Below are 288,358 nucleotides of genomic sequence, written 5' to 3' on the forward strand. Positions count from 1 at the left end.
CATCTACTACATGCCAGTAAATACATATCTGTTACATACCTTTCCTTTGTATGCATTTGTATTTGTCAGTTCCGTGTGTTTTGTATTTTTTTCTTTTTGTTATTTATATCTTAATTTTTTTTTAATATATTTTTTAATATCTTTTTTTTTTGCTGTTGTTGGTGTCTGTTTGTCTGTCTGTGTCTCTCTCTCTCTCTCTCTGTGGCTGCAATGAAATGATTGCATGTGTTGACAGCAAGTACAGCCTGCTTTTATAGGTCTCTGCACCAGTTGGTGGCCACCATTTGGTAATTGCATGCAGCCTGCTGTGTGGTAATTGCAGTACTCACTGTCATAGCAACCCAATGCTATAAATTTCTAGGTCAGGTAGGCGTAGCCCTTTCAGCTTTCCAAAGTGGGGCCCATGCTTGTTTGCTGTGGACACTGTTGTGTAAGTCAGAAGGTTGGTATACTTGTTATATCTCAAGCTAGGGGTGTAGCCAGTGATTTGAATGTTGTACTCAGACCTGAATGTTGCCACTTCCAGTACACAGTTGCTAGTGTAGAATTGTACTCACCCCTACAAATGCTAACAAAAGATACATGGGAGTATGTAGTTTCTTTTCTACTTAATACATTTAGCTGCTATACATACGTAGTTATTGAGATGTATTCATTTGGCACATGAACTGTTTGTGAACTGCTATACTGTGAATATTAAATATACTGACTTCTGCACAGTTGGTGCTTTTTTATTGTTGACATTAGCACAGGATGCTCATGAAAACTGGACAATTCCAGTACTGAGTATGCCTACCTACATCCTTGCTGGACCCTGAACACACAGGTATTCTGTATGTTTGGGTGGGGATTGTCCCGCATGATACTGTGCGGGGGTTGTAAAGTGCTGCTGTAACATTTACTGCTAGAATGTCTGGTTCTGTTATCACAGTCATGTAATGCAATTCCACAACAACTGATGGCAAAGTTCCACAGAACAGGTTTTATGTTATGGCATTCCTATCTTTCATTTACATTCACTCATTCTGATGCACGATATATATATTTCAGCAACAACCTGCTGTATATCTACTGTGGCTTAGTGGTACTTCATGCAGTCTAGTGTGTCCAAGGTCCAGGGTTCGGGGTTTGAGACTGACAGTGGTGTTTTATTTTGCTGCTGAGCAGAACAAGGGCCCTCACATGCAGGGTGACTAAGGCACTTTTAAGCAGTTGTAAGCAGGTTTGCCCGAAGCCTAGCAATACTTAGCTAAGCACACACAATCGCACAAACCTGCTAACTACTGCTTAAAAGTGCTTACTGCCGCTAACCCTCGCGCTCATTTCTTTGAAAGAAAAGAAAATGGGGAGATAGGAAAGTGGTGAAAAAGGAGCACAAAGAGGGAAAGACAGTAGGGGAAAACAGCTTGAGATGTGCAGGACAGGTGTAGGGAAGGTCCATAGCTGCCCATTTCTTTAACAGCAACAGCTGTGCATATGCTAGAAATTTGGTGGGAAATTTGAAACCTTCCACCCCTGAGAGAGGGGTGAGGACAAAGTATGTTGTACTGCCAATTAAATATCAATTTATGTGTCCAGCGGACATGTGTGCAAAATGGGCAGCTATGTATGGGGCGTAATTTTTTTGTGGGAGCAGATTGCCCTTTTTTTTTTTCAGGTGAGAGTGGAATGTGGGGTAGGGGAAGTAGGTATATATGGGGAGGTAGGTTGAGGGTAAACAGACAAGATAAACAAGATGCATACAGGGGTGGAATATGACACGTGGTGGGTGAACACCATTGACGGGGAAGGATGTCTGGAAATAACAAGCCCATGAGCCCACAGATGGCAACAGTGAAACTGAGATCCCCACCCATGGGCAGTCACCACTGCACCTTCACAGCCCAGAGGGTGGCTGTGCTGGGGGCTGCATAGGAGGGGCAGGCTCACCCGTGAGTCATGCCACACGTGCCTCAAGCTGGCTCAGAGGATCAGCGACTGAATGCTCAATCTCCCTACGCACCACAGCCTGGACCATTCGGAGGGTGATAGCTGGCCCTCCTCTGGCAAGGCTTGCAGGGGGGACAAACCCCATCCCCTGCAGTGCATCCATCTGAAGGTGGCACAGGGCCAACGGAGGAGGGGGTCCCGGGCTGGGCACCAGACCTGCTGGTGCCAGGTGCCATCGCCAGCTGAGGTGGGACAGGTGGGTCCGCTGGGACCGGCCTTCCCATAGGTTCTATGTTTAGGAGGATTTAATGACAATATGGGTTGGTAACAGCCAACAGCATTCCAAATTAATTGTAACAGCATGCAGTATTATTCCCATTAACTCAACACACCAGAGTTCCAACAGTTGAACAGCAAGCATAACACATGCATATACAGAACAACAGTGGAAAGTCCAACAGCATGCAGGATTGATTGGTGGCAACAGGCCATCAAGACTGTGATGTTTGAACAGGGCACATGCATCAAAGTAAATGCAGATATTTATAAACCAATAAGACATATATCCCAACAAATGTTTTGAGATTAGACATACCCATTGAGGCGTGGAATTGCATTGTTTATGCGCATGCATTAGGGTGTAAAAAGATACCTCCATTAACAACTTATATGTACTTATAGTTTACACTACTTTCCTAGTGACTGCAGGTATATATCCCCTACATGTATTATTACACTAGGCAATGTACATTAAGTTGTGAAATGGGTTTTGCTAGTTCCTTATATACCTGACCTGTATCTGACATACAAACTGTCCAGGATGCAGATGTTACTGCTACGTATTTATATATTTTATTTATATATCTACATATCTGGATGTGTTCAGGTGACATTATCAGTTATATTTTAACAGCCCCCTACATTTCTAGCAGCATATTGACATTTCTGGGGAACACAATAACAAGCTACTCATGTGCCAGATTTACCTATACATGCCAGCCATGAAACAACAGTTGAGGACTGTATATATGCTTAACAGCTACTGGCACTCCCTTCATCCACTTTGTATGGGCCTACCCAAGTGTGGGTTGACAGCGCTTAATACAACACTACTATTTCTATACTGCAAGAGTACAATAACATTTCGAAGAAAGTGACACGGACACACTCCAGGAGCTATACCTTTATTAATTACATTACACACTTTTCTAGAGGCTCTCTCATTTATTTGATATTACAGTGCATGCAGATGACTTATTCAAGACATATTATGCCTTTATTATTGGGCTACAGCACTTTTTTTCAGGCTTTCTCTCTTATTTTATATAACAATACATGCAGAATAATTACTAACCTGCCTGGTGGCGCAGCCTATCTGAATAGGCTTGCCGATTCGCAGCACGGACACCTGCAGCTGTGAAGTAAATGAAGTGATATTGAGACATATACCTATCCATAATATCGACTACAATAGCAATTCTTACATACTTCATTCCATGGCTATCTACTCAGTAGTGGGGCATTTTGCATCCCACGGGCCTCCTGTATCCACGGGTTCAGTTGGTCCTGCTTGCGTCTCTTCAGGTCTGCGTGGTGGTGTCTGACCTGCTCACCAGTCCGAGAGATGCCTGTGGCACTGGTGAGATCATGTGCGAGACAGTTCCAGGCTTCCGCTTTGTATTCAGTGCCCTGGAACTGGCCCTGCAGGAGTCTGGCATCATGATTATGGACGATGAGCCAAACCATCACTTTTGACTCCTTAATGCCCCACCATTGCACTCGAAAGCGAGAGCCCTCTCCAACACCAGCCATGCTGCCTGCAGATGGGAGCTACAACCAGTTATGGCAAGTATTCCCACCTATGGAGCTTAAATATGCCTCATTTCCCACACTTATTTGTGATTAGCCAGATTTGCTTTTTATTTTACTACTGGCCTGACCGGCTAGGAGGTGTGGCTGTGTTTAGCCAATTTTGCCAAACGTTGCTCTATGTTGCCAGACGTTGTGCTAGTTAGCGCGGTGCGCAGCTTCATGCAAACTTGTTTTGTTTGCGTTAGTTGGCGCGATGCACAGCTCCGCACAAAGCCACTGCGCTAGTTAAAGCAGTGCTAAGCTGTGAGCAATTATACTTAAATGTGCTTAATACTGGTAAACTTTGCTTAGCAGTGCTTCACATTAAGATACGTTACTTATGCATTGATCAGTATGCATAACCAATTCACCTTCTTATATATGTGTTAAATATCGTTCACTACTACATAGGCCATTTCAATGCTTTTTACTAAATTTTAAAAGATAAATGTCAGGAATTATTTTTCTATACAGATTTCATACAGAAAATAGAAAGGGGAGTGGAGGAACTCGAACCGCGAATGCCTCTTCTTTGTGTGAATGCTCTACCACTACGCTATTTGGCTTAATTTGCATGTAAGTGTCTTATCCTCTTTGATGCCTAAACTGCTAACTGTAGCTAAGCAATGGGCAAACGCATGCAAACACGGGCAGCTATTTTGGGAATAATAAAAAAAAAAAGAGTTTTACATTTTATAATTGTACAGGGGGTTAGAATGTGGGGGGAGTGTAGTGTTGTGTATGTACACATTTGAGCGGACTCGCTCATGTCATTTACATTTGACGATTGTGGGACTTGCAGGGGCGTGGATTTTTGGACTGCTCGGCAGTCTGACACACCCCCTGCACTCGTGCATGCTCTGTGTTAGCTTTAGAGTTGAGTCAGCGCGCCCTTATGAATATGCATGGTGCGTTGACGTCATCCTCTTTGGCTGCAGTTTCCGTGTAAGACTTTAGCCTTACACGGAGGATTAGTGAATCCCAGGGTATGAAATTTCAGAATTAAAACCCAGACAAAAATAGAAGATCGTATATCTTTTAGCAATGAGACAGCTTTTTTCATCAACATATTCTCTCATTTCTGAAAGTTTTATTTTCAGTTTCTTGTGCAAGCTTTTACTATTTGCATTGCTACTTTCAAGTATAATGTTTTGACTCATTTTAAGTAAAGAATGTAATTATTCATCTTTAAATGTTTGTGGATGATGGTTTATTTACTGGCAAGGATCTACACATTTTATTGTTTTTCCAACTGTGTAGCCTCTTTTTACACACTGACTGCTCAAAGCTACTTCCCACCATCTGAATATTTAAAGGGTTGACTACAGTCCTATAACATGACGATTTAGTAGAACTAGTATTTCTAATGCCAACACAAATAGTCTTTCTAGGCAGGGAAGTGGGCAATGTGACATAAAATGTGTCTCATTGAGCTTTTCACCAAAACCCTTCTTGAGTCTTGCAAGAAGGAATGTGTGTGAACAAAAATATGATGAGACATGAAAATGTTAACTTTACAGGGAAATGTAGAAACATGAACTGACTATATTAAAGCAGTGTTAAATGTTTAAAATGTATTATTAACACTTTAATAGACAAAATTAATCAGGTTGCACTGCATCTGCCTTTTCACTAAATGTGTAATGTTCACAAAAAATGAGAGGAATATAACTGAATTTGTTGCTGGCAAAATGTACTTCACAAACATTTGGACTGTTGTAGCAGGACACAACTCAAATTGTGGAAAGTACATTTGTGTCTACTTACCATAAATGTAGATGTCTGAGTGTCTTCACTGTTGCAGTACTAACAATGTAAGCTATTCTTGTTGTGGCAGCCCTTGGCTGGCTCAAATACTACAGACATTAAGCCCTCCTCCTAGGCTGTTGGAAGCCCTGTACCTAATGTCAGGACATCTGGGTATAAGGACTGTCAGCCAGCATCATCTTTCATTTTTTCTTGCCACCAAAGGAGCACCAGGCCAGGAGCACAAGGCACCCAAAAGGTCCCTTGTGTACTGAATATTAAATAGTAGTTTAAATACCCAAAGAGAAAGGAGGAGTGGGAAATGGAAGTGAGAAGGGATAGGAAATGATAGCCACCCCAACCACAAGGGATCACAGATGGGAAGGAGGGAGGAACGATCTACTGCTACAGTGAAGATGTTCAAGCATCTACATTTATACTAAGTGGACACAACTGTTCTATGTTCACAGTGTTTCACTGTTGCAGTACTAACAATTTTATTTTACATTTGTTGACTGGGCTAGTCCAGCTGGATATATGTACATTTTCAGTGGAGGCCCGGGGAGAAAAGCTCCACAAATTACAACAAAATAAAAGGTCAAGACAAAGACATTAACAGTAGAATTTGGTACATAAGAGGTTTTAAAAAAATAATACAAGCCTAAGATATGTATTTTATATTTCAGTAGGGAAAGAAACTTTATCTAAGAATAGATGAACACAAGACTAAGACATTTACATTAGAAATGATGTATTAAGACATTTACATTAGAAATGGTGTATTACAAATCTTTAAAACATATTACAAGCCTAGGATTTTATATTATGTATTCTATTAGGGAAAGAAAACAAAATCTAAGACTAAACTAGATACAGCTAGTAGTTTATATTAATAGGTACTAAGGTCACACATAAACCCAAGAAAGGAAACACTAGTGATCAATAGAGTATAGAAGATCAGCATACAAGGATGGATTTATAGTGTTCATCATTGCCTAGGTTGTGATACTATATGAAGGTGTTTGATCATTCCACAGTATATACATATTTACATAAGAAAAAATCCTAAGGAAGGTTAAGCTCACTAATAATTAGTGAGTAAACACAAGATCATGATCATGAGAGATTGGGAATTGTGGGAGTCTAATTAATAGTCAGGTGCTTAGTCTGGGTTAACACAGGGGCATAGCCAGTGTGATTTAAGGTAGGGTTTAAGCTTGCTTTTAAATAAGCTGACAGAGGATATTGAGGTTAGCTGGCTTGGGAGGATGTTCCAGGCTTTACCTACTATATTGGAGAACAAGGTGTCACCAGCTGAGTTGTTGGATTTTGATATTTGTACAAGTAGTTTATTAGATGAGCATAAGGTCTTGAGATTGTTATAGGGGATGACTAGGGATGTAAGTATGGGTGTATTTTGAGGTAAATACAGGATCTTATGGGCTACTATTAGTTGATTAAAAAGTATTAGATTTGGCAGCTCTAACCATCCTAGCTGATTCAGATTGATAAAGTGATGAGTTCTATAGGAGGACCCAGCTGCAAATCTGGCAATATTGTTGTAGGAGGATGAATGTTTACTCAGATTACTTCTACATATTTTGGTATAGATAGGGGAGGCATAGAGCAGGGTAGAGATGAGGTGGGTGCGAGCAACAGTAACCCTGGCTGGAGGTGTTAGAAAGGATTTGACTCTATAGAGGGAACCTAGTTTCTTATTTACTGTTTTTATGGTGTTATTAATGTGAGGTTCAAAAGACAAGTTATTATCTATTAGTACTCCGAGTAGTTTGGTGGTTGGTTCAGGAGATATTATAGTTCCGTTATTTGAAGTAATAGTAAAGTTAAGTGGGGAAGTTCTGCGGGTGGGGGTAAATAGTAGCATTTTAGTTTTTTTGGGGTTAAGGATAAGACGTCTTTGTAGGAACCAGTTTTCAACTGTACTAAATGTCTTTTGGGTTAGTGACTGAAGTTTTGATTGAGAAGTAGCAGAGCATATGAGTGTGGAGTCGTCAGCGTATTGTATACAGTCAGCTTGTGGAATTACAGAATGAAGGTCATTTGTAAAGATGGAGAAGAGTAATGGGCCTAATATAGATCCTTGCGGGACCCCTAGAGCAACTGGGAGGTGGGAAGATAAAGTATTTTCCCATAGTACAGCCTGTTGCCTATTGTGTAGGTATGATTGGAACCACTGTATAGTATGGGTGTCCTATGACAGGTTTTTGAGTGTGTCTATAAGCAGGTGGTGGTTAACCATGTCAAATGCTTTAGACAGGTCAATAAAAAGGGCTGAAGATAGAGTATCATTATTACGATTACTGTTAATATGGTTAGTGAAGGATAAGAGAGCAGAGGTGGTGCTATGAAATGGTCTAAAGCCATGTTGACAGGGTGCTAATAAATTGTGATCAAGTAGGTAGGTTAACAGTTGTAGGTGCATACATTTTTCCATTATTTTTGCCAAAGGAGATAGAATACCTATGGGCCTGTAATTGGACAACTCCTTGGAGATACCACCCTTATGTAGGGGAATAATGTGGGAGACTTTCCAGATTAGGGGAATAGTTCCTTCAGAAATAGTTCTGTTAATGAGGATAGATATGGGGTATGCTATGACTTTAGCATCTTTTTACAGGAATTCTGCGGGTAATTGATCAGCAGAGAGTGTAGTGGGTTTAAGTTTCTGTATGAGGTTACAGATGAGTGAAGTGGGCACTGGCTGAAATTGAGGAGGATTATTGGTAGAGGTTGCGGCAGAGCATGGGGTGCTAGGGGATAGCTGGTTGGCTAGGGATTGTATAGTTTCAGTAAAAAAAGTATTAAATGAGTCAGCTATTTGGATGGGATTTTTGTGATTAGAGTCAGAAGGAGAGGGAGTACTTGAGCGTCCAGGGTGTAGGAAGTTATTGATACCTCGCCAGAATTTTTGGGGATTATTTTGGTTGGTTTGTTGTAGCTGGTAGTAGTAGTTTCTTTTATCAGCTAATATGGCTTTTTTTGTTTCATTTCTTAGCTGTCTGAATTGCAGGTGGTCTGAGGGGCTTTTTTGGCCCATAGTTTATTTCTTTGGAGGATTTTTTGTTTGGTAGTTTTGGTGAGCCATGGTGCTGGTTTGGTTCTAATTCTAACTTTGCGTAATGGGGCATGGCTGTCTAAAATGGATAGAAATTTAGAGTTAAAGTATTTCACAGCATTATCTATTTGGAGGTATTTCAGGGGTGACCAGTCACAGGTGCCTAGTTCAGCTTGAAAGTGAGCAGGGTTAAAATTGCGAATAGTTCTACAGATGGTTGAGTTTGGGATGTCAGTTTTTGTTCTGATTAAATAGATAAGCAAGTGGTCACTTATGTCCTCAGGGAGGGTGCCTGTTTTATAGTTTAGTTGGGGAGTATTAGTGAGTATCCAGTCAAGGGTACTAGTTTTGTTGTTAGTATTATTGGTACGGGTAGGGGATGTTATAGTTTGGGTAAAACTATATAAGTTGATATGAGTAGAAGGCTGCTCAGATATACAGGAGTTCCAGTTAATGTTAAAATCTCCAAGTATAATGGTTTCTTGGGGGTAGTTGCTTGAGAGCCAGCTGAGGATAGCCTCTAATGTGTTGGTTATTGCCTGGGGGAAGATAGACACATGATAGTTATATGGCTTTGCTTTTGTTAAGCTGAATCTTAGAAGAATTTCTGCATTGTTGCAAAGTGGAAGTTTGGGGTCTAACAAGGTAACTTGTAATACATTCTTATAAAGTATGGCTACGCCTCCTCCTTTTTTAGTGTTACGGTCACGTCTTATGATATTATAGCCAGGGGGTAGAACTGCACTGTCTTGTATTGATAGATTAAGCCATGTTTCAGACAGACAGAGGATGTCAACGGAATAAACATCAATAAGGGCATGCAGATGAGCTATTTTATTATTGATGCTACGAATGTTAAGATAAGCTATCAGGAGAGTTTGGAGGCTTGGTAAGTGTTTGTGAGATTGAAAATGTTGGTGTATCAGGCTGTGTAGGTGTGATAGTGGTAGGACCTGGGTTTGGATGTATATCACCATCTAACAGGGAGTGGTCCTGAACTTTCAGATTGAGTTGTAAAAGTTTAAAAATTAGGTTCTTGTTTTTTCTAGCTAGTGGGTTACACTGAGATATGTGATGGAGTCTATGAAATATGGCTGCTGAGTACATGGCTGAGTTGGGGAAGTTGCTAAGACTCTGAGTGGAGCTGGGAGTAAGGATAGAGGTGTGTGTGTGTTGTGGGTATGCAGTCCTAGGAATGTATGGTCTTCATAGAGAGTAAGTAGATAGGGAATGATAAGTATACTTAGGAGTAGTAATAAAGGTAAGGGTTTATAGGGTCCTTGGGCCATTTGTTTAGGTTTAGGTGGTTGAATGTTGGGATGTTTGTGGATAGAGCGGTAGGTTAATGGATAAAGGTAGGTAAGTGATGGTTCTTTAAGGGGGATGAGATAGTGGTTAGAATGAGAATATAATAGAGGTGATAGCACTTTAAGGGGAGGAGATAGAGGTTGGTCTTAAAGTACAGGGGTGTGGTAGTTAGTGTGTAAGTTTAGGACCACTTGGGGCGGGTGAGATTTGGGGGCAGGGTAGGGGAGCAGAGTGAGCCCGCAGGGCGAATGGAGTGGGATGAGCCACAAAGGAGTTCACCCTAGGAGAACAATCAGAGGAGCAGTAAGCAAAGGTAGGTATAGTTGCATATGGTGAGATGACACAATGCCTTGATAATAGAATATGCAGAGAGGGTTGGCAGTGAAGAATATTAGAAGAAAGAGAGAATAGAGTGGGAGTGTTAGCTCTTCCAGAATATTGGAATCCGAGAGCCTGTAAGTTACTTAAAATTAGAGTCAAAATGGAGGTCTAAAGGAACCTGTTGCCCTCTAGTGGATAAAAGCTGTATAGCAGAGGTAATATATACTGAGAAAAAAAGTGTAGGGCAGTAAGTATGCTATAAAGGTTGAATAGGATAACAGTAAAATACTCGTAGTCTAAGAGGGGGGAAGAGGTGACAGGTATGGGAGCAGTTAGTAAAGGCTGCCGGCTGTCCTGGCTGGTGAGAGTAAACTTACAACTTAGGATATCTCACACTAATTGTCTATAGACTTTGATATAAAAGTACGTACTTTCACTTACAATTAAATTCTCTTGGGGACTGTTGCAGAGGGAAGGATAGATTCAGTTCCTTAGTAAGGGGTAACCGCAGTATGTTGAGGAGAAAAGTTGTTTTTCAGCACGAAGGGCAAGTCCTCCTTAATACTGGAAAACCAGGTTGGGCAGTTTCACTTATAATTAAATTCCCTTGACTGTTGCAGAGGGAAGGATGAGTTCAGTTCCTTAGTAAGGGGCAACCGCAGTATGTTGAGGAGAAAAGTTGTTTTTCAGCACACAGGGCAAGTCCTCCTTAATACTGGGAAACCAGCTTGGGCAGCTAAAAACCCTATTTACTCCACCACCAGGACCATACAGCACCCTAAGGCTAATTAGGAGAATAAAGATCGTGAATAATCCCAAAGCTGAAAAGAGGGAGGTTGAAAAGCAATACAGGCAAAGGCTAAAATGCTCTGCAAAACTTCAGAGGCATAACCAGCTCTGGTTCTGAAAAGACAGGTAAGTTACATTGTGTAGTAAAAGTATGGACAAAGGACCAAGTAGCAGCCTCCAGAGTTTTTCCGGTGAGAACTCCTCACAGAAATGCATTAGCAGTACCTGTATATCTGGGACCAAGTAGCAGCCTCCATAATTTTTCCAGTGAGAACTCCTCACAGAAATGCATTAGTAGTACCTATATTTCTGGTACTGTACATTCTAATATTTTCAGGAGACTGCTTTGCATGGTGTTGGTAACTGCAGGTGATGCAGCCAAAAATCCAATTTGAAATGGACTGTTTGCTGACAGGACTTCCCAAATTGTTGTTTGCAAAAGCTACAAAAAGTTGATTGAACTTCCTAAAGGCCTTAATCCTCTCCAGATAGAACCTGTGTTGTGAATATCCAGTGAATGGAGGATATCTTCTGCTCTGTTCTGTAGGGAAGAAAAGAAGGCAGGAAGATGTACAGACTGTTTAAGGATGCTTCAGATACTACCTTAAGCATGAAAGAGGGATTAGTCCTGAGAATAACTGTCTTGATGAAAAATGTGAAAGTGCTCAATGCACATTAGGACTTGCAGTTCTGGGTCCCTCCTAGCACAAGTAATAGCAACCAGAAAGCTGTTTTCCAAGGCAGAAATGTTGTGATACTTTACCCGCTTTTGAGCCCGTGGCAAAAACTAAGTTTTTCTAAAACATATTTGAGCTCCCAGAAAGATAAGGGAGCTCTTTTGAATGGCCTAAGGTGAATAATACCTTTAATGAACAATTTTATAAGACATTGTGAAAAGAGAGAAGGCTGCATCGGTAGACAGGAAGAAATGGCTAAAGTCCATTTTCGTAATGAAAGAAAAGGACAATCCAACCTTACATCAGAAAGTAAGGTAGGTAATAATGTGGGGAAGCTCTGCAGACCTTGGAATGACACTCTTCTTGGCATCAAACAGAAAAACTTTCCATTTTGTTATATAGGATTTTCTAGCTTTCTTTAAGATAGCTAGCACATCCTTGTCCAAAGAAATCCATTGAGGTACAGTGAGTATATTAACTATGCCATCAGTCTCAAGGTGTAGACATTGGGATATATAATGGTTCCCCTGTTCTGAGGCAAAAGGTTCACCTTTTGAGGCAGCAACCAAAATTTCTCTCTGCTCATGCTGTTGAATAGAGGAAAACAGTTTTACCTCAGTCAATAAGGTGCTATGAAGATTACCTTTGGTCTTTCCTTCCAAAATTTCAATAAAAACCTGGGAATAAAAAGAATGGGAGGGAATGCGTATAGAAATAGATCCATGGGAAACAGAAGGCATCCATCTGCCAGACTTTGGGATATGTGGCCATTGAGCAATTTTTTTTCAGTTGTTTCATTTGATTTGAAGGAAAAAGGTCAATTTCTGCCACATCCCAAGATTGTCTAATAAGTCTGAATACATCCTCATTTAGAGTCCGATCATAAAAATTTACCTCTTACCTGCTGAGGTGGTCTGCTATGAGACTGTTTTCCCTGGGAGATTGTCAGGTTCTGTACCAGAAGGTGTAGGACCACAGTCTGAGCTATGAACCACCATGACACTGTTAGGTGACACAGTGGATAGGAGGGATCTATATTACCTTATTGAAAAAGTCTTCATCAAATGCCTCTTTGTCGACCAATACACATTAAACTCCCAAATCTCTGAACAGCCAATTCAGCTAATTTTTTCCCCAGGAGAAAAATTTGCTTGGCCAACCAAAACACAAACTTTCAAACCCTACAAAGTGGGAGCTTTGCTTCCCACCTCCCCAACTAAATATACCAACTCTGAAACTGCACTACAGTGGGGAAAAGGGCAAATTCATGATGGGCAAGCATTTTTTCCTCTGGAAAAAAAATTTACTGAAGTAGCCATTCGAAGTTTTGGGAGTTCACTGTTTATTGGTTGACAAAGAGGCGTTTACTGAAGACGTTTTTCGATAAGGTAATATAGACCTGCATAGGAGTGAGTTCCCCTGCTTATTTATGTACCACGTCACTTTGGTGTTGCCTGTTTGTATTAGAAAGGTCCCTGGTTTCCACAGGTCTTTGAATGCTAGAATGCTCTTCAGTACAGCCATAATTTCTTTGAGATTTATGTGGTTACTTATGAAAAGTGCTTACCATGTTCCACGTACATGAAGCCCATCCATATGAGCTTCTCATGCTAGGTCTGTGCAGTTTTAATAGTTTTAATGGTTCATAAAATATTTACATTTATCTATCTTATACTTTAAGTTTATTTTTCAGAAAATGCTCAGAAATGCAAGCTGTGTGAAGGCTGCTACAGGTGTGATATTCCACACCACACAGGTGTTAATGAGTTAACAGATGTACTGTTCCCAGTGTCTTCACAATCTTACTACATATAAAATGTTAAAAAAAATTATACTGGCTGCCAACAGCATATAAATCTTAAGCCACATACAGTAAAAAGTGACTGATGCTCTGTCCCAATGACACGATCATAAAAAAATGTGCCGACAGAATTTTTAAACTAAACATCTGCCACATTTCTCAGTCACAATCTGCAATGCTCACTCCATCACAAACAAACTGTAGTTTTTGTTGTTTTGTTTTTGCTAACAAAGGGGCCCTGAATGGGGGAACATTTTCAAATAATTACAAACCCAAGTAAGCACTCAGACTTTTGAAATAGTGAAAGACTGGGATGCAGTATTGATGAAATTATGTCAGATATGTTCCTGTACTGTGCAGCATCACTAAGAAATCCATCAAATTTAACAGTTTGAAGCTGAACAGTAGAAGATGACTCAGACACAAACCAGGACACTTTGGGAGGAAACTAATTATGTGGTTGCTCAATGTGCCCTGTAGATGTAGGTTTAACAATGAATGAGGCAGAAGGGTAGTTTTAAAAAAACACTGAAGCTTGCGATAAAAGGAGATACTGCCTGCACAGCTATCTGGAATTTTGTAAATAACTGTATGTCATTTGAGAATATTAACAATTTATAAAAGATGCTTGTGGTACAACTGTATTAGAATGGCATATGTATTTATAAAGTGCTTGAAATGCATCCTGAGTGTGCCCTACTGGAAGAGAACAGAAATATACATGCGCTATTGTAACTGTCTAAATGTATATATTTTAATAGTGAAAACTGGAATACAGGAGGTTAACTTTAGTCCAGCAAATTTTAGGAAAATAAATTATATTACTTTATATGCTACACAATAAAAGGTGGTGGGCAGGATTCACAAAGCCTCCATGTAAGAGTTATAACTCTTACACGGAGGCTGCAGTTAAATGGAGTGATGTCAGCATGCTCTGCATATTCATGAGAGCATGCTGAATCACACCTAAGGCTAACACGGTCCGTGGAAGACAGTAGGGGGCGTGTCCGTTGGCCGAGACCTGCAAGCGGACACGCCACCAGAAGAGTAAAAGTGCCCAAAGTAAACACCCACGACAGAGGCCATGAAAATGTGAATAAACACAACACAACACATGCCCCCACAGACTATGAACATAAAATATATAAATGATCATGTTATATATTTTTTAAATCGTAAAGATGTTTGCCCGTGAGTGCGCTCGTTTGTGCGGGCGTGCCCGTAGCTTAGCCACAGTTAGCAGTCAGTGGAAAAGGATATAAGAACTAAATATGCAAAGTAAACCAAGAAGCAATAGCGTAGCGGTAGAGAAGTCGGCTGAAGAGCAGGCATTCATGGTTCGAGCCCCCACAACATCAATTTTTATTTTTAGTAAAATAAGCACGAAACAAGTCCCTGACAAATATGTACACATATAAAATTATATTTTATGTTAAATGCAATGAAATAGTCCATTTATTTTGAAGAAATGTGAGATAAAATAAAAAATGCGAGATGTGCCTATAGCTGAGCTACAGTTTAACAAGGTGAGTGCATCTGCCCGTAGGTGAGTAGTGGTTTAACAGGTGCAAAATGAGTGCCCGTAGGTGAGCAGTGGTTTAACAGGTGCAAAATGAGTGCCCGTAGGTGAGCAGTGGTTTAACACGCTGAAACTGTGTGCCCCTAGCTGAGCTGAGCGTAATATGCATGCTGACAGCCAAATGAGGTGTAAACCAGCGTACCCCGTTTGTGCGGAGCTGCGCACCGCGCCAACAAGCTAACCGACGGGCAACGTTGAGCAAGCTGTAACAAAACTGCCTTTACACAGACACACCCCCTAGCCTGTCTAGACAGTCATAAAATATAAAAAGCAGTGGCCACGTTCGAACCCAGGATACCATGCACCATAGTCAAGGTACTGAACCACTAAGCCATGACAACTGTACTTAGAAATGCAGTAATAGCAAATATATAGGAATGAATAGAAAGTGGAGCATGACAAAGCAGGTTTTGTGAAGTTGATACAATTCCAAAATGGCCAATCACAGATAAGTGTGGGAAAAACGGCATATATAAGCCCCATAGGCAGGAATACACAGCATAAACGATTGTAGAACTGACTTGCAGCCAGAATGTCAGGAGTAGGTGAGGGTAGTTGCTTTCGAGCACAGAGGTGGGGCGTTGATGAGTCCAGATACATGGTCTGGCTCCTAGTCCACAATCATGAGGCCCAACTCATGCAGGGCCAGGTCCTGTGGGGAGCATATAGGGCTGAGGCGTGGGACCGGTTGGCTCATGATCTCACCAGTGCCACAGGGATTCCAAGGACTGGTGAGCAGGTCCATCACCACCATGCGGACCTGAAGAGACGCAAGCAAGACCAATTGAACCTTTGGATCCAGGAGGCCCGGCAAATGCCCAACGCCCCACTACTGAGTAAGTTACATTTAATTATGTATGTAAGAAATTAAATTAGCTGATATTATGGAGATGTGTATTCCAATATTACTTCATTTATATTACAGCTGCAGGTGTCCGTTCTGCGAACTGCAGAGCCTATTGCGATAGGCTGGTGTGGTTGCTCCACCAGGCAGGTCAGTAATCCACTCCCAGTAACTGTAAAGAAATATAAAAGTATGACAGTTAGCAAAAGAGTGCAGTGTAGTCACCAAGTAATAAAATGTGCAAGTAACAGTGTAAAAGTGTTTGCAAGTATTGCTTGATTATAAAAGTGTGTTGCAGTCTGTAATCCAAACAGAAAAATGAAAATGTCTGAAATAAAGTCTGAAATAAAGATGCCCGACCTGTAATATAATAGTACACAACCTGCAGAAGACTGAAAAGTACAGCTGCAGAAAATGAGCAAATCACATGTGTGAAATATATCCCTGTTGAAATACTGAAACATGACAGAAGTGAGACTGCTGGAAAGGATTGTAATAACTACAGGTAAAACATGTCAATAAAGCCTAGAAGTAAGTACCATCCTGAATAGTGAAATGAAAACAAGTGAGAGAGTGTGAGAAAGAGTTATGAATCCACCAATAAAGTAGTAAGAACCCCTGAATAAAGTATACTGCAGTCAGTACAGAATGAAATGAATGTGACAAGTAGAACCAAACTGCGAAATGTGTTCAAAGTGTTGCTGCAGCTGGAATGTGTATCTCAAAATCTGGATATGTTGCTCTCAGTCTGCAATATGCAGATAGTATGATTGTCTGAAATACCAAACATCCACAGTTGTCTATAGCTATATAAAGCAAATGTAGCAGGATGATGTAGCTGAACAAAGCCAGATATGAACATGTATGAAGAACAATAAAATGTATATTGATGTAGCAGTAACAGTCCTATCACCAAATTGAAGTAGTTATCATATAGGAAACTGTAGTTAGAACAGTAGTGTGTATATATCTGCAACTATTAGAAATGTACAGCATATGTATTGGTATTCAAAGGTGTTAATATTATTTTCTTCACCCCACCCTATAATCGCATATAATCCATTCCACGTGAAATTGGTATGTGCAATCACAATTAACACCCCTGGACATTTGTCCTGTTGGGTCATAAATATTTGCATGTACGTTGATGCATCTGCCCTGTTCATACATCCAAACCTGATGGCCTGTTGCCATCAATCAATCCTGCATGTTGTTGGACTGTGTATTGTTGTTCAAATTATGCATGTGTTATGCTCGCTGTTCAATGGTGTGAATATCTGGGTGTTTGGTTAATGGGAATACTAATGCATACTGTTACAACTAATTGCGAATGGTATTGTATGTTACTAACCCAAACTGTCATGACATAATGCAAAACATAGGACGACAGGGAAGGCAAGTTCCAGCGGAACCACCTCAGCTGGCGTGTGCACCTGGCACTAGTACCCAGTCTGGACCCTCCTCCGGTGGCCCTGTGCCACCTGCGGGTGGAAGCACTGCATGGGATGGGGCCCGTCCCCCCTCTGCAAGCGTGGCCAGAGGAGAACCACCACTCACCCTCCGTAGCGTCCGGACTGTGGTGTGTAGGGAGATCCGGGACTCTGTTCTTGGACCCCTATGCCAGCTTGAGGCACAGGTGGCACAACTTATGGGCATGCCTGTTGCCCGGCCTACACAGCCCCCAGCACAGCCCCGTCCTGGGCAGTGAAGGAACAGTGGCAACTGCCCATGGGTGGGGATATCAGTTCCACTGTTGCCATCTGTGGGCTCATGGGCTCTGGATATCCAAACCTCCATCCCCGTCAATTGTGTAACCCCCCCACACGTGTCATACACCGCCCCTGTATGCGTCTTGTTTGTCTTGTCTGTTGACCTACCCAACCTACCTCCCCAGCTATACCGACTTCCTTCACCTAACATACCATTCTCACCTGAAGAAAAAAAAAAAAAAGGGCACTCTGTACCCACAAAAAAATTATGCCCCATACATAGCTGCCCATTCTGCACATATGTCTGCTGGACATGGAAACTATCAATTACAATTGGCTGTACAACAAGTATTATTATTGTCCTGACACCTCTCTCAGGGGTGGAAGGTTTCAAATGTCACACCAAATTACATACATATGCACAGCTGTTGCTGATGGAGAAATGGGCAGCTATGGGCCTTACCTACATACCTCCTGCAAAACCCAAGCTTGTTTCCCTACTGTCTTATCCTCTTTGTGACCCCTTTTTCACCACTTTCCTGTCTCCCCATTTTCATTTCTTTCAAAGAAAATAGCGCGGGTGTGCGCAAGAGTAAGCACGTTTAAGCGGTTGTAAGCGGGTGTGCGCATGTGTGCGCAGAGCTGAACGCCAGTGCGCATGCGTGAGCTCCGCGCAAACCAGCGGTAACCCAGTTACAACTGCTTAAAAGTGCCTTAGTCACTCGACAGGTCCTGTAGTCAGTTCAAAAGCAAAATAAAATCCCACTGTCAGTCCCAAACCCAGGACCTTGGAAACACTATTCTGCATGACTTACCACTAAGCCATGACTGTTATACAAGAACATTGTACTAAAATAAATATATCATGTAATAGTAGGAATTAATGTAAAGGGAATATAGGATGTGTAGTACACAAAGCATGTCATGTATATTTAATGTCAAATCTAGTGGATATCTATGATAGTAGTGTGTGAACAGAAACAGCCATGCCAGTTGGTAGCTAGTAGGTAATAATGTCACTGTAGCACCTTGCAAGCCACACACATACTCACAGCAGGATAATCACTGCCCATACCCCACAACCTGTTACAGGAACACATCCGGACCAAGTAATAAAATATGTGGAGCAAAGGGCCAAAACCAGGGACACATTACAAATAATGTTACAACAAACTTAGTTCAGAGAGTAACAGGTTCTGCATTTTGTGGGATGTTTGGAAGGGTATGAAGTCTGAAACTTAAATGTTTGTCACTATATTCTGACTTGAGCCCAGAGTGATTTGCCAGAAAAAGCTGTGCATGAGATATTGACAAAAATATGAGGCAGAAATGTGGACAACCTGCAAATATTTGTAAACATGAGAGGTTTGACACCACCATATTTGAATAGTTAAGAGCCTAGACATAACAACACTAACTGAGTTACAGGAATGCCCCACAGACTCCATGTGAAATGTACAAACAGTAGGCAGAAAGGTGTTACAACACATGCAATGGTAACTATGAAGTCCAGAAAGTATGCACCACTTGCATGGCATAAAAAGTGTAGTAATACATATGCTCATGCTATCCCACAGTCACAACTGCAGCATACCAGACAATTTAATGGGTGTACCCCACTGATATGTACCATTCCATGAGGCAGATAACAGATGCACCTGACAGTGTCTGGGGCCTGCTCAGCAGCATACTCAAATACCCTAATAGATGTCAAGGCCCACACCATGGCCAGACCACACTGCATGCTGTAACACCCTAGCAGATATAGCAAGCATTCCAAGGTGTGAATGTACATGGAAAATAGGAAAGCCACAGCAGCACACTACAGTCAGGACACCTAGCAAGCATACAAGTAGTGACTGTAAAGGGCAAATATTGAAGCCATAGCAACAAAGTGCAAGAGCCACTGCTATACACCAGTTACACCACATGTCCCACAGGAAAGCACACACACACACACACATTAACAGTAGTAGTAGTCGTAGGTGTCAGTGTACACACACAGTTAGTACAGGAAACTGGATAAATGAATGGAGAAATGTTAATCTACAACACAGCTGGAAATATGAGAGAGATACCAACCTTTACACTCACAGAACATTGTCCACAGCATGCCAGTATGGTCCCTGCCCTTAAAATCTGAAAGGGCCACGCCTATCTCACATACCTTTTTATAGCACTGTTCTGAAATCACAGTGAGAACTGCAATCAGTACCCAACTGGCTGCATGAAATTAGCAAATGCTGGCTAACAATTGGTGCAGAGGCCATCACATGGACATATGCAGATACCTACAAAAGCATGCTGTACTCCCAGTCCACACATGCAATACTTTCATTGCACCCTGAGGAGGAAGTGAGAGACAGAGAGAGAGAGAGAGACAGAGACAGAGAAAAACAAAATTAAACATACACAAACAAAACTGGTCAGCAACAGCCACCTGAAAGCTGACAACTGGCAAGTGGAGCAGCAGGACACAAAACCAGACAGCAACATAAGCAGCTGTGACAAACACAGGTAATGTAAAGTAATACTATAAAGGTATACATACTGTGAACCCTCCATATGTGTCATTGGTCTGTATCCATATGTATATGAAGATGTGCAAAGGGCAGGGGACATACAGCAACTATCAGTGAAGGCTGTACATACATTTGTATGTGAGGGCATCTATGTACACATATCAATGTAGATTGAATGTAGGTTGTAGTGCAATGTACAAAGGAGGTTTCACAGTTATGTATGTTTAGCAGTATGTTAGTGTATGTATACAGTATGGTAAACAAACATGTTGATATGTATCTATCATATGGATACGTATGTATGTCAAAATATGTATGTATGTATATATATATATATATATATATATATATATATATATATACATAATATGCATATATGTATACATACATAGAGAGAGATGTAGGAATACATAGACAGGTGTAGATAGATAGAATATGTACAAACATATATATGTAATACACACATACAGATATAGATATATGTAGATACATATACATAGACAGATCTGACTATCTACAGGTATGACTGTATATGACGACCTCAACACCCCCTGTCCCACCCCCTCTGTCACTCTCACCCCCTCTCTGTCACACACACACACACACCCCTCTCCATATCTATAGCAATATATGTACATCAATATATAGACAGACAGATCTGACTATCTACAGGTATGACTGTATATGACGACCTCAACACCCCCTGTCCCACCCCCTCTGTCACTCTCACCCCCTCTGTCACACCCCCCTCCATATCTATAGCAATATATGTACATCAATATATATATATGTGTATATGTATACAGACATATATATATATATATATATATATATATATATATATATATACATACATACATATAGATATATCTATATACATATATATATATATATATATATATATATATAGAGAGAGAGAGAGATGTATATATATTCTGAGTGAGGCACATGTGTACAGATGTATTGCAACAGGTGCCTGGTGACAAAGGCATGGAGTGAACACCAGTGTCAAAACTGGAGTACCATACCCCATTTCAAATCACCTACACCAGTAACCACCAGATATGTGATTGGCTGCCCACCACTGCATGTGTCAGGGGTGAACAGGGTCATAAATGTGTACAATAGTCCCCCCAATGATATTCACAGTGGCACACTATTCCTGGAATACCTGCACATGGTATGTGTCAGCAGACATGGTGTGTCAGCTATGGACATGTAGGTCAGTGTACCCCTCCACACCACATAATGGCTGCCATGGTATGTACCTCACGACAGCTACAGATATGGAGAAGGACACAGTGACATGTACACCACTGTGACAATGCACTCAAACACATTACCAATGTACAGTGACTGACAACACCACAGAGTACACACATACTACCCACATAGAGGTTACCACTCTTGGATTTACATACTTAAGTCACACCGATGACAGATGTCCAACAACCACAGTAACACCTCACACCATCCACAACCTAAATGACTGCTGTGTGTCGTCCGTGCCACTGCAATAGAGAGCACATGTGGAGGTAAAGGTTCCTACCCACAGATAAGACATACCCTGCAATAAACCACACAGTGTTAAGAAGCAAGACTCCCCATGAGTACATGTCACACATACCCCTGCTGAATGTTAGTCAGATAGGTAATATGCCATATGAGTCACCCTGTGCAACTGTTTGACAGCAGCAGGTACCATCACACCACATGTGTCACAATGGTCAGGATAGCAGAACAGTATGCTGCTGTAGTCCCAGGGGCAATAGCATATTGTATAGTATTGTATTGTAATGTATTGTATTGTGTTGGATTGTATTGGTATGTTGAGGAGCCTCCTTCATGGAGTGTAACCACTGCTGCTGTGCACCAGTGTAGAGGTACATATCCTGTAGTCAGGCTAGTGTTACATAGAACTTCTATATGTGTGTTTAGCTCCTGTCGGAGTTCATGTAGCATGCAACCGGGGATACCATCAGGTCCCATTCATGTTGTGTATTCTGCTTTCCTGAGGGCGGCTCTCACCTGGACATCTGTGATGACAGGGAGGTTACAGTCAGCTGGGATAACTATGTCTTATTTTGGGGGAGAGGGAGGGGTGAAACCTGCACTGAACCTGTCTGCCACAATGTTGTCAATATCTGTGGTTTCAGTGAATTATTTGTTGTTGTGTACTAACTATGAGCATAGTGGAGGGATTCTGACCAGGTTGCTAACATAAATGAAGAAGACCTTGTGGTTATCTGTAATGTCCCTCTTGATTTCCCTCTCAAAGTTGCCCATGGATGTTTGTATGAGGGAAAATAGATCCTTACTAGTGCTGCTCAGACATGCCTTCCCTTTATGGAATTATGCTCTGTCTTGCAGTAGCTTCCATCTTTTGTAATACAATCTGTCTATAGCTGGGGTCCACCAGACAGGATGCTGTCCCTTTGTGGAGAGTGTCTTGGCCATGTATGGGACTGCATGATCCATGCATTGTTGGAGATGTCCGTAGAAAGCATTTGTGAAGGGGTCAGCATTGTGGGTTGTGTCTTCCACTGGCCCAGTGGGCTGAAAGCATACCATGTCACTGTTACAAAGTGTAAAGTTTGCATGTGCAATGTTATTCACTATAGTCGTTTGTGCTGGTGGTGGAGGTGGGATATGTATATCCAGGGCAATTAGTTTGTGGTCAGCTCACAGTAGTTGATGATGTAGCCCATACAGTACCTAGATACAAACCCCCAGAGTGAGGAGGTGCTCTGGACCTGAATCAGTGTTCTGACTGCTGGGGTTTGGTAGTATGTCGTATGGAGTGTGCCAGGTACTGTTGCACAGTTGCTGGCTGAGCACTGATACCTGGCCATTTACATGTGTATCCACCAATAGACAGACAGATGCTATATATGTGAGATATGTCGTATCATAACAGTCGAGTAGCATGTGTAGTATGTGTGCCAAATTCTGCTTTTACAAAGTGTAAAGTTTGCATGTGCAATGTTATTCACTATAGTCGTTTGTGCTGGTGGTGGAGGTGGGATATGTATATCCAGGGCAATTAGTTTGTGGTCAGCTCACAGTAGTTGATGATGTAGCCCATACAGTACCTAGATACAAACCCCCAGAGTGAGGAGGTGCTCTGGACCTGAATCAGTGTTATGACTGCTGGGGTTTGGTAGTATGTCGTATGGAGTGTGCCAGGTACTGTTGCACAGTTGCTGGCTGAGCACTGATACCTGGCCATTTACATGTGTATCCACCAATAGACAGACAGATGCTATATATGTGAGATATGTCGTATCATAAAGTACAGTTTTGTACCTACCATAAATGTAGATGTTCGAGGATCCACATTGCTGCAGTCCTAACTATTGGGTAGTCCGCTGTCCAGTCGGCCCGAATACCAAAGTATATGGCTGACGTCGGTCAGGGCGCATTAGACTGACGTCAGTACGTCAGGGTACTAATGCGCATGACCGACGTCATATCCTCAGTCTTTTCTTGCCCCAGATGTCAGAAGACCCTGAAAAGATAAGGCCAAAACCAAAAACTCCAAACATACCTGCACCAAAAATATGTACAATATATACAAAATTACTATAATATAACCTCACCTACACAACCACCCCTAAACACAGAGGGGAAGGAGGGAGGGTAAATTGGACTGCAGCAATGTGGATCCTCGAACATCTACATTTATGGTAGGTACAAAACTGTACTATGTTCTTCATTCCACATTGCTGCAGTCCTAACTATTGGGTAGAATCCCAAAGCAGAGGTAAGGGAGGCTGGCAAATCATAAGGAAGCAGGAACTGACAACATGCCTTGCAAAATAGCTGTGGCAAAACCAGCCCTAGATTTAGAGTAGAGAGGAAGGTGATAATGCTTAGAGAAAGTATGCACTGAACTCCAAGTAGCTGCCTCCAAAATATCCTTAGTTGCCACCCCTTAGAAATGCTGTTGAAGTGGCAGTAGCCCTAGTGGAATGAGGCCTAATCCCAACTGGAATCTCCTTGCCATGATGGGAATAACAAAATGCAATGCAAAACCCAATCCACCTAGAAATAGTTTGTTTTGACACAGGCTTGCCCTGAACCCAAAGCAAAAGAAACAAACAACTGCTGAGACTGCCTAAAATCCTTAGTCCTGCTCAAATAATAACGCAACTGCCTGTGTACATCTAAAGTGTGCAAAATCTTTTCCCTTTATTTTGAGGATCTGCATAAAAAGTAGGCAAATGAATAGTTTGGTTTAAAGCCACACTAGAAACCACCTTAGGCATAAAGGAAGGATTAGTACGTAATGATACCCTATCCTTATGGAAAATCAAAAAAGGCTCAACCGCCATAAGGGCCTGCAATTCAGAAACCCTTCTTGCAGAAGTAATGGCCAACAAAAAAGCAGTCTTCCATGATAAGTATTTCAATTCAGCAGTAGCCGAGGCTCAAAAGGTTGTAGAGTAAGTTTCTCCAACACAAAATTGAGATCCCAAGCAGGAGTAGGAGCTCTACGTGGGGGCCTTATATTCTTTGCCCCTCTAAGAAATTGCTTGAACAAAGGATGCGAAAACAATGGTGGGTCACAATCATAGTGAGCTGAAATTGCTGCAGCATGAATCTTAATGGAAGAGAAAGACAAACCTTTGTCCAATAACTCAGTAAGATATTGAACAGCCACACTCAAATTAGGCTCAGAAATCTCCAAATTGTTTGCTGCACTCCAAAATAAAAATCTCTTCCATTTTTCTGCATACACTTTCCTTGTACTAGGTCTCCTGGCTTCCATAATCACATTTAAAACTTGTTGAGGAAGTTGAGACCTGCTGTCTTTCAAAACAGAATATGCCAGGCTGTTAGATGAAGAGAGTGAAGCTTGACATTGAGCAGGTGACCGTCCCTCTGAGACAACAGGTGTGGAATCAAGGGTAAAGGCCATGGAGGCTCCCTTACCAGACTCCTCAGTAATGGGTACCAGTGCTGTCGAGGCCAATTTGGAGCTATTAAAATCATCCTTGGCTTGTCTTGTCTGACCTTTAGAAGCACCTTTGGGAGAAGAGGCAGAGGGGGAAAAGCATACACATGAAGATTTTTCCAACTGAAAGAAAGAGCATCCACTTTCCAAGCTGTGTGATGAAACCTCTTTGTGCAAAACTTTGGCAGCTGGTGGTTTAGTGGAGAAGCGAACAGATCTATGTCTGGAGTTCCCCATGACACTGTCAATTTTTGAAATACATGAAGATCCAGTTTCCACTCGTGGGGATCCATGATTTGTCTGCTTAACACATCTGCTAAGGAGTTCTGTGCTCCGCAGAAACCTTGCCTGAAGAGTTAGTTGCAAGCTGAGCGCAGTCTCCCATAAAATCATTGCTTGCCTGCACAATGGGTAAGAATGTGTTCCCCTTGTTTGTTGATGTACCACATGACAGTTGTGTTGTCTGTTAGAATCAACACCTGCCCTGGAAGAAGTAACTCCTTGAAAGCCATTAATGCAAACTGGACTGCTAACATCTCTTTCATGTTGATATGTAGATGCTGTAGTCTGGCAGGCCACTTGTCTTGTATCCACTTTCCATTTAGATGAGCTCCCCAAGCAATGTCTGAGGCATCTGTCGTTAGAATCTGACTCGCCTCTGGCCGGGTCACAGAGAGTCCCTTGTTTAGGTGACATTCCTGAGCCCACCACAAAAATTCCTTTTGAATGCAAGGTATTATTTGAATGACAGTGTCCAAATCCTGGCAGTGCTGTGTCCATACATTTTTGAGATACCATTGCAGCTTCCTCATATGCAGTTTGGCATTGGGAAGCACCAGAATACAAGATGCCATGAACCCTAAGGCTTGAAGGACTGTCCTTGCAGTCAGCCCGGACTGAAGAGATAGTTGATGGAAGTAACTGGAAAGATCCTTTTGTTTGTCCGGGGCTAAAAAGGCCATCTGGGCTGCTGTATTCAGTCTCACACCCAGAAAGCACATGTCTTGAGAGGGTACTAGACTGGACTTTATTTCGTTCACAGAATACCCTAGGCATCTTAGCACTGCTATGACATAATCCAAATGCTGTAGAAGGACTTCCTTTTCTTGAGCTAGAATCAGGCAGTCGTCCAAGTAAGGATAGATTTGAATTCCTTTTAGCCTGAAGTAAGCTATCACTGGAGCCAGAACCTTTGTGAATACTCTGGGCAGTGGATAAGCCAAAGGGCAATGCAGAGAACTGATAATGAGAATTTCCAGCTCGAAAACGCAGATACTTCCTGCAACTTAGTCTTATAGGCACATGAAGGTAAGCTTCCTTGAGATCTAAAGTTACCATCCAGTGATCTTTGCCCAGCAGAGGTAAAAGCTGTTGTAACGTCAACATTTTGAACTTGGGAATGTCCAGATAAGTGTTGAGGATAGATAAATCCAAAATTGGTCTCCACGTGTTCCCCTTTTGGTACTAGGAACAGGCGAGAATAAAATCCTAGGCCCCTTTCTGGCACAGGAACTGGCTGAATGGCCCCTATTTGGAGCAACAGAGAAATTTGCTTGTGAGCCTCTTTTCTTTGTAGAGGAGGAATGTCTGGCATGCCTTTGAAAGGAGGCAAGGTATGGAAATAAAACCTGTAACCGTGGTGAATGATATCCAGAACCCATCTGTCTTGGGTAATTAAATCCCAATTTTCTTTGAAAAGAGACAGCCTTCCTCCCAAAGGTGCTGCCAGGCGAGAATGTACTGGCAGCTGAAAAGGCAGGTCATTGGGTCTGCTTACGAAAGGACTGACCCCTGCCCTCACCAGAAGTCTGAGCAGGGGAACTCCCTGTCCTAGGCCTAAAAGAACCTTGAGCTCTGCCCCTACCATGTCTAGACCTACCCCTAGACTGGGAATCATAAGCAGGATAAGTCCATCCCTTAGTAGGCCAATTTCTACTAAACTGGAGGCTGCACCTGCAAAAAATCCTTAACAGTTTGCATAGACTTAGCCTTGTCCTCCATTTTCTTTAAAACTGCTTCCACAGGCGAACCAAACAACACATCTGACTGCAAAGGAGCATCCAAAATCCTTGTTTTAACATGCTCAGCTAAATTCTGATCTCTCAACCAGGCATGCCTACGAAGAACAGAACCAGTGGCAGCCACCCTCGAGGAGGCCTGCACAGCATCAAAACCACACTGCAAGGAATGTTTACCCACCTGTTCAGACACATGAACTAAATCCTGCAACTCTTTACACTCAATACCTTCAGCCAGAGCATCCACCTTAGATTTCAATTGTGAAAGGAGGTAATTCTGATATTTTAACATGTGAAACTGACAATTCAATGCCCTCATGGCTAAAGTGGAAGAAGTATACACTTTCTTTCCCCATCTATCCAAAGCCCTTGCCTCTTTATCAGGAGGAACAGGATTTTTAACAACAGAGGCCTTCACCCCTTTAGGCCCCTGAGAGACAGTTTCGGGTCTGCCCTAGGACTCTTAAAAGATACTTATGAGCCTCAGGCACCCTATAGTACCTATCCGGTTTTACTGGGGCAGGAGGCAAAGAATCAGGATTCAGGGAAGCCTCTGCAAAAACATCTTCCACCACATTCAGAACAGGAGGTATAGCTAAAGGCCTATGCTGGGGTAAAACAAGAATTCCCTAAGCCTCTTCCTGGAATCAGAGAAATCTTGACCTTCCCATTTAAAATGCTCCCTCATGGAATGCAGAGTCTCTGAAAATGAAAAATCCTCAGGAGGAGAAGCTGAAGGAGTAGAATCATCCACATCAGAATCAGAATAAGGAGGATACTCCTGCAAGTCTTCAGCAAGACTCAGAAGCCTCCGAACAGTGCTCAAAACTCTCAAACTCAGGTTCCACCCTAGGCCTCTTATCAGGAGGGCATAGAACCTCTAATCATAGTAATCAAATCCTCTGCCATTTTAAGCATATGTTTCTTAGGCAAAGACCCTGAAGCACTAGGAGAAACCCCACTGAAGCTACACTAGGCCTGCCTCTCAAAGAAGCCTTGGAAACAGAGGGGAGGCCCTAACCACCTTAGGAAGAGAGGGAAGAACAGCCACCTGAGAAGCCCCTCAGCCTGGCCTACTTCCTGAGAGGATACATCCTGTAACAATAAAGTCTCTCCTGAGACTCCAAAGAAACACCTGGCAGAACCTCCGGCTCCACTGAGCCTTCTAAAGAACCGGCGTCAGGGACTGTCGGTTCTTCCACTCTAGGCTTTGCTGCTTTATCCTTGCGCTTTTGCCCGGGCGTTGGAGCATCCGACGGCATTTTATAATTACAACGCTTCCCAAAAACTAACCTGGCACAGTCTAACCTTCTCTTAATAGTGCTTGTTAAATCTAGCACAAGAGCGGCATCCAACAACGCCGTGCTCAGGCCCTAAACAAGGTATACACAAAGTATGGTAATCCCTATGAGGTATCTGTTTCCCACAAGAAATACAGTTATTCACTTTTCTGACATCCGGTTAAATACTGAGGCAAGAAAAACAAAATATTCCCCAACGGGGTACTTAGCCAACTTTGATTCGGTCTGAAACTCTGACTTCAGAAACTTTCAGAACGCCAACCTGCACTCGCAAAATTGCTTCTGCATCAGACCATGCGGCAAAAAAGACTGAGGATATGACGTCGGTCATGCGCATTAGTACCCTGACGTACTGACGTCAGTCTAATGCGCCCTGACCGACGTCAGCCATATACTTTGGTATTCGGGCCGACTGGACAGCGGACTACCCAATAGTTAGGACTGCAGCAATGTGGAATGAAGAACATCAGTCGAGTAGCATGTGTAGTATGTGTGCCAAATTCTGCTGACATATATTGCTGATATCAGGTTATTTCCTTTTTCAGGAACATGGCTCACCTGCGAAATCCAGCTTACTCCACAGCTGAGGATGAGGAGATACACCAGAGCCTGGTGCGGGATTATGCAATACTCTTTTCCCGCACCAGCCAGAATCAGCAGGAGAGGGCTGCACTGTGGCAAGACCTGGTCCGTCGGGTAAATGACATAGGTGCATATAATATGACATATGAGCAGGTACGACATCACTGCAGTGATTTAATCAGAAATGTCGTCAGCGTGTGTCGGATATCCACAGGCAACAGGTCGCCACAGGTGGTGGGGTGGCTACACATCCCCCACTCACCAGACTGGAGGGACTACTCATGAGTGTAGTGGCTCCAGTATGCCAACAACAACAACAGCAGCAGACATGCATTATGATGGAGGCTGGAGCCACGCAGCAGCAAGACTATGAGCGTGCAGGTAATATGCCATATGTATAGTTGACTGTTGTGTACACTGGTAGTTAATGCACGTGTGAGGTGTGTCCTTGGTTTGTAGCTGTCATCATAGTATTTAATGTGCAAGTGTGATATCATCAATATCAGCAGCTGACCTGTGAAAGGTGTCTGTTGTACTACTGACCTGTATCATACTCAGTAACAATGGCACAGTTGTGCCCACTGACATTAGTTTCCTCACTTCTGCAGGTCCCTCCGGTGTAACAGCAATGCAGCCTATCCATGCTGGTGAGTGTGTATTAACAATACCTTTAATAGTCTTGATAGTAATAGTAATATTAGGCTCACTTAGTAGTGCTCTGTGTATGCATGCAGGTGTGTCTGTGTGTTGATATCTATTATACTGAGTAGTGTGCAACTGTGTGCATGTGTACGTGTGCACGTGTGCATGTGCGCACGTGTGCACCTGTGCATGTGTGCACATGTGCATGTGTGGATGTGTGCATCACTGGTAATATTGTGTAGACAATGTAAACTGTGTTTCCTGTTTCCCTCCCACAGGTGCTGGTGCTGCTCTGGTGTCATGCAGCAGGGAATCTGAAGCAGGTGCCATGGGTACTGATAATGATAACATCTGTGTAATGGCACAGGAAGGTATGCCAGGGTCAATCATTGGTCAGCCGATTGACAGTACACAGCTGTCAACCCCATCAATGCGCACAGTTATCCTGCCAATACACCCTTTGTCACCACTGTCCCTAGGTGATGGACAGCATACAGTGGGCATTGACCAGGGTAATGTGGTATCTGTGGCACATGCCTCCCCACAAAGCAGCCATGGGTATGGCCCTGAGATGGTACCACACAGGCAGATGTCCAGGGGTTCTTGTGGGAGCATCCGTGGGCATACTGCCCCTGTCAGACATGCCCACAGAGGTCTTACAACCTCAGCTATGTTTCAGGCTATCATGCAGGCACAGTCACGTATGGAACGGTACACCAGACAGGGTCTGAGGGAGCTGACAGCATGTCGCACAGCCATGACTGACAGTATGCGTGACATTGCGGCTGCCATCCGTAATTTCACCAATGTCATAGACAGACGTTGTGGGGACATATTAGACCGGTTCCACAACTACATGTCCATGAGCCAGGGCGATGGTGGACAGTTGAGGCGTCGACGTGGGCGTATGCCAGCAACAGCAGCAGCTGGCAGTCATCGCGGACGACAACAGGGCCGTGGCCGCCCCCATAGTGCCAGCAGCAGCCCCAGCAATGCTGGGTCTGTGCTGTCATCAGACCGCCCCAGGAGACCACGTGCATGTGGCTCTGGCCAGGCCCGACAGGGATCTGTGTCCAGTCAACGAACACCTGCTTCTGATGACAGTACCCAGTCTGGGTTGGTACCGGATACGGTCCGTAGCACCCCTGCAAGGCACAGGTACCGTGTCCGTGGCCAGAGACACTGATCTGTATGACCTGGCAGGTACAGTCTGTGGCTGTCCACAAACACCAGTATATAGCAGCCATGAGGTAGAACTGTGTGCATCCATACACACATGCAAATTGACAACACCTAGGGCTACCGCATACACTGCATCAACATTGCCCCACCTTGTACTGCTGTCCCTCACCAACACACATACATGTCAATTGGTGGTATTGGTGGCTGACTCAGGCATACCAAGTTCACACCCTGTACATATGATGAAACTGTGCCACCTCCTGCAATCTGTAACATCAGTGCAGGTACAGGTTAACATGTTGCTGATGCACAGGGTGACTACATAGACGTGTAGTAATAGTATCATGTTGTTAACAGTACTGTGTGCTGAAATAATTGTGGGTATATCACAGCATGCCTGATGCAGTAAGGGTATGATTGTCATGTACTGTTGTCTACACCCATGGTAAGTACTATAGTGTATCATCTGCACATGTTGACTTACTGGTGGTAAGGATGTCAACAGAAGGCTACATACATAGGTAGCACAGGGGATAAGGTAATGGAAAGTATTAATACGCAATGATGGACATGTAAACTGCAAGTGGCATGTTGCCCACACTGGACTCTGCAATGCGGATGTTTGAGGATGTTGATATCTGTGCAGTACTACACGACTGGTACAGGACACACAGGAGCACCCTAGCACTGCAAGCTCACATCTCATACCATGCTAGACAGCCCCAACACACAAAACTAACTGTCACAGGAGGGAGAGTCCCCATACATGTCAGGGATACTGTGGTGGCAGGCCAGGTAGCATACATCCTACTAAGTATGGAACCACTGAGTGAAGGCTCAGTGTCTGTTATATGACATGTGTATTACTGCAGGTATGAGCACATGGGTTTCCATCCAGTTATTGTACATCCTGACGGTACATGGTCTGTACACTTGTGTGCGCTGAGACTGGACCCGAGCCATCTGACCTGTGTATTTCCATGTGCATAGTGCCTGCATATTTGCAGTGTTACCTACTGGAAGTGGTATAGCTTGTTTGTTGTACAATGGACTACATGCAGCCCTGCTTACTGTAGCTTTGTTTGCATGCTTGTTTGCTTGCAATTACCCTGGAATACTGATCCCACCTGCAATGCATAGTTACAGAGCTTCTGTGGACTCCTAGTGACATCTGCATAGCTTACTATATGTATGCCCATGTCTCACTTGGCAGAACGTCACTGTTTGTCCTGTTCACATAGATGTTGCCTGTGACACATTGCATATGACTTACCTGGCATTTGTCCACGTGAGCAGTCATATATGCCCCTGCTAACTAATCACAGGCACTACACCCTCACATACTCATCTTCTGTTGAACCACCTGCTTCGCTAGGGACGGCTTGCACCTGTCACCCCTGGGCTTTTGGATATTGGCAAAGGCTCTTGCTACCCCCATATTGCCTTTGTTAGGCAAGGCTCAAATGACAAACCCACCTTCATAGGTATCACAACGGATAAGAAACTAAGAGTAATGCTACTCAACGCCAGAAGTCTAAACCTCAAGATGCATGCACTCGAAACTCTCCTTAGCATGGAGAACATCGATATCTGTGCAGTAACAGATACCTGGTTCAGGGCTACTGAGAGCACCCCAGCACTAACAGGTTATACCTCATACCATACTTCTCAACCCCAAAACTTGGACCGAACCACAAAAGGAGGGGGAGTATTGATATTCATCAAAGATACCCACACCTCCAGGTTGGTGGCAAAGCACCAAGCATCAGAGACTATCCATGTGCAACTTACAATGGGTAAAACTGCCTTCCAGGTTATAGCCTGCAACAGACCACCCTCCCAAACCCAAGAACCACACTCGGCCTTCCTGAGAACAGTGGAAAATATGAAGGTCTCTCCAAACACCAGTATATTGGGCGACTTCAATTACCCAAACATAGACTGGGAGCATGACTCTAGTTCCAACACCCTAGCCCAAAGATTCCTAGAATATATGAACTCAAATGTTAGGGAACAACTTGTTACCACTCCCACAAGAAGGGAAAACATACTGGACCTGATCATCACCAACATGGGGACTCTATGTTCCAGACCAGAAGTGTATCCCTCACTGGTAAGATCAGACCATAAACTAATCTCACTGGATATTCACATCCCGACCCCACCCCCTGCCCAGAAAACCACAGTGAACAACTTCTCTAAAGCAAATTCACACTCCTCAAAACTGAGGTGGAAACCTTCAAAGCCCCTGGGCCTGTGGAAAATACGGACCAGACCGCAGATTCCTCTATAAACACATTCTATGGACACCTTCAGGAATGCATGGATCATGCGATCCTGAATAAAACCAAGACCCAATCCTCCAAAGGCAGATGTCCTGTCTGGTGGACCCCAGCCATAAACAAACTATAGAATAGAAGGAGGAAGCTACTAAATGATACAGCAAAATCCCAAAAAGGGAAGGCATCACTGATCAGTATTAGCAAAAAACTACGGGCACTCATAAGATTGTCTAAGGCCAGCTTCGAGAGAAAATTGCACAGGACACTAAGCATCATCACAAGGCTTTCTTTAATTATGTTAGGAACCTGGGTGGTAATTCCCAGATATGCTCAGAGGTATTCCAAAATGTCAATAGAAACACCAAACCACAGACATTGCCAACATCCTAGCTGACAGGTTCAGCGCAAACTCCCCCCCCTCCACACCGAAAGAGCAAATATTTATCCCAGCAGAGTGCTGCCCCCTTGACATCTCAGATGCTCAGGTAAGAGCCGCTCTCTCCAAAGCAATAAACACTGCATCAATGGGACCAGACAGTGTCCCAGGCTGTGTCCTACATAAACTCCAAGAAGAGCTACACCCAAACATAAAACTACTGTTCAATCCCAGCCTTACTACAGGATATGTGGCCAAAGAGTGGCGTACAGCAGCAGAGGTCCCTCTACAGAAAGGTGGTGCCTCAAGGGATCCTGGACACTATTGCCCCATAAGCCTGACTAGCTTGGTCTGCAAAGCTATGGAAAGGATCATCATGGACCTCATAAATAATTGGGGACCTACAGACACTGGATCATACCCAGTTTGGCTTTGTTAAGAGCAGATCCTGCCTCTCACACCTGGTTGATTTCTTTGAAACAGTCACCAAGGCCATTGACGAGGGGAAGGTGGTCCACACAGCCTACCTGGACCTCGCAAAAGACTTCGATACAATACCCCACTCGGGCATTCGGCAGAAGCTCACCAGCTTAAATATAAACCCCTATGTCACTAGATGGATTGCACATTGGCTCAAGGACAGAACCCACATGGTTAGAATTGCTGCAAACTGGCCGCCATAATCGTCTCTCCAGCCAACACAAGCATCCTCCAAAAGGGCCTCATAGAAACAGACAACTTGTGCCAGAGCCATGGCCTCACGCTGAATGCCAAAAAGTGTATAGTCATCCCCTTTGGCAAAAACAAAGTGCCCACAAAGTACCACATAGGTGGTAATCCATTAAGTACAGAAGAAGTAATTAGGGACCTGGGGACCCAAGTTGATAGCAATCTCTCATTTGACAACCACGTGGCCAAAGTGGTTAAAAGGGATTCTCATCTAGATCAAGGGAGGTCATAGTCTCCCTATACTCATCACTCATCAGACCAATGATTGAGTACAATGCCCCATTCGGAATGTATCTGACCCGACACTTGCAGCAGCTGGAGAGGCCACAAAAGTTCCTCACCAAAAGGATAAAGGGTCTCAAACATCTGCCCTATGCTGCCCGACTGAAAGAACTCCAGATCTATTCAGTCGCTTACCGCTTTCTCAGAGGTGACCTTTGCCTAACATACAAGGCCATGTCAAACCCAGATTTGATGAATATGCTTCACCTCGAAAAATCTAGATCCATCAGAGCCACAAGGGCGGGAGACTTAAACCTCGACACGGCTATTAATAGGACGTGCTGGAGGGATAGATTCATCACCCAAAGACTCCCTATGCTGTGGAATAAAATCCCGGTATATGTGAGGCAGAGCACCTCGCTGGCCTTGTTCAAGAGAAATCTTGACCAATGGATGGGAGATCGCAGATATACCCCAGGGATTACCTCAGTGTCACTGCTCAACAGAGGCACAGCAAAATAATGGGTATAGTTCCCCATACTAAAGGGGTGGCGTAAGCCAAAAAACTATGGGCTAGGCTTGTAAATGCCCTCGGGCAGATAGCCTAGTATGAACCTATGAACCTATGAACCTATAAAAAAACATTTTATATAGCCCACCTCATCATGAAGGGATTCACATCTAGATCAGGGGAGGACATCGTGCCTCTTTACTCATCCCTCGTCAGGCCCATAATTGAGTACAATGCCCCTGTTGGGATGTACCTTACCAGACACCTGCAGCAACTGGAAAGACTCCAAAAGTACCTCACCAAGAGGATCAAAGTGCTCAAACAGATGCCATATGCTGACCAGTTAAAGAAACTCCAGCTCTACTCAGTGGCATACCGCCTGTTCAGAGGCGATCTGTGCCTGATGTATAAAGCCATGTCAAACCCGGAATTAATGGGCATGCTGCACCTCAGAATATCCAAATCCCATTGAGCTACACGCTCGAGAGACTTGAACCTCAGCACTGAAATAAATAGGACATGCTGGAGGGACAGATTCATAACCTAGAGGCTCCCTTCACTCTGGAATAAAATCCCAGTCCAGGTTAGGCAGAGTCCCTCATTGACTCTCTTCAAGAGGAATCTTGATGAGTGGATGGGGCATCGTAGGTTTACCCCGGGTATCATTTCTGTGTCACTGTTAGACAGAGGCACAGTATACTAACCTCGAAAAAGGGCATAGCAAGATAAATTTACAATGGATGGCGACAGCCAAACACATTCTGGCTAGGTTTATAAATGCCCTAGGGCAGATAGCCTAGTATGAACCTATGTACCTTGTTCCCCATTGGCCCTATGTGCAGTTAATCACCATGGCAATCACAATACTATGGTAGCATGTGCAAAGGTCAGTTGTCAGTCACCTCTATGGTACAGTTGTGGAATATGTGGGTCATGTGGCAATGTCACAGCTGCCACATGTACACAGTCAACCCTCTCCCCTACACATGGACGTACAACACATGTATGAGATGGAACCACATAGCCAAACTGGGGACTAAGCACTCTGAACCCAGTACTGGCATAACCTGTCAGGTGGCATGAAATACTACAGTGACTACAATACCAGTCTGATGTAGACCTACACTGACAGCAATACAAGCACGTGAACACACTGGGCCATTCGTGGAGCCTAAGAATAGCATCCTGCCCGAGCGGCAGACACCTCTGCAGCTGACATACAGGCATACGTTATGCCAGAACACATCATGCATAACACATAGCACACAAATCCTGTGTGACAAACAGTCACAGCCTGTACAGCTAGACAACACACCTGCTACAGTTGTGTTAGGTAGGTATCTTTATTGTCCAGTACAGAGAGGTCATGCTCACCAGGCTGGACAAGGTGAAGGTCACAGTGATATGCCCGTGGGGCACTATGGTCCACCACATAACACAAGCATACAGGTCAGTCAGAGGCATGGACACATATGACTTAGTCATTGTCTATGCCACTATGGCTGACCTGTGATGTACCTCCCTGGACTACATGATAGGGAACATGGAAGGGCTCTCTGAGCATGTGGCACAGGCTGGTATGACCCTGACCTTGGTTGGCATCATACCCTCACCAGGAATGCTGACGTATTACTAAATGCTGATGAATTACTGTAGCTACAACACCCTAGCTGAAAGGTTCCTAACATGTAGTCACTGCATTGCTATGGAACAACTTGTTACCACTCCCACAACAGGTGAAAACATGCAGCACCTGTTCATCAACATGTAGACTATATGCCCCAGACCAGATGTGTATCCCTCGCTGCTAGGTTGATACCATCTACATATCACACTGTATATACACATACCACATGCAGCACCCGCACAGAAGACCACAGTCATAATGTTATCCAGTGCAAATACCATGTATTCACATGTGGCAGGCGTCAGACATGGTAAATATTGAAGGTCACAGGTACATATGTGTATTTGGCACACACATACATCATCTGTGTCCATTGCCATTACTGGTTTAATCGATGTCATGCATTATTGTGAACAACAACCCACACACATGGGCATTCTGTGTGACAAAAACACACGTGGCATGTCTGGAATCCAATGCCATAACTAATTGTGCTATGACAGTAGTGAGAGATGCAGTAGCAGAACATGCTATTTGCATTACTGGGAGATTTGCCCTCTTCCGCTGTACTTGTAGGGTGCTGACATCATCTCTGTGTAGAGATTGGAATATGCAGCAGCTGGTGTGTTGTACTGGTTGGCAAAAGGGGCAGTTCTCTCACACATGTGATTTCACACACACACTCCTTTCACCCTCTCCCACACACACTTGCTATTTGCAGGATTCAAACCCCTACCTAACTACGTTATGACACTCAAGACAGACGCATTAGCGGAGCGCGCTATTTGCATTACTGGGATGTTTCCCTTCTCCTGCTGTACTTATAGGGTGCTGACATCATCAGTGTTTGGAAAGGGGAATGTGCATCCTGTAGTGTGTTCGCCTAGTTGCCAAAAGGAATATTTCTTTCATACAGACTTGCCCACACACTAACCCCCTCCACACACACTGAGCATTGGCAGGATTCAACCCCCTACCTAACTATGTTATGACACTCGAGACGGACGCATTAGCAGAGCACGCTATTCGCTTTACTGGGAGGTTTCCCTTCTCCTGCTGTACTTATAGGGTGCTGACATCATCAGTGTTTAGAAAGGGGAATGTGCATCCTGTAGTGTGTTCTCCTAGTTGCCAAAAGGGATATTTCTTTCATACAGACTTGCACACACACTAACCCCCTCCACACACACTGAGCATTTGCAGGATTCAAAACCCTACCTATGTTATGACACTCAAAATGGACACATTAGCGGAGCGCACTATTCGCATTACTGGGAGGTTTCCCTTCTCCTGCTGTACTTATAGGGTGCTGACATCATCAGTGTTTAGAAAGGGGAATGTGCATCCTGAAGTGTGTTCTCCTAGTTGCCAAAAGGGACATTTCCCTCACACAGACTTTCACACACACCAACCCCACTCACCCACACAGCATTTGCAGGATTCAAACCCCTACCTAACTATATTATGACACTTGAGGGAGACGCATTAGCAGAGCACACTATCCAAATTACTGGGCATATGTTCTACACCTGCAGTATTTATAGGGTGCTGACATCGAGGTATGTACATCTAGTACCACCCGTCAGGTGGGGGATAGCATATATATGCATTTGTAGCCACCTACGTCAGGGCCAGATATGCACATCGCACTGGCAGGTTATGTTTTATACCATGCTTCGTGACCACAGGACCTGTAACACACAACACAACCAGTCCTGACCACCCCTCCCACATCCAGGACACACACTTTGCTTCCCTGGGAACAGTGCCAAGATATGCAGGTGTTCACATACACCATTCCAGTTGTTAACGTCAGGTACAGGCATATTGTGTGTGGGAACTACTCAGGCCTCTACAACATTACCCTACAGCCACTACAATTTGTGAGCCCATGTGCTATGGCAGAACCACTCACCACAGCCACAAGAGGGAATACATATTGCACCTGACCATCTACAACATGGGTACTCACTGTTCCACACCAGAGGTAAACCACATTGTTGATATCTGACTATACCCACCTTTCCCTGGCCATCCATATCCCATCCCCACCCCCAGGCAAGGTTGTCAATGCAAACAAACTGTATTTATCAAAAGCACACTTTACACTTGTGAAGACTGGGGTTGAAGACTTCAAAGGACCCATGCTGGGGGAGTATACAGGCCACACTGCATAATCCTTGACAATTGCATTCTATGAGCATGTGGAAGGTTTGCATTGATCATGCTATCCCAAATATACCCATGACTGCTCCACAACAGGACACCTGTCAGATGTACACCAGCCATATATGAGCTGTCCAACAGACAGAGTGAGCTAATACATTGCAGAGCAGTAGCCCACAGAGGGAGGACATCTCTGAACAGTACCGGCAAGACACTTCAATCCCTCATAATCATCATGACACAGTGTTGACAGTGAAATTGTCCAGACAATGCAGATTAGGCTCCCCTCAGTCTGTTATTGACACCCACTTACTGTTAGAGGTCCTCAGCAACCCTCTTCCAGCACACACCAACAACATGGCTGTGGCTTAGCAAATTCAAACCCTGGGATCTCCACTGTGTCCCTGCTTGACAGAGACACAGCACACTAGCCTCACATGGTGCCTTATGTGACCTACTTTACAGTGGCACAGTAGCCTACTGTACTGGGGAGGCAGATGCCAAGCACACTCTGGCTAAGCTGTCATTCCTTAGGGCAAACAGCCTAGTGTTGACCTCTACACCCATATGTTTAATTGTCAGATGCACATTATTTGTTGCTGATAGACTGTTTGCAGGTCTTTATTGCCATAGCATTCCCTGTTTGTATGAACAACTTGTGTATCTGTGGAAGATGTTTGCATATGGGAGGGATCCACTATATCACGTATGTCTCTGTAGTCATTTAACTGTGTGCACTGGGCAGATTGCTGTAATGTGGTTGGTTCATGGAATAACACGTACAAATACCAGATATGTGTGGCCAACTGCTAAACTGAGATTTGGCCTAAGTGTGTGAGCATGCCCAGTTCAGCTATCCCATGGCATGTTGTCTGACATATGTCTCATTTATCAAAGTGTGCGAGCATGCCCAGTTTGAGCTTTCCATATGTTGAACTCTGCAGCCCACCACATTTGTGGATGAGTGTGAACTTCAACAATATCTCCCATTTATGGTTGTGTGTCATGTTGTGTAGTTACTGTCCAACTGTTTTGTGTGTGAACACAACAGGGATTATACTGTGCCTGCAGGGTTTGCATGGGATACTTTGCATACAGTTGTCAACATCCTTTCATACTGACCTAACACTGTAGTACCGTATAGTGTACTGGTTCAGTACTTTCACTGTTTTGGACAGTATCCTGGGCTTTAGTCCTATCACTGCTTTACAGTTCCATAGTGAGCACAACAGCCTGGTTAGGGGCCAGTTGTGCACATCTGACCATGTTGCATTATGTTCAGATATGAACTACTTAAACCAGGCTTGTCCAACATTGGTAGTGTATTCCACAACATAGGTGTACATTTGCAAACACTAGCAATGTGCCTTAGGCCATTTCTAATGCTAGTCGGAGAGTGGGTTTGTCCTTCGACACAAATTGTAAGTGGAGTTTGCCATGACATATGTCATGGTTAGTATACTGTGCCTCCGTCTACCTGTGACATAACAGTGATACCCAGGGTAAACCTACCATCTCCCATCCACTCATCAAGATTCCTCTTGAGGAGAATCGATAAGCGACTCTATGGATAACCTGTACTGGGAGTTTACTCATGAGTGGGAGTGGCTTCTGTGTTATGGATCATGCAGTACAGCTTGTCCTATGTATGTCAGTGCTGGGGTTCAGGTCTCTCATGTGCATAGCTCACTGCCATTCAGATTGTACAAGGTGCAGCATGTTTATTGATTCCAGCTTGGACATGGCTTTATACATCAGGCACAGCTTGCCTCTGGGTGGGCAGTATGGCAGTGTGTGTAGCTGCAGTTTGTTTAATCAGGCAACACATGGCATCTGTTCAAGCTCTTTGATACTCCTGGTGAGGTACTGTTGGGGACTTTACAGTTGACGGAGGTGTCTGCTGAGGTACATCCCACAGGGGCTATTGTAGTCAATTGTAATGCTGATGAAGGATGACTGCAGAGCCACAATGACCTCCCCTTATCTAGATCTGACCACCTTCATGATTAGGTGGGTATATGGTATGTTTCTGTAAACAGTACAGCCACATGTTTGTCCAATGCAGGATATCTATCACCTTGTGTCTCCAGGTCTCTCATTACATGTTAAGTATGTAATGGGTTAACACCTATGTGGTAATTGGTGGGCACTTACTGTATATCCTATGTAAACGGCGGCGCAGTGGTGCAGCAGTTAATGCTGTCGCCTCACAGCAAGAGGTTCTCTGGTTCGATTCTCAGCTGGGGTGCCTTCTGTGTGGAGTTTGCATGTTCTCCCTGCGTTCAAGTGGGTTTCCTCCGGGTACTCCGGTTTCCTCCCACATTCTAAAGACATGCTTCTGGAACATTTCTCCCCGGGCCTCTGCTGAAAACAGGATCTGTGGAACCTAGTCGGACTTTCCCGGTCAACAAATGTTAAATAAATAAATAAATAAAAAATATCCACAGGGGTTGACTAAACACTTTTCTGCAATTAGCTTGCTGACATGGCTATGGCACCAGTTGTCTGTTTCTATGTGGCCCTTTTGTGGGATGCTTGTGTCAGCTGAAGGGTCAGATATGGTGGGCAGTTTGTAGTCCTCTGCAAACATGTTCAGACACAGTCCTTCCATGTTGGCCTGTACCTATGGGACATATCTACCAAACGAGGGAGGTCCCAGGACCAAGCCTTGTGGGATGCCAGGTATATCTGGTATGTAGTCTGACATGGCTGCAGCATGTCTGACCATGTCAGTTCTGTCCTTGGTCTGGTTTGCAACCCCTCTACTGACATAGAGGTTTATATTTAAGCTGGTGAGCATATCTATAATGAACACATAGGGTATTGTATGGAAGCCTTTGCAAGGTCCAGCTACGCTGTGTGGACCACATTGCCCTCATCAATGACCTTAATGACTGTTTCAAATGAGTCAAACATGTTTAGGGGCAGGATCTGCACTTAAGAAAGCCACACTGGGTAGGGTCCGGTGTCAGTAGGTCCCCAATATCTTTATGTCTGCGGTACATGCTGATCCTTTCCATAGGTGTGCAGACCAAGCTTCTCAGGATTCTGGGGTGGTAGTTTTCAGTATCCATTCAGGCAACACCCTTGTTGAGAACGACCACTGTTGTTGTACACTGCTCTTTGGGTACATATCCTGTGGTAAGGCTGACATTGAGCAGTAGTGTGATTTGGCATTCCATTCTTCTTGGAGTCCATGTTGGACTCAGCCCAGGACACCATCTCATACCATTGCTGCTGTGTGTTTTGCTTTGTAGATGCTGGCTGTTACCTCAGCATCTGCAATTTCAGGGGGCCAGCAGTCTGCTGGATAGATATTTTGCATTCTGGGGGGGGGGGGTTGCACTGCACCTGTCAGGATGTATGTTGGCAATATGTGTGTGTGTTTGGTATGTTGTTTGTAATATTTGTGTGATTCAGAGCATATCTGTGAATTCCCAACACGGTTCCTACCATCAGCTGAGGAAGCCTTGGGATTATCCTTAGAGTCCTGTACAATTTGTATCTTCATAGGTTCATACTAGGCTATCCACCCTAGGGCATTTGTAAGCCTAGCCAGAGTGTGTGTGGCTTTCGCCACCCCTTGCTATGTGAATATTATGGCCATTTATGATTTGCTTTGCTGTCCCGCTGTCTGGACATGACACAGTGAAGACCCCCAGTGTAAATCTACGATCATCCATCCACTTGGCAAGATTCCTGTTGAGTGTCAGTGAGGGGCTCTGCCTAACATGAAGTGGGATTCTGTTCCAGGGTGTGGGGAGCCTCTGGGTTATGTATCTGTCCCTCCAGCACATCCTATTTCATTATGTGTTGAGGTTGACATCTCTCACAGCTCCGATGGCTTTGAGTTTTCTGGGGGTGCAGCATGTCCATTACTCCTGTGTTGGACATGGCCTTGTACAACAGACATACAATGCCTCTGTGTAAGCAGTATGTGACTGCATTCAGCTGGGGTGTCTACAGCCAGGCAGCATATGACATATATTTGAGACCCTTTATCCTCTTGGTGAGGTACTTTTGAGGTCTTTCTAACTGTTGCAGGTGTCAGGTAAGGTACATCCCAAATGAGGCATTGTACTAGATTATGGGTCTGATAAGAGAACAGTATAGGGGCACAATGACCTCTGTTGACGTAGATGTGAATCCTTTCATGATACGGTGTCCAATATAGACAGTCTTCCTAGCCACATTGGCAATGTGAGTGTCACATAACAGGTTACTGTCCACTTGTGTCCCTAGGTCCCCGATTACTCCTTCCATACATAATGGTTTACTACCTATGTGGTAATTTGTGAGTACCTTGTTTGGTATTTGGTGGGACATTCATACTGTCCAGTGTCTTCAGGACGGCTGGGTGGGGTTCCTGTGTGTGAGAGTGTGGTCTGTAGCATGCTACAGACTGTACAGCAGTCTTGCCTACGGTTAGTTGCACATGGGTGGACTCCAATGCCTTGTGCATTATCAGTTACCTGTACGTATGAGTGTCTGTGCTGAATATGGATACTCCCCCTCCTTTTATGTTTTGTTCCAGGTTTTGGGGCCATAACACATGATATGTGGTATAACCTGGTAGTGCTTGTGTGCTGTCAGGAGGCTTGCAGCTGGTTTCTGTCACTGCACAGACATCGATGTTCTCCATACTGGGGAGGGCCTCGGGAGCATGCATATTGAGGTTTACACATCTGGCATTGGTCAGCATTACCCTTATGTTTCTTTCCACTTATGTTTTCTAGGGTGGTGGGTTAGTCTTTTCAGCCTTGCCTACGAAAGGCTCTATGGAGGTGGCAAAAGCCTTATCCAATATCCAGACGGCCAGGGGTAACAGGTGCAAGCCATCCCTGGAACAGCTGCATGGCTTGTCAAGCATGACATCCCAAGCAGACAGACATTGGATCCCCTTGGAATGACACCAGTAACTGTGCCACTTGTTATAACTGATCATTCTGTGTTTGTACTGTGGCATCATTCTTGGTGAGGGTAGGATGCTGCAAACGGTCAGTGTCATACCGGCCTGGACTACATAATCGGAGAGCTCATCTATGTCTCTTTTCATGTAGTCTAGGGAGGTACATCTCAGGTCATTCACACCAGCATGGACTATGACTGCATCATATTTCTACTTGCTTTGGGGGGACCTGCATACTTGTGTTATGTGGCATATTGTAGCAGCCTACAGGCAGCTTACTGTACCCTTTCTCTTGTTCAGTCTGGTGTGCAGGACAGCAGCGTGTCTCACTATGGAGTCACCTATTACAACTGTATCAGGCATGTTGTTTCTCCTTCTGGCCTGTGACTGTTTGGCACACCAGCTTTGGGTACTATGTGTTGCATGTGCTATGTTTGGAGGTTGTTTGATTGAGTGTCTGCTTTGGAGGCCTCTGTTGGTGTGGTGTGTTTGTAATTCGGGCCTCCAGGAATGTTTTTCTGTGTTTATGTCTTTGGTTTGCAGTTGTCATAGGTCTATGTGGGACTGGGTTTGTGGTGTGTGTGGTTACCTTCTCCTCCTGACTAGTTTTGGGAGTACTGAGTTGAGGGAGCTCAGCCTCCAGTTTAGATAAATGGTTGCATCTCTCACATATATTTGTATTTCTTGGGGGGAGTTGAGGGTTGTCTGTGTACTTGGGGCAGGTGTAAGATTGCCTCAAGATTCACAGATTCAACTTGTTGTAGCTGGTCTTAGTGGATTGTATGTGTGGACATATTTTATTGCCATACTACTGATCAGTGATTACTTCTTTTTTTATGTTTGCTCTATCATGCAGTAGCTTCCTCATTCTCTTGCATGGTTTGGTAATGGCTGGAATCCACCATGCCAGATGCCTGCGTGTATGGCATTGTGTCTTATTTTAATTTAGGATTGCATAATCTAAGCATTCCTGGCAGTGTTCATGGAATGCCTGTATAACAGGTTCTGAGGTGTGGCCCATATTTTGCACCTGCACAGGGCCTTTAATGGATTCTACATCAGTTTGGAGGAATGCAACTTTTGCTTTACATATGTTTTTCACTGTGGTTTTCTGGCCAGGGACTGTGGTCAGGATGTGTATATCTAGTGTGATTACTCTATGGTCTGGTCTTACCAGTGAGTAATACACTTCTCATCTTGCCATCCAGTACCCATGTTGCTGATTATCACATCCAGTATGCTTACCCCTCTTGTGGGAGTGGTACATTGTTCCTGGGCATTTTGGTTTATGGATTCTATGAACTTTTGTCCTACAGTGTTGGAGCTAGTATAATGCTCCCAGTCTATGTCTGGGTATTTTCGTATTCCAACATAGGTCAGGTGCAGTTCCTGGTGTTGTGACGGTAGTCTGTAGCAGGCTATAAACTGGGAGGCAGTTTTAGCCACTGTTACTTGACCATAGCTAGTCCATGCTGCTTCTTCTTGTGGTACCAACATGGGGGTGTGGTTATCCTTGACAATTATTGCTAGTCACCCTCCTTTTGTAGCTTGTTCCATGTTTTGAGGCTGTACAGCACAGTATGAGGTGTAACCTGGTAGTGGTAGGGTGCTGTTGTGAGCCTTGACCCAGTTTTCTGTTACAGCACAGATATCAACATTCTCCAAACTGGGTGAGTTTAGACTGCATGCATCTTGCTGTTTAGACTTCTGGCATTGGGTAGCATTACATCTAGGTTCTTATCCCTTCTGATACCTATGGAGGTAGGTTTGTGTTTTGAGCCTTACCTATTCAGGGCACACTGTGGGTAACAACAGCCTTTGCCAGTATCCATACAGCCTGCACTGATAGGTGCATGCCAGTCCTAGCAGGTGGAGCATCATGTCATGCTCAGCATGTCATCCCAGGCTGGCACACATTGGATCCCCTTTGACCAACTGCAATACTTCAGCCAATTATTGCAATTGATCACCTCATTGTCATATTGTGGCATGATGCTTGGTGAGGGTAGGATGTTAGTCACGGTCCTCAGGTGTGCATATAGTACATGGTGTTACATTACTTAACACATGGCATTCATGCCTCAGGTGGTGCTGCAGGGCTGCCTCTGTCGGATGCACATATTACACTCCCTGTACATGTTTGTGAGCAGGTCATGTCATTTTAGGCATCCCTGTTATTATATGAGTGAATCAGAGGGGGTATCATTCCCAGGGTTCCTACTGAGCCAGTGTATGTGCTATGCGTTGCCTCTTTGCCAAGGCCAGGGCATACTGGGCACGCCTCCTTCTGCCTACTGGGGCAGGCTCAGGTTGTTCCTCCTCCGAGTCACGCTCTGCCTGTGATGGCCTTGGCAATGGTGGGGGGGCTGTTTGGCCCAGCCCTATGCTGGTCCTGCTGCAGCTGTTTTCACAAGATCATATTATGTAGCATAGCACATACCATGACAATTTGGGTACATGTAGTTGGTGTGTACTGCAAGGCTCCACCAGATGTGTCCAGACACCGGAACCGTGACTTGAGCAGCCCAAACGCACGCTCTATTACATTACGTGTTTGTGCGTGTGCCTCATTATGGCGTTCCTGTTCAGGTGTGTGTGCGTTTCTGATGGGTGTCATCAGCCACGGCTCCAGTGCATAACCTGCATGCCCCACTAGGTGTCCTTGTGGGATGTCCCCATTGGCAAATGTCTGGTACAGCTGCGTCAAATGCCAGATGTGGGAATCATGGTAGCTCCCAGGGCAGCCAGCACACACATTCATTATTATGCCCTGGGCATCACACACGACCTGGCAGTTGATGGAGGGGAAGCCCTTGCGGTTAATGTAGGCCCTACCCCACTCACCGGCTGGTGCTTTGATGCATATGTGCGTGCAGTCTATTGCACCCACTACCTCAGGGTATTCTGCTATTTGCTGGAAGAGACGCATATTGCTGGCCAATACCTCATGGGCATTGGGGAAATATACATGATCACCGACATGTGCTGACATGGCATCCAGGAACTGGTGCAGTACCCTGGAGGCTGATGCCTGTGATATCCCCATCATATCACCAGTTGGTCTTTGGAAGGTACCTGTTGCTAGTATTCTTAGGCCAACACATACCTTGGTTTCCACTGGGATGGGTTCCCCTCTGTTGGTTCTGTGTGTGAGGCGTGGCCTGCACAGCTCAACTATTTGCTGCGAGAGCTCTCTGTCCACTCTATAGCACTCTACTATCTCCAGCTCTTGTAACCCATGGTAGGTGACCCTGGGCCTGTGCACTCTTCTCCGTCTCCTCACTGTGGGTTGTCTGGCACCATCTACATTGTCACCACCCTCAGCAAGCCGCCTATGTCTCATTATGACAGCCCCTAACATTTCTGCTCTGAGTTCAGCTTTTTCAGTTTTCACTTCTAATAGCTTACTCCTGTCTTGCAGTGTCTCTTGAGAGAAACATCCTGCACTGCTGTTTGCAGAGTTTAAGTGCTGGGCTGGGCTACTATTCTGCCTGTGTAATTGCCTGCTTCTAATTGTTTTCACTTGCTAGCTCCAGCAGTATTCCCTGCTAGCTTCCTACGAATTCTGTTGCTTCCTTTTTCCTTTCTGTTTCCTCAGGGGGGAGCAGCGTGCATACCAGCAAAAACATGCTCACAGTGGCTTACACGCGCGCACACATGCTTACACGGTTCAGAATCTGCTTATTCGGGTTAAAACGCGTGCACACCAGCGCAGTGTTAAACGTCTACCAACACGCTCCCACATGCTCAGTCTGCCTTACACGCGCGCATACTGCCCTACTCGTGCTTCATGGCGTGCACACGTGCGCATGCACGCCCAGCAAGAAACTTTGGTGTAGGCAACAGTGTACACTTTCCATTTCTTGACTTTCCCATGCTTATGCTGTGGCACTCCTCTTTCCATGATATGTGTCTGACATCTGTCTGTAACACTGACCTCCAATGAACTGCATTTCTTTCTGCCATTCCCCCCTGTGATGTCACCTATCTCCTACTCTGTTCCTTCCCCTTATGTAACTCTTACACTACTCAGAATGTGCTCATTTGCTATGTGACAGTGGAATTCAGTATCCTAACACTCCTTTGCATCAGATTGCCTACTAATACTTAGTTACATGTATTAGACTCAGCTTCCCCCCTTAGCAACCACTAAATGGTGGCCATGTTGTTTTTGGTCTGCTGGTCCCTACATTGTAAACCCATATTGCATAAAACCCACATTTGTGGGTTTATAACCTTTATTTTTATGTTTTATACAGCGCATCGGGGTACCTTGCCAATGGCCACATATTTGGCCACTGGCATGCTGCCTGACACATACGCACCCTTTATTTGGAGCTGACATGGCTCCATTGTGGTTTTTGCAGAAACGTACTCAGTTGTCAACTGAGTACATTTCTGCAGCTAAAACGGCTCTTACACGGGCTGCTTTGGGCTTCCTGGATCGCTAATCTACCTCATTTGCATGCTATTTGGCTGCAAGTGAGGTGATTAGCATATCCACGCCCACTCCGTTTAAGAGACGTTTTAGCTGGTCTCTTACACGGACTTTAGGGCTGTTCCTCGATCGCGCTGCATGGAGTCTTACACTACTCAGACTCCGTGCAAGCCTTAGTGAATCCTGCCCGGTATCTTTCAGTTTTCAAAGCAGCTAGAGAGTCTGTGCTGAGAAGCTTTCTGTATAGTCTTTAGGGTGAACTAATTATTTGTCTCGAAAACATGAAGGAATGCAATTGTTTTATTAGTTTCAGGATCTGAGCTATATGTATTGTCACAGGTAGATGCTAAATACTGCCAACTTCCAGCAGTGGGGTGTTTGCCTGGAAACTAGAGTCAGATGACAAGTGATGTCATTCTGCATGCTATCCCATCAGTAATATTTGAGATATTATTTTGAGAAGTCTCTGAGTGAGACAGAGCATTCTGCATCGTCTTCGACCTGACAACAACTAGAAGATCCATTCACCACATCTGCCTTGCTCTATTAGTAAGTACTTAGGTCACAGTATACTTATCTTAGATTCAGTCAGGAATAGAGTAAAGCCTAGTTTAGATATTTTTTCTTTATCTAAGACTGTCCTGCAATGCTGCTTTATAAATATTTTCTGTGATTCTGAACTCTGATGTCACTGTGAATATATATTTAGTATTGGCCTGTTCTTTTATTATTTATTATTAAATACATTAAACCTTTCATTGTGGCTGATCTGTGTAGAGATATTTAAGTTTTGAGAGTACTTCATATTTATTTGGTGACATGGTGTGGGCCACTCCTAACAGCCTTGCTGTTGGTCAAACTACCATTTGTGTTAATATTACACAGTATGATTGGACACCCTTTGTTTAGGGCCTTAAAGTAGCTGATAAGGAGTTGACTGGTGGCAGTGGTAACTACCTTATAGTCTGGGCAGAAAGGGACAAAACTAGTAAACCTGTACCAGCCTTTCCCAGGTGTGTGTGTGTGTGTTTGTGTAAACCAAACCTCAAACAGTATAGGTGTCAGCTACTTGGGCAGGGACATGAAGCCCTGGTTGGACAGAGAGGGTGCTGGAAGTCTTAGCTTGGTCACTCAGCTGAGATCTCAACTCAATAGCTGTGCCAGTGGGGAGTTTTACTGGGGATCTGGAGACAGAGGGAGAAACCAGTCCCGGACTGACTGTGGTCTCCATGTGCTCTAAAGGGAAATTGCACTTGATGCAAAGAGCTGCATCTGGAAATACTGTGCGTGTACCTGCCATCCGCTCAGTGAACATCCCCCACTGTTGCCAGTGGTGAGGACTGAGGCTCTTTGATTACTGGTCCAGGAGGGTATTCACATTTGGTTGGCAGTGGTGGGATCACCACATCACATCTGGTAGTCAGTGGTGTGGATATTGAACTCCTATAACCTGTAAATAGTGGTCACTAAAGAAGATGTTTGTACTCTCAAGCAGCCACATGGTAGACATTCAGAGTTTCATATCACAATAGTTTTATTTATTTTTTGTTAGCTTAGTCAGGCAGAGCAGGCAAGGGTGTCAGTAGAGGATTATGGCAAGCTGACAAGGAGCCAGTTGGCTGAGATGTGCCAAGCCAAAGGACTGGTGCATGCAAACCTGACTAAAGCAGAAATGTTTGCAGCCTTAGTCACAGCTGCATCACAGACTAGCAACCAGGAAGACAGCCAGACTGGCCTTAGGGATGTACAGGTCACAGAAAATGAGACAGTTCAACTTTGCCTCTGAGGACTTAAACATCCGTCTGGAGTTAAAGAGACTTGAACTGGAGGCCAAGCATTTGGAAATAGAATCAGCACAGAGACTGCAGCATTTGGATGCCAAAGAAAATGAGAGCCAGCATGAAAGAAATGCTGACTCTTAGCCAGGGTCATGGAGGTAATGGGGAAGGGAGTAACCGATCCCCAGTAGCAATAAAGGTCAGCAAATTTCTTCCACAATTTATAGAGGGTGATAATTTTGACAGTTTTAGTCATATGTTTGAAAGTGTATATAAACAGTATAATGTTAACCAAGGGCTCTGGGTACGGTTCCTGACCCCCTTACTCTATGGTAAAGCTGTAACCGCTGTTTCTAAATTGTCTGATACGGACTACTTAAATTATAACACAGTTAAAAATTGTTTAGAGTGTTTAAGTTAAAACCTGAAGCTTAAAGAAAGTTTCATGAGCATAGACACAAGGCAGATGAAAGTGTGCATGAATACATTACTGAGTTAAGCACTTATTTTCATAGGTGGGTGAGTGGGTATCAGGCCACCACTTTTAAAGGGCTGGCAGTCCTTTTGGTGAGGGAATAAGGCCTTAGCACTTTGCCTGAGGACATGAGAATCTGGTTGTCAGAAAATGAATGCAATACAACAGATGAGCTAGGGGAAAAAGAAGACCTATACCTAGCAAGCAGGGCATCACTGTACAGGAAAGGGATATTCAGTGCTGCCCATGGGTCTAAGCTTCACCTGCTTTCTTCAAAGGGCCATTATAATGATCCAGCAGATTCCACCTAAATGTCCTGTGCAGGAAGTAAAGCAAAATCCTAATGCTGGAGCCCTGCATTCCTCAGATGTTGAAGCAGCCACGGCCACTCAGTCATTTTTACTTGAAGAGCAAAACTGTAGCTCTGTGAACATGAACATATTTGTGAATCCCATTTCACATAATGCAGAGCTGCACAGTAATAATAGGTGTGTACACACACTATAAACATGAGTATCCAGTTCCCATACTTTGTTTATTGTGACATACATGGCTTATATGGACATGTATAGGTTACTCACTGTTGGTAAATTGGAGACAATGGTGCCAACTGGCTAAATTGCAATAATTATCTATGCTAACTGCCCCTTGATAGAATATAACATGCTGGCACCATTTAATACTACTCCACTTACACTTGGTACAACTCTGAACTGGAGCAATCTGTCCAAAGTCGCTGTAGATGTGCAGCATCATGGAGGTAAGGAGTTACCTGGCGGAGTAATTTAACAGTAATAACTAACCTTGTGCTGAATGAGAGGATGAATAAGGCAAATAGAATGGTGACTATGTAGCTAGGAACCTATGCTTATGGCCTGGCACAGTGCTGTCTGCCTATGGATGTGGGTCAGTCTTTGAACACAGGAAACAGTGGGTAGGGCAGGCCACAAGGGTGTGGGATTCCAGGACCACATAGTGAGGCACAGCTACAGTACTTAAAGGTTAGAGGGAAGTGAAGTTATGCACAGAACTAACTGCAGCTAATATTGGTGCATGATTGGATGCTGTGACCATTCTTGTGTGCATCCCCCAAGCATAGCAACCATAACTACTGCCAGATATGTTTTGCACAGAAGTGTACAGGTACTGGCATGGCCACGACAGAAAGAATGGCTTGAAAAGTTCACTAGCCAGGAGAATGAAGTGCTACTGCAGGTCCTCTGCACGTGTGGCATACACAGGCAAGGTAAATATGCTGCAGATAAACATTATTGGGCCCAGAACTGGTATGGAATGCTGCAAAATGTAAATGTTGCGAGTCACAGTAATAGGTCTATACAACAGGTGCAACGAAGGGTAACTGATATGATACTCTATGCAAAGGAAAAGGCGCAGGACATCGACACATTTCGGTCTAACACACAGGATGAAACACCAGCACAGAAGAGGCTTGCTGAGGTTAAGATTTTGGTGTCACTTTCCAGCTGGGGAGTGGCTCCTTATACCTAGTAGTAGCTTGGATGCGGGAGGTGGACTGGCACTAATCACCCATGTGTCTGTAGATGAAACGCCAGTTTATTAATGCCCTCAATACTGCACACTCCACTTCATGTCTGAAGGAAAGGCTTGATTCAGGCCAATCCACATATTTGTCTTTCCAGGCACCTCTGGTCTACAACTGTAACAGCCTGCATGATAACATATGTTTGTCAACATATGCCACAGTGCTATATTCATGCATATCACCATATACAACTGTGTCATGTTTGTTCATGCCTTCACAGGTTCTACCAGCAAGTGGTCCAGCAAAGGACTAGTGTTATCAGAGTGACTGTGATGACTATTTGAAAGTGGCACACTCAAATGGCATTGTGGCACAGTCTGCTGTATTTCAGGAGGAGGACGTCACCAATATCCACTACTATAGATACCACAATAGAGGTATAAGCAGAGCACATAGCCTCATCTGTTCATGACATACTTCCTGTACCTGGCAGTCCCTCATGAGCTCCATCTGTGTCCCCAACCCACACATCATCATACATATGCACCACATATGAGTGCATACTCACCCATAGGAAAAATATATTAGGAGGATGGAGTTGCCATGAGTCCAGTACTGCCCTTGAAATGGCAGTGACACTTGGAATTAATCAGCAGATATGCAGATCAGTGATCCCGGCACATAAGGCTGCAACACAAAGTATTAAGAAGACAGTGTGTGTGCTCCATGGCTTATGGGAAGATGTGCACCAACAGCAGAGTGGCAAGGTATATAGGGATGGGAAGCGCACAGTGTTACTGAGGTCACTGGTAGCAAATCTTGCCTTTGGAGGTGCTTCCATGAGATAGTGCCATCACCATTCGGGCTGTCTCCACATGCCATGCAGTATGTAGACAAGGAAGGTTCCAGATGCAAGGCGGTTGCACACAGGCCATCCCACATTAAACTACTAGTAAGACTTCATCAGTGTTACTTGTGAGTACCAGCCTGTAATCCCCAGTTACAGCCATCATCCAGATCATGAGGTTCAAAATCTCAGGCATCTCATCAGGGTGCAAGTGCACAATCCTATAGATATACCGGGTCTATATTATATATTCAAAGCTTCAAAATTTCAAACCTCATATGTTCAACAAAATATGAGCGAAACTTGAAACCTTAAATATATAATAAAAAAGTAAACATCCTAACGCTCTGAGCAGGGGGGCAAGCACCCCTGCACCCCCCTACTTAAATATACCAACTCTGAGACATACGGAGCCATTGCCTTTCACCTTCAAACTTTTCAAAATTCGATCATATGGTGTTGACCACATGACATTCGAACTTTGAAATGTTCGGCAATTTAATAGTGACCCATTCTACCCCTTCCCTGTTGTCCTTGGGCACACAGTCAGTGATCAACAGTCATGGACACTGCCCAGGTCATGGGCATTGCTGGTCATCATGCTGAACACAGGGATGCCCACAAGGGTGCTCACAAATGATCATGTAGTTCTACATGGACCACAATGTACACTGACACTGCATGCCAACACAGTGGACACAACTAACATCACACTGAAGCAACAGGACAGAGGATGTGATTCCTGCCTTTTTACAACCTTCCAGAGTAAGAGGTTAATCTGTTTACCTCACATGACCCCAACTAATGCAATTATCCATCACTAGTGTTGATTTAATTCAGAAGTCTTCAAAACATGGGCTCCAACACAATTTTTAGACCACTCATAAATGTGCATGTCCCTTTGGATTCACCATCTTTGTTTTTTTAAAGATATATTTACCTTATTTACCTATCAGATTGCTTTAACTTATATTTATTCCTTAGTAAAATGCTTGTTTTAAATTTGAACATTTTTCTAACAAGTGAAATAAAATGTACTGAACAATAATAAATAATTATGCATTTCAGAGCATTTCAACCATAAAAGAGTACTCCATCTGGTCATTATAATCCACTAATGTCTGTAGTCATCAATTACAACCTCTTTCCTGTGATTAAAAATGGCCACAATAAAGAATTACAACTTGGCTTACATAAATGCACACTAGTCCTAGAGAACTGGACTAATGACCATTTAATCTGATTATGACAGCAGGGTACAGATGGCCACATACCCAACAATTATGACCCCACTGCTACTTGATTGTGTTAAAAACAAATAGATAGACACAGTAATTTATTTCAAACTTTTTTCATAAAAACACACCGTAGCCACTCATTATTTGATGGCTGCAATTGTCAAGGATTTGCCCGAAAACCATACATTTTACAAAGAACAGAGCAAAAATGTAAAATCCGAGGCTTTCTGTGAAATTAGGTGCATTTTCAACTTTGTTTCATGTACACAGAAGACAGAAAGTAAAGTATTGCAACTTATTTCACCCAAATGCACACCAGTCCTGTAAAATATTATGTCGGACTATTTAAACTGTGCAGACGACAAAAAGCCCCCGCCCCTCTCAACAGTTAAAGTCACTTTGCTGACAGTTTACACCTCAGATATCATTCTGATTGTGATTAAACGAATGACCACATAATGAATTCAACTTTGCATCACACCAATTAGCCTCCACAATAAAGTATTCCCTTCTAACTTGCTTTTCACAAATCATATTAGCCCAGAGTAGCTAAAAAATGACAGCAGTCAGTCATGTTTCTTCCAAAGACAATCCCTGGACCCAGGCTAGCAATTATGCCTAATACGTTGTCTATGTACACATCTCAGGTGAACAACCCATTCCTGAGCCCTTTTACTGAGATAAAGTGGAAAGGCATTGATTCAGCAATAAAACACATTTGACCGCTACTTATGCATGCTTGCAACAAAGATCTGGTCCCATTATCCACTGTCTTATACCACATACCCATTTCTGTCCCAATAATTTACCTTGTTTTAACTACTCAGAAATGCATATATTACATGACAGTATCTCCGTTTTCCTATTGTGCCACAACTAGCTTGGGTAATGTCATTACAGAGACAGTGAGAAAACAGAGCACTAGAGCAATGTACACCCTACTCAGATGTGAAGTTTTTGAGGATTTTGCCTCATTTTTGCTCTGTTCTTCATACAATCTGTCATTTTCTGGCAACAGAAAAATGGGCTTGGAAATGAGTGGTAAATAATCTCTTTCTCCATGTTCTGTGTTGAGCATGTGCTCCCCTTTCTGCTGGCATATAATTCATACCAGACGTTAGACCACTTTGGCAAGGCTGACGTTAAATAAAAAGACTTGTTGGGGAAACGAGTATTCTAGGTGTCACTATCATGTTGTACAGTGCAGTATAAGGCTCACCAGATATGCTAGAATTGAGTGTGGATATTGTTAATATTTTTTCTATTACTACTGTTCAACTACAGTAGAAAAAAATTATAAAATAAGACTGAGGTCTTTCACACACACACAAAGTGACTGGCCAGCCATAGCAAAGTACTCCCACTACCCTTTTAACCATCCACTGACCATCCTTATCCAGTTGCCTGCCAGGATTAAACAAAAAAAAAAAAACCCTCATATTACTGTGGTTTACTGATGCTCTGAACAGCATCACTGGCCAATGCTGTGCTTGTGCAAATGGTAAACACTGTGAGGATGCAAATGAAAATACTTGCTGTGTCATTTAACACTTTTTTTAATTAAAACAAACTGAATATTTTTTGTTAGTGATTGTTATGTTCAACACTTAAGCTAACTAAAATGACTTAGTAGTGCTGAACAGAATGATTTTGTTACAATTGCTGGATTACTGACCATGAGAGCCCCTGGTGCCATGGGTCCCGGGTGGCTACCTGCATGATCCCTCTATAATCTGCTGCTTTATTCCACCCCCCCCACACACACACACACACTGCTGCAGTTGATGTGCATTCTCTAATCTGTGTAGGTGTCGTGATGCCTAATGCACAGCTCTGTCTGTACATAAGTGACCTGCTGCATAGTCTGAGTGTGATACATCATAAATCACTTAATATTTTGCTGTCTATGTCATGGACCATAGCTGTAAACCAGATGCTGTCTCTTTTCAAGGGCTTCAATGCGCTGCACTTGCCTCTGCTTTAATACTGCTGTTAAATTTTCCTCCTTTGATGTTCCACCCTGCTCATCTGCTGATGCTACCACAGCTGATATGGTAAGCTCTGCTATGATGTTCATCTCTTGCTCCATGCAATTGTGTAATACTATATTGTGGAACACGGCATCATGCACAACAAATAACTTTTTGCAGATATCTGGATTGCACTGCAGTGCCCCCTCCTGAGGTGTCTAGAAATCAGAACATCAGAATTATCTCTTCAGTAGTTTGAATACATTCTTCACCATGTTTCTGATTTCTGTATGGGCTAGGTTGAAGACCATTTATTGTATGGTCTGAGGTTTGTATAGACCATGTCATCAAAGAGGGTTTTAGGGCAGTAACCTTTTGAAATGTCAGGACCCGCTTTAGCAATTTCTGTAACGTTGGGACTAAATGGCCAAAAAAACAGACTTACATATACCAAGTCTTAGATGACCACTTCTAAGAATATTCCCTTTTCTCTTAAGTATGGAAACTTCAAAGTTAGTATATAAAATTTCAGGAGGTGTAGGGGGGGCGCGGGGGGGGGGGCATTTTCAGTGCTTTTCTCAGTATGCTGGCACTCTGCAATACAAATGCAGACATTTCAATAGGCAGCCCTCTAGGGCATATCTGGCATCACCTGTAAGACAAACATATGATATGTGGCCTACACTCTGCTTGCATGATACCTGTGTGGACAGGCCTGCCTACCAAGTATTTGCATGTACCTATGAAACAGTGGATCCAGTGTGAAGTCCCCTCTCAGAAACAAGTATAACTCAAATGTATGCCAAATGTTTAAATCATATAACTGCCCGGGTGGTGCACAGACATATTATAAACAATTCCCTGGACATTACAGACCAACTAGTAGCTCAGGGAGTAAAAGTTCTTCCTTTTTAAGTATGGCAGGTTCTCTGAACTAGACGAGTCCTTGACAGCAACATGTGTTGAGTCAATACTGCCCAAAACCTCAGGGAGATGGGTTATATCACAGAAGATGCCCTTAGTGTTGGTTCTCTCCTCTTCTATCCAGGGAAACCAGATATGCTCTATCACATGTTCTGATGCAACAGCAAAGAAGTGGTTTATAACTTTTGAGGCTGATGCCTGCAATAGCCCAAACTTATTTCCTACAAGTCACTGGAAGGTCCATGTATCTAAGATGACCAAGGCTACTTATACTTTTATATTTACATGAATTGGCACAGAACTCATCCCCTTGATTTTACCTGTAAACCATACAGTTTGCTTAAGTACCTTATAGTGCAACTGTCCTGTTGGAAATGGTCTATAATTTGTTGCTCCTGGCGCTTCTGGAATGTCAGGCACTTGTTGCACTTCCTCCACTGGAGCAGATGACCGCAACACAACACTGTGGACACTGACTGTTACCGTGGCTCCCAAACATTCTGCTGTGCTACTGCAACTAAATATTCCTAGCATTGTTACCATCCTGTACGCCATAGCTCTCTGTGTTAAAAATGGAGCTGTGCCAGCTTTTTATATGCTTGTAACTTGCTCAGCCAATTTTGTTTCCATCATTTGCATAATCCATGTGGCTTATTTGCACAGAACTCCTCATTTTTATGTCATAATGCATTTGTTAGCATACGCTGCATACTGTGTTGTTTTGACCATTGTACAACCATGATACCTGCATTTTAAAATCAAACACATTCTGCACACTGCCACTAACCATGATAACTTGCAAACAGCAATGCAATCTCCACGAATCACAGGCACTGTGAAACTACTCAGGCTCAATCCTTGCACCACAACCGTGCATGACGACTGCTTATCTACTACATCTGCAGCTGATGTGCTGTAATGATGAAGCAGTAGATTCTACAGTATCGCATGTTTCCTGTTAATTACTGCACACATCTTTGAGGCTTATCATTTTCTATTTTCTGACCAAGTTGTTTTTATTGTGCATTGTCAAAAAAAGTAGCACAGACAGAAAACAATCTCTATTTTCTTATCATTTAGTTAGTTTTACATTTGCTTGAGTTAGGAATGAACATTTATATAAAGATATGAAAGATTTATTAGCTTGCTTAACATACAAAAAAATAAAAGTCTTATTTTGAATTTTTCAGTGTCTACTCTTGAACAGTATTATTCTTTATACATGTACAACATTGCTACTAATGTGAAATGACCTGAAGCAATTTGTCACTATTTTGGTTTTCCACTATTTACTTATTTATTTAGCATTTGTTTACCGGAAAGTCCAAATGGGACAGAACCCATTTTCAGTGGTGGCCTGGGGAAAATTTTTCCAGATGCAGGACTTTGGAATGTAGGAGGAAACCAGAACACCCAGAGGAAACCCATGCTAACGCAGGAAGGAAAATGTACACTCCTCAAAGAAGGTACCCCAGCTGAGAATCGAATCAGAGAACCACTTGCTGCGAGGTGATAACAATAACCGCTGCACCACTGCACTGCCCACAATATATATTTTAGCACCTCAGAATTTATATATGACCTTTGCTAGGATGATTTTATCACAATACAATAATGAATAAGTTGTTGTGTCTTTCGGCTTTTCCCGGTTAGGGGTCGCCACAGCGGAACTCCGGTCCTCTAATGATTGGCAGTAGATTTTTACGTACCGAGTTGCCGGCCCTGATGCACAACCTTCAACGAAGGTACGCCCATTCACGCACGTCTCCACACAGAAGACGCTCTAGCTGAGAATCGAACGGGACGTCTTACTGTGAGGCGACAACGCTACCGCAGCACCACCACCGCAGTATACAATAATGAATTAGTAATTTACTTTAAAAAAGTACAGTTGTGCATTTTATAACTGCTATAAACACTTAATGCTATGCAATGCACATATATATTAGTGCTCCACTGCCAGAAATGCATAAGGCATTCATTCTTCAGACTCCTGCCTCACAACTTTCCTAGGAATGCAGTTATATTTGTATAACATTTCCCTTTCGTGCCTTACTACCTGGATCTCTAAACTATATGTGAATAATATATGTAAACACACACTCCTACACACACCACACATGTGTATTTTTGCCTCACACAGCAGTGTACAAGCACAGCAACATACTCACTGTAAGACACTTTGACTTGGGTTTGCCAATGGAAATATTTTAATTTCAGCACCTTACAGCAAAGGGCAATTGTTCCACATTGGATTTTTACATAACATAAAAAATATTCTTTCTTAGTCATATAGCATTTTGATGCATTAAAATCATATACTGAGTTTTGGCAAAACTGATTTTTTTAACAAATATTTACCAGCACCCCACTTGCAAGCTTGCTCTTTTACAACTTACTTGCTACAGGCTGCTTCATTCTTTTTTCTATAACAGAGATGATTTGTTTCATTGTTAAAGATGAAAGCTATTTTTTCTAATAAAATTCTCACAGCCAAATAAAAAAAAAGTGTCAACAGAAACCATAACACACACACCTGTCTTTCCAAATAATAAGAAAATATATACATATTTTCTGCAACTGCAATCTTCTTAAAATGCAAAGTATTCTGAAGAGAAAGAAGGTACACAATTAGGGGATATAGTCTTATTAACAATTCCATGCATATTTTTAAGTCCATCAGATTTTACACTTCAATCTGTTACCATCAGCTCAACTCTCACCTTGTCTATTGTGCCCTCTCATTCATCTACTGTCTCGTGGGATATGGTTCTTGGGGTGACATTTTGTCCAGTTTACAACTCTTTCTGGAAGAAGATGGAAGTTCATGCTGAAACAGTGACATGCCTGTATTTCCACAAAGATAGATTTTATAGCCTAGTATTCTCCTGGCGAATATTTATTTCACCTATTTATCCTTTGTTGACTGGGTTAGTCCTGCTAAGCTATTAGCTTATTTTCAGGGGAGACCTGAGGTGGTATTTATACTACCAGGAGAAATTTGTCCAGGGCATCAGGGAACCTCCCCTACTCTTTGCGTACAGGGCCTCAATTTGCTGTTACACTTCCTGTCTTCTGTTCAGGGCGTGGAGTCGGATCGGAGGAAAAGGAAGTCTAAAATCATAAATGGAGGAAAAAGGTGTTTTCTGTGGTTTTGGATGAAAGAGAATCTCTTAGGTGAACAGCTGAAAAGTCTAAGAGAATCTCTTAGGCGAACAGCTGAAAAGCCTAATGTGGCAGAGAATGAATACTAAGTTATGCAGAGTGAGGAGAATGGAGAAGGAAGAAAATGGAGGAGAGTCGAGTAAAAGGCAAAAAGAGGGAGTTGAAGTAGACATGGTAGATTCAGAGAAGTTATTTTAGCAAAATTTGTTTACAACAGATTCTTCAACACCTGAGTGTATTGTTACAACCCTCCAGTAAGAAAGGGGGATTGTGGGATGTTTAACTGAAAGAATTAATTGAACAGAGTGAACCAGAGAACGAGTAGGCAGTGTTGTGGGGAGAAATAATGGACAGAATTCAAAAAGAAGTTCAGGAAATAAGTAAGGAAGAAAATAAATCATATGCACAAACAGTGAGAGAGGGCATAAGAAGAGAAAAGAAGAATGCAGAAGAAAGCACCAGGTGGGGATAAGTAACAAAATGGAAAAGGAATTGGACAGGTACGAAGTGTGGGACAGCATCATTTCACCACTGGGTATTGAACCCAGAGAGGCAAGAGCTTTTATTTGTATTAACAAAGATACCTTTTGTAACATTTTTTGAGGAGGCACAGTATATGGAGAAATTTTTAGAACAGTATAAAAACAGAAAGAATGAAAACCCTTGGAACTTGTACGTTGTGCAGGCATTTAACAGAGAAGCTAAAAAAAAGAATATTGGTACAATTTTAAACTGAAACTGAAAGTAACGATTGTAAAGACTATTTAAAAACTATGTGTAGAGATGAAATGGACATTACAAAGATCTTTGACAACAGAGGTTTATGGACTGGGGGATAGGAATGTGGTGTTATACTGAAAATGTAAAATGACAAAATAATGCATTTGCCGAGTATAATTAATGTGAAAGGAAATAAGGGATCGGTTAGATACTGAGGGCAAACAAATAAAAGTTTTTTATGTGGTAAAGACGATCATTTAATTAATAATTGTGACAAAAGGAAATGTTTTATTAGTGGAAAAGTTGGTCATGAAGCAAAAAAATGTGAGCAAAAATGAATAAAGTGTGAAAAATAGGACATTCTTGGATGGACTGTAATGCTACAGAAAATTATACACAGGAAACAAAGTCAGACCAAGACAGGGAGAATGTTTTAGCAGATAATACAGAAGAAACACTAAAAGAAAAAAAATGAATTATAAAGATATAGAAATGGAAGTAAATGTACATATAAGGGAAACAAAAGGAAAAGAGGGAGAGATAGAGGAAGAAATAATTAATTCAGGTGATGAAAGGGATAATAAATGAATAAGGTTAAAAGTAAAAGAAGTTCTTTGGGGAAAGACAGAATATGCAAATTTAAAAATATAGGTATAGGAGGAAATTAAAAAAGGAAAAGGATAAAAGCAACAGAAACTTTTCCACAAGGTGAGAACCCTAGCCATTAACATGAATAGTAGAAAGAAAGTTGAAGGCTAGGAGTATTGGAATGGTGTAGAATTATTTTACCAGAATGTTAGATGTGGACATTATTAATATGTATCTAAGAATAACAGAAGAAGAAAGAATACAAGTTAATGGATTATGAGAAGGCAAGGTTATATGGAACTTAAGAGATGAAAAATGCTCAGGCATAGCAATTTATTTATTTATTTAATATTTGTTGACCAGGAAAGTCCAACTAGGCCTATTTTCAGGAGAGGCCGGGGGAAGAAACACTCCGGGCACATGTCTTTGGACTGTGGGTGGCAACCGGAGCACCTAGAGGAAACCCACGTGAACGCAGGGAGGGCATGCAGACTCTGCACAGAAGGCATCCCAGCTGAGAATCAAACTGGAGAACCTCTTGCTATAAGGCAGCAATGTTAACCGCTGCACCGCCCATTTTATGTAAGGAATGTATAGAAATTCTGGATTATACGTTACTAATATCAGGAAGAATTGTAATATTAGATATAAGATGGAAGAACCAAATATATAGGATGATTACACTCTATGCATACACTTAAAAACAAATATTATGTTTAGGAAAACACCTGATTATGAGAGTATAGTGGGAGACTTCAATTGCGATTTAAGACATACGTGTAAAGAAGGGGTGGATGTAAAGTTATTTCAGATGTGATCAAAAGGGGTAAAATATACTTATGGGAAAACAAACACTGGATATATAAATGGAGTAATCTGAAAACTGAAACTGGTTACTTTTTGGTATCAGAGAGTTTAAGTATAAGTATATTACATCAAGGAGTAAAAATTACATTTTCAGACCATGTAGTAATCTGGATAGAGATTCAAAAAGAATAGGTTATATAAAAATAGTTGGGAGGAATAAAAAGAATTAATGAATGAGACCTAAATGAGTACATAAAGGAAATAATACATCAACTATGGCTGGATCATATAAATTGGGAGGATTTTATAAAGACTGGACAAGTTGGTGGATTAGTTTAAAAAATATAAATATAGAAAATAAGTAATGGAATGGCAAAGGACAAAAAGAATACTAGACAGTTGCAAATATAAGGAAATAAGTAACCAAGTTTTTAAAACCATAACAAAGAAAAGTTTCTAGAAAAACAGAGAATGTTATATGAAATTAACCAAGAGAAAATTTAAAACTGTTATTCAAACAATAATATTTTTACAAGGAAGAAAAGAAGCAGCACCATATCTAAGTAAAATTGGTTAAAGAAAAAAATAAAAATAATGAGAGTTAAGGAACGAGGAAGGATATATACTGAATACACAAACAGAAATTATGCAGACAGTAAAAAAGATATATTTTGGAAATGTTTTTCCACATGTGGCACTACAAGAAAAAATAGATGGAACTTAAAAAATTAACTGAAAAAGAGAAGATAATGAAGAAAAGATTACAATATTTAAAAATGTGTTGAAAACAGTAAATGTAGAAGCAGCTATAGGTTTAGATGAAATGAATATCTAATGTACAAAGACATGCAAGAATAGCAAACAGAATATTTTTTAGAGGTGTTGAGTGAATGGGTTGGAAATGTTTAAATGATAAAAAATATGTATGGGTGCAATGAAATTTATATGGAAAAAGGGAGAAAGAACAGACATAAAAAATAGAGACTATGAATGCGCCAGTTACCAAGATAAATCTGGCATTGAAGGAAGCTAAATGTTGTACACCAGAGGGAATTCAAGATTCCATTGGTGTTCTCTTATGTGGACAACCTAATATTAGTTGTTAAAAATAAAGAATGGATGAGTACAGCTATTAAGACACTTGACAAAGAACTAAAGGTGTTAGGTTTAAGTATTAATGAGGAAAACCATAAAGGGCTGGGGTTCTCTGGAAAAATAAGAGGTATCCAGTTTAGTAAAGAAGAAATAGAAATTATTGGAATAAGGCTTGGTATTAAGCAACTGAGAGTGTCACAATGTAAGGATATGATACTTAAAATAAGGAGTACTTGTATATTTTAGAGAACATTCAAATTTAAATACAGGAAAAAAGAGCATGTTTAATATAGTAATATTAGGTAAAATGGCATATCTATCAAGTGTATTTATGATACCACCAGAATGTCAAAAAGAGTTACTGAATGTGTTACTTACATTTATATGGGGATCTAGATTGAATGCTATTAAAATAGGAATTCTTTATGTTGCCAAAAAGGAAGGAGGTTTTGGTTTAGTAAACCCAATTGAATATATAGCCTCATTAAATTTACATAAAATACTGATAGGAATACAGGAAAAAGGAAAACTGTTAATAAGGATTAGAGAAAAAATATATATCAATATGTGAAAAGCTCAAATGTTTAAAAAGTAAAGGAATCACTTGTATTAAAATGAAACTATATCGAGAAAACATTACTATGGAAGATTGATTTAAGAAACATAGAACAGAATAGGAAAACATGGCATGAAAATATAATGGGAGAATTTTATTATATTTACCCTTGGAAACATTTAGGGGATAAAAAACTGAAAGCTATAAAAACAAGAATGAAAAGATGCAAAAAATATGTAGAATATACACATTTTATGTGTAAGTTAATAAATAGGCTTCCAGTAAAGGTAAAGATGCCATATACAACAATAAAAGATATAATCTGTACATACTGTGGGGAACTAGAGACCACTGAACACGTTTTTCAGAAATGTAAAAGAGTAAATCAATTATGGGAAGAAATGTGTGACAAAGAATGTTTAAAAAGATTGAAAAATGTAAAATGTATAAATATGGATACTGTGAAAACATGAAACAACATGATAGAGATAGACTAGATGAAAAATTTTGTTTTGTTTAATGTGGATTATCTGGAATGAAAGAATGAATGAGACAAAATATAATGTGAAATGGGTATTGTCAGAAATTTTGAAGAAAATAAGATTTTAGTTGTGGAAAAAAGAGTGGGGGGGATTGAAAGTCAAAAAAACTGAATGTGATTTACTTGTACATAATTGTAAACAAGCTATGACATTTGTATATAGGATGTATATATTGCATTTTGTAAATTTTAATAAAAGGATCCCTACTCTTTTCAATAGGTGCCACGGGATGTTTTACATCCATCTGAGCTACAACTAGCTCAAGCAGATGGGGCCTCAGTTTAACATTTCAGGAGTTTACTTATGCTGTACAACAATCTAAGTAATCAATCTATCTGGTGTGTGAATAGAACCCACAGTCTTCTGTGCCAAAGGCAAGTATGCTACCTACTGACTAACAGTGCAGCTATGAAAATGGACTTGTCACTTTTACAGAATAAAGTTCTTTATCAGAAAGTACTGCAGCAGTGATGTTTAGCACCATCCTTTCTGCAGGCTGTACTGGTATTCAATAAACAGCCATCTCACCAGCCAGCAACTTGTATCCTTGACGTATTTACCTATCCCACTGGACAGTTTTTTTTCAACTATCACTTCGTAATAGACTTCCCCCTCCATCTACCCCCACCCCCTTCAAAAAATAATAAGGTATGACCAATATAAGTGCAACAATTCTCCCAGCAGACAAGAAACTAGCAGCAAAATTTCAGGATAGCTTAAACAGGCTTATGAAAAATTCAGTGTTTTTCACTTATATGACCTTTCTCTGAGAGTGAGTTTAATAGCCTATCCCCCAAAACATTCCAGCCAAATGCAAAGCACTGCAAACATTTTCTATTACAAACAGTCAAAATTATATTGCTAATTACACCAGATTTCATGCTCAGAAAAGCAACATTATTAAAGGAAATTAAACCATGTTGTATAAAAATTATACAAATGCGATACGAAATTACAAAAACCTATAAAAAGCCAAATCGCTAAAACTGTTTTTACTCCAAGGCAAAATATGGGGCAAATGTTTTAATACTTCAGTGTTAAGACAGCAAATGACAATGTTTAGGGTCTTCTCTCCGTCCACTTACATCCACAGAAGTTCCCATTAATGTCCTAACTCCACAAAGTTACTGACTTTGGTATGAACCGATAGAAATCTGATTCCACCCATATTTTCTTAGATAAACTCTAAAGTAAAAAACAAACAAAAACACAGCAGAAGCACTTCCTTGCAATAGCTACTGCAACTACTGTAAACTAAGGCAGTGATGGTATAGAATGACTGCATTTATTAGTAATTTATCCAATATTCCCACATACTTTAAGTCCTCCACAGCTCGCTGACACTATGAAAGGCCACATCCTGTAGGATATACAGTTGTAAACCCCACCCAAGTCTGACCTCAAAGAATACATAAACTCAAAACACTACTGAAAACTAAACTATAAGTGTAACTTAAAATATACACATGGAACCTGAATTTCTAAAACAGTACACAGCTTGTGTAGTTATTAAAGTATTTATTATTTTCCTAATGTATTGCTGCTACTACAGCAGGTAAAGGAATCTGCCACCCTTCCAACACACTCTACTGCTAGCTGTAAAAACAGTGAAACTCAGGTACACTTGCAGGGGTAGAGTGAAGGCAACCGCCCCATGACTAACAGTGGCAGGACATTAGCAACAGTGTTTTTTTTTTAGATTTTTGTTGAGCATACTGAACTGCTGCTGCAGCTGCTGTTACAGTATGTAAGGGGGGGGGGGTCCAGCCCCTCCTTAACCTGCCCCCAGCTAGTTACAACAATTGTGAAACTGAGTGGTTACATAGGTAGGAGTCTGTTTGGCAGCAGCCCCTTTCATATGCCATTAACAGTATTAGTGCACCTACTACCAATCATTGTTGCAGTTTAATTTACTGCTGCTGTTTGGCACAGCTTACAAATAAGTTTACTGTCCAATCACTACCCCGGTGGCAAATGAATTAATTACCTTAAAAGAGAATTACACTGACAGAGTGTGGAAGGGGGAAGTCCCATCACATGTAGCTAACTATGGTAGTTCATTTGCCTCACTTTTTGTCTTTTATTTTGTTTTCTTTTGCATAATTTTGCTTCATTTTTTGTGTATTAATGTAGTTTAGTCTTGCTGGATTCTTTTACTCAGCAATACAACTGTAAAGAAGTACAGTGCATTGGTAATCAACGCTGTCAATCATATATGCTAGTACTGTCATTAAAGGAGTCTTCCCCAACCTACAAAGAAAAAAATAAGCACTATGCTGTAATGGAATATGTCAGCATCTGCTACTAGTATACACAACTATATTTGCATCAGGTCCCGTTCATTTCTATTACTCTCTGCTTTTCATTCAGATCCTTTGAACTCTTATTCTTCCTTGGCTAGGACTGGATTATGACCTTCCAAATTTGGAATCACAGCCTTAGAATAGAACTTTTCTAGTTTTGGAAGGGTTTGATCCCAGTATCTATCATCAAAATGAACAGGGACAACAGTTGTCTCTTTGTTGGTATGCACAACAAAATCTGCCTTATGAACACCTGTTGTTGCCATTTGGCACTGCAGCTGGGTGTAATATGGGTGATTCTTTTTCAAGGTATAAGAATCTCCTTCGTTTTCAAGGCAGAAACTTTTATCCCTGCATGCCTCTTCGATTGTGTGTTCTCTGTGTTTGTAAGGACACTTCACCTCCACCAGTTCTTTTCTTTCCCCACTGCTTTTATCAACCACAATCCCATCAGGACTAGCAGCTAGCCAGTGTTTCTTAGGATGAATGAAGAGACCACAGTCTTGGACTTCAATGTCTTGTCCACTGGCTCTGGCCTTGATTGCTGTATATTTTTCAACTGCTTTTTTCTCATTCTGAATTCCCCAAGTCATAGCTGGTGTAATCACATTAGAACTTGAGCCAATAATCTCCTTCAGGTATGACTGGGGAATTTCATCTGTTTTGTCATTGGCAAACTTAGACTTGGCGATCTTATGTGCCACTGATGCAGTGATGCGGTTTTGTCGCATGTCGTACCACAGTGGGTTTGTACGCTGACCCCGTGTTTCCTTTTCTATAACAGCCACTTCCTCTTTTGTTATGTTATGATAAGCTGGGTGCTTAGCATTTACTCTAGAAGTATTTGAGGGTGCTTTGGAAGCAGACGAGGTTTCACCATTTTGTTGGCTTGACCCTCTTGCAGTTCTCCCTTCCAGTGATTTTGCTGTTGAATCACATTTGATTGCTGCTGAATCTTTGGACTGTACACTGTTTGATCTGGTTGTCTTAAATGTTCTAGTTACTGAGGAAGGAGGGTTACTAGCACCACTGACCCCAGTGCACGTTGATGATGCTTTTGCTTGCGATTTGCCAGCCCCTCCATTTTCAGCAGACCGTGTAGTTCTGGTGGACGAACCAACCACTCCCTCTGGCTTGGAAGGAGCCTTAAATGCAGCTGTAGCTGAACCTCTAGGACTTGCTGGTTTAGCAGTTGAAGCAGTTGCACCTGTCACAGGGCAAGACTGTTTCGCAGATGCTCCACCATTTTTCCTGGGCATGACTGATGTGTACGTGATGATTCTACAAAGTAATTATTCCTGCAAAACTAAAAAAAAATATGTTGTTAATGCACAGTCCTCCATTATCTAATCTCAACTCAAACACCATGACTACATCAATAACCTTTAATGCAACTTCTTGCATTGCCTGTTAGATTGTATAGATATCAATCACAATCTATAGAGTGCGTTACATTACCAACATGCAAGGCAGTCTCTCTTTCGGTTGTCTATATATTCATTTCAAGTTGTTTTTATGTAACATCTTGGTAACAATGAAGTTTGCACATCTTAATTTTCTTGACTATGACTTCAAATCTTATTTTGGCTTTCTGAGTACCTATGGTTTGTTTTGTGTGGATATAATATATAATATAATATATACTTGCAATATAATATATCATATAAATATAAATATTATGGTGATGTTTTCTCATTGGGCCTCTACTGAAAATGGGTTATGTCCAGTCAGACAATCCAGTAACCAAAACACAAACAAAATAAAATACATCGATAAGACTTTCATGCTGGCTTCAAAAGTATGCTTGAAACTTGCCTACAACAAAAGTAAGAGCTGCATCATAATCAGCTACAGAGGAAAAGGATGTGTTCAGTGGTAGATTCCAAACCTCTCCAACAAATAAATGGTTCAGCTTCTCACAGCATCCAGTCTCTAGTAAAACATGCAGAATACTGAACACTGCACTGACTCCAGCAATATATGTCTCAGCATTCAAAACAAGCCCAAAGTTTCTTTTACCTATTACCATTACGTACACACCCTTAAATACATTTGCACCAATAGAGAACATTTCAAATACCAATACTTAGTTTGGACTCCTGCTACATGAAAATTAAATTACTTCATACATGAGTTAAAGAAGTACTGTACTTTAAGGTTGAGTTTAATTCATTAACAAATTCAGTTTCTTACCTACCCAGAGGAGGACTGTCCTGGGAGCAGTTTTTGTTTAGGGAAATTAGTCATAAAAACAGCTGATGGAGTTCTGAAGGCTCAGACTGGTCAAATTTACACTTGATTGTAAATCGTAACACTGATATGTAGGTACTGCAGTATCACTGTTTGTATGACACTGCTGTGCACTGTACTAAGCAGTTTGTTCTTTACTACTATCTTGCAGCCATGGAGCTGGCATACATAAGTAAGGGAAATGCAGGGCAAAATCCATGCAAAGCAAACTCATAGGTGAGCTGTGTTCTCAATCAGCTGTGATTGAGCAAATGTTTTTTCAAATGATCGTGTCACTATCCTGTTTTGTGAAACTATGGCATGGCAATTAAGCCCACTACTCTACAAATTCCAACTGGCTGGCACCAGCTACAGTATTTCAGCTCAAGCAGATATTGCTGAAAATGCAAAACTATTTCATTATTATTAGTCATGTGCTCAAGCCCTCACACACACACACACACACACACACACACACACACACACACACACACACACGCACGGTTTCACGCTACTTTCCTCTACTGTAGGGGAGAAATTTTAACTTTCATAGAAGCGCAGAAAGACAAGAATACATTTGTTTTGGGTTTTTTTGCACCTTCTTTCCCACCTTCTAGGAGTAGGCAGGGGTGTGGTTCTATAATGTCTGGTCAAAGCCCAAATGACTATATCCTCCCAACCATACCCAAAGCAAACATGTTGTACACTCCTGGCACATAACGTCTCCACTCTATAATGCCAAGGCTTACCCCTTCCAGGGATGGTTGCTCTCTCCCATCGTAGCCGTCTCCTCCAATGTCAAAGTAGTTTACTCAAATTCAAGCCCAGATGAGCAGCAGTAAGGGCAAATACATCTGCACTATGCAGACGACTATAATTGTCTCAATAAATTCCTCCGCATTGTGCAAAGGTATGAAGTTCCATAAGCACAGCCATCTTCAAAGGTAAAGACAGGAAGAATAAAAAGGAGTCCTCTTCAAAAGTCTCTCTCAAAAACCTATGGATATGCTGAGTAATTGCATGTTACAGTAATCTTACATTAATAGGGATTATAAACTGGCCCAACAAGTGGTGTAGATTCCTAAGCAGTTCAAAGTGAGTGCAAGTGAAACAGGAAGAGTTTAATAAGGATGACAAACATCAAAGCTATGCAAAAGCACACTCTTCCTTACAGACAGCACATCAGTGCTACCGTATTTTGTGAGGACATGCATTACTAAGTGGCAGCAACAAAACTGTCACAGGGGAGAGATTTCTGAAAAAGATACTTCAGAAATCAGCTCCTTTAGCTGTAGAAGTTGAATTCTCTCTTAGAAATCGTGTTTGAAACACACACCTATCTATCTTTATGGACAGATATACATATATATAAATGTACATACATTCATAGGTAGATACAAACACACACGTGTCTCAACAAACATTGAGTACTCACAACAGTGAACAACAAATTAACAAACATTTTAGATTGAACTTAAAATTATCAGAAACAAACATTAAATCTCATTTTTTTTTGCAGGGGACAAGCCCCCCATGCAACCTCCACACCCCTTGCTAATTATATATACCAACTCCATGACTGCACAACAGTGGGGTAAGGGCAAATTCCTTTCCCACTCAGCACCAGAGTCTCATACAAAAGGCTACCAGCAAAAACTCCACTGAAAATAACTTTCAATGATTTAAGCATTCACAGTTATTCACAGCATGAAAAAGCATTCCCCCATATGGGCATTTGCTGTTTCAGACTGGAACCTTGAGTTAATTGTACATTAGAAACCTTGATGTAAATATATGTAATACATATTGATGTCAGCAATTTCAAAGAATACAAAAAAGTTCCTAAAATCAAATGACTGAAAAAGGAAACAAACACTTTTGTTTTCCAACCACTAAACCCAAATATCCCCTAATATCACTGACCACATCTATCTAAATAGAGATACTGTTAGAGAAGGGGCTTTTCATAAAAGTTAATGTGTAGAATTAGGGTGGGGCAAGGACTTCACCCCCCTGCTTCACCTTACACGTGCACATGTATGCAACCAGCGTATTGTACGTTTTTTTATTTTTTTATATTTTTCCCCTAAGAGATTTGTTTGTTTTTCATTTGAATTGTACAGGTTATAGGTCACATTAATTTGGGAAAAGTTTTGAAATGATTTATTGTGGTCTCATTTTTTTATATCACAAAATGCTTTTCAATAACCACTATGCTATCTTCTCAAATTAGTTATTCAAACGTTACCTAATCCACCTCTATACATATGTGATAGAGTCATTCCAGCAAGTCTGGAAACAGTCCTAGTTTCTCAATTACAGGAAGTAGACTGGACATCCCTTTATACAAAATTTCCCTGAAACTGCACAACACATTATGGAGCAACTCTTAATAGTCCAAATCAAACGCTTTTCTGAAATATGTAGGCAACCTTAAAGGACAAAAATATCCATGGCAAAACCCCGAAAAACACTACTATGGCAAAGAGATGTGGTCTGGAAAAACTGGAAGAGACAGTCCCAAAATTAGTTGCATCTGATCTAGCTAAAGCTCAGAAAATGCCATGGAACTGCAAACAAAGCAGCAAAGCCCTTTTTTTTTTTTTTTTTTATTTGAAGAAAATGTAATTTCTTTAGATCCAAGTCCTAATCATGTCTGGAAAATAGTAAAAGGACACCACATATAGAATAGTTTGTAAAATCTTATCATAACCATAGATGTCTTTCTCTTCTATCTTGCAGTATTCTTTACACAAGGATTGTCTTCTGCTAAATGACATTACGTCTGGCCTGTATACAAAAGCGTATAGCCTACGTCCGGCCTGTATACAAAAGCAAACAGCCACTGTCAGTACATGGGACATCGCACATACACTCTAACAACGTCACCTATAAAAGGACGTCCACACGTACCATCCTCAGAACAAGGAAGTCACATGAGGAACACTAGTCCTAAGGCAAACAAGGAGTCATCCTAGGAAGGGACAAGTTGCAGGGGGGAGGGGGGGAGTGGGAGGGACAGAATACTGCAACAGAGAAAAGAAGGACATCTACGGTTATGATAAGAGTATACACAACTATTCTATTTCCTTCTATTCAATATTGCAGTATTCTTTACACATGGGACAGTGCCAAAGCTTAGTGTGAACCTAGGGAGGAGTAAGGAGTAGAGGAAGAATGTAAGGAAAAAATTTCCACAAATCCATGGAGAATAGCTCTAGCAAATCCCATTCTAGATCTAGAAATAGTGACCAACTTGTAATGTTTGGTAAAAGTGTGCAACCTCCAAAATGGAATTAATACCCAAGCCCTTAAAGAAATCCCCTGAAGAAGCAATAGACATAGTGGAATGGGCTGTGACAGAAGAAAGCAGTGACTTCCCATGAAAATCGCAACAAAACAAAATAGCTTTATAAATTCAAGATCAAACAGTTTGTTTAGAAACAGGTAAACTCGGAGCCCTGGGATGAAAAGACACAAAAAGCCGATCTGACTTCCTGATAGCTTTAGCCTTGTTCAGATAAAATCTGAGTTGCCTATATACATCCATCTAAGGTATGCAAAATCCTCTCATTAGAAGACTAAGGAGAAGGGAAAAGGGTGGGCAATTGGATAGATTGATTAAGAGACAAGTCATTCACCACATCAGGCATGAAAGAAGGATTAGTTCTAAAAACACTCTGTCCTTGTAGAAAACCAAGAAAGGAGGGGATGCCATCAAAGCCTGAATCTCAGAAATCCTCCTAGCAAATATCAAGGCTACCAGAAGCACAGTTTTCCAAGTGCAAACCTTTAGAGGGGCAGAGCCTGTGAGCTCAAAAGGAGCCAGAGTTAGCTTCTCTATGACACAGTTAAGATCCCAAGGAGCTGGAAATGGTTTCCTGGGAGACTTGATGTGGAGGACGCTTTTAAGAAAAGGTTTAACCTCCAATCTGTAATCTAAAGGAGGTGTCAATAGCAGATGAGCAGAAAGTGCAGAACGGTGGACTTTCACTGAGGAATATAACAAGCCACTGTTAAAGCAGCTGACACAAGAAAGAAACTACTACTGGAATGGACTTCTATTAAGGCACCAGATATAAAATCTTTTCCATTTGGAAGTGCAAGATTTCCTAGTACTGGGTTTCCTGGCCTCCTGCAAAACCCTAAGCACGTCCTTTGAGAAAAGGTGCCTAAAAGGAAATCCACTATGCTATCTTCTCAAATTAGTTATTCAAACGTTACCTAATCCACCTCTATACATATGTGATAGAGTCATTCCAGCAAGTCTGGAAACAGTCCTAGTTTTTCAATTACAGGAAGTAGACTGGACATCCCTTTATACAAAATTTCCCTGAAACTGCACAACACATTATGGAGCAACTCTTAATAGTCCAAATCAAACGCTTTTCTGAAATATGTAGGCAACCTTAAAGGACAAAAATATCCATGGCAAAACCCCGAAAAACACTACTATGGCAAAGAGATGTGGTCTGGAAAAACTGGAAGAGACAGTCACAAAATTAGTTGCATCTGATCTAGCTAAAGCTCAGAAAATGCCATGGAACTGCAAACAAAGCAGCAAAGCCCTTTTTTTTTTTTTTTGAAGAAAATGTAATTTCTTTAGATCCAAGTCCTAATCATGTCTGGAAAATAGTAAAAGGACACCACATATATAATAGTTTGTAAAATCTTATCATAACCATAGATGTCTTTCTCTTCTATCTTGCAGTATTCTTTACACAAGGATTGTCTTCTGCTAAATGACATTACGTCTGGCCTGTATACAAAAGCGTATAGCCTACGTCCGGCCTGTATACAAAAGCAAACAGCCACTGTCAGTACATGGGACATCGCACATACACTCTAACAACGTCACCTATAAAAGGACGTCCACACGTACCATCCTCAGAACAAGGAAGTCACATGAGGAACACTAGTCCTAAGGCAAACAAGGAGTCATCCTAGGAAGGGACAAGTTGCAGGGGGGAGGGGGGGAGTGGGAGGGACAGAATACTGCAACATAGAAAAGAAGGACATCTACGGTTATGATAAGAGTATACACAACTATTCTATTTCCTTCTATTCAATATTGCAGTATTCTTTACACATGGGACAGTGCTAAAGCTTAGTGTGAACCTAGGGAGGAGTAAGGAGTAGAGGAAGAATGTAAGGAAAAAATTTCCACAAATCCATGGAGAATAGCTCTAGCAAATCCCATTCTAGATCTAGAAATAGTGACCAACTTGTAATGTTTGGTAAAAGTGTGCAACCTCCAAAATGGAATTAATACCCATGCCCTTAAAGAAAGCCCCTGAAGAAGCAATAGACATAGTGGAATGGGCTGTGACAGAAGAAAGCAGTGACTTCCCATGAAAATCGCAACAAAACAAAATAGCTTTATAAATTCAAGATCAAACAGTTTGTTTAGAAACAGGTAAACTCGGAGCCCTGGGATGAAAAGACACAAAAAGCCGATCTGACTTCCTGATAGCTTTAGCCTTGTCCAGATAAAATCTGAGTTGCCTATATACATCTAAGGTATGCAAAATCCTCTCATTAGAAGACTAAGGAGAAGGGAAAAGGGTGGGCAATTGGATAGATTGATTAAGAGACAAGTCATTCACCACATCAGGCATGAAAGAAGGATTAGTTCTAAAAACACTCTGTCCTTGTAGAAAACCAAGAAAGGAGGGGATGCCATCAAAGCCTGAATCTCAGAAATCCTCCTAGCAAATATCAAGGCTACCAGAAGCACAGTTTTCCAAGTGCAAACCTTTAGAGGGGCAGAGCCTGTGAGCTCAAAAGGAGCCAGAGTTAGCTTCTCTATGACACAGTTAAGATCCCAAGGAGCTGGAAATGGTTTCCTGGGAGACTTGATGTGGAGGACGCTTTTAAGAAAAGGTTTAACCTCCAATCTGTAATCTAAAGGAGGTGTCAATAGCAGATGAGCAGAAAGTGCAGAACGGTGGACTTTCACTGAGGAATATAACAAGCCACTGTTAAAGCAGCTGACACAAGAAAGAAACTACTACTGGAATGGACTTCTATTAAGGCACCAGATATAAAATCTTTTCCATTTGGAAGTGCAAGATTTCCTAGTACTGGGTTTCCTGGCCTCCTGCAAAACCCTAAGCACGTCCTTTGAGAAAAGGTGCCTAAAAGGAAATCAGAAGTTGATCACCCACAAGGTCATTTGCAGTGCTGACAGATGTGGGTGAAGCAAGGATCCCTTGTTCTGTGTGAGTAGATCCAACCAGTGAGGCAACTTGTGGTTATGGCCCTTGGCAAGTTGCAGAAGAGGGAACCAGTGCTGTTCCTGGCCAAAAGGGAGTCACCAACAATATTTTTGGCCTGTTCTGCTGGATTCTCAGCAACACCTTTTGAATAAGAGGGAAGGGGGTGGATGCATAAAGAAACACTCCCTTCCAAGAAAAAGATAAGATGTCCACCTTTCAAACCAGAGGATGTGGGACACTGGCACAAAAGAAAGAGAAGAAGCAGTCTGTTTTGAGGGGACACAAACCGGTCCAGATGTGGAGTACTCCACCAGTGAACTAGATCCAGGAACACATCCTTGTGAAGCATCCATTCATGGGAATGCACCATGGACCTGCTTAATGCATCCACCACAGAGTTTTGAGCAGAGGGTAGGTAAACAGCATGAAGGGTTACCTTGTACTGGATTGCCTATTCCCATGCCTTGAGAGCTAACCTGCAAAGAGGGCAAGATTTGGTCCCTCTGCTTGTTTGTGTACAAGAGGATAGTGGTGTTGTCTGTAAAAATCTTCAGAGGACCTGGTAGGAATAGGGGATCAGATAGTGATGTGCTCCCTCTTCTGAGATGGAGACCAGAGACCCTGAAACTTCCTCGAAGCAAAGGTTGCCCCCCCCCCAGCCTATGTCCGAGGCATCTGTGAAAAGCTGTTGAGGAGGCTGGGGACAAAGAAGGGGGAGGCCTGGATTCAAAGAAAGCTGCTGAATCCACCACAGCAGCTCTGTTTTCAGGCAGGGAAGGAGAGGAATCAAAACCTCTAAAGGGTGGGCATGTTGAGACCAGGTTGTCTTTAGAAATCACTGACATTGCCTCATGTGAAGCTTTGCAAATGGCAGCATGGGAATCATGGAAGCCATGAATCTGAGAAGTTTTAGGAATTCCCTGGCTGAGATGGAAGGAAGAGACAGAAGGTTTTCCTTGAAAGCAGTAAGAGAGAAAATGTCTCCTGGCAGGAAAACCATCAGCAGGTCTGCTCTGAACCTGCACCCTAAGGAGATGTGATCCTGAGATGCAGTCAGACTGGATTTCTTGAAATGTATTGTAAACCCTAGGCACTGAAGGGAGATGAATGGCCTGCACAAGATTTTGAGACAAGTAATCTGTACTGTTGGCTAGAAAAAGAAGACTGTCTAGATAGGGATAAACCTGAAACCTGTGGACCTTCAGGAAAGCAATGACAGGGGCCAAGCACTTTGGGAAAACCCTTGGGACAGTGGAAAGGCCAAAGGGCAAGGCAGAAAACTGAAAAGCAAAGAACCCACAGAAAAACAAACATTTCTTGTTTTGAGGGTGAATGGGGATATGCAGGTAAGCATCTTTGAGATATAGAGAAGCCATGAAAGACTGGGAAGAAATCAGAGGAAAAGGTGTCTGAAGGGACAGCATCTAGAATGAAGGCACTTCCAGGAAAGTGTTTAAGTGGGAGAGGTCTAAATTTGATCTCCAAGGACCATCCTTTCTTGGAACTAGAAACATCCTTGAGTAAAACCCCATGCCTTTCTGATCCACAGGTACAGTTTGAATACTGCCTTGAGAAAGCAGCTGGGATAGGAGTTGTGGGACCTGAGCAATCCATGTGAAAGGAGGGAAAGTCTGCCAAGTCATAAAATGTCCTTTTTGGATGATGAAAAAAACCCAAGTCTCCTGAGTGATACTTGCCCAGGCTGGAAAGGAAAGAGAGAGGTGAAGAGAAGGAGGTGCATGACTTTGAAGAGAGCTCTGGTTGTCACAGAGAGCTGGGCCTGGCGTCAAAGTGCTGCTAAGTTGGAGGAGCTAAAGCAGAAGGATTTGATTGAGGGGAATCTTCTAATAGACTTCTTAGACCTAGAAGAAGGTAAAGAAGCAGAGAAAAACAAGCAGGCCTCCTAACAAATGATGTTTTGGCAGGAAAGTTCCTATGGAATTTGGGAACCAGTGAGACAAACAAGTGTTTCAAGCCTTAAAGCACCTTCCCTTTTTCTTACAGAGTTTTAAATAGCGCTGCAGCAGCCAAACTGAAAAGGACAGACTTATCCAGAGGAGCATCAAGTAACTCTGCCTTAATATAATTAGGTAATGATTGAAGCCTCAACCATGAATGTCTACTAAGCACAGAAGCAGCAGCCTTGGAGGATGCCTCTGCAGCATAATAGCTGCACAGGATGGAATGTCTACTACCTGAGAAGATGCAGGCAAAAGAGAAATAACCTGTGATTTAACTTCAGAATCTGGTAACTGAGCCAAAGCCTGTGAAGCCTAAGAAAGCAAGGCCTAAGAATACCTAGACATATGCGTCTGGTAATTAAAAGCTCTAATAGCTAGCGTGGAAGAAGTATATACCTTCTTACTCAGTCTCTCAAGAATTTTGCCTTCCTTATCAGATGGAAGAAGCTTGGCAGTAGGAGACAAGCGAGAAAACCTATCAGAAGCAATGGAGACCACTGCTGGATCAACACAGGGACACTTACAGAGAAACTTGCACTCATCTGGTACTTTATAAAATTTGTCAGGCCTCTTGGGAGCAGGGGCCTGGGAGTCAGGTGATGTAGAGGAGGAAGCAAAAGCATCCAGGAAAGCTGGAAGAACTAGAGGAACTGCAGAGGGAGAGGAAACCTTCATTTTCTGGTCATAGTACTGCTTTTGTTCATCAAAAATCTGGGAACAATCCACTCTGAAGAACTCCCTCATCTTATTAATGGTTTCTCCAAAAGATATTTCTTCCATTGGGGAATCCCCCCATTAGATTCCTCCTCAGGAGATGCATATTCCAGAGGAGAAGTAATTTGGGTGGAATATGCAAGGAAGTCTTCATCAGAGGAGGAATCCTCAGAGTCAGAGGAAAGAACTTGAGACCCAGTAGCCTGTATGGGAGAAAATGTGAAAGCAGGAAGAGGGGAAGTGGAAGAAGGCTTCAAAGGCCATCAAGGCCTTAACAAGACCCTGGGAAAAGGCATCCCAATCAGACTGAGGAGTAGAAGGGACACTGGGATGTTTAGTGTTTTGTTTTTTCTTGACATGCTTTTCTGTATGTGGAGGCATAGTAGAGGAACCCGATGTACGCCTAACATCCAGCGTAGACAAAGAAGGATCCCTCGTCAGCATGGCAGGAACATTACCGGAGTCCTCCAGTACAACAAGCCGTGGTTCCCCCATGTTGCCCAAAATGGACATCTGTATAGCCTTGGACGTGCTAGGATCCGAACCCTTGGCAGCTTCCACAGAGGTACCTGCCAAAGATGCGGATTCAACCTCTGACCATACCACCAGGTTTTCACTGACCTCAAGGGATACATTAGCAGTAGAAGGCACAGTTGAACAGGTTTCAGGTTTTTGCTTGCTTACCTTCCTCTTCAAATTTGGCTCGGCCGAAGGACCTGCGGATCCCTCCATAATGTCTTTAGCCAGACATTTAAGCCACTGACTCTCAAGGTAGAAATTTAAAGCCAAAAGATAGCTATGCAAAGTCTTAGGCACAAAGGCCTGACAAATGGAACAGGAACAGTAATCATAACTAGGCCATAAGCAGAAAAGACAGAGGCCGTGACTATTTTTATGTGGAATCTGCCTTCCACACCTGCACTTGCCCTTCCTGGATGACATGAGCAAAACAAACAGCAGTAGCAAGAAAACCAATCCCCAATGGGGTACTTATCTGAAGCTGGCAGCAACACACGGAATCCAACTGCAGACTGTATGTAGGAGTCAACCTTCCGAATGGTGGCGGAAAAGTTCTGAGGATGGTACATGCAGACGTCCTTTTATGGCTGATGTTATCCGAACATAAGTGCACCGTCCCACGTACTGGTAGTGGCGATAAGCTTTTGTATACGAGCAGGATGTCGGGTCACTAGGTGGAAGACAACCCATATGTAAAGAATACTGCAACACTGAATAGAAGGACATTGATAATTCCCCACAGGAAAAAAATAGACTTTGCCAATAATTACAGAAACTTTATTGTCTGAAATCTCTTGGCATAGCCCTCCAAGGCAATTTTCAAAGCAGAGTATGCCAGCAACATTCAAAGAGATAAAAAGCTTGGCTCCACATTTTGCAAACTACATCATTCCTTCCTTAAAATGGCAATCCTTTCTTGCTTAAATCATCACTGCCCTCTTTAAGGAGGAACTGTAGTCCCCAGACTCCATTAATGCAATTTGTCATGTTGTTTCATTCATTTATTCTCTAATTATACCAATGTACTCAGAGTTGTGTAGTATTACGCTAAAAAACGATAAAACTAGTAATCAGAGATTGAATGAATGACCCTTCACCCTAACAAAGCAACATTACATGGCTAGCAAATTAATGTTTTGTTTCTTTAAGTTACAGACTCCAAATCTGTTGCTCTCAGCAACCATCTCAGTGGTTAAAATGCAGACAGGATCACAAGCTCTGAGTTACAGACTCCAAATCTGTTGCTCTCAGCAACCATCTCAGTGGTTAAAATGCAGACAGGATCACAAGCTCTAATCTTCAAGGACAATTTTTTTTTGCATGTATTTTTATTTTTATAAATACTGGCAGGATACCAACTTTTGTGAGCAGTAGTAACAGTAACATGGTTCGATCCTGACCTCTGGCCAGTGTGTGTTTGGAGTTTGCATGCCCTCCCTGTGTCTCTGTGGGTTTCTTCCACCTCCAAAATCTCAAACTCACCAGTGAATGGAGCTGTGGGCAGCAGCACAGATGTATATTGTGTTCTTTAGGGGGAACAGTTGTATAGACCAGCCTCTTTAGGTACCTACTGTAGTGCGTAGTATCCTCAAGATAAGAGAACATTGATCACAGACTGAGTACCGTGGTAGGGCTAGCTATGACTGTGTAAAATATGTTTTCTGGCGTTTTTAATTTCTCCAAGTCTTTTGGGTTTCTAATACCATGACGGGAATGGACCCCATTCCTTAGTCAAAGTATGATTAAAGATCATGAAATTAATATTGTTTTACTCTTTGATGTTAGCCAAAAGTGCGCTTCGCAGCACCCCCAATGTGCCCAGTAATGACTCCTTCTGCAGTTCGTATGGTGTTACATGAAGTGGTAACATATCTAAATACGCTTGTAAATTCTTTTTTATAAGACCAGTTGCTCCTTCTACTACTGGGAACTGTCTGGGTATCTTTCTTCCACATGGCTCTCGATTCTGCCTGCAGATCAAGGTATTTTATGACTTTGTGTGTCTCTGTACGCAAGACACTGTAGTCACTGGGTGTGGCAATTTCAATGATCAATGCTACTTTTGTCTTCTTTTCTTGGACCACTATATCCTGTTTTCTAGCATCTATCTGTTGAACTGTTGCTATTAGATGATCCTATGTGATATAAACTTTATAATTTTCTATGATTCTTTGTGGCTCATTTTTCCAGTGTTTTTCATCCACTTCGATACCATAATATTTGCACAATCTCCAGTGTAACAGTCTCGCCACATTATTATGCCTGTCAGTATGCAGTCCCTCTGCCATTAGTGCGTTACAGCCAGCAACAAGGTATGTGACTGTTTCCAATTTGGTTTTACAAAACCTACATATGTCTGTTTCTCTCACATGTTCAATGGTCTTTGTAAACCAGCGTGTACGTGGCCCACTATCTTTGGCTGCCAATATTAACCTTTCATTTCTTGATGTGAATTCACCTCTCCTTAACCATTCCTGCGTTTGTTCTTGATCATGTTTTCTATACATGCAACTATATTTATGTTTTTTTCCACGTTTCTTGCCTTCTCGTCTGGTCCTTCACCTTATATTCTTTCTTTTGTTTTTTTAGCACATTCAGCTGCTGCCTGGTTTTTATCCACTTCTGGTTTGATTTCCATTCCTGCTTGACGTCGATATGCTTCTGCTAAATTAAGCAGAGATGTCATCTTAGATTTATTCTCCTCACATTTCAAAACTTTGCACTACATTTGGATCTTGTGAGGTCACTAGATATGTGTGAAGTCCCACGATTGCAGATCTATACATTTAATCAATTTCAAGGAGGTCCAAATATATTATCTTGGTATACACTGATTTTTATAAATCATTTGGTAAGCATGAAGCATCCTTCTTGTTTTAATATCCAGTCTATCCAACAGTTTTGGGGCCAGTCAATCACTCCAAAACTATAAGTTAGGACAGGAAGAGCAAATTGATTTATAGCTTGGATCTTGTTCCTAGATGTCAATGCTGTTTGTAGGATTAATTTAAGTCTTCTAAAGTACTCCCTACTGAGTTATATTCACATTTGTTCATGTTTTATTGCTGATCCTTCATCAATTCTCAAGTATTTATATACTCCCTCTTGCTCAAGTTCTTTTATATCACATTCTTTTCCCAAACTGATGTTTTCCTGGTGCTGCAGTTTTCCTTTTTTAAACGTTACTTTTGCACATTTATCAAGACCAAATGGCATTCCAATATCATCTGAAAAAGTTTTGACAACCTGCAGCTGTATTTTCAGTTCCTCATCTGATGAGCTATACGGTTTTAAATCATCGACAAAGAGAAGATGAGAAGTCATTAAACTTTGTTGTTTTCTAGGAGTCAAACTGTAGCCATGGCCTAAGCTGTTAAGTAAACAGCTTAATGGATTAATGGCACGGCAGAATAGCATCAGTGAAAACGAATCACCCTGGACTATCCCCCTTTGAATTTTTATCCCTGGGATAATAATCTGTCCTTTATCATGGCTTAATTGCAAAGTGGTCTGCCACCGTTTCATGGTTACTGCAATGTAGCCAATCAGTGTAGGGTGTATCTTACACATTTTTAAGCACTCTTTTATCCATGAATGTGTGATACTGTCAAATGCTTTTTGTAGTCAATCCGTGCCATACTTAAATTCTTCCCTTTCTTACAGTTCTCCACTATAACTTTAACAACAAATGATCCTTTGTTCCTTATGACTTCCTTTTATTGCCCTTTTGTTCTACTGCCATAATTGAGTTTCTCCACTATAACTAACAACAAATGATCCTTTGTTCCATATGACTTCCTTTTATTGCCCTTCTGTTCTACTGCCAGAGTTTTCTTCTAAATGAATATAAACTCTGTCAGCGTCAATTCCCGTGTACAGTTTATATGTTGTTGGAAGACAAGTTATTGGTCTATAATTTTTTAGGATAGTTTGCAGGTTCACTCTTAAGTGCATTGTTTTTCCTGTTAACCAGTGCGGTGTGTCTTCGGGGTGCGCATATAAATAGTTCTTACACATGGCTAAATCCTCGCGTAAAGAAGTTAATACTTTAAGCCAAAAGTTAGGTACTGCATCTGGGAACTGGGGTTTTCCAGTTAGAAGCTTTTCTCAACTTTGTTTCAAACTCTCTGGCTGTTACTTCATCCCATTTCATATCCTGTACATTTAAACTTATTATTCTTTCTTTTACTTCTTCTATCCATTTAGCATCTTTGTTATGGTCCTCATAGATACTTCTCCAAAATCTATCTACTTCCTCTATTTTTCGCAATCTTTCAATTCCTTTTACCTTATTTCCCAATTCTCTATACAACTTTTTTTGGGTCATCAATAAATTGCTTATTTAGTGCTTTTCCCTTATATTTATCTTCGTATCTTCTAAGTCTTTCCGTCTGTTTTGAAATTTTTAGTTTATCCCCAATAGTGCATAATAGATCCTGGTCTGTTCTAATACTGCACATTGTTTTGATCGCATCTATCTTTCGTAGTATTTTTGTTGATCTATTCTCTCTTCTATAATCTTCTAACAATGACACTTCTTGTCTTAGCTGCTTTATAGTTTTCTCTATTCGATATTTCCATGATCGTATTTGCTTTTGCCCCCTCTTTTCCCTCGCTACCCTGTGTTCCGTAGAACTTTTATCAGTTATTAATTCAGCAGCACAGTAATATATTCTGTTTACTTCTGTTCTATCACATGGATTTCTATAAACAGTATATCCAAGCGTTTATTCCACTTGCTTCTCTCTCTCTAGCGCCTCGGCTTCAAAAAGCCAAGGCTTTTTGAAGCCGAGGCGCTAGAGAGAGAGAAGCAAGTGGAATAAACGCTTGGATATACTGGCAGTTGTCTTTTTTCCTGTTGGATTTATATTCTTTTTTCTTGGTGCTTGTGTTGTTTTTTATTTCTATAAACAGTCCTAATTACTGTGTTCATTTGTTTTATCAAGCTTTTTACTTTCGGGGTTTTATTAACCATCTGCAGTCTATTTCTCTCATTGATCTTGATATATCTTTGTCTATTACATCAAACAACTCTTCTCTTAACTCATTTTCTTCCATACTGAGGGCACATCCCTTGTTTTCCATTTCCTGCGGGCATTCTATAGAAAGTTCTATAGCATCTTCCTGTGGCACATTCTCTTCAATTTCATCCTGTGTCATCTGTTGTTCTGTCATATGGGAACTCACTGGCCTATCACTCCTCAACAGTGACTGCATCAGAGTTTCCAGTTTCCTGTTCCTTTCCTTGCTGTCTAGCTTCAAATGAGCGTTTATACTTGTTTCCTGTGAAAGGCTCCAAAACATCTTGATATGACACCTGACCAATTGCTTCCTGTTCCACTGGTTTCCCTTAATTAGGATATCCATTGCCCTATCCTGTTGTGGTGCTTTCTGTATTCGATTTACTACACTGAATCCTTCTCTTTGCAGCTGTTCCATAACCTCAATTTCTATTTCTTTAACTTCTCCATTACTAATCTCTTTTTCTACTTTTCCTCTTAGTCTTCTAATTTTTTTTATTGCAAAGATTTCCATATCCGGATTCCTTTCCCTATATTTTTCTTCAAATATCTTTGGTGCTGCTGCTCTTTTTGCATTGGTTAGTTTTGCTTTCTCCTTTGCATAAACATTACACCATATTAAATCTCTTTTCCTTTCCCCTGTGCATATTTCTTCTTCACGTCCCCTGATCTTCTTGTTTTCCCTTATTTTGGGGACTCACTCCATCATGCTGTAATGTAGTCTGTTTTAGACCTTCTACATTAAATCCTTCACTTCGCAGGCACTCCATAACTTCAGCCTCTATTTCTTTAACTTCTGCTTTACATCTTTGTGCTATTAATCTTTTTATTGTGAAATTTTCCATATCTGGATGCTTTTGCCTGTATTTCTCTTCGAATATCTTTGAGACTGCCTTCTCTATATTGGTTAACTTGGCTTTCTCCTTTACATAAATATTGCACCATATCAAATCTCTCTTTCTTTCCCATGTCTATAGTTCTTTTTTATATTTTTCAAATATCTCTAGGATTTGTTGTTGATATTTTCTCACTTCCTCAGATGCTTCTTTTTCCAAGGAAATCAAAATTTCTTGATCTATACACTGATTTTCAAAAATCTGTTGTATTAATGAACGCAAATTTTTATTTGATGTTTGACAGTTTTTCCTGTGGAAGTATTTTTCTTTCCTCTAATTTCTCTCAATTGTTTTGTATATCTTGTGTCTGGAAATTCTGGGCTTCTTAGATAATAGTAACAATACCCAATTTCTTTCTTATCCTCACTAGTCCACTCTATTGTCTTTATGGCTCTTCTTTGGCCAATCATTTTTTGTTGTTTTTGTGGACTGCTACTACCTTCTACAATAGGGGGGCCATCCTCCTCCTGAGCCTGACCTGGCCCCACTGTAGGAATGTTTCCGTATTTTGAGGATTGTATACTGTCGTTTTTCCAGTCCTGGCATCAGTGCGGGTACCAGGATTGGGCACTTTTTTATCCTGGTTCTTGTGCACTCAGCTATCTTTTTTTTTATTTTTGATTTACTCTACTTGGCTCTAGGTGATTCGTCATCTTGACTAATGTCAGCAAAATGGGCATGAGTAGTTACCAGTGATAAGTGGGTTGAGGACTCTGACTACTCCAACCTAAGCTAGAGACCCATGCTAACAGTGGGAGGGGCATATGTATGTGCCTCTGTTGGACAGTGTTTGCCCGCAATAAAGCCAGGCAGCCCTGAGTCAATAAGCTACTGGCCCGGCCAGTGTCCAGCTGACTAGCCTGGATTACTTGGGATAGCGCTGTTGAGCAAAAGCTGTATGTAAAACCAATCTACCTGCCAAACATGAACTAAGAATTGCTATTCTCAATGTAGGTTCACTGATGGGATGCAGCTTGGAAGAGAATGACATGATGGTACGAAGAAGGCTGGACATCCTATGTATCCAATAGACAAGATGGAAGGGCAATGCAGCAAAGACACTTGGCTTGGGATCCAGAGTCTACTACTCAGGAAGAGGACAGGCTAGAAATGGAGTGGGAATTGTGGTGAGAGATGCTTCAGAAGGCAGTGAGGGATATCATCAGAATTAATGACACATTCACGGCAATCAGACTCCAGTGTAAAGGTATGGCAGTATTCATAATCTCAGCCTATGTCCCACAGCAGGGCTGCGATATGCAGGACCTGCTAGATAAAGCAGGGCAGCAAGAATTAGTGTTGATAATGGTTGACTTGAATACACATATTGGGACAGACAGAACAGGATAGGAGGACTGCCTGGGTCCACACAGCAACAGTAGTAAAGAAGGAGAAGCCATTCTAGACTTCTCTCTGGAAAATGACTTGACAGTAACAAACACATAGTTCAGAAAAAGAGGCAGTCACAAGATCACATATAAGAGTTGCCAACATACAATTCAAGTAGACTTCCTCCTAGTAAAGGAAGGGCACTAGGGTAAAATCAGTGACTGCAAATTCATTCCCAGTGAAACAGTCATCCCCAGCATAAACCACTGGTTGCCACAATCAGCTGCAAGCAGTTGTCAGAGAAGGCTCCAAGGTCAACAGAGACCAGGCTGAAGACCTGGACATTGACTGGAGAGAAAGTATAACAGTTCAAGGAATTATTCAAGGCTCTAGCACATCAAGAAGAGGAGGAAATAGGTTGTGTTGAAGAAAAATGGCAGCACCTCAAAAGAACATTTGTGAAGACTACAGAACAGTTAAGTGGCCGAGCCAGGTATGGAAATAAGGTACATAACAAAAGCTGGTGGTGGAACGCAGAAGTCCAGACAGTCATCAAAAAAAGAAGGAGCACAAGAAAAAGTCGGGGATAGAAAAGACTGACCAGACTAAGGAGGAGTACTGGTTGGCTAAGAAAGAAGCTACAAAAGGAGTTGCAATAGCAAAGAATAGGGCATCGGAAGCACTCTATCAGCTTCCGGAAAGTGACTCAGTAGGTGGCATAAAGAAACTATATCAGATTGAAAAGCAAAGATGGAAAGATAAAGAAGATAGTCAAACACCCTTCATAAGGAATGCCAGCAGCAACATGCTCACCAGTACAGAGGACATCAGAGACAGATGGAAGAAGTACTTCCAGTAGCTTCTAAATGAAGAAAACCTCACAGAAGCTGTATTGCCCCAGACACAGCCTGTGATAACAGAAGAGGAGCCCACCCTAGAAGAAGTAAGAATAGCACCAAGGAAAATGAAGTCAGGGAAAACAGCAGGCTCGGATGAGGTCACAGTAAACATGACAAAGATGCTGGGTGAAATAACAGAAAAATGACTCCCGAGGGCACTCACAGCAGTATGTAGAGAAAGGCTCATCTCAAATGACTGGAGAATAAGCATACTCGTGCCAATGTAAAAGAGCAAAGGGGACATCCACAATTGAACACAATACAGAGACGAACAAAACGGATACACAGAGCTTTGTTTGCAGTGAGACAGACAGTTGAAAAAAGAACTACAGATAAGGAAAGTCCAACTGGGAATTCCTAGACTTGGAGAAACTATATGACAAGGTCCAGGAAAGCTGATTTGGGCAATACAGTGGTGGTTTGAAGTCCCAGAAACATTGTTAGAATTAGGTAAGAACAGTGTTCATTCTTACAGAGGGATTCCCAGTGGAAGTGGGTGTACATCAGGGTTCAGCTCTGAGCCCAATGCTGTTCATACTGGTGATGGAATACACTACCAAACAGGTCAGATGAGACAAATCAACAAAGTTGCTGTATGCAGACAATGTGGGATTACAGCCAGACTCTCAGCAAGAACATCAGCAAAGGATAAGGGAATGGAATGCAAAACTGAAGGGACATAGGATGAAACTAAGTACAGATAAGACAGTGGCAAAAGCAGCAGATTGGGGAAATCGGAAGAAGCTGAGAATTCAGTTACAAGGGAAGATAGTGGAACAGGTGAATAGCTTCAAGTATCTGGGAGGGGTGGTTGAGGAGAAGAGAAGTCTGAATGAGGAAATCAAAGCTAGAATCAGAGGGGCTGCAGCCAACTGGCATAGAGTGTACGGTGTAGTATATGGCAGACAAATGCCAAAGAAGCTGAAAAGTAAGGTGTACAAGACAGTGTCGTGACTAGTACTACTGTATGGTACAGAAACCTGGGCAATAAAGGCAGAACAGAACAGATGAGGAAGCTAGAGTTGATGGAAATTAAGTGCCCAAGACAGATGGTAGGATGCACACTGTGGGACAGAATAAGAAATGAGGGCATAACAGCAGAAGTCAAAGTAGCGCCAATTGCAGAAAAGATCAAACAGAAATCAAATTACGGTGGTTCGGGCACATGTGCAGAAAAGCAGAAGACAATCTGGTAAAGAAGATTTGGGACAGACAGGAAGAAGGCAAGAAGAAATGAGGGCATCCAGCAAAGAGGTGGATGGATTGTGTGAGAGATCTGCAACAGTCAGCCATGAGTGTTGAAGAAGGCAGGAGTGTAACACTGCATCAAGAGAGATACTGGCAGTTTACATATTACCCCAACCCCATCTATAAATATATAGGTTCATAATAGGCTATCTGCCATAGGGCATTTATAAGCCTAGCCAGAGTGTGTTTGGCTTTCGCCACCTACTTTAAATTAATTTTGCTATGCCCTTTTTCGAGGTTAGTATACTGTGCCTCTGTCTAACAGTGACACAGAAGTGATACCCGGGGTAAACCTACGATCTTCCATCCACTCATCAAGATTCCTCTTGAAGAGAGTCAATGAGGGACTCTGCCTAACCTGGACTGGGATTTTATTCCAGAGTGAAGGGAGCCCCTGGGTTATGAATCTGTCCCTCCAGCATGTCCTATTTATTTCAGTGCTGAGGGTCAAGTTTCTCGAGCGCGCAGCTCGATGGGATTTGGATTTTCTGAGGTGCAGCATGTCCATTAATTCCGGGTTGGACATGGCTTTATACATCAGGCACAGATCGCCTCTGAGCAGGCGGCATGCCACTGAGTAGAGCTGGAGTTTCTTTAACCGGGCAGCATATGGCATCTGTTTGAGCCCTTTGATCCTCTTGGTGAGGTACTTTTGGGGTCTTTCCAGTTGCTGCAGGTGTCTGGTAAGGTACATCCCAAAAGGGGCATTGTACTCAATTATGGGCCTGATGAGGGATGAGTAAAGAGGCACGATGACCTCCCCTGATCTAGATGTGAATCCCTTCATGATTAGGTGGGTTATATAAAATGTTTTTCTAACCACTTTGGCCACGTGGTTGTCAAATGAGAGACTGCTATCAACTTGGGTCCCCAGGTCCCTAATTACTTCTTCTGTACTTAATGGATTACCACCTATGTGGTAATTTGTGGGCACTTTGTTTTTGCCAAAGGGGATGACTATACACTTTTTGGCGTTTAGCTGGAGGCCATGGCTCTGGCACCAGTTGTCTGTTTCTATGAGGCCCTTTTGGAGGATGCTTGTGTCGGCTGGAGAGTCGATTATGGCCAGTTTGCAGTCATCTGCGAACTTGGTCAGCCACAGTCCTTCTGTGTTGGCCTGTACCTCCGAGAAATATATACCGAACAAGAGAGGTCCCAGGACTGAGCCTTGTGGGACGCCACTTGTAACTGGTTTGGAGTCTGACATGGCTCCAGCAATTCTAACCATGTGGGTTCTGTCCTTGAGCCAGTTTGCAACCCATCTAGTGACATAGGGGTTTATATTTAAGCTGGTGAGCTTATCTATAATGCCCGAGTGGGGTATTGTCTCTAAGGCTTTTGCGAGGTCTAGGTAGGCTGTGTGGACCACCTTCCCCCTCGTCAATGGCCTTGGTGACTGTTTCAAAGAAATCAACCAGGTTTAAGAGGCAGGATCTGCCCTTAAAGCCGAAATGGGTAGGATCCAGTGTCTGTAGGTGCTTAATATCTTTATTTATGAGGTCCATGATGATCCTTTCCATAGCTTTGCAGACCAAGCTAGTCAGGCTTATGGGGCGATAGTTTCCAGGATCCGTTGAGGCACCACCTTTGTGGAGATGGACCACTGTTGCTGTATGCCACTCTTTGGGTACATATCCTGTAGTAAAGCTGAGATTGAACAGTAGTTTTATGTTTGGGTTTAGCTCTTCTTGGAGTTCATGTAGGACGCAGCCCGGGACACTGTCTAGTCCCATTGATGCTGTGTTTTTTGCTTTGGAGAGGGCGGCTCTTACCTGAGCATCTGAGATGTCAGGGGGGCAGCACTCTGCTGGGATAGATATTTGCCCTTTTGGTGGGGAGAGGGGGGAGAAGTTTGCGTTGAACCTGTCAGCTAGGATGTTGGCAATGTCTGTGGGTTTGGTGTATTTTTTGTCATTTTGGACTAATTCTGAGCATATCTGGGAATTCCCACCCAGGTTCCTAGCATAACTAAAGAAAGCCTTGTTATTATCCTTAGTGTCCTGTGCAATTTTTCTCTCTAAGCTGGCTTTAGATGATTTTATGAGTGCCCGTAGTTTTTTGCTAATATTGATCTGAGACGCCTTCCCTTTTTGGGATTTTGCTCTATCATGTAGTAGCTTCCTCCTTCTACTGTATAGTTTGTTTATGGCTGGGGTCCACCAGACAGGACATCTGCCTTTGGAGGATTGGGTCTTGGTTTTATTTGGGATTGCATGATCCATGCATTCCTGAAGGTGTTCATAGAATGCATTTATAAAGGATTCTGCGGTCTGGGCCGTATTTTCCACAGGCCTGGGGGCTTTGAAGGATTCCACCTCGGTTTTGAGGAGTGTGAAATTTGCTTTAGAGAAGTTTTTCACTGTAGTTTTCTGGGCAGGGGGTGGGGTCGGGATGTGAATATCCAGTGAGATTAGTTTATGGTCTGATCTTACCAGTGAGGGATACACTTCTGGTCTGGAGCTGAGTGTCCCCATGTTGGTGATGATCAGGTCCAGTATGTTTTCCCCTCTTGTGGGAGTGGTAACAAGTTGTTCCATAGCATTTGAGTTTATAAATTCTAGGAACCTTTGGGCTAGGGTGTTGGAGCTAGAGAAATGCTCCCAGTCTATGTTTGGGTAGTTGAAGTCGCCCAATATAATGGTGTTTGGAGAGACCTTCATATTTTCCAGTGTTCTCAGGAAGGCCAAGTGGGGTTCCTGGGTTTGGGAGGGTGGTCTGTAGCAGGCTATAAACTGGAAGGCAGTTTTACCCACTGTTAGTTGCACATGGATAGTCTCTGATGCTTCGTGCTGTGCCACCAACCTTGAGGTGTGGGTATCTTTGACGAATATTGATACTCCCCCTCCTTTTGTGATTTGATCCAAGTTTTGGGGCTGAAAAGCATGGTATGTGGTATAACCTGGTAGTGCTGGGGTGCTCACGGGAGCCTTGAACGAGGTTTCTGTTACTGCATAGATATCGATGTTCTCCATGCTAAGGAGAGTTTAGAGTGCGTGCATCTTGAGGTTTAGAATTCTGGCGTTGAGTAGCATTACTCTTAGTTTCTTATCCCTTGTGATACCTATGGAGGTGGGTTTGTCTTTTGAGCCTTGCCTAAAAAAGGCACTTAAGGGGTAGAAAGAGCCTTTGCCATTATCCGAAAGCCCAGGGGTGACAGGTGCAAGCCGTCCCTAGCGAAGCATCGTGGCTTGTCGAGCATGTCATCCCAGGCTGGCAGGCATTGGATCTCCTTTGAATGACACCAATACTTAAGCCAATTGTTGAAATTGATGATCTTGTCTTCATATTGTGGCATCATTCTTGGTGAGGGTAAGATGCTACTCAAGGTCAGGGTCATACCGGCCTGGGCTACATGCTCAGAGAGCTCCTCTACGTCTCTCTTTATGTAGTCCAGGTAGGCAAGTCTCAGGTCATTCACACCAGCATGGACAATGACCGAGTCATATTTGTACTTGCCTTTGAGTGACCTGAGTGCTTGTGTTATGTGTAGGCTCCTAGCGCCCGACAGGCAGCTCACTGTGACCTTCTATTTGTTCAGCCTGGTGAGCGGAACGTCAGTGTGCCTGACGATAGAGTCACCTATTACAAGTCTATCAGGTGTGGGTTGTTTAGCCTTAAGGGCTGTGACTGTTCGGCATGCTGGCTTTGTGAGCTATGTGTTGCACATGTTTTGTTTTGGGACAGAGGTTGCTTGGTCTGCTTTGGAGGTCTCTGCTGCTTAGGCAGATTCTTATTTAGAGCCTCTAAGTATGTTTTTGTGTGTTTATGTGTTTGGTTTGCTGTCGTGGTAGGTCTGTGTGAGACTGGAATTGTAGTGAGTGTGGTTTCCTTCTCCTCCTGACTGGTTACGCCAGTACTGAGTTGAGAGAGCTTAGCCTCCAGTTTGGCTATATGGTTGCATCTCTCACATGTGTTGGAATTTGTTGGGAGGAGGAGAGGGTTGTCTGTGTAAATGAGGCAGTTGTAACATTGCCTCAAGATTCCCAGATTCACCAGCTGGACCGGAGAGGAGATTGACAACTGATCTTTGGACATGCTAGAATAGTATTGGGAATTCCTTTATCATTGAAAAAAAGGGCCAATGGGGAACAAGGTACTCAAGGGGAGTATGTGAGGGTGTATTGCTTTTAATTTTTTAGTGCTGACTTATATAATTGCTTTAGTGAGCAAGTGCCAGGTAACTTAAATGCAATGTGTTACAGGTAACTTAAATGCAAAAACGACGAACAGTAACTTTCTTTCAAGTGAAACAAGGAAATAAGTACAGTAAGCAATGCAGATATCACTAGGGATCCACAGAAGAGCTGAAAAGCCGCGTTTTAAGTGGAATTAGGGAAATAACAAGCAAACAAACAACAAGCATACAAACAAAGCTAGATTCAGCAGGCCTGGATCTAGTCTATGCTACAGCAAACAAGGTGTACCAATTTCAGTAAGAAACAGTATATATATATATATATATATATATATATATATATGTGGTATTGTCGCCTCACAGTAAGACGTCCTGTTCAGTTCTCAACAAGAGCATCTTCTGTGTAGAGACATGCGTGAATGGGCGTACCTTCGTTGAAGGTTGTGCGTCAGGGCTGGCAACTCGGCACATAAAAATCTACTGCCAATCATTAGCAGACCGAAGTTCCACTGTGGCGAGCCCTAACCGGGAAAAGCCGAAAAACACACACACACACACACACACACACACTTATACTCATACATATATATGTAAATCAAAATTTCGAACTTCAAACGGACGAGACCAGGAGACTGACGTTTTGAAAATTCAAAAGTTTTGAATGGAGAACGCTGTACAGTGTGGAACGGTATATTTACCATTTTCCTCACTGTTGTCTGATCTCGGTGTTGGTACATTTATTTAGCAGGGAGTGTGGGGGGGGTGCAGGGGGCTTGCCCCCCTGCAAAAACATTTAAAGAATTTGTTTGTATTTATTTTTTTAAAATAGTTTTCAAAGTTTCAAAACTTTGATCACCAAATCTCACCAGCACTCAAATAGTGAATGGTACCACAACAGGCCCAGGGTTTCACCAAGAAGGATTTCTCAAAATTGTGGGGAACCCACTTGAAACATTTAAATACAGTCATCCCTTCTTTCATGAAATCAAGCATATCCTTATTTGGATAAAAGGAAGCGTCTTTGTTCACCAGTGGGAGTGGGGAGCACTGAGCAGCCTATTTGTCCCTAGAGGAGTGGTTCCAGCCAGAAACTTGTAGTCTATTGGCCATTTTGGGTCAATTCCTAGCTCTTTTCAGCCCCCTGTAATAAAGCCCGCTTTAGTGCGCTTTTTCGCTTGTATTCAACTCAGCACCGCTCCTCATGGTGTCCTGCAGAGTTCTACAAGCAGCAGAGAGCAAAAGAGTGACTTTTTCCTGATTTAAGTATTTTTTTTTTCTGGGTTTTTGATTATTTACTGCTTAGCGACTGCATTTTCGCCTGTTTATACAGCTCCGCATTCTATTTAAACTGTTTTTGTGTTGATTAACTGTTTTGCACTTTTAAAAAAGTTATTTGTTGCTTAATTTTACCTGTAGGCTAACCCACTCAAGTGCGCTAGCCGTTCAAAAGCATTTATAGCATTTACTGTCTGTTTTTCCTCTGTTTTCTGCAAAAAAATATCTTGTTTTCCCGCCTTACTGAACTAGAATAGTCCACTCTTCAGAGTTTGCTGATCTCTGGGCTTTGGCTTGGTTCCTGTGCTATTCCGTATCCTTATTTGGATAAAGGGAAGCTTCTTTGTTCACCAGTGGGAGTGGGGAGCACTGAGCAGCCTATTTGTCCCTAGAGCAGTGGTTCCAGCCAGAAACTTGTAGTCTATTGACCATTTTGGGTCAATTCCTAGCTCTTTTCAACCACCTGCTATAAAGCCCGCTTTAGCGTGATTTAGCGCGGAGTTGCCCATAGAGCACCATCGGGCAGCGCGGGTTAAACAAGGTTAAACTATTTCTGGCTCCGTAAAGTCTGCTCTTCAATTTTTCCCTTAGAACTTCTCTACTTGCAATCTAAACAGTCTATTCTCTATCTCAAAAGCTCAGCACTTGCTCCTAAAGCATTTTTATATAGGTAATGTACTTATATACTAAACAAAGTACTACATTAGCCTAGAATCCCCTTGAGTACCCATTTCCCTATAGGTCCCTTCTGACTCAGTTGCACAGCAAACTTTTTCACTTTTTCTAGCATGTTGAAGTGTCAGTTGCTAGCGTCCTCTCCTGTTCAGCTGGTGAATCTGGGCATCTTGAGGCAATGTTACAATTGCCTCATGTACACAGACAACCCACTCCTTCTCCCACAAAACACAAATACATGTGAGAGATGCAACTATATAGCCAAACTGGAGGCTGAGCTCTCTCAACTCAGGACTGGCAAGACCAGACAGGAGGAGAAGGAAACCACGCACACCACAAACCCAGTTTCACATAGAACTATCACAACTGCAAAACAAACACATAAACACACAAAGACATACTCGGAGGCACTGATCAAAAATCTACCAAAACTACAGAGGCCTCCAAAGCAGACACCCAAGCAACTGCCACCTCAAGACATAAGACATGCAACACTTAGTTCTCAAAGTCAGTGTGCTAAACAGTCACAGCCCTTAAGGCCAAACACAATGCCAGACACACTTGTTATAGGTGACTCCATAGTCAGACACACTGACGTCCCACTCACCAGACTGAACAAGGAAAAGATCACAGTAAGCTGCCTGTCAGGCGCTAGAATCCGCCACATAACACAAGCACTCAGGTCACTCCACAGCAAGTACAAGTATGACTCAGTCATTGTCCATGCCGGTGTGAACGACCCGAGACGTACCTCCCTGGACTACATGAAAAGAGACAGAGGAGCTCTCAGATTAAGTAGCCCAGGCTGGTATGACCCTGACCCTGAGCAGTATCCTACCCTCACCAAGAATGATGCCACAATACAGAGACAAAATGATCAGCTTTAATAATTGGCTTAATTACTGGTGTCATTCTAAGGGGATCCAATGTCTGTCTGCCTGGGATGACATGCTTGACAAGCCACGCTGCTTCAAGGGACGGCTTGCACCTGTCACCCTGGGCTTCTGGATATTGGCAAAGGCTCTTGCCACCCCATAGTGCCTTTTTAGGCAAGGCTCAAATGATAAACCTACCGCCCTAGAAAACAAAAATGGAAAAAAACTAAGGGTAATACTGCTCAATGCCAGAAGTCTAAACCTCAAAATGCACGCCCTCGAAGCCCTACTCAGTATAGAGAACACTGATGTCTGTGCTGTGACTGAAACCTGGTTCAAGGCTCCTGAGAGCACCCCAGCACTATCAGGTTATACCTCATATCATGCGTTCCGGCCCCAAAATCCGGACCGAACCACAAAAGGAGGGGGAGTATCCATATTCATAAAGGATACCCACACCTCCAGGTTAGTGGCAACGCATGAAGCATCAGAGACCATCTAGGTGCAATTAACCATAAGTAAAACTGCCCTACAGTTTGTAGCATGCTACAGACCACCCTCTCAAACTCAGGAAACCCACACAGCCTTCCTGAAGACACTGGAGAGTATGAATGTCTCTCCAAACACCATCATATTGGGTGACTTCAACTACCCAAACATAGACTGGGAACATTACTCAAGCCCCAACACCCTAGCCCAAAGGTTCCTGGAGTTCATAAATTCAAATGCTATGGAACAACTAGTCACCATTCCCACAAGAGGAGAAAATATACCAGACCTGATCATCACAAACATGGGGACAAAATGCTCCACACCGGAAGTATATCCCTCATTGGTGAGATCAGACCATAAATTAATCTCACTGGAGATCCACATCCCGCCCCCAACCCCAGCAAAAAAGACCACAGTGAAGAACTTCTCAAAAGCAAACTTCACACTTCTTAAGACTGGAGTGGTATCCTTCAAGGCTCCCGAGCCAGTGGAAACCACAACCCACGCTGCTGAAACCCTTACAAATGCCTTCTACGAGCATCTCCAGGAATGTATGGATCAAGCAATCCCTAATAAAATCAAGACCCTTTCCACCAAAGTTAGGCACCCGGTCTGGTGGACCCCAGCCATAAACAAACTCTACAACAAGAGGAGAAAGCTACTACATGACAGAGCAAAATCCCTAAAAGGGAAGGCATCTCTGATCAATACTAGCAAAAAACTATGATCACTCATAAAATCATCCAAGGCCAACTTTGAGAGAAAAATCGCTAAAGACACAAAAGACAATCATAAGGCCTTCTTTAGCTATGTTAGAAACCTGGGTGGGAACTCCCAGATATGCTCAGAATTAGTCCAAAATGATACAAAAATCACTGAACCCACAGACATTGCCAACATACTGGCAGACAGGTTCAGTGCAAATTTCTCCCCTCCCTCCCCCCAAAAGGAGAAATATCTATCCCACCAGAGTCTAGCCTCCAAAACATCTCAGATGCCCAGGTGAGAGCTGCTCTCTCTAAAGCAAAAAACACAGCATCAATGGGACCGGACGGTGTCCCCGGCTGTGTGCTACATGAACTCAATGAGGAACTAAACCCACACATAAGGCTGCTGTTTAATCTTAGCCTTACTACAGGATAATGCCCAAAGAATGGCGTGACGGCAACTGTGGTCCCACTCCACAAAGGTGGTGCTTCTACGGACCCTGGAAATTACCGCCCCATAAGCTTGACGAGCCTTGTCTGCAAAGCTATGGAGAGGATCATAATGGAACTCATAAATAAAGACATTGGGGACCTACAGACACTGGATCCTACCCAATTTGGCTTTGTCAAGGGCAGATCCTGCCTCTTGAACTTGGTCGACTTTTTCAAAACAGTCACTAAGGCCATTGATGAGGGTAAGGCAGTTCACACAGCCTACCCTGACCTAGCAAAAGCATTCAACACAATACCCCACTCTGGCATCATAGAAAAGCTCACCAGCTTAGATGTAAACCCATATGTCACAAGATGGGTTGCAAACTGGCTCAAGGACAGAACCCACTGGGTTAGAGTTGCTGGTGCCATGTCAGACTCTAAGCCGGTCGCAAGCGGTGTCCCACAGGGCTCAGTCCTGGGCCCCCTCTTGTTCGGCATTTATTTTTCTGAAGTGCAGGCAAACATAGGGGGATTGTGGCTTACAAAATTTGCAGATGACTGCAAACTGGGCACCATAATTGACACTCCATCAGACACAGACATCCTCCAGAGAGGTCTCATAGAAATGGATAACTGGTGCCAGAGCCATGGCCTTAAGCTAAATGCCAAAAAATGTATAGTCATACCCTTTGGGAAAAACAAGGTAACCCCTAATTACCACATAGGTGGTAATCCATTAAACACGGAAGAAGTTATCAGGGACCTGGGGACCCAAGTTGACAGTAACCTCTCTTTTGACACTCACATTGCCAAAGTGGTTAGGAAGACCTTCTACATTGCCCACCTGATCATGAAGGGATTCACATCCAGATCAGGAGAGGTCATTGTACCCCTGTACTCTTCACTTATCAGACCAATGATTGAGTACAACGCCCCATTCGGAATGTACCTTACCCGACACCTGCAGCAGTTGGAAAGACCCCAAAATTCCTCACCAAAAGGATAAAGGGGCTCAAACATATGTCATACGCTGCCCGACTGAAGAAACTCCAGCTCTATTCAGTCGCATACCGTCTGCTCAGAGGTGATCTGTGCCTGACATACAAGGCCATGTCCAACCCGGAAGGAGCGGCCTTAGGTGAACTGGTGCCCTAGGCAAAAGGGCTCCATGGCGCCCCCTACCACACCATCTGGTGCCCTCATCCTGGTCTACCTATACCAAATAAATACTAGAAAAGTACCCCTGCTACAGCGGCGCCCTAGGCGGCCTATGCCTAAGGCCGGCTATGGGACATGCTCCACCTCAAAAAATCCAAATCCACCAGAGCCACGAGAGCAAGAGACTTAAACCTCAACACGGACATAAATAGGACGTGCTGGAGGGACAGATTCATCACCCAGAGACTCCCTACACTATGGAACAGAATCCCAGTCCATGTGAGGCAGAGCCCCTCACTGACTGTTCAAGAGAAATCTTGACGAGTGGATGGGAGATCGTAGGTTTACCCCGGGAATCATCTCTGTGTCACTGCTGGACAGAGGCACAGCAAACTAATGGGTATAGTATTCTCATCCTAAGGGATGGTGAAAGCCACACACACTCTGGCTAGGCTTATAAATGCCCTAGGGCAGATAGCCTAGTATGAATCTATGAACCTATGAACCTATAAATAGCTGAAGCATATAACCTGTCTAAAACTACTTGCTCACCATCTAGTGGCTACGTATAATTACTACACTTGGTATTTTTTTCATGCAATCATAACTGAACATACGTATAAACATATTTGCTTATACATTAATAGAAACATATTAAATATATACCAATAAATATCACAATTCTTCATCTAAACTCATTTTTAATAAAAAGTAAATTAGCAATAAATTTTCTTTCCAAATGGTTCAAAACGGCATGCTTAGAAGACTTCATAATGTCAACCATCACTAAATCTTTACCAGCAAAACAGAATTTAGCAGCAGGGTGTCCTAGATTATGTTTATACAAAGGACTTTTATATCATTTAAATGTATAGCTAAACAAAATTTACATGGCATAGAAATTTGGCCAAATAAAAAATGCCACAATGGCACATAGCCATATATACAATCCAAAACATAGTACAAGTAATCAAACCCCTTACCTCAAACGTTTGAGTAGTATTGACAGAGGCGAAATATTTGGTCTTAACCACAGAATGTACAGTTGTGTACACTTACCATAAATGCAGATGTTCAAGTGTATTCACTATTGCAGTCATTACATTTGGGTTATCTGCTTGCAGGTAGCCCTCAGTCAGCCTGATTAACAAAGTCTTGGGTCCTGCATCGGTTGCTGTCCCTTCTTCCATGACGTCAGGTCGTCAGGGGTATAAAACATGCAGTCAATGCCATTACATCAGTTTTTCTTGCCCCAGATGTCAGGTGCCCCCCTAATGGGAAGCAATTAAATATAAAAGTACAAAGATATACCTCCAACAAAAAAGCAAATACACCAAAAAGGCTTTTAAGCATAGTAAAGGAAAGTAGTCAAAAGAAGTTAGGGGGCTGGAGGGAGGGTAACCAGGACTGCAACAGTGAATACACTTGAACATCTACATTTATGGTAAGTGTACACAACTGTACTATGTTCTTCGTGTTTCACTGTTGCAGTCATTACATTTGGGTAGATTCCCAAAGCTATGGTTGGGAGGAGGAATTTAGATAGCATTAGGGCCAGCTATAAGGCCCTGCGAGACTGCAGTGGCAAAGCCAGCTCTGGATTTAGAGAAAATTGGCAAATAACGCTTGGTGAAAGTATGTACAGAACTCCAGGTAGCAGCTTCTAGAATGTCCCTGGTAGGGACGCCTCTGAAAAAGGCTGCAGAGGTAGATGCAGCCCTGGTAGAGTGAGGTCTGATCCCCTGGGGGATAGGTTTTCTATGGTGCTTACAGCAGAAATGAATGCAATGGCTTATCCATTTAGAAATGGTTTGCTATGAGATAGCCTTCCCCTCTGGCCCTGCAGCAAATGCCACCAGCAGTTGTTTAGATTTCCTTTGAGGTTTAGTCCTGTCCAAGTAGAATCTAAGTTGTCTGTGCACATCTAAGGAATGCAGTATCCGTTCCCCTTTATTCTGTGGATTGGGAAAGAAGGTTGGCAAATGAATGGACTGATTAAGAGCCACAGTGGATACCACCTTGGGCATGAAGGATGGATTGGTTCTGAGGGACACCCTGTTTGCATGAAAGATGATGAAAGGCTCCACTGCCATAAGGGCCTGTAATTCAGATACCCTTCTAGCTGAAGTGATTGCTAAAAGGAAAGCTGTTTTCCAAGAAAGAAATTTTAAGCCTGCAGTAGCAGCTGGCTCGAAAGGAGGTAGAGTGAGTTTCTCCAAGACAAAGTTAAGGTCCCAGGCTGGGTTGGAGCTCTCCTGGGTGGTCTCAAATTTTTGGCCCCTCTGAGGAACTGATTGAGCAGTGGATGAGAGAAGAGGGGAGGTTCTGTGTTATAATGAGCTGAAATGGCTGAGGCGTGGATTTTAATGGAGGAAAAAGACAGGCCCTTGTGAAGCATCTCAGTTAAGTATTGTAAAATCGGAGGTAAACTGGGCGCTGCTGTGCTCATCCCTTGAGATTGCTTCCAGGCACAGAATCTTTTCCATTTTTCAGCATATGTTTTTCTAGTACTAGGCCTCCTTGAATCTAAAAGGATATCCATCACTGGTTTGCTGAGGGATGGCAAAGGAGAGATTAAGTAATTAGCCAGGCTGCAAGGTTCAGTGTTAGAAGCTGAGGGTGCAGAATCTGGTTCTCCTGCTGAGACAGCACGGAAGAAGTCTAAGGCAGGTGCCATAGAGATAACAGTGACACACTGCACAGAAGGGGGTACCAGTGTTGGCGTGGCCAGTCTGGAGCAATCAAAATCATCCTTGGTTTGTCCTGTTTGATTTTTAGTAGTACTTTGGAGAGCAGAGGGGGGAAGGCATAGACTGATAGTTTTTCCATGGGCTCCCCCATTTGCTTGTCAACATGTTGAAAATCCTTGGTTCCAGTTTCCACTCGTGTGGGTCCATGAGGTTTCTGCTTATTCCATCTGCCAGTGTATTTAATTTTCCTGGCAGGAATTGAGCTTGTAGGTGCACTTGGTAGCTCAAGGCTGTGTTCCACAATGCCATGTCTAGTCTGCAGAGGGGGTAAGAATGTGTACCCCCCTGCTTGTTTATGTACCACACAACAGTTGTGTTGTCCGTCTTTACCATTAGTTGTCCTGGAAGAATGTGGTCCTTGAAGGCTGTCAGAGCATTCTGCACAGCTAACATTTATTTTTGATTGATATGCAGATGCATTTGACTTGGGTTCCATTTTCCCTGAATGCACTTCCCTGCCAGGTGAGCCCCCCATGCATAGTCTGACACGTCTGTTAGCCTTTGGGCAGCAGGGGGGTGGTGTGAAAGGTAGTCCCTTGTTTTGGTGGCAGGCCTCTGCCCACCAAAGGAACTCTAGGCGTAGGCAAGGTATGACGGGAATCATTGTTTCTAGGTCTTGAGAATGTTGACACCATATGCTTTTTAGATACCACTGTAGTTTCCTCATATTTTATTTTATTTATTTATTTTATTTTACATTTGTTGACTGGGCTAGTCCAACTGGATATATATCCGTTTACAGTAGAGGCCCGGGGAGAAAAGCTCCAGTACAGGCAAAACAAACAATGATATATCAGAAAAAAAAATTATTTTGAATAAAAATATAAAAGGTAAAAAAGAGAAATTGCAAAATAAAATCTAAATACTTATAAGATGAGTTCAACAAATTAAAAATAAAAACATAATACTGAAGTTAGACTACTAGGAGGCATACTTTTAAGATGTAACTCTCAACAATAGAAAGTGTAAGTTAGGAGCTCAGAAGGGGGATGGGTAGAAAAATTAGATGTGAGGAGACATACTTTCAGTCGGGATTAGTACAAGGACATAGACATTGATCTTTAAGATGTTCTTTGATATGTTTTTTGAACAGAGAGGTAGAGTCTTGATTAGTTATTTCTTGAGGAAGCTGATTCCAGTTTTTACCTATGGAATTTGAAAATAAGGCATCCCCAGCTTTATTGTATGATTTAGTTGAGGATACTAGGAGTTTATTGGCAGAGCGAAGTGTGGCTAGGTTTTTATAAGGAGAAATCAGTTTTGCCAGGCTAGGAGTATTATCAGGGAAGTGAAGGGTCTTATGAATGACAAGTAGTTGTTGGTAGAGTAGGTGGTTGTTTAGCTCTAGCCAATTTAGTTGTTTGAGGTTGAGACAGTGGTGAGTTCTGAGGGGAGTAGCAGTAATGAATCTGGCTATACTATTATAACAGGTAGAGAGTTTGGTAATGTTATTTTTAGATAAGGTAGTATATATAGCTGAGGCATAAAAAAGGGTGGAGATCAGGTGGGTCTGTGCAATGTTTTTTTCGGGCTGCTGGGGTAAGGAAGGGTTTAATTCTGTAAAGTGTCCCAATTTTTTATTAACAGCTTTAATAGTAGTGTTAATATGGTCATCAAAGTTGAGATGGTTGTCAATGGTTACACCTAATAGTCGAGTGGTTTTATCAGGGTTAATACAGGTAGAATTATTTGAGGAGATAGTGAAGAATGGTGTAGGAGATTTATTAGTAGGAGTAAAGAGAAGAAGCTTAGTTTTTTTGGGGTTAAGGAGGAGGCAGTGTTGCATAAACCATTTTTCAACATTTTGGAAAGCTGTTTGGGTGATGGACTGGAGGGAGGAAACATTTTAGCAGTGCAGATCAAAGTCGAGTCATCTGCATATTGGATGCAGGTAGCTTGTGGCACATTTAAATAAAGGTCATTGATAAATAATGAGAAAAGAAGGGGTCCTAAGATTGATCCTTGTGGAACACCAACATTTACTGGGAGTAAGCACGATAGGTTGTTCCCCCAAAGCACTGTTTGTTGCCTGTTTACGAGATAGCTTCTAAACCACTGTAGAGAATGTGAGCTGAAAGAGAAGAGGTTGAGTTTTTCAAGAAGTATATTATGGTTAACCATATCAAAAGCTTTTGATAGGTCTATGAATAGTGCTGAGGAGAAACAATTATTATTTATGGAGTCAGAGAAGGAAAGGAGGGCAGTGGTAGTGCTGTGGAAAGGTCTGAATCCATGTTGACAGTCAGCTAGAAGTTTGTTTTGAAGAAGGTAGTTAAGAAATTGTTTGTGTACGCATCTTTCCATTATCTTAGCTAATGGGGACAGTAAGGCAATAGGGCGAAAGTTGGAGAGCTCAGTAGAAGAGCCCCCTTTATGTAGAGGAATTATATGAGATATTTTCCAAATGGTAGGGATGTTTCCTTCAGAGATAGTCCTATTAATCAAAATAGATACAGGGTGATAAATAGCTTTTGCAGCTATTTGTAAGTATTCAGACGGGAGTTGGTCAGCAGATGGGGTACAAGGTTTGAGTTTGATGAGAAGCTTATAAATAATGGATGAAGAGACAGGTTGAATTTGAAAGGCTTTTGGTGAGACTGGAGAGGTATTTTGTAGGGATGCAGTAGGTGTGGGTAATGAATTAGCTAGGGTTAGAATGGCTTCTGTAAAGTACTTATTAAAGGCATCTGGGATCTGTGAAGCACTGTTGAGGTTAAAGCCAGAAGGGATGGGAGTAGGTGAATGTCCTGGTTTAAGAAGTTTATTAACACCTGACCAGAATTTTTGAGGGGTATTTTGACTAGTTTTTTGTAGATGATGATAAAATTCCTTTTTGTCTCTAAGAGTATCTTTCTTGGTGGCATTTCTTAATTGTTTGAAAAGGAGGTGATCAGATGGACATTTAGTAGCTCTCCATTTAGCCCAGATTTTATTTCTAAGGATCATTTTTTCTTTTGTTTGCTTTGTTAGCCATGGGGCAGTCTTGGCTCTTATCCTAGTAGAGCGTAATGGAGCATGATAATCAAGAATTTGTAGAAAGTTTGTGTTAAAATAGGTCACTGCTTCATTAAGTTCAAGGTGTGTCAAAGGCGACCAGTCACATGCCTGCAATTCAGCAAGGAAGTTATCAGGGTTGAAAAATCTTTTTGAACGGCATGTTCTTAGTTTATGAGTATTAGGATTATTTAATTTTTGTCTGAAGACATATGTAAGTATATTATCACTAATACTGTCAGGAAGGGTTCCTGGAGTATAGCTGTTGGGGGGGTGATTAATAAGGATCCAGTCCAAAATTGTCTCTTTATTATTTGGTTTATGGATTCTAGTTGGAGTTGTTATTAATTGTGAGAAACCATAGAGATTAATATGGTTAGTAGGCTGCTGGGATGAACAGGTTTTCCAGTCAATGTTGAAATCACCAAGTATTATGGTTTCTTGGGGTAGTTGGTTTGAAAGGGAACTAAGTAAGTCTTCTAGAGTTTGAATATTATTACCAGGGGGAAGGTACATGCAAATTAGATAGATAGCTTTATTGTTGTTAAGCTGAAGTTTGGTTGATAAAAATTCAGCTTTGTTACCTGTTAATGGAAGTTCATTATAAAGGGTAACTTGTAGATTAGATTTATAGATGATGGCTATACCACCACCTTTCTTCTTCATGCGGTCATATCTAAGTATGTTATAGCCAGGAGGGGTAATTTCCTGGTCTTGAGTAGAGGTTTTTAACCAAGTTTCTGTTAGACATAATATATCAAATGAGTGCAAGTGAAGGAGTGCATGGAGGTGGTGAATTTTGTTGTTGACGCTTCTAATATTAAGGTGAGTTATTAGAAGGGAATTGGCTGCTTTGGTACATGAAAAATGAAGAGGTGAAGGATTAATATTTGAATTATATTCATTCATGATAGAGGGACCGGGATTAGGATGAACATCACCATGTAGGAGGAGGTGGTGATGGGAAAAAGATAGTAATTTGAGAATTTTAAGTGAGATAGTAAGAATCTTTTTATTAAAGCAGAAGGTCATGTGAGATATCCTATGGTATTTTGGCAGTAGATAGTAACATTACCTGTTCTTCAAACTATGATTAAGGGTGCTGAAGAAGGAGGAAGGTAGAGTTTGTTGCAGATGAAGGTTTTGTTCATACAAACTGTTAATTGCAAAAGAGGTGGTGTAGTAAGATAAAGAGAGAGAGGCTGTAACAGCAGTAAAGAGAAGGATATGTAAGAAAAAAGCTTTAAGTGATGGTGACATGGTAGTGAATAGTTGAAAAGATAGTGTAACTTGTAAAAGATGTTCAGATTAAGAACAAGTAGATCAGTATTAGTTTGTGTAATAGGGTTTAAGGGAGATAAGTAATTGAAAGTTAAGGTAAGAGATAGTTAGATCTAGTCCAATAAGACGTAAATGCTAGATAGGTAGTAAGTGAAATTTAAAGTAGGGCAAGGTATGAAAGAATAGTAGAAGAGGAGGATGCAAGAGACAATGTTAAATAGAAGTTGAAAGGAGATATGAATAAAATAGTTTTAGAGTTGGAGGTCAGAGATGGGTGGATAAGATGGAGGGGTGGGAAGAAAGAGAGGTATGAGTTAAGGGGAGAGGTCTAGTATGATGGATGGAGATAGGTTAGGAGGATTAGGGGGAGTGTATAGTGAGGTATAAGTTAAGGACCCCTGGGGGTGGGTGGGAATTGGGGGTAGGGAGAGGAGCGGAGCAGGGCAGACACAATTTGGGCGAGAGCAGTGGAAGAGAAAACAATCAGAAAGTAATTAGCCAAGGTAAGTAGGCTGGATACAAGAGTTAGCTAGGGTAACCAGAGGATAGGGGAAAAAGGAATAAGTGAAGTTAAGGAGAAACAGTTTGGGTATAGGTACAAGGGAGGCTTAGAAGTAGTGAAAATGGTATAGGTAAACTCAGGGACAGATTGATATAACAGTAGGAGGTAGATATAGGCAGGACTCAAAAAGGAAGAACTACAAAGAAGAAGAAATAGTCAAGGAGAGACACATTAAACATTTAACGTAGGAAGTAGGAAGAGAAACTAGAATAGTTTCAGGGGAGAGAGAGAGCACTGTAGGTGAGGAGAAGAGGAATAGAAGTACTGGAATCACGAGTAGTTTAAGGGGTAATACTGTATAGGTAGTTATCTACAGAACCGAGGAGACAGACTAAGGGGTAAGGCAGTTAAGATAGACGGGGAGGGGTGGTTGGCTGCTGGCAGAGACAGGCAGAAGTCTAGTACATATACCAAGAGAGGAAAACAAGTAATAACAAAAAATGACACTCTTGATAAAAATTATTAACACAGAAACATACAGTATTAAATTAGAGTGGTTCTATCCAGGGTGTTAAGTTAACCCAGGGGCGGAAAACCCAGGCAGGTTTGGTGGGTGGAAATTGCAGTCTTAGGAGTCCAAACTGAGCACTTCCAGGAGTTGAGAGTGGAAAAAGTACCTTATACCAGAGTATTAAATTAGAGTGGTTCTATCCAGGGTGTTAAGTTAACCCAGGGGTGGAAAACCCAGGCAAGTTTGGTGGGTGGAAATTGCAGTCTTAGGAGTCTAAACTGAGCACTTCCAGGAGTTGAGAGTGGAAAAAGTACCTTATACCAGAGTATTAAATTAGAGTGGTTCTATCCAGGGTGTTAAGTTAACCCAGGGGCGGAAAACCCAGGCAGGTTTGGTGGGTGGAAATTGCAGTCTTAGGAGTCCAAACTGAGCACTTCCAGGAGTTGAGAGTGGAAAAAGTACCTTATACCTGCTCTTATCCAGCTTTCCATTGTGACTGTTGAGTTCCACAACTGAGCTGAATTCTGTAGAAAGTCTTGCATATAGAATTAGAAGAATGTAGGAGGTCATAAACCCAAAGGCTTGCAGTATTTGTCTTGCAGATAGCAGGGTTTTTGTGGCCACTTGTTTGAAGTAGGTTGTCAAATGAATTTGTTTCTCTGGCGTGAGGTAAGCCATCTGGGAAGTTGTATTCAAGCTTGCTCCCAGGAATATAATTTGTTGACAGGTTACCAGGTGTGATTTATTTTTGTTTATGGTGTACTTCAGACAAGTTAGAACCCTTTGTACAAAGGCCAGAAGATTCAAATGTATGTCCTGGCTTTCTGCCTGAATTAGACAATCTTCCAGGTATGGGTATATTTGAATATTTCTTTGCCTGCAAAATGCAATAACTGGAGCTAGGCACTTTGTGAATACTCTGGGCGCAGTAGATAAGCCAAAGGGCAGTGCAGAAAACTGATAGTGTGTGTGGCCTGCTTTGAAGCGTAGGTATCTTCTGCAAGATTCCCTGACTGGAATGTGCAGGTATGCTTCTTTTAAATCTAGGGTTCCCAACCAGGCATCTTTGCCTAGCATAGGAAGTAATTGGTGAAGAGTCAGCATCTTGAATTTTGGAATCTCCAAAAAGGTGTTTATAGAGTAAACAAGTCCAGGATAGGATGCCATGAATTGTCTTTTCTGGGTACCAGGAAAAGTCTAGAGTACCTTGCCCCTTTTCCTCTTCTGGTACCAGTTGAATAGCCCCCATGCTTAAGAGAGAAAGTACTTGTTTTGGGGCCTCTGCCCACTGATTTGGGGGTAGGTCCGGGGTGTTGGCAACGTGTGGAAGTGAAATCTGTATCCCTGGGACACTATATTTAAAACCCATTTGTCCTGGGTAATTGAGTTCCCAATTATTTGCATGAAGAGCAATCATACCCCCCAAAGGGGCAGTCAGTTGACAAGTGCTTGGAAATTTTAAAAGGAAGTCATTGAGACAGTTTACCATAAGGGGAGAGACTTTTTATGCCCAGATTTGGAAGTGGAGGCCCCCCACTGCTTAGTTCTGTGTGTCCCCTGGGACTGAAACCTGGGGTTTTTGCTGTGTCTGGGTTTGGCTTGAGAAGACCTGGGAGGGGCTGGAAAGGACCAATTCTTAGAGGGCCAGTACCTACTAAATCTAGGAGGCTGAACTTGCAAAAAAATCTTTAACAGTTTGCATAGATTTAACTTTATCTTCCATCTTTTTAAGAACTTCCTCAGCCTTGTTGCCAAACAGGCAGTCCTGATTTAAAGGAGCATCCAACAATTTAGCTTTAACATGATCAGGCAAAGATTGCTCCTCAAGCCAAACATGCCTTCTGAGCACAGACCCAGTAACAGCAGCCCTGCAAGAGGCCTCTAATGAATCAAAATCACATTGCAAAGTATGTTTTCCAACTTGTTCAGCAGAATGCATTAAATCCTGTAATTCTTTATTTTCCACACAGTCAGGAATCAACATCATTTTCTGTTTAAGCAGTCCAATAACATGTTGCTGATACTTTAACATATGAAACTGGCAGTTTAAAGCCCTAATGGCCAAGGTTGCAGAAGTGTAAACCCTCTTACCCCATCTATCCAGCACCCTGGAGTCTCTATCAGAAGGAGTAGGATTTTTAGCAGTAGAAGCCTTAATGCCCTTGGCCCCCTGTGAAATAGTCTCTGGATCTCCAATAGGATTTTTAAAAAGGAACTTGTGGGACTCAGGGACCCTGTAGTATCTGTAAGGTTTTCTGGGAGCAGGAGGCAGGAAATCAGGGGCCAAACTAGATTCCGAAAAAAATAACAATGTCTAGTACAGACGGAATAGATAAAGGCCTATGCTGAGGTAGGAGAAGGAAATCCCTAAGCCTCTTTTTTTGAATCAGAAAAATCCTGGCTTTCCCAGTGGAAATGCTCCCTTACAGTATTGTAAGGTTTCCCCAAAAGAAAAATCCTCAGGAGGGGAAGCAGAGGGAATGAAGTCCTCTGCATCAGAATCTTCATAAGTAGATAAGGGCAAATCCAGATCATCAGAAGAATCAGAAACAGAATCCTGATCAGAAGATTCATAATCAACTTCAGTCCTAGGCCTCTTAGAAAGGGGGGGGGTGGCTACCCCTGATTAGAGTTATTAGATATTCAGCCAGTCCTGTTTTTTAGGCATACAAGCCTGAGCATGTGGCCTGGGCGTCGGTTTTTTAGGCATGGATCGAGATTTAGGCCTAAGTAAAGAAGGAGGCGTCGGTTTAATATGCAAGTCCATAGGCCTGAATACACCCTCAGAAGCCGGTGCCTGCACAGCAGTTCCGGACCCATCTAAGGTAGAGACATCTGCAGGTTCCATAGTTGAAGCATCTCGCGGCATACCGGACTCCGAATGGGTCTCAGTAGAGACCTGCGAATCAGAAGCAGCTGGTATCAGGGGCTGCAAAAGTGCCTCACTAGGTACTGGCGAACTGGCTTAGGAGAAGCATTGTCGGCAGTTTTGGACCTCGGCGGCCTGTCTCTGTCTTTCTCTTTGCATTTTTTCAGAATCCCGGTAGTCGGATGGCTATGGACATTTCTAGATAATTAAACAGAGAACTGAAATATTTAGAGGTGAAAATATACAGATGACGGACAGTGCGCTGATTAAATAAAGCACAAATCTGACAGCAAGGTACTTTGTGATCAGGGCCTAGGCCCGGTAGTCGGATGGCTATGGACATTTCTGGATAATTAAACAGAGAACTGAAATATTTAGAGGTGAAAATATACCGATGATGGACAGTGCGCTGATTAAATAAAGCACAAATCCGACAGCAAGGTACTTCGTGATCAGGGCCTAGGCAAGGAATACAGTACGAATGAAAATCTTTATGAGGTATTTGCTTTCCACAAGTAATGCAATTATTAACTTTTACTGACATCAGTAAGGTACAAGAAAAAAAAGTTTCCCCAACGGGGTACTTAGCTTTAGTTGAAGACTTCAGTTCTAAAACTCGAAAACGAAAATTTCAGGAGTCGACTGACCGGCACTTGCGAACTGCTTCTGCTTTGGGCACCACACGGCAAGAAAGACTGATATAATGGCGTCGGCTGCATGTTTTATACCCCTGACGACCTGGAAGAAGGAAGGAACAGCAACCAACGCAGGACCCAAGACTTTGTTAATCAGGCCAACTGAGGGCTATCTGCAAGCAGATAACCCAAATGTAATGACTGCAACAGTGAAACACAAAGAACATCAATTCCCAAAGTTATCACATGGTACACAACCCAGAAGCCCCATTCAACCTGGCATGGTATGTTCACATGTTTAAAGCTAGAAAATTGTCCCAAGAAGCTCCCATTCTTATAAGCAAAAAATACACATTTTCTACTTTTCCTTCAAAAAAAAAAAATCAATATTCAAAATGCCCAAATATTTCTGTATGATTTCCTTGATTCTGTATGTGTTGGAACCATAAGTTAATACAAACCTAGACTTAGTGTCATTCTGCTTATCCACCCATCTTTATATTTGTTTCTTCTCTAGACAATTTGCCAACATCCATCTCAACTTGTTAAAACTTTATTTTGATGATATTCCCTTTGGGTAAAAAACTAATGAAGTCCCCACAAAAAACTAATGAAGTCCCCACTTTCCTTACTGTAAGTCACTACAAATTCTTCTTAGCCTTACAAACTGTGACTTGGGAATGTTTTTCATTATATGTTTCGGATGATAACTATCCCCTCATAATAATGAAGTTCTATAATATGGTTTTCTATAAACTGTAGTCATAAGAAAACCATCTTCCAATTTTCTTATCTGAACATCCAAAAATTGTGATAATTATTTACCATACTGAACATCAAGCTCAATGCCAAACTTGTTGGAATTTAAAAAGAGAACAAAACTGCTTAACAAGTATATATCCCCCTCCCATACTAACCAGCAGTCATCCAAGTAACAAAACCAGGAGTCCATGAAACGAAGAAGCTTATTACTGTTTTGATTCCACAGAATTTCTTCCTCTTAGAAACCCATAAAAATGTCTGCATATAACAGGGCAAAATTAGCTCCCACTGCAGTACCACTCAGTTGTAAATAACAGGATTCCTGGGAAAAAAATTAATTTTTTGTTAAAGTATGGTACAACAAGTCCACAATAAATTCACTGAATTCTGATTTATACTGACTACACGTCTCCAAGAAATGTCGACATATAGTGGGTTTGCCAGATGGATGCAATAACAGACACTTGGTTGGCCTTAGACAAAAGGGTAAGGTTGCAGCAAGCGGAAATGCAGCTGCCATGGTCAAAACTGAGCTATCAGAATGACCATGGACTTGTGTTTCTTAGTTTCTCCAGAAATCTGAAACTGAGGGGAAAGTTAGGAAAGCCTGGCAGCTACTTCTGAATGAGTGCATCTTTCAGACATCTTCCTGGGGAAGAAATAAGGTAAAACAAGTTGCTGCATTTGGTACTGGTTGGGGATTCATGAAGGTTACAGCCAAGGCATTCCCAGATGCCTGGCTACAGAATGACTGGCAGACCACTCATAGGGCACTGGCAGGGAAAGTACAGTTGTGTACACTTACCATAAATGTAGATGTTAGAGTATATTCACTGTTGCAGTCCTCACATATGGGTTATCCGGTTCCCGGTAGCCCGGAGTTGGCCCGCATACCAGAGTCCTTGGTATAGGACGTCAGCTGCCGCCGGTTGCAAAACTGATGTCAGTACGTCAGGTATAAAGGGAGGCAGCCGACACCATTTCCTCAGTTTTTCTTGCCTTAATTGTCAAGAGCCCCCCAAAGAAGGCTAACCCAGGAATGGTAGCATCCTGGACACATGTCATACAAAAAGTAAAAAATCTATAGTCTGTGCCTTAGGAAAAAAGGGGGAATGGAGGGTGGGAAACCAAGACTGCAACAGTGAATACACTTGAACATCTACATTTATGGTAAGTGTACACAGCTATACTATGTTCGTGTTTCACTGTTGCAGTCCTCACATATGGGTTGATTCCCAAAGCCCAGTAAGAAGACAAAGGGGGTAGGAAGAATTACAGATTAAGGGTTGGTAAGGGGCCCTGCAAAACTGCAGAGGCAAAAACAGCCCTGGATTTAGAAAACAAAGTTAATTTATAATGCTTTGTTAAAGTATGGACAGAAGACCAAGTAGCTGCTTCTAGAATGTCCTTAGTAGGCACACCTCTCAGAAAGGCTGCAGATGTACAGGCTGCTGTAGTAGAATGGGTCCTAATACCCTGAGGGGGATCCTTCCCATACTGCAGGTAACAAAAGTGAATACAATGAGCAATCCACTTGGAGATGGTTTGTTTTGAAATAGCTTTACCCTGTGCCTCAGGAGCAAAACTAACCAATAACTGTTCAGATTTTCGAAAGGATTTAGTCCTAAGTAAAATCTCAGCTGTCTATGCACATCAAGAGTGCGCAGAATCCTTTCCTCTTTATTTTGGGGGTTGTTGAAAAATGTAGGCAGGTGAATAGACTGGTTAAGGGTTAAACTAGAAACTACCTTAGGCATGAAGGAGGGATTAGTTCTCAGAGAAACCAGATCTGAGTGAAAAATAATGCAAGGTTGTACTGCCATTAAGGCATGCAGCTCAGATACCCTTCTAGCTGAAGTAATAGCTAAAAGGAAAGCAGTCTTTCAGGACAGAAACTTCAAATCTGCAGAGGCAGCTGGTTCAAAGGGAGGCAGAGTAAGTTTTTCCAGCACAAAATTAAGATCCCAAGCAGGAGTAGGAGCTCTTCTGGGAGGTCTAAGATTACTAGCTCCCCTCAGGAACTGCTTCATCAAGGGGTGAGAAAAAATGGGTTGCTCAAAAGAACAATGAGCCGAAATTGCTGAAGCGTGAATTTTAATTGAAGAAAAAAGAAAGTCCACCATTAAGCAATCCTGATAGGTAGTCAAGAATGAGTGAAAGAGAAGGATGAGAAGGGTCTTCTGCTTTAGCTAGCATCCAAGAGCAAAATCTCCTCCATTTATCTGCATAGGATTTTCTTGTGCTAGGCCTGCTGGCCTCATGAAGAACTTCAACCACCTATTGGGAAAGATTTAAAGTATTAGCCAGGCAGTTAAATGCAGAGTTTGAAGAGGAGGATGAAGGAACTTTCCCCCACCCTGAACCAACAGATCTGGTACCAGGGGAAGATGCAAAGGCTGAGCCTAGGAAAGGCTGCGAAGGAGGGGATACCAATGCTGTCTGGGCCAATCTGGAGCTATCAAAATAGCCTTTGTTTTTTCGTCCCTTATCTTTAGCAGCACTCTGGGAAGTAAAAGCAGAGGAGGGAATGCATAAACTGAGATGTGTCCATGGGAAGGGCAACGCGTCCACCCTCCAAGCTTTGCTGTGAAACTCCCTTGTGCAGAAGGTTGGAAGGACATGATTGGTGTGAGAGGAGAAAAGATCCACTTGTGAGGTGCCCCAATGATGAGTGATGCGATGGAAAATGTCCCTGCTCAGTTGCCACTCATGAGGATCCAGAACATGTCTGCTCAAATGATTTGCCAAGGAGTTTAGCCTCCCTGGAAGATACTGGGCTATTAGATGTAAGCCCATGGATGTAGCCCATGGATGCTGCTATGGACCATAGTCTCATGCTTTGTCGGCACAAGGGATAAAAGAGCGAGTCCCCACTTGCTTGTTGATGTACCACATGACTGTGGTATTGTCTGTCCTGATCAGCAGACTCCCAGGATAGAGCAGGTCCTTGAAAACCAGCAAGGCCTGCTGCACTGCCATCAATTCTTTTAAGTTTATGTGGAGATGAATCTGCTGTGTGCTCCAAGTCCCCTGTATGCCCCTGTTCCCCAAATGAGCCCCCCATGCAACATCTGAGGCGTCTGTGGTGATAGCCTGGCTGGCAGGCGGTGGGCGGAAAGGCAGACCCTTGTTCTGAGAACAGGCTGTTGCCCACCAGAGGAACTCCATTTGTAGACAGGGAATCAGGGGAAGAAAGTCTGTGTGTGTTGACACCAAAGATTCTTGAGATACCATTGAAGTTCTCATATGCAGCCTTGCATATGGGATCATCAAAATACATGAAGCCATGAACCCCAGTGCTTGTAGGAATTGCCTTGCAGAGAGCTGGGTCATGCTTGCCAAGGTCATGAAGTAAGCGAAGAGATATTCTTGCTTCTGTTGAGGGAGGAATACCATTTTGGTGGCTGTATTCAGACTCACTCGCAGGAAAACAATCTCCCTTGAAGGAACCAACTTTGACTTCTTTTCACTGAGAGTGCAACCCAAAGAGGTGAGAATGTTCTTCACGAAATCCAAATCCTTTTCTAATTGTTCTGGGGAGTTTGCTTGAAAGACAGTCATACAGGTAAAGATAAATATGAATGTTTCTCTGCCTGCAAAAAGCAATGGCTGGAGCCAGGCACTTCGTTAAAAGTCTGGGAGCAGTAGATAAGCCAAAGGGAAATGCAGAGAATTGAAAGTGTTGCTCCCCAGCCCTGAAGCAAAGGAACTGCCTGCGACTTTCCCTTATTGGGATGTGCAGATAAGCCTCCTTGAGATCCAGAGTTACCAGCCACGAATCCTTGCCCAGCATTGGTAGCAACTGAAGGGTGAGCAGACCCTTGTTCTGAGAACAGGCTGTCACCCACCTCTATTAGCTACATCCCCCTTTCCCCTCACCACTATCCCCTGTAACATAACTATTGTAGTAGTTTCCCCACTCACCTGGAATTCCTAGAGCTCCTCTACTATCTCTTGCTGTTAGTCTCTGTGATAGTTTCCCCACTCACCTGGAATTCCTAGAGCTCCCCGCTCACCTGGAATTCCTAGAGCTCCTCTACTATCTCTTGCTGTTAGTCTCCGTGATTCTCATCCTTTACTTGCTCTAACCCGCTCCGTTCGTCCTGAAATTCTCATCCTTTACTTGCTCTAACCCGCTCAGTTCGTCATGCAGCCTCACTCAGCTCCCCTACCCCCAATTCCCACCCACCCCTGGTGGTTCTAAACTTATACCTCTCTAATCACTCCCCCATTTTAGCTCACCAACCATACACTACCCCCTCCCCTCTTGCTCAACCACTACCCATCCACCTACATCTTTAAAAAACACACACAAATTATTTCTAGTCTTCCTATCTGCTTTTACACTTCTACTTCCCATTTTTTCTTCCATATACAATCCTATCACTATGCCTCCACCTCTAACCTCAATTTAAAACATATCCTCCTTTTTTTACTTTTTCTTTACCTTATGCTACTCTACCTTCTAACCTCATATGAACAACTTAGACTAAAAGAACCATACATATTCTGACTCAGCATACTAACTCACCTTCCCAAAACACATTCCATCCATTCTCAAACATTATTTCTTCTCCCAACTACCTTCTTGCAAAATTTCATAGAAAATTCCACATTTCTTACACCAATCACATATACAGAAAATCTTTACACATCTTCACCAACCCCTTTAACCTAAAAATAAGATTACTTCTCTCCCTTCTAGCAGGTGACATTCATCCCAACTCTGGCCCAAATAATACTGCTACTATAAACCCCTCTGTCCTCCACCCTCATACTCAAACTTATCCACCAACCCCCCAACCTCCCTCTCTATAGCTCACCTTAACATCCGTAGCATTAATAATAAAACTGCCCTCCTCCATGCACTGCTGCACATACACTCATTTGACATCCTTTGCCTGTCCGATACCAGTCTCAAACCCACAACGCAAAACTCTTAGTTATGTACTTACCATAACGATAGATGTATGTGATCCATCTCGCCTACATTCATTACTGATGGGCTCGGAGCTGAGAATCTGCTCAGACTCGGCCGCTATAACAAGCACGAAGTCTTTCATTGGCTGGGACAACCCTGTATCCCAGGATGCACCACACCCAAACCTCCAGATCTTGTTTGCCCAAACACATTCTTCCACCAACAGAACCCAGAAAGAGAAATCTGTAAGAGGAGAGAAAAAATAATATCCTTATGGGAATCTAGGAATATTTATTTCCTCCAAGTCCAACAGGATGGGGGAAGGAGGGTGGGTACGTAAGAATGTAGGCGAGATGGATCACATACATCTATCGTTATGGTAAGTACATAACTAAGAGATGTAATGTGATCCTATCTCGCCTACATTCATTACTTGATGAGACAGCGTCCCTAGCACCTGAATCCTGGGGGTCTCACTGGAAAACACTCCTGAGCAACTGTGGAACCAAAGGAAGCCCGACCTCTAGATGCCACATCCAATTTGTAATGAGAAATAAAAGGTATGTGGAGAAGTCCAAGTAGCCGCTGCACATATTTCATCCACAGACAGCCTAGCGTGAAAAGCCACTGAAGTTGCCATAACCCTAGTAGAATGCGCCTTCACTGGAAAGAGAAGATCCCTACTTGTCAATGCATAAATGAAGGAGATGCAATCCCTAATCCACTTAGCGATGGTGGACTTACAGATCTGCCAATTCTATTGTCCGAAAAAGACACAAACAACTGATCCGATTTCCTCTCCTGTTGTGTCCTATCCAAATAAAACCTCAATTGTCTATGTACATCCAACTGGTGATATATGTATTCTGCTTTGTTGAAGAATTGTGGGAAAAAGACCGGCAGCTCAATAGACTGTTGAAGGCAAAAGACGGAAGAGACCTTAGGGAGAAAGGAAGGGTTTAGTCTGAGATACTCTGTCCTTATGAAAAATCAAATAAGGAGGTTTGACAGAAAGGGCTTGAAGCTCCGAAACCCTTCTGGCTGAAGTAATGGCTACCAAAAAGGCAGTCTTCCATGATAAGAATTTTAATTTGCAAGTGGCTGCCGGCTCAAAGGGAGGAGACTTTAAAGCTCTGAGCACCAAATTTAAGTCCCATGGTAGAACGGGTTGCGAAACCGGGGGGCGAATCAACCAGGCTCCTTTCTGAAAGGCTTTTCACAGCCTATGACCCATGAGGGAAGGTTCATGAGCAACGTGATAATTAGAGATCGCTGCCAGTTGAACCTTTAAAGTGGAGACAGCGGAACCCTGTCTAAAAAGTGTTGCCAAAAAATCTAAGACCACTGATATAGGGGCTGTAAGGGGATTAAGCTCACGCTGCTCGGCCCAAGTTGCAAATTTCTTCCATTTATTAGAGTATATCTTCCTAGTAGAAGACTTGTGAGAAGAGGACAGAATCTGTACCACTTCCGGGATAAGAGTATGTTGTCTGACTAAGGCAGGAAGTGGAGCAGCCAAGCAGCGAGTTTGAGAGTTCGGAGGGATGGATGGGGCTGCCCTGACTGATGAGTCAATAGGTCTGGAGCTGGGTCCAGAATCCAAGGACCTTCCACCGCATATTTCCGACGGAAGGGGAACCAAACTTGATGGGGCCAGTGTGGTGCAATCAGAATCATGCTGCTTCCCAAACAAATTGCCTTCTGAATCACTCTTGGCAGAATAGGGATTGGAGGGAAGGCATAGAGCAGACCGGAGGGCCAACTGTGGACTAGAACATCCCTGGGTGACTCCCCCTGAGGAGGGATCAGAGTGAAAAAATTGCTGCATTTTGCATTTAGGGGACTGGCAAAGAGGTCGCAGCAGGGAAGACCCCACTTGCAGAAAATCTGAGCAGCCACTCGATCATTCAGGGACCACTCGTGAGGCATCAGAATAGTTCTGCTCAGCTTGTCTGCTATCACGTTGGACTTCCCCGGAATGTGCGTTGCCACAAGAACACGCTGGGAAGCGATCGCCCAGTTCCACACTCTCATGGCTTCCTTGCAAAGGGGATAGGACTTTGTCCCCCCCCCTGTTTGTTCAGATACCAGACAACTGACATAAACTGACATATTGGTCGGAAAGAATCGCAATAGTTCCCTGGGGAAGAAAGTTGTGTAGTGCCTGCAACGCTAGAAGCACCGCTCTCATCTCTAGAACATTGATATGCAAGTGAGTTTCGTGATCCTGCCAGGTACCTTGGACCGTTCTGCCCAGATAATGCCCCCCCCATCTGGGAGGCGTCCGTGGTTACCGTGGCAGCGGGGGACGGGGGGGTGGATGAACGATCTCCCTTGATTCAGATTGGAGGGAAGAAGCCACCAACGAAGATCATGTCGGCATCTCTCCGTGATGAAGATGGGATGGGACAAGGGCAGTTCCTGATATGACCACTGGACCGAAAGGAGCCATTGAAGTATTTGCATGTGTAACCTGGCAAGAGGGACTAGAAGAATGGTAGCCGCCATTGTTCCCAACAATTGAAGAACCGTTCTGGCTTGGGCTTTTTTCGGGGCAGTAAGGCCAGAACTTGGGCCTGCAACACCTTTAAATCTCTCCCTGGGTAGAAATGCTCGCATCTTTAAAGAGTCTAGCTCTGCGCTGATAAAGGCAACACGCTGTGATGGCAGCAATACAGATTTTGCCCAATTGAAAGTAATTCATAGTAGAGGTCTCAATTTGATGGTAGTTATCATGGCTTGAATAAGTAGATGTCTGGTGGGGGCGGTGAGGAGCCAGTTGTCTAGATAAGGAAACACCTGGAATCCTAGACGTCTCGGGTGAGCAGTCACCACTGCCAAACACTTGGTGAACACCCTGGGGGCTGTGGTGAGACCAAACTGCAGGGCCCGGAATTGAAAATGACTGGCCCCCAGCCGGAAGCGTAAATGATGCCTGGAGGCCTTGTGTATCTTGATGTGATAACAGGCGTCCTTGAGATCTATGGAACACATCCATACTCCTTTCTCCAGCAGGGGGAGAATGGATTGCAAAGAGACCATCTGGAACTTGGACTTCTTTACAAAGTGGTTCAAATGGCTGAGATCCAGAATGGGTCTCCAGAGTTCCCTGTTCTTTTCGGCACCAAAAATAATCTTGAGTAAGTTCCTGTTCCGATCTGGTCTGCAGGGACTGGTTGGATGGCTCCTTTTCTTAGCAGCTTTGAGATTTCTAGTGCTGCTTGATCCCGTTGACTGGGTGGAACGTCCGGGATTTTTGATGGTGGAGGAGAAAGTACAGTTTTGTACCCACCATAAATGTAGATGTTAGAGTGCTAATACAGCTGCAGTAATCACATATGGGTTCTCTGCCGTCAGGCGGGTCCTCGGTCGGCCGAATTCCAAAGTCTTGGTCCGGCGTCGGTTGTTGTCCCTTCTTCCCCGACGTCAGTGCGACAGGGGTATATAAGTTACAGCCGACGCCATATTCTCCAGTCTTTCTTGCCCCAGATGTCAGGTGCCCCCAAAGGAAGGCAATAGATAAATTATATATATATATATATATATATATATATATATATATATATATATATATAAATAAATATATTCAAGCAATGCAATGATATCAAAAAAGAGTAGTTGCAAGCAAATACACCATAGGAGGATAACCCAAAATAGGTTGTATGCGGGGGTGTTATCCACTAGTCCTATACCAAGAGGGGAAGGAGGGAGGGAAACCTGTACTGCAGCTATATTAGCACTCTAACATCTACATTTATGGTAGGTACAAAACTGTACTATGTTCATTGTGCATACAGCTGCAGTAATCACATATGGGTAGAATCCCAAAGCTACGCACAGGGTGGTAGGCACTAGGTAGAACTGGGATGAGCCAGAATGCCCTGCAATACAGCAGTAGCAAAGCCTGCTCTAGTTTTGGAATATAAAGGCAGGTGGTAGTGTCTAGTGAAGGTATGTACAGAACTCCAAGTGGCTGCCTCCAAGATATCTTTGGTAGGAACTCCCCTGAGGAAGGCTGTGGGGGTAGCTGTGGCCCTGGTGGAGTGTGGTCTGATGCCTACAGGGACAGATTTCCCATGAAAGGAGTAACAAAAATGTATGCAGTGGCCTATCCATTTAGAGATTGTCTGTTTGGTAACAGGCTTCCCTTGAGTTCCTACAGCATAAGACACAAAAAGTTGTTCTGATTTCCTGAAAGGCTTTGTTCTGTCCAAATAGTAATGTAGCTGTCTATGGATGTCTAAGGAATGTAGCAGCCTTTCCCCTTTGTTTTGAGGATTGGGGTAAAAGGTAGGTAAGTGTATGGCTTGATTTAAAGCTACCTTGGATACCACTTTAGGCATAAATGATGGGTTGGTTCGAAGGGAAACCCTGACCTGATGGAAGATAAGAAAGGGCTGCACAGCCATGAGGGCTTGAAGCAACGAAACCCTACGAGCTGAGGTAATGGCCAGAAGGAAAGCTGTTTTCCAAGACTAGTATTGCAAATCTGTTGACGCAGCTGGTTCAAAGGGAGGCAATGTTAATTTTTCTAGGATGTAATTAAGATCCCAGGCTGGCACTGGTTGTTTCCTTGGTGGTCTTATATTCTTAGCCCCTCTGAGGAATTGCCTTAAAAGTGGGTGAGAGAATAACGGTGGATCCGTGTTGAATTCTGCAGAAATGGCTGAGGCATGGATTTTTATGGAAGAAAATGAAAGTCCACTGTTCAGCAGCTCAGCTAAATACTGTAATACCTGAGGCAGATTCAGTTTTCTAGGGTCCTGGCCTCTTTTCTCATTCCAAGAGCAAAACTGTTTCCATTTTGCGGAGTAAGTCTTCCTAGCAGATGGCCTTCTGGCCTCCAGAATGACATCCTGCACCTCTTTGGAGAGTAGGGTCTGCTGTGGTGTTAAGGAATTTTCCATGCAGCAAGATTGAGTGTTTGTAGTTGACTGTGAAGGGTTTTGTAGCTGTGCTGAGTCAGTAGAAAAGGCATTAGAGGTAGAGGCCAGGGAGGAGTATGTGTTAGGCTCCTTAGGAGTGGGTACCAGTGCTGCCTTGGCCAGTCTGGAGCAATCAGTATCATCTTCGGTCTGTCTGCTCTTGCTTTCAAGAGTAGAGTACCTTGGATAGAAGAGGCAGAGGTGGGAAAGCGTACACTGTCCATGCTGTCCAACTGAATGAAAGGGCGTCCACCCTCCATGCCTTTGGATGAAAAGTCCTTGAACAAAACTTTTCCAATTGATGGTTCCTGTGGGAGGCAAAGAGATCTATGTCTGGCCTTCCCCATGCTTGGATTATCTTTATAAACACCTGTGGATGCAGCTTCCATTCGTGTGGGTCTGTCATATTTCTGCTTAGATTGTCTGCCAGCGTGTTTTCCAAACCTGGCAAGTACTGTGCTTGAAGTTCGATTTGCCATTCCAGAGCCAAGTTCCAAAGTGTCATGGCTAGCCTGCACAGGGGATATGAATGTGTTCCTCCTTGTTTGTTTATGTACCACATTACTGTGGTGTTGTCTGTTCTTATCAATAATTGTCCTGGATGCAGGAGGTCCTTGAATGCTGTAATTGCATTTATCACTGCTAGCATTTCTTTTTGACTGATGTGAAGGTGCTTTTCCTTTTGGGACCATTTGCCCTGAATGCACCTGCCTGTCATGTGTGCCCCCCAGGCGTAATCTGAGGCGTCTGTTGTGATGACTTGATTTGCTTGAGGCTTGCAGAATGGGAGATCTGTGTTTGCTCGACATGCTTGGGCCCACCATAGAAATTCCTTTTGTAAACATGGAATTATTGGTATTATTGTTTCCCAATTTTGGCTGTGTTGAGACCATAGGTTTTTTAGGTACCATTGAAGTTTTCTCATATGCAACTTTGCACATGGGATTAAAAGAATGCAAGATGCCATGAAGCCCAGAGCCTGCAGGATTTTCCTTGCAGTAAGCCTGGTACAATTTGCTAGTCTTTTGAAGTACTGAGTTAGTTGCCCTTGTTTTACTGGCATAAGATAGGCCATCTGGGTGTTTGTGTCCAAGTTGGCACCCAGGAAAGTTATTTTCTGAGATGGTGTCAGCCTGGATTTCTCTTTGTTGATTGTGTATCCCAGAGCATTCAGCAACCGTGTTGCATAAGCCAGATGTTCCAGAAGACTGTGCTTGCTGTCCGCTTGGATCAGGCAGTCGTCCAAATAAGGGTAAATTTGTATCCCTTGAAGTCTGCAGTAGGCAATTACTGATGCCAGGCATTTCGTGAATACTCTGAGCACAGTAGATAAGCCAAAGGGCGATGCAGAGAATTGATAGTGGATTGAACCTGCAAGAAATCTGAGGTATCTTCTGCAGCTTTGTCTGATTGGGACATGCAGGTATGCCTCCTTGAGGTCCAATGTTACCAGCCAAAACTCCTTGCCCAGCATGGGAAGAAGCTGCTGTAATGTGAGCATCTTGAATTTTGATGCAGTAGAAATGTATTTAGGATGGATAAGTCCAAAATGGGTCTCCAGTCGGTTCCTTTTCTTGGTACCAGGAAAAGTCTGGAATAAAAACCTTGACCTTGTTCGTGAGTAGGAACCTCTTGAATGGCTTTCATGTCCATGAGTTTTGTAATTTGTATTTGCCTCTGCCCTTTGATTGTGTGGCAGGTTTGGCATGCCTCTCATTTTGGAAGAGTGTGAAAATGAAATCTGTAGCCTCTGTTTATTATGTCCAGGATCCATTTGTCTGTTGTGATAATCTGCCAATTTCTTGAAAATAGTGCCAGCTTTCCTCCCAAGGGGCTGCCAGATGAGATTTGCTTGGCATGAAAAGGAGGAAGTCATTGGGTTTGCTTTCTGTATTGTTGTGCACTGTCTTCGCCACCTCTTGGTGCTTGAGATTGCCATTGTCTGCCTCTATATGATCCTTGAGATTGTCCTCTGCCCCTTGAGCGCCTGTATCTACCTCTTTGGGGCTTGTCCATGGCTGGAAAGGACCAGTTTTTTGAAGGCCAATTTCTGCTAAAACGAGGTGGCTGTACCTGTAGAAAAGCCTTGACAGTTCGCATAGATTTAGCTTTTTCTTCCATTTTCCGTAGTATCTCCTCAGCATTAGTACCAAATAGCATATCCTTTTGTAAAGGAGCATCTAGTAGCTTAGCTTTAACATGATCAGGCAAGCTTTGTTCCTTAAGCCAGGCATGTCTACGAATGACTGCTCCTGTAGCAGCAGCCCTACTTGAGGCCTCTAAGACATCATAACCACATTGTAAGGTGTGTTTACCCACTTGTTCTGCACTATGCATCATATCCTGCAATTCCTTCAAATCTGGTTGTTCAGGTTGAGACATTTTGTTTCTTAATTGTGATAACAGAAACTGCTGATATTTAAGCATATGGAACTGACAATTTAAGGCCCTCATGGCTAGGGTGGCCGAGGTGTATACCTTTTCCCCCACCTTTCTAAGGATCTAGATTCTCTTTCAGAAGGTAGAGGGTTCTTGGCAGTAGAGGCCTTCATTCCCTTGGGGCCTTGAGAAATGGTTTCAGGGTCAGCATTATGGCTTTTGAAAAGAAATTGGTGAGAGTTAGGGACTCTGTAGTACCTGTCAGGTTTGACTGGTGCAGGAGGCAGGGAATCCGGATTAAGACAAGCCTCCGAGTAAACATCATCAAGTATGTCCAGGACAGGAGGTATAGCCAGAGGTCTGTGTTGAGGTAACAAAAGAAATTCCCTAAGCCTTTTCTTGGAATCAGAAAAGTCTTGGCCTTCCCAATGGAAGTGCTCCCTCAAGGTGTGCAAGGTTTCCCCAAAAGAGAAATCCTCTGGGGGAGATACAGAAGGAATGGACTGTTCTGCATCAGAATCTTCATAAGGGGAGTACGAGTGTTCCTCCACATCAGAATGTTCTGAGAAAATGGAGCCCTGTTCAGAAGTGGGAGAGTCTTCCTCCACTCTGGGTCTCTTGTCCGGAGGGGGTTGGGAACCCCTGATATAGGAAATTAAATCCTCAGCCATTTTAAGCATCTGCCTTTTAGGCATGTGGCCTGGGGATGGGCCCTGTGCAACAGGCCTCTTGGGATGCATGGCTGATTTGGACTTTGATTTGGACTTAGTGAAGGCCTTAATAAAAAAGGAAGAAGAGGGCCTAAATACACCCTGGGTGGAAGTGGACCTGTCCACATTAGGAGGCTCAACACCCACTGCGGTTTCGGTGGTTGTAGTCTGAGTAAGGGCCGAGGTACCAGCGGTCTCGGGTACAGAAGACACCGCCAAGGAAGTGTCGTCGGTAGTCAGGGACTGCATAGGCGTCTCACTGAGAACCGGACCACGTGTAGCCGGCTTTGGCGTGGTGTCGGTGGAGACTGCGGACCTCGCGTGTCGATCTTTGTCCTTGCGTTTTTTGGATAAAACGGTAGTCGGAGTATCCAACGACATTTTATAATCAAAGGCTTTATCAAAATAATGTTAGGCGAACTCCGCCCGACACTTAATAGTGCGTTTATTGAAAGTCGCACAGAAGCGACAGCCCAAGACGTCGTGATCTGGGCCTAAACAAGGTATGCAAAGGGAATGGAAATCCTTATGCGGTATTTGCTTCCACAAGAAATACAATTGTTAACTTTGTCTGACATCGGTCTGAGGCAAGAAAAGTTTCCCCAACGGGGTACTTAGCTTTAAAGACGACTTCGGTTTCCAATTTTTCGTAAATTCAGGAGCTGGCCGACCGGCACTTGCGAACTGCTTCTGCTTCGGGCACCGCGCGGCAGAAAACTCTGGAGAATATGGCGTCGGCTGTAACTTATATACCCCTGTTGCACTGACGTCAGGGAAGAAGGGACAACAACCGATGCCGGACCAAGACTTTGGAATTCGGCCGACCGAGGACCCGCCTGACGGCAGAGAACCCATATGTGATTACTGCAGCTGTATGCACGATGAACATCGGATAAAGGGAATGGTATAACCTCTGGTGATGATTCGAAGCACCCATCGGTCCTGAGTGATAGACTCCCAGGCCTGAAGATGCTCTGAAAAACGACCCCCGACTGGCTCCAGAGATGCACAGTCGGGTAATCCCTCAGGGACGTTGGAAGGAGGAACCACAAAAGGATTCGCGGTCTCCTGTATTGCGGGGACCTCCGCCGCCTCTAGGGCGACATCTTCCAGAGTAATTCCCCCTCCTCTGCCTCTGGAGGGGGCGGGTCACTGATGGGCAGGGGAAGACTTTTGAGACTTTCTGAACCACATTTTTCCTCCCCTCTGAGCCTTGGGATAAGGTCTAGTGGGAAGAGAAAAACGAGCCCCAACGGCAGACAAAGTCTTGCCCTCCTGCTCACATCTAGTGAGGGTGTCTTTCACCTTGGGTCCAAAAAGGGAGGACCCGTCGAATGGGGCGTCCGTGAAAGAAGACTTGAAAGCCTCCGCAAAATGACACAAGCGCATCCAGGCTTGCCTCCTGAGGGCTACGCCTGAACTCGCTGCTCCACCCGCCCCCTTAGCTGCATAAGATATGAGCCTCATGGACGAGTTGACGATGGAAGAAAGGGTAGTCAGCTGGGCGTTCACAAACTGGGTCAACGCCTCAGGCAAGTTACCCGACAGGGCATCTCCCAACTCCTTTATGAGATCCCTTTGGAGCTGCGTAAAATGACACAAGTAATTCCGTGACCGCAAGGTAAAGGTCGCTGAAGACAGGGTACGTGTCCCATACCTATCCATATTCCTATACTCCTTATTAGATGGATGGAAGTAGAAGCCTCTGCCACGTCCTGCTGAGTGGCGGACGCCACCACCATGGCATCCACAGGTACTCCCTTGGTCAAAAACTCTTTTCCAGGAGGCGCAGATAAGAATTTATTGGGGCGGCTAGGAGGTGCAGATAAGTATTAATTGGGGCGGCTAGGAACTGACTCCACAGAGTCAGGGTGTTCCCACACCCTTCGACAAATAAGATCCAACAATTCATCGAAGGGTGGAGACACCCAGGAGGAGAAAGACCGACTCCTCCTCAGAAGGGTTTTTGGATGGCCAGTCACCCTGCTGTCTCAAGATCTCCAGGATATCGGAGAACGAGACATCGGAGGACGACTTCGGGGACCCTTCTGCATCATTGAGGTCGGTATCCGAGGTGACAGACTCATCTGGGGAGTCAAGGTGCTTCCTCTTACACAGCTTCTTTCTGGGAGGCTCTTCAGGCAGGCTCTTCAGGCACAGACTCTGAAGGGACCTCAGAAAGCAGGGGACCACACAAGGAGGTGTCCTCAGGCCCTGGAGCCCCGCTGTCCAGAGATAGGGGGGCACCAGAAACTCTAGTCGCAGTGTCCAGGGAGGGAGATGCCGATTCGGGTGAAGTCACCAAGGACTTGGCCAGCGCGCTCCTCATAGCCTCGAAGGCAGGTCCCCCAGAATCGGAGGAGAGGCCCGTCTCCGAAACCATGACCAGAGTCGGGGTTCCCCTAGCCGAAGCACCAAGGGGGAGACTCTGAGCCGAAGCCAGCGGCCCAGATATATCACCTTCGGGCCCGAATGAGGACACCCGAGTGCCGAAACCTGTAGAAGGAATAGAGAAGGTTGGAGCAGAGGTCGGGACCAAAAGACTGGCAGGGGGTCTCGGGGCCGACCCAAGGACTTCACTCGACTCAGCATGCTCCGACTCAGGTTGTCGGAGGAGGAGGAAGAAATGGAACCGATACTATGGTAGGCTCTGGAGCCAATTGGGCTGGAGCCGAAAATAATTTGGATAACACTGGCGAATGGAGTAGCCTCTGGACTACCCTATCTACATCTGAATCTGAAAGTCTGGAGGACCGGGAGGAGACGGTGGGGGGGTCGAGAAACCTTTCCCATCGGATCCAAAACACGGCTAGGAGAACGTCTCCGAATTGGTTCCAAAAGGATCGGAGCCGAAGCAGGCTCAAGAACCACCGAAACCTCCTTTGGTGCCGAAGGTTGTGGAACCGAGGAAGCCGACTCTGAAATAGATAAATTTTCCTGCGGCTCCGAGATCAATGGAACCGAGGAAGGAGACCCAGCTGTCGACCCTGAATCCTGCGGCCCGGATATCAATGGAGCCGTGGAAGGAGACACAGCTTTTGACCCTTTATCCAATGGCTCCGAGACCAGTGGAGCCGAGGAAGGGGACATAGATCTTGATCTTTTCTCCGGCAGCTCCGAAGAAGTGGACGGAGCCGGGGACTTGACTTAACCCTGGATTTTTCAGAGGGAGAAACTAAAGCTTCCTCAAAGGAGGGTTTAATTAAACCCTTCAGGATAAGTTTATTTTTTCAATCCTGCAAAACCCATGAAGAGAAAGCATGACAGACACTGCAAGATTCTTGCAAGTGTTTGGCACCAAAACAATAAACGCATATTGCGTGACAGTCTGTCAAAGACATTTTATAATTACATTTTGCACATTTTTTAAAGCCCGATGGCTTATGTTCTTTGTGTTCTTTAGTAGACATCACAATACAACACAAACTCAAGGAGAAAAGGGAGGAACGGCTCTAATTTAAACGCCGAGACACCAGATAGGGCAAAGGCCCTTTAACAAACGGGTCTTGCCTGCCAAACAGAAGGACCACCACACAACAAGAAAAAACAACAGACCCACTCAGACACAAAGTCAATACAACAACGTAGCTATTAAATAGCTTTTGGATATAAATCTCCTACAAAAAACAGCCAAGAACGATCAAAAAGAGGGTACTTAGCCACAGCCAAGTTGAGACCACGTCGATACTCCAGGAGCGGCAAACGAGATCTGGGGGTTTGGGTGTGGTGCATCCTGGGATACAGGGTTGGCCCAGCCAATGAGAGACTTCGTGCTTGTTATAGCGGCCGAGTCGGAGCCGATTCTCGGCTCCGAGCCCATCAGTAATGAATGTAGGCGAGATAGGATCACATTACATCAGGGAGATTACTCCCCCTGGCTATAACATCTTCAGACTAGATCACAAAGCCGAAAAGGGTGTTGGGATAGCAATTCTTTTTAAAACCGGATTTCAAATTACTGTCATCCATGAAAAACCTCCCTCTAAGTAATGCCGAAATCCTTATCTCCAAACTCCAGCTTAATTCCCAAAAATCCATCTATATAATCTGCACCTACCTCCCCCCTAAAAATAACATTAGTACCCTAGAAGAGAATCTTAGCTGGCTTGCTATTCAATTCCCACAAGAAGCCATAGTCCTGGGCAATGTCAATATAGACTGGAAAACCTGCACCTCTCAACACCCCCACTCCCTCCTAAATCTTCATGTTTTTTCTCAAACCATTCATGACCAAACTAGAACTAGCAAGTCTAACAACAAAGAAAGCATATTGGATTGGATTCTGATAGTCACCAACATACTTATACAGTAGGGACACTGCCAGATGATTTAAGTGACCATGCTCTTACCTACCTAATCAGACATAAAATTGCTGCCCCTAACCTAACTAAATACAAAATGGTCAGAACAAATAAAAAAATTTTAACCCTGAAAGCTTCCTAGCAGAACTCAATGCTTGCAACTGGTCCCCTCTTAAACTACTGCATCTGGATGATGCTGTAGCTTACTTCAACTTCAAGTTCCTTTCTATTCTAGACTATCATGCTCCCTTAACATCTATTAGAATTAGCTCAAAACCTGCCCTCTCAAAAGATACACGGGATAAAATTATTCTGAAAAATAAACTCTGGACCAAGTACCGTAGCACTAAAGATCCCACGACCAACTTAAGACAAATCAGAAACTCCACCAAAAACTACTACTGCCATCTACAACAAACTAACCAACAAAATCCACAAAAGTTCTGGGCAGAAAAATAGTCTCTTAAAACCTGGCCACTCTGACACCCCTTGCCCCATAGGCACTTCCCAAAACAACCCTAAACAAACCGCTGATGCCTTCAATACATTCTTTACTGAAACTGTCCAGTCTCTAGCTAATAAATTATCCCCCGATATCACCTTTCAGTCCACCTCCCCTAACACTTCTATTCCCACATTTCAACTGCAACCAGTACCTACATCACTTATCTATTCTCTTCTCAACAAACTTAAAGCCTCCTCTTCATCTGCTGACCTTCTGTCTGCTCAGTATCTAAAAACTGTAGCCAAACCACTAGCCTATCCCATTTCCATTCTAATTAACAGAACCATTGCCGAAGTCTATATTCCTTCTGACTGGAAAATTTCACATATCATTCCCCTGCATACAGGTGGAAATTCAACAGAACTCTCAAACTACCGACCCATAGCCCTACTCTCCCCCCTGGCTAAAATCATGGAAAAATGCATACAAAAACACCTGTTGAATAACAACCTACTTGCTGACTGTCAACATGGCTTCAAACCTTTCCACAGCACCACTTCTGCCCTCCTTTCCTTTATTGACTGTATCAACAAAAAATAAAAAAAATAATATCCTTACCTCTGCTCTCTTTATTGACCTATCCAAAGCCTTCGATATGGTCAATCAGCAGATACTGTTAAATTTACTTAAAACATTCTCACTAGACTCAAGAGCTATAATGTGGTTCTACTCCTATCTTCATAACAGATAACAGGCAGTGCTCTGGCACAATAATTATCCAACCACCTGCCATTACCCTCAGAGTACCACAAGGTTCTATACTTGGCCCCCTTCTGTTTTCTATTTTTATTAATGATTTTCATACCAGTATTTCCTCTGCAACCTGTATACAATATGCTGAGGATTCTACTTTGATTTGTTCTGCTTCATCCCCTTCCAAACTGCACTCGTCACCCAACAGACTTTCCAAACTGTTGAAACTTGGTTCCTAAAATGATGCTTAATCCTAAACCCCAAGCTAGGCTTATAAATGCCCTCAGGCAGATAGCCTAGTACCTACCTACCTACAAAACCAAACTGTTACTGTTCTCCCCCACCCAAAAATCCTCGCCTCTCAACTTCTCTGTCTTGTCGAGTAATGGCACCAACATATCACCTGACCTCAATACCAGTCTCATCGGAGTACAGATATCTATCAAATCAACAACACTATAAAATTAGTTAACAGAAAACTAGGCTCCCTGTATAGAATTAAACCATTCCTTACTCCACTTACCAGAACTTCCACTGCCCATTCCCATCTGATTTCTTCCCTCCTTTATGCCTCCCCTATTAACACATATCTGTCCAGATCTAACCTCTGCAAACTGGCTGTTGCCTATAACAGTATTGCCAGATTTGCCTCTGGCTCTACTTTTAGAACCCACCACTGCATAAACAAAGAAATTAGGATGGCTTGAGCTGCAAAATCTGATCATATCACCAGCTCTCCTTAGCCCATAAAATCCTCTACAAACCCACGAACACCCCTATACTCACCTCCCTTATCACTCCTTACTGCAACCCAAAAGCCTACGTTCTCCTAACAAACTTCTTATATCAACTTGCAAATCCAATAACTTGGCAGGCAAATCCTGCTATCTCTTCTCTTTCCTGTTTCAAATCCCAGTTCAGAACTCACCTCAAAACTCACTGGCTCTGCCCCTGCACTAACCCTGACTAGCTTTCAATGTGCTACTAGTACTTTCTATTCTCCTTCACACAAATCTTACACTAAATCTTTTCTACTGTCATGCGTAATTTGTATACCCTTAGTCTGTAATTAATTTCCAATTGTTACTTCTGTAAGAACATGCTAATGCTAATACTACTATATTTTTTTCTCAAATAACTAAATTTGTAAATTCTGATATTAATGTCTATATCTGGAGCTTTTCTCCCCTGGCCTCTGCTGAAAATGGACATATATTCAGCTGGACCAGCCCAGTAAACAAATGTAAAATAAAATAAAATAAAAATCTTGAATTTGGGAATCACCAGAAAAGTGTTTAGAATGGACAGATCCAGAATAGGGCACCAGGTGCCCTTTTTCTTGGGTACCAGAAAAAGCCTTGAATAAAAACCTAGGCCTGCCTGATTTGCAGGAACTGGCTCTATAGCCCCCATAGTCAGTAGAGAAGAAACTTGAGTTTCTATCTCTGCCCTGAGAGTTCTGGGTATGTCTGGGTATCCTTGTAAAACAGGGAAGGTTTGAAAGTAAAACTTGTAAACTTGGTGTACTATACTGAGAACCCATTTGTCGTCTGTGATGGTAGACTATACCTCTGCGAACCTGGCTAACCTTCCCCCCAAAGGAAACTCAGGGTCCGCAGAGGTAAGCACAAGAAAGCCGGAGTCATTGAGAATGTTTGCTTTGGGAAGCTGGCTTAGAACTCCACGATTTAGCAGAAGAAGAATGCCATTGTTTAGCCCTTTTGGGGGGCAGAAGACTGCCCTCTGGAAGATCTGAAATCCCTAGGCCTAGAGTGACCCCATTTGCCAGGATCAGGGAATGACCAATTCTTGGAAGGATAATGCCAACTAAACCAAGGAGGCTGAACTTGAAGGAAATCTTTTATAGCTTGCACAGAGTTTGCCTTATCCTACAACTTCTTTAGTACCTCCTCAGCCTTATTACCAAAATGATAATCCTTGTGCAAAGGAACATCAAGCCATCTAGATTAACTAGTTCAGAAAGAGGCTGCTCCCTGAGCCAAGCATGCCTTCTAATTATGGAATCAGTGGCTGCTGCTCTGCAGGAAGCCTCCAAAGTGTCAAAACCACAATGAAGTGAATGCTTATGAACTAAAGTGGCAGAATTCAGTAAGTCTTGTAAATCTTTGTTCTCTGTCATGGAAATATCTCCAAGTTTAGCCTTAATAGCCTCCTAAGTATGCTGCTATTTAAGCATGTGAAAAAGACAATTCATGGATCTAATGGCAAGAGTTGCAAAGGTATAGACTTTTTTACCCCACCTGTCCAAGGCCCTAGATTCCTTATCAGAAGGCACACGGTTTTTAGCAGTAGTAGCCTTAACACCCTTGGGGTCTTGAGAAATAATTTCAGGATCAGCAGTAGGGCTTTTAAAAAGGAAATGATGAGATTCAGGAACCCTGTAATACCTATTCTCCATGAAAACATCATCCACAAGTTCCAAAACTGGAGGTATAGCCAAAGGCTTATGCTGTGGCAAATCTAAAAATTCCCAGATTCTTTTCTTAGACTGTGGAAAATCTTGACATTCCCATTTAAAATGCTTCCTAAGAGTATTCAAAGTATCCCCAAAGGAAAAATCTTCTGGAGGGGAGGCAGAAGGGATAGAGTCCTCAGCATCAGAATCTTCAAAGCCAGAAAAAAGTTGAGAATTTCCTTCTTCACCAGCAGAAATACTGGATATTTCAGAATCTGAAACAGACAAAACATCAGGAGATAATTCCCTAGCCCTCTTTGAAGGGGGGGGGGGCCCTATTCAGGGAAAGATCACCAGCCATCTTTACCAACTGGGAATGAGGTACAGGAGGACTGTCCGAAGTCTGCTTGTGTGTAGGTTTGCGGCTGGCAGGTTTACTAGCAATCCGGAGGGACTCGAGAGGCCTAGCAACTGTAGAAGTCTGAATTAAGGTAGTCGGTCTGGTTCTGGTCTCATGACGAAATGAAGAGGCATCAGAAGCTGGTGCCTGCAAAGCGGCTCCGGACCCATCTGAAGTGGCGACATGTGGAGAGTCTGAAGACAAAATAGCAGCCTGTGGCATGGAAGACTCCGTAAAGGTCTCGGGAGATGCTTGCGGCTGAAAATCTGCAGACTGCAGGGGCTGCGAAAGCGCCTCACTGACTACCAATTTCACTTGTACATCGTCAGTAGATTTAACCCTAGGCCTGTCGCGGTCCTTGTCTTTGCATTTCCTAGGTATATCCGGACCCATCTGAAGTGGCGACATGCAGAGGGTCTGAAGACAAAATAGCAGCCTGTGGCATGGAGGACTCCGTAAAGGTCTCGGCAGAGGCCTGCGGCTGAAAATCTGCAGACTGCAGGGGCTGCGAAAGCGCCTCACTGACTACCGCTGTGCTGACTACCAATTTCATTGGTGCATCGTCAGTAGATTTAACCCTAGGCCTGTCACGGCCCTTGTCTTTGCGTTTCATAGGCATATCCAAAGTCGGGAGACCAGAAGATGCCATACAGACTGACTTAGGCCAGACTGAAATGCTTATACAAAATCTTAGCTCTACGGCATATGGTATGAGAGTTAAAGGAAGCACAGAGATCGCAGTTAGGGACAACAGTTAACTTTATCTGACATTCGTTAAAGCAAGAAAAGAGGATCCCCAACGGGGTACTTATCTGAAGGCATCTTCAACTTGGTAGGTGGAAAGCGAAACGAAGGTAAACGGCCGACCGGCACTAGTGTGAATTGCATCTGCTTCGGGCTCCACGGCAAGAAAGACTGGGGAAATGGCATCAGCTGCATCCCTTTATACCGGACGTACTGACATCAGTTTTACAATCGGCGGCAGCCAACGTCATATACCAAGGACTCTGGTTTCCGGGCCGACTGAGGGCTTCTAGGAACCAGATAACCCATATGTGAGGACTGTAACACTGAAGCATGAAGAACATCAGGTGAAGCAGTCCACTAATGATGTGGCTAATTATAACTAGCAAAGTGAGCATGACTATGTACAAAGTTCCGCTCCCAAACTCTCATGGTCTTACAGAAAAGTGCATACGAACAACCTCCTCCTGTTCATTTACCTTCATACCTCAGCCACATTAATATTCCCTGCATAGTCTGGTTTTAGACAATGTTCCCCACCTTAAAGTAGACGCATCTGTACTGACCACTGCAACTGGGGTACACAGCCTTGAAAGTATATACAGCCAGAAATAACATAGACTCATGACCATCAGCCGAGATGATCCTTGCACTTTCTGGAGATCCTGTTCCCCCTGCATCACCTTACTCGTGTGTTAACGTTTAACCTCACCCTGCCACTAACCTTAACCCTTCACATTACAGTACTAAAAACACTTTCCCTTAACAGTACCACAGCACAAGACAGAAGGACAAAGAATATGCACAACACCAAGTAAGCACAACACTAAATAGTATGTATATACTATACTGTATCCATGTGGGTTTTCACTCGAGACTCTGACTTCCTCCCACATAACAAAACCTAGTGGGGTAAATGAACTGGATATATTCAAACTGGCCCTAGATATGTGAGCAGAGTGATCTGTGTCTTTATCAATGTGCAAGCTTGCTTATCGTGTAATGGAATGGCATCCCTCCCTGGATGTATTCCTGCCTTGCATCCATTTGTTGGCTTGGACATTATCCATCCACATGACCCCAAAACTGGATAAAGTAGGTACTAAAAATGAACACCCCCCCACACACACACACAAAGAAAATCAGCCATGCCTCCATGTTTGATAATTGATTTATTTCTGTTAGCCTCAAAAAGAATTTTAATTTGTGTAAATCTCAGTGAAAAAAGCATTTAATACCTCTAAGCTGAGCTCTCAGAATGTGACTGATATAAAGATATTCAAAAAAAACAACTTTTGAAAAAAAATGAGAACCAATCTATCCATATGAACACCAAGTAAGGAAAACCCTTACATTCCAAACTGCTTTTTTCAGATGTAAATTTTACCACAAAGAGTGACTTTCACCACACAGATGTAAGGTCTGCAGAACAGATGGGCTTGAAAGGAGGAAGAAAACTTCTCTCAGTTCATAAGGGAAACTCTCAGTTGTGGATGCCAAGTGGTACATCTCCACAGGAAATAACCAGTCAACTCATGTTAGGATAAAGCTTTTACTTTCTTTTGGGACATAAAAGACGTACAGTAACTCAGACCCAAATCAAAAAGATATTGAATGCACATGGCACAACCCTAGAAAAACATAGAATGGATTTTAAAGTCCAGAAGGAAAACATTTGTTGTTTTTTCTTTTTTTTTTCTTTAATAAACAAAAGCGGTAACATTCTAAATGTATCTGGAATAAAGGGTAAGCTCTACCTGAAAAGCACAGCTCTATGATACAGAAAAGTGTAGCACCTATTGAAAATCTAAGGTCTTCAAGGCCAGCAAGATGTTAACAAAATGACACAGTCTCTTCAGCACTTTACTACAAGATATGGGAGCTGTGGAAATATAAATTATGTATATGAGAATATATATATCCACTGAACAGAAAGTCTGTTCTCTGCTCACTGTCAGAAAACAGCTAGAGCTCAAACATTATCATATCAAACCTGCACTTCTCTAGGCAACACATTTTTTTTTTTAGTGATTAAGGTTTCTGCCAATCAGCTCAAGGTTCCAAGTCAATTATGATTTTCAGTCACTATGCAAGTTTGCATACTGGACTGGAGTTCTGCTGTGGCAACCCCTAACCGGGAAAAGCCGAAAGACATTAGCATGCAAGTTTGCATATTCTCTATGTTTAGGTGTTGGTTTTCTCTAAGTGCTCCAGTGACCACTCACTGCCCAAAAACATGCTGGCCACTTGACTACTCAAACTCTTTACATATATTTACCCAACCCCCTATGGTCTGGGCCATCATAGCTGTGGCGGGTCCAAAAAGGTCCAGTTCAACTACTTGGTTAAGAAATTAGTAATCCACAGAGGAGTCCAAATCTGGAGGACACCAATATTCAAAGGCAGCCTCTGCATCATCTGGTTGGAATTCTGATGTACAGAAATACATATGAGCATTAATTTATGGCAAGTGTGCACTGGCAAAGTAAACACTACGAAGCAGGTCTTTACCCAGTACTATTTTAGGTATTATTCTAGTGGCTGGTTGTCAGGTTTGACATAAAAATGTTCTGGATGCAGGTGACTTCTAATGCTTAGATGATACAACTGTAAACAAATGCATATTTTAGGTTCATAGCTTCATAGGTAGGTAGGTACTAGGCTATCTACCAGAGGGCATTTATAAGCCTAGGCCAGAATGTGTTGGCTTTCGACACCCACTTAGATTAGTTCCCTGTGCCTCTGTCCAGCAGAGCCACTGAAGTGATCCCCGGGGTAAACTTTGTTTCCCATCCACTCGTCAAGGTTTTTCTTGAAGAGTGTTAGCGAGGAGCTCTGCCCAACGTAGATTGGAATCTTGTTCCAAAGCAAGGGAAGTCTCTGGGACAGGAATCTATCCCTCCAGCGCATCCTATTTACTGTTGTGGTGAGGTTTAGATCCCTAGAGGGTGTGGCTTGAGGGGATAAGGTTTTCTTTAGGTGGAGAATGTCCATCAATTCTGGGTTGGACATGGCCTTGTACATCAGGCATAGATCACCTCGGAGTAGGCGGTATGCAACCGACTACAGCTGGAGTTTTTTCAGAAGAGCTGCATAGGGCATCTGTTTGAGGCCAGTGATCCTCTCGATGAGGTACTTCTGTGGTCTTTCCAGCTGTTCCAGGTGTCTTGTAAGGTACATCCCAAATGGGGCGTTGTACTCTATGATGGGTCTGATGAGTGATTAGGTGGGCCACACAGAAGGATTTTCTAACCACTTTGGCAATGTGATTATCAAAGGAGAGATTGCTATCTACTTGGGTCCCCAGATCCCTTATTACGTCTTCCGTATTTAGGGGACTACCACCTATGTGGTAGTTTGTGGGTACTTTGTTTTTTCCAAAGGGGATGACTATGCACTTTTTGGCATTTAGCTTGAGGCCATGATTTTGACACCAGGTATCCGTCTCAGTGAGACCCTTTTGGAGGATGTCTGTGTCAGCCAGTGAGTCAATTATAGCCCCTAGTTTGCAGTCGTCTGCAAACTTGGTCAACCATAGTCCTCCTGTGCTTTCCTGTACCTCTGAGAAGTATATGCCAAACAGGAGGGGTCCTGGGACTGAGCCCTGGTAACCGGTTTAGAGTCGGATCTAGCTCCCGCAACTCTCACCATGTGGGTTCTGTCTGTGAGCCAGTTGGCAACCCATCTTGTGATGTGGATGTAGGGGTTTATGTTCAGGCTGGTGAGCTTGTCTACAATACCAGAATGGGGAATGGTGTTGAAGGCCTTTGCGAGGTCTAGATAGACTGTGTGTACTATCTTTCCCTCGTCTATAGCCTTGGTAACTGTCTCAAAATCCACCAGATTTAGGAGGCATAATCTGTGTAGGGGTTTATGTTCAGGCTGGTGAGCTTGTCTACAATACCAGAATGGGGAATGGTGTTGAAGGCCTTTGCGAGGTCTAGATAGACTGCGTGTACTATCTTTCCCTCGTCTATAGCCTTGGTAACTGTCTCAAAATCCACCAGATTTAGGAGGCATAATCTGCCCTTATAACCGAACTGGGTAGGGTCCAGTGTTTGGAGGTTCCCAATGTCTCGGTTAATGAGTTCCATGATGATGCACTCCATAGCCTTGCAGACCAAGCTAGTCAGGCTTATAGGGCGATAGTTCCCGGGGTCTGTTGTGGCTCCACCTTTGTGGAAAGGAATAACCGTTGCTGTGTGCCACTCTATGGGTATGTAGCCTGTGGAGAGGCCGAGTTTGAACAGTGTGTTTAGGTGAGGGGCTGTGTTTTTGGCTTTGGAGAGGGCCGTTTTAACCTGAGTGTCTGTGATTTCAGGGGCTCTATATCCTTCTGCTATGGTTATGGACCCTTTTGGGGGTGAGAGGGGCAAGTGACTCTATGAAATATTAGGCTGCGAATTCTCCATTGGCAGTATCCCTCATCACCTCATCATCCACAGAGATGTCGGTTATTAATACTGGCAAATAAGCTGGACAAAGAAAACAGCCATCAACTTCCAAGTAATGTGAAAGTCTTTGGGGTCAGGGAACATCAGCAAAGGGCCTAACTTTAGAAGGAGATGAGACAACTGTGATGTCTCATCAGTGACAGTCCACTGCAGAACTCTCAAATGAATATGGGTCTGTGAACAGTAAAGGCACAAGATGCCTAAGGAAGCTATACATCTGGATTCTGCAATGATGTGGGACTCAGTGGTAGCACAACTGGTTGCAAACAGATCTTGTAAAGAGAACAGTCAAATGGAAATATTTACAACATGTCAACACATGGTTTGTACGAGGTCAGAACTTAGAAGAGTGCAGGGAGAACGCTTGCAGCAACCAGTGAAACCCATACATACATAAAACAGAGACCTCTACATTACAAAGTTCTATAACTGCAAGACTCCTTGTGAACATTCACCACAGCAGACAATCATCTGAACAGGAGCAACCTACACTGAAAGCAGTGGTGCCTATAACTTAATAGGTTGTATTCTCACCTCTGATGCTTGAAGATTTGAAAGTTGGAAGTTATGCCCACGAGGCACTTCCGCACATTAGGCACTTAAACACATATTCCAACACTGATGCTGTAGGGCAGCACAGAAATGACAGTTGCTATATTCCTAAGATGCTGTCCTCTGAGCAAGACTTTAAACTGAGATCCCATCTACCTGATCTCAGGCTGGACAAGGCATTTTTTTTAAACTTATCTTTTTAGCAGGTAGGCAAACTAATGCTTCTCTGATCACTTTCTTCGAGAAGGGCAAAGATAATGCAACATATCTATATATCTGTAAGTGAATTCAGAGCAGCCTATCAACCAGAATACTTTTCGGAAGTGAAAGGAAACAAAGTTCCAAAAGCAAAAACACAAAGCCAAAGAAGAACATGCAAACTCCCACAGATTGAGTGACCAGAGATCAGTGCATCTGTTTACTGTTGCTGTCCTACAGCCACCTGCAAAAGAGATTGCAGGTCAGCTCTTGCATTTTATTACAATCCTTTGCATCATCCAGGGTGACCAGAGATCAGTATGAACCACTGAGCATGGGACTGTGAAGAAGAAACCTGCTTAGCTACCATGCTGACCATACTGATGTTAAAGATCCCCTAGCCCTTGTTCATAAGCAGTAGAGGTTCAAAAACATTTACCAAAACTGTAAACTACGCATAATTACAATCACCCTGAACACATTATTTATATTGACATTTTACTGCTTCACTTCACCATATGTAATTAAATTTTTGTTTGTTTTACATGGGTATGGCAATAATCTCTCCTGGACCTTTTTCAGACTCAGCCTGGGAGCATTGTCTGGTGAAGTTAGTTGCTCAGTCACACAATTAGGCAATGGCAGCTGAGGGAATCAAACCCTGGCCCAGTAGACCACAGGAAACCGCTTGTTATCAACTCCATGTCTTCACATACTTTCCAATTTTTGTAACCATTCCTCAGCAAAACATCTTTTTTTTTCCAGTAACAGACTATAGTTTAATGCTTTACTGTACTTTTTAATCATCTCTTTACATTCTGTCATGATAAGCAAATAACAGGCATTCATACAATCTAATTAAAAATCAGTTCAAATAAATAAGTGCTTTCTACAAGGCTCAGTCAGACCCAGGAGTTTATGAAATAATTTCTTTTATTTAACCACGTAAACCCATTAGGCACAAGTGCCTCACTACAGCTGTGGCTGGGAGCACTAACTCGTTAAGTGATTTTACTCACACTCATACAGGAGAAAAGCGGAGACCCAGGGAATAAAACACACGATCAGCATGATGAAATTCATTAGCAGCAGCACACAGCTTTAATGTTATGCACCAAACTTCTAGATATCTAGGGATAGATGGGTATTCCTGCAATACATTTCTTGAAAAAATATTAGATCTAGAAGACTTGCGCAAGAACCATTAGAATATGACAGAGCAAAGAATTTTCCCAGGCTGCTAAAACTCTCTAATTCCCATTACTTAAGTACAGCAATCCATTTCTTTTGGACTATAAAATAGTTTAGTTGTACAATGGATGGGCCCCCGGCTGCTTTGAGGAAAATGTCGTTTTGTGAGGGAAAACCTTCTAGTTTTTATGCTCATTTAAATGCCTTTCATATTCCTTAACATTTTTTTAAATCTTTGCCTTAGATTAACAATGATTTTGTTTTCTGATTTTGGTAATTGTTCCTTTTTACTTCCATTTGTTTTGCCATATTTTGTTTTGCCTGCCACCCTCCACCTACTGATCATTAGCCCCTTCTAGACCAATGAACCCATTCATTCTCCACCGCCAAGGTGGAAGTTTGGAAGAAGAGGCCACCATTTCGCAGCCATTAAGGGTGGTTTGGCTTATTTATTTGTTTTGCTTGTGCCCTATTTCCCTGCACACACTTGGCAAAGTGTTGGAGAGAGGAGTTCTGCAGTGAGCTGGTTGCAGAGGCTGCCCAGTCTCTTCCACAAACAACACCCTCTTCAAGCACCCCCCCCAATAGTCTCCATTACAGAAGATGCATTGACTGTGTGTGTCCCGGCATGCACACAACTTTCCACAGTCCCCAAGGAGAGGCATGCAGGCCATGCTCCTTCACACTTCCCCCTTCCACAATGGCTCCTCCAGTGCCAGGACCATTAATCAAAGCCTCAGTTGCCTAGATTACAGTATCCTTCTGTGCCATGGAGCTAAGTGGCAATTTGATTATTGGTCACAGTCTCCTGCAAGCCTTTTACCTTTTCACAGTAAAGGCAAAATAAAAAGTGGCCCCTTTTGAGTATTCATTTGGGTACCTCTCAAGATACCCAGAGGTACTCTGCCTACAGGAGATTTATACACTAGAAAGTACTGCAGAAAAGCTCCTCTTAATTTTGGAAAAGGTCCAAATGAAACAGGATGCCTCCACTTCTACATCTACTTATGCTGATCAAAAGAAAATCCACTATTTCATTACAAAGGTGAGAAGTTCACTAAATAATGTGAGAAGCATTTCAGACCTGTATGTTTCTAAACCAAAACATTTGATAAGCTGCAAAAATGTATGGAGCAAAAAAGGCATTCTCTAAGGTTCATAGGTGTTTACTATGCATCCCAAATCTCTGACAAGTTCTGGTACCCTTGACAAGTGTAAGCAGGGCCTTGGGAGATCAAACACTTACAAGCAGGGGCCTGGGAAATGAACTATTTACAGGCTGCCTGTGTCCATTAGAGACATAGGTGCCAAACCAGGGATGACTTTCCAGCTCCCCATACAATTGTCCAAGTAACACTTGAAATTAATTAGGAACTCTTTCACATGGATGGGGAGCTTGTTCCAGAGATGGGGTAATCTCTGTGATACATACCTGTCTTTCCAGCAGGTCCTATTTATATCACAGGCAAGGTTTAAGTCTTAAGAATGTGTAATTCCGGTGCTGTTTGTTTTCCTGATATGCAGGAGGTCTATCAGACTGGGGTCTAACAATGCCCTGTATGCCAGGCGCAGATCTCCCCTCAACAGCCTGTAGGAGACAGAATACAGGGATAGGGCCTTGAGGCAGTTTGCATAGGACATTTTACTTATGCCCTGCATTCTTTTAGTGAGGAACCTCTGTCAATGTTCCATTTGTTGGTTATGCCTGGTTAGGCCCATAACAAAGGGGGGAATGTACTCAATGACATGTCTGATGAATGCTGAATACAGGCTAAGCTCCCCTAGCATTACAGTGAATGAGCTTCTAGTCCAAATTTCTTAAACCTTCCCTAGAAGGCCAGAGCCAATTTTTTCTCCTTGTCCTCCCTTTTCTGGGAGTACAACCTATCCCTGTTCCCATCCTATCTTCAAGTTCATTTAACTGCTTAAAACTAAGCACATTAAAAAATCAAAAATGTTTATAAATACCAAAACAAATTAATAAATAAAAATATAAAATAAAACTCAACCATGTAAATAAAATAACAAAAGGAAAAATTATAAAAGCAGTAAATATGCATAAAGTAAAATCAAACTGTATCGAAATTTAAATAGAACAGCTGTACTTCGGATGTAAGACAGGCTGAAAAGATAAGACTTAACTGAGCATTTAAACTCATTCAGCACACGGGGACTCCCAAAGTCATCTAGTTACCATATTCCAGAAGTTCAGGCTTTGAAAAGCAAATGCAGAGATACCAGAGGATTCCAAATGCACTTTTGGAAATGTCACAAACCTCTGGGTGACTTAACGGGGGACGGAGTGGCCAAAACCAGGTAAGATCATCTCATAGATAGAGGGTTCCATGTCATGTAGGGCCAGACGAACAAGAACTTTGTAAATTAATAAGCTGTTGAACTGGCACCCAGTACAAATCACTCATAAGCAACTTAATACAATGGTATTATGATGGCTTTATGAGTAAATAGGCCAAAAAGTTTTGTATTAGCTACAGGTGGTCAAGTTCTCAGTTCAGAATCCCCAAGTAAAAGGCACTACACTTCTCGAAGCAGAAAAAGACCAGGGCATATGCCACTATAGGGTGACGAAGATAGAATACGATTCTTAAGAGTGATGTTCTGGAAATGATGTGACAACAGCAAAAATTTGATCCTTTACATAGGATCATAGGAGGTTACTTGGCTAATGATCCTTGAGCCCTTACAAGCCTAGCCAAGGTTTACCCTTACTTCCATGATCAACACCTATCACCCCTGTCCAAGAGGGACACAGGTGGAACCCCTGGGGTGAACTTAGTTACCCATCCAATCATCCAGACTGTGTCTGAAAAGAGCCAGTGAAGTGCTCTACTTGATATGAAGCAGGAGTCTGTTCCAAAGGTGTGGTAACCTCTGAGAGACAAATCTGTCCCTCCAGCAGGTTCTATTCATGTCACATACCAGGTTAAGGCCATTAGAGCAAGTAACCCATGTACCATTTGACTTATGGATATGCAGGGTCAAAGACTGCCTTATATGCAAGGCAGAGATCACCTCTGAGCAGTCTGTATGAAACAGAAAAGTAACCGTGATTTCAGATGATCCTCATAGGACAGATGTTGAAGACCTTGAATTTTCCTTGTGAGGAACCTTTGTGGTCTCTCCAATTGCTGCAGGTGCTTGGAAAGGTACATACCAAAAGGGGCACTGTACACAATTATTGGCCTGATAAAGGAAGAGTACAGAGAGGTTATAACTTCTTTTTTTGTGAAGGCAACACCTTACTTATGAGGCTAGTAATATAGAATGCCCTTCTTACCACCGTTGAGACATAATGATCAAAGGTAATGTTCCTGTCAACCTGTGTGCCCAGGTCTCTTACCACTGAGTGTGTACTTATGTGTTGTTATTGATGTGGTAGTTTGCAGGAACATCACTCTTACCGAAAAGGATGACAATATATATTTTTTGCATTGAGTTTAAGGTCAAGACTTTGGCACCAGTCATTTGTTTGTGTAAGACCCTCTTGTAGGATGTTGACATCATTTGGAGATTCTACAATCGCTCCCAGTTTGCAGTCATCAGCAAATTTTGTCAGCCATAGACCTTTGGTTTTAGCTTGCACTTCAGAGAACTAGATTCCATATAGTAGAGGTCCCAGAACTGATCCCTGTGGAACACCATTGCTGCTGGAGGTGGATTCCCCTATTTTGACTATATGGGTTCCATCAGTGAGCCAGTTAGTGACCCATCTAATGATATACAGGTTGATACCTAACTGGGTGAGTTTGTCAATTATGCCCGAGTGGGGGATATTGTAAAAAGCCTTGGCTAAGTTGTGGTAGGCTGTGTCCACAGATTTCCCCTTATCAAGGGCCTTGGTGACTCTCGAAGTCCACCAGGTTTAGCAAGCATGATCTCCCTTTGACAAATCCAAACTGAGTAGGGTCAAGTGTTTGGAGGTTACCAATGTCTTTGTTAAGGTCCATGATGATTCTCTCCATGACCTTGCAGATAAGGCTAGTCAGGCTAATAGGTCTATAGTTCCCTGGGTCAGTGGAAGCACCACCTGTGCAAGGGGATAATGGTGACCTTTTTCCATTCAGCTGGGACAAACCCAGTGCTTAGACTATGACTGAAAAAAAAAAGAGTACCCAATGGCATTGCTAATTCTTGTTTGAGCCAATGTAGGATGCAGCCTTGGATGCTATCAGGTCCCATGGATGCTGTGTTTTTGACCTTAGAGAGGGCATTCACAACCAGCTGTTTAGAGATACAGGGTAGACGACAGGTTGTATGGATGTCTTGTGGTAAGTGTGGCAGGGAAAGGGGAGTGAAGTTTTCACAGAACCTGTTGGATAACAGGTTAGCAATGTCCACAGGCTTGGTATATGTGGTATCATTAACTACCAGTTCGGCACAAATCTGAGCCTTTCCGTTTAGGTTACAGATGTAACTAAAGGAAGCCTTATGGTTGTCCTTAGATGAAGAAGCTAATTTGGATTCATAGTTAGCTTTGGAGGACTTCACAAGGAGTCTTATTTGCTTGTTTAAGCTGAGGAGGGAGTGTTTCCAGTTTGGGGCTCACTTCCTCTTACTCTTAGCAATTTCTTCCTCTTATTGTAAAGCCTGTTAATGGCAGTTGTCCAGAAGGCAGGTTTGCTCTTCCTCGAGTAGCTTGTTTTGGTCCTATTAGGTATGGCTGCATCAATCCAGTTGTTCAGCTGTTTGTATACAGCATTTGTGCAGAACTCGGCATAATTGACAGTTCCATCTGAGGGAGTAGGTGCAGTGAAGCTATTTATACCATCCTGTAAGACGTTATAATTTGCTTTGGAGAAGATTTTTAGTTTAGTTTGTGCTATGGGGGAGGGGGTCAGTTGTGATAGTAACTTCGAATGAGACCGATTTGTGGTCAGATCTCACCAGAGAAGACCCCACAATGAGGGTGCTACAGTGTTCCACCATATTGGTAAGCAGATGATCCAGGATGTTGTCAACTAGCTGGTCCAGAGCATTGGAGTTAATACAGTCGAGGAACCTTTAGGCAAGTGAGTTTCCACATGAATAATTTCCCCAGTCAATGGATGGGTAGTTAAGTCACCCAAAACCATGGTGTTAGGATGTATCTTGACAGACTCAAGTAAATCCAGATATGCAGAGTGCGTGCCCGGATTCATGGAGGGGGTCCTGTAGCTTGCAATAACTTGAATAGGTGTTCTACCAACAGTTAATTGCACCTGAAGTATCTCCAGGAAATCATGCTATCTAACCAATCTGGAGGTGTATTTATCTTTAATGAATATTGATATATTGCCTCCTTTAGTTTTCTCACCTTCAGTTTGTGGCCTGAATGTGTGGATGGAGGTGTAGCCTAATGTGGCTGGAGTGCCCTCCACAGCCTTGAACCAGGTCTCAGTGACTGCACAAATGTATATGTCTATCAAGGTGAGGACTACTTCCAGAGAATGCAGTTTCATGTTAAGACTCCTAGCATTTAGTAGCAAAACCTTAAGGTTGTTCTTAGATGGAGTTCTTACGTCAGGAATTTTGTCCTTGAGACACTGCCTAAAAAAGGCACTATGTGGGTGGCAACAGCCTTGGCCAGTGGCCGAAATCCTAGGGGTGACAGATGAAGGCCATCTCTTACAAAGTATCAAGGTCTGACAATCATGTCAACCCAGGCTGACAGATACTGTATCCCCTTGGAATGACACCAAAAACTAAGCCAATTATTGAAGTCAGTCATTTTCTGTTTGTATTGAGGCATCACCCTAGGTGAAGGTAAAATGCTGCTTAAAGCTAGGAACATACCAGCCTAAGACACACAGTCCGAGACCTCAATCATGTCTCTCTTCATATAGTCCAGAGAGGTAGGTCTCAAGTCGTTCACACCAACATGGACTATGATAGAAGGCATAACAGTACCTGTTGTTGACGGACTTGAGTGCATGTGTGATTTGATGGATCCTGGCATCTGACAGACAACTGACCATGACCTTCTCCTTATCCAGCCTGGTGAGAGGGACATCTGTGTGTCTCACAATGGAATCACCTATGACCAATATGTTTGGTTTTGTATTTTGCCTTACGGGCTTGACAACTGAGACACTGGTGCTTGAACTATTATGGGTATTTTGTTCTGCAGAGGAAGTATTATGTGTAGCATGCTTGTGTTTGTATTTGGGAGGTCACTGGTGAGGACCTTCACATATGCACATATGTGGGATGTGGGTATGAGTGGAGTAGGAAGTGAGGTATGCATGCTCACGACCCGCTCATTGTCATATGTACTGACTGGTGTGTAAGACGTCATGGATTTGAGGTTCTTAATATAGTTGCATCAATCACATGTTGAGTTTGTGTGGTCTGGGAGCAGAGAGTACCGAGTTTCCAGCAATTAAAATAATCCAATTATGGATGTACTCCAAACCACAGGAAGTTTTCCAATGTCAAACACAGATTCATGAAGAAAAGAGGAAAACAGCTGTGTGTCATCAACATAACACTGATACTGCAAACCTCTCCCTTGAATAACATCTCTTAAAGACAGCATGTATTCACACCAGAGGGCAACCTTCTAAAACACAGCAAAGCATGTTTAGAGAATGCATTGAAGCAATAATGGGCCTAAGATGGAGCCAGGCCAAGAATGTTAAAGTCCTTGACGTCAGGAAAATTCAGATTTGAAGAAACAACAAGATGGAGGACAGTGGGACACAACAATTAAGGGAGTAAAAAGCAGTAAAATTAACTCCCGGAACTACTATTTGAGATCACGTGGAAAGGTAGAAGGCATGCCAGGCCAAAACCACACCAGTGATACTGTAGCTATACTACAGGTGGCCCAAGTGGATCCAATGGTCCACTGTGTCAAATGTAATCAAGAGATCCAACAGGACTATAACACTGGGCCCTTGCCATACAGAAGTAATTAAACACTCTAGTAATTGCCATCTCAGTACCATGTTCTTCACAAAAGCCATACAAGAAAGAATCATGGATACAACAGTCATGTACGTATGAATCCAACTGCACATAAACCACCCTCTCCAGAGCCTTTCCAAGGCTGGAGATGGATATAAAGATGTCAAGATCATGAAGAGCCAAACCAGCGTTTTTCAGGATCAGAGTAACCAAATAGTGCATAATGCCTATCTTAGCCTGGTTAAGGCATTTGATAAAATACCCTACTTGGGTATTGCAAACAAACTCATGGATATAGGCATAAAATCCTATGCTATCAGCTGGAGAGCTAGCTGGCTCTCCGATGGGACCTAGGAAGTTAGGATACAGGACACAAAGAGGCTGGTCACTAGTGGAGTTCTTCACGGCTCTGTTTTCAGTCTGGTCCTTTTTGGACTCTACTTCTCCAAAGTCAAGGCCAATGTCAAGGACCTTTGGCTGACCACGCAGCAGTCACAGAATCTGCTCAAGGCACTAACATCCTACAGAAAAGACTAACACAGACAAATTGCTGGTGCCAAAGTCACAACTTAAAACTCAAATGCCAAAACGTCACAATAGTACCCTTTGGGTATTCACCCACTGTAGAAAATTACCTTATCGATAACACGCCCCTAAGAGTATAATAAGTAGCCAAAGGCTTGAGTACACTGTAGATAGTAACCTGGCATTTGACCAACATGTGTCTAAGGTACTAAGGAAATTATTCTATGGTACTAAGGAAATTATTCTACGTTGCTCAACTTACAAGCAAGTTCATGGCATCTAGGTCCAAGGAAGTCATTGCTCCACTGCATCCGGCCCTCATCAGACCCATCAAGGAGTACAACCCCCCCCCCCCCCCCGGTATGTACCTGACCTGGCACATGCAACAACTGGAATGTCCAAAGTTCCTCACAAAAAGAATACAGAGAATAAACAGCATGTCCTGTGCAGATCACCTCAAAGTCCCATCGCTGTACTCTGTTTCCTACAGACTGTTGAGAGGCAATCTATATTTGGCATACAAGGCATCCTTGGATCCCACTCTGATGGACCTTTTGCATATCCACAAAACAAATGGCATCAGAATTCCTTGATCAAGGAATTTAAACTTTGCTTGCAACATTAATAGGACACTTTGGAGGGACAAGTATGTGTCTCAGAGAATTCCCCTTCTCTGGAACACACTTCCCAGACATGTGAAGAGAGATCTTCCCTAACCCTATTCAAGAAAAACCTGAAACAGTGGATTGGAAACTGGAAATACACCCCAGATCTAGCACATGTCTAATTGACAAAGGCAGCATGTACTTGCATATACCCTTTAAAACAACCTGTAAGACACAAACTTGTGGGATACAATTGGGATGCTTGGTTAGGCTTATAAAGGCCCCAGTGGTCATTAACCTAACATAGATCTACGAACCAAGACCTCCTTTAAAGCAGATGCAAATAACTACATTCTGAAGAGAGTCTACTACAACCTAGTGAATGACTGGACTCAACTCATCCAAACAGAAAAGAATAAGCCTAGTACGGCAAACGTCCAACTCATAGATTGGTCGTGCACAAATAAGAAACAAGTAGAGAAACAAAAAAAAAAAAATATCACATCAAGTCAAAGATGGCAGTGCTGTACGACTATCTGCATCATGACAGAAGCAAACTTAGTGACAAAAAAACAAAATGAGAATGCAACTCACATTCTTAGATAGATAAGTGGCCAGACTCTGATCCACTGTACAGCGATTCCACCAGATATCGACTACTACAAATGGGTAACACCAATTGAAAAGCATGGGTCCAGAAAAAATAAAAAATAACCAAGCATTTATTTAATTTTATTTACCTATCTTTGCTATTAAAAAGCTGAAGGCCCAGTCTCTCATAGGACATTGGACCCAAGCAACTCTAATGCCAGTCTGACCTGTTATCTCTGCACAGGCATTAGTTCCCCCCAATGCCTACCAGACAGGCATCAGCCTCAGTACTACCTGTTCCACTGAAACCTATTTGACTGCATTTTTCTTCATTTTCTTTTTCATTTTTCTTCAGTTGGGTAGGCTTTTGCCCAATAGGTATCTATGATGTTTCAGCAATTTTATGACACATGCAAGGAGTGTCCCTCTTTGGTCACTATTACACAGAGGTAGAACTGGCTCAGGACCTGCTGCTTAGACTGCTGACTTAAACTCAGTATGATCTCCTTCCTGGCAGGCTCCTATTCCCTTGCATCAGTCTGCCTACTTTCCCTCCCCTTTTGAGATTTCCCCCTCCCCAAACTGGTGATCCACCATTACATTCATGCACCTGTGAATCCACAAAGAAAGTCAAAAATGACAGAACAATCTTATCTATAAGCCTGCCTACAGTTAAGAAACCTTAAGAGTCTACAAAGTACTAGACACTATGTGCCTCCCCAACATTACAATCATATATCTGAAGGTACAGATAATAAGAGGCTCCTTCTCCTCAATCACGATCAGATAACTCAAATATGGCAGAATGTTAGAAATGATAAAAGACAGGAGACTGCTCCAAAGAATAACTTTCATCCCCACACAGAAGGAAGTAACACCTGCAGGAGATGTAGAATAACACAGCAGCCCTCCATGGTGATTCCAAACCTAGTGGACACCTTCTATAATACAGAGAACCATGTTTGTGGAATATAGTGACACCATGCCTCCTGCAGGGAGGTAGACCAAATTTTCTGTCTCACTCTGGAGTGATCTTTTTTGGCCAAATATTTCCAAACCGGCCATTACTGTTTCAACAGTAGCTCCAAGTGGAGCTCTGCTTCTTAATCTCCGATTACTCATACCCTGGACTGAGAATCAACGTTTTTGGACAGACTTAGGCCAGTGCCATAGCATAGAGATATAAAGCCCCAAGTACTCCAAAATGACTCTGGCTCAATTAATGTCTCCGGTGTCTGAGGAACTGGCAGGGAGGAGCAGGTGTTCATTAATGATGCTCCCTGAGGGGAGGCATGGTCCAGTAAGGGAAGTAGTCCTCAGACATGGTCAGCAAACACAAGGTAGGGGAAGGGAATGGGTAGATTATACAGAAAAAAAAATCCTCTCCTCTGCAAATGTAAATTGGTCAGTCCATCAGGATGCCCTTAAGCTCTATTCTAGTCCAATCCCTATGGAGAAAGTCCAGTGGAAGAGGTGCAGTGGCATGTAGAGCCAACAATGGATGTGAAGCACTGGGTGGAAGCCAAAGAATGAAACTGGGAAGGAAGAACAAAAACAAAAAGTAGTTGGACAACTCAGGGAAGAGACAATGCATTTTCCACCCTATTCAAGACAGTACTAAATAGCATTACTCAAATGCTGTACTTTCACTGAGGTCTGTAAGGTGAAGTAAATCATTCAAGAGAGAAATGCTAGTGACCTTTAGGAAAAAATTAAGGCCAAACCATTCATGGCTTCCACTGTAGGCAACCTGATGGCACATAGTGGTATATGATGCAGTGGATGGTCAGCTAGGACAGCATGATCAATCACAGCCAAACCCAGTCACTCCTAGCTCCATGATCCCCCTTTCAAGGAGGATATCAGGGTGTCCTTTATTGTCTCACTCTAAGAGCTCCTGACTCTTTGGTCCATAAACAAGCGAGCTATTAAACTCCATGACAGAAATGGGGCAAACCCTTATCATCGCAAGTATGACATCATGGTACAGAGAAGCCTGCTGAGCCTGTGCTTCTACCAAAACCCATAGCTACAGCAGCAATAACCCCACAGGAATCAGAACTCTTCAGCCAGCTGCCAACAAGGGCACTGCCCCAGGGGTTGAGATCCTTTATGTTTTAACAGGGGTTGCATGCAGCTCCAGGGAAGTCAGCAATGACTGCAGCCCTCATTCCTATCCTAAGCAGCCCTGAATGAAGGGGGCTGTGGGGAGGCATGTTCCTTCAACACACCATATGTATTTAAAATTACCATCAATGTGTGAGTAAAGAGGGTGACAAAGGCAACCAAGTAATATTTTCTACCCCTTCCTACTTCCAATGCATTCAAAGGCTGCATGTCAGTAGCAGATACCTTCTTGCTTCCAAGTTGAATATTGTTTCCCAAATTGAACCACAAGCTTCTAGAGCATAACAGCTGAGAAATTCTCACACAGAGAAAGTCTCTATTCCATACCTTTCACTTGTTAATGATCACTGTGAACTGTGTAAATATTTGCCTAACATCATTCTAACTCCTAACTTTCAAAAGGCTGTTCCCCAGATACTAGCACATGAGGCATCTTAACATTAGAATTTTAGACATTCTTTCCATGCCTCCTTCAACAAGATCTGCACCTCAGAGCTCTGGAGCATCTTGGTGGCTTACAGGTATAAAGCACCAATTACAACCCAGATGACTTGGGTTCAATTAGTAGCTTGGGCAACTGATGAGAAAGCAGGACAGGATGGTGTATCTTGGCTGGCTGGCTCTGCCACTCTACTGCAAGTACAGTGGAAGTTGCACATAGCACCATAAGCAACAGTTACTCAGGAGGGACATGCTGCGTGATGGTAGCTCCTGTCCTATGTGAAGGAGCACTTATGCGTGGGCTTGGTGGAAACACAGGCAGCCTTCACGGTGGAGTGGGTACATCACCTCCAGGGAGGTGAGGTTAGGCTGTGCACAGAACACCTCTGATAGCTGCATGTATAACAGTTGTGCCCTATACAAGACCACCCTGGGTGAATCTGAAGGATAGTAAGTCTCCAGCTAACTCAAGCCTGTTTTGCTATCAAGGAGGACTGAAAATCAGCAGGAAAGGAGGCCACTCTGAAGAAACACATCAGACTGTGGTCCAAACTAGCTCAAATAAAAACATGCCCAGGATACTAAAAGTACAAGCACTACATACAACAATGCTGCAAACACTATTGGCAACTTGACAGAAGTTATTACATCACTTCCTGAAATGACTGTGCTACCACCTGATTTGAGAGGTATATGCCTATTGTCTGTTTTGACAGAGACAAACCAAAATGTGTCTCTTTCAATAGCTCTGCAATTGAACAAATGAAATATCAGAAATCTAAGCTGTTTAATGTCAGATCAGAGCAGTGGAGCAAGCACACTTTTAGAAACTAAAAACAGAGTGCTCTGCGAAATCCAGAATGATTGAGAGATGTGTGTGGAGGGTAAATAACTCCTTTTCAAAACTGTCATAAGACAGGGCAGTAGAACATGGGAAAAAAAAGTGACAGCGAGGTGTGGCAGGGTGTGATAATGATGCAGCATCACTGAGGCCTATATCAGCTGAAAAGAGTCTAAGCCTTCACTGCAGATAGCGACTTTGTGGCAAAGGTGTAAACCATTCTGCTGAAAACATGGTTAAGTAATTTATGTAATTTGCCTTAAGTATGATGATAATGTGAGCAGGCACAACTTTCCTACTACACTGCCACGCTAAATGCTAATGAGGCAGTCCAGAAGAGAGGCATATCCTAATGAGATGTGTGCTTTCCCACCTGACACTACCTCCTCTGTGAAAGCATCTACACTTTGTGCGATTCACTGAATCGCTGAGCTGTGTACATTAGCATGGCACCTCAGAGCCCTGGAGCATCCTGGTGGCTTACAGGTATAAAGCACCAACTATGACCCAGGTGACCTGGGTTCAATTAGTAGCTTGGGCAATTGATGAGAAAGCAGGACAGGATGGTGCATCTTGGCTGGCTCTGCCACTCCAGTGCAAGTACAGTGCAGTCAAAAGGCCACATTCATCCATCGCGATAAAGGTAAGTGCTGGGGAGTTTAATGGCAAGGTAGGGTTAGGAGGTTTGTTTGTGTATGAGTGCCTGCATGTGTGAGTGTAACCGTGAGTGTGTGTGTCTGTGGAGAAATTAGGGGGGTACGTTCAACACGTGTGTGTGTGTGTGTGTGTGTGTGTGTGTGTGTGTGTGTGTGTGTGTGTGTGTGTGTGCACGTGTGTGTTTGTGTGGGAGTATGGGTGAGTGTCTGTGAGTGCAACTGGATGGGGACTGAGGAGGTTGTTGTTGTGTGTGTGTGTGTGTGTGTGTGTGTGTGTGTGTGTGTGTGTGTGTGTGTGTGTGTGTGTTGGAGTGGCTGTCATAATTCCACACACATCCACAATGACAAGCAGAGTATGCAACATCAGGTAGAGGGAACCACTAGCTACCAAGAATAACTCTTTAAAGGAGTGACTGAATGGCACACCAATGCAGCAGGGACTGCAGGACACTCGACACCAGGGATAATCATACTCAATATGGTATGCCCTAAATGCATACTATTTAAAAATAAAAATGCATGAAACCACTGGACAGAGGTAATTAGCATGCCTTGCCTTAAAAGACACTAAAAAGATGCCAGTCGCCCTGCTAGACTGGGGTCCAGGGAAGTAAATATTGTGGGAAGAAATAGCCAGGGAATTGTTATGGCTAGGCTTGTACAGGCCCTAGGGCAGATAGCCTAGTACCAACCTATGAACCTAAATAAAATACAAGCTCTGTTCCCTCCCACATCCCACAAAAAAAGTTAGTCCTCTGCGCAACCATTACACATCAAGGATAAACTTTAAAAATAAATAAATGAAAAAAAAAAGCAAAGTACAGAGGAGGAAGAAATTTGAATCTTGCACCTTTGATACATTAACACACTGCACTATCAGTTGGTGCAGGAGGATTTTTTTTAATATATATTGAAGATCCTGGGCATCATGAAATGCCTGCAACATTTTGTGAAGTATAATGGAGAAGGACAGAAAACGTTCGGTATATCATTCAACCTCACTGGATAACAGCTTACGCCTTAGCATGTAATTATTGAAGGATATGAACTGTGAAACTTGAATGTCTGGCATTAACAACTCACTGTAATCATCCGTGAATTACGAAGCGGGGGAAAGGAGACACTGTGGGCATTCTGACAACAAGGACATGTATGGAATATGTGATGTGTGTGTTGAGGGGTGTTTTACTGTGCGAGTGTGTGTGTGTTGGAGAGTGGCTGAGGGTGGAGGGGTGCCTGTGTTAACACAATACAGCCATCACTGTTAACAATGCAGGAAGTGCAGATCTGCACTCCACAGTTAACTGTAATTCACAGACACGCAAATTAGCCAGTAATGAGGTCTTTCCACATAGTAGAGAATATATCTATGAATTGCAAAATACCACACTGTGTAATTAGGGCCTTTTTACCAGTGCCCTTATGGCTCCCCATAGGACTTTTTCTGAATCCTCAGGACTACCTCCATAAGACATGGATATATATCCTAAGCAAACTTGCGGGAGATGTCCAACTAAAAGCAGGTCCTCTCTGTACCTTCTACCTTGAAAACCCTTTGAAAAATGCTGACAATAAAACTTTAATTCATATTACTACACAAACTCCTTTGGAGTAATGCTAATAAATTATAAACGGCAGTATTTCCATTAGTTGTAAGCCAGCTTCATAGCATACAGGAATACAGCTCTAACAACACAGACAACCTGAGGTCAAAGAGTGGCTGCACAGTTAACTGTAGAAGTCGGCCAGGGAAAAGGGAGACAAAAGTGGTCTTTGCTGGCTCACCCATCTCATGGGAGGGAAGTAGCTCTGCCCCATCATAAGACTGCCATCCAGTAGGAGCACTAGGTACTAACCAGACAGATTCTAGTTAGCCAAGCCCACGCTGACTCATGGCACTTAGCACCAGTAAAGCCAATGGGAAATGAGCATCTGAAAACTTGCTTCCTTCAGGAGACAGTAACATTGGGCTCGAAAACAGCCACCAAGCAGAAGGGCTGTGCTCTCACTGGGAGCAGGATAAACCCCCCCCAAGGAATAACAAGTTGACCTGTTTCCTACAATCCAGCACTCGCTGAGAAACAAAAGGGCTGACTAGGATTCCTGGGTGGGAACGAACGGGCCATAGAGCTTATGCCCAGCCTGGGAATGCCAGCTCCCTAGTTCCAGAAAGAAATTGATCTACTGGATGTATCAGGAAAAGTCATGGGGAGGGGGCTAAAAAAATCTGCAGTATTTAAACTGAAACTGAGCAACTATAGGCATTTGTAGACACGCAACTCCAATATCCTACTTATTAAGGACATATGACTAAAAGAACATATAAAAAGCATGAATGTAGCCCCAAAACATACAATGCATACAGGAGCAGGAGGAGTGGCTATAACAGAAGAAAAACTAAACAATCAGTTACAATAACATTTCTATTAGATCCCCAAAAATCCAGTATACTATTTGGCTTTTAAATTCTTCCAAAAACACAGAAATACCAGAAGGCACACTGGCACAGTTATTAAATAAAACCAAATCAGAAATAATCTATGATAATAAACAGTTATCAAATTGGGCATTATCTAACAATCCAATTCTTCTTCACAGCTTATATCAGGCAATTATGCTGCAAATGTGCATTGGCAAAACCTCTAAAACAGCTAGTATTCCAGACTGTATGCTGCTCTCAAATGCAAACAATGTTACTTCTGCTGGAACCTCAGCATCTCTCTCAACTGTCCAGATTTTTATCTCATATTTTTGGTGCGTTCTGGCAAATCACTGGAATGATCTGAGGACTGAAGTCACCAAATAATGACATACCTTTGAGTTTCAGACTTCAAATCCTTCAGAAAATGTAAGTTAACACAAACCATGTTTTCTACATGTATAAGAGCAATATTTAAAATATGTCCTTATTTTTGCTCCCCCCCCATTTTTCAGGCTTTGTCCAGACTTCTGGAACTAAGAAGTTGAGAGGTATGAACCTCAGCAGACTCCACTAGTGACCATTAACTCATGTTCATTATTCGGAAGCAAGGTAAACTAATAAGTAATCACAGATACCTAAAGTTTATTAACTTAAGAAAAATGTAAACCAAGACTGTCTACATAAGCTATTTCTCAAATTAGCTGAAGAGCCTCAGACCTTGTACTAAATAATTAAAAAGCAACAACCGATTTCTACCAGTCATTAAATACAGTGGATATAAAAAGTGTACACACCCCTGTTAAAATGCCAGGTTTTTCTGATATAAATAAATGAGACCACAATAAATCATTTCAAAACTTTTCCCACCTTTAATGTGACCTATAACCTGTACAATTCAATTGAAAAACAAACAATTCTGTTACGGGAAAAAATAAAAAAAATACAATAAGCTGGTTACATAAGTGTGCACACCCTTAAACTAATACTTTGCTGAAGGACCTTTTGATTTAATTACAGCATTCAGTCTTCTAGGGTAGGAGTCTACCAGCATAGCACATAACTTGGCAATACTTGTCCATTCTTCCCTGCAAAAGCGCTCCAGATTTGTCAGCTTGCAAGGTCATCTCTTGTGCACAGCCCTCTTCAGGTCACCCCACAGATTTTCTATTGAATTTAGGTTTGCGTTCTGACTGGGCCATTCCAAAACTTTAATTTTCTTCTGGTGAAGCCATTCTTTTGTTGACTTGGATGTATGCTTGGGGTCACTGTCATGTTGAAAGGTGAAATTCCTCTGCATCTTCAGCTTTCTAGCAAACACCTGAAGGTTTGGGGCTGAAAATGACTGGTATTTGGAACTGTTCATAATTCCCCACCACCTTGAATAAAGCCCCAGTTCCAGCTGAAAAAAAGCAACCTCAAAGCATGACACTGCCATCACCATGCTTCACCGTGGGGATGGTGTTCTTTTGGTGATGCGAAGTGTTGTTTTTGCACCAAACGTACCTTTTGGAATTGTGGCCAAAAAGTTCAACCTTGGTCTCATCAGACCACAACACATTTTCCACATGCTTTTGAGAGACTTGATGTATTGTTTTACAAATTTTAGCCAGGCCTGGATGTTTTTCTGTGTAAGAAAAAAGTCTTCCATCTTGCAACCCTATCCCATAGTCCAGACATATGGAGAATAAGGGAGATTGTTGTCACATGTAGTACACAACCAGTACTTGCCAGAAATTCCTGCAGCTCCTTCAGTGTTGCTGTAGGTCTCTTGGCAGCCTCCCTGACCAGTTTTCATCTTGTCTTTTCATCAATTTTGGAGAGACGTCCAGTTCTTTGGAACGTCACTGTTGTCCCACATTTTCTTCACTTTTTGATGACCGTCTTCACTGTGTTCCATGGTATATCCAATGCTGTGGAAATGTTTTTTTACCCTTCTCCTAATACCTTTTGACAATGAGATCCCTTTGATGTTTGTCCCCAAGTCCCTGACTACTGGGTCATCTCTGAGGGGTGTGTTGTCAATATGACAGTTACCAGGGATGGATGACTTCCCAAAGAATACTAATTATGTACTTCTTGCCATTTAGTTTTAGTCCATGACTCTGACACCAGTCGTTTGTCTGCGTCAGCCCCTCCTGAAGAACATTTGTGTCAGTGTGAAATTCAATGACGACTCCTAATTTGCAATCATCTGCAAATTTAGTCAGCCAGAAACCACTGACATTGGTCTTAACTTCTGAGAAGTAAATGCCAAAAAGGAGCAGTCCAAGGACTGATTCCAGAGGGACTCCACTTGTGACTGGCCTCTTTGTAAAGGTGGACTCCCCAACTTTAATTTCCTGGGTCCTGTCTGTGAGCCAGTTGGCTAACCACCGGGTGACATACAGGTTTGTACCTAACCTCTTGAGTTTGTCAACAATGAGCAAGTGGGGTATTGTGTCAAATGGCAGGTCAAGGTAGGCAGCGTGAACTATTTTGCCCTCATCCATTGCTTTGGTGACCTTCTCAAAAAAGTCCACCAGGTTGAGTAAGCATGATCTGCTCTTGACAAAACCAAACTGGGTTGAGTCCAGTGTCTGGAGGTTTACTATATCTCTACTTATCATCTTCATGGTAATTCATGGCTTTACATATAAGAATTGTGAGACTTATGAGTTTGTAGTTTCCAGGGTCTGTAGATGGCCAACCTTTGTGCAGAGGAATGACTGTTGCCTTTCTCCATTCATGATGCACGAAGCCTGCACGGAGGCTACAGTTATAGTAATTCCAGACACCCTGATACGTCATGTTTCGTGCTATTTAGAAGGCACTCTGGGATATAGTCTGAGCCCACTGATGCAGTGTTCTTGGTCTTAGAGAGAACATTAAGGACCCGTTCCCTAGTGATAGAAGGGGGAATTATGTTTCATGATATTTCCTGAGGGAAGGTTGAGGGGGGGAGAGAGGGGTAAAGTTGGAGCTCAATTCATCAGCCAGGGGGCTTGCTATATCTTCTGGCTCAGTTATAGGTGGCTCCATTTACAATGAGCCTGCACACAATTGTGTATTGCCTTTGAGGCTGTGGACGTAGCTAAAGAATGCTTTGTGGTTGTCCTTGGCCTGGGAGGCCAAACATGCCTCAAATGTGGCTTTGGTAGACTTTATTTGTCCTCTGAATTGTTTGTTTAGTTTGATGAGAGTGCTTTTATCCTGATGGGTGCTGCACCTCCTAATTTTTGCCATGATTTTCTTCCTCCTGTTATACAGCTTAATGATTTTGCGATTCCACCAGGGTGACTGGTTTGAGTTAGTTCTGTACTTTTTCCTGGTGGGTACAGCTGCCTCTATGCATCTATTAACATGCTTATACAGGGTTTTTGTGAACAGTTCTGCATAGGCAGAAGTGTTCTTAGGGTTTATGGGGGCTTGAAATTTTGCCAGGTTCTCACGTAACAGTAGGATGTTAGCCTTAGAATAGTTCCAGAATATTTCAGGTTTAGCTGTAGGTCCAGGTTTTATTTTTACTTCAAAGGAGACTATTATGTTGTCTGACCTTACCAGGGAAGGCATTATAGTAAGGGGTGTGCAGCACTCTCCCATATTAGTGAGGACCAGATCCAGAATGGCTGCATCCCTGGTTGGAGTACAACACATACTGTCACAATCTCTCACAGGATGTGCGGCACTGAGTAGGCACTCTGGGGGCAAGTACTCAGCCCACTAAGCCATTGTCTAGGAGCGTGCACTCATAGCAAGCGAGCACTGTGACTTCCTGCAACTGTGCCAATAGCTCACCACCCCCCCCACCTATAGGCCATTCAAAATGTTCATGTCACCAGGATACCAATGAGAATACAAGCAACCATCACAGCTGCCTGAATAATGACCCCCTCTTGCCTCCAGCAGAGAGGAAAGAACGGGCTCGTGTCTAGCTGGAGAAGGTTTGACAGCTGGCATACAAAGAGACAAAAAGGTTACATTAAAAAATTACATTCAGAAATACCTTAAATCCAAAGAGTATGGATCTGCTGGCACAGCTTCCCTGAAAGTTCTTAAGTATGGCATCCAACTCCTTAGCCATCCCAGTGATACATTTAATAAACAGGAGCATATCAGAATGTGCTGTCCCAGTAATACGCAAGGAGACTCATATTATCCTAGTAATTAATAGGGGTGCTCTTACAGAATAAAATACCTTTAGCTTCACAGTTATTAAGAACATACTATCAAAAACATTGGAGTGCAGAGTCCAACCTGGACATAACTCTGTCATATACCAAATTCACCTTTTTCAGTAATCCATGTTTTTAAAAGGTTACTCAATAAATATAGCAATATTAATAATCAGCATTCATCAGGATTAAACTTGGCACAGGAGAAGTGGTATCCGGGCTGCTACTCTCCAAATCATTTGATACTACAAGTCATTTGGAACTTATAAGGCAGCTAAGACAAATATGCCTTCACCCCCTTATTAAAGATTCCAAACCTACCTGCCCACTAGAAAATTTGCAATTAGATAGGAACCAGTTCTTTACACAGAACTCACAGGCACTAAAGTGTATGTCAAAGATTCATACTGGCCCCTACTATTCAGATGCTTTGTCAAGCCTATGCCTAATCGCAGTGGACATCTTCATGTATAATGATACCACCACACCACTGAGCTCTGCCAAAAAATCATATTTCAACTAAAAAACGTGCCTTAGGCCAGTTTCTTAACCATACAAATGTAGTTAAAGGTCTCCTACTTAATTCTAAAATTATATGAAAAGTAACGGTTTCTTTTTTTCTGCACAACCCAGTAAAAGACCATTAACTTTCCCTAACCAAAATTCAAAAAGCACAATCCAGCATGTAACAAAATCAAATATCTAGGCTCCCTTCTAGACTATTTCTCTACAGAAACACATTACTACCACCAAAAATGTAACCTCAAACTAGGTAGTCACTACAGGATTAGGTGTTACTTCATCCCAACAGATCAGTCAAGTTGGTCTCTGCACTAACAAGACTCCAAACTTTTCTACAGCAGTATTTTACCTAGCTTGCGCACTAAACATTGAAGAGAACTACCATAAAACTGCAAAATCTAGTATAGAAAATGCACCAAAAACTAACCACTGTAACTAATTAATATAAACAGGCCATCTTTTACAAACTAACCTTTTATCTGCTTTGTAATACCTACCAAGTCCTTCATCCAAAAAAAGAAAAAACACTGTCTTAGCCTCAACCCAGTAAGACAAACCAAACTTAAGATTTATGCTAACAAATCTAGTAATAAAATTCTCCATAAGCGATTTCAATATGTATGCAGGAAAATCTGGAAAATACTATTACATACATTAGAAACTAACTCCAGCCTTCAAAAACTTTAAAGCTTCATAAAACTGGTCAAGTGTTTTGCTGGCATCAATACGATCCTTAGAATAATGGAATTTCAAATGTGAATCTAGACTACTATATACAAAGTCCGAGTTGGCAGTAACAGAGTATTCCCTCTATTCTAAGCTATGAGTATCCTGAAGTTAGTATATATAATGGTGGGAAACAGCCTTCGATATCAGGGGTATATGGGGAAGGGGAACTGCAAAAAAACTAATGTTTAATATCAAGCTTTGATTTTTTTTTTTTTATCACAGTTTAACTTATGAAATATCAGGACTCAGGAATCAGGTCTCGCAGGACTGACAGGCAGCCGCACGTAAGTTGCAACCAAAAAAACTGGGGGATGCATTATATGAAGTGTGTAGCTGTAAATATAGCAATGTTTAGTTACTTTGACTTGTACATCATGTTCATAGGTAGGTACTAGACTAGTGGCCCTAGGGCCTATATAAGCCTAGCAATAAAGATTCCCTGGATTTTGCCACCCAAAAAAATATTTGAAATACTTATACTGAAAATAACCTCAGTGTGGAGTCCCTTACCTATTTTTCTCAGTAAATGTATGCAGCCTTACACCAAAATCAATTATCTAAACATCCTTATTTGTTAGCCTGTCCCTCAGTGTGTGTGACACAGCAGCCTACTGCAGACTGCAAAAACTCCCCTCTCACTGGCACTTGCTGACCTCCAGCCTCCTATCCCATTTACTGTATCCCTTTAGAGACTTACCCTAATTTCTTTTTTACTTCTATCTTTCTTTACCTTAGAGACTTGCCCATTTGCTCTATTTTACTCCATATCCTTCTCTGCCTGCCATTTCTCCTTTCTCCACTAGGTGGCAGCACCATTCCACCTTTTGCCTGCTCTTATTCTATTAATCTTTTTAATCCAACTTTACCTCTAAATACTTCTAAAGCCAACTCTCCCCTAACTTTACTCTACTTTCCCTACCTTATATTTTTTCTTTTCCCCTGTATTGTTCAAACTCTATTTATTTCCTCCCAGTCTTACTGTACTTTTACCTACTTACCTCAGCTCTAACATGCAGTGGCTGATACTTTTTCAGCTCAACTCTTCTGCCCTGTTGCTCTATCCCGCTCCGTTCACCCTGCAGGCTCACTCCGCTCCCCTACCCTGCCCCCAATTTCCACCCACCCCAGTGCTACTACATTAATTGCCATCCCATACTCCCTCCCTCTTACATCACCCAATCCCCTCACAACATTGCTCCTCCCATTCCCCTAAAACTACCTCCCCCTCCACTAACCACACCTTATTCAGCACTCCTCCTCCCCACCCACCAGCCTTACCTAACTCTCTCTAACCTACATATCTTTTCACTTCAAATCAAACTACATCTATGATGCTCTTTTCCTAGTACAATCCTTACCCCTACATTACTCCTACTCCTCATTCTACTTCCTCTGTACCATGCCACCTCTTATACCAACCTCCACCTCTACCTTCACACCCCTACCCTACAAGTCACTTCCACAACATCTCTGCCTCTTTAACTCCCTTTCACCCCACCTTTCTATTAACATTAAAACTCTACCAAATCCCCACTAAATTCTGAAAGCCTAAACCCACCCCCTACCATCCATTCCCAACCAAACACAATCCTAACAAATTTATTCACCTTCTCTCTTACTTCTGCTTAGCAGGCGACATTCATCCCAAACCTGGACCAAACATTTCTCAAACAAAAAAACTTCGCTCCAACAACAATCCAAATCAGTAAACACCTCAAATTCCTCACCATCAACGCCCAAAGCTTCGCTAATAAAATTACCCTCTTTCATGCCTGGCTCAACCATAATTCTCCTGACATAGTATCCATCTCTGAAACCTGGTTAAGACCACACATAACCGACTCAGAATTCCTTCCCCCTAGATTTCAATCTCTCCGATCTGACTGCCCAAGTAAAAGAGGTGGTGGTGTAGCACTAATTTACTCAAATCACTTATCCATCACTCCCTTCCCAAATCCTATCCCTTCCTTTTATAATGCTGAACTAGTAACTGGCATTCTAAAATTAAAAGACCATAAAAGTATTTGCATCATCTCCCTTTACGTTCCTCCTGGTAACAACACCAATACCTTGGAAGACATCCTCTCTTGGACCTCCTCAAATATTAAACATGAAACCTACATTATGGGAAATGTAAATATAGACTGGCAAAAAATCATTGACCATAATCCCACCCAATCAATCTCTTCAACTTTACACAACTCATTAACTCCATTACAAGGCCCAACAAAACCAGCTACCCAGGCTCCATCCTAGATTGGATCCTGGTATCTCACCCTAACAGAACCACATCCCACATCATCTGATGCCACTCCTGACCCATTAGGAGACCACCTCCCTGCCTTCACCCATAGAGCTATATCTTCTTATTCCCACCAACTCTTACACACTCGTAACCTATCTAACTTTAACCAAACTATCTTCTCTGACTCCCTTAAGCTCACTAACTGGAACTTACTAAAACCCTACCTCTAGACGAAGCCGTTGACTTCAACTCTACATTCCTTACGGTCCTAAACTACCTAGCTCCAATACGAACTAAAACAGTTAAAGCCAAGACTGCCCCTTTGCTTACCAAAGAAACCAAGAAAATTATGCAAGCAAGAGACAAATAGCTATCTCCATCATAAACAGCCTGTATTCTTACTTAAAAATACAAATGGCTGCAAAACCTAGCCAAAAATCAAGTCATTTCAGATAAAAAATCCTACAACCATTTACAAAGAAATCATGCAAAAAAGCCCAAACAATTCTGGAACTCTATTTACTCCCTTCTCAAGCCAGGTACAACAAACAACCCTTGTCCTGATACTAGCAAATCTGACCAAGAAATTGGCAAACTATTAAACACCTTCTTCACCTCTTCTATTGCTGAGCTAACCAAAACCTTCCCCAACATCCCCCTACCCCCCTCTGCCCAAGCTTCCTCCTCCTCTCCTCCCACACCCCCTATTTTTGAACTTAAACCTGTATCCACCTACCTTATAAAAAAACTTCTCTCAATTTAAACGTTGCACCAGTGCCCCTGACAACATCCCCTCCTCCTTAAAAATTGCCTCAGACAGTATTGCTTTCCATACCAGCATCCTGATAAATAGATCACTACTCAAGTCCTATGTAGCCAAACTATGGCGTTCTGCTTTTATTCTTCCACTCCACAAGGGTGGCAAAAACTGTAACTTCTCCAACTTCCGCCCTATAGCCATCCTCTCACCCATCTCTAAACTTCTTGAAAAATGCATACACCTGCAGCTCATGCCATTCCTGACCGAACAACAGCTGCTCTCTCCTACCCAACACGGCTTCCTCCCTGGACACAATACCAATACAGCCCTTCTCTCCTTTATACACTCTTGTCAATTCAGCTCGAGATTCTGGTAACTTAGTTTCATCTGTTCTAGTAGATCTATCTAAAGCTTTCCATACCATCTCCCACACCCATCTACTAAACCATCCATGTAACCTCAACATCTCCCCAAAAACTCTTTCCTGGTTCTCCAGCTATCTTTCAGACAGGTCCCAAGCCATGAAATGGGGCCAAGCCTCCTCCAGCTTCCTTCCCACCCCCACAGGAGTTCCCCAAGGTTCCATACTTGGCCCTCTGCTATTTAACATCTTCATTAATGATTTCCACAAAGCCATTCCTAATACCAAAATTGTCCAATACACAGACGATTCAGCTTTGATCTGCTATGCCTCCAACCTAACAGAACTCCAGTCTCTAACTCAAACTGCCTTCTCAACCACTGAAAAATGGATGCACCAAAACCACCTCTCACTTAAAGCTAACAAGCCTAAGATTCTTCTATTCACTCCCTCTAAATCCACTCCCACTGATAAAAACTTACCAGCCTTAACAACTCATGATTGACATTGTTCCCTCCGCCAAACTCCTGGGGGTCACCATCGATGAACACTTAAAATTCAATACCCACATCCAACTTAACATCAAGAAAACCCACATAAAACTCTGCCTACTGTACAGAAATCACTTCCTATCTCCCTCTACTAGACATACTTTGGCCACCACATATCTCCTCCCATCTCTTCTATATGGTGCTCCTCTGCTTTTCTATCTTCCACCCTTACCTCCAAACTGGAAGTATGCTACAATAAAATCTCCAGATTCGCCACCAAGGCAAATTCCCTCTCTCATCACTGCACCTCCCTACAAACTTTAAATTGGCTTGAACTCCCCAATCAACTTGACTTCCTCCAAATTGTCTCAGCCCACAAATTATTATTTCAACCCACCAGCTGCCCCACACTAATATTCTTCAACCATATACCCCCTCAGACCCCTACTCACCAAAACCTTATTTCCGTCCACAAACCCAAGCGCCCAGCTGGTCAGCTTCTACTCTCCTTTTCCCTAGCTAAAAAATGGAATGCCCTGCGGACCTGTGACAACCTAAACACCTGCAAAACACAACTTCATTCCTACCTGTTTCTTCACAGAAAATGTAACCGCACTCTTCATCCAATACCTCCCAAGCTCCCCTCTTCCTTCTCTCCTGGCTAACCTTCATACCTTTCTAATTTCTCTCACAGACCTAGATTGTAAATGTAACTAATATCTACATCCAGCCTTATGCTCTATGCCTCTCATCCTCCTAGATAATTTATTTAATATCTTAGTTGCTTTAGTGAATTATACCCATTCGACTGCAATTCTACCTGTTTGTTGTAATACTTCCTATTGACTGTAATGCAAATATTTTTCTTTTTAATTCATTATGTGATGTAACTTTGTATTGTGGAGCTTTTCTCCCTGGGCCTCCACTGAAAATGGGCTCTTGAGCCCAGTGGACCTCCCCGGTCACCAAACTAGAATAAATAAATAAATAATTTTCCTGTGCCCTTGTCGAGCAGAGACACAGGGTGATTTTCCTATTTCCCATCTAATCGTCAAGATTTTTCTTAAAGAGGGATAATGAGGTGCTCTGCTTGACATGAATGGGCAGTCTGTTCCAGAGCATGGGAAGTCTCTGAGACAGGAACCTATCCCTCCAGGATGTTTTGTTTATTGTGCTGACAAGGTTTAGGCCCCTGGAGCATGTGGCTTGGAGGGATTGGGTTTTCTTTAAATGTAGCATGTCCAACAGCACTGGGTTTGACATGGATTTGTAGGTTAGGCAGAGATCATCTCAGAGTAGGCGATATACGACGGAGTAGAGGAGTTGTTTGAGACGGTCTGCATAGGGCATCTGTTTGAGGTCGGTGATCCTCTTTGTGAGGCATTTCTGAAACCTTTCCAGTTGTTGTAAAGGTCTTGTGAGGCACATACCAAACATAGCATTGTACTCTATAATAGGTCTAATGAGGGATGAGTAGAGGAGAACAATGACCTCCTTTTTTCTGGATGAGAAACCTTTTGTGATGAGGTGTGCCATGTAGAAGGATTTCCTGACTACTGTGGTGATGTGGTTAAAGGAGAAACTACTGTCCACCTGTGTCCCTAAGTCTCTTATCACACTTTCGGTGTTAAGGGGACTACCACCTATGTGGTAGTTCATGGGCACAGGGTTTTTCCCAAAGGGAATGACTATGCATTTTTTGGCGTTGAGCTTGAGGCCATGGCTTTGACACCAGGCATCTGTCTCAGTGAGGCCCTAGACCCTCTGTGTTGGCCTGAACTTCAGAGAAGTAGATGCCAAACAGCAGTGGACCCAGGACTGAACCCTGTGGTACTCCACTTGTCAGTGGTCTGGAGTCAAATTTGGAGTCGGCTGCTTTCACGGTGTGGGTTCTGTCAGTGAGCCAGTTGGCAACCATCGCATGACATAGGGATTTATGCCCAGTTTAGTGAGTTTGTCTATGATTCCAGAGTGACAGATGGTGTTGAATGCCTTGGCGAGGTCTAGATAGGCTGTGTAAACCACCTTACCCTCGTCCACGGCTCTGGTGACTGCTTCAAATAAGTCAATCAGGTTTAAGAGGCATGATCTGCCTTTCATGAACCCAAACTGGGTGGGGTCTAGAGTTGGAAGGTTACCTATGTCTTTGTTTATAAGTTCCATGATGATACGTTCCATGGCCTTGCAGATCAGGCTTGTCAGGCTAATGGGGCAGCAGTTCCTGGGGCCCATGCTGGATCCCCCCTTGTGGAGTGGGTTAACCGTAGCTATGCGTCACTCAGTAGGCACAAAGCCTGAAGTGAGGCTATGACTGAACATGGTACTTAGGTGGGGTGCCAGTTTGCTTTGTAGTTCGTGCAGAACACAGCCTGGGATGTTGTCTGGTCCCATGGATGCTGTATTCTTCGCTTTGGAGAGTGCGGTTTTTACCTCTGCGGCCTTGATTATCGGGACTTGACATTCTTCCGGTACTGAGATAGGCCCTTTAGGGGGTGAGAGGGGGTGATGAAGTTAGCAGTGAACCTATCTACCAGGATGTTGGCAATATCAGTTGGTTCAGTATATTTAGTGCCATTGTGCTGTAACTCAGAGCAGATCTGAGTGTTGCCATTGAGATTCTTGACATAACTATAGAATGCCTTGTGGTGGTCTTTAGAATCTGTGGCGATTTTGTTTTCGTAACTAGCTTTGGAGGATTTTATGAGGGATTTCAGCTTCTTACTGAGGCTGACAAGGGAGTTTACTCTAATTTGCAACAGTTTCTTCCTTCTGTTGTGGAGTTTGTTTATGACAGGGGACCACCAGATTGGCTTCCTTTTTTTTGTGGGAGAGCATCTTGGTTCTATTTGGGATGGCACGGTCCATGCACTCATGTAGGAGTTCATACAGTGCATTGGTGTAAGATTCGGCAATCATACTTCTACTTTCTGTCTGCATGAGTGTCGTGAAGTTTGCCACTTCTGTCTTGAGAAGCATGAAGTTGGCTTTGGAGAATTTTTTTTTTTTTTACAGTGGTTACCTTAATGGGGGGGGGGGGGGGCAGGATGTGGATGTCTACGGTGATTAGCTTATGGTCGGATCTGACCAACAAGGAGCTGACTTCTGGTGTGGAGCATCAGTCGCCCATGTTGGTAATGACCAGGTCTAGGATATTGGTGCCCCTGGTGGGGGTATGGCCAAGTTGATCCAAGGAGTTGGAATTTATGAATTCCAAAAATCGTTGAGCAAATGTGTTGGTACACGAGTAATTTTCCCCAGTTAATGGCGGTGTAGTTGAAGTCGCCCGGCATTAGGGTATTTGGTTGTACCTTAATATTTGGTTGTACCTTAATATTTTTCAGTATGTTAAGAAAAGTGGAGTGGGAATCATGGGACATGGTGGGGGATCTGTAGCAAGCTACAATATGGATTGAAGTCTTACCTAGTGTTAGTTGCACCTGGAGAATCTTGGATGCATTACGTTGGGCAACTAGCCTGGAGGTGTGGATATCCTTGGTGAATACGGACACGCCTCTGCCTTTAGTGTTTCGGTCCAGGTTAGGTGGCCAAAAGGTGTGGTATGAACTGTAGCCTGGTATTGCAGGGGTGCTCTCTGGAGCCCTGAACCAGGTCTCTGTCACTGCACAGATGTCGATGTTCGTCATTTTAAGGAGTGCCTGGAGTAAGTGCATCTTGAGGTTTAAACTTCTAGCACTGAGTAGCATTACCCTCAGATTTTGCTTGCTTGTACCTGTTACGGTGCTAATTTTGTCATTTGAACCCTGCCTAAAAAATGGCAGTATATGGGTGGCAAGAGCCTTAGCCAGTATCCGGAATCCCAGGGGCAACAGGTGCAGGCCATATCTGGCAAAGCATCGTGGTCTGGCAATCATTTCATCCCAGGCAAACAGATACTGGATCCCCTTAGAATGACACCAGAAGCTTAGCCAATTGTTGAAGTGAATCATTTTGTCCTTGTACTGTGGTATCATTCTGGGTGATGGCAGGATGCTACTCAGGGCTAGGGTCATACCTGCCTGGACTACAAGATCCGAGAGCTCCAAGTCTCTTTTCATGTAGTCCAGGGAGGTATGTCTCAGGTCATTCACTCCAACATGGACAAGGAGAGTCGTATTTGTACTTGTTGTGGAGTGACCTGAGTGGGTGTGTTATGTGGCGGATCCTGGCACCCGACAGGCAGCTGACTGTAATTTTCTCCTTGCTTAGCCTGGTGAGTAGGTCATCAGTGTGCCTGACTATAGAGCCACCTATGACTAGTGTGTTGGGTACGCTGTTTTGCCTTAGGGGCTGAGGTTGAGTGGCACACTGGTTTTGTGAGCTATGTGTTGCTTGGGTTGAGTTGGGGGGTGGTTGTTTCCATTTCAGAGGTCACTGTTGCTTGGGCAGATTTTTATTAAAAGCCTCCACGGATGTAGGTGTGTGTTTTGTGTTACTATGTGTGGGTTTTGAAGGACTATGTGTTGTGCATGGTGTGGTGTGGGTGTTTACCTTTTCCTCTTCACTGAAAAGTCCAGTCTTGGCTGGAGAGAGCTTGGCTATATAAGTGCATCTCTCACAGGTTGTAGTGTTGGGTGGTAGGAGGAGAGAGTTGTCTGTGTACGCAAGGCAATTGCTACATTGCCCCAAGATGCCCAGATTCACCAGGTGGACAGGAGAAATCACCGGGAGCTGACCCATAGACATGCCTGGATAGGTGTTTAAGTACTAGAACCGTTTTCCTTTTTACTTAGTAAGGAAAGCTGAGTGCTGTAGAAATGTATAGAATATCTAGTGCTTACAATGAGTTCTAAGCAAGTGCTAAGCTGAAAGAATCAGGCTTGAGTGCTAAAACTGGAAATCAGGCTAGTTCTAAGGGAAAATTTAAAGAGCAGACTTTCTGACACCGGTACTAGTTTAACCCTAGCTAAGCAGCGCTGCGAGATGTACAAACATGGGTTTTTAAGCTAGAAAGTGGAAAGAGATAGGAAGCAGCCCCAAACGGCCAATGAGATACAATTCCTGAGCTGGAAACCACTCCTCTAGAGAAAGATAGGCAGCTCAATGCTTACCACTCCCACTAAGCACAAAGACTTCCCTCTACCACAGCAAGGTCTGGACAACTCAGAAACACAAAAATAAAGTCCTGAAACCAGCAAATCTGGGATCTGGACTATTCTAGTATAGAAAAAGGTGGGAACCAGCAAACAGTAATTTTTTGGGGGTTTTTTTAAGGTTAACTTAAGCAGAAAAATGCAATTAAACAGTAAATAAGGACAGAAAAAGGCTATCACACTTGAGTGTGTAGCCTACAACAGTAAATGCAGTTAAAACTTTGAATTTAAGCAGAAACCAAGTGCACAAACAGTAAAACGATTTAAACAGTAAAATACAGTAGAAATAGTAGCAAGACTACTTTGAAACAGCTATTAGAAGTGTGGTTAGCAAAAACAGTCAAGAAAAGCCAAAAAGGTACTTATAATCAGCAAAAAAGTTTCTCCCCCGTTTCTGGTGCTGTAGTAATCTGCACGACGCCCAAACAGGATCAGGTGAGCTCAAACAAGCACAAACCCACTCAAACACGGGTTTTTAAGCCAGAAAGTTGAAAGGGATAGAAAGCAGCCCCAAAAGGCCAATGAGGTACAATTCCTGAGCTGGAAACCACTCCTCTAGCGACAGATAGGCAGCTCAATGCTTACCACTCCCACTGATAAACAGAAAGACTTCCCTCTACCACAGCAAGTTCTGGACAACTCAGAACCACAAAAATAAAGTCCTGAAACCAGCAAATCTTGGATCCGGACTATTCTAGTATAGAAAAAGGTGGGAAACAAGCAAACAGATAGTAATTTTTTTGTTGGAAACTGAAGGATACCCAAAGTATACAACTTGCTAACTATGCATTCTTTAAGGGGGGGTGGTCCCCCAGCTGCAGTTAGAAAGGCCACCACAACCAAAATGGACTGAGACCAAGAATAACGGGTGATTCCCCTATGGGAATCCCCTTTAAGAATCCCAGGTGGGAATATCTGCCAATGATCATGACAAAAAAGTGCTCAGAAATGAACACCTCTCCTTTAAGACTTCAGTCATCATGGCCACCACTTGGACAGGCTTTGAAGAAAGACCTCCAAAGGCACTGTCTCCACTGGCATCAATGCTTAACCACCTATGGCCAGGCTACATGGCAAAAATACACTATTAACTTGACAGGCCGACTTCCCAATCCAAGACCAGGTGATATGAGGGGCTGTCTCCCATACTGAAATCAGGCCGGATGGGCAAAGGGTTAAAAAGTGGCACAAGCAGCTCTGGTGTATCCCAAGGCCAGCAGCAAGGGAAAGACTTTCCCAGATCTCTAAACTTCTGTAGAAAAGAGGGATCCAAATAAAATCAGGCACTCACTAGTAAAGGAGCATGCCCCATCCCTGCAAAGCACTGGAGGATGTACATTTTGGCCCCATCTCTGGGAAGAACAGGCCACTCCTCCAAATCAAGTCCCAGGTACAAGAACTCTTGACATATATGACAAGTGAAAAAGTGGACCAGCCTACAAGGAGTCACACTCCACTATGAATAAAATATGGGCAAATTTCAGCAATATCCAACAAATTAAAGGTCATGTGAATATGAAAAGTTTCAAGGCTTCTCCAAAACACCCAAATTTTAATTTAAGTGCTTGAACTCCTACAGGAATTTGGCCTCCCCTGAATGAATACACCAAGTAATTTAGCGTACTTCCCAGGAAAATTTGTAGAGATTAAACTTGAAAAAATACTTATGTAATATATGAAGCACAAAGATATTGCTCAAAACTTAAGAAAAAATAATCTTGTTAAAGTGAGTTTCATACTTAAACTCATTATTAACAAGTAGTTGCAGGAAAGCTCTTACATACAAAACACTTCCGTTATTATCAAACCTCGCACTGCATACACCTGTATTAATAATCTACTGACCAGCTTTGAAAGCTGTAACACTCTTCAGACAGCTGCACAAGCAGCAACCAAAAATAAGTGTGGCAGTCTGCCACTGGCAGAGTAAAGCACTGAACAGATTTTAAACCTGTTGGCTGAGTAAAGGTGCAGTTGATCACTAGGTACCTTTTGTATTGAAGTGTGAGGAGTGTTACAACTTTTAAAGCTATAACACTCTTAGCAATTCAACACGGTTTTAAATTTATACTACTTTTGGACAGTTATAAGTCCCCATACATTAGAAAGAATTATGCCTGGGTCTCTGATCACAACATCAGTTTGTGTGTTCTTGAGATGGATTCAAAGAACATAAAACCTTGAGTTTTACATTCTTGGTGAATTACTTGGAATCCATTTTTAACTCACAACATACTATTGGTTACCTGATCCCAATCCTTTATGAAATTATTATCATTAATAGTGTCTCAGAAAACTGGATAATCAACAAGTAGCTCACTTGTCTTTGGTGCCAAAAGATGAGAAGTGTATGGGTTCTACTCCCACAACAGGAACCTGGAATATTTTTCCCCCCCAATATTGACACTGCATTGCAGCATAGGGGGTGCTGTACTCCTGAGTTATTTTTTTTTTCAGATTACATGTTAATCTGAGACCCCGGCTACCTGAGCTGGTGGTAAATCAGACAGATATAAAAGACCTCACGACACTTATGAGTATGGGGCCAAGTTCACCACAGTCAGTATGAATATCACCTCCGGTCTCCATGCAAAGAGGTCATTGGCCTAGTGGGAATAACCCAGTCAAAGTGTAAATAAATAAATAAGTACATTTTTGTGGCTTTTATTTTTTTCACCCTGGACATCACCTCCAAGGTTTATTTGAACTAGTACCAACTGCATGATTAAATACTGTTTGCATATGATATGAATGTTATAAACATGCACCTGTATGAAGGGATGCCCCCCTCCCCACCAACAATGTCAAGGTAATGCGAAACTTCTATGCAAGTTATTAAGCCTTTTCTGGATGGTTGTATACAGCTTTTGAATATGTACAAGGAAACTGCAAAAATACACGGAGGGAAAATAAAAGCAGCATGACTCCCAAGGCACCAGTCAGCCAAACATATATTCAAAAGAAGGTATTTGAATTACGGCTGTTACAATGCTCAATAAAAGCAAACATACTAATGAAATTAATTGGATGGTGTATATAACAAACTAACAAAAAGGATAATGCACAAATCTTGCTACGTCTAAAGGGTGGCAAGCTGTTGTGGCAAGATAGCTCAGTCTCATTACTTGAGCTGGTTATTTTATTTATTTATTTATTTACAGTAAGTGAGACAGACCGCTTGGGTCATTTTCAATCATAATCTGGTTATGTAGAAAAAGTAACTAAACAGTAAAACCCATTTTTAGAACAAACCAACATCAAAATATCAGCAGAGAGGATATAATACTGATATATGGTACTGCAAGACTTACTATATTGTATTCTGATGACCTCTAGACTTCTCTGTGTTTCATAATAAAAAGTGACATAGCAATATATAGTGCATAAAAAAAAAAGAATTCTAAAATTAGGGTGGGTAGTCAAACGTATTTTTCAACTATGATGCAATAAAGTTGCAATCTGTGTACCTCTACTACAAATGTACACATTTCATTTTGTAATCCTTGTAGTTTTTTTGAACATGTAAAGGAGAGCTGGGGCAATCACAAACAAATAAAGCCAATGTGCTGAACACAATTCACTACCGGTCTATGAATGGTGCAGAAAATGAGAAACACTAGCGAAGGGAAAAGAGAATGCAGACAGGTCTCCCTAAAACCACTTACTCGGACAGGTTCTGTGAGTGAAATGATTCTCAGCTACTCTCAAGCTGTACATTTTATTCTGAAGTTGCAAGAATGACATTTTCAACTTCTTAGGAAGTGAAACAAGGTACATTTTTGCACTCCTGCACATTTCTGGTTACAAGAAGGAATACCACAACATAGCTTTGTTTAGCGATTAACAAAACACTAAAAAGGTTTCTAGTGTCACAGATCTTAAATCCACACTGCATGGCAGCAAACTCGTTTGCCAGTACAATATAAGGCAACACATGCAGACCGATTTCTGACAAGTCTAAACTTGCCTGAAGCAATCTTACAAAGCAGCTGCAAATTGCAATTATTTATTTATGCTCCCCCTCAGGGTGAATACATGACTACTTTCTGTTTTACTTATCACACTGGAATCCAAAAGCTCTGTTGAGAAACTATAAATACTGCAGAAACATTTATTTTGCCAAAACTATCACTCCTACATCACACTTACAAAGCTGCGCACATACTTATCTGAGCTGGCACACAATTTATCCTGATAATGAATTCTATTCAGGCAACTCATTATTTTCACACAGATTCCATATTCACACCCCACTACTTCACCTGGCTGTCAGATATGTTCTTGAGCTTCGGCCTTTCATATTTATGGAAAGGACACTTTTAGAAGGCCCAATTAAACAAAAATTTCACTTTATAAATTTCAAAACACTGAAAAGGAGTACAATTGTGAAACAGTACTTACATTCAATAAACTATTCTACTGATGCAAAACAATCACTGCTGTCATGGGCAGCGTGGGATCTATTAAAATAAATGTCCAGTATTTGTGTGGGTCACGTGATGGTAAATGCCCACAGACACCTAACCGTCTAGATTCTACAATGTGGAACACAAAGGTAGTTTGGCAGTACCCTTTGTAACTTTTCATTCCAAGTCTTGCAGCAAACCAGTCATTTGATATCCACCCTCCCCCCACACACACACGCACACACACACACACACACACACAGAAAAACAAAGTGTAAACAGGATTATGTGGTAAACTCTACTGAACTTGAATGGGGGCAAAAAAAAGAGCATGCTTTTTAATTTGCACTGGCCAAGTATAGATAAAAAAACAGCAGCGACAATTAATTAGTTCAGTAGAGGAAAGGGTAAACCTTCCTTATCACTGAAGAAACTGGAGAATGCGTCAGCCAGACTTCCAGTGGGAAACCATAACCACACCATGGTGTACTATGCTGTCTAAGTAAGCCAAGAAAGTCTCAAAGCAAAAGTAGATGTGAGGAATTGGGTCTAGTTTAGATTTTTTAAAATGTCAAAATTCATATGGTTGAGACCATATAATCAATATTTTAAAAAGTCAAACAGATTTTACTGAGATTGCTGTACAGTGGCGATCGGGTGCAGTGTGATCCTGGAGTTGGTATGTATAATTAGAAGGGAGTGTGGGGTGCAGGACGGCTCTTCTGCAAAAAGATTTTTGTTTTTTTTATTGTTTTCACTTGATCTTTTTCAAAATCTATCTTTCAGATAAAATGTCAGTTGAATTCCTGTTCTTCAACAGAACACAGTACACAGAAAAAGCATAAAATACAGCACAAAAAGTCAGCTTCAATGAATGGATACCAAGTATCATATACTTTTCATAAAAAAAAAAAAAAAAAAAAATCATTGTAAATGTAGCAGCTGCATGAGGTCAGTGATTACAGATCCAATTTATACTATTTTTTAAGTGCTATCCCTTCAACGATACTAAAACAGCAAAAGTGATCATTGCCCCAATGCAGCAGCTATGCTACAATTGCTGACAGTTTTACCACAGAAAGACAGATAAGCAGACAGAGTCTAAGACAGACAGGTAGATGTATTTGTGGTCTTCTAATAAAAGAGTATTTTATCTTTTCCTTATTTGAGCAGACAACAGCCATCTGACAATGATGATGCAGGTACTGAGTTGCATATATTCACTTTGAGACCAGTTTTGTTCTGTATGTATGCTTTAGACATTTCTAGAATGCAAACGAATGAAACAAACCAGCTTGTAAATAAATGACATCTACAGTACAGCATAGGTGACTGGGGTGGAGTGAAATTTATTTATTTGTTTACTTATTTGACATTTGTTAACCAGGTTAGTCTGGCTGGGCAGCATGCCCTTTTTCAGCAGAGACCTGAGGAGAAAAGCTCCATTACAAAACAAACATACACAGAGAATTATACAATCAAAGAAAATAAAGTATTAGTCTAATGCAAATCTACAGAATACAGCAGCAGACATGAAAGTTGAACAGGCCATAAGTAAGGAATGCAAAATTAAGAAATTGAGGGAAACCATGTTGAATATAAAAAATGGCGATTACTGAGACTTGCAATTATTAACTCAGTAAGATAGCGGAATACAGTAGCCAAAACCAACAAATTGTTTAGCTGCACTGCAACAGATGTGTTTCAGGCCATAAGTAAGGAATGCAAAATTAAGAAATTGAGGGAAACCATGTTGAATATAAAAAATGGCGATTACTGAGACTTGCAATTATTAACTCAGTAAGATAGCGGAATACAGTAGCCAAAACCAACAAATTGTTTAGCTGCACTGCAACAGATGTGTTTCTAGGTTACACAGATCATCATATCACAAATGAATTGATACCGTACTTAAGGACAAGTAGCAAAAAGGAAATGGGCTATGTGAAAAGGCCAAGAACCCAAAGTATGTACACAAACTGAATAAAAATATGGATATTGTCTGAATGATAAAGGTAAGATGACTTATTACAGACAGGATGAATGAAATGGAACTGACAAGTTAAAATAGGACATTACTGACAGCTAGCTTGTGGTCACTTTAAAACTGACATTAAGAACTTATTTTAATGCAATGGTGGCCGACCCTGGAATGCAGATGGGATAATAAAACAATGGTAGAGGTTGAAGGCAAAAGAAATATGCAGGAGGTAGGTACTGGGGCCAAGTGCATACAGACTTGCTACCAAGACCTAGCAGGCCTGACAGACATTGCCATTCTCTACCAGCTGTAAATCATATCCACAATTCCAAGGCCCACAGTCATTCTACCCAATTAGATAATATTTTAGATATACAGCCATAGGAAAACAAATGGATATTTTACACAGTGTCACAAGAAAATTCATATGAGATGCAGAAGAGTTAACAGAGATCTGAAAATGTTATAACATATGTTTTTGCTAAGAAAGCTTATGATGCTATTTAGGGTTTACATAATGTCATAGAAACCAATACTAGACTGTATTAAAAAAAAAAAAAAAAAACAAACACTAAAGTTTTTCCTCTAAGGCAAATAAAATGATGGTTGTATCCACAGCTTTGAATGCTTAACCATACAATATGAAGCTCTATCTGCAACACAAACATTATGAGTTATGTCACAGGTATCAGCACACAAACCTTCCCACATACCAAACCCCACTTCTTAATCATACAATGCAGTGCTCAAGTGCAACAGACCTGTTCTTTCATTCCAAGAAAACACTTGGTTATACACTTCACTGCTTCATGCTGCTTTACAAGTAAATACTACAACCCAAGTTAAATATTTCTTTATCTCAGCCGTTTTCAGCGTCGTCAGACAATGCCCTACCCAGCTTTCTACTAGTTTCTTTAAAACAAAAAAAATAATAATTTTTGACATTAATACCTCTGTTGTCTTTTATGCAGGTCTTTAGACTTCTCAACAGTTTTGGCTTCTAACACCAATTGTCCTTGTGACAAACGAAATCTCCAGCTGATAAACCGTGTTAAGTGATTAACTTGTTTATATGCCTCCTGTGACTCCTAAAGGTGTTCTGTCTGCAGGAAGGTAAATAACATCAATTAAAGGAACCACAGAAAAGCACTCCTAAATGGTACCAGAGCTCCAGTTGCTTAAGCCATTAGCCTTCCGCTTTGCCGGAAACAGAAGGAGGTGAAAAGTGGTGCAAGTCCCCTTATGTCTCAGCTAAAATATTTGAAAAGCTCTAAAGGAACAAGAAGTAATATCCAGACTCAAATTCTCTACTTTAATTGATACCAAGCCTCAAGCCCAAGTTCGTCAGGCTTCTTATAACACGTGAGAGACTGGTTTCTCCCCAGGTACTCAACCTCTCCCTAGCGAAGCAGTGTCAGTGGCACAACAAATATTCCACTTGCCTCTGGTGCAGAAGGTTGTGGGTTTTACTCCCATACCAGGTATTCCACTTGCCTCTGGTGCAGAAGGTTGTGGGTTTTACTCCCACACCAGGTAGATCAATTGTTGACACTACAGTACAGCATAAGGTGGGTGCTACACTGCTGGGTGTGTCATCTTTCAGATGAGACATTAAACCAGGGCTCTAGCTGCCTGAGTTAATGGTAATTCAGGTGGATTTGAAAGATCCCATGGCACCTACCAGAAACAGTAGAGGAAGCTACCAAATTCCTTGGCCAAATTTCCTTTAGTAGTATAAATACCACCTCTCAAGTCTGCCCAGAAAAGAGGCTACTAGCCTAGTGGGGCAAACCTGGTCAATAAAAGATAGAGAAGTAATTAAAAAAATAATCTCAGAATGACACACCCTTATACTGCTGCCTACTTTGCCAATTAAACATCTTCCTTTTCCTCAGGAGATTAAATGTGATAAATTCACTCCTGTCTTTACAAAGCTGGAAGTAGAGGCTTATCAGGGGTGTAGGAGCCATCGGTCCTACCCAACATCACTGCATAGGCATCAATTGCTCTGATACAGTGCAGAACGACAGACACCGTTCTGCTAACATTCAGTCTACAAGTGCCTGTAGCACTGATGGTAGTCTGACAGTGTTTTTTCTTATGCTTGCCCATCTGCCATTAGATAGACATCTATGTCATGACCATCAGTCTTAGCACAGTTAGCAGCATTCTCCCAGCCTATGCCACATATGAACTACTGTAATCCCTTACCTCTTTCTACAAAGGAACTAAATTAGCCAGGGTCCACTCTGTAGACTACTATTTTTAATCCAGGCATAACTATGTCCGGTCAAGTCTCTGCACCCTTACACCAATCCCAACTTTCTCTGCTCACCTGAAGTTTACCTTTCCTTACAAGTGTTTCCTCCTTCTCCTGCCCTGTGTTGTACTCTCTAGGTTCTCCAGACCACCAACAGACTTCAACTTCAGACTCCCAACACTGCAAACAAAACAAAAAACAGACCCAAGAAGACTAAATAATTAGAAAGAAACTTAACTAAATTTTCTGAAGCTACTGATGAAGGATCAGCATACCATTCTTCACTTTCAGAGGGGTGTAAATGTAATGATATTTTAAGATTACGGTGGCAGGGGAAGAATGACCCACTGATGCCATTTAATCCTGTGAAGGAAGCTGCAAAACACCTGCAGGACCATGCAGCTACTGGGTGGTTGCACCACTGCTAGTCACTTTTCAGTGCGGCTCTGAGAGGCTTGCACCACTGGCAGAAACCTTTCAATACAGCTACTTAAAAAAGTGCATACTTCCCCTTATCCATGCAAGTGTTAAACTACCTAACACAGATGCTGCATTTCCAGTGAAAATTGCTTGATTACAGTTAATACAACAGTGGATTTGCTGTTAAACATCAAACCACTTTCACTCATGATGGAAAACACTATAATAAAAAAGTTGTGTCATGAGTAAAAAGATAAGCCACATGGATACATATGTACACACACACACACACACACACACACACACACACACACACACACACTACCTAAGGGCATTTAAGAGGATCACTAGTTCACGTAAGGCATTACTTTGTCGGCTGAAAAAAAAGAATCCATGGAAAACATGGATACATATGTATACACACACACACACACACACACACACACACACACACTACCAAAGGGCATTTAAGAGGATCACTAGTTCACGTAAGGCATTACTTTGTCAGCTGAAAAAAGAATCCTAATCATCATCATGTTTCCATTACAGTGAAAGTACACTTTGAAATGGGCTACACAAATGGATATCCTACACTTGTACACTAGATGAGCAGTACTGCTGTTACTGCAGGATCACACGGCAAAGACGTTCGACATTCATTTGTAATTTTCCATAAACTCTCTGTGAAGTTATTCTTAATGCAATTCATACAGGTATTAAATACACAGCTCTTATTCATAACACATATATCCTTTTGTTTTATGGAAGTATGTTCCTTTAAAAAGATAAAGGAATTGCAGTTTTTAGATCACTAAATGCTGCTGTTGCCCTCTACCCCTCCAGCCTTCAGTAGCTTCCAGCACCCCTAAGTTTATTAAACTTTTTTGCATTAAAAATTATACTTGAAACACATGCTTCCAGTAAGTAAGCCACAAGTTAAGTAACATTCCCAGTTAAGTGACTCATAACCAGGACAGTTGTCATTAAGTGACTCATGCCTGTTACATCTGTCTTAAGCGAATCAAGACCAGGATGGCTGTCACTTTTTTACTCTTACTTTAAATGCATTTTTTTTCACCCCAAAGGTTTAGTTTCCATTTCATGAACCAAATCACCTTTCGCCTGTGAGTAAAGCACTTGTTATTTATTCATAATGAGGCAGAGTGCAAATAAGGGAATGGTGAAAATACGGTACAAAATAGTTATGAGCAAACATATTTTAGGAACATAGATCTCACACTCTGGTAAGCTGCAGCACTTTAGTCCATAGTTTTCACTTGCTAGCTTTGCTCTGATGAGACAAAGAACTGCTCCACAGTACTGTTTCATTCAACTTTTCAAACACTGAAATTTACAATTATATTAAATTACATGAATTAAAAATCAGCCCATTATAGATTTATCATACAGAAGTAACTGCCAAATCCAGGTAAGTGAATATACTGTTACGTACAAAAAAGAAAATATATTATGTTCAAAAAAATAAAAGAAACATTATAAAGACATTCACAGCAAACACTAAACCGTCTCAAGGCATGAACATTCTTACATAAGCATTGCATGCTCAGACTGGAAAATAAACAGAAGACAGATAAATGGTCAAAGTAAGAAATACTTCAAAATTAAATTGTGTGTTTCCCAGACAGGCCGATCATGGGGCTTGTATAAAACACATTTACTATTATCAACCAAGAGTTAAAAGAAAGCAGAGAATTCTGCATCCAACATGAAAATGAGTTATAACTATCCTAAAGGCTGACTCATCAAGGCTGATTCATTACAAAAAAAAAAAAAAAAAAAAACTTGGCACAGGAAATACAAACCCAGAAAGATATACATGTTGGCATCAGCCTAAGAGGTTAGAGCCACAGTAGAAGTTAAAATGCCAGACAAGGAAACTCAGTGGAATACATGACGGAGCTGAGGAAGTTTGTTAAAAGGCAACGTTCAAAACAGAAATGTTACTGTCCCACAGAACCACACAACCTAATTCCCCAAAACTAAGCTTAATGCCAAAAGATTGCCACATGTGATGTTAACCCATCACAGTACAGTATACTGAGTATAAAAGGGTGTGGACATATAATAGCAGGAGCAAAGCAGAAATACTCATGGGAGTAATTATAACATCTAAATTAAAGGAAGCAAATAGGAAAGAGCAAAGAAATAGAATGTTCAGCATTACCCTTAAAATGGAAGTTATTAAACCTTTTTACAGACATCTGGTAAAACCACACACCTAAGGCTTTCAATGTAGCATTCAAATCATCATCAGTTTAACAGGCAGTACAGAAAAAGTCTTTAAAACTGGTGAATGGTATGACACTGGTAATGCTGACAGATAATGTCCTGATTACTACCCAGGTGACCAGAACTGAATTAGTGCCTCAATGTGCTTGACTGAGCTGACAAGAGAAAATGGGGGTGCCTATTCTGAGGGATAGGGTGGGATGGAGCTGGAGCTGGATTCATACTGACAAAAACCTTGGAGGAGGAGAAGCGGCATTGTGTAGAAGTCCTGGGTGAGGGTTTTTACCCCACCAAGCCACTGTCTGATGGCTAGCTACTGCATGGGAGAATGTACTCACAGGCAGAGGATGGCATTGTGGATCCTCACAGTGATGCTTGTAATTCAACCCCAACGCCTGTGAGGAAACAAGCAACCTTCATGACTACCTGAATGATGACCCCTTCAGACATTTCTCACCTCTATGATTCTGAGCACTCCCAAACGTGGAGGAATAAATGGGTTTGTATTCAGTTTAGGAAGGCTCAATGGTCAACAAATATGAAGGCACACGGAACATAGAAAAAAATATGTACCTGAAGTCATAAGAAAACTGAAACGTTTACCAAATATAGTATTCAGGAAAGGAGACAAACGAAGGATATATTGTTTAATCATTTTTTTTCTTCCTACAGCTGATCATCAGCTGCTCCTAGGGGACCTCTTCTCATCCACAATGTCTAACAAACCTGACAACCATCACCCTTACTTTCTCCAACCCATGTTCACGACCTCTGAGGACAACCTATAGCAGCATCACAATACCACCACTGACAAAAATGTTCTCCGGGAAGGGTTGACACAGACAAACAATAGGTGTCAGAGCCATTGACTAAAACTAAATTTATTACTTATTTCAGTTTGATTACCGGGGAGGTCCACTGGGCTTTGGGGCCAGTTTTCAGTGGAGGCCCAGGGAGAAAATCTCCACAAAAACAGTATTTCTTACAAAAGAGTTCAGACAAAAAATAATTTACAAAGATTAAACAGGATTTTACGAACAGTCTACAATAGTAATGTCCGATGGCAAAACATAGCAAAATATTAACAGATTTAGTTAGGTTTCAGCACAAAAGAAAGTGAAGTAAAATATTCTAGGATGAAGAAAGCAGGAGGATATAACTTTAGTTGCTCATGCAATTAGGAATATAGAAGAGAATAGGAGAAAAAGATGGTCAGCCTAGGGTGACTTAGTAACTAATTCATCTAGTAAAGATATGAGTAGCTTATACAGCTAGTATTTTAGGAGAGGCGAAAGAGAGTTTAATTGAGAATGGGGGTTAGCCAGGAGAGGAGGAGGAGGAGGATTTGAAAGGTGTAGGTTGAAGAGTGCAGTTGCAAATTTTATTAAGATAGAGGTGAGAATGAAGTAGGCCTTTGAAGTTATCTAGGTTGTTGCAGGATCTTAGACAGGTGGGTAGGGCATTCCATTTTTTAGCAAGGGTGAAGGATAAAAGCATTTGGCCAGCTGGGCGCTTAGGTTTTTGTACAGTGATCAGGTTTTGGTGAGAAGATCTAAGGGGTCTAGGGGGGTTATAGGATAAAAGAATGCTTGACAGAGCAGGACAGTTGGTTGGATGGAACAATAGTTTCTAGGCAATGGAGAGTTGGAGAAAGGTAAGTTGATTAGGGAGTTCAAGCCAATTTAGAGAGTGGAGGGGGGAGCAGTGATGAGTGATGGACTTGGCATTGGTAGCAAATTTGGATATTTTGTTATAGCATTGTTCCAGTTTGGAGGTGAGACTGGATGAAATATTAGTGAGCAGAGGAGCGCCATAAAGTAGAGAGGGAAGGAGGTAAGTAGACGCAAGGGTTAGCCTAGTGGAAGGAGACAGAAAGTGGTTATTTCTGTACAATAAGCCAAGTTTTATGTGTGTTTTTTTGATGTTTAGCTGGATATGATTATTGAATTTCAGCTGGTCATCAATTATGACACCGAGAGATTTGGTGGAGGTTACTATTTCAATAGTGGAGTTGGAAAGGCTGGTAATACGAAAGGAGTGTTTGTCTAGTGGTGAGGATTTGGAGGGTGGAACGAGGAGGATCTTAGTTTTGTTGGCATTAAGGGAGAGGTGATTTTGGAACATCCAGTTTTCAGTGGTAGAAAATGCAGTTTGGGTTAGAGCTTGGAGTTCTGTTTGGTTAGGGGCATGGCAGATGAGTGGAATCGTCAGCATATTGAACAATTGTGGTGTTGGGGATGGCTTTATGGAAGTCATTAATAAAGATGTTGAATAGTAATGGGCCAAGAATGGAACCTTGAGGTACTCCGGTAGGTGTAGGAAGGAAGGTAGATGTAGCTTGGCCCCATTTCACAGCTTGGGACCTGTTTGAGAGGTAGCTAGTGAACCAGGAAAGAGCATTTTGGCTACGGTTGAGATTAGAGGGATGGTTTAGAAGGAGGTAGTGGGAGATGGTGTCAAAGGCTTTAGCTAGATCTAGTAGAACAGATTAAACTAAATTGCCGGAGTCACGGGCAGAGTTCACATAATGAAGGAAAGAGAGAAGGGCAGTGGTGGTACTGTGTCCAGGGTGGAAGCCATGTTGGGTGGGGGAGAGCAATTGGTGTTCATTAAGGAAAGGCAAGAGTTACAGGTGTATACACTTTTCTAGGATTTTGGAAATAAAGGAGAGGATGGCAATGGGACGGAAATTAGGGACATTACAGTTTTTGCCACCTTTGTGAAGTGGAAGAATGAAAGCAGAATGCCATAGTTTGGGTACATAGAATTCATATAGAGACCTGTTTATTAGGATGCTGATGGGTATAGCAATGGAGTCAGAAGCTATCTTTAGGAAGGAGGAAGGGATGTTATCAGGAGCATTTGAGTTTATAGAGAAGTTTCCTTATTAGGTTGGTAGGAACAGGTTTAAATTCAAAAGTGGGGTGGGGGTGGGAAGGGAGAGAAAGATTGATATGGGAGGGTGGGTTGTTGTTAAAAGTCTTGGTTAGGTCAGCAATGGAAGATGTGAAGAAGTAATTGAATAGAGAGGCAATTTCAGGGTCTATTTGCTGGTGTCAGGACTTGGGTTGCTTTTAGTACCTGGTGTAAGGAGGGAGTTAATGGAGTTCCAGAATTGTTTTGGATTCCTTGTATGGTTTTCTTGTAATTTGATGTAGTAAGACTTTTTATCTCTGATGACTAGTTTTTTTGGTCAGGTTTCTCAATTGTTTAAACTGAAGGAAGATTTCAGGCAGTTTGTGTTTAAGGTATGCTTTCCAGGATTTGTCTCTCTGGTACATAATCTTTTTTTGTTTCTTTGGAGAGCCAAAGGGTGGGTTTAGTTTGGATTCTTTTTTTTCTTATTGGAGCTTGGGAGTTAAGGATAGTTAAGAACGTAGAATTGAAATATTCAACGGCTTCGTCTAGTGGCAGTGTTTTTAGGGGGTTCCAATTAGTTAGCTTAAGGGAGCTAGAGAAATAATCTTGATTAAAGTTGGTTAGGTTACGTGTTTGAATGAAGTACTGAGAGTGGGGGGAAGTGGGAGTGGCTCGAATAGAGAAGGCAGGGAGGTGGTCTCCTAAAGGGTCAGGAATTACACCAGATGAAATAATTTTGTTAGGATGGGATACAAGTATCCAGTCGAGTATGGTGCCAGGGGGGTTGTTTTTGTTAGATCTAGTAATGGAGTTAGTAAATTGAGTGAAGTTGAATAGATTGATGGTAATGGAGGGATTAGGATTATTGATTTTTCCCCAGTCAATGTTAACATCTCCCAGAATAAAGGTTTCTAGTCTGATGTTAGAAGAGGACCAGGAGAGGATGTCTTCCAATGTGTTAGCATTATTACCAGGAGGAATATAGAGTGAAATAATGCAGATGCTTTTGTGGCTGTTCATTTGAAGTATGCCAATGACTAGTTCTGCATTACTGAAGGATGGGATGGAGTTAGGGTATGGGGTCATAGTCAGGAGGTTAGAGTAAATTAAAGCAACTCCTCCTCCTCTTTTGTTAGTGCGGTCAGATCGGAGGGAATGATATCCAGGTGGTAGGAATTCTGAGTCTTTGATGTGAGGTTTTAGCCAGGTTTCAGAGATGGCCACTATGTCTGGGGAGTTATGGGTAAGACAGGCATGGAAGAGTTTGAATTTATTTTTTAAGCTTTGCGCATTAAAAGTGAGGAACTTGAGATTTTTATTAGTATGTTTATTTTTGGAGCTGGGCAGATTTGTTGGAGAGAGGTTAGAAGGGGGATTTGTAGGACAGCAATAAGGACCTGGATTGGGGTGAATATTGACAGCTAAATCCAGGAGAGTATAATATGTGTAAGTGTATTAGGTTTGTATAGGAAACATTGGTAGAGGTTTGCTTTAAGTTTATGGGTATTATTAGGGATTGGAAGTAATTTTATTTTGAAGAGAAGTAGAGGGTGGGAAATTATTAAAGAGGCTGAGATATTGTGAAAGTGGAATGTAGGCTGGTTTTGGGGTGAAAGAGGAGGAGGGGGCACATAAAAAGGTAGTGAAGGAGGTTAAGTGGTACAGCAATGACAGAAGATGAGGTGGGAGAAGAAAAGGACTTTTGATGGAAGGCTAAGCATGGTAAAAGGAGATATGAGTTATAAGGAATTAGAAGGTAAGCGACAGTTAAAAGTGTTAGGGGTGTGGTGAAGGAAGAGGGAGGGGATAATGTCAAACCTGATTGGTCAAAGATGAGGGAGGGACTAATGGAGTGGAGTAATCTGATTGGTAGGAAAAGGAGGGAGGGACTGTTAGGAAAGGTATAAGTTTAGACATAATGGGGGCAGGTGGGAAATGGGGGCAGGGTAGGGGAGCGGAGTGAGCCCGCAGGGCGAACGGAGCGGGAAGAGCAAAGAAGGTGGGAATGGCCAGAAACAATCAGTGATCAGTCAGAAGGAGAGCTACAACAGGGGGTGCAGGTAAGAGGGTGTAACCTTTAGAAGTTTCGTTTCTTAAGCTTTGTTGGGGAAGGAAAAGCTACTCTATTTGTCTTTTAAAAAGGAGGGAAATAGAGTATGGTTTTGTGAGATACAAAAGTAGACAGAGTGGAGAGGTAAAATAACAGCAGTCTTAGTGAGGGGACGGAAAATGTCTAGAACAAGTGTATTTAAGTAGTGTTTAAGTAGTGGGATGAAGTTATGGCTATTCTTGGTAAGGGCAGTGGCTGAATAGAAGTGAGAAAAGGAAAGGAATTACAGCTAAGCTTGGTGAGGGCAGGGACACTGTCTGGGTAGAGTTGGATTGAGGGGAAATAAGAGGGAGGTTAGGTTGCAGGGCTTATTGTTAAGATGGTGCTGCCACCTAGTGGGAAAAGGAGGGAGTTGCACTAAAGGATAGGAGGTACAACTAAGAGGTATGGGATATGAGGATAGAGGTGGATTGTAATTATTAAACCCAAGGAAAAGGTTGGGGGGGCCAGTGCAGTGACCAGAGATAGGCTACTCTCATGTGAGCCAGGTAGGGTGAAGCACAAGTAAGGTAGAAACTACTAGTAAAACATGTAAAACAGATAACATACAATGAGTCTCTTTGGGGAGAGTAAGGTCGCAGTAAGCTTAGATAGTATTGAGCAAACTGTCCACCGCTGTCTTCTCTTTTGATGGGAAGGATATTCTATTTGGCAGTGAAGAAGGGGAAAATAACCACCTTGGGAGCAGCTGAAAAGAAGAGTGAGAAATACCAATGGTTAGACAAAAGGGTATAGGAAAAAGAATGAAAAAGTAATAGGGATGAATGGAGAGAGCAGGAGGAAGTTATCGGAGCAGAGGGAGTTTAAAGTAAGGAGTAAAGTTGTAGAGAGGGGAGATAAAAGAAGGTGAAAACAAATAAGGCAGTAGAAGGTTTACAGGATAAACTAATGGAGAACTACTGGAGAACTAATACCTTGCATGTGATAGGCAAAACAATAAATGTAACATGATAACAGCATGTATTACAGCAGTCTGAGTCAGTTTAAAAATATTCAAATAGCATTAAAACAGCAAAAACATTTACTAGGAGGAGAAAACACAGTTAGAACATTTAATGTAAGCACGGGAAAAAACTTTGAAGACCTTTAGTTGAGGTAGGCCTTGTTAATGGGAATATCTAAATACAGATAGACTGCATTAATGAAAGACACCTATAGAGAACAGCGTTAGGAAACTACAGGTGGGGAGAGAGACTAAGGCTGGTTTAGTGCAGAGAGTATTGCTGCATAGTCAGACGCCTCGGTAAGGCTCACTAAAGTTTCAGCATAGGGTGGCTTGGTAGACCAGGCGGGTCAGCACTAAGCCAAAGATTAAAATAATAAGTGGCAGACAGAAGGGCCACAAAAGGAACAAGCAATAGTGGATATCAGAATCCAGACACACCAGGACACTTAGCGAAGTAGCAGCGTCTATTATTACTTAAAATGAGTTTCAATAGGTTGGTGTTTAGTACTGTTAGAAAGTCGCTTCCCGAGGGATCGCCTTCATATTAGTATTGTCTCTGCTGTATTGGTCCAATTACAGGCTCTGGAGACAAAAACGGTCCAGTACTATGCTAAACAAAATAGCCGGCAGAGGAGAGCCAAGAATGGCAAATGCCAAGAAATGCATACTACTATCCTTTGGGAAGACATCCACCCTTGGTAACTCTTCTAACAACAGACAACACACGCCTAAGAGTTGACCCAGCAGTCAAGGACTTGAGGACATACATAGTAATCTAGCCTTTGCCCATCACGTGTCTTCAGTAGTGAGGAAATAATTCTATATTGTGCAACTTACAAACAAAAGTATGGTATCTAGGTCCAAGGAAGTCACTGTTCTATTATATTCAGCATTCATTAGACCCATCATTGAGTACAATGCCACCTTTGGTATGTACCTCACCAGTCACATGCAACAATTGGAACGTCCACAGAGGTTCCTGACTAAAAGAATACAAGGCATAAGTAACATGTCTTATGCAGACCGCCTCAAGGCCCTATCCCAATATTTTGTCTCCTATAGGCTGTTGAGGGGAGATCTAACATTGTCAGACCCCACGTTGATAGACTTCCTGCATATCCACAAAACAAATAGCACAAGAATTATGCATTCTAAAGACTTAAACCATGCCTGTGATATAAACAGAACATGCTGGAGAAGCAGGTATGTATCCCAGAGACTACCCCTTCTCTGGAACAAGCTCCCCATCCATTTGTAGCTAATTTCCTCTCTAACCCAATTCAAGCGTAACTTGAAAAACTAGATGGGGGAACAGGAAATTCATCCCTGGTTTGGTACTTATGTCTCCAATGGACACAGGCTGCCTATAAATGGGTCACTTCTCAGGCACCTGCTTGTAAATGGTTCATATCCCAAATCCCTGCTCACATTTATCCAGTGTTCAAGTAGTTGTCAGAGATTTGGGATGCACAGCCAGGCTTAAAAAGGCCCTTGTGGTCATTAGCCTAGTAAACATCTATGAACCTAAAAATGATAAAAAAGGCAGGGGACAAAGTTTTGCATATCAACATCACTAATACATTTCCTGTAAAACTAACAGGGGAGATGGCATAATGAAGGGCAAACTGTGTCACCAGTCCTCATTTCTTAGGACAATTCTTATTTAGTAGGCGTATCCTGACTGAGTAAAACATAAAAAATGGCAATTATACTGAGAATTTAGTATAAAAAATCATACATTTACCAATAGTTACATAAAACATTTGTAGCATCTCAAGGACCTACACGTTGCATGAAACAATAGAGACAAACTGTACAAGAGTTGTTGTCTTTCGGCTTTTCCCTGTTAGGGGTCGCCACTGCGGAACTCTGGTCCGCTAATGACTAGCAGCAGATTTTGAAGAACGCAGAGGTGCCAGCTCGACATTCAACCAATGCATGCCCATTTACGCATGTCTTTCGAACGCCCACCCAACCGCGGGGAGGACATGCAGACTCCACACAGAAGGCACTCCCCGCACTCCAGCCGGGAAACGAACGGGAGAACCTCTTGCTGTGAGGCAACAATGCTACCGCTGCACCCAGGGCCGGCCTTAGCCGAAATGGTGCCCTAGGCGAAGTAGTACTCTGGCGCCCCTTAAGCCCCACCCACACCATAGTCGTGAAACACCCCTATTTGAGCCACACCCACAGGGTCACTCCCTTAAATTATTTATATGCATAGGAAGAATAACTACATTACAAGGTATCGTTAACTGCAACTACCTCTGCATAGTATTTTCTACTTTAAATACCAGAGCTCGATCATGGTCAAACAGGGCCCAAGGCAGGGTAATAGAATGCCCACCCAGAGCAGCCCCTCCTGCAGCAACCCCCTCCTCAGCCATTCCAGTGTTCCATTATTTGGTTACTTCTCACCAGTTATCATGTATACTGTTCTCTTATTTGCTTCTACAGTGATTACAGATATTAAAATAAAATAGTACACACACAGGTAGATATTTGCTAAACAATACAGACTTGCAATGAAAACAGACTTAGCATAAGCAGTAATCTTCTCTGCCCTTGAAACTCACATTCATTGAAATGGAAAAACTCATTCATTGAAACGGCATGAAAAGCCACAATCAGAAAATGCATCTGGCCATTGAATAATTAAGTTTACCTTTGGGCTGTTTTCAAAACAGACTCCTTGCACACATTTTTTAGGGCCATGCATATCTGTATTTGTTCTTTGATTCACCTTCCTGATTGCATTGAATTATATTCCTTGTATAATACAGCACCACTTGTTAGAAAGAGTTTTAAATTTGTAGTTTTAAACATTCTTTTAATAAGCAATGAAACAAAATGTATGAACCAATAACTACCCTTTTCAGAAAATTTCAACCATAAAAGACCACTCAAGACTTCTGTCATTACAATCCACCAATACTACTCCATACACACAATCTCTGCAGAAGTAAAATCATCTAAATTCCACATTAAAGAAATCTGTAACTAATGAAGAGGTTGCTACGGGCAAAACTTCATATATCAAGGTTTTATCTACAAATTCAGTGCCTACTGCCCTTGAAGAATTAATTGCCTGTAATACATTAAAAAATGGTAAGTTGGTAATATTGCAATAGGAAATAACTAACAAACCAGCAAGTTCATAGTCACTAGGCATCTCATACAAAGGACATACTCAGGAGTGTAGAACCCCTATCCCCCTTATAATGCACCAAATAATCAACAATCATATGGGCACTGCAATACTAGCACTCCATCTACATGGTGTGGGAGTAGAATCCACAGCCTTCTGCACCAAAGGCAATTATGCTACTAACATGCTTTCAGATTTTAAAACACAGTGTGCCATTTGATAAACAAAATGGCTTTCTGTTTTAAATTTGTAGTTTTGAACATTTTTCAGTAAGCAATGAAACAAAATGCATGAACAGATGACAACTACCCATTTCAGAATATTTTAACCATAAAAGGCCTCTCAACCATCTGTCATTACAACCCACCACTATCAGTCAATAAGGACAATATCTGCAGAAGTAAAATTCATCTGAATAATTCTACATTAAACAGATGTGTAACTAATGAAGAGGCTGTTACTGAAATGTAAAGTTTGCCAGTATTTTATCTACAAATTCAGTGCCTCCTGTCCTTGAAGAATTAATTGCCTACATTACATAAGAAAAAAATTGGTAAACTGGTAATATTGCAAAAGAGGATGACTGAGAAACCAACAAGTTCATAGTTACTAGGTATCCTAAACAAAGGAGGGCACACTATGGAATGCAGAACCCCTATCCCCCTTAAAATGCACCAAATAATCAGCAACTAGGGCACTACATACCATGCTTCCATACCTCTCAACCTCTTGGCACAAGTAATCTGAAGAAAGGCTAAAATTATGGGGGGGAACAAAGGCCCCCAAACAGGGGCAGATTATAGATATTGCTCTTTTAGACCTACAAAGTTGCTACAATAACAGCATTTGTCTTAGCATGCATTTTCTGAAGGAAATGAAGGGTGAAACTCAAATGCATGACATTTAGTTATTTAAATCCTCAGTGATTTGCCGAAAACCACAAATATGAGGAACAGGCCAAAAATATGAGGCAAAAATCTGGACAATTGAGAAGTATACATACCTGTCAACCTCTTAGTGCAAAAAATCTGGACAAAGCCTAACAATGTGGATGCAATGGCTGAAAAACAGGGGTAGATTTTAAATATTGCACTTTAACTTTGAAAGTTGCTAGAACAGAATTTGTGTGAAAATTAACCAAGAGTAAATGTGAACTTAAGAGGGGGACTAAAGGATTTTACAGAAGACTAAGGGGGAATAATAAAGGGAAAGTTAAGTTGAAATGGTGTGGGGTTCTACAAGGAGGGAATATATAAGGGGTAGAGGGGATGTCAAAGGACAGATGTTATAAGGCATGATTAATGTAAACAAGAGCAAACATGCCAGTTATATTTTAGTTTCTCTAAATTTTTGCAAACGAAAATGTTGTAATGGAGCCAGTATGCAGTGTTAATGTGATTTGTTTTTATGGTCTTGATTTTTTCATGGTATATCACAGGTGGTCTACTCTTACAAACTCGATACTCATTACGTAATCAAATACAAACTCAGTACTCATTAGGAATCAAATGTAACAGAGCAATGTCCAATTGTGATGTTATGAAAAAGTCCTGGTATATTCTGTCAAATGCCTCTACATGAGTGCAAAATCCTCCTGTACCACCACAATGAGGCAGGACTTGACCCTAGTAGCCTCCTTTACTAAATATACTAACCTCTGAGGTCACATAACCTTGGAGAAAGAGAAAATGCTCAGTTTATCACTAAACTAAGTGTTCCCCAGATCTTGCAGTGTAACCTCAGAGACATTATATTTAGTAAAGGAAGTCTGAGGTACAAAACATACATACAGTGGATGCAGGGGGGAAAGCTCCTTGCAAATGCAACTCTCCATTGTAATTTTTAAAAATTGTTTAACACTTTGTAGATCAGAGGTATTCAGTATGTTTTTTGTAGAACCTCACAGCTGTTTATAATGTAACATGTAGTAGACAAATATGAAGTTTCAAATGACGATACATATTTTCTTAATGTAGTGCAAAACTTGGTAAGTTCTTGCATTAATATACGCATATTCTTATATTACAGTTTGTAGACTCTTCCTAATACACTGAGCACTGATTTTTAGTTATAGTCCGGTAAGCTGATCTGAAACTTTGGGCTGAATTGAAAACCTTTTGGCCTGGAGTAACACTTCCACCTGTGTGTGTTACTTCATACTCAATTGAAGAACACAGGACTCTCGCATACCCCATTCAGCATATGCTAATGGAGACTGGTCAACCCCATGTCCAATTCCAAAAAGGGCATTGTGCTTACAATATTAAACTAATTTGGCATTGTACATTTGTAAAACTTACCAATGTACCTGCCAGAATCAGTGGTGAAGCCTGTTGATATAGATGGGCTTCTTGACATGGTGAAATCACTACCTGTATGTGGAAGTAGGTATTGCAGACAAGAGCCGAGGATGAAGTTGGACTGCCTGCAATACCTAGTTCTACAGACAGGTTATCTATAGTGCAGGTATCAAGAATTATGGGAGGACCCAGCACATGAATAGTGTGAGCCGTACCCTAAACTTTATATGGGGACAGACACCCACACCTGTCTTCCTAGAGATGGTGAATGCAGGAATGACAGGAGTGCTGGCCATTATGAAGGCATTTACTATATGCCCTACAAATAATGCAGTGGCACTGAACATCTCATAACCATGCAGCTCTAACTGTATGATGAAATCGGTACTTCAAGCTAGCTGCATCCCCACAATACCAGTCTTGCCATACTGATGGAGCTATCTACATGAGGGCTTTGGATGGACTCAGAGGTCCAGTCACATTCTCAGGCAGCTTTGTCACTATAAGCAGACAGGCTATTGCGGCTCATTAACACAGAATGCTTCTGGAATAGAATTCAGAGGTTCCTTCATTTATTTAAGAGCTAAGGAGAAGCTGGTGGTTTTATTCTATTTATATTTTATGTACTAATCCTCAAGCACCTGTACATGAATTAGCACTGCAGAAATTCAATAATAATACACAGGTGAGTCCATACTTTTATGTTTCAAACTAAGGAGTTTGCAAACATTTAACTACTCACCGATACATATAGCAAGTCTGGCTACGTAGAATTGCACCGTCTTACCAAACACCTGTCCTTCATTCCTTACCAACATGAGGGTGCACAACAAAGAAAAAAGCAAAACATCTTTGGCTCTACATCTCCACTCCATTCACTTACAGGGAATGCATGAATTATTTTCATTAGTTTGACTATCTGAGTCAGGTTACCTTTTTGAGTAAATTACTGACTTCCTTTTGAGTTTTGTTACAGACCATATTCTAAACAGCATTTTGAAGATATGTTCAAATGGTTTCAGCCTTAAAACAAAAGCTAGTTTAATTGTTTTTATTTTTTTGTTTGTTTGTTTCCATCCACAACCCGTTTTTCCACATGGGATCAGGGTGCCATTTCAACAGTAATCATCATCTAGAGACAAGATTTACGCCATCAGATAGTTACACCTGCCATTGTTGTGCTTCCTTACCACACACTCACATGCACACTCACACCTGTGGTTAATTTAGAGTGTCAAATCCACCTATTGCATATCTTTAGAATGTGGGGAAAAACTGGCACAAACCCACATGAACTCAGGAGGACATGCAGGCTCCCACGTGAACGTAGCGACGACATGCAGACTCCACAACAAAGGTACCCCAGTTGAGAATCAAACCGGAGAACATCTTGCTGTGAAATGACAACACTATCCACTGCAACATTGTGCACTCTGCTTTTTGTTTAACCTCTGAAAATATGATCATAGTTCCTGTCAAGTAGCAGAACAGATTTTGATTGCAGTAAACGAGATTGAAAATGTATAACACCTATCATTAAGTCAGACAGATCTCTGCTAAGCAGTTTGTTCACAAAGAAAAATTACTTGTTACTGGTAGCTGTCATCTAATGTTATTTTTTTTCCAATATACAGTTAAGATTTCTTTAGGAAGAATTAGTGACAATTTGTTTCATAAATGTAAATGTACAAATTCCTTTTCATTTGATTACATTTGATTTCTTACAGTCAGAAGATACGTTGAAGCCATGGTTAGAGAGGGTATCTGTGTTTCTTAACGCCTTCATTTAATGGGGAAGAAGACTTAGTGAAATCTAAGCCATTTGATATACATGCAGGCACTAGTCTATTACCCTTTTACCAGAACATTCCTGGGTTTTGTCACTGATCATATTGTTTATATTCCTGGAATTTAGACTACAGATTCTATTACATTTGCAGAATTGGTAAAATGATTTGTTATAACTATTTTCCAGCATTTAGTGCCCTGAGGCAAATTCTTTATTTAGAGCATTACCATATCAGCATATGACATTCCAAGCTTTTTTTTGTCATATAAGCTCAAAATAACATTAATTCTAAATAACTGAAGCTAAGTGACAGTCTTGCTTATATTAAAAAACAGGGAAGGTGTGCAACTATACAGAACTGTAGGACTTAGCCCAAATGGCTAATGGCAATAGTTACATTAAATGTATATGAGTCACCCGTGATTTGAGGTCAGCCTATGTGCCTATATAGACAGTATATGCTTCTGGCACTTTAATTTTAGGGGTCACAATCACTGCTGCTATAGGAAAAAAATCTGATTGGGGCATATATCAGTGACATAAACTTACCGTACAGCATGTGCTGTAAATGTATACCTAGTACCGGTTTGAAATTTAAGAATGACTAGATTGTGAGTGCCACTTCTCTATGCAGATTGCAGCTACTGTACATTAAAGTCTCATGGTGATTAGAGAAAACAATGGTGTGTAAACGCTGCATTGTCAGATAAATCAGTCATTGGTAGTATCTTCATCTGATGACTGTTTATAAATATTAAGTCTGCATAACTGAAATGATTCTATAGTCCTGCTAAATAAGTTTAACACAATAATAAAGGACTACAGCTTTCATGAATATTTTGTTAGTTCAGCAAAAAATGTCATCGCTTGAGAAAACTGACTGACAGTTTTGCACTTTAGCCTCTCTTCCGCCACACTGTCAGCCATCTGTTCAAAGCTCCTGCTGACACAGACACAACAAGTTGCCTTGCCCCGCATTACCTCCCAGCTTGACACAATAATTTAAAACATTACTACCCTAGTCACCACCATTTTGCAACACCAAGGATCTGCAAATCTCTCAGTAGAACTAAAGCTACAATACGATCAGCAATACTGCAATTGAATCATGCAGTAATAAAGGTGAAGCCCAGTGCTTATAGTCAGCCACACACAGTATAGTTATAAAACACCAGTTAACAGTGGTTGAGACTTGAAACATACCACTGGTCAATATCTGGTGGTATAAATTTTCATATGACAAATCCCTAGTACTGCAGTGAATAGTACTGCATTAATGTTATAGATTAAGAGTGCAAGAAAGGATATGGGCTCTAACAACCAGTCAGCAAAATCAATTCCTCCATAATTTTCTAAAGCGTAATAATGTTGGGACATATAACCTTTGTTACATTAGGAAATTCTCTGCAGTGCTATGACAGCTACCTTTATGCAATAATGTGGAAATGTAGTCTCCTACAGTAGGAGTCCTACTGACAAGGGTGCCCGCAGGCAGGTGCAAGGGGGTGCACTTGCACCCCCCTGGAATCCGCTGACAAATTAATATTTTAATTTAAAAAAAAAATTTTTTTTAGGGCGTTCTTCTTTAAGAAGTCCAGTCGCAGGCATGCTGACATCATCGCGCGCAGTTTGTGAGCGGGAACTAAAATGGACAGTTTAGAGGATGCTGTGACATCATCGCGCGGGAACTGAAACGGACGGTTTAGAGGACTTTACTGAAGATGGGACCCTTGCAAGCAAGCGGGAACTGAAATGAAGATGGGACCCTTGCAAGCGAGCGGGAACTGAAACGGACGGAAGATGGGACGCTTTAGTGGAGCGGGAACTGAAACGGGCTGCTTTAGTAAGGTGGTGGGGGAGTGTAAAATGCCCTAGGAGTTACATGGTGGTGAGTAGAGAATAAGGCTTGAACCCTGTACCTTGGGCCCAAGTGGCAAGAGCCTAAATTCCCTACACACCACCATTTGTAAAAATGTTGCAGGTTTTTTCCTCATACTTTTTCTGTTCTTCATAAAATCTGTGGTTTCTGTATTTGTGTCCTTGTTGCCTGACAGCTACATGTTCTCTCGTTCCTTGGCTGTCTGGAGTGTTTCTCTAAAAATTAGCTTATTTTCCAAGTCAGACTTTCCTGGTTAACAAATGTTAAAAAAAAAATGGGCACTCATTTCAATATCAGACTTCATATTCTTCAGAAAGTGCATGGTAACAAAAGCTTTTATTCTAGCAATTTTCTAAGTGTACAAGATGGATATTTGAAATGTGTCCCTGTCTTTGGGACTGTATTCCCCTCCCATTATTGGCTTCATCCAGGTTTTGTGCTAAGGTTGAGAGCTATGGTAAGAACTGAATTCACTGAATATGTTTGGGGGTTGTATTCACCCAGTATTGACTTTGTTCAGGTATTTATTGGCTTCATCCAGGTTCTGTGCTAAGGTTGAGAGCTTCAGTAAGAACTGAATACACTGAATATGTTTGGAGGCTATATTCCCCCATTACTGGCTTTGTCCGGGTGTTTTTTGCTAAGAGGTTGAGAGCTATGGTGAGAACTGAATTCACTGAATGTTTGGGGGCTGTATTCACCCATTATTGGCTTTGTTCAGGTATTTTGTGCTAAGAGGTTGACAGCTGTGCTATGGTTAGAACTAAATTCACTAAATGGTAGCCATTTAAGTTTCAGTCTTCCTCTTTCACAAAACAGCTGATTTGGCGTAGTGGTATGTTCCTCTGACTGTTTTGCACAGGGTCCCCTGGGTTCAAGACGTGGCAGTGAAATGTATGGTGGTAACGCATTTTATTCTAGCAAATTTTCAACATTATACAAGCAATGTTTAAAATGTGTCCCTGGTTTTTGGCCTTCTGTCCCCCCCCCCCCAATAAATTTTGGCTTTTTCCAGATTTCTTGTGCTGCAAAGTTCAGAGATACAGTTGAGTGTCGAGTAGATTTTATGAGCTGAGAGCTGCAGGGGGCAAAAGTTTAGTGCTGCTTATGTTTAGTCTGCTTGCATTGTTAATAGCACAACAGATAGTGTACTTGCTTTTGATGCAGAAGGCTGTGGGTTCTACTCCCACTGTAGGTAGATGCACTGCTGATACTGTACTGTGTTGTAAAGGGGGTGGATGCTGCAGTCCTTTTTGGCAAAGATACCTAGTAACTATGAACCTGTTATCAGTTTGCTATCCATTCCCTATTGCGGTATTACTAGCTTATCATTTTTTTATTGCATGCAACAAAGGCAATTTATTCTTCAAGGGTAACAGGCACTTTATTTGTAGATTAAACAATGACATATAAAGTTGTTTGCTAGCAGCAACCTCTTTATTAGTTACAAATTTCTTTAATGTGGATTTTACTACTTCAGAGATTGTGCATATTTTTTACTGATTCTGGTGGACTATAGAAGGTTGAGTAGACTTTTTATGATGGAAATGTTCTGAATTGGGCAGTTTTGTCATTGGTGTATGCATTTTGTTTCATTGTTTACTGGAAAAATGTTCAAAACAATAAATTTAAAATGCCCTCTAACAACTGTACTGTATTGTACAAGGAATATAATGTAATACAGTCAGGAAGGTGTATCAAAGACCATGTGTATGTTATGTTCGAGGGGCCTATGATTTTGAAGACAGCCCAGAGTTAATATTGCCACTGGCAAAATGTATTTTCTTTGAATGTGGGTTTCAATGCATGTGAGTTTCAAGGGCAGAGAAGTTTTAATGTTAGCCTGTTTTCATTGTGAGACTGCATTGCTTTGTTTAAGATATGTATTAGGGTTTGTGCTGTAAAATGCAAAATAATATTTTCAAATGAAATCCTAAATTATCGCAGAAGTAAAGCAGTATGCACATTACAGTATTTATGGTAAATGGGGCAAAATAACCAAGGAATGGGACATTGGAAAGGCTGCAGGGGGAGGCTCCATTCGACCATGATTTTGTGAGGGGGGGGGGGGTAGCAAACTCAGACAGCCCCGATTGAACTATACCTCTCAGTTGTCCATATCTTTGCAGAATGAATAGATATTTGCTTCTTATTTTTGGTTTGTTCCTCATAAAATTTGTGGTTTTCTAGCAAATCATTTAGGAATGAAGTCACTAAATGACATTGAGTTTCAGACATCATAACCTTCAGAAAAATGCATGCTAATGCAAGACTGTCTTAAGTTTATACAAGAGCAATTTTTAGTAGTGTTTGTATGTGCCCCCAATATATTTGGCCTTGTCCAGATTTCCTGCATTAAGAGGTTGAGAGGTACGTGCAAATCACTTTGTAGATTAGGAATATCCAAACCTCTCAATTGTCCCCAATTTTGGCTCAAAATGTTGCTCTCCCCTAATAATCCCTCGTCCAAAATGGCACTTTTGGAAGAAAATGTGGAGGGTTTACAATTATATATAACTGTAATGATCAGAGTTATAGATTACTTTTATTTCAGAAATGCATGTAGATGCTCTTATTTTGTTAGCTGCTCAAGTTAACAATGTTAATACTAAAAAGGAGTCCCTTTTTTGACAGGTATTTTTGCATCACATTTTGGTCCATTTTTCATAAACTTGTGGTTTTCTGGCAAATTAGTGGCAAGTCATTAAAGATTGAAGTTAGAAAATAATGGCAGACATTTGAGTTTCAGATTTTATACCCTTCAGAAAAATTAAATTAATGCAAGATCTACTACTGTTCTATTATCTAAGTTAATAAAAGCAATATTTAAAAATTGGCCTTATTTTTGGGTCTGTGTCCCACTTCTAGTTCTATGTATGGCTTTGTCCAGATTTCTTGCTCTGAAGTTGAGAGGTACGAGTGTCAGAGCCATCACTGTCAGCCAGAGACATTTCAAATGATGACATACTTATTGCACCCCACCCCCCATTGTAGTGGCTCTGGATGTGTCCAAGGAAAGCAAGGAGCAGTTATGCAGTGTAAGTGTACAGAGTATTCCCCCATCCAAGGTAGATCACAAATACAACCGTGGCTTTTCATCTGTCCTTGATTTTGCAGAATGTTCTGGTTTTCTATCAGATTTTTATACTGTTGATTTATGCTTCTTATTATTCAGGAACTGAATGCTGTCACAGTGCCCTGTTGCTCTGTTCAAGTAGCCATGTTTTAATGAACATCAGGTAAGCTTGTCGGAGATTGTAAGATGCAATTAAGCTTTAGTAAGCATATTGTTAAAGAATTACCAGCATTGAAGGCCTTTTGTTGTTGCCATGCAGAGAATATTTGCATAACTAGATAATGTATAAGCCTTGGGTATTGAAATGCATATGACAGCATTTGTAATAAAAGGACAGGATTACAGTATTTTCAGAAGCTCATTACATTTTATTGGAGACCAGTGTCTTATAGCAGTGTCTGTGTGTTAGTACACTTAGTTGGGTGGCTTTAATGGTATATGGTAAATAAGCATTGCTACCTTACTTAAAAGCCAAGCCCTGCAACAACTAGGTAAGCTCCACACTGAAGTCAAAACACAATAGCTCTGGTGGGTAAATGTACTCTGTAGTAATCAAAAAAGGCAAATGTTTGAAATAATTACAGCTTATGTGCAAACACAACAGGTAGTGATGAAACAATGCTCTGCTAAAAATGCTTTAATGATCCACATTGCTGAGCTGCAGATCACAGTTATCATTGGCTACCAGGATTTCACCCACTTCAGATCAAGCACGGTGCCGTTCAGTGCAACCTTCCCAGAACTAATTAAAGTCTGACCAGAATTATTTGGGCTGTGTGTGTGTGTGTGTATGTGTATAAGAGGGAGGTAGCATACCCCTCAGCTGTCCAGGTTTTTGCAGAATGTCCAGATTTTTGCCCCATATTCCTCCTAAAAAGGACTGAAGTTGCTAAATAATGAGACATTTCAGTTTTAGATGTCATATCATTTAGAAAAATGCATACTAACACAAATCCTGTTACTCTTGCAATTTTCTAAGTTTATGAGAGCCATATTTATAATCTGTCCCCATTTATTTTAGGCTTTGTCCAGATTTCTTGCACTAAGGTTGAGGCCTTGAGGGGTGTGGTATGTTTGTGAGAGAGAGATAGAGAGAAAGTGAAATGCCCAAGTTAGAGTTAGCAGGTGGAATTTATTTTCAAGTGCATTTTCAAGGAACTGTGAGTTTTAAGGGAAGCGAAGTTTACTGCTGCTCATGCCAAGTCGATTTACAATGTGCAACTGTTTTGCTTACCAAATGGTATCTCTATTGTGGTATAACGTGTTAAAGCTATGTTAGTAGCACCACAAGTAGAATACTTGCACCTTAATGTAGAAGCTTGAGGTTCTATTCCTACAGCATGTACATTTGTATGCTGCAGTCCTGAGGATGTCCTCCTTTGGATGAGATGCTTAATAACTATGAACCTGTTTTTCAGCTTGCCCTCCATTTTCTATTGCAATATACCAGCTTACCATTTTTTTAATTTAACATAGGCAATTTATTCTTTGACAGCAGCAGGCACTGAATTTGTAGATGAAACACTGAAATATACAGTTGTTTTCTAGCAACAACATCTTCATTAGTTTCATATATCTTTAATGTGGAATTATTCAGATTACTTTTACTTCGGCAGAGACACTCAAACAAGTGTTGCTGTATAATACAAGGGATATAATTCAATTATATATTATAATTAATACAATCAGGAAAATCAAAACTTTTGCATGGCCCTAACAGTGTGCAAGGAGCCTATTGCTTGAAAACAGTTCAAAGGTAATTAACCTGCCACTGGCCATATGCATTTTTTTTGAATGTGCGTTTCAATGCTGTTTCATTGAATGTGAGTTTCAAAAGTAGAAAAGCTTTAATGCCAAGTCGGTTTTCATTGTAAGACTATTGCTTTGTTTAGGTTTAGTAAATGTCTCAGTGTTTGGGCTATAATGTTTGAAATAAAAGTTGTAAATGAAATCCAACTGCCTGTAATCATTGTAGAACTAAAGCATAAAACAGTATGCACACAGAGATTTGAACAGTGTCTACCGCAAATGGGGAGAAATAGCCAAGTAATGGGACACTGGAATGGCTGTGTGGGCGGAGCTTGGGAGGTGGACTTGGGCGGGGCTGTTGGCAGGGGGCGGGGAGAGCTATGTGGGTGGGGCACTGGGTTTGCACACACACCCCCCTGCAAAAAATCCTGCGGGCTGCCTTGGCTATGACAGCTACCTTTATGCAATAATGTGGAAATGTAGTCTCCTACTGAACTCATACACGCACACCTACTCTCTCAAACAGCAACGCATGCACTTTACCTCTCATACAGAGACACAATTTAAATTCCATACACACACACATACACTTTCCCTCACGAAGCCCGGTTTAACACACCACGCACACCTTCTTTTTAAAATGAACGGCCACACGCGCACACACCTTTAAAAAAAAAACGGCCAGACGCGCACACACCTTTTTAAAATGAACGGCCACACGCGCGCGCACACACACCTTTTTTTCTTAATCTGCCAGTACCAATGTCTCATTGTCAAGTTAACAGTATTAATGTTATAAGTGTCCCAGATTATTTTTACGTTTAACCCAGATTCTGCTCAGACTGGTCCCTAACAGAGTGTCAACCTCTTACCACAAAATATACCTGCACAAAGCCAAAAACAATGGGGGACAAAGCCTCAAAAATAGTGACACATTTCAAATATTGCTCTTATAATAAAATATATTGAGTTACCATGCATTCACTGAAGGATACGAAGTCTGAAACACAATTATTTAGTGAACTCATTCCTCGCTGATTTGCCAGAAAAATCAGAATTTTTGAGAAACAGAACAAAAAACGTGAGGCAAAAATCTAGGCATCCTGCAAAAAAAATGTAACAGTTGAGATGTGTGGTCCCTGACTCACTGACAGCTATGAAACACAGGACATGACTCACAAGTCACGCTCTTCAAACTACGGACTAATGAAGCTGCAGAGTCTACAGGAAAACTCTGGTAAACATATAGGAGAATAATCGAGGTCAGAAAACTAGAAGGCATGAACAATGACTATCCGACTTCATTCAACGCGCTATAGCTTTACAACGCAAACTTCGGTCGTTTATAACCCTTCAGCACTAAAATTAGTAGTTGTTAGCACAGCACATCAAACAATTAGTACCATATGTGATCCCACCTGTCAATTTTGATGGGATCGTATCCTGGCCACCAAGCAAATTCGCGTTTATCACCATTTATATCAACAATGGAATACATCAAAGTTGTTTTACTTACAGTCACAGAGTGCTTGTAAAGTGAGAATGAGCCTTTACACTAGTTGCTTCAGTGAAAGATTTGCTTCTCCCAGCTGGTGCTCAGTAAAGTGCAAGTAAAGTACTAAGTTTCGATTTCTGTATTTAGGACTGAAAGGGCTGGGTTTACAAAATGTTCATGTTGGCATGTGATCAGGTGCTCCCCGCCTCTATGTTGTTTGTAGGAGCCGGCTGCCCCCATTCCTAGCTGTGTGTGAGATTTTATAGTGCTAAAATTAGGATTGACTTAAATGTTGCTTTAATTTAGCAGTCAAGAGCCACGGGTCAGACAAATTAGAATTTCAGAGGGTACTCTAAATCTTAAAATCCATAGAAAAGTGCAATATTACTGTCAATCGGTATTTAATACTCATGGCCGTAGGTTTTATTTATTGTAACAGTGATGTTTGCGTTTCTGCTCCAGTTCTTTATGCTGCTGTTAATGTGGAGTTATTATGACAAATGCCATTTTTTTATCAATTGTAGCACACCAAATCAGCATTTTCCCTGTGACTCGTTTCTACTCTGTACGTTGACAATTCATCTTCTTAAATAATTTAAGAAAAGTAAACACTGAGGTAAGCACCAGTTACGTAAAATTGCATAGAAATATCTGATTGCCTTAATAATTAATTCAGCATCACTCATGGATGTTTTCTCTGTTTGGAATTATGTTCTTTAAAAAAAAAGGATGCGTGGATCTGAATGGCTGTCACTTCCTGTGGATTTTACCGTGCAACTTGTCCAAAACATGTTCAGGTTTAGTACCGTCTGTGGTTAGACTAAGAACTCTGGATCCAATACTGCCATGTACAAAGTCCATTCAAGTATGCTATTCCATTTTTAGTTTTATTCTTATTCAAAGGTAAAGAAAATTGAAGAAAAAATAATGCGTCTTGTATTACTACACTGGGAACTAACGTCGGGCGGCACGATGCCAGGGCAAGGGCACTTCTATGTGGGCTAGGCTTGTAAAGGCTTCAGAGCCATTAGACTACACCTATGAACATTAGTCTACTAATTTGAAGATTTCTCCAGGAAGCGTAGCACTCACCCTCTTACCTGCAGAATCAGGGACAAACCGCGAAATAATCAGGGACACTTTTTAAAATATTTGCACTACTAACTTGTGAACCCGACAGAATATGAGCATGAGAATTAGCATGTCTTTTCTTATGAAAAAGAAGTATGAAACTCTGATTAATGTCATTATTTAGTAAGGTTAATCCACCACGTTTTCTCCCCAAATTACCACTTTTAAGAGTGATTAGAAAGAACAAGGCAACATTTTGAACCGAAATATGGGACAGTTGAGTGGGATAGGAAGTTATCCCTCATTTTAACGTGGTTATTAGGTCATTGATTAATCTTGACTGGCCTCCAACTTTTGAGATTGAAAAATTGCAGACTTGAGACACTAAATTTTTTTTCATTCTGGCACTTTGTAAAGAGCAATAAATAACAAAATGAGGGTCTTAAGGACAGTGTCAGATGCAGAGGTGAAAGTCCTTGAAGTTCATTGTGCTGGTTATACAAACCAAAGGGTAAAAAGGTCACTCAGACAAAGCATTTAATGAAAAATTAAAAGAAAGACCCAGCCAAGATAGAGTCTTCACTGTTTAACATTCCTGTAATAGAGGACTACAGGATAAATGCATCACTAAGGATTTAACAGTGTTTCAGCTACATAACTTTTGAATCCCCATGATGTTTTACTTTAGCATTTAGGTGCATTCTGGCCATTTAAGCCAAATCTCTCAGGGCTCGCCTTAGGTAAACTGGCGTCCTAAGCAAAAGGGCTCCATGGTGCACCCTCTGCCTACTGCTCCCAATCCCATGCATATCACCTGGTGGCCCCCTCCCCCATCCTGGTCTACTCAAACCATCCATATTACCTTTTTTCTCCTCTTTCTTTTTCTCCCAGTCTATTGTGCTCTAAGTTCAACATGTTCTATATAGGCAATACTGCACTTTGATAATTGCACTGAATTGTTCTTAAACCCCAACAAAACCACAATAACCCTATTCCTTCCTAAAAACATAAATCAAAACGGCACTGACCTTAAAATTATCTCATCAGAGTTATTAGGAGTTACCATCTTACATGCCCCAACAATATTCAAAAATCTCAGCTCTTTCAAAAACACAAACTAGGAAGCACCTGCAACAAAATTAGCAAATTCGCCTGCAGCCTTCCAAACCACTCCTGCCACTGCATGGTGTTCAATACCTTCAGATGGTTTGAACCTCCTCAGCACATCACCCTCTCCAAGTTACTCTCAGTACACAAAATACTTCACCATCCTCTTAAATCACCCTTGCTGTCAAATCTCATTCAAGGGCATGCACCAAACTGAACCCTAAGATCCTCAGAATTTAAACTAACTGTTGCTAATAAATCCAATAATTATTACAGTGACTCATTATTCTGTGTTGCCATTTCCAAGGCATGGAACAAACTTCCAAACCAAAATAACATAACATGCAACAATTCAAATCCACCATTAAAAATCACCTGGCAACTAATAAACTATGCAGCTGTAACACACCTACAGTTTGAAGTATGCAATCCTAACTCTGTCCACTATGAATACTACAGAAGTCTATTAACGTTGTCTTTTTAATTTTATTCACAATATCTTGAAAATGTGTATTTTCTTAATCTGATATGCTTTGTAAATAAAGTTTGTTGACTGTTTAAAATACTTTGTAAATAATGGTTTGACTGTTTTTGTTTTGAATTGCAAAAACATATTTCTATCCTTGTTTTTGGAGCTTTTCTTCCCAGGCCTTTTCTGAAAATGGGAATTTCAGTTCCCAGACTAATTTTTCCAGTACACAAAAGCAAGCAAATAAAAAAATCATCTCAGAACATTTAGAACCCTCATGGCTTCTTGGGACATAACGCATTTTCCTTCACAGTTATTACGTCCATCTATTTATTTAAAGAGTTTTTTTTTTAAATAGCCTTTTCATCTAATGATGACCTGAATGCAATCTATGATCAAAGAAAGATGTGGTCTTACTCTTCAACTTTGTTTTCCCTGCATCCTTTAAGAAAACCCTAAGTGACCAAGACTACACTGTAATAATGTCAGCAGAAGTACATTTATTACACCAGGAGTCTGGGGTTGCTAAGCCACCTGAAGCCACAAGGGTTCTAGATGCTCTTTGTTGCATTCTAGAGGTTTTTATTTCAAACAACCTTTTCATCTAATGATGGCCTGAATGAAAACCATCATTAAGGAAACAAATTCAGTCTTATTGTTCAACTTTTTTTCCCTACATCCTTTCAACACATCCTGACTTTTTGATCTAATGATGGCTTGAACAAAAATTGTGTGAATGGAAAAGAAATTGAATCTTATTATTTTATTTCAAGGAAGAAATAAGTTGCATCAAAGTTTTAATACTCAAAGCTAACCAAACACCATTTCACAATAAACTGAGAAGATAAATGCTTGTAAGTATATATATAAATCATTTCCAGGAATAGTACCTTCCTCCTTATCCACCCTCAATCCCACCCCCACCCCCAAAGTAGGCAGTCTCTGTCTGTGTATTCCCCCCTGGTGTAAATTGGGATGAAAATTAATGTACAAATGCCCAAAATCATGCATTTCAAGATGCTGTTATATGTGCATACAGCATGCCCCCTAACGCCCACCCATAAAAGACAGCCACCTTCTGTTTACCATCCTGATGTCAGACTGGGACAAAACTGAGAAAAAAACAAGCAGAAAATAGCATACTTGCTGTCATTACATATATAAGCAGCATGCTTCTTTACTTGTCCCCAAAAGATAGCCACCTGGGCATGGATCTGATGTTTGATTGTGAGGATAATGGAAACAATAATGATTACAATAATGTTTCCAACTTGTTACTTCTGGATAGTACAGTGCTCCTATAGAAGCTACAGTGGCCATCTGTGCATCCTTCTGAAGTTTGTGAGGAAAATTAAAGAAATAATGACCACACTGTCCCCAGCCCAATACAAGATATAGTGACCTCTGAGGTTTGGGAGGAATGTTAAAGAAATAATGACATTATAGCCAGCCCCCCACCCCCAACCCAAGTTTCAATGACATTCTATGTACAACTTTGAGCAGGACTTGTTTTAGACTAAGCGGAGTTTAGTGTAGAAGCAAAAACTAAGCCCATGTCAAAATCTACTTACCAGCCTTGGTGTGGTTTCCAACAGGCCCCCAGAAGCTCTGAACTTCTGTGTTTTCTATGATGCATTTTATCCCTTGTCGTTTTGAGAAATGACTCTTTAACTAAGCAAGTGACAAGAGGGCCTGTTACTTTCATCTAGACAAGCCCCACTAAGTAGTTATAGCTACTATATACAATTCAGATGTCTGATTGGGATGAAAAAGGATAGCTGTGTAATGTGTTTCACCTTTGTTCCAAACAGTTGCCACACCTTAGAGTATTGGACTCTGTTTCACATAAATAACATTAGGCCTGCAAAGCCAGAATAATAAACAAACAGCAGCAGGCAACTAGTCAATTTCCTCCAAAGACAATTCCAGCTATTACACCTACTCTGTCTGTGCATATTAGGTGTCCAGTTAAGTAGTTCATCTTACTTCTCAAAAATGCACACTAGTCCTGCAAAGCCAAATAGTGACAGTTTAAAGAGAGTAAATGACAAGAGGATCAGTTACTTTCATCCAGCCAAACCCAACCCCACCCAGCAGTTATAGCCACTACTGAAGGCTATGTAATAGTATTTCACTTTTGCTCTACACAAACAAGTTGCTGCACATTAAAGTGTTCCAAGTGGCTCCACACAAATCACAAACCATAAATATTGACAAAAATTTCTGGTTGATCACTCCCTGCATCATTGTAAAGATAATACTTTTACTTATCTCACCACGTTTGTCTTCAATAACATCATACAGTCCTCTCAGCTATCCACATTTCTGCAGAATGTTCCCAATTTTGTCTTATATTTTTGAGCTTTTCCTCTTAAAATTTTTCGTTTTCTGGTAAATTGCTACAGTCAGTCAGTACAGCCAGGCATAAGAGATTCATACTTCTTATTGTTCAAAATACATTTGAGTGAAAACCTCTTTCACTTAGCTTTGCACCTACATTTGAATGTCGAGAGGTCTCTGCTCCATGACCTTGCAACATTCAACTGTAACATGACAAGACTTAACTTGAATAGTCAAGTCAGGGTTGCTTATCACACCTCAGGCATGTTTTGTTTTCATTCATTCTTTAAAGAAATAAAAGTGACCCTACAAGCACAGCACCCTAGGCAGCCACCAAGTTGGCATATATTTCAGGCCGGGCATGATCCCACTAACTGTAGACATGTCATGTTTTGTCCTTTTTCTGAAGCTACCAGTACAGCATAAGTGGCTCATTTGGCCATACTTTGGAAACACATAGCCTAAAAATAAGCCTGATGTCCACCAACATTACAGTGCTTATGAAGCTAGGCATGTCTACAAAAGCCAGTCCAAATCTTTATGCTATTCATCCATTACTCCTTCACTTGGCTACATCTTATTTTTGATTTATCTTTTTCAAAAAATATATTACATAATACGTTTAAATATATTATTATACTTATCGTAAAACTGCTGGACCATCTATATCAAAAGATAACTAGCTTATCACTAACCTATGTCCTCAAAGTGAGCCATTTGATAAACCTGTCTATTCTCATATAACTAAGCACATAATTATTGACTGTTGTCTGATTCCCAACATGGTTTCTTGGAAGAGCAAAGTATTCTGAACTGCTGTTTATATGCCAGCTGATACAGGTTAATCCACTTTAGAAAAAGATAAAAAAAGAGAGACCTAGCTAAGAGAATATTTGTCAAAACTAAAATAATGTTTGAAAGTACTGACCATCAAATTATCCATAAAAAATATGTTTGATTGGAATTGAAGACAGTGCAATTAAATAGATAGCTAATTGTTTAATGTAAAGAGTTTTTGTAGTTCAATCTGTTAACCACCTATCTAGGCTAGAAACTCTCACAACAAATGTCCCTCTTTTTGACTGTTTATAAATATTACTAAAAGTCCATCTATAGTATTGCTTGTCCTTAGGGTGGATAAATGCTTTGGTCCACACAAAATCAGTTACAGGATGATGCTAACAAACAATCTAAGGAGGGCTAATGAAAACATGCTTTCAATAAACACTAATAAAACATTTTATGTGTTATTTGGAATTAGTAACAATCCAGCAGATGCTATTAAGATAACTGATTCATCAGGAAGTATGGTCCAACAAGTTGAAACTTACAAATACTTTGAGCTTTTGTGTGACCTAGTCCTAGCATTCAAGGACCATACAAAACTAATGGTGAATAAGGTATCACTAAAGCTGTGCTGTACTGCATTCAGTCATCTCGCATCAGACTTCAGAAGAGCAAAAGTGAGGAGTATCCTACTATGCAAGCCTAGAGTATGTCTCTACAGTAACATATGTAAACACCATAAAATACTCATTTATTTATTTATGTATTTATTTATTTGACATTTGTTGACCGGGATAGTCCGATTGGGACAGAGCCCTTTTTCAGTGGAGGCCCCAGGAGAAAAGCTCCAGTATGTTGTTGTGTCTTTCGGCTTTTCCTGGTTAGGGGTCGCCACAGCGGAACTCTGGTCCGCGAATTATTGGTAGTTGATTTTTACTTGCTGAGTTACCAGCCCTGATGCACAACACTTCAACGAAGGTACACCCATTCATGCATGTCTCCACGCAGAAGACGCTCTAGCTGAGAATCGAACCGGACAGCGTCTTACTGTGAGGCGACAATGCTACCACAGCACCACCACAAATTCTGCTATTTACACAATACTCAATAGAAGAATGCAAAGATAGTAGAACACTAAGACTTTCGGCTTTTCCCAGTTAGGGGTCACCACAGCAGAACTCTGGTCCGCTCATGATTGGCAGTGGATTTTTATGGTGCTGAGTTGCCAGCCTGAAACCCAACCTTCAACGTAGGCATGCCCATTCACGCTTCCACCTACCTGCATGTCTTTAACGTCACTCGACTACGGGAAGGACATGCAGACTCCACACAGAAGGCGCTCCAGCCGAGAATTGTACGGGAGAACCTCTTGCTGTGAGGCGACAACGCTAACCGCTGCCCCACCGCGGATTCCAAAAATAGTAGAACACTCATTTTGCTAAATACACAAATAGAGTAATGGTTGTTAATTGCATATAAATAGGGAGACAAGTGAGAGTTTTAACACAAATACAGTTAGATGGCAGCTTTAAAGTTGTAATGGAGTTAGAGCAGATGGAGGGTAGTTGAGGGTGATGTTAAGTAAGATAAGTAGGGGGAGCAGTGGGATTTGGGGGGGAGTTTGCAGAGTTAGTGAAGAGGGATGATAATGAGTTGATAGGATTTGTGGATTAGCAATTGTGAGGGTCCTAGTATGAAATAGGTGGCCTGCGAGGAGTTGGGAAAGGTTTTATACATACTGTCAAGAGTTAGGTAGGAGAGAGCAGGTCTTGAGGTAAAAGGTATGGGGTGGCAGGAAGGTGTGAGAGGAAGAGGGTGGTTAATAGGTGATAGGGAGGGAGGATGGAATGGATAGTAGGCTGATGAAGGGAAGGTGAGAGAGGTGTAAAGAGACCAAGATGTGTACTAGGTTAAAGGGGGGAGGTTACAGGGGCAAGTAGTGAGGTGGGTAAGGTAGTGTTTAAGAGAGATTTTGAAAGTACAGGTCTGGGGTAGGCTTTTTAGAGTCAAAGGAAGCTTGTTCCAGAGGATGGCTGGAGAGTAGCTGTCCTGAACATTTGTTAAATTTGTAAATTTGCAGCAGATGTTGATCCAAGCTCCTTGATGATCGAGTGGGAGTGTAGAGGGAGACTAGTGAAGAGAGACTAGGACAGGAGGATTGTTTGTTGAGAATGGAGTGGATAATAAGAAGTTGGCTAAATCTGAGGTGGTTTGGAAACTCAAGCCAGTGTAGTGACTTGAGGACCAGACAGTGGTGGGATCTGGGTGGTAAGTTTGCAGCAAATCTAGCCACTTTGTTGTAAGTAGATTCAAGTCTGGAGAGAAGTGTAGACTGAAGGTTAGTACAGATTTGTATGCTATAGAAGATGTTGGGGAGGAGGTAGGCATTGGCTAGGGTTATTCTAGTTTCAGGAGTGAGAAATGTTTTATTTCTATAAAGAAGACCAAGCTTTTGATGGGTCTTCTTTATACTGTGATGAATGTGAAGGTCAAATTTCAGTTATTTGTCTATGATTACTCTGAGGAGCTTGGTATGGGTTTCTGGAGTTATTATAGTATTGTTGAGTGAAGAGATGGTGAAGGAGGACTTAAGAGAGAGGTAGGACTTTGAGAGAAAGAGTAGCAGTTTTGTTTTTTTTTGGGGGGGTTAAGTATGAGAAGATGTTGAGCTAGCCAAGTTTCAGTGTGGTTAAAAGATGTTTGTGTGAGAGTTTGTAGTTCAGTTGGATTATCAGCTGTAGATATAATGGTAGAGTCGTCTGCGTACTGTATGACAGATGACTGGGGACAGGAGTTGTGAAGTTCATTGGTAAAGATGTTAAAAAGGAGGGGTCCAAGGTTGGAGCCCTGTGGGACACCTGTGTTAATAGGGAGAAAAGGAGAGAGAGCAGAGAGCCATTTGACAGATTGGTGCCGGTCTGAGAGGTAGCTGCTAAACTAAGAAATAGTTGTTGGGGAAAGGTTAAGCTGAGAAAGTTTTGAGATAAGGATTGGATGAGAGACTGTGTCAAAGGCTTTGGACAGATCTAAGAATAGACAAGAAATGAGTTTGTTGTTGTCTCTGACTTGGGAAATGGTATTGGTGAATGAGATGAGAGCAGTGGAGGTGCTGTGGTGTGGATGAAAGCCATGTTGGGTAGGGGTGATCAGGTTGTGTTGTAGGAGGTGGGTCATGATTTGTTTGTATACACAGTGTTCTAGGACTTTGGAGAGAGGAGAAAGTATAGCGATCGGTTGGATGTTTGAGAGTTCTAAGGAACTGCCACCTTTGTGTATAGGAATTGTATAGATTTTTTTTCCAAAGGGTTGGAACAGTTGATTCTATGATGGAAAGGTTAATTAGGATGGAAATTGGGAATGTTATGGATGGTGCAGCATGTTTTAGGAAGAGAGATGGTAGGTTGTATGCTGATGAGGAGCAGAGTTTGAGCTTGAGGAGGAGTTTTTTAATGTAGCTAGTAGGGACTGTTTTTAGGGAGAGGAGGAAGTTATCCTGAGGTTTTGTTGTGTGCGGGGGGGGGGGGGTGAGGTAGGGGAGAATTTTGCATTAGTTGACTTATTGTGTTGATAAAACAGGAGTTAAAGGAGGAGGCAGTTTTGAGGGGTGAGTTATTGGGGCAAGGGTTGGGTGTTGATGGATTACCTGTGTAGAGAATTTGGTTGATAGTGCTCCAGAATTTTTTAGGGTTACTGGATTGTGAGGACTGAGGCTGGTGATAGAAATTCTTTTTATCTTGATTAATTTGTTTTTTGGTGAGATTTCGGAGTTCCCTGTAGGTTTGGAAATGGCATGGAGATTTAGTTTTGGACCAAAGTGTCCACGCAGAGTCTCTTTTTTGCAGGAGAGTACGAGTTGTGTGTGTTAGCCAGGGGGAGTTGTGAGATTTGACTCTGACAGTACGTGGAGGGGCAAGGGAGTTGAGTATGTTGAGAAAAGTGGAGTTAAAGAATGAGTTGGCATCATCAAGGGGTAATGTAAAGGGGAGGTCCAGTTTATTTGAGAGAGGGTGTTATTGAATGTGTCGGGGTTAGAAGTGGCTACTTTTCAGGATTCTTTGTATTTGTGGGGTTTGGGGATGTGGGGGGAGATTCGGAGGGTTTGTATGGGGGCAGTGATCACTGATGGAGTCAGGTAGTGTTTCAGTGTGAGGGTAGAGGTTGTGATTGGTATCAAGGATCCAGTCAATGATAGCGCTAGAGTTGGTGGATTTGTTAAGGAATGTGGGAGAGGAGATGAGTTGGGTGAAACCATATAGGTTTAGCTGCTGGAAGGTGCGTTACTGGTAAGGGTAAGCCAAAAATGTTTACATTCTCAACTCTTGCCCCATATACTAAACATCACTGCCTTACTTTGCTAAAGACCAGTAACTACCTTGAACAACTCTGTTCTTTCTAATGCTAAAATATCAGCTGCTATATAAAAGGTATGATTCCTTTTTGATACAAAAACTAACTATAAGGACTTCACGCTATAATGCAAGAGTAAATATAAGTGAATCCCTGATACTGTATACTCCACTATTCATGTAAGCAACAAGAAATGGGGAAAAATTAGGAAATTATTCTAGCAAATTTGAGCCATATGCCTGCAGATATTACAAATGAAACATATTGCTTTAACTTTAAAAGCAAGTTATTTAAATATCTTACAAGGACTAGCAAGTTTCACTGTTTTAAAAAAACTGTGTTTAATAAGAAATCAGTACCTTAATCTACATTGCTGAGAATTTCTTTCTTAGAACATCTTTATGCTCTTTGCTTTGCCTCTGCTAAACTCCAACTTTGTATACATTAGACATCCCTTTCCAACACAAACAGCTTTGTTTCTCTTGTTTAATACTGGAAATGTAAAGGTATAAGTGTTTGTGATTTTCAACTGTTGGATATTCTCTTCTGACATAATTTGTGTTCAAATCTTAACTTTAAATTTGCATATATTGAACTGTTTATATTTATATCTATATTTATATTCATTGTGACGACCGTGCCCAGGCCCAGCAATCAAGGATCCTCAATCCTCACCACTAACACCAGGGAGGTCGTCTCAAAGAAGAGGAAAGGATAACTAATACACACAGTAAAGTACAATTTCCCTTAAGTGCACACAGAGATCACAGTCATTCTGGGGCTGGCTGCTCCCTTGCTCACCAGATCCCCAATAAGATTCCCCACTAGCACAGCTACAGGGTCCAGGTCTCAGTCTAACTGGGCAAGCTAGAACCTCCAGTACCCTCTCTTTCCAGCCAGTGCCTCGTGTCCCTGCCAAGTAGCTGACACAACACACACACACTTTGAGATAAGTATTTATGCAACTTCACAGACACTCCTGGGAAAGGCTGACACAGATTCTCCAGCTGTGCTCCTTTACCCAGACTATATGGTAGTAATTACTGCCACCACCCAGTTAATAATATCAGCTACTAAAAGGCCCTTAAAAGGGTATCCCATTATTACTGTGCAATATTATTATCCAATGCTAGTATGACTATCAGTCAAGGCTTACTCTAGAGTGGCCTGTTCCAATAACCTCTATAAATATGCAATGTATTCTAGAGATTATCTCTACACAAAGCAGCCACAGGTAGAAGGTTTTAAAAATATTTAATAATAAATAATTAAAACACAAGACAAAACTACTACACCACAGAGATATCTAAGAGTTCAGAGATCACACAGAAACTTAAAATAATACAGTAGGACAGGTCTGATTTCAAAGAAAAATAATTAATCTTTACAAGCTTTAACTATTCCTACAAGAAATCACAGTGCTAGAAACTTACATGTGAGCATAAGCAGAGTGCTGGTAAGTTGGATATCAAGATCAAAATGCTTTTTATCTCTCTCTGAGACACAGTTTTTAAAACATCACTAACAAACATGTCTCTGGGTCCTCCCCAGATCACATCATTTTTGACACTTAGGTTTTCCCAGTATTCATATTGCATCATCTTGACACCTGCTTTGAGTTCCCAGGCTAATAGAAACTCCATTTACATTATTTAGCAAGCTAACACCTGCACAGGAGAATACAATACTAAAAGGCATTTCACATATACACTCTAGCAATCAGCCCTTAGTTAACACAATACTCAGAATGTCTTCAGCCAGCCTGACCGGAACCAACTTTAAAGATCAAAGAATGTCATAAAATCATTTCAATTTCAAAAGACAAATTTGAAAGGCTTGACTTAGTTTTTCTTTACAGCAAGGGGGCAATGTTATAACAATCTTGAAGTTTACATTTTACTGCGTTTTTCTTTCATTTAAAAACACAAGCCTGTATTTTACATTTATTTAGACAGTTGATAGAATTATACATCAAATTCTATTTGACTAGGCTGGCAGCCTTCCCCCATCTCTCCCCCAATCGTCACATTCATATTTATAGTAAACAAATATAAAATGGCAGCACTTTAAGCATTTTACTGCCTTTTAGACTAAGCCATATCTGAAGTGGAACCTTGGAACGGTCTGCCTACCCAATAAACAGATCTAATAAATAATAAACAACAGCATTTCATCTACACATGATAAAGTATCCAAAAGCAAACCAAAGCAGGATGGTACTACCCTATGGTATGGGTAGTCATGAAGTGAAACTGATACTAACAAAAAATTGGATAATCTTTACAAGTAATCCTGATATCCCTGAACACATTAGACAAGTTCCCAGTTTTGTTTATAAGACAGGTAAAAACTTAAAATGGCTATTCGAACAAAAGTTATTATACCACCAGGTACCAGAGAAAGGGACAACAAAATGTGGGGCATGTCGACAGTGCCCATTTATTATGGAGAACCAGACTGTTGCTTTGGGACATGTACCCTTCAAAATTATGTTGAAAAAGGGCAATTGCGGTACCAGGGGTATTGTTTATTTGGCCTTGTGTACCACATGTGGTTATTTCTATATAGGGAAAACAGGGCATATTTATGAACATCTATATGCTATTAATAAAACCAATACAAATAATGCCCTTTATAAGCATAGTTTAGTTTGTAAAGGTACTAGTAGGTTCAAATTTGGGATTTTGGATATTGTAGTTGATAATATAAGAGGAGGTTGGTGGGAACTAGACCTGGAAATCAGAGAACTATATTGGCAACTAAAATTAAACTCCATGGTACTTCCAGGTATGAACGACAATCGCAGTATTGTTCCCCTTCTAAAAAACGTGCTCTTACTTTATAAATATTATTCATAACAGAACATATGTTCTCTTGTATATATATATATATATATATATATATATATATATATATATATATAAACACGCAAATATATATATATATATATATATATATATATATATATATATATATATAAATGTGTGTGTGTGTGTGTGTGTGTGTTTTTAAATCAGAATTGATTTTATGTTTTATATTCATTACAGGATGTACCATTTTCATGCTTGGTTTACTTTATTTAGAATTGTTGTATGTTTTTTATGCTTTGTACCTTTAAGTGCCTCCATACTTAATTATTCTAATTAGTAAGCAGACCGGAGTTCTGCTGTGGCGACCCCTAACCGGGAAAAGCCGAAAGACACAACAAGTAACAGATTGTTATATAAAGGATTCGGTTACTAGTGGTATTTGTTCTGATGAAGTCTCTTATAGCTCGAGACGAAAGCGCTTAACCTTTCGTATGTTTTATGTTAATAAAAAGTTTTACTTGCCTTCGGATTTTGTTTTTTTGGATACTACTGGCATTTGTATTGGATGTAGCACAGTCGTGTGGGGTCAGTTACTTGCTCAGGATGGCTTTTTATGTTTTCTGAAAATCTAATAAATAAATAAAATGTGCTTATTTTAATTTGTCCACTAATACATAATGTTTTTATTTTGTTTTATCAATTTTTCTCATCTGTTGCTCTGTTATTGACTCTTACTGTTGGTTGTTAATCATCATTGGATTCAGGAACTGCCTCAAACCATTTATTATGCATTTTCTTGTCTTTTCCAAAGACTGTGACATCATCCATTGCAAAAATAGTGCTGGCAAGATCTATCCATAGCTTGTTTATTAAATCTAAAAGTTTTAACAAGATAATGAAATGATGGTGTTTTAGATTAACATTATGTAGTGATATCTCATGCTTAATATTATGCTGGTTTTAATGTTATTATGTATTTTGATTGATAATACTGTTTTGTTTAGTGATTAGAATTTTAATGTATGTAGCACTTTAAATTGTAGATGCAGAGAAGGGGGCTCGCCTACCATGTGATTTTTAAGCATATTTAAACAACTTTTTTAAAAATGGTTGCTATCTGAAGAAGTCTTTTTAAATTGAAAATTAAGGTGCTTATCTTTTAAATAAAGTCCGTAGCAGTATCAGTGTTGGTTTGGCATTTTCACTTTGTATGTTACATCTGTATTTGTCTCATCTTACATGCTGTGGATCTATTCAGTATGTTTTTCACATGATGGGCCAGATTCCAAAAGACTTGCTGTGAGTGTAAGTGACTTACTCTGTCTGGAGTAAGCCTGCCCAGATTCTTTGTGTAAGTGACTTGGGTATTAGGCCTATTGATAAACAGGCTGATGTAAATTTGTTTATATATAGGCCTTACACTAAGGTAAGCAACTTACATTGAGAACAAGACTTTGGTGTAAGCCTACCTTGATTCAGAAAAAGTCACTTACACTAAGAGCAAGTGTTTTGGAATCTGGCCCAATGTCATAAAATTATGTAAATCCAAAACTTGTGTGTGATTTTCATTTGCTTATGACTATGACATCTTTACACTCAAGTTTGGCATCTGGGTTATCATTGTGCATTTCCATTTCAACCAGCGGAGTTTGATGCAAAATACATTTATATGGATAATATGACATCACCAGAGTCTGACTGTTTTGAGGCTAAAATAAGATTCATTCATTGCCATTAGTCTCAGCTGTTACATTTTTCTTCTTAGTTTTGTACATACCAGTAAAATGTCCCAGCCTATTGCATCTCTAGCATATGAAAGGTATTTTCTCTATTGATAATTCTGTAGGAAGGTCCATATTAATAGAGCTGTAGGAAGGTCCATCTTCAGTAATCTTTAAGACTAATGTTGCAGGCATAAAGACCACTCAGCAGATGTAACTTTCCCATTAGGCACCCTCTACCTTCTCATTTCTCATTATGTATCACGCATCACTCAGACTCCTCTTCTATAGTAAGCATCTCTCAGGAGAGGAAGAAAACAGCAGGAAGAGAAGGCAGAGCTCCATAAAAAAAGACAGCATCAAAAGTGATGGAGGATGGAGGGAGGGTATACCATCAAAGTTGGACCTTCTTATACATCTGTCATTGTGGTGGGTACATACACTTTAAGAAGAAGTTCATCTTTGGTAAACGTTTTTACAAATTATGTAGCTAATCCTCATGAGTGGCCACCACCATCGACATCACCATCACCATGGAGACACACAATGGATGACAGTAGGCCCAAAAGAACACATTGAACTAATGTTGAATTTATAATTTCTTGCAAAAATATTCAGTGAAGATCAGGTTGCAGCTGAGCAAATATCTGCAGTTGGTTTGTGGAAAAGGACAGCAGAAGTAGCTATTGTTGTAGTGGAATGTGCTCTGTGCATTACAGAAAGAAGTTTCACATGCTTATTGACTGTTTTTTTTCTCTTGAGACGCTGCATTATCCGCCTTCCGGCTCAACCTGCTATGCTTGGGCCCATCCCGTTCCCTTACCCTACCCCAATTCCCACCCATCCCCACTACACCTACATTTATACCTCATTGCCACACCTCCTACCACTAACCAACCTATCACACTCTATTACTTCCTGTTTTCTCACTTCCTTCCAGTAATTACTAAATCACCATGGGCCCCACCATATCTTACATTACATTTGTCCTTCATACTATACTAATACTTGCCTTACTATTACAACTACCCTCATTATACTCCAGAATAAATTTCACCAAACACTCACCGGAAACTAACTCCCTATGCACCCCATCAAAAAGCTACTCAAAAATACACCCAAGCCTGTACCATATAACACAGCTACTCTGCACCAAAGTCCATGTCCTCCTAACAAATTGCACTACTCTCTATTCAAATCATACCCACTCCTTTCTACTACACACCATCAGCTCCAACCTTTTTGCTCACACTCAACCCCTATCTCCAAATCTCTTGACACTAATAAATATGTGGTGACATTCATCCCAACACAAGTCCTATCCCCACCATTCCCACTATAGAAAACAGTGCAACAAATTGCTTTAAGTCACTACAATTAACCACAATCAATCTTCAAAGTATCTGCAACAAACAGCCGACCTGCATGCATGGCTCGCTCAAAACAAAACAGATATCCTAGCCATCACCAAGACCTGGTAAAAACTAAATATAAGCGGCTCAGAATTCCTAACCCCTAACTACTCTGTAATAAGAGCAGATAGAGCAAAACAAAGGAGGTGGTGTCACCATCCTATTCCCTGATACCTTTAATATATTCCCATACTCTAATCACACCTCTCAATTCCCTAACACAGTAATCCTGGTTTCATTCCTAAAGATAGACAACTCTAAAAATCTATGTATCATTGTCCTCTATATTCCCCCTGGTGATAATATACACATTCTCAAAGAAATCCGGTCTTGGGCCTCCCACACCATAAAAAATGAAACAACAACACTTGGCGTGTTAATATCAACTGGTCAAGCAAAAGTTTGAAACTTCTATCCTCTAATATACATTTGTTTAACTTCACTGAACTTATCACCATCCCCCACCAGATATAACAACAAAACTAACAAAGATTTAGTTTTAGACTGGATTCTAGTCTGACCCAACTAAAATCACATGGGTTGGTACCCTCTCAAATGCATTAAGTGATCTCTTTCCTGCCTTTGTTACTCGAGCTACTCCCCTTATTAAAAAAAATCATCACTCTAAACATGTGAGAAATCTATCCAACTTCGGCCCACATACTTTCAGCCTTATACTGAAAAGCATTAACTGGAATAATCTAAAAAGTCTGCCCTAGATGATACTGTACAACAATTTAGAACTACCTTTCTAAAACCATTAGACAGCGTAGCAGCCTCCCCGAATACAATGGTTAAAAGCTAATCACATGCCATGGTTAACTAAATCAACTAAAGAACTGATGACAACCAGGGATAAAGCCTGAAAACTATGGCATAAACATAATAACAATTCTGATCTATTAAAGTACAAGCAACTATGCAACCAGGTAAAAAAAACTTATAACTAGAGACAAAAAAGAAAATTAATTAAAGCTACAAAATAACCATAAACACAACCCCAAAGAATTCTGTACCCTCTTAAACCCAGGTACAAAAAGTCATCCCTGCCCATACCCTTACAAAACTCCAGATCAAATAGCAAGTCTTTTTAATTCCTGCTTCATAGACACTATAGCAAATATTACTGCCAGTTTTTGAAAACCACTCCCTACATCAAACCTCCCTGGCCAATCTACTCTTTCCCAGCATAATCTCTCACAGTCCCCACTCCACACAAACACATTCTCAAAAAAAGTCAGTTTCAGCTCCTCCCAAGCACGCACTCAAATATAGCTACTACCAAGTCCTTCTCTGAATTCATACTCAAGACTGTCACTACATCAACCATAAAAATACTCCTAAAACTAAAACTAAGCTCCAATGCAGCAGACAGTTTGCCCACAGAATATCTAAAAATTGCTGGAGAAAGTATTGGTTATCCCATCAGCATAATCATTAATAGAGCCATCCAAGAATCCCATGTTCTCAACCTCTGGAAAAAAAAGCATATATACTTCCTCTGCACAAAGGCAGTACCCCAATTGATATTTCCAACTTTCGCCAGCTATTTTGTCTCTATCTCTAAATTCCTAGGAAAATGTGTACACATGCAGCTGCTACACTTCCTTCTCAACAAACAAATCCTTTCTCAGACCCAGCATGCTTTTAGACCAGGCCATAGTACCTCCACTTCCCTAATATCCTTTATGGATACAGTGAATAAAGCCTGTGACTCTGGGAAAACTGTCTTCACTCTATTTCTGGACATATCCAAGGCTTTTGATACCATCCCTCACTCTCTCCTTCTTTCCCAACTTTCTAACAACAGGCTATCTATTCCATCCCTCAACTGGTTTAAAAGCTGCCTATTCAACAGACAATGTGCCATAAAATGGAAACACTCCATCTCCCCTTATATCCACAGCCCCACAGGTGTCCCTCAATTATCTATATTAGGACCCCTACTGTTTAACATTTTTTACAATACATCACCCAGGCAGCATTCACCACCATCGAGACATAGCTCCACAATAACCACCTGTCTTTAAACCCCAATATAACCAAGCTGATAATATTCACTCCAAAGAAAAACACTCCCCATCAACAAACCTCAATTCAACATACACTCATTGAACCACAAAACATTGAACTAGTCTCACATACAAAACTTTTGGGAGTCATAATCAATGAAAACTTAAAATCTGACCTACACATTCAAAACAACAGTCAAACGTGTCAGCAAAACTGCTGTAACTTCCAGGATAATGAGTTCCAGATGAGTCTTCTAAGGCATCTGAATACCCCAAATGGTCTGCCAGTTGTAGTTCTCTTCCAACCTTATAGTGAATGAATCAGTGGTAACTATAGTTTGAGGAGTCTGCAGGTGAAATGGACATGGTGATTTTAGGTTAGAAGTGTCTGACTACCACTGCAGATAAATTGACCAACTTTTGAAATGTAAATTGTGTAGGAGAGAGAATTGAGATGATAAGACAATTTTCTTGAAATGACCACTGAGGGACCCTCATGTAAAACCTTGCATAATGGAAAATGAAAATAGAGGTTATCATAAGGCCTAAAGCTTTGACTAGATTTTCTCCTGGGACAGATTATTCTAACACAATGGCAGCAAATACCTGTTTAAGAAATAATGGCTTGTCTTAGGGCAGAAAGTCTGGACAAACTATAATATCCAAAGTGCAGCCTGTGATGGTTAGTGACTGAAATGGCAGCAAATGGGACTTTGTGAGGTAATATCCAAAGTGCAGCCGGTGACGGTTAGTGACTGAAATGGCAGCAAATGGGACTTTGTGAGGTTAACTTTTAATCCAACAAAAGCAAATGCTTGTAAGCAACTCTGCCTGAGTGATCGGCCTCTGTCCATTTTTTGTAAGCACTCGACAGCAGAAAAGCCCTAGTGGTGTTGATTCATATCAGTAACATTTCCTGATGTCACTGCATTGACTCATGGCGCTATTTGCAAAAAAATGTTATTTCTATTTTAACATTGCATTTCTATATATTTTCTATGTCATTCACTTTAAATTCTATCTTCTGCCTCATTTCCTAATCTCCTTCATGGCTTCCAATTGGCTAGCTTGCTGCTTATTTGGTCTTTATTAGTACAGCTCTAGAGAATAGTCATGAGCCCCCATATAAATATTTGAGAGGTTGTAGGCATGGGCAGTATTGCTGCATAACAATACTGTTTCTTGGTGTTAATCTTTTGAAATAGTTTTATTTTTATTTTAGTAGCGCATTTGCATTTCTTTTACATTTTCCATACATTGTTGACTTCACATTCTGTGTTTTGTCTCACTGTACCTTGGTAGATTATTATTGGCTAGCCTTATTTGGTCTTGCAGGAACTGTTCTGGTGTAGTGGTCAGAAGGTGTGGTTTAAACAGTTCAAGGTAGCATTTTCAATAACTAATTTATTTTGCAAATAGGTGGTACAGCGGTAGTGTTGTTGCCTCACAGCAAGAGGTTCTCCTGTTTGATTCTCAGCTGGAGTGCCTTCTGTGTGGAGTCTGCATGTCCTCCCCGCAGTCGAGTGGCCTCCGAAAGACATGCATGAATGGGCGTGCCTTTGCTGAAGGTTGGGCGTTGGGCTGGCTACTCGGCACCATAAAAATCTACTGCCAATCATTAGCGGACCGGAGTTCTGCTGTGGCGACCCCTAAACGGGAAAAGCCAAAAAGACAAACAACAATTTATCTTGCAACTGCTACCGGAATGCTCAGTGTTAATATTTGCAGTTATTTTATTTGAAAACTATTTTATGATTTTGTTCTTTTATTTTACATCAGCTTAAACTTGTAGCTTTGTCTTGATTTTATAACAAAATTACATTCCAACATTTTGCAAGTTTTTCATTGTAAAGTAGGAAACTTTGCCTTCTTACACTGAATACAAACATACTGGATTCAACTACACACTAAATTGTGCTATTCTAAGAGGCGTACAAATTGTTCAGAAAGCTAAGTAAATGTGTGATTTATAGTTGCAGTCTCCTTTTATTAGCTATTCCCTTTGTTTTCAGTTAGCATCCTCTCAGTAAATGCATTACCTTATCTTTTATAGATTGTTTGTGTTTATCTGATCACTGAAGCGATGGAGATTGATAGCAAATGTGGCATACTTATAGCAAAAGTGAAAAGCCAATAAATGCAGCCTGACAGTGAGCCTGCATTTCACTATAGCTGACATGGTTTCTGCTGAAATACTCCATAATTTTATCATTTTATTTTATACTGCTTTGGTCCATGGAATATCCAAACAGCTACCAATTTAGTGAAAGTGGACTATCTCCACCAATGTGTTATCTGTCAAATGTATAACCTTAAAAAGTAAGTTTAGAAACAATGGTTCCTGTGAAAGGTGTAAATATATGGTGCAGCTACAATCCTGACTTAAGGGTGGTTTAGATTTTGAAAGAGGCGGTTTCTGACAGTTTATAGATTGGTGCAGTATGGTCATGATAATAATTTCAACCCTATGCCTGTCCTAATATTAGATCAAGAAATCAGTGTGCTAACTGAAAACTATGAACCTCTTTCTGCTACTGAAATGAGGGAATGAATCCCGCCTGTGGTCTGCTTGTATATCCTCCACCTACACATACTACTAGTGTTCCAGTGCCATTTGACAAGAATATTCAAAACTTCAAAAGGATTAACACCAGCTGCAATAACACTGACAATCCACGTAGCAGTCCAGTAACTGTGAAGTTAATCACTGGACCCTTATAATATTAAACAGAAGCAGAAGAAGAAAGAAGGATATCAGAGGTGTGCCATCCTTTGATAATGTAGCACCTAAAAGGGGAATAGCACTAGGAGAATTTTCCTTCATCTAGGTCTAAGACAGGAGAACAGTTTCATCTAATATGCTTACTTTCAAGATGTCTGCTCAACCTCGTGGCAAATGAATCATAATTACTGAAGATTCTGAGTTGCAGTCTTTACAAAGGTTGACAGCAGACGTGGACATTAATATGATTACTCTCACTGCACTATACAGTGCATAAATTAGTGTCATTTTACAATCTTCTAAGGCATTATACATTCCAAACAGGTATGGCTCGGTTATAATTTAGACTGGGTGAATGATCTCAAAATGATGTCCCTTTTACAGGTAATGAGTGGTATTTCTGTGCTGATGCATTTTTTTTTTTTAGCTCTCAAAAATCGTGACGTCAGATTTAATGAAATTCTTCTTTAACCAGGATCAGGAAACTACTCAATTAAAAAGGGCGTCAAACTCCCCAGTTGGGTGAGACAGTGAAACTTTCAAAAACTTATAGGGGGTTTCACACCCTGCTACGGAAGCAGAATCAGAGAATCATAGATATTCCAAAGCTGCAGATTCCTATGGCCATTCATGGCTTGCCAGTATCTTCCTTCAGGCTGAGCTTTCTTTCTCTTTCTCCAGGTGTGCATACTAATCAATCCTGGAGTAAATTTAAGGATACCTCTGTTTAAAGGAAGATAGTGAGTCACACTGCTTAACATGCAAGAAAAGTTTATTCCAGAGGTTTGTGTGGAGCTAAGTTATCTCTGTCCACAATGTTATATTTATCTATTGGCGAAAAGTTAGGTCCCTGTTTCAGGTATTGTTGAAGATATTGGACTTGCGAAGAAGCAGGATGTCCAGACAATAGGGTCTCTAACTGCACTGTAAATGGGACAGAGATCTCTCCTCATAAGGGCTCCCTACTGAAATGTCGGTACAAGCCAAAAAAAAAAAAAACACTGAAAACACAGGAGAAGAGCAAATTCTGAAAATCATTCTTCTCTTTTTAATCTTCTTTTTGCGGTGGTGCAAGTCCCCCCCAATATATATATATATATATATATATATATATATATATATATATATATATATATATCAACTCCAAAATTGCCATACCTCAGAGAAAAGGGAACATTTTGAAAAATGGTATCTCAGTCTTAGTATATGCAAATTCGATCTTTCGTCCATTCTGTCTCTGTATTTTAGGACTTGCTCTACCGGGTCCTGATATTTCAAATGGTTACCCCCAAAAGTCTAAAGTCTATAACACTTTTAGATGTTTTTAAGTCTAAGTTGGTTAGTAACTTTGGGATCTTTCTATTTGTTGACATGTTTAGTGAGAAACATCCCAAACGGGACATTATACTCTTTAATTGACCTGATCTTGCTGAGTATAAGTCAGTGATTACTTCTTTAGACCTTGACAAGATTACTTTGGCAATTAACTGGGCTAAGTAAACAGATTTCTTGACTGCTGTTGCCACATGATGGTCAAAAGAATCTAGGTGTCTGACTACATTTTCATTTTGTAGTGGTGTGCTGTCTATACTGTATGATGAGGGGATGGATTGACTACCAAAAGTGATGATATACACTTTTAGCATTTAGTCTGGGCTCATTTTTAGTACACAAAGTATTTACTAGGGAGCACTAATTCTGGAGGGGTTGAGCATTATAGGGTGACTTAACAACAACTATCTGTTTGCAGTCATCTACAAACTTTGTTAGTCAGAAGTTTTTTCTCTCTGCTTGGATATTTGAAGTAAAAGTATCCAAAAAGAAAGGTCCCAACAATGAGCCCTGACAGACACCACCAGTTACCTTCATTCTTTCTGATGACACACTTACAACTTGTACAGTGGGGGTTCTGTCTTTTAGCTAGTTTACTATCCATCTTACCAAATATTAGTCAAGCATTTAGCTTTTGAATGATGCAAATATGGGGAATGATGTTGAAGACATTAGCCAGATCAAGATACACTGCATGCACTGCATGGCCACCATCTACATCTGCCAAAACCCTTTCAAAGAAGTTTACCGGATGAAATACACAGGATATACCCTTTACAAAGCCAAACTGTTGGGAGTCAAGTCTAACAGGATTCTTGATATTACAGTTTATGGGATCAGTTATAATACTTTCCATGAATTTGCAGATGAAGCTTGTAAGGCTGATAGGTCTGTAATTACCCGGGATGCCTGTAAGGCCACCCTTATGGTGGGGCATCACAACTACAGTGTACCACTCATCAGGGACCAAACCTATAACTAAACTTAGGTTAAACAGTTTAAGGAGCTTCTCTGCAAGGACATGTTTAACACAGGTAAATGTTAATTCCCAACAACCCTTACTCAGAAAGGTTAGAAACAATAAAAACTTTGACCCTGCCAAATTCCAACAAGAACTAAACTCATGTAATTGGTCTATTCTAAAACACCTCCCCTTAGAGGAAGCAGTAGCATACTTTAACAACAAATTCCTTGAGATCCTTGTTTTGCATGCACCTGTTCGTTCAAAGAGAACCAAGGCAAAAACTGCACCATGGCTTTCTATAGAGTCTAAACTCAAAATTACCCTTAGAAACAAAGCATGGGCTTCTTCTAAAGACCCCCAAGATCACATTAAATACAGACAATACAGGAACGAAACTAAAAAATCCATTTTACAAGACAAAAAACAATACTACTGTAATTTACAGACAGTAAATCAAAATAACCCTCAGAAGTTTTGGGCAGGTTTAAATAATCTACTACATCCTGGACAAACTTCAACCCCAATCCCTGCTGCTACTATTGATAAAACCCTGAAGATGTTTCTGATAGTTTTAACCAATTCTTTACTGAGACAATTCAAGCCCTAGCTAGCCAACTACCTCCTAGCTCCCCAGGTCCTGAAAGTAGCACCCTAGAAACTCAGCTTCCAACCAGTCGCCACTTCACTTATCCGTACCTTGATCATAAAATTAAAACCCACTACACTTTCTGCTGATCAACTCTCTGCCGAGTACCTACAAAAATCAGCTGATGCTATTGCGCCTCAATACTAATCAATCGAACCATAGTAGAAGCTAAAATTCCCACCATCTGGAAAATATCCTATGTAATCCCACTTCACAAAGGAGGCAGCTCTACTGAATTCTCCAATTATAGGCCAATAGCTATACTCTCTCCACTTGCAAAGATTATGGAAAAATGTATTCATAGACAACAATCCAAAATCGCCTTATGGCAGACACTCAGCATGGCTTCCGTCCTCATCACAGCACTACTTCAGCCCTCCTAGCCTTTACTAACACCATAAACCATAATCGCAACAATAACTATATATCCCCAGCCCTCTTTTTGGATCTTTCCAAGGCATTCGATATGGTTGATCACCAACTTTTAATCCACACCCTGCAAACATTCTGTCTAGATACTGCAGCCCTCCAATGGTTTCAATCCTACCTGAATGGTCGACAGCAGGCTGTCCTCTGGCAGAACAAACTCTCTAACCTTCTACCTAACACCCTCGGAGTACCACAAGGCTCTATACTAGGGCCCTTGCTGTTCTCCATCTTCATTAACGACCTTTATACTGTCATCCCCAAAGTCAGCTGTATCCAATATGCTGATGACTCTACTCTGATTTGCTCAGCCACATCTTCAGTAGAGTTATGGTCAGCTACCCAGACCACCTTTAATACAATAGAAAACTGGCTTTCTGAACATCGTCTGATCCTAAATCCCAAAAAACTAAAATGCTGTTATTTTCACCAACACGTAGGTCTACCCTTTCACCTTTACCATAAAATCAAATGATGGCACAATAATCTCCCCTGACCCATCTACAAAACTATTAGGTGTCATCATAGACAATAATCTCAAATTTGACCTACATGTTAACCAAACTATCAAAACCATCAATAAAAAACTAGGGTCACTTTACAGAATAAAAGCCTTCCTAACCCCTCCAGCTAAAATTGCCATAGCTCGCTCTCACCTTCTTTCAACCCTTCTGTATGCATCCCCTCTACTCTCGAATTTGAACAAGACTGTCCTTAACAAACTCTCAATTTGCTACAACCACATTGCCATATTTGCCACTGGGCTGCCTTTTAGGACACATCATTGCATCAATCTAAATCAGCTTGGTTGGCTTGAACTACCTAGCCTAATCCAGTATAACCAACTGATTATGGCCTATAAAATCCTCTATAATCCAGACAATACTCCTGCACTTAAAAATATTATCACCCCTATAACAATCCTAGACCGCTCGATCCTCTAACAAACTACTAATTCAGACTAGCAAAATTAATAACACAGCCGGTGATTCTCTCTTTGCAAACTCTGTAAGTAGATCCTGGAACTCTCTTCCAGCTGATATTACCTTACTTTCCACCTTAGGTCAATTTAAAACTAGACTCAAACAACATTTGTTACTTAACTGGCTATGTCAATGTATCAAGCCAGGCTAACTCGAATGTGTAAAAATCTGTTAACCAGTTTACTGTGTAATTTAATTTAATCCTGACTTGTGCTCAGGACTATCTGTAACCTGTGGAACTTGTTTAACTTGCTTACTTATGTAATCTCTGTAAATAGTCTGTTTGTAATATGTAATGCTGGTATTATGTAATGCTGTATCTGCTTACCCTCCGCTGAAAATGGACATGCATCCAGTCGGACTATCCCGGTCAACAAATGTAAAATAAATAAAAAAATAAAATCTAAGTTATTTTTAAAGGGAATGACCTAATGTAAAACCATATCCTTAGTTTGGTATTTACCTGCACTGGGAGTTTAAAAACTAAGACTAATTGATTCAGTCCATTGCTGTCAAGGCAAATATTTCCATTGAAGTAGTTAATGAAACATGGGGTTCTTTAGTTTTGTTGATGTTGTTGAAATTCAGGGTTTCATGGGCTCTCACTGCTAGCAGAAAGGCTCCTGTTTATGAGACTCAGTATATGTTGAAAACTTTCTTTAGCCATTAGTTACTTGCAGTTTAGCAATTGCAGAAATTCTGCAGGTTGTAGTCTGTAATGACAGAGATATAACTTCAAAAAATAAGCTGTTACAGATCCCCTAATTTAAATTTAGAAAACAGAGATAATCCAGAAGGCTCAAGTCAGGTCTGGTATCCCACCTGTTTCTTGCTAGTCCTGTCACCCAGAGGGTGACACTGGGTGACAGGACTAGCAAGAAACAGAGTACAAAGGATTTGTCCAGATAAAATCACTTTAGCTTACAGATTTAGTAGACTCTGTCTTTGATGCTTTCCCTGTGGGAGGAATAAAGCCACCTTGTTGAAGTTTCAGTAGTTTATTCAGTTAAGTAGGTAGATGGATGAGTGTTCTTGTTCTAATGCATTACATTCAACTGTCAGTTATTTAAAGGCAGTTACAGCCAATAGTGGGATGGTTCAGGGGAGCTGACTGGCGGAAATCTGGGAGATGAAAAAACAAGGAAACAATCCCAAAGCTTAAAGGTTAGTACCTTATGTGAATATTCCTGAAAGACATATGAGGATTTACTAGCTCAGCAGCCTGGAAAACCTCATACTTACTTAAAAGGTTTTTATTTTTATTTTTAACAAACAAAACATAACACACCATTTAAGAAAACACTGTCACCTGGCCTTCATCAGGTCTATCTAATATGATCATTGAAAATACCTGCTATCACCAAACTTTATCAGCCTGTTTTGTAACACGTGCAAACGGTGCAATATGAGAGGCTGTAGCTGCTGTTGTGTGGCTCCTGAGTATCTGAGATGATTATGCATTTTAGAAAGCTGCTGTACCAATATATAACCTGAGAATGGAGTTATAAATATAAATTGTTTGAAATCCTAAAAAAATGTAACAGAAGCACCTACATTGAAATATTATGTTTGAAATAAGCCAGTTATCTTTTAAATAAATACCAATCAGAATGGTGTAAGAGCTGTGGTCTTACAGCAAAATAGATCAGTCACCTATGGATCAAAAAATTTACAGATACACAGATGAAATGCTCAAATAGAGAAATAATTATTAGCAGTTATGTATGAATGCCAGAAGTTCAATTAATATATTTATAGCAAAGAAGCACAGACAGTCCAGAATCACTTGGAAATCATTATTAAAAATCCTTTATACATGCTATTTATTGATTACAGGGGATGTTGCTTAATCTGCAGAAGTACAATCTGAAAGTGAACTACAAACCAGGCAAGGAGTTTCAAAGATCAGCTATGTTGAATAGACCATATTTACCAGAACAGAATAATGATTTCAAGTGCTTAAGTACTTTAGATTCTTTAGGTGATAAGTGCAATTGCCTATTAAAAAAGTTAAAGAATTTAAGAGATGCCTGATACTGACTTTAGGAAAGCAGTTGATGAATAAAGTGATAATGAGAGAATGACCACTGCAAAAAAAAAAAAAAAAAAACTCAATCAGAATAGAAATCCAGTCTTACTTTTTCATTGTTTTATTTCTCATTCAGAGAGGAAATGTTATCAAGACTAATGTTCAAAGCTCACAGGATTATGTACTTAACCAGATGACAGAACAAATCCTTGAGATAATAGATTAATTACATTTATAGAATAGTGAAGTATAAGGAGACAGCCAGAGATAGAGCTATAGAGATAATGCATTAGCCTGAAATATGAGCACAGATAGAACAAGTGATACAAAGCTGTAATGTGTGCTTTTCATACTATAATGGTAATCCAAGAGAAGTGATATTACCTTATACATTACCATTACATGTGTGAAGTAGAATGGGTAACAATTTTCTTTCCTTTCAAAGAAACGTTGTATTCAATACATGTGGATAACTACTCCAAGTACCCTAAAGTGATGAATTTGATGTTACAAGTGCTACTTTGATAAGCAGAATGAAGTCCGCATTCTCAAGACAAGCCATATCTGACATAGTTACATCAGATATGGTCCACAGTTTAAAATCTGAAATTTAAAAGGTTTGAACAAAAGAAGGGTTACACATGTGTAACTGCAACTCACAAATCAATATTATTGAAACTCAATTGGCCAAATTCAAATAGTGAAGAATCTGATGAAAAAATAATTTTTTCTTATTGTGTGTATCTGGATGAGCTAGTTGCCAACAGTGGATTGTTTTTCATCAGACCTACAATCTTTTTAAAGTTAAGGGAGACTATTTCCTCTATTTTTTTAATGTTCACTTTAATATTGGATCTTCTGGTCTCAGGGACAAAAGAGCAAGCTGGATTTAGACTAGGGCAAGTGTAACTTTGAGTATTAACCTTTGCTACTGTCAAGCAGACATGAGTGGGCACATCAGTGTGTCTGTTTTTCTTGTATGTTAAGCATGTTAGGAGTGGAAAGAGTAGTGTTGGAAGGTAAATAGAAATATTTTGTGATACATTTCTGAATTTTTGTATTTGGGAGTGCAATGGGTGAAATGGACAAGTTATGCCTAGAAGAGGGGTCCTGGCTACAGAGAACTGAAAGAAGCGACCACTTTCCTGATTTAAGTACTTTTTGGCTTTTTTTATCTGCATTGTCCTCTCTGGCTTTCATTTAATAAGATACAACTGTTTTTGTGTTTTTCTGCTGTATTCTAAAGTATCTGCACTTAAAAGTAGCATTTTGGTTGACTCTGGTCGAATATTACTGTTTTTTTGCTAATTTAATTGCTGAGGCTGCTCACTAAAGTGTGCTAGCCTGTGTTAATCGATTTTACTGTTTGCCTAACTGCATTTCTGTGTTCTTTTCTAAAAAACCAAAAAACAAAAAATACTCCTTGTTTTCCCGCCTTTGCTCGACTAGTTAAGACCAGTATACAGGCTTTGCTGTATTCTGGGCTGTGTGTAGTTCCTGTGTTGGCCATTGCCTTACTTGGATAGAAGGAAGTTTCTGAGCTCACCAGTGGGAGTGGGAGCCTTGAGCAGCCTATCTGTCCCTGGGGAAGTGATCTCAGCACTTGAGCTGTAATTCATTGGTTGCCTTGGACCATTTCTAGCTCTTTTCAAGTTCCTGTATAAAAATCCGCCTCAGGCGTTTTTGGCTATATACCCAGGCAGTGGTCCTGCAGAGGGTCCTGGCTACAGAGAACTGAAAGAAGCGACCACTTTCCTGATTTAAGTACTTTTGGCTTTTTTATCTGCATTGTCCTCTCTGGCTTTCATTTAATAAGATACAACTGTTTTTGTGTTTTCTGCTGTATTCTAAAGTATCTGCACTTAAAAGTAGCATTTTGGTCGACTCTGGTCGAATATTACTGTTTTTGCTAATTTAATTGCTGAGGCTGCTCACTAAAGTGTGCCAGCCTGTGTTAATCAATTTTACTGTTTGCCTAACTGCATTTCTGTGTTCTTTTCTAAAAAAACAAAAAACAAAAAAAAAATACTCCTTGTTTTCCCGCCTTTGCTCGACTAGTTAAGACCAGTATACAGGCTTTGCTGTATTCTGGGCATTGTGTAGTTCCTGTGTTGGCCATTGCCTTACTTGGATAGAAGGAAGTTTCTGAGCTCACCAGTGGGAGTGGGGAGCCTTGAGCAGCCTATCTGTCCCTGGGGGAAGTGATCTCAGCACTTGAGCTGTAATTCATTGGTTGCCTTGGACCATTTCTAGCTCTTTTCAAGTTCCCTGTATAAAAATCCGCCTCAGGGCGTTTTTTTTGGCTATATACCCAGGCAGAGCTCCACGTGGTCCTGCAGAGGGGTCCTGGCTACAGAGAACTGAAAGAAGCGACCACTTTCCTGATTTAAGTACTTTTTGGCTTTTTTTATCTGCATTGTCCTCTCTGGCTTTCATTTAATAAGATACAACTGTTTTTGTGTTTTTCTGCTGTATTCTAAAGTATCTGCACTTAAAAGTAGCATTTTGGTCGACTCTGGTCGAATATTACTGTTTTTTTTGCTAATTTAATTGCTGAGGCTGCTCACTAAAGTGTGCTAGCCTGTGTTAATCGATTTTACTGTTTGCCTAACTGCATTTCTGTGTTCTTTTCTAAAAACAAAACAAAAAAAAATACTCCTTGTTTTCCCGCCTTTGCTCGACTAGTTAAGACCAGTATACAGGCTTTGCTGTATTCTGGGCTGTGTGTAGTTCCTGTGTTGGCCATTGCCTTACTTGGATAGAAGGAAGTTTCTGAGCTCACCAGTGGGAGTGGGGAGCCTTGAGCAGCCTATCTGTCCCTGGGGAAGTGATCTCAGCACTTGAGCTGTAATTCATTGGTTGCCTTGGACTATTTCTAGCTCTTTTCAAGTTCCCTGTATAAAAATCCGCCTCAGTTTTTTTTGCTTTTCGCTTAGTCGGACCTTTACGCAACAGCGGTTATACAGGTTTTAACTTTTTGGCTCCGCCAAGTCTGCTCTTCAATTTTTCCCTTAGAAGCTCTACTCAGTCTATCTAGCTGTATATATTTAGCACTTGTTTTGAACTTCTATCCTTAGCAAGCACTCATAATAAAACCAAGCACTCTTACCTAAAGTAAGCACCACAGGCAGCCACTACCCTGTGAATACCCACTTCCTTAAAGGCACAACACTCCTTATAATATTCTAGTATGTCGAGTGGTAGACCACTAGCATCCTCTCTTGTTCAGCTGGTTAATCTGGGAATCTTAAGACAATGTTACAATTGTCTCATGTACACAGACAACCCTCTCCTCCTTCCTACTAACACATATACTTGTGAGAGATGCAACTATATAGCCAGACTGGAGGCTGAACTCTCTCAACTCAGGACTGGCAAGACCAGTCAGGAAGAGATGGTACCCACACCCAAAGCAAAACCAGTCACACATATAACCACCACCAATGCAAACCAAACACATAAAACACAAAGACATACTCGGAGGCTCTTGTAAAACTTACCAAAACAACAGAGGCCTCCAAAGCAGACACCCAGAAATACACCCCACAAAACACAACACCTACAACACATACCTCAAGCAACAGGTGTGTCACACAAACACAGCCCCTAAGGCAAAATACTATGCCAGAGACATTAGTAATAGGTGACTCTATAGTCAGACACACCGATGTTCCACTTACCAGGCTGAATAAGGAGAGGGTAACGGTGAGCTGCCTATCGGGGCTAGGATCCGCCACATTACACACGCACTCAGGTCACTCCAAAGCAAGTACAAGTATGATTCAGTCATTGTCCATGCGGGTGTGAATCCCTGGACTACATGAAAAGAGACATTGAGGAGCTCTCCGATTATGTAGCCCAGACTGGTATGACCCTGACCCTGAGCAGCATCCTGCCTTCGCCAAGAATGATGCCTCAGTACAAAGACAAAATGATCAGTTTTAACAATTGGCTTAATCACTGGTGTCATTCTAGGGGATCCAATGTCTGTCAGCCTGGGATGATATGCTGGACAAGCCACGTTGCCGCATGAGGATGGCTTGCACCTGTCACCACTGGGCTTCCGGATACTGGCCAAGGCTCTTGCCACCCCATAGTGCCTTTTAGGCAAAGCTCAAAGGACAAATCAACCTCCATAAAAACAAAAATGGAAAAAATTAAGGGTAATGCTGCTCAACGCCAGAAGTCTAAATCTCAAGATGCAGGCACTCAAGCACTTCTCAGTATGGAGAACATCGATGTCTGTGCAGTAACTGAAACCTGGTTCAAGGCTCCTGAGAGCACTCCAGCGCTACCAGGCTATACTCATATCATCCTCAAGTTCCAGGCGAACCACAAGGAGGAGTGTCCATTTTCATAAAGGACACCTACACCTCTCGATTGGTGGCTACTCATGAAGCATCAGAAACCATACAAGTTTTACTCACCATAGGCAAAACTGCCATACAACTGGTCGCATGTTATAGAACACCCTCCCAATCCCAGGAATCCCATCAAGCATTCCTGAAAACACTGGAGGATATGAATGTCACACCAAACACCATCATATTGGGTGACTTCAATTACCCCAACATAGACTGGGCCCACTATTCTAGCCCTAACACCCTAGCCCAAAGATTCCTGGAATTCATAAACTCAAATGCTATGGAGCAACTGGTCACCTCTCCTATGAGGAGAGATAATATACTTGACCTGATTATCACAAACATGGGGTCCAAATGCTCCGCACCGGATATAAACCCCTCACTAGTAAGATCTGATCATAAACTGATCACGTTGGATGTACATATCCCACCCCACCCCCAGAACAAAAGACTACAGTGAAAACTTTTCAAAAGCTGACTTTGCTCCTTAAGTCAGAAATGATATCCTTTAAGCCTACTGGGTTAATGGAATCCACATCCCAAAATGCTGAATCCTTCACAAAAGCCTTCTACGGACATCTCCAAGAATGAATGGATCAAGCAATCCCAACTAAAACCAAGACCCTCTCCACCAAGGGAAAACGCCCGGTTTGGTGGACCCCGCTATAAACAAACTGTACAACAAAGAAGGAAGCTACTGCAGGACAAAGCCAAATCCCACAAGGGAAAGGCTTCCCTGATCAGCACAAGTAAAAACTACGCTCTCATAAAACATCTAAAGCAAACTTTGAGAAAAGATTGCCAAGGATACCAAAGACAATCACAAAGCCTTCTTCAATTATGTCAGAACCTTGGGAGGAAATTCTCAGATATGCTCTGAGCTAGTACACAATGACAAAAATTCACTGACCCTACTGACATTGCCAACATTCTGGCAGATAGGTTCAGTGCAAATTTCTCCCTCCTCACCTCCTAAAGATGAAGTAACTATCCCTGCTGAATGTAACCTACCAGTCATCACAGACACACAGGTGAAATCAGCACTCAACAAGGCAAAACACAGCATCTATGGGACCCGATGGTATCGGTTGCGTGTTATGTGAACTCCAAGATGAACTAAACCGCCCTAAGAACTCTATTCAATCTTAGCCTCACTACAGGATATGTACCTGAACACTGGCGCAGCAACAGTGGTCCCACTCCACAAAGGGGAAATTCTACTGACCCAGGTAACTACCGCCCCATAAGTTTGACCAGCCTGATCTGTAAGGCTATGGAAAGAATCATCATGGAACTCATAAATGGCGACATTGGGGATCTGCAGACCCTTGATCCCACACAGTTCGGTTTTGTAAAAGGCAGATCCTGCCTCTTAAACCTGGTTGACTTCTTTGAGACAGTCACTAGTGCCATCGATGAGGGCAAGGCTGTCCACACTGCCTATTTGGACTTAGCTAAGGCCTTTGACACGATACCACACTCTGGCATCATTGACAAGCTCAGCAGCCTAAATGTAAATCCATATGTCACAAGATGGGTAGCAAATTGGCTAAAAAACAGAACCCATAAGGTTAAAATTGCTGGAGCTATGTCAGACTCAAAACCCGTCACAAGTGGTGTCCCACAGGGCTCTGTCTTGGGTCCACTCCTATTCGGCATTTACTTCTCAGATGTGAAAGCAAATATGGAAGGATTATGGCTGACAAAGTTTGCAGATGACTGCAAACTGGGTGCCATAGTGGATTCACCTGCCGACACACACATCCTACAGAAAGGTCTCACTGAAACGGACAACTGGTGCCGGAATCATGGCCTCAAACTTAACGCCAAAAAATGTATAGTCATCCCCTTTGGGAAAAACAAAGTACCCACAAACTATCACGTAGACAATAACCCACTGAATACGGAAGATGTAATCAGAGACCTGGGAACTCAAGTCGATAGTGACCTCTCCTTTGACAACCATGTTGCCAAAGTGGTCAGAAAGACATTCTACCTTGCCCATCTCATCATGAAGGGATTCTCATCCAGATCAAAGGAGGTCATTGTACCTCTATATTCCTCCCTTGTCAGGCCCATGATTGAATATAATGCTCCATTTGGGATGTATCTCACCCGGCACATGCAACAACTGGAAAGACCCCAGAAGTACCTCACCAAGAGGATCATAGGTCTAAAACATGTGCCATATCCAGCTAGATTAAAGAAACTCCAGCTCTATTCAGTAGCATACCGCCTGCTCAGAGGTGATTTGTGCCTAACATACAGGGCCATGTCCAACCAGGAATTGATGGACATGCTCCATCTCAAAAAATCCAAATCCACCAGAACCACACAAGCTAAAGATTTCAACCTCTGCACAAATATGAACAGGACATGCTGGAGGATAGATTCATAACACAGAGGTTACCCATACTCTGGAACAAAATCCCAGTTCACGTGAGACAGAGCCCTTCATTGGCACTGTTCAAGAAAAATCTCGATGCATGGATGGGAGAGGAGTGACCTCAGTGTCACTACTAGACAGAGGTATAGTTTACTAAATAATAGGGTTCCACATGTGTCACTACTAGAGAACTATATAGTATGGGGTGGCGTAAAGCCACATCACTGTTGGCTAGGCTTATAAATGCCCCCGGGCAGATAGCCTAGTACACTACTATGAAACTATGAAACTATAATAGCCAGGGGATTCCTAATATTAAGGTAAGCAATGTAAAAGCATGTCATTGCTACCGATGGCTAGTAAACAGTTATGAGTTTTTGCCCTAAATGTTTGGACTCTTTGTTGAAGGAAAAGTGAATGAAACTAGTACTTCAACAGAAATTGTTATCTGTGAATTAGAAATGTTAGTTGTATTAAACCAGAGGTATTTCACTGTGATTGTATGGCAGATAGGAATAAGCCTCTGCTTGACAAAGGTTTACAAGTGAATTACAGTGAACATATTTTTCCTGTAGTTCAAATTATTAAGCATAAGGAGGTTCAAACTAATGGTATTTCTCAGACAGCTACTAACTCAGTTGTGAATGATAACTTTGTAAGTAATAACGCAGGCACTAATCCTTTGACATGATAGACAAAATGCAGTAGATGCTCCTTTTCCTCAAATTAGTATGAAACTATTTGGATCCTTATGGAAGTGAAGGTAGAAGAATTTATGGATGCTAGTCAAAAATGAGGCAACTTAGCACAATCAGAAAATGTGAAAGAGGTGACTAGATATTTTATGATTTCTTGAAACAAGAGAGAGTTAAGTGATGATGAATCTGAAATGAATGGTTCAGTTAATTTAGAAGCAGCGAAGAAAATAGAAGAAAAGCCTTGGGAGACTCAGATACTACAAAAGAAGTTCATACTCCTCTTGTCATTTAATTGAAAATAAGATGACCACTATAGAGGAAACAACTAAGAATCATGTTAGCAATAACCAAATATTATTTTTAAGGGATTTGTTGATTAGTGGTATAAAAAATTCTATGACCAAGAATTATTAGTGAAAAAAATAATGGTAGTTCCTGTGACGATTGAGGAGACATGGACGAAGGCTGCCAGCCTAGTCAAATAGAATTTAATACATAATTCTATCATTTGTATAAATAAATGTAAAATACAGGCGTGTGTTAAAAATACTGTAAAATGTGAACTTTAACATTGTTACAACATTGTCCCCTTGCTGTAAAGAAAAACTAAGTCAAGCCTTTCAAATGTGTCTTTTGAAATTGAAATGATTTTATGACATTCTTTGATTTTTAAAGTTGGTTCCGGTCAGGCTGGCTGAAGACATTCTGTCTATTGTGTTAACTAAGGACTAATTGCTAGAGTGTATATGTGAAATGCCTTTTATTGTTGTATTCTCCTGTGCAGGCGTTAGCTTGCTAAATAATGTAAATGGAATTTCTATTAGCCTGGGAACTCAGAGCAGGTGTCAAGATGATGCAATATGAATACTGGGAAAACCTAAGTGTCAAAAATGATGTAATCTGGGGAGGACCCAGAGACATGTTGTTAGTGATGTTTTATAAACTGTGTCTCAGAGAGAGATAGGAAGCATTTTGATCTTAATATCCAACTTACCAGCACTCTGCCTAAGCTCACATGTAAGTTTCTAGCACTGTGATATCTTGTAGGAATAGTTAAAGCTAGTAAAGATTAATTAGGTATTTTTCTTTGAAATCAGACTTGTCCTACTATATTATTTTAAGTTTCTGTGTGATCTCTGAACTCTTAGATATCTCTGTAGTGTACAAGTTTTGTCTTGTGTTTTAATTATTTATTATTAAATATTTTTAAAACCTTCAACCTGTGGCTGGTTTGTGTAGAGATAAGCTATAGAGTACATTGCATATTTATATAGAGGTTATTGTAATAGGCCACTCTAAAGTAAGCCTTGACTGTTAGTCATACTACCATTGGATATTAGTATTGCACAGTAATAATTGGACACCCTTTTTGTAGCTGATATTATTAACTGGATGGTGGCAGTAATTACTACCGTATAGTCTGGATAAAGGGGCACAGCTGGAGAATCTGTGTCACCCTTTCCCAGGAGTGTCTGTGAAGTAGTATAAATACTTATCTCAAAGTGTGTATGTTGTGTCAGCTACTTGGCAGGGACACAAAGCACTGCTTGGATAGAGGGGGTACTGGAGGTTTTAGCTTGCCCAGTTAGGCTGAGACCTGGACCCTATAGCTGCGCCAGTGGGGAGTCTTATTGGGGATCTGGTGAGCAAGGGAGCAACCAGCCCCAGACCAACTGTGATCTCTGTGTGCACTTAAGGGAAATTGTACTTTACTGTGTGTATTGGTTATCTTTTCCTCTTCTATGAGATGGCCTCTCTGGTGTTAGTGGTAAGGATTGAGGCTCCTTGATTGCTGGGCCAGGACATGATCATCACAGTTCCATTCTGGGAATTAGGATGAAACACACTGATAAAAGTTTATAAAGAATTATTACAGACTGTCATAAGTATGATTTGGTTATTGCTGAATTTAGCAAGACTAAAGTACATTAAGTGATAATGATGGCTGTTAACCTTACCCTTCTCAAAAATGTTATCTAAGTCTGAAAAATAAATGTGGCTTGAAAATTTGCTGGCATTATTAGAAGAGAGTGTTTGGTGGCTTACTTATATGGAATTACTATAATGAAAGATATGACAATGCAGCCAAAATGTTTTCGTACAGCTAGACTGCATCTCAATCATATTGGACAAGATAACTATGGTGATATTTTTTTAGAAATAAGATAACTGACCACCTTTATGGGGATAAAGATGAATGCTTCCTGAATTTTTTTATGAGTAATGCAATGATCTTAAATAATAAATTTCTATTTTTGAAAGTCAGAGTTTCTAGGGAAAACTTTGATCTGATGTTCATTAAAGAACCTTAGTATTCTATCACCAACAAGCCTTTGCCATTTTATGGATACAAGGGATATCATAGCTGTAGAAGAGGTAAGAAGGAAGGTGGTGTGTCCATTTATGTAAACAATTAACTGCAGTTGTCTTTAATGTTGAAAGGGCTGGATTATGAACTCTTACGTGGTAGTGATAAATGGAGGCATTTAAATATTAAGATTGGTCTTCTTTTTTTACTATCCTCCAAACTAAAATAAAGGGGGGTGGAGGAGTTTTGTAAAATATTGATTGAGCTAGATGAATACAATTTTCATGTCATTTCTAGGGACTTAAATGACCCTCCTATTAATTGGAGTGATTTATCTTTACCCTGGTTCTTTGAGTGAAACAGTGAATTTAAGTAGTATTTGTGAGTAATGATAAAGTCAGGGTTTGTTATCGTTCCACTGAACCAGAACTAAATAGTTCAGATCACCCCTGCTTGTCTGAGCTATCTGTAACTTTTCATAAAATTTGTCTGCTTTATCATACAGTGTGCAGAAAGTCTTCTATAGAGCTGATTTCATACAAATAAACAAACATTTAAACAAATGGCAATGGGAAGATGGTATGAATCATTTACACATTTCTGATTGTTAATTATTCTTTAAGACTTTAATGAACTTGATACCTAAGTTTCTTCCTTTTTTGCCAAGAAAATAAAGTCTGGTCTCCACTGATGGACTAAACACTTCGAAAAACTAAGAAATAGGAATAACTCATTCTGGAGAGTTTACAAGCATAGGCATAAGGAGATTAATTTAATGGGTACCAAAAGAGCAGAGTGCAATTTGAAAAGTGCTGTGGAAATCCTACAGCAGGTATGAAAAAGGGCTCACAGCATATGCTAAAGACAGTAAAAAAAAAAAACTTTTCATAAGCATGTTAGAAAGTATAAAAGTGATTTAAAAAAATCTTAATATAGTGGTTGATGATTATCCTGTAACAGAGAAAAAACATTTGCTTAAACTGTTTCTGGAAAAGTTTCCTGCTTTTATGTCTTTTTAATCTTATATTTAAGGTAGTGAACTATGCCCATAAATTGAAAAACTTTTGAAAAGGATTGGGAGTCATCAAAACTACTACAGGAGAGGAGCTGGGTGGACTACATGGATATAGTTGATAGTATTATGTGGTGTTTGCTATTTTTGTTCCAGCAAACTTTAATAATTTATGTCCCAAATATATGGAAGAATGCCATAGTGGTGCTCATAACTAAAGGCAGAGATGTCACCTCATTAGGCAACTATAAGCCTTACCTGTATTCTAGGTAAATGCTTTGAGAAAATAGATAAACTACTAAGTGAAACGATTTCTTTAGGTATTGACCTTTATCAACATGGATTATTTGGGAGGCAATAGATTTGTGTCTCGCCATAGATATAATTTACTTAGACTTGGCAAATGTATTCCATACTGATCCTCATTATGGAATTTTAAGCCTTTTTGGCTAAGTATAAGGTAAATGATTATATAGTAAAATAGATACATGATTAGTTAAATAGAAAATTTAGAGTTACAATTGGGGATTGTTATTCAGAATTTTGTAAAATTTCAGCAGGAGTTCTACTGGGATCATTGCTGGACCCTATATTTACAAACATCTTAATGAATGTTCTAAATGTCACATATAAAAAATGTCTAATGTGTTCCTTTTGGTATTTTCTGAAAGTTATACTTACCACCAGTACTTGCAGTTTGGCCTACATTATCTTCACCTTCATATCAGTTTGCTGGAGAAGAGAGGAATTTAGCTCTGTCTCCAACAGCTAACAATTGTTCTACCCAGGGAGTTATTCCTGATACATTTAATGAATGTGTCAGTGGCACAGTATATCTACAAACTGGAGGGAGGGGGCATGAGAAGGTGATCCCTGTGTGGGGAAGCCATGTCTCACTAAAAGTCAGCCATGTTTTTTATTTCCAGCAGTCTGCATTCCAGTCAGAGACATTTCTGTGATGGATCATCAACAAAGAGATGTCCTCAGTCCTCATGAGTGGTTGCTATGTACTGGAATTGCTTACCAGATTTTTTTTCTTTACAAGATATCTGTTTATGAATGTATAGGTCTTCCCCCCATTCTGCAAGGAGACAGATATGCACTCATATACCAGGGACCAGAAAAAACTTTTTTATTGTTTCACAAATTACCTCTCAATTCCATATCCCCCATTGAAACCTAATATGTATGTATAACCTATCTGATTCATCTGATGCCCTCATTTCTGCCTCTTCTGCAGTTCACTGTCACTTTTCAGAGGAAGATTCCATGCAACAAATCACTTACGAGGCACCACTCAAGAGCACTTTTGCTTCTGTAATTTCTCAGGCATATTGGCTGGTTCCTTTGATTCCTGTAGTAGCCAGAGGTTTTGGTCAATGAGATGAAATTGTAAACATTCCTTGAGCTACAAAGAAAACAGTTCACCTATGAGGTATAACATAACATAACATAAATTATTTGTTTGTTAGTCCTGAAATATTTATCCTCTCATTTTCAGTCAGGGTTTAGATGTTTCCAAAAACAAGGTGTATCTTTTGACCATCTCAAATTTCCATAATGAAAAAGAGGTGGATATATTTCAGATCTGCAAGACCTTTTAATGGTTATTTCCATCTCCAACCTCCAGGAGGATCAGAAGCTCATCCCTCGGACTTTAGATTTGTGATGGAAGGACTTAATCTTCTTCCCTTTGAAGTTGCAAGTACTTCTGAGTTCACATTCCTATCGAGAAAGGGTGTTTTCTTTGTAGGTATTACTTCATCTTAGCACATTCATGAATACCAGGCCTTACTGGCTCAGCAGCCCTTTTTTTACCTTACATTTGCTTGACACCAAAAGGAGACAATAAAACTTTCCATTCTACCCATTACGTGCTTTTAGTATCCTATCATTCATTCATACCTTCTTCCCTCACCAGTTCTCTACATATTTAATGGAATCTTCGTTGCCTCTCTAGAGTCCCTATACACCATTCAATCTAATAGTCCAGCTCCTAGGTCCAAAACCTTCTTTATGAAGAAGTACTTCCAAAATATCAAGGGAGTATTTGGTTCCTACAATCTGCTGTCTGTGAACCCTCCTCCCCTTTCTGTCTTTCCTCTTCAGGATGACTTTTTCACTTCTCACTGATGAGGTCTTGTGCACCTGGAGTATGTCTCCCAATGTCTTCTGTCTGTGAAGAAGGCATCTAGCTTCTCTGGTCTCTGATCTTACCCTTTCCCCTTATTCCATAGTCTCTTCTGGTGTTTTTTCTCTGTGCTCCTTCCTGTGTTCCCTTTCATTATCTGTCATTCAGAACTGCATAGAGGACTTAAGGTCTGATATGATAATGGCACTCTAGAGTCAGAGTTCTCTTTGCTTCTGGAGTCTGTTCCACTGACAATACACCTGCAGTTCTGTTTACTGCTGCTGCTGCCCTGTCACTCTTCTCCCAGTGGGCCAGTCTCAGTCTCTTCATTTAGTCTTCTAGAGGGTCAGGTTTTTCTTGTGTATGAAACCCTCATTTTTTCAAGTAGTAGCCTTTGCTTGAACACTTGAACATCTCCATTCACTTTCCAGTTTCTTACCAGTCCAGTCTAGCCCAGATAAGTCTAGCTTGCATACCATAAATGCACATAGATAACTCCTTTATTACATCACTGGCATTCCATAAGGCCCAGCAAATTTTCACTGTCCTTTCCATGGGCAGGCAGAACACAAAAGAATTTAAATAGCACCTTGCTAAGTGGCTGCTTCATATATAATATTCTGTTATGCATGGCAAATCTTTTGGGCTGGTACCAAAATTACACTTAATTAGGTCAGTGTCCACAGTGGTATTTGTTTTCTGTGCTATTGGATGTACGTAAAGTACAAATATGGTCTAATTTGCATACTTTCCCCAAATTCTACAAACTGGTTGTGATTTTCCAATCTGCAACTTCCTCTTCCAGGTGGTTTTGTATAGGACCCACCAGTATGCTGTCCTAAAGAAGTACTTTGGACTGAGCCCTAGGACCATTCCTGCTACCAGAATTTGTTAAAATTGGATAAAAGCATTGTGAAGTACTCAACATAACTATCAATCTGCGAGATAATATGTTAGCAGTATGATGGGTCCCCCTAGTCTTCCTGTGTCGATACTATATTTTTGGTTTGATCAGCTTTCACTAAGGTGACTGCATCTTAGTAGAGACCTCATGCTTATGATCAATTTCCTCTTCTTTCTGGATTCCTAGTATGGTATCAATGTTAGAACTAGACAGAATGGGAGACTAACCTGAGCAGATGGCCGCTGACTGATTCAAGGAAATGGCTTTAAAATGGTTAAGGAAAAAGATTCCACTGGGCTGACATGCAGAGCATGGAAGCAATTCTTTTCTTTTCCTTACCAGTGTTCCTCCCATATTGAGTGCTGAAGTAATACAAAAATTAACTTTGGCAATATACAGTATTTTCCCAAATGTACAGTAGTGGTGCTGTGGTAGCGTTGTCGCCTCACAGTAAGACGCTGTCCGGTTCGATTCTCAGCTAGAGCGTCTTCTGCGTGGAGACATGCCAGAATGGGCGTACCTTCGTTGAAGATTGTGCATCAGTGCTGGTAGCTCGGCACGTAAAAATCAACTGCCAATCATTAGCGGACCAGAGTCCCGCTGTGGCGACCCCTAACCGGGAAAAACTGAAAGACACAACAACAACAGTATAATCAGTCATTTATTTGGAGCTCTCCATGAATCTGATAACTTTCATTTTTTTTTTCAGATCCAGGCCAAAATGCATTACAACTCTGACTTTTCAAAATTACATTTTATATCACATATAAATATTTTACTGTTTGCATTTACATGATACCAAAATACAATTCCAACGTTTCCAATACACATACTGATAGCAGCCAGAATTAAGGCATTGCTTAATATCGTAAATGCTATGTTTTAATTGTTACTTTGCTTACCCATAAACAGATTTTGCATTTGTGATACAAGCATGACCTTCTAATACACTTATAACAAAATCTCATATTTTACTTCACAAAGTATGGGCATGTAGTATAAACTGCAGTTTAAATGAAAATATTGAATCTTCACAGTTATGAACATATACTGATATACATCAAGGTGGTTTCCACTGCTGAAACCCACTGACTGCTGCAGCTGTACATTTGCAAACACCATATACTGGAAAATATCATATTGTACATTCTGATGGATGGAACCCCTCCCCGTTTAGTTACTAACAAATTATTTGAAATGTAGTCAAGAATAACTCATGCATATCATCTCCACTTCCTTATTTTGTTGACTACATAACTTTTAACAGTCATTATTGCAGTAATGTATCAATATATATGTTGGCAAATGCTTAATTTGTTCTATTTTTGTTTATGTGCAAAAAACTGCTGTGTAGTTAAAAACTTTTCATGGGTTGTTTGGTGATATTCATATCAAAGAAGGCATTTGGGGTAAAGGCACAAGTAAACTTAAATGAAGAAATACAATTTTGCAAATGAATCGTCTTCCTGTATTTATTCCTGTAAATTTACAACTTTAACTTCACACAATTATATATAGTTTGCATTTGGAAACTGCCATTCAATATTAATATGTTATTTAGAATTACCCTTGCCCATCTATTTTATGTATTTACATTTTAACTTTTTTAAACAGCTACCGTTTTGGATAAGATGCATAAATGTTTCTTCAAAGATATAAATACATACATATACACAGCTAGCAGAAAGATACAGACTGTCTATTGAACATGTTCATCTATTGAACATGTTCATTTACTCCAGCTAGTGTCACACAGCTGCTTTTTCCCTCCAAGTTGTTCCATATGCCCCCCAATTCCTACTTATTTCACTTATCTCACCTTTTTTGAAGGATTCTATTCTTATACACTGTATCACCTGCTGTGGAAGCTTATTTCCTCATCTGCTTCTCCCTCTGTAAGAAATACTTTCTCATATCTAGCCTGAAAATTGTGCTTTATTTTTGATGACAATGCCCTGTCCCCAACCATTTTTCTTCTTCAGATTAATTCCCTCAAAAGCCCCACTTAAAATGTTGTAATTAAATCATATTCTCATATTTCTCCTGGATTTAAGTGAATACATCTCTAAACTATTCAGGCCTTTTCCATACCTTCTTCTGTCCATCTCCTTAGGCATCCTAATTATGTTTCTGTGAATTGCTTCCAACAGTTAAACATCCCCCTCCCTTTATGGGAGTCTGTCACACTGCACAAGTTTCTCCCACTGAGGATTCACCCAGAGCTCTGTACAGTGTAATGCAATAGTAACTTCCTTATTCTGGGCATCAAATCCCCTCTTGATACAGAGCAGCATTTTATTAGCCTCTGTGACAGTTTTCCCACATTGCTCCTTATTATGTGTCCCAGGTACAAACACCTTCAGGTCTTTATATACCTCAGCAGCAACAAACATTGTAAGTAGCTTACAATCTACACATCGCAGGTGTAGTACCCAACATTTGCACTCTTTAAACCTCAGCTGTCATCCATTAGACCGGTTTTCCAACCTCCATGTTTGCTGTGCTTCTACTTTCCTGATGCATATTGTTCCTTTGACTGCATGTTATAATGTTTAAAACGAATATATTTAACAAAATTAGTTGCTTGCAACAGTGACCCCTGTGTCACCCCAGTTATAAAACTATCTCCAACAGTAATCCATCATCATCATCCTCTAAGTCCTCCCCTCCATCCCCCATCAATGAGCAAGTGATATCTGCATGTAAACAAGTCACCAAAAAAAAAAAAAAAGAAAAAATAAACAAATAAATAGAAAGGGGTAATTGTAGAGCACTAGAAGTTGCATCTTATCTCATCTGCAGTTGCAGAAGGGGTCTGTCAGTTTGTTAAACTTAAAAGTAATACCATCTGTTCCATACAGTTTTTGTGTTCACATGCCACTATTATTGTTCTAAAGAAACAGCTGTCTGAAGAGTGACCTGTACCATGTTGTAATTTCATTGGAATACTGACTTTTGTGGAGGTATAATTGCTTGGTCTATATTGCCATGTCTCATGATGTCATGTACTCATGTAACTATCCTATAACTTACCTATACCCTGTTGTTAATTCTACTACAATGATATATGTGGATCTGTAAGCCAGCTCCAGTGATGCCTTAATTATAGTGCAAGTGATCCAAGTTCAGCCAGTGGCTCAGGCCCTAAATGGAGTTGACAGAGAGGATGGGTGTGACCATCCTGGAGGGCAGGGGAGTGGAGCTAGCCATGAGCTGTGTCAGTCCTTCTGAGAAAGGATAAAAGCATGTGACCTGGGAGCAGGCATGTGTACACCAAGCTGGCAAAGTGCAGTAGCCTTCACTGAGCAAGTAAATAGTAGTGTGCACTCTTCTGCGTGAAGGCACAGTGACCCCCACATACTAAAGGGGGACACCCCCTCAAAGGAGGTTGAGATTAGGTTCAGGGAGCAACTGAGAGTTTTATGTTTTTTGAGCAATATTTGAAATTAGGTTTAGGAAGCAAGTGGAAGCTATATGTTGTGGAAGTAGTGTTTGAGATTAGGGTTGGGAGCAAATGGAAGTTTTAACGATAAGGTTAAGGAGTGGGGTTTTGGATTAAGGTTAGGGTTTGACTAAAGTTTTAGGTTTAGGGAGCAAGGTTTATAATTTGGTTTGGAAGCAACTTGGAGTTTTAAGGTTTAAAATGCGACATTAGGGATTAGATTTAGTGAATGGGTTGAATTTTTAGGGTTACAGTTAAGATTCTGAGAGGGTGAGTGTAAGGCTGTTATGTAATCTAGCTGCTGGGAGGTTGGGTATTTGCTTTTTTGTGCAGGTAGTAGTAAGAAGGTGAACTAAGCTAATAGCAAGCTGAAACAAGCTAATAACACATTGGCACCATCTTAAATTGCTTTACATAATAGCTGATGAAGTAGTTTTTAAGTATTTAAGCATGTGATTCTGGGTAGGACATTGTTCTGAAGAAGTCCCAAGTTTGTGGTAGGGAAGAAAGCACTTAACCTGTATTTATAAAAGTTCTGTTTGTTATTTTATTTTCTTGGAGACATGTTTTTTTATACAGAATATGTGCTTTTCTGGGAGTATGGAGCTTATGATGAGAACCTACAAAAGAGCCAGTTTTATTGGCTCTTTTCCAGCATTGCTTTGTTATCTATAGAAGACCCATAAACTTTAGCTTGGCACATATTGCAGATTCTGCATAATCTAAATTACACTGGCTTAACAGCAGATCATCTTTCTGAAAAAAAAGAAATAACAGAACTAGCTATATTGCAGCCTCATAGAATAAACACAAACCTGCCATTTACATTCTGGAATTACAAGGCAATTGAGTATGTTTCCTTCTTGCCAATAACTCCTTGATAACAATTTAAAGGCAATATACTTACCTAAAATATAAAGCTTTGCAGCTGTTTGCTGATCAGTATGTTTAAAATTTAATACATAATCATTTAATGTGCAGAAATGGAAGCTAGGTTAAGAAGGGAGGTGATGATTAGTGAGCAGCAGTATGGTTTCATGCCAGGAAAGAGCACTACAGCTGCAATGTTTGCTCTGAGGGTGTTGATGGAGAAGTATAGAGAAAGTCAGACAGAGCTCCATTGTGTCTTTATGGATTTTGTGGAAGCATATGACAGGGTGCCTAGAGAGGAGTTGTGGTACTGTATGAGGAAGTCAGGAGTGGCAGAGAAGTATGTAAGAGTGGTACAGCATATGTATGAAGGCAGTGTGATAGTGTTGAGGTCTGCAGTAAGAGTGATGGATGCATTCAAGGTGGAGATATGATTATATCAAGGATCAACTCTGAGCCCTTTCTTATTTGCAATGGTGATGGACAGGCTGACAGACGAGATCAGACAGGAGTCCCCATGGAGTATGATGTTTGCAGATGACATTGTGATCTGTAGTGAGAGTAGGGAACAGGTTGAGGAGACCCTGGTGAGGTGAAGATATGCTCTAGAGAGGAGAGGAATGAAGGTCAGCAGGACTAAGACAGAATATATGTGTGTGAATGAGAGGGAGGACAGAGGAATGGTGACGTTGGAGGGAGTAGAGATGGTGAAGGTAGATGAGTTTGAATACTTGGGATCAACATTTCAGAGTAATGTTGAGAGTGGAAGAGGGGTGAAGAAGAGTGTGCAGGTAGGGTGGAGTATGTGGCGAAGAGTGTCAGGAGTGATTTTTGACAGACAGGTACCAGTAAGAGTGAAAGAGAAGGTCTACAAGATGGTAGTGAGACCAGCTATGCTATATGGGTTGGAGATGGTGTCACTGACAAAAAGACAGGAATCAGAGCTAGAGGTGGCAGAGTTAAAGATGCTAAGATTTGCATTTGGTGTGATGAGGATGGACAGGACCTGAAATGAGTATTAGAGGGTCAGCTAAGGTCGGATGGTTTGGAGACAAAGCCAGAGAGGTGAGATTGCATTGGTTTGGACATGTACTGAGGAGGGATGCTGGGTATATTAGGAGAAGCATGCTAAGGATGGAACTGCCAGGTAAGAGGAAAAGATGAATGCCTAAGATAAGGTTTATGGATGTGATGAGAGAAGACATGCAGGTGGTTGATGTGACAGAGCAGGATGCAGAGGACAGGCAGAAATGGAAGCAGATGATCCACTGTGGCAACCCCTAATGGGAGCAGCCGAAAGAAAAAGATTTCATATGCAGAATTTTAATGGATTGTTAAATGTATTTGGTAGTGTTTCTCTAATTGTTGTATTGCAACATCTGTCTGCCCATAGCATGTGTTTTCAGTGTAATTTTATAGATGTGACTGATTAGTTTGTGACTGTTACCTAGGACTGTCCTCGGTGCAGATTCCATTCTCAGAAGACGTTCACAAAGAAGTGACAATGTATTACAGAAATAATTTATGCAGAACTGTAAACATAAATATATTACAGCATAATTATGTAAATTTTGTGTTAAAATAGAACACATTCCTCAAATCCCAGAAATTAGCAGAAGATTGTTACAGTGTCACAGTTTACAACAATAGTACAACACGAAAACATAGTAGTACTGGTGGTCACAGTAAACAGGATGTTCAGAAACATAACATAGGAAATATTTTGTCAGCAAGTCTGAGAAGGGGTTGGGATATTAAATAAGAATATGACAGCACTGTATTATTCCCTAGTTTGCAAAACAATTTGTGTTTGGGGAAAAATGTGCTGAATCAGAGCCATTCTATGAATGCTTGTGATTTTGGCAGTCTCTTCTCCCACATGCAAACTGTTTTGTATTCTAGGAGAGTGTTTGGAGATAACATTTTGACTCACAGGTTTTGATAAGAAAATATAATGATCCAATTTCATAGAGCTGTGACTATAGGAACAGATAGGACTGATGCCACAGGTGCTGGGACTGCTCAACACACAAAACCTTTTTTCCAGACTTAAACCTTGACCATAACTGCTGGAATGCACTGCTCTAAAAGAATACTCCTGCCCTTTGCAATTATGAAACAGTTTGCATGCTGGACGGCTTCAGCCATTTTTTAAGAAAAAATTATTTTTGTGAGGTAAAATTTTACTTTGTCCAGCTTTATTCAATGAGAATTTTGATTGACTTTTTTCATTTTACCATTATAGTTTTTGTTTGTTTATTTTGTTTTGTTTACTATCCTTAATCAACCAATGTTTTGGCTGTTCCTTTGTCCCTTTAGCATTTACAATGGTTTCACAAAATAAGTGCCTCTTTGACAAAATATAATACACAAAGATACCTAAAGTACTTCATTTTCACAACATCAAAAAGTGTTCTGTCTGCAGGTGATTTATTGAATCCAATGGAACACACTGAAGAAAGGCTCTAGATATTTCTCTTGATGTCTAAGATCTTCCAGAGGTTACAACAGGAACCCCCAACTTCATCGTTCTGGTTTATACAGCTTATTAAAACTTGTAACAGAAAATGTGAGAAATCTTTCAAATGCAGTGAGAAGATTTACAGGCCAGCATCCTGCTGGTCTAAAAATATTGATTAATTATAGAGTAACATAGCCAGACAGAGTCAAAACCTCAGCTGTCTAATCTAGTGTTTATGAGTTACCTATGCAAGTTACTTAGGCTTTATCTAATAGACCTGCTGAGCCTACTTTTTATCTTGAGCCCATCTATGCCTCTGCACCTCACCTTTTGCCAATACTTTTTGTAACCTGTCATCTTTCAATTCAATTATGTTGGCAGCTGCCATTAGAAAGTTAGAAGCTTAATCTATAGTAGAGCATCAGACTCCTTCAAGAGAGGATTTACCAGAATGCTTAGCAAAGATTTCCATCCCACCAATGATTGTCAGGGAGATGCTGGTCCTGTTGGTATCAGTGAAGCAGAAGCTGGCCCCACTGTACTGGTCCTTTTGTATCAGCCTCCCTGATGTCAGTCCCTCTGAGGTTTACCTGCCTGATGGGTTTGTGCATTGTTGGCTCTCCTGACATAGGGTATCTGTTCAACCACTGCATATGGTTTTGCAGAAAACCTAACCTTTCATGTAGAGTATAACCTTTTTGGCTCACTTTTACAAGGCGGCCAAGCTATGTTGGTGCTGTACAGAACATTGTCTTTTCTTCAGGAGTAATTCCTTCCTGGCAGGTTCCTGCCCACTTGTATTAATTAACTTTGAGTTTTTCCATGTTCAGATTGCACTACCCCATTTGGTCATTCATCCTTCCCTGTCTGCATTTGTTGACCAGTCTGGTCTATTAAACAGGGCAGCAGAGTCTTCTTCAGACACTTAAGTTATAAAGTAGCACAGTAAAACTTCCAAAAAACAAATAGATTAAACCACAATAAGGCTGGAAGTATGATGTTCTTCGTCTTCCCTTGCTGCAGAGTTTGATAGTTTTGAACAGTGTTCACAGGCTTCATTCTGATGTGGATGATTCAGCCTCCGAAGTTTAGTAGAACTTTCGTAAGCAGAACCAATGACCTACAAAGGTTTCCTCTTTCTCTTCCATAAAGATTGCAGCTGCAGCAGCTTCAGCTCACTTCTTGTGTGACACCTTTTTTTTTCCCTTTTTTTCCAAGCAGTCAAAGAATGGGGCAAAGAATATAAGACCCCTCCCTAGAGCCTCTACTACTAGCTGCTTGGGATCTCATTTTGTGTTGGAAAAAACTTGCCAACCCTTTTTGAGCTGCTGAATTTGTGAAATATTTACTTTTTTCTGCAGCTACTGCTTGGCTATTACTGGCTATAGTGTCTCGCTCTGTTGGCTATTGCTAGAGCCTGGTAGAGCCCTCTTTGATTTTCCATATTGAGGGGTATCAAGGACAGGGGGTTATCTTCCTTTATGCCTAAGGTGGTTTCTAGTGTGGCTTTAAACCAAACTTTTCATTTTGCCTATTTGCTTTTTGTTTAAAGGGGATTGGAAAGATTTTGATTTTTAGAAAGACACACAAAGATTTTGCATTATTTGAGCAGGACTAGCATTTTTTTTTTTTATTTTGCAGCAGTTACTTTTTGTTTTGTTTTTAAGTTCTTTTTTTTTTTTGTTCTTTTCACAGTTCTTTCAGGGTGCAAATTGTTTTTGCATTTTTTCTTATTATTTTTTTTGTTATTTTTGCATTCAAAGAGGTTTCAGCTGGGATCAGGAGGGGGCCACTAGGTTCAACAGCATTTCTAGGCCACTGCTAAGGGTAGCTTCAGGAAGCAGCTACTTGATATTCTGGAAGGAAGCTCTCTTACTAGTTTCAGCATCATATATTCTCTGATTATACCCTGCCTATATACTCTAAGACTAGAGCTTTTTACACAGCCAGCTTTACTTTGCATGCTGTCAGCTCCTGCTACTTTATAATTTTGCACTAATTTCTACTCTACCTGCTGGATCATTCTCTGCAATTGTCAGGAGTGCAAGGAAGGCGAAGAGTATTACCATGTTTGAAATTGAGGATTCCAAATGATGATGTTGATAATGACCTCCCTCTCCCTCCTTCCCCTCTGTGTTTCCAGGTGGTTGTGTAGTGTTTACATTATATTTTTTTTTATATATATTTTTATATATATTGTGTTATTTTTTTTGGGTTTTTTGGTTTTTTTTTTTTTTTGGGTCTCTTTTTCTGGGGGGCAAAAAAAGACTGAGAAAAGACGCGGTCATGCATTAGTACCCTGCATTAGTGACTGACGTCTAAGGCCATGGTGAAGCGCAGCCAGCCTTATACTCTGGTATTGGACCCGACTGGGGGGGGGGACTACCCCAATTGTCAGGACTGCAGCAAGGGAATCCTCGAACATCTACATTTATGGTAGGTACAAAACTGTACTTTTCAGAGGACAGGGCAAAGAAATTACCATTTCCCCTTCTTCACCACCTAATGATCAAAACCTGGTAAGGTCCTAAGAGAAAGGGATGGCTTGCAACCAAGTCTCACCACTTTAGAAGTGACTCCAGAAGACCTGTAAGACAGCAGAACAGACCTCCTGAGTGCTTCCACCCTTATTGCACACTTTTAAGATATTAATTTTGATTCAAACCACCTTGATACTATGGCCCTTTTTCTTACAAAAGGTGAACCATATAATCAGTCTCTCTCTGTCTTTTTCTTAAGGAATATTCATATTGGGCAAACACTCCCAGACTTGTTGTCATTGACTCACTCTCAGCAGTAACTTCAATAAGGAACCTCACTCCTCAACCATCAGCTGTCTCTTTCCCCATACTGGCTAACATGGCCACTGGATAAACTGGGAAAGTGTGAATTTGTTTCCTCCACACTAAGATGGTGTTAAACTATGTGAATTATATATTAGTTTTGCCAATCCCTTTTAGATGATGTATAGCATGCCCTAGAGATCTTCAGGATACTTATCTGCACATAAACATGAGGAGCTAGTTGAGAAAACTCCTTCTCTTTAAAATGTAAAAACAGTCATTACCAATTTACAATGCTGTGTTTTTTTGCCTCATCTCCATGCCAAGAGTGTTTATGAAATGCATAGTGGCAATAACTAAGCTTGTGCATCAACAAGGGACAGATCTGTTTCACTGTTTGGAGAAGTATTTCCAAATGACCAACAGCTGAAATTGTTTGGTCTGGCTGGGGGGTGTCTATGTTTCACCCTTTAATTTCTTAGACATCACTTTGAACTTGGCAAAATTTCATCTTAGTCCAGCTCATCTCTCAGCTTTGCTCCCTGGATACCAAGACATTTTGAGCATTACCATTATAAAGAATCTCAAACATCTTTGCCAGAGTTCATTTTCTTCTTTCATATTAACTGCCTTCAGACAGCCTATTCCTCATGGCAGCCTTGTCTGTGATGGTGTCACATATGAGATTTCATAAAAAGGTACTAGAGAGGACCTTCAATGTTCGGTGGTTTAAAGACTCAGACCTATTTGATGGTCCAGTCAAAATTGCCAGGTTATGCAAAAAAAAAAAAAAAAACATCTATGGTAGTGGATACCAATTAATCTCAAAAAAAGATAAGTCATCATAGTTTCAAATCCCAAAACTACTCTCACAATGTATGCATCCTTCTTTGGCTGGGAAGACACTGCCAGGGCTGCACAGCACTAATCTGGTAAAGAATCAATGCTTTGCATTGATCTCCTAGACATGAACAGTCCTCCTTTCTCTCTCTTTTGTGCAGTATTGTATTCCAGAAGGCCACATCTCCAGTCAATCAACATAGTAGTAGTAGTGTGGGTAAATCAATAAACAAGGAGAAACTCACTCCTGCTCCTGATGCAGCAAAGTTTTATTTGTGGTTGACAGGACAGGGATAAGCAACTGCCTGACAGAAAGGTCGAGCAGAAGCATCCTGATGTCATACAAGTGTTTATTGAGTACCTCAGTGGAAAAAGTGATATTCAAGAACTGATTCACTGATTGACAGGCAGCTGATTGATGGTCAGAACATTGTCAGTGGAGGGTCGCCAGCAACTTGTAATGGCAGTTACACTTCCAGAACAGCGAGAAGATGAATGTTGCATTTTTGTTACTGTTTCCCTCTACTCCAAGTGTGTGATTTTGATGTTGGTTTCTATCTATATCTATCTATCTATATATATATATATATATATATATATATATATATATATATATGGGTCTGGGACTAATGCGCAAACGTGTGTTTCACCAAATCTCAAAAGGCCGCTCATACTTACGCAAAAGTGCTTTTCACCGAAGAAGCACTTTCACAGAAGTATGCCTGGAGGTAGAGGGAGTTGTGGGAGAGTGACTGTTGTGGAGATCGTACTACATTGCATTTAAGGGAATTTTTCCCTTTTCCCCACTGTAGTGCAATCTCGGAGTGAGAATAATAAAGTAGGGGGGTGTGGGGGGCACAGCCCCCTTACATGGAGGGTAAAGGGGGGCTTGCCCCCCTGCATAAATGTTAATTTACTGTTTTTTTTTTTTTTAACACACTTCAGCGAAAGCGCTTTTTCGGTGAAAAGCGCTTTTACTGAAGTGTGTTCGGTGATAATGGATTCAGACGTTTGATCTTTTGATCAAAAGTCCTAGATCCATATATATATATATATATATATATATATATATATATATATATATATATATATATATATATATATATATATATATATATATATATATATATATATATATATATATTTGTGTATATATATATATATATGTCTACTAAATGTGATCAAAAGACCAAAATATTGACATACCTAACATTGACAAAATGTTGACAATGCAAATATCGACACATAATTGATACAGAACTCACAAACACTTTGTATCCAGTGCAATCCTAACAAGGATAAGTACCTTAAATTGATGTTGTGCGCATTTATAAGATGTTTAAGAGTACTGCTACTGTATTTCTAAATTATTTATTGTATTTTTATGACCTTTTTCACTGTAAAAGGCCCTGCTTTTCACCGACCTTGTGGTTGGTTTCTCTGCATTGTAGTCATTTAAAAAAAGTGTCTGTTTCTATCTTGTTAGTTTGATTGCCTATTTAAATTCGCTTTGGGCTTAAGTGTAGTGTGGTTTCATATTATTATTATTATTTTTATTAAGAAGGCCTGAGACTACTTCACTAGTGGTGTAAAAGGTGGCCTGGTCTGTATGAGCTGGGGATCACACAGGAAGGCTTTAAGTGAAATTGCTTGATTGGTCAGAGAGCTATTTGCTTTCTTTAGACAGTTTTCTCTTCCTCTACTACTTCATATTGCTTGTGCAACACTGCTCATTGCACAGTGGTGGTTAGCAGTGCCCTATGTATATGCAGGCACACAAAATTAACATTTTCCATATAAATCTACCCCTGAAATTTCTGTGATACTTAGTTGTGCAAACAGAAGCTAGTTTTGCACTGAGGACCCCCTCATGTGTTTGGTCCTAGATAGCCCTGATTGTAGTCTGTGCTCATACAGTTATCAAGTTAGCCAGCTGTAAACCCCAATTGTACCATTCCTCTGTAGAACAAGAAATAAGGATTCACAGTCATGGACATGCACTTCCCTGCTATCTCTGCAGCCAGCCTGGTGGATATGGGCATCCTAAGGCAATGTAGCAATTATCTCATGTATACTGATAACCACTTAATTCTTAATCAAACTGATACTGCATGTGAGAGATGTGGTTACATAATGGTTTTGGAGACAATGCTATCACATACAAGCACTTATAAAAACAAACAGGTTATCAGTAACACAGACACACTTACACACACACACACACACACACACACACACACACACACACACACACACACACACACTACAGTAAGTAAGCCACCTCACATAATATGGACCGGACCTATAGATCCACATGGTTTTGGAGACAAGGCTATCACATACAAGCACTTATAAAAACAAACAGGTTATCAGTAACACAGACACACACACACACACACACACACACACACACACACACACACACACACACACACACACTGCAGTAAGTAAGCCACCTCACATATTACGGACCGGACCTATAGAGCCACATGTGCTGAGGCTCTTAAATGTAATCTCCCAAAACCACAAAGACCTCCCAGACATTGCACAAACAAAAGGTATCCTCTGCAACCTCAAGAGCATTCCACAAACATCAACACCTTACAGGGCACATACAACCACATGCCACAGTGTCTCAGCTTCTAAGCCCATAAGGCACACCACCACCACACAACCCAATATTGTGGTCATAGGAGATGCCATTGTGAGACAAGCAGATGTCCCACTCACCAAGTTAAATAAGAACACAATCATAATCAGCTGTCTGTCAGGGGCCACGATCCATCAGATCGCACAAGCACTTAAGGTCATTGAACCACAAGTACAAGTATGACTCAGTCATAGTCCACGTGGGTGTAAACCACCTGAGACTCACTCACAGTCCACGTGGGTGTAAACCACCTGAGACATACCTCCTTGACTACACAAGGAGAGGCATGTCTTGGATTATGTGTCCCTCAGTCGGTATGAGCCTAGCATCAAGCAGCAATTTACCTTCTCCTAGCAACAATATGAAAATAAAATAATTGACTTTAATAATTGACTTGAGTATGATGCCATTTGAAGAGGATACAATATTTATCAGCCTGTGAAGATATGGTTGAAAGACTATGCTTCTGTGCCATGGATGGTCAGTGCCTGTCCCCCTGGGATTTGGAATATTAGCTAAAAGTTTGTCCACCCCATACTGCCTTTTTTTAGGCATTGCCAAGCTGATAAACCTACCCACATAACTAAAGTAGTCCAGTAAAATCTGAAGGTATTACTGCTCAATGTCAGCAGTCTAAACAAGAAACTCCACTTCCTGCAAGTTCTCCTCACCATGGAGAATAAGATACTGAGACATGGTTTAAAACCACGGAGAGCACCCCTGGCAGTGCAGGGCATCAATGCCTTCCACACATTTAGACAAACTACTGCACAGGAAGTGAAAAAAGGAGGAGGTGTATTTATTTACAGTGAAAATAAAACAGTGTAAGAAACTTCTCTGTGTAGAAGATATATCTAGTTAATCACTGTATATTAATCAGATCAGATAATGGTAGTAGAAATGGCCAATTTAAACTCGTCCTAAATCAAAAAAATAATAAAAAATATAATTTGAAATATTGCACAGAATTAATAAGTATTCGAAAGTAATCCAAGCAGGGTAGGCAGTCTGTTCCCAGTCAAAAATCCTTATGATGGAGAAACGTGAACTCATCTGGCAGTTAAAGCTGAACTTTTAGGAAGCCTGGACTAAACTACTACTGTTCACTTAAGTGTACTGGAACTTCAAAAACTGCCACATTGTTTACATGACTAATTTTGTTTTATTTTATTCTTCCAGTTGGTTTTAAATACCATGTTAAATAATTTTTAATTGAAGTGTATATTTTGTTTCCATCATCATACATTTTTTTCTTTTTTTTTGTTCTTTTTTCCACTTTATTCAAAATGATGTGTAATAACAATGCTAGCTAATTATACAATAATATTTTTGTAGATAGTTTTAAGGGTTCTTGTACACAGGCTAGAAGGATGAAAGCGATCTTTGTTAACAATAGGTTATGGAAATAGAATATGATTTTTTACAACTGAATTTTTGCATGCAAAGTGTATATGCATATATTTATATATACATATTTTTAGATTGCTAAATGGTGTAAAGTTTATATATTTCCAGCCATGTAGTTTATTATCTTGGATAAAATCACAGATTTAATAATCTGGTTAAATAAGAGGTACCACATCATTATTAATTTTATTTAAAGTACATAAGGGTTATATTATTATGACAACTACTAAGTAAGGCAGGACCATCTTGAATGTCACACTGATGGGGGAAAGGATGTGAATTTAACATGTATACCAATAACACTTTGTTTTACAGCACAATAAACCACTCCCTTGCCTGATAAAAAAAAAATAATAAATATATATATATATATATATATATATATATATATATATATATATATATATAGTTAGAAAGCTTGTAAGGAAACTATTACTCTGTTATTTTTGTTTTTCTTGGATTGCTTGTTTGTGTACTTAATAAAGAATTTTTGACTGGAAACAGACTACCTACCCTGCTTGGATTACTTTCGAATACATAGTAATTCTGTACAATATTTCAAATTATATTTATTATTTTTTTGACTTAGGACGAGTTTAAGTTCAATGTTTCTATTACCATTATCTGATCTGATTAATATACAGTGATCAACTAGTTATATCTTCCACACAGAGAAGTTTCTTACACTGTTTTGTTTTTGGACCCACTATACTTGTTTAGTGATTTGTTTGAGACTTCGGGGATACCACGGAGATTGCTTGTTTTTTTTTTTATTTACATTGAAAACAACACACCTCAACACTGGTATGTCGCTATGATGTGCTTGAGCTTCTCCACATCCAAATTATCTTAGACAAAGTCCCATGCCATATCCTTGCAAGCTATAGGTCTGCCTCTATTACATAGAAAAAACATGATATATACTCAAATGTACTAGAGATGTTCCCCATTCAACCTAACACCATACTCATGGGTGACTTTAACTACCCCAATGTAAACTGGGAATTATACACAACCCCTAACACTTTGGCCCAAAGATTTCTGGACTTTATAAATGCATACACTTTGGACCAGTAAGTTTGTATGCCTACCAAGGGTGCAAATATCATTGACCTGGTCCTTACAAAAAAAAAAAAAGGCAGAACATTGCACTGTCCATAGTGTAATGTCCTCATTGGTCAGGTCAGATGATAAAGCTATTTCCTTTGAAGTAAAGGTAAAACTAGGGACAGCAGCTAACCTGGAACTTTTAAGGATTATTGTAGGGCAAATGCCCTACCACTAAGTGACACCCTGGCAAAATTACAAGCCCTCCCAAATCCTGAGAACACTGCTTCCTATACGGAATCTTTCGTAGAAACTCTATAAAATCATATTGACAGCTGTACCTACTTGGATTAAGCACAGATCAACTCAAAAAAAAAAAAACAAGCTGCCTTCTTGGGATCCCAACAACAAAAGGTTGTATGGAGGAAATTCATGGCAAAAATTTGGAGGTGCAATGCCCAGTAAGATAAAAAATCCCTCATCAGCCTAAACAAGCAACTTGGGGGAGGAGGGGTAATAAAGTCTTCCACAGCAAATTTGAAATATAATTAGCCTCCCATGCCAAGGACAATCATAAAGCTTTCTTAAGTTATGTCCATAACCTCAAAGGAAATACACAGAAATGTACTGAATTAATTGTAAATAGTGCCACCTATACAGAACCAGAAAATATAGCAAACCTCCCGGCCAACAAATTTAACTCCAATTTTACCCTCCCTCCCATCCAGATGCCTCTTAGGAAATACCCACATTCATAACGTCCGCAACTATTACAAGAGGCAGGTGCTCAAGGTGATCTCCAAGGTCAAGAGCACTGCATCAGTGAATCCTAATAATATCCAAGATGCCTCCTTAGCAGCATGAAACATGAACTATTGGGACCACTAAAAACACTATTTAACCACAGCCTCCAAACAGCTTCTTGTCAAATAAATGGAAAACTACAACTGTTATTCCGTTGCACAAGGGTCAGCCATCCACAGACCCAGGAAATGATCAACCCATAAGCCTGACATGCCTGATACGAAAAGCTGTAGAGAGAACAGCAACACAGTATGAGAAGTATTGTGCCACTAGGAGAACAAATAAATTGTATCTACCCCATTCTTAAAGCTGAGTTTAATAAAGTGAGGAGAGTATTTGCTTTCTCTCCTTTGTAGTTGTGACCTTTGTGTGGAGTATATTTTTTGAGAGGCATTGTAGATTAGTCTAGTTCTTCATGATAGCTTTAAAATATTTTACTTCCTTATAGTTTCAACTTTATCTGACAGTTCATCTTTCAATAATTCATTGCCAAACCTGTTATCATATGATAAAACAATGTATGGGCTTTCTGGGAGGTGTAATATGTAGAGCACATGCCTTTAGTGCAAGAGGCTGTGGGTTCTCTTCCCACATCAGGTAGATGAATTGTCGACATTGTAGTGCAGAGTAAAGGGGCTGGCCAACTGAGTGTGTTGCTTTTCAGGTGTGACATTAAACCAAGTTCCCATCCACTTCAGTTGATGGTAGCTCAGGTGGATGTAAAAGATCCCATGCCAATAATCAAAAAGAGTAGGGGTTGCTTTATTTTATAAACACTTTTCCAACTCTCTCTTATTATTTACACATTTATTACATTTGCACTTTGTATAATATATTATACATCACAATAAAGCACTTTACATGTTTATCTTCCCAAAGGCATGTAAAACCCATTTCATCCCCCCAATCCTTTCCACCTTACCCATTTCTTTATATCACATATTACTTTCTCATAATCTTTTCTTTTGTTATACAGCAATTCTTGACACCTGCTTTTCCATAAACATCAAACAGCAATGAATACAATTTTTCCCATTTTTCAATTTCTTTTTCACTCCCAACCTTATATTTCCCATACAACACATGTCCATATCAATGTTTGTAAATACTTTCTAGTCATAAATATCTTTGAATAATGTCTAAAAATGTTTTTCTTACAACAGAAAAAAAATCGCAGTGTGTTTTTGGTATTACAGTTATTACACATTCTTCGTTCTGTCATTTTATATTTCATGTTCGTTTTCACTGGCAGTTTCCCCAGTAATAAACACCAGAAAATATTTTGCTTCAAACAGAGATTCAAATTTTTCCTGCCTTTTCCTTATTGTTTTTTAAATTCACCCATCATTCCCCCCAGTAGTCGATATAATAACTTGGTTTCATTATTTTTTTATACTTTTCTTTCCTTTCTATCGCTACTTCATTTACAGTATATACTTTCTTCGTGTCTTTCTTTTATTTTCATATTAATTTTCTTCCAAACCTTTTGTTTCTCTTTTCCCTTTCTTACCCCCATCCACTCACATACCTTTATATTTTTCAAATAAAAAATTTCCTAGCATTGTATTTTTCCAGACACTTAGCATCCAAAATACATTTATTGATGCTAAGAAAACAACTGGATTTATTAAATATCCAATGTTTGTTCATGGCTACTAAGACCAAATCATCTGCATAAGTTAACATTAATGGTAACCTTATCCCTTCTTTAACTTGCCATCTACCATCCTCTAACCATAATCTACATTTTGTATAACCACATCACACACTCAAAGGACAACCTTGCTTTTCCCCTGCCCCAACTTATCTTTTTTCCTATCCATCCCCTTTAGCATCACAGACGCACAAGAATCTTTATAAATTATCCTCACTATCCTTATTTCTTTCTTAGCTAGTATTCTTTTAAAATGTTCAACATTTCCCCATGACCAATACTATCAAATGCCTTAGCCAGATCACATCCTGTTACTTTTCCTTCTCCCTTCCCTTACCTATACACTCAACCACTCCTTTAGTTATCATTAACATTTAATTTTCTCTTTTACCCGTAACCCCATATACCCCATCATCCAATTCTTCTTCTTTTTTTTTCTTAGCACCCATCTTTCGTTTCTGAATAATCTTCATAAATATTTTATGGTCAGTATTTCCCAATATAATTTGTATCCAGTTTATTTCTTCCCTTTCCCACTTTTTTCTATATAAAGTTTATAATCCCCTTATAAATCCCTTCTTCTGTTATACCTTCCTCCATACATTCATTCACTATGCCCAGAAAAAAATCCTTTTCATCATCTAACAGTTGATTATAAAAACTATACCTTAATCCATCTGCACCTGGTGCAGATTTTTCTCTGCTTTACTTTATAGCCTCCTCTGACTTTTCCCCTCTGTTCTTTTTTCCATTTCGACCCCTACCTCCTTTTTCATTTTTTTTTATTTTCCATACACCCCTGTCACATTTTTTCACATGCATATTCTGTACATAGATTTCAGTTGTGTCCATAATTTCTTCTTGTTTAAATTTTAACTTCCCTTTTCATCCTTCATTACAATCATTTTATATAATTTCAGTTTCTTGCCCCAAAATGGGGAAATGTCTTCTTTTCTCCCTTTCAATTAATACTTTTGTCTAAATATAATTCTTTCTAGTTTTTCTTTATTATTTGCAGATATAATTTATTTTCTTCTTCAAGAATTTCCCCTCCACCTTCATCAACTACTCTTTTGCAAATTTACTTTTGCTTACTATATATATCATCATTTCCTTCTTCCACTGCTCTGTCTAATTTTAAGTATTTTTTAAACTTTTCTTTATCCACCATCAACCACTTTGTCAAACTGCTATAAAATTGCTTCACTGCAATATGATCTTCCCACAGTTGCCCTATTTTTTATTAAGACATTCCATTCCTGCAAATGTTCCTGTCAGTCTTTTAAATGCCATTCCTTCTTTTATTATATTTTCATTTCTCCTACCATTTTCCATGCAGTCCTACAATCTCAAAAAATTGCTACTCTAAATCCGTTGTTTATTTCTTCCATATTATCTGCAAACAAAATATAATCACTCTGTTTTAAATAACCCCCCTTATAAATATGTACACACTTTCTACCTATTCTTACCTCTCTCAGTATTTTTTACATCTTATGCTGTTTTCCCTTTCCCCTTTCTTAAAATTACAATTAAAGTCTCCCACCACCACAACAGACATATTTACTATCACATAATTTTGAATTTCCTCAAACATTTTTTCTTTCGGTGGCATTTGTATACACATGTAGTTCGACTATTCTAAATACTTTCTGCCCCTTTCCTACATCACACACCAAAACTGTCTGTTACCAACACCTTTATATCTAATATTTTAATCTCTTCATGTTCAGTAATACTGCAGTAGCTGTAAATGTATCATTCCCCAAAGCTCACACCTCTCTTCATGTTCAGTAATACTGCAATCGCTGAACATGTATCATTCCCTACAGCCCACACCTCTCTTCATATTCAGTAATACTGCAGTAGCTGAGAGCATGTATCATTCTCTATAATCCACACCTCTCTCCATGTTCAGTAATACTGCAACAGCTGAATGTGTATCATTCCCTAGAGTCCACACTTCTCTTCATGTTCAGTAATACTTCCAATAGCTGAGCATGTATCATTCCCTATAGTCCACACCTCAAAATCCAATAAAAAAAAATAATCGCTATAAAAGGCGTAATGTAAGCACTTTTTATTTCACAGAACTTTCGGAAGGCTTAATATCCGACCTTCTTCAAAACAGTAAATAAAATAACAAAGGAAAGTTAATTTAAATACTTGTACCTTGTTAATGGCCTCTTAATTGAGGGACGCATTTCATTTAAAAAAAACTCTAAAACTTATATATATATATCAACATTCATCAGAATATTAAAAAAAAAATAAAAACGTTTTTTTTAAAACATTTTTAAAATTATATATTATATATTATATATAGTCATATACTTAATTATATTTAATAATATACTTGTTAAAACCACATTTTGAAGCGAGCGATGAAATCGCTACTGTTTGATGATTTTTGTTTAATATGCACAAGCCTATCTATCTTAAAAATAAAACCTCAATTCCCCTTTGAAAAAAGGTGGGGGTTGCCTATTACACATAAATATGTAAACAACCTTCCACCCTAAGACCTGGAAATGTCTAATGTGATTACATAATATAAATGTAACAACCTACCCCCAAAATATGAATATCCTCCATATAGTCCACACCTCTTCTCATGTTCAGTAGTACTGCAATAGCTGAATTTGTATCATTCCCTATAGCCCACACCTCTCCTCATGTCAGTAATACTGCAATAGCTGAACATGTATAATTCCCTATAGCCCACACTTCTCCTCATGTTCAGTAATACTGCAATAGCTGCGCATGTATCATTCCCTATAGCCCACACGTCTCTCCATGTTCAGTAATACTGCAACAGCTGTACGTGTATCATTCCCCAAAGCCCACACCTCTCTTCATGTTCAGTAATACTGCAGTAGCTGTACATGTATCATTCCCCAAAGCCCACACCTCTCCTCATGTTCAGCTGAACAAGTATCATTCCCTATAGCCCACACCTCTCCTCATGTTCAGCTGAACAAGTATCATTCCCTATAGCCCACACCTCTCTTCATGTTCAGTAATACTGCAATAGCTGAACATGTATCTTTCCCTATAGCCCACACCGCTCTTCATGTTCAGTAATACTGCAGTACCTGAACATGTATCATTCCCTGTAGCCCACTCCTCCCTTCATGTTTAGTAATACTGCAATAGCTGAATGTGTATCACTCCCTATAGCCCACACCTCTCCTCATGTTCAGTAATACTGCAAGAGCTGAGCGTGTATCACTCCCTATAACCCACACCTCTCTTCATGTTCAGTAATACTGCAATAGCTTAGCATGTATCATTCCTTATAATCCACACCTCTCTTCATGTTCAGTAATACTGCAGTACCTGAACACATATCATTCCCTGTAGCCCACTCCTCCCTTCAAGTTCAGCAATACTACAATAGCTAAATGTGTATCATTCCCGATAACCCACACCCCTCCTCATTGTTCAGTAATACTGCAATAGCTGAACATGTATCACTCCCTATAGCCCACACCTCTCTTCATGTTTAGTAATACTGCAATAGCTTAGCTTGTATCATTCCCTATAGTCCACACCTCTCTTCATGTTCAATAATATTGCAATAGCTGAACGTGTATCATTCCATATAGCCCACACCTCTCCTCATGTTCAGTAATACTACAATAGCTGACCATGTATCATTCCCTATAGTCCACACCTCTCTTCATGTTCAGTAATACTGCAATACATGAACATTTATCATTCCCTATAGCACACCCCTCTCATGTTCAGTAATACTGCAATAGCTGAACGTATATCATTCCTTATAGCCCTCACCTCTCTTCATGTTCAGTAATACTGCAATAGCTGAACATGTATCATTCCTTATAGCCCACACCTCTCTTCATGTTCAGTAATATTGCAATAGCTGACCATGTATCATTTATAGTCTACACCTCTCTTCATGTTCAGTAATACTGCAATAGCTGAGCATGTATCATTCCCTATAGCCCACACCTCTCTTCATCTTCAGTACTAAGCTTCATCTATACTATCAAAAAACTCACAACATCCAGCTGTAACACAACTGCTCCCCCACCCCTCACAACCCACTCTATACTAACCTTTTCGCCTTTCTACTTATTCCTACCTCCTACATTAAATCACTACTTCCAAAATTAAAACCTTGCTCTCCCTCCACTGATAATCTCCCTCCCACCTTCCTCAAACTAGCTGCAGAATCTATAGCCTATCCTGTATCTATTCTTATTAATGGAGCAATTCAAGAAGCTACAGTTCCTACCAAATGGAAATCCTTCTCCACTATCCCTCTATACAAAAGAGGAAACTCAACTGACCCTTCTAATTACCATCCGATAGCCATCCTATCCCCGCTCTCTAAGATACTCAAAAATGCATTCACTCACAGCTTCTCAATTATCTCCGCCAGCATAAACTTCTTATTTCAACTGCACATGTTTTTTGGCCTAACCATAGCACAATTACTGCCCTCTTATCTTTCACCAATACTGTTGCCAAAGCCCAAGATAACAATCAACTCATTTCCTGCCTCTTCCTTGACCTTTCCAAAGCTTTTGACACAGTCTCTCACCCCATACTGCTATCTAAACTTGCTAACCTCAACCTATCTACTACCTCCCTTTCCTGGTTCTCAAGCTACCTCTCTTCCAGGCAGCAATCTGTAAAATGGCTCTCATCCTACTCTCCCTTTATTCCAGTCCCAGCTGGAGTACCTCAAGGCTCCATCTTGGGTCCCTTGTTATTTAACATCTTCACTAATGAACTCTATACTTAAATCCTCCCTCGAATACGCTGATGACTCCACTCTCATCTCCATCTCCAGCAATATTTCTGAACTCCACACCCTAACCAAACACACTTTTATTTCCACTGAAAAGTGGTTGTCTGACAATCATCTCATCCTAAACCCTAAAAAGACCAAACTCCTACTCTTTCTTCCTCGCTCACTTTGTCAACATAAATCTACCTTTACTATCACTTCCTCCAGCAACACAGTCATAACACCTGAAGCACACTCAAAGCTCCTAGGAGTCATCACTGATGATGAACTCAAATTCAACTTGCACATACTCCAATATAAAAAAAGCAAACCAGGAACTAGGTTTACTTTATCGCAACAACAAATTTCTAACATCTAATGCAAGACTCTCTCTCTGGCTTAGGCACTCCTCCTCCCCTTCCTTCTATATGCTGCCCCAGTTCTTACCAACATTCAGGCGATAACCTTGAATAACTTTCAACAAACATACCACAAAGTTGCTAGATTCATCATGAACTCACCTTACAACTACCACCACTGCCTTGCCCTAAACTCCCTCCAATGGCTCAAACTTCCCCAACAACTCCTATTACAATTTCAAATAATTCGCTCTATTCCCTACAAACCATTCTCCTTCCCAGCCCTCTCATCCCTGGTCAGCACCTACACCCCACCTAAGACACTCTGCACCTCAAACCAACAACTCTTGAATATCTACTTACCAAAGAAAAATGTGGGGAAACTTCTTTACAAATGCTCTGTGGCACAAGCCTGAAACCAATTTCCCTTAGACATTCACTCCATTACCCACCCCTTCCACTTTAAAAATGAATTAAAACTTCATCTACTTAATACCAAGAGCTGCCCCTGCCAATACCCAACTTAATCCCCCCTCCCCCTGTAACACATTAGCTATTCCCCTTTCACCCAGCTACCTTCTAGGTGGCAACCTACTTAACCCACTCAACTAATCTGACGATTTAATCCACTATGTAGATCTAGATTTATCTATGTAAAATAGCTATTTGTATATTGCTACTGTACTTTGTATTTACTTTTTTACTTTATCTTTTTACCTTTTGAATGTAAATATCATTTATTGTCTTTGAATGTTAACTTTTTACTATTAATTGTACGTACTGGAGCTTTTCTCCTCGAGTCTCCACTGAACACGGGCCACAAATCCAGCTGGACCAACCCGGTTAACAAATGTCAAATAAATAATAAATAAATAAATACATTTATCATTCCCTATAGCCCACACCTCCCTTCATGTTCTTTAATACTGCAGTAGCTAAACATGTATCATTCCCTATAGCCCACACCTCTCTTCATGGTAAGTAATACTGCAATAGCTGAGCATGTATCATTCCCTATAGCCCACACCCCTCTTCATGTTCAGTAATACTGCAATAACTGAACATGTATTATTCCTTATAGCCCACACCTCTCTTCATGTTTAGTAATACTGGAATAGGTGAGCGTGTATCATTCCCTATAGTCCACACTTCTGTTCATGTTCAGTAATACTGCAGTACCTGAACATGTATCATTCCCTGTAGCCCACACGTCTCTTCATGTTCAGTAATACTGCAGTAGCTGAATGTGTATTATTCCCTATAGTCCACACCTCCCTTCATGTTCAGTAATACTGCAATAGCTGAACATGTATCATTCCCTATAGCCCACACCTATCTTCATGTTCAGTAATACTGCAGTAGCTGAATGTGTATCATTCCCTATAGTCCACACCTCCCTTCATGTTCAGTAATACTGCAATAACTGAACATGTATCATTCGTTATAGCCCACACCTCTCTTCATGTTCAGTAATACTGCAATAGCTGAGTGTGTATCATTCCCTATAGTCCACACCTCTCTTCATGTTCATTAATACTGCAGTAGCTGAGCATGTATCATTCCCTATAGCCCACACCTGTCTTCAAGTTCAGTAATACTACAGTAGCTGAACATGTATCATTCCCTATAGCCCACACCTCTCTTCATGTTCAGTAATACTGCAAAAGCTAACCGTGAATCATTCCCTATAGTCCATACCTCTCTTCATGTTCAGTAATACTGCAATAGCTGAGCACATGTATCATTCTAGATCCACTCCGAAGACACACAAACTGGGAACCACAGAAGTAATGGAACAGGCAGCACGCTGGACTCTTGAAATACACTCGGTTTAATGAAACACTCCAAAAGCAAACAAAATAAACAGTCGAAGTATAAAGCGCTTTTTGTCTGTCAGGTGTCTCCAGACTTCTTCAGATACAATTCATTAAATGGAGTGGTTCCTTATAAATCATTTAAAACTGCATCACATGACTGTTAGACCAGAATTAACCCACCTTATTCCACACTCTTACCAAAGTTAGGTGGTGTAAATTACTAAAACAACTCAAGCTTATTTTACATACACATATATATGTCTTAGGTAATTCCCCCTATATACACATATAAAAATTACTCAACACTAAATATAGTTTACAACAACATACCTATTCTTAAAGTGAGTAAGAATGAACTTAACATAGCTTATAGCAGAATAAGATCTTACATTTATGATAAGTTCATGGATACTACCATCGACGTGAACACTTATAACTACTTGACAATACAATCCCCAAAAATACCTAGGTTGTTTGGCATCCCAAAAATCCATAAAAGCATTAGGGACCCCCCAATGAGAGCCCTAGTAGACACCAGACAATCTATAACATATTCCTGTGCTAAAGTGATAGATTTAGTTTTGAAAAAATATGTTAGTCAAGAGAAACAAGTCTGTAAAGATTTGTGGACATTTCTGAACAACATCAATGTTATAGAATGTCCTTTAGATTACAATTTTTTAACTGTAGATGTTTGTGATTTGTACACATCCATTCCCCAGGATTTAGGGGCAGAATGGGTGGTAGACTTACTAAGAGTTAGAGGAGCACCTGATAAAGAGCAGAGATTAATTGAAAAATTAATGGACATCGTACTTAAAAATAATTTTGTCTCTTTTAACAATGAACTATACCTACAGAAGACAGGAGTTGCCATGGGGTCACCATGTGAGGCGAGTTTCGCCAACCTCGTGATGGCCCACTGGGAACACAAATACGTTATACAGAATATTTTTACAGACAAATCTATATTCTTTTACACTAGGTTTCTGGATGACATTTTTATGATCATTAAGGGGAGTTATGGACTAGCCAAAGAAATTGTGAACTATTTTAACAACACAACTAATTTTTTAAGGTTCACTAGTGAATATCAGGAAGAGAACATAACCTATTTGGACGTAGAAATACAGAAGGACCGCCCCCAGCAAAGACTTACAGCTAAGTTGTTTAGGAAAAGTACTTATTCTAACTCGTTCTTACACTTCACAAGCATGCACCCACTACATCAAAAGAAATCAGTAGTTAAAGGACAGGTGGTGCGAGCAGCTAGAATGATCACCAGAGAGGAGGACTTCGAGGATGAATGTTTAAACCTCAGGCAGATGTTCATACATAGAGGATATCCAGAGGAATTTGTATTGAGTATCATAGCAGAAGTTAAAACTAAGAGGGTGAATGGAATATACAAACCCTTATTACATAAAGGGGTAAACACCATGGAGTTGATTGATAGTCCAGTATCATCACAGTTATCCCCAATAGTAGAAGACAGGGTCATTCTTAGAGGTAAGGAAAACATTTTCCCCATGAGTTTTGTTTTAACCTATAATTTAGGCAGAAAAGAAGTTCACAAAATATTGAAGAAGAATTGGAACTTGTTTTCCACTGATAGGGACATTATATGTAAAATAGGTGAACACCCAGTAGTCATCAATAGGATGGGTAAAAACATGAATAACTTAACTGAGACCCAAAATGCACGGCCAGGGAGATTAATAGGAATGTTTCGTTGTGACATGTGCAACCAATGTAAACATAATGAATAGGAGAGAACTTTACAATAAGAGGTAGGAAGTATAACATCAGAAAGAAATATAATTGTAGTTCGAAAGGTGCTATCTATTCGGCCCAGTGCGTGGTATGTTTATGGTATATTTTACATCGGAAAAACGGACAAAAGGTTAAAAGATTGGATATACGAACATGTCTATGCTATTAACAAACAAAAACAAGAGAATGCCTTAGCTAGAACTTCCATTTAAATTTAAAATAATTGACAACAGTCCCACAGTAGTACAGGGTAACAATGGTCTTAATAGCCTACTCTTGGAAAATTTTAAATTACTGTGGCAACTTAGGATGGACTCTTGTAGTCCACCAGGAATTAATGAGATTTATTCTATCATGTGTATTTTAAAGCTTAAGAGTTTGATGAGATAGATTTTAAATGGATAATTCATTGACTTTGGCATAATTAGGTGTTTTAAATGTAATAATTATATGGATAAATATTATAAACATATTTATCTTCATACACACATTCAACATATATACACTTTATATTGTTTTATGTATGTAAATATTGAGTGTAATGGATTAATTAACCAATTTATTTACTTATATTAATGAATTTTGTACTAATTTATCATTTTAGAATAGGTATGTTGTTGTAAACTATATTTAGTGTTGAGTAATTTTTATATGTGTATATAGGGGGGATTACCTAAGACATATATATGTGTATGTAAAATAAGCTTGAGTTTTTTTAGTAATTTACACCACCTAACTTTGGTAAGAGTGTGGAATAGGGTGGGTTAATTCTGGTCTAACAGTCATGTGATGCAGTTTTAAATGATTTATAAGGAACCACTCCATTTAATGAATTTTATCTGAAGAAGTCTGGAAACATTTGACAGACGAAAACCGCTTTATACTTCGACTGTTTATTTTATTTGCTTTTGGTGTGTTTCATTAAACCGAGTATATTTCAAGAGTCCAGCGTGTTGCCTGTTCCATTACTTCTGTGGTTCCCACATGTATCATTCCCTATAGTCCACACCTCTCTTCATGTTCAGTAATACTACTAATACTAGAGAGAACTCATGAAATATACTGCTGGCTAGACTCAAACCCTGTACTTTGGGAGCAGGTAGCAAGAGCTTGAATTCCCTACCCACCACCACTTGTGAAATGTTTGCATCATATTTTTGTTCTTGTGAAATTTGTGGTTTTTCTGGATTTTGAATTCACTAAATAATGACAGGCATTTGAATTTCAGACTTCATATTCTTCAGAATGTACATGGTAACACAAAACCTTTTATTCTAGCAATTTTCTGTCTATAAAATCAATATTTGAAATTTGTCCCTTTTTTGGGGCTGTATTCCCCCATTTTGGCTTTGTCCAGGTGTTTTGTGCTAATAGGTTGAGAGCTATGGTGAGAAATGAATTCACTGAATATGTTTGGGAGCTGTATTCCCCCATTATTGGCTTTGTGTGAGTGTTTTGTGCTAAGAGGTTGAGAGTTATGGTGAGAAGTGAATTCACTAAATGATAGCCATTTAAGTTTCAGTCTACCTGTCGTTCAATAAACAGCTGATTTGGCATAGTGGTATGTTGCTCTGACTGTAGTGCACAGGGTCCAGGGTTCAAGATGTGGCAGTGAAATGCATGGTGGCAACACAGCATTTTATTCTAGCAACTTTCCAAGATTATATCAGCAATGTTTAAAATGTGTCCCTAGTTTTTGGGCTTTTGTCCCCCCCCCCCCCCCAAAAAAATACATTTTGGCTTTTTCCAGATTTCTTGTGTTTCAAAGTTGAGAGATACAGTTGAGTGTCAAGTGGATTTTACAAGGAGCTGAGAGCTTGAACAGAAGTTTAATACTGCTCATGTTGAGTCTGCTTGTATTGTTAATAGCACAACAGGTAGTGTACTTGCTTTTGATGGTGAAGGCTGTGGGTTCTACTCCCACAGTGTATGGATGCATAGCTGATACTGTACTGTGTTGTACTTTTAAAGGAGGTGGATTCTGCTGTCCTGAGAATGTCCTCTTTGGTAGAGATACCAAGTAATGATGAACCTGTTATCAGTTTGCCATCCATTCCCTATTGCAATATTACTAGCTTATCATTTTTTAATGTAACATAGGCAATTTATTCCTCAATGGCAGCAGGTACTTTATTTGTAGATGAAACAATGAAATATAAAGTTGTTTGCTAGCAGCAGCCTCTTCATGAGTTACATATCTCTTTAATGTGGAATTATTTAGATGACTTTTACTTCTGCAGAGATTGTGCATATTTATTGATACTGGTGGATTGTAGAAGTTTGAGTAGACTTTTATGATGGAAATGTTCTGAACTGGGCAGTTTTGTCATTATTGGTGCATGCATTTTGTTTCATTGTTTACTAGAAAAATGTTCAAAACAATACATTTAAAATGCCCTCTAACAGCTATACTGTATTATACAAGGAATATAATTTAATACAACCAGGAAGGTGTATCAAAGAACACATTTATTTATTTATTTATTTATTTATTTTATTTAACATTTGTTGACCGGGAAAGTCCGACTAGGTTCCACAGAGCCTGTTTTCAGCGGAGGCCCGGGGAGAAATGCTCCAGATGCATGTCTTTGGAATAATAATGTATGCATGTTTCCTGTGCAAGGTGAAAACAGCCTAAAGTTAATCTTTATCTGCCACTGGCCAGATGCATTTTCTTTGAATGTGGCTTTCAATGCTGTTTCAATGAATGTGCGTTTCAAGAGCAGAGAAATTTTAATGGTAAGTCTATTTTCATTGTGAGACTGCATTGCTTTGTTTAGCAGATGTCTGTTAGTGTTTGTGCTGTAAAATGTAAACTAAAACTTTTAAATGAAATCCAAATCATTTTAGAAGTAAAGCAGTATGCACATTACAGTGTTTATGGTGAATGGGGCGAAATAGCCAAGTAATGGGACATTGGAATAGCTGCAGGCGGGAGGCCCCATTCGACCATGATTTTGTGAGGGGGGAGGGGCAGCAAACTCAGACAGCCCCGGCTGAACTATACCTCTTAACTGTCCATATTTTTGCAGAATGAATAGATTTTTGCTTCTTATTTTTGGTTGGTTCCTCATAAAATTTGTAGTCTTCTGGCAAATCATTTAGGAATGAAGTCACTAAATAATGACAGACATTCAGTTTCAGACGTCATACTCTTCAGAAAAATGCATGCTAAAGCAAGACCTGTTGTTCTGTCAACTGACTAAGTTTATACAAGAGCAATTTTTAATACTGTTTCTTGTTGTGATTTCCCAAGAGATTGAAATAATCATTTATAGAATAGTTTGTTTTATCATTTTAGAATAGGTATGTTGTTGTAAACTATATTTAGTGTTGAGTAATTTTTATATGTGTATATAGGGGGGATTACCTAAGACATATATATGTGTATGTAAAATAAGCTCGAGTTTTTTTAGTAATTTATACCACCTAACTTTGGTAAGAGTGTGGAATAGGGTGGTTTAATTCTGGTCTAACAGTCATGTGATGCAGTTTTAAATGATTTATAAGGAACCACTTCATTTAATGAATTGTATCTGAAGATGTCTGGAAACATTTGACAGACGAAAACCGCTTTATACTTCGACTGTTTCTTTTATTTGCTTTTGGAGTGTTTCATTAAACCGAGTATATTTCAAGAGTCCAGCGTGTTGCCTGTTCCATTACTTCTGTGGTTCCCACATGTATCATTCCCTATAGTCCACACCTCTCTTCATGTTCAGTAATGCTACTAATACTAGAGAGAACTCATGAAATATACTGCTGGCTAGACTCAAACCGTGTACTTTGGGAGCAGGTAGCAAGAGCTTGAATTCCATACCCACTACCACTTGTGAAATGTTTGCGTCATATTTTTGTTCTTGTGAAATTTGTGGTTTTTCTGGATTTTGAATTCACTAAATAATGACAGGCATTTGAATTTCAGACTTCATATTCTTCAGAATGTACATGGTAACACAAAACCTTTTAATCTAGCAATTTTCTGTCTATAAAATCAATATTTGAAATTTGTCCCTTTTTTGGGGCTGTATTCCCCCATTATTGGCTTTGTCCAGGTGTTTTGTGCTAATAGGTTGAGAGCTATGGTGAGAACTGAATTCACTGAAAATGTTTGGGAACTGTATTCCCCCATTATTGGCTTTATGTGGGTGTTTTGTGCTAAGAGGTTGAGAGTTATGGTGAGACCTGAATTCACTAAATGATAGCCATTTAAGTTTCAGTCTACCTGTCATTCAATAAACAGCTGATTTGGCATAGTGGTATGTTGCTCTGACTGTAGTGCACAGGGTCTAGATTTCAAGATGTGGCAGTGAAATGCATGGTGGCAACACAGCATTTTATTCTAGCAACTTTCCAAGATTATATCAGCAATGTTTAAAATGTGTCCCTAGTTTTGGGGCTTTTGTCCACCCCCCAAAAAAAAAATACATTTTGGCTTTTTCCAGATTTCTTGTGTTTCAAAGTTGAGAGATGCAGTTGAGTGTCAAGTGGATTTTACAAGGAGCTGAGAGCTTGAACAGAAGTTTAATACTGCTCATGTTGAGTCTGCTTGTATTATTAATAGCACAACAGGTAGTGTACTTGCTTTTGATGGAGAAGGCTGTGGGTTCTACTCCCAAAGTGTATGGATGCATTGCTGATACTGTACTGTGTTGTACTTTTAAAGGGGGTGGATTCTGCAGTCCTGAGAATGTCCTCTTTGGTAGAGATACCAAGTAATGATGAACCTGTTATCAGTTTTCCATCCATTCCCTATTGCAATATTACTAGCTTATCATTTTTTAATGTAACATAGGCAATTTATTCCTCAATGGCAGCAGGTACTTTATTTGTAGATGAAACAATGAAATATAAAGTTGTTTGCTAGCAGCAACATCTTCATGAGTTACAGATCTCTTTAATGTGGAATTATTTAGATGACTTTTACTTCTGCAGAGATTGTGCATATTTATTGATACTGGTGGACTGTAAAAGTTTGAGTAGACTTTTATGATGGAAATATTCTGAACTGGGCAGTTTTGTCATTATTGGTGCATGCATTTTGTTTCATTGTTTACTAGAAAAATGTTCAAAACAATACATTTAAAATGCCCTCTAACAGCTGTACTGTATTATACAAGGAACATAATTTAAGGAAGGTGTATCAAAGAACACATGTATGTTTCCTGTGCAAGGGGCCTATGATTTGAAAACAGCCCAAAGTTAATCTTTATCTGCCTCTGGTCAGATGCATTTTCTTTGAATGTGGGCTTCAGTGCTGTTTCAATGAATGTGCATTTCAAGAAGAGAGAAATTTTAATGGTAAGTCTATTTTCATTGTGAGACTGCATTGCTTTGTTTAGCAGATGTCTATTAGTGTTTGTGCTGTAAAATGTAAAATAAAACTTTTAAATGAAATCCAAATCATTTTAGAAGTAAAGCAGTATGCACATTACAGTGTTTATGGTGAATGGGGCGAAATAGCCAAGTAATGGGACATTGGAATAGCTGCAGGGGGTGGCCCCATTCGACCATGATTTTGTGAGGGGGGAGGGGCAGCAAACTCAGACAGCCTCGGCTGAACTATACCTCTTAACTGTCCATATTTTTGCAGAATGATTAGATTTTTGCTTCTTATTTTTGGTTGGTTCCTCATAAAATTTGTAGTCTTCTGGCAAATCATTTAGGAATGAAGTCACTAAATAATGACAGACATTCAGTTTCAGACTTCAAACTCTTCTGAAAAATGCATGCTAAAGCAAGACCTGTTGTTCTTTTAACTGACTAAGTTTATACAAGAGCAATTTTTAGTACTGTTTGTATGTTCCCCCAATATATTTGGCCTTGTCCAGATTTCCTGCATTAAGAAGATGAGAGGTATGTGCAAATACATCACTTTATAGAATTAGGTATATCCAAACCTCTCAACTGTCCCTGATTTTGGCTCAAAATGTTGCTCTTCCCCTAATAATCCCTCTGCAAAATGGCAAATTTGGTAGAAAACGTGGAGCGTTTGCAAGTAATAAATAATTGTAATGATCAGAGTTATAGATTTATTTTAATTTCAGAAATGCATGTAGATTTTCTTATTTTGTCAGCTGCTCAAGTTAACAGTACGAATATAAAAAAATGTCCCTTCTTTGACAGATTCCCAGCTGTATTGTGTGGCTATTTTATATTTTGCATCACATTTTTGGTCCATTTTTCATAAAATTGTGGTTTTCTGGCAAATGTGTGCCAATTTATTAAAGATTGAAGTTAGAAAATAATGACAGACATTTGAGTTTCAGATTCCATACCCTACAGTAAATTCATTCTAATGTGAGACCTACTATTCTATTATCTTTCTAAGTTTATAAGAGCAATATTTAAAAATTGTCCTTATTTTTGGGGTTTTGTCCCACTTCTGTTTATGGCTTTGCCCAGATTTCTTGCTCTGAGGCTGACAGATATGACAAATGTGTCAGGGCCTTCACCTATCAGCCAGAGACATTTCAAATTGTGACATACTTGTTGCACCCCACTCCCCCACGTAGTCACTCTGGATGTGTCTAAGCAAGGAAGGAGCAGTTATGCAATGTAAGTGTGCAGAGTATCTCCCCATCCAAGGTAGACACAAGTACTACAGTGGCTTTTCATCTCTCCTTGATTTTGCAGAATGTTCTGGTTTTCTGTCATATTTTTATACTGTTGATTTATGCTTCTTCTTATTCAGAAAATGCATGTCGTTGCAGTGCTTGTTACTCCTTGTTTAAGTAGCAATGCTTTAATGATCATCAGGTAAGGTTGTCTGAGACTGTAAGATGCAAGTAAGCTTTAATAAGCATACTGTTAAAGAATTACCAACACTGAAATCCTTTTTGTTGTTGCCATGCAGAGAATATTTACATAACTAGATAGCATATAAGCCTTAGGTATTGAAATGCATATGACAGTATTTGTAATAAGGGACAGGATTACAGTATTTTCAGAAGCTCATTACATTTGTTGGAGACTTGAAGTCATCTTTGCAGGCTTTACTGTAAACTAAACAGAATGTCAATCTATCATGTGTGGCCCATAGCCTGTGCAGTAATCATTTAAGCAATTTATCTTGAGCTTGTTTCTTGTTTGTTGTTCATTTTTTACTTTGAGTAGATAGTTGTTGTCAGGCAGCAGGTCTTTTTGGATAAGAAACATTTTTACAAGTGGGTGTATTGCTACTTTCAGCATGTTACTTGGTACTTTTATAAAGCTGAATGCAAATTATAATTAGAACTGCAGTGCAAGGAGAAGTGGTTTGAGTTGAGTGCGGCTTGTTTTTTATCCTTGATTTTGACTGGCATTCCAGTAATGTATTTAAAAAGTAATTTATTTTTTCATGCCTCGCAACCTTTTTGTTTCCATCTAGATATCAAGTAAGCTGTCATGTAGCCAATGCACTGAAATATTTTTGTTCTTCTACAATTCATTTTGTCTTGATTAGACTCTCAAAATGGCAGTTTGGCAGTGGCACCCAGGGCAACGTATTTAATTAAAGTCCCAGTTTTTACATTTTTTAGCATGTCTCCACCCCTTTCTGGTTGGCCATACCCCTTCCTATTGGCTCCACCCATTCAGCTGTCTCCTGCGGCCCCCCTTTGACTTGAAGTCACCAACTGCCACTGGCAATAGCGGAACATGTATCATTTCCTATAGTCCACACCTCTCTTCATGTTCAGTAATACTGCAATAGCTGAGCGTGTATCATTCCCTATAGTCCACACCTCTCATCATGTTCAGTAATACTGCAATAGCTGAATGTGTATCATTCCCTGTAGCCCACTCCTCTCTTGATGTTCAGTAATACTGCAGTAGCTGAACATGTATCATTCCCTATAGTCCACACCTCTCTTCATGTCCAGTAATACTGCAGTAGCTGAACATGTATCATTCCCTATAGTCCACACCTCTCTTCATGTTCAGTAATTCTGCAGTAGCTGAACAGGTATCATTCCCTATAGTCCACACCTCTCTTCATGTTCAGTAATATTGCAGTAGGTAAACATGTATCATTCCCTACAGCCCACACCTCTCTTCATGTTCAGTAATACTGAAATAGCTCAACATGTATCATTCCCTACAGCCCACACCTCTCTTTATGTTCAGTAATACTGCAATAGCTGTAAGTGTATCATTCCCCAAAGCTCACACCTCTTTTCATGTTCAGTAATGCTGCAATAGCTGAGCGTGTATCATTCCCTATAGCCCACACCTCTCTTCATGTTCAGTAATACTGCAATAGCTGAGCGTGTATCATTCCCTATAGCCCACACCTCTCTTCATGTTCAGTAATACTGCAATAGCTGCTTCATGTTCAGTAATACTGCAGTAGCTGAGCGTGTATCATTCCCTATAGCCCACACGTCTCTTCATGTTCAGTAATACTGCAATAGCTGAGCATGTATCATTCCCTATAGTCCACACCTCTCTTCATGTTCAGTAATACTGCAATAGCTGAACGTGTATCATTCCCTTTAGCCCACATGTCTCTTCATGTTCAGTAATACTGCAGTAGCTGAGCATGTATCATTCCCTATAGCCCACACCTCTCTTCATGTTCAGTAATACTGCAATAGCTGAACAGGTATCATTCCCTGCAGTCTGCACCACTTTTCTTTTCCGCATCATTTCTAATTCCATAATTTTCCTTTTATCTGTACATCTTATGTCATGTAAACAAATAACCTTTATGTCAGTTTTTCAAACCATTCAAACACCATCATTCTTCTTAACATCACTTTTCATGCTATTCACATTTAGTGATGCTATACTTATATTAACCTTTTCCCTTTTTTGCGTTTTTATTTTTTCATTTCAACTTTTGACCTCCTTTTTCTCCTTCTCTCCCTTCCCCCAATAGAACCCTCTGCCTTTTTTTCTAACTCAGAGCTCATATCTCCCTCTTCTTCCTCCTCTGTTTTTAATACCCTAAACACATTTTCCATCTCCATATGTGTTTCTTTTTCATGTATTAGTTTGTGGACTTCACCTACCGTATCTTTTTCTATAATTTTGTCTTGTACTTCCTCACCCTCACCCCCACCCCTGTCCTTTCATCATTCATTTTCACCCTTCCTTGCACAAAAACTTGTTCTTCCCCCCTCATTTTCTTAATTTGTGAACAATCAAACCAAAAATGATCAATCCTCACGTCCCCATTTCTTACAATATGGTTTATAGCTTTTTTCTAGACTGTCCAAACTCCTTACGCTGCCTGCTGCCCACACCTTGTTTTTGTACAATCCTGGATTAAATGTGATTCATTCACACAGGAAAAAAAATATTTTGGCTGGCCCCAGTACTTAACACTCCCTTTTTCCCCATTTATTACTATTACATAAGGCACATGCTGTAGCTGTTATTTTCTGTTTTTAGACTTACATAAACTTCCCATCGTCCAGATCATACTTTTCTGTCATCCACAGCTCTTTAAATAATCAAGCACATCTTTTCACAAGCTTACAAAAACATCTTTAATTCACTCTTTTCCATCTCGGTTGTTCTAAACTGCAACAAAATTTTTCTTTTTAACTGTATATTTAAATTTTGATAAATATAGTCTTTCCAGTGAAATATGTTACTTCTTTCACATTCATTAACAAGTGTTAATGCTAATGCAAATGTATAAAACGTTATTTCACAGAACAATTCATGTCCTATATATATATATATATATATATATATATATATATATATATATATTAATGCACTAATGTCAGACAAACTGAATTTTAAGACATAACAACATTGCCTAAAACACAGTACCTGTTTATTTGTTTTTCATACTTTGTTTTCAGCCGCACAACAGGCCTTTTCCTCCATCTATCAACAGCTCCAGTTTGTCTCCACTGGTCTTGTACAACCTTTTCTTTCTGCAGTCTTTCATTGGAACCTGCTACAGCTGCTGCATAAGTCTTTCCTTCAGAAACAATGCAGTCAGTCTCTTTCTGTTTACAGCTCTCAGTTCCAGCACAGAGCATGCCCTTAAACTCAGTTACTCCATAGGTCCGACATGCCCTCTCTGTATCCACACCATCATTTATAGCATCCTTCTGTCTTCTAGTTGCTGCAAAATAATTTGTCTGTCATCACACTCCACTGCTTGGTCTCCAATTTTTCTGGTTCTGCTTCTTCCTTCATTTTTTTGTAAAACACAGTCATTTAGACCCCATGATGCCATATTATTCACCTCCAAAACAACTTTTTCTTTAGAATTACAGTTTATTTTTTTACTTTTTCTCCAGCTTTTCTCCACTCACAGCCTCCATCTTAAATTCAGTGATCACCAGTAATAGACCCTCTGGTGCCACATAGTGATCACCTCACAAAGAGTAGCAGAAGTTCCCCTGTGTCCTAACCAAATTTCCCCTAATAGTATAAATGCCACCTTGGGTCTCTCCTGAAAAGAAGCTACTGGTCTAGTGGAACTAACCTGGTCAAGAAATGATAAAAATAAAAAATAAATAAATTTAATTAATTAATTAATTAATTAATTAATTAATTAATTAATTAATTAATTAAAATATGGATATTCTAAATAACAACATAAGTAACTTTCAAACATTGGACCCAAATAAGTTCGGGTTTGTCAAGGACAGGTCTTGCCTACTCAACCTGTGGGACTTCTTCTAGAAGGTCTCCAGAGTAATGGATGAGGACAAAATGGTGCATACTGTCTACCTTGACCTATCCAAGGCATTTGACACAATATCCCACACAGGTATTGTAGAAAATCTCACTAAACTAGGTATAAACTCCTATATCATCAGTGGAGAGCCAGCTAGCGTACAGACAAGGACCCAAGATGTTAGAACGGGGAGTCTTCCTCCACAAAAAGACCAGTTACTAGTGGGGTACCTCATAGCTCAGTGCTGGGGCTGCTCCTGATTGGCATCTACTTTTCTGAGGCCAGGGCAAATATCAAGGGCTTCTAGATGTCCAAGTATGCAGATGATTGAAAATTGGGTGCAGTCACTGAATTCCCCCAGGACACAAATATTCTCCAAGAAGACCTAACACAGACTAATAACTTGTGCCAGGGTCATGGTATAAAACTCAATGCCAAAATGTGCATCATAGTATTTTTGGAAAGGCGGCTATCCCAGAAAAATACTGCAATGAAAATACACCCCTAAGAATCAACACTGTAGTCAGGGATTTTGGAATCCATGTAGATAGTGATTTGACATTTGAACATCACACGTCTACTGTAGTGAGGAAATCATTCTGTGTTGCATGACTTATAAGCAGAGGTATGGAATCTAGATCAAAACATGTCATTATTGTGTTGTATCCTCTCCTCATTAGACCAACCATTGAGAATAATACTCTTGTAATATACCTGGAAAGGCATATGCAACAAGTGGAGTGTCTTCAGAGATTCCTTACAAAAGGAATATATGATGTGTAAAACAACTGCTATGCAGACTGCCTTAAAGCTTATATTAGGTCTCCTACAGGCTGCTGACAGGTGACCTATGCATGGCCTAAAAAGCATCCTCCAGTCCAGCTCTAATGGATCTGCTGCACATCCGTAAAACAAATAGCATCAGAAATACCTAATCCAGGGACCGAAACTTTGCCTGTAAACATAAATAGGACATGCTGGAGGGACAGGAATGTATCTCAGAGGCTCTCCCTTCTCTGGAACAGGCTTCCCATTCATGTGAAGCAGAGTTCATCCCTGCAGTTGTTCAAGTGAAAATTAGATTCTGGATGAGGAACCATAACTATACCCCTAATCTGGCACCTATAGTCTCTATTAGAGAGTGGAAGCTTGTAAATGATCAGTTACCCATGCCGAAGTATATACACCTTCACAAAACTCTTGAGAACCAAAATCTATCAAATTTTACTGAAAAGCTTGACTAAGTTTAAAAAGGCCCCTTGGGTTGATTGCGTAGTATTGTACCATGATAGTATGAAAAATGCATATACCATGGATATTTCTGGGTGCCTGCAAATAAAACGAACAAATAAAAAAAAAACTTTTACACAGGGGAGTCAAGCGCTCTCTGCACCTCCTCCCTATCCCCTGTTATTTACATATACTAACTCTGAGATTGTACAATACAAGGAAAGTGATTCCTATGCTAAATAAAACTGAACGGCTTTCATGAAGCATTGTGACTGTTACACTTTTGTTTTGATATTCAAGTGAAGTTTGTTCTCCGTGCCTTGTAATTTGGTTCATTTCTGTATTAGCTGTTTCTCTGTGTTTCCTGAATGTTTTATGCTTCTCCCTAAAATCACGTCAGTTTCTTTGGAAAGTGTTGCTTTCGTTTTCCTTTTATTTACATCACGCACACACCTCTTGTCTCTTGTTTATCGTTCCTTTTTTCCCCACAATTGTTAATTTAAAAGTATTGAAAAATTGCAGTCACATTTTTCTAGTTTCTACTGTTTTCACCCTTTGTAAAAATATACACAATTTCATGAATCATTCAGTGAGGTTTGCTTCTTTGCTAGAGAATTCAAAAATCCTCATGGATAAAGTGAAATGCAAATGTTTCAATGCATAAATGCCTGTAACTACTCACACCCACTAATATGCAATATTGCTTTAGCACTTATGGGCATCTATAGTCCTATCAGCCAACCTTCTTTTACTCCTATCTCCGTAGTCCATTTTCTATCCCCCTTTTATATAACTTCTAACACCACCCTGCTTCTTTCCCTACTCACTGCCCCTATTCCTGCATTATAACCCTCCTCACTGACATCCTTCGCTATTCATCTTCATCCTCAAAAGCTTTCCTACTTCCATCTCCCTATGTTAGCTCTGTCAGTATCTTTGTTTTCCACCTTTACAGACTTTATGTTGCTTAAACACACTTAACTATCAGATTTGTAACTTGTTTTTCATGCAGCAATACAATTCCTGTACATCAATAATATTTTTAATGCATAGTGGGTTTTTATCCTTTTCTGTAACACCCAGGTCATGGCTATACATTATCAGAAAGGATCGATCCACTTTACAGATAAACAAATGGGTATATAAAGAAGTACTGTTCATCTTATGCTCCCCTTGCTAAAGCAGACTACCAATGAAGTTTTCAGTGATGCAACAAAAAGGTATGAAAACAGATGAAAACTTCCTTTTCAGGCTTTATGGAGAGCACAGTAGTTAGTGCTGCTGTTTCTCAACTTCAAGAAAAGGAGTTCAAGTCCATTTAAATGGTGTTTAATTTTGTGGCTGCCATTGTATTCCTTCCTACTGACCATCAGCCACTTTCTGCTACCATTACTCTTAACCTTAGTGTCCCTAGCATTATCCTCCAGGGATAGGTCTTCAGTAGACAGAATGGGTAAATACAAAATTTTCTCTGAGCACTCCATTTCCCACGGTCATGATGTTTACAATGATGGCCACTCTGAAATTATTTCCAGGTTTGTATAATGCAGTTTATCCCGGTGGGGGGGGGGGGGTAGTCCTACTCCTGTTTGAGGTATGTTTTTGTGACCATCTTTTGACTGCTTTCATTTTGACAGGCTTATTCAAAAACTCACATGCTTTTCATTATTCATGGCAATCTCAGGCTCTTATTTCTACACAATTTTTTGTGCATTTTTTGTGCAGCTTCTTGCTTTCCTTCACTGTTGTTTGACTGCGGACATTTTGATTTTCTTTATTACTATATGAGTATGGAGTGGGGGTGCAGGGGGGCTTGTCCCTGAAATAATGCTCATTATGCGTGTTTTTAAATTTAAATAAGGAGATGTGGGAGTACAGAGGGGCTTGTCCCTGACACAATGCTTATTATGTGTATATGTCAGGGTGCAGAGGGGCTTATCCCTGAAATAATGCTTATTATGTGTATTTGTAAGTTTAAATAAGGGTATATGGGGGTATATATGGGCTTGTGCCTGAAATAATACTTATTATGTGTATTTTTAAATTTAATTAGGATATGTGGGGGTGCAGAGGAGATTGCCCATGCAAAAATGCTTATTATGTCAATTTTTGTTAATTTCATTAACATTTTGTTTCAGTTAGAAAAAAATCAACACAATATTACTTGCTCAAGTGATTTGAGTTGACAGAGGGAAATCCTACTTGAGTTTTCTCTGTAAAAGCATCTTTAGCTCAGTGGAACTAGCTTGGCTAATAAAACAAAATAAATAAATAATGATAAATACACTGTTAGAATCTCCTTGTGTTCTGACTGGAGTGCTTCTCAAACAATCTGGAAATATATCACTGATAAGTATATTTCTTGGCACTTTTCAGAGTTCTGCATTGTCTTAATTTTTGCCTGACTGAATTATTTTATATATTTGCTGACATTCTCATCTGTTCTGAAACTGCCCCCCCCCCCATTCCTGTGGTGGTGATAAAGTTTATAAAACTGGTCTAACAGCTTTCGTGTTATCTGATTGTTTCAAGGCTTGCTGATTTAAAATAGTCCCTATTTGTAAATTCCTGCATATACTGTTAGAATCTCCTTGTGTTCTGACTGGAGTGCTTCTCAAACAATCTGGAAATATATCACTGATAAATCTATTTCTTGGCATTTTTCAGAGTTCTGCATTGTCTTAATTTTTGACTGACTGAATTATTTATATATTTGATGACATTGCTGTTTTCTCATATGTTCTGAAACTGGTTCCCCTCTATTCATGTGGTGGTGTTAAAGTTTATAAAACTGGTCTAACTGATCATTTTTAAGTGTTTTTCAACTGTTGAAATATTGAGGGCTACACACTCAAGTGCAATAACCATTTTTCTGCTTTAAAAGTGTTTGTTTTACTGTAACTGTTTTAATTTTTGAAAAAAAATCTTATCTCTCTACTCGTTTCCCGCCTTTCTATAACCAGTAGAGTCCGGTTTTCAGATTTTGCTGAATTCTGGGCTGTTTTGTAGTTTGTGTTGCCCAGACCTTACTAAGATAGAAGGAAGCTTCTCTGTTCATCAGTGAGAGTGGTGAGCTTTGAGCAGCTAATCTGTCACTGGAGGAATGGTTTCAGCTCAGAATCTGTAATTTTATTTATTTATTTATTTATTTTACAATTGTTGACCGGGATAGTCCAACTGGATTAATGTCCATTTTCAGGGGCGGCCCGGGGAGAAAAGCTCCAAGGTAAACAGATAAGTAATAACAAAGATGGCATATCACCAAGGTAGACAGATAAGTAATAACAAAGAAGACCTATTACAGATGAGATAGTTACAAATGACATAAGCAGACATGAAACAGACAATATCACAAGTTCGAGTTACCCCTGGTAACAGTCAGGAGAAAAAAATAACAGTGATTTGATTAATAAATTATATACATTCATGGTGAGAGTTAGCCAGGCTTGTTACAGTGGCAAAGCTAGTTTAGTGCCAGATGTTGTTTGAGTTTAGCTTTGAATTGGGATAGGGAGGAGAGCAAAGTAATGTTAGCTGGAAGGAGGTTTGCAAAGAGGGAGTCACCGGCTACATTGTTAATTTTAATTGTCTTAATTTGTAGTCTGTTTGAGGATCGGAGCAGTCTTGGATTGTTGTGGGGGGTGATCATATTTTTAAGAGCTGATGTGTTATCTGGATAATAGAGGATTTTATTAGCCATAATCAAAAGGTTATATTAGATTAGACTGGGAAGTTCTAGCCACCCAAGCTGTTTAAGGTTGATGCAATGGTGTGTTCTAAAAGGTAGGCCAGTGGCAAACCTGGCAATGTAGTTGTAACAGATTGAGAGTCTATTAAGTACAGTTTTATTTAGATTAGAGAGAAGGGGGGATGCATATAAAAGCATTGAAAGCAGGTGGGAGCGAGCTATGGCAATCATAGCCAGAGGGGTTAGGAAGGCTTTTATTCTATACAGTGACTCTAGTTTTTTATTCATGGTTTTGATAGTTTGGTTTACATGAAGGTCAAATTTTAGATTATTATCAATTATTACTCCTAACAGTTTTGTAGAGGAGTCGGGGGGTGATTATTGTGCTATCTTTTGCATTTATGGTGAAAGTAAACGATGTGGACCTTTGTGTTGAACAGAATAACAGCATTTTAGTTTTTTGGGGGGATTTAGCAACAACTGACGTTCAGAGAGCCAGGTTTCTATAGTATTAAAGGTGGATTGTGTAACAGACCTTAATTGTGAGGGAGATGTGGCTGAGCAAATCAGGGTGGAATCATCAGCATGTCGAATACAGCTGACATTCAGGATGACTGTATATAGGTTGTTTATAAAGATGGAAAACAGTAGGAGTCCTAATATGGAGCCTTGTGGCACTCCAAGGATGTTAGGTAATAGGTTGGAGAGCTTGTTCTGCCAGAGGACAGCCTGCTGCCTCCCACTGAGGTAAGATTTCAACCATTGAATGGCACTCGTATTTAGACAGAAAGATTGCAGGGTGTGAATCAAAAGCTGGTGATCCACCATGTCAAATGCCTTTGAAAGATCCAAGAAGAGGGATGAGGATATTTGATCATTGTTACGATTATTATTAATGGTTTTGGTAAATGCTAGTAGGGCTGTGGTTGTGCTGTGGTGTGGATGAAAGTCATGTTGGGTATCGGCCATGAGGTGATTCTGAATTAAGTCAAAAGAAATTGCTGCCTTACACCAAAGTCTCACTGCCAATGAAAGCCAACTGCAAATATTGTAGAAATATGGGAGGAAACACCAAGCTGAGACTTAGTAAAGCTCTTTATTAAAACAATAAAATCAAGCAAAAGTGCACCATAAGCGCTTTCAAGCAAACATGCCCTTCTTTAGATGATACATAGCCAGTAAGATACATAATTTAAACCTTATTGTCACCAAGCAGAAACTAGTATGTTACATTCCTTTTCCTTAATATAGGCTTTAACGGGATAGCACCATTTAGGCCAGGATGTCTATCTGCCCCAAGCTTTATTGTCCATTGAATTTCATTACATTCAGTCTCATTTCTTATATCACTACCTCTGTCATGTTTATAAATAATTTGTAACACCATGAACAAAAAGGAATGCCCAGCATTCAATTCAATGTATTATGCTAGTGCATTATGTACATTCTTATGCTTAATATCTGAAAGATGTTTGAATATTCTGCTTTTCAACGTACTATTGGTCTTCCCTACATAGTATGAATCGCATCCCTGACACATAGCTAAATAAATGACATTACTAGTTCTACAATCAGCATATTTATTCAAACTGTACACCTGAGCTGTTCTAGGGTGTACAAATGAATTATCTCGTGAGATGTAGTTGCACGCTTTGCATCTTTGACATGGAAAAGTGCCTACTAGTTTTATTAAAGTAGATTTATGTGTGTGTTACTATTAGGTTCATGACATAACATATCTTTTAAATTTTTATTCCTTCTAAAAGTAAATTTGGGTTGTACACCAACAATGTCAGCTATTTTAGAATCAGTGTGTAGTACTTTCCAATTCTGTCTAATAATGTCGCAGATGCCTCCCACATCACTACTGAAAGTCAGAAGCATACGACTAACCTCAGTGTCCCGACCACCTTCTTTCTCTTTTCTACCAGAACCCCTTGTATACCAGGGTTTGGCCACATCCTGCCTTCTACCCTTGGTCTCTTGTATTAAATTATTAAATGTTGTTGTTTATACCCACTTTCCTTTAAATTATTATGTAAATATCCAACTTCTTGTTCAAATCTCTCTTCTTTACTACATAGTCGAGAGATCCTACTAACTTGACCCTTCACAATGTTGTCAAAGGTATGCCTGGGGTGCATGCTGTCAAATGATAGCAGGCTATTACGCCAACATCCCTTCCTGAAAATGCTAGTCTCTATATTGCCTTCCTCGTTCTTTTTCAATCTCACGTCTAAAAAATCTATTTCAGTTATTGAATAATTAACTGAAAGCCTAAAGAATTCTGTACTGCTCTCTAATTGTACAAATGGGAGCAGCTCAGTCTCTGTCCCCTTCCATAAAAGGAACACATCGTCCACAAAACGGCAATAATATCCTAACTTATGCCTCCATGTGTGCTGTATGGTAAATATTGCATTGTCTTCCCAATGGGCTAATGCAAGATTCGCATAGGAATTCGCACAGGGTGTGCCCATGGCAACACCCTGTGCTTGCCTATAATGTTTTCCTTGACATAAGAACATATTATATTCTTAAAACAATGCCAACAATTTGCAAATCCTTTGATTAGTATCATTATCTACTCGTGCCTTATTCAATAATACACTTTCCACTGCTGCTATCCCAAAACTATTGTCTATCACAGTAAATAGATTTTTCACAACCAAAGTGACAAACATATAATCCACATTCTGTTCACCATTCAAATAATCAGATAGGGTAGTTAAAAAATGTGCATTGTCTTTTAATATTTTAGGATATAATTCTAGAACAGATCATAGTGCACACTCCACCCAAATGGATATATTTTCCATTTGGTGGTTGTGCTGTAGTGTGGATGGAAGCCATGTTGGGTATTGGCCATGAGGTGATTCTGAATTAACTGGTGCATGAGTTGTTTGTGTATACATTTTTCCATAATCTTAGCTAGTGGAGAAAGTATAGCTATTGGTCTGTAATTGGAGAATTCAGTGGAGGAACCTCATTTATGGGATTACATAGGATGTTTTCCAAGTGGTGGGAATTTTTGCCTCTGCTGTGGTGCAGTTAATTAGTATAGATACTGGATAGGCTATGGCATCAGCTGATTTTTGAAGGTACTCAGCAGGGAGTTCATCAGCTGAGAGTGTGGTGGGTTTTATTTTTTGAGCAAGGTACGGATAAGTGATGTGGACATTGGTTAGAAGCTGAAAGAGAGTAGGTTTATAGGGGTTGTACTATAAGGGCCAGGGGAGATGGGAGGTAGTTGGCTAGCTAGGGCTTGAATTGTCTCTGTAAAGAAATGGTTAAAACTGTCTGAGACATCCTCAGGAGATTTATCAATGGTAACGATGGGGATAGGGGTAGACATTTTTCCAGGATGGAGTAGGTTATTCAGACATGCCCAAAACTTCTGAGGATTATTCTGATTTGCTGTCTGTAAATTACAGTAGTATTGTATTTTGTCTTATAGAGTGTCTTTTTGAGTTTTATTGGACATTTTGGGCTATTTCTATCCCTTTCATCTTTCTGTTTAAAAACCCATGTTTGTGCAGTGTTGCGCATCACGCAGCATGGATTAACTAGGGTTAAACTATTCCCCGTGCCAGAAAGTCTGCTCTTCTAATTTTCCCTTAGAACTAGCTAGTTTTCTAGTTTTAGCACTCAAAACTGTTTCCTTGTGCTCAGCACTTGTACAAAACTCGTTGCAAACACTAAATAATCTACAAATTACTGCAGCACTCAACTTTCCTCACTAGTTAGCAGGAAAACAGTTTTTAGTACTTAAATTAATAAGGACCTATCCAGACATGTCTAAGGGTCAGCTCCCAGTATTTTCCCCTGTCCACCTCATGAATATGGGCATCTTGGGGCAATATAGTGATTGCCTCATGTACACTGACAACCCTCTCCTCCTACCACCCAACACTACAACCTGTGAGAGATGCACTTATATAGCCAAACTGGAAGTCAAGCTCTCTCCAGCCAAGTCTGTACTAGACAGTCAAGAGGAGAAGGTAAACACCTGCATCACACCACACTCAACACATAATCTATCAAAACCTACACCACCTAAACCCACACACAGTAATACAAAACACACACCTACATTCACGGAGGCTCTGAATAAAAATCTATCCAAACATTAGAGACCTCCAAAGCTGAAACGCAAGCAACCCCCCCAAAACTACCCAAATGACACATAGCCCACAAAATCAGTGTGCTGCTCAACCTCAATCCATAAAACAAAACAATATACCCAACACACTAGTCATAGGTGACTCTATAGTCAGGCACACTGATGTCCCTCTCCCCAGGCTAAACAAGGAGAAAGTTACTGTCAGCTGCTTGTCAGGTGCCAGGATCTACCACATAATGCAAGCACTCAGGTCACTCCACAACAAGTACAAATATGACTCTGTCATTGTCCATGTTGGTGTGAATGACCTGAGACGTACCTCCGTAGACTACATGAAAAGAGACATGGAGGAGCTCTCAGATCATGTAGTGCAGGCAGGTATGACCCTAGCCCTGAGTAGCATCCTGCCCAGAATGATACCACAATACAAGGACAAAATGATTGACTTCAACAATTGGCTAAGTTTCTGGTGTCATTCTAAGGGGATCCAGTGTCTGTCTGCCTAGGACGACATGATCGACAGACCATGATGCTTTGCCAGAGATGGCCTGCACCTGTCGCCCCTGGGATTCAGGATACTGGCTAAGGCTCTTGTCACACCTATAGTGCCTTTTTTCAGCAAGGTTCAAATGACAAACTCACCACTGTAGCAGGTAAAAGCAAGCAAAATCTAACAGTAATGCTACTCAATGCTAGAAGTCTAAACTCAAAATGCACTCACTCGAGGCACTCCTTAGAATGGAGAACATCGACATCTGTGCAGTGACGAAGACCTGGTTCAAGGCTCCAGAGAGCACCCCTGCATTACCAGGCTATAACTCATACCAC

The 288,358-nt window shown here is 40.9% G+C and overlaps 1 protein-coding gene across 1 annotated transcript; it reads right to left on the reverse strand.

The window, feature by feature from the left end:
* Positions 1–59,017: 59,017 nt before the first annotated feature.
* LOC122801039 lies at positions 59,018–200,366 on the reverse strand. Its single transcript, XM_044070502.1, has 2 exons — positions 200,238–200,366; positions 59,018–67,912 (listed from the first exon to the last, which is right to left on the reverse strand). The coding sequence occupies exon 2, from the start codon at positions 67,863–67,865 to the stop codon at positions 66,687–66,689; it is 1,179 nt and encodes a 392-aa protein (XP_043926437.1). The 5' UTR covers positions 67,866–67,912; positions 200,238–200,366; the 3' UTR covers positions 59,018–66,686.
* Between the last annotated feature and the right edge of the window lie 87,992 nt (positions 200,367–288,358).

Source organism: Protopterus annectens, chromosome 4.part1, assembly GCF_019279795.1.
Source record: "Protopterus annectens isolate FY-2018-M chromosome 4.part1, PAN1.0, whole genome shotgun sequence".
Taxonomy (NCBI): Eukaryota; Metazoa; Chordata; order Ceratodontiformes; family Protopteridae; genus Protopterus; species Protopterus annectens.

Coding starts and splice junctions, on each gene's coding strand:
- LOC122801039 (XM_044070502.1), bottom strand. CDS start 67,865: ATGCCCAGGAAAAATGGTGGAGCATCTGCGAAACAGTCTTGCCCTGTG.